The sequence below is a fragment of the Strix uralensis genome, chromosome 8 (genome assembly GCF_047716275.1).
Source record: "Strix uralensis isolate ZFMK-TIS-50842 chromosome 8, bStrUra1, whole genome shotgun sequence".
NCBI lineage: Eukaryota > Metazoa > Chordata > Aves > Strigiformes > Strigidae > Strix > Strix uralensis.
In genome coordinates this window covers 21823671-22112028 of record NC_133979.1, presented here as the reverse complement: position 1 = coordinate 22112028, position 288358 = coordinate 21823671, and the positions used below count along the sequence as shown (strand labels likewise).

The following is a 288358-nucleotide window of genomic DNA, read 5'->3' as shown; positions in this document are numbered from 1 at the left end:
CCTATTTGTTTGAGTGCACTATTCTGTCTTTTCTTACTGTATGTTTTTTGTATTATTCTGTTATATTATTTAGTTATTTCTAGTAAAATACGCCTGCTCTTTTCACTCTGGTGTCTGAGTTTAATTGGTATCCTTAATCAGCAAAACAGCCATGCAAGGTGGAGCAGATAATCAGTGTTTCCTGTTTGCTTTGAAATCTATTACTCCTACAACGGTGTGGTATCCTACAGCAGGAAAGCAAATATAACACACTCTCACTTCTTATTGCTCATAATACTAAGGGCATGTGCCAAAGTCGCAATGGGAATCATTGCTTTGCAGAACTGAAACATGCAAGCATGCAACAGCTAATCTGACACTACTACAAGTGCTCTTGCTGAGGTCATCTTAGGCATTAAAAGAAATACTCATAAGTACAGCATGTACAGATAAACCAAAGTCAACAGCAAAATTAAAGTTCTCTTCTGACAAAAACACAAATATAAAAGGACTTGAAGTTCACATTAACTGCATTACCAGATACATAGGCTTGTTCCATGAAAAATGACTGAAATAAGATGGGATCATGAAAACTTGCAATTGCCTGTAACCTTTACATACTTTTTTCCTCATTGGCACGCTCTAAATGAAATTCAAGTAGTTTTCATATTACCTCGTGATGGGGACCTGTGGCTATAGCTTTCCATTTCTTAGAGATACAGCTTCGACATTTCACCTTACAAGAAAGGAATCTGGTTCTCCAGTAACTGGCCCTTTTTGTAGTAATGTCCAGCTGTGTGAGTGGATGAACAATACTTCCTGATCTGATAGATAATATCTCTTAGTTCTTTCAAATTCACTTGGGATTCCTATAAATATACAAAGACATGGGATAAGATCCCAGTCCTAAATCCTGAAGACAAGTCCTTACCATCTAAGGGCCAAACGGTACAATGTATGCTCAGTAAGCATGTGGTTTGTACAAACAGTGAATACATGATTGACCAGACAAAAAAACCCACACAAATAAAAAAAACAAAACTGTGAAATGAGAAAAGTAGGCAGAATAGAAAAAAAATTGTTAAATTTGTATTTTTTACAAATTTTTATAAAATTTTATATTTATAATTTTATAGATTTAAAATAAATTTTCTATTTTTATAAAATTTCTAATTTTTTCTATTCTAAAATTTTTTTTAATATGTCCTAGAACTTGTGATTTCTCTTTCATTCTCACTGTAGAACTGTGCAATCTTTTTTGGTAAGTTGCATCAATATTGTCTTCTAAAACGAGTTCCTGTAGACATTTAAAATCATAGAATGGTTGGGGTTGGAAGGGACCTTAAAGCTCATCTAGTTCCAACCCTCCTGCCATGGGCAGGGACACCTTCCACTAGACCAGGTTGCTCAAAGCCCCGTCCAACCTGGCCTTGAACACTCCCAGAGAGGGGGCAGCCACAGCTTCTCTGGGCAACCTGTTCCAGTGTCTCACCACCCTCACAGGAAAGAATTTCTTCCTTAGATCTAATCTAAATCTCCCCTCTTTCAGTTTAAAACCGTTACTCTTCACCCTATCCCTACACTCCCTGATAAAGGGCCCCTCCCCATCTCTCCTGTAGCCCCCTTTAAGTACTGGAAGGCTGCTATAAGGTCTCCCCAGAGCCTTCTCTTCTCCAGGCTGAACAACCCCAACTCCCTCAGCCTGCCCTCACAGGGGAGGTGCTCCAGCCCCCTGATCATCTTCGTGGCATCCTCTGAACCTGCTCAAACACCTCCATGTCCTTCTTATGTTGGGGGCCTCAGAGCTGGACACAGGACTCCAGGTGGGGTCTCATGAGAGTGGAGTAGAGGGGGAGAATCCCCTCCCTTGACCTATTGGCCACACTTCTCTTGATGCAGCCCAGGATACAGTTGGCAAATGTTGGTTGCCTTGCTCTCTCAGTTTCAGCAGTACATTGATTTAAAATCCAGGTTTCAGAACCTGGTGATAACGAATTCTTATTCTAATAGGAATTATACCACTTCATTGTTCCATAGTACAGAAATTGTGCTGAGCTCTCTACAGTCAGATTTAATTGTATTAGAATAACACTAATGCAGAAAACATTTATCTGCTGTCTGTGAAACAGTATTGTTTAGCAGAGACCCAAGAGCCAATAAAGCTTTGTGACCCAGTTAACAAAAGTACATGTTTATGACCTTTGAAGTCATCCTCCCAATTTATTCAAATGCTTACTCAATAGTGCTCTGAAGCTTGTGGATGTCTTTGCATCACTTCTAACAGATTTCAACTGAGTCCAGATGCAGAAAAGCTAGACAAGACTGGAAATCTCATGGTAAAACATTTGTCTAGCAAATGTTGTTTAATCAAAGTGAAAGAATTTTTCTTGTAATAACATATTAATGATGGTGAAAATTCTAAGGCAAAGTATTCTCTGATGACAGAGATGCATTCTGTCATTGCAAAGAGCTGCAGGAGATTACGTCCCCTGATCAGCCTGAGTCAAACTGTGGATTTTACCCTGCATTCCCCCCTAAATCCCAAGTGAATATTCTTTTCAATAGACTATCATTATTGCAGGCCACTTTTGTCCTGTGAAAGTCTTTAAGTCTTGGTTCATGCAGAAGCACACTGGTATCATGTTGATGCTAGAGTTACTTCTACAAGGCTTGTTTCTGACCAGCCACAATAAAAATATTACAGAATCAGATTTACTGGAAATGAAGTCAAGCAGCAGTGTTAAAATTTGTCGCTAAAAATCAAATGGGTTTTATCTTACTTTTCTTAAGGCAGCATAGAGAAAGAAGGTTGACATAGCAAAATCATCCACATCATCTTCAATAATACTCTACTGATCCACACCCTCACATATGAATTTTCTACTTTTATATCTTACTTTCTACTCATACAATCATACTAATATATTAAAGTAATAATTCTTATTGCGTAGCTACTATCATTAAATTTATATAATAATTTATTTTTGCAGTTTCTATAACATACCATGACATTGCCATAACTGGAAGATATTGGTAGCAAGGAGTTACCACAGCATTGTGCCTCTATGTGTCTGTACACACGTATGTCTTCTAGTGGATCACTTATTTTTAGAGTGAACTCTTAGTGACCTGAGAACTGAAACACAGGGCTACTTGTGCTCACAAAACTTCAGTTAACCGCAGCCTGAGTGACATCTAAGAAAAACAGATGTTGTAACAGTGGTCCCAAAAAATACAGGCAGAAAATTACAAGAGAGACCTTGAAATAGCAAACACAGAATGGTGACAGAGACCACAAACTACCAAAACAAATCACAAAAGATTGATTTACAGTCACTATATGCTTGCAAGTTTGGGAGCTGGGTAAAACCTGTTTTATAAGCAATGAACAAATATTCAGCATACATAAAACATAATATAAATAACACATAGTGGATATAACATCACATTACAAATCAATGGAGGAAAAGCAAGTGAGCACACTGTTAGCAATCACACAAAAACAACCTGAAGATGGAGAACAGTAGAGGAAGAACCCATGATCCTATTTCCTTCAGCAAAGGGCTCAGGATGCTAACAATTCATTGTAAAACCACCTCCTCTTCCTTTCAAGAAAAATTAGCTCATAAAACTTAGGAGCAAAAGCAGCATGGGAATAAAGAGTAATGTCAGAACCGGGGAAGTTTGCACATACCTATTTATATTATCATTGCAAGTGAGCTGTAATAACTAGATAATCTGGATATTAAGTATTAGCATTGTGACTGGACTAACAACAATTCTTTGATTAGATGGTTACCACCATACTTAGGTTAACAATAAATTCTTGGCTTCAAGTACGTTTCTTCAGTCTGAACAAAATGGAGAGGGTATTCAGTCTGGTATCCTGCCTTTGAAGGCTGACCGTTAAACCGGTATGTGACACATTACCATGGTCATATTCTTACTAGAACTTAATTTGTTAGGATGGATTTTGCTCACTAATGAATTGCAAACAACTGAAGCATTCCACCTTAGCAAAAGTTGCATGCATATTTTTCTTTCCTGCAAACAAAAACATTTCTACTTTTCTGGATGACACAGTAGCTTCTCCTCATCCCACTCCTTGTTATTACAAACATACACACACAAAATGCAACTCATTGATATCAAACTTCTTATAACTAAATTTTCCCTGATCATCTTCTCTCAAGCTAAAACATCTCTTTATGATCAACATGCATATTAACACGCATTTTCAAGTATAAAAGGTTTTAAGAACAGGAAAGCTATTTTTACACCTCATGCTCCAAAGGAATGCCATGTTCCTCCAATGCAGTACTCCAGTTAAAATGCTTTGCTGCCTCTGAGCAGAAACAAATACAAAATTAACATTTCCGCTAAGTTACATTTTATTATTGATGTTAGACACCACTTTGTTGCTTTTGATTTGTTTTGGAGCCCCTCAGCTAAGCTGTTGCAACAGAGCTTCAAAGAACACAAAGAATTATTTAAAGACAATGCCTCTACTACTTTTGCTTCTCACCACTATAAGCTAACCTAAGAATGATATAGCATCTGCACTTTAAAAGAGTATTTTGAACAGCATTAAGCCCAAGCTGACCCATACTGAAACTAAACCATAAGGAAGGACTGACTCAGAGAACAGGGGGAGGAAGGTGAATTTCAGAAAAAAAATTTCATTATTTTCCTTCTATTTTTGTTACCATTTTTAATTGCACTGTCCACAAAGAAATACCACCTCCATTTCACATCTTGTGTCTTTTTTTAATTCACAATATATAATGGAAAAAAATTAGGTCATAAAAACCAGCCATAAGCATCCTGTGTCAGTTCCTATGCTACTTGTGCTGCACAATACACTGAATGCATGCACCAGTAGTTCAGGAATACAAGCTCTTTTGTGGCTTATCACTTAATTGGCAATTATAATCCTATAATTAATTACAGAAAAAAGCCTCTGGCAAAAAGCAGCTGGGCAATTCAAACATGAGATAAAATTACTCCTAAAACCAGTCAACAGACAGTTTATCTGCAAATACATAAACAAACCCCACTAGAGAATTAGTACTGTCAATTACTGTGTCCACTCAAGCCTCTAGCCATCAAGGGGCCAGATCAGTTCAGAAGTGACAGGAAATGGTTGCAGAGCAACCATCAATCTCATCCTGGACAGGACTGATTGTCAGCAATTCCTCAAAACAAGGGAAAAATCTGAAAAATCCCAACTCACCTTGCTGCTGTAAACACCCTGATATAATCTCCTAGTTGACAATCACTTATAGAAGTAGTGGTGCAATAAACGAGCTCATGAAAGTGTCACTTACAATAAGATGTCAGCAAGCCAAAAAAGTCAAACCTGACTGGCATCCATCCTGCTGCACTTGACTAAATTCTTCACATCACACTGCAATGTTAATTACAGGAACACATGCATCTGCAGCCAACCTATTCTTTTTAAGTGAGTAGCAAATGGGCCAAAACAGTGAGTGACAGAAAGTAAAATCTAATGAGATTCACCTCATCTTCCTTTTCTGATATTCAACACTTCTTCACCCTATCTCCTCACCTTCTAAACTCACCACCAAATTACTTCTCTAAGCTAGATGGTAGCACAGTGGATCTTGCCATGTGCTACATTTCTTCACAACACATAACTGAGCCCAGTCAGCCTCTTATCAGGCCATTCAAAAAGTGTTTAACATAGGATAGCTTAAGTAATGAAATTTTGTCTTAAGTGTTTGTTTTACGGTATTGTAATTGTATGCACTGAACAGCTAATTCAGCAGTGCCTGAGACTTTAGCTACTGCAGATAGCTCCAGAAAGGCACCAACACTTATATACCGATTCCCATGTTCTTAAAAGATAAATTAAGTAAACCATGAGGTGGTATCAGAGCTCTGCCTTCTCCCTTCATTGACCTAAGTCTAAAATACAGACCTGATTCAAGGAGCAAGTCAAGCTGTCCAGTGGTATGAGCTGGGAGCCCATACCCTCAAATTTTGATATCATTGCTTGATGTGTAATTAAGGTGTCACTGGACTGGAATCCAAGCATCTCTTAAATTAGTTCCCCTGCTAAAGGCTACAGGATCACTCCTGACCTCTTGGTCTATTTCCCAAATACTAGAAAAAGTAGAAGCATCTCCAAACACGTTCTGGTGCTTAGGGCTCTTATAATTAGGATAAAGAGTCTAAAACCCTTCAAAAATTAAAGCACCTGTGTCTCCCTCATCTGGACACAGCAGCTTCTCATGGGAGTACAGTAAGACAGGCTGCAGCACCTTGAGCATCTCTGACTTCCTCCTTAAGCAGTGTGTCTAAAACTACTCATGTAATTTATCTCAACTTGCAAACAGTCTCGAGATTAAATTCACCAAAATATGTAGTTTGTTACTGTGGCCAAATATTTTGTCCAATATTATTTAAATCTCCTGTGTCTTTCAAATACTTATTCATGAAGCTGCTAAAGTAAGATTTCTTGTTCTCATAAATGACTAACATGCTGAAAATGTAGGGTTTTGATGACTAGGAGTTTACTGATTTATACTGCTGAACTTCAATGTTAAATTTCTCTTCTTTTTCTTTTCAAATGCCTTTACTCTGTATGATGAACTTTTAAATATTGTGCAGGATTCTGCCTGCTCAGTTTTGTATTGCTAGCACATGGATGCATGGAGTTAAGTGAAGGACATGACAAGGATTACCAGAGGCCTCAGAGGTAATAAGCAATGATACAAACAAAAATGTGCCATGTACACAGCTTCAAAGCAGGTAAGCTAACTGTAACTGGCTCCATCCAGACCAAAGTGGAGTACTTTTCCTAAGACCAAGACTGCAATCAGAGTGAAAAATCTTGGAAAACATAGGAGGGTTGGGTAAGCTGAAAGAGGTTTGCAGGGTTTGTCAGTGCAAAACTAACATGCTGGGAAGACTCAAAAGACAAGTGACTTACTGCAACAGACAGTCAAATTACTTTAAGTTTCTATCCAGTCAGAGATTGAATTAAGTGGACCCAACTTCTGCCCTATGGGAATATGATGTTCAGGTTTCCATTTACTGACTACTGTGGGTCAGAAACATTTAGCTGAAATTAGAATGATGGAATAAAGATGGACATTTTAGCCAAAAATCAAAACATCTTTTTAAAAAAATCAATTTTTTAAATTAATTTCATTTTGGAAGAAAATTAAAATTTACCTTTTCAACAGTGTTAGACACGCATTTGGAAACTACCAGCAGAGCTGCTGTATGAAAATATTTTGTTAATCTTACAAAGAAAATAATTGCTTTCAATTTTTCTGAAAAGGCAAGCTTTGGATCCATCTAAAAGACTTTTAAAACCTTTTAATTAGAAGTTTTTAAAATGTGTTGATTCTGTTTTCTTTTAGAATGTAAAACATGTCAAAAAGAATATCTACTTCCTACCCAGCTCTACAATTTTCCCTGGATTTAGTCCTTCTCACAACATTCATCACCTTGCAGTCTCCTTACGTGCCATCCCACTGATCAGCTAGGTTAAAAAAAGGGTATTCTTCCACTTTCTCAAAAGCCCAAAATACCACCTGTATAATCTCACCAGCTCCCAAAAGGCAAAAAAGTTGTGTGGGAGGGACTGCCAGTAAATTCCAGTGAAAAATTCCAGCTTACTGCAGTGGGAACAACTCTTGTGTACAACTGAAAAAATCAGATATTTGCTGTAGAGAACAGCATATCTAACAATAAAGTGTTGGGGTTTGTGTTTTGGTGGTGTTTTTTTAATCCATAGGAACTTGATGATAAAGCCTGCTGTCTCCCCAACAGCATCCAAAGATTTGAATCCCTTAAAAAATTTCAAATGCAGATTACTTAAGTGTTTGAATTTTGCATAAATAGCTATCCTTCTCTGTGCAACACAGCCAAATTCTGTTCCATGTTGGATTAACACATGCACAGCGATGCATTCATTTCACCACTGCCCTGCCAAAATCACACAGGTACAACAGAGATGAGCTTGGCTCTGTCTAAATAAGTTTTTTCACTGTCCTTTTTACAGTATTCAAGTTTATGAAGAGAATATTCAGTCCTGCTTCACCATGACGACTTTAGTGGCATAAATCATCTCTTCTAATTCAGTTTTTGCTTTACATTCAGACTGGCTGCTGTATTAAAATACCGAAACAGATTTGTTTGTTTTGACATGTGAAGCAGAGTGCACCTTTCAATCCATCACTCAGAACGATGCATTACTGACAGCAGGAGAGGTCACTGAGGCAGCCGCCTCTCTGGCAACAGAAAAAGCAGCATCTGGAGTTAACTGAGCTAAGGCACTGTCATTTTCTCATCCCATAATATGAAACCAGATCGTATCAGCTCACAGTGCCGACAAACTCATTTTGTGAGCTTTTGATTACTCTGCAAAGTAATGATATGTTCCTCAAAACTGGATAATTCAGTAGGTCCATCTGAGAACTTAGGCACTTACCATTTAAGTCTGCTAGCTAAACAAGGGCTAGACCACAAGAAGCCTCAAGGAGAGAAATAACATGCAAGTCTCATCCAACTGATACCCTCCATTTGCCGTGTCTGGGAATTATCCTCACATGGAGTCAAGCAAGATACAAATACCAAGCACACTGGAAGAATAGAGGCTTACATTGAGGAAGACTCAGATTTGTTTTCCCTCCTAGGGGAATATAAATCACAGAAATGCTTGAAAATTGGGAAAGCATTTGGGGAAGCACCATACATGCCTGCCCTGTTCTCACACTCCTCCTTAAGTTCCATGTGTGGCCACAACAGATTTGAGGAAACCTTGGTCACAGTACCTACAGTACTGTGGCTGTACTACTGATGAGTACAGCCACACTCATTCCCTATCTCTCACAAGAGACGTTTGAGCACCTAAGAGCAGCTGAACTCCCTCATCTTGAATGTCTTCAAATTCATGTATTAACATTTTTTACTATTTGATCGGGGGAAGATCAGGAAAAAGGTAAGATAGGGGATTTTCTTATCCAGCTGTTAAGGTAGTAGCCTGGAGTGGGGAAGAGACAGGGATTTCAGTTCCCATTTCAGCAACTACTTAAAACTACTGTGAGAGATTCAGTCTTCCCTGAGCACTAAACTGAGAATTTATTTGTGACATGATGCCTTGGATATCCAAAGTGCCAGGATATTCAAGTGGGACTAGAGAAGGACTGTACAAAAATTAAGTGACCATTTCCTTGCTCTTTATTTCTACTTAATGCATCTCAAATGCAGGGATTCTGCTCATTAGCTGCAGAGAAAGGAAGGGTTCCCAATGCTCCCAGTGTATAATTAGACTTTTAAGAGGAGTTGAAAAGGGAGGATTTTATTTTTCTCCAAGGCACTGGCAATCAATCATGGCAGGAAAGGTGGGTATATCTACAGAAAGACTGTAACAACTTCTGGTACTACTAGTACATTAAATTCTCTGATACCTGTCCAGTCCTGGTTACATGCTTAGGACCAACTGTTTGATTTACATTTGGAAGCAGCAGGATTGCCCTTCTCTAACATTCATAACCATCTCCTTTGGGTGCGAATAAATATACTATCTGTATTGTTTAATAATCTGCACAGTAATGACCTTTTTCTCAAGAATAAATAAATTAGCCCAATTAAAGCAAATGCACTGCTAAGTAGTAAGTTAGGCTGTTTGGTTAGGTATTTCTAGTATTTTATGTTTATCTCCTTTCACAACAACAGCTAAGTAACAGACCCAAAGCACACTATGTTCAACTGAACTGAAATAAGACTTCTTGACACTTTTGCTTAAGTATGAAAAAAAGAAAAAATATAGAACTAGTTCATTCTGAAAGGTTTTGTTCAAATAAAGCCAGAATTTTCCTTGTTTCATTTTAAGAGTGATTTACCCTGTGCACCTTCTGTCATTTTTTGCACAAATGAAAAAATGAGTAAAACCTGAATATCGAAAAATGCTTCAAGCATGCCAAAGTGAAAGAGCTTACTTTAATTCCCCTCTTTCCCTCTGGCCAAAAGATTTTACTTCTATTTAATTGACAAAAATTACCTCAAATCACATCTCAAATCTTCTCTAGGTGAGGAACTACACTTGTAACTATAAAAGTATCTTCTAACATAACATTTGGTTGTTCTTTTCATCACAGGATGCAGAACTTTTCCACCAAGCTCAGAAGGTACAACAAATCACTTCAAGCAGTCTGAAATATGTATTCTTGAAGTGATGTATTTGTTAAAAAAAAAGAAAAAAACACAACCAAAAAAATACCTCAGAGGAGTAAGGTTTTTTGTGAAGTAAGGTAAATATTATTACCCCCTTCACTTCAGAAAGTTTTAGACTATGCTCATGTAGTTCAGTGACATTATACCACGCCTTCAAAGGAGCTCCAGCCATGGTTGCCACCTTCTGTTGCTATGGTTTCCTGGACATCACTTTTCTCCCAACAGCATCATTATGCAGCAGCCTTTTCTTTACAAGGTGACATGCAGCAGATGCTAAACATGTCTTATTCACATCTTATCCACCATTTCCCCCTAAATTTGATGGGAGAAAAGGAACCATGTTCCTTTATCCTTTAAACGTCACCTTTAACTCCTGAAGCTACCCATGCTTCTTCCAGGACAAGTGTGGTTCAAACACACTTGAACTCTAGCCAAGGACATGTGTAGGCCCATTTTATGGCATGAGCTAATTAGCACATTCACACTGGCAGACACACTGATGAGACTTCTAGGAAAGCTCCAGACAAAAGGGACAGAAATCCCACCTCCTTTTTCCGAAGGACAGATTAGTCCAACTGCAATTGGGCAAGAGGGACCTTCTCAACAGTCTGCATCTGCAAAGGCAGTTTGTCTCACCTTGCAGTCTCTTTCAATTTAAGACAAGGACTTTGTGCAGATCCTTAAGAAATAGTGACATTGCAGGACACCTCAAACACAAAAGTCCCCTTCACTTCAGTGGTGGAAGACCAGATGCCCTAGGCAGAGAATGATAGAAACAAAATGATCCTCTACACTCACAGATGTCAGTTTTTGTCACAGCAGCACCAAGACTTAGATTTTTATATTTGAGCTCGTGGACAAATAACAAACTCAGTTAGTAAACCTGAGTTTTCAGGTTCTATTTTGCTTATTTCAGAAATTATTTACTTCCTCCCTTCAGAGCAAGGTAAACTATACCAGAGGACAACAGGATGCATTTAGATCTTGATTTAACCACCAACATCATACAATTAAACAAAGGCTCAAAGTTTACCTCAGTGCACCAGCACATAACTTGTATTATATAAGCGGTTTCCTTACATCTATGGAAAAGGAAGCTCTGCTCCCATTCTGTCCAGTAACCTTTTCCTTTATATGTTTTCACCACCTGAGTAGTTCTCAAAATTAAGTGTAATGACTAGCACCTCGGCAGCAACCTGCAAGAGGCACCGAAACAAATCAAGTGCAGCAGTGCTCACTGGTTGACAGCTGTAATAAATTAAATTGCCTATCCCACTTCAATTCATTACGCCTTCCATGAAAAAAGACTTAGATGTAAAATGAGCTATTCAAAAACACACTCTGCATTTCTATTAATCTAATAGAGTGAATTGTTTTCTATACTGTGAAGCTAACAACCATGTCTGCACAGCACCGCATCACAGCATAAAGCTATAGCGCCTGCCCAGTGAGAATGTACAAAGAGGCAATAGAGGGATCAAGAAGATGTCACCTTGTAAGGCTGACTTAGAAGCTACCAGCCTGTGAAAAATGTGTTTCATTTGTTTAGATGCCTTCATGTACCTGCCACATCTGTGTCATTTAGTTCTTAAACGAATCCAGTATCCTTTCAGTTTCAGCAATAGAAATTATTCTTCACTTTTGCAGTGTTCGAATTTCAGACTGTTGCTCACTGCCATCTGCTGGAATTTGGAGAATTTTATAGTGGAAAAAAAAAACAGTGGCCATTGCAGTGGGCTTTTGTGCATGCTTTTATTTACCAGATGCACCAACATTATTTCTTGCTACTGTTCCAAAAGTAGGATTATTTTCAGGCATGTTTTACCATTCACTCTTACATAAAAGCTTAGACCTCTCCTGCCCCAAGAATATAATTACCTGCAGAAGCTGGATGAAGGTAAGAAGGTAGAACATGGTAATTTTAACCATACGTAGTTGTGACCAGATGTTCATAAATATAAAGACAGAGACAAAAATAACAAAAGGTAATTGAGGTTCTCCTCCCCCTGCAACTTTAGTTTAAAGAGAGCTTTCAACTAAAGCTGATGAGGGAAGGAAACTTCAATCCATCCCACTCCTACCAGCTTGATGCAGTGCCAGCAATAGATGCCCAGAGCCTGGGGAGGGGTCACGGGTCAGCAGGAGAGCACCTGAAGAGCAGCACAAAAGAATTCCAGACAGTAAGTCAGCTTCATCGGGGACCCAACTTAAATGCCTCTATGCAAATGCACGTAGCATGGGGAATAAACAAGAGGAGCTAGAGACATGCGCACGCCTGCAGCGCCGCGATCTTATTGGCATCATGGAGACGTGGTGAGATGATTCCTGTGACTGGAATGTTTGAATGGAAGGATACAGGCTCTTTAGGAAGGACAGGCAGGAGACCCAAGGATGGTCACACTCTATGTCAGTGACCAGCTGGCATGCGTGGAGCTCTGCCTGGGGATGGATGAGGAGCTGACCAAGAGTTTATGGGTCAGGATTAAAAGGAGGGTAGGGACAGGTGATGTTATATTGGGGGTCTGCTACAGGCCACCTGACCAAGAACAAGCAGATGAGGCCCTCCATAGACAGATGGGAGCAGACTCACATTCACAAGCCCTGGTCCTCATGGGGGACTGAGACCACCCTGATATCTGTTGGAGGGACAACACAGCAGGACATAAGAAATCCATGAGGTTCCTGGAATGCATTGATGATAGCTTCCTTCTCCAAGTGATAGAGGAGTCAATGAGGAGACGTGTTATGCTGGACCTTGTTCTCACCAAGGAGGGGCTAGTGGGAACCATGAAGCTCAAGGGCAGCCTTGGCTGCAGTAACCATGAAATGGTGGCGTTCAAGATCCTTGAGGCAGCAAGGAGGGCACACAGCAAGCTCACTACCCTGGACTTCAGGAGAGCAGACTTTGGCCTCCTCAGGGATCTGCTTGGCAGGGTAACATAGGATAAAGCCCTGGAGGGAAGAGGGGCCCAAGAAAGCTGGTTAATATTCAAGGATCACCTCCTCCAAGCTCAGGAGCGATGCATCCCAACAAAGAGGAAGTCAGGTAAGACCACCAGGAGGCCTGCATGGATGAACAAGGAGCTCCTGAACAAGCTCCAACATAAAGAGGAAGCTCTACAAAAGAGTGGAAGCAAGGACAGATAGCCTGGGATGAATACAGAAAAACTGTCCAAGCAGCCAGGGATCAGGTGAGGAAGGCCAAAGCCCTGATAAAATGACATCTGGCCAAGGATGTCAAGGGCAACAAGAAAAGCTTCTATAGGTGCATCAGTGATAAAAGGAAGACTAGGGAAAACATGGGCGCTCTCTAGAAGGAAAAGGGAGATCTGGTTACCCAGGATATGGAGAAGGCTGGAGTACTCAATGACTTTTCTGCCTCAGTCTTCACAGGCAAGTGCTCCAGCCATACCACCCAAGACATAGAAAGCAAAAGCACGGACTGGGAGAATGAAGAACTGTCCACTATAGGAGTAGATCATGTTTGAGACCATCTAAGGTACCTGAAGGAGTACAAATCCATGGGACCTGATGAGATGCATCTGTGGGTCCTGAGGGAACTGACATGAAGTGGCTAAGCCATGATCCATCATATTTGAGAATTTGTCGCAGTACCCACTGACTGTAAGAGGAGAAATATCACTCCTATTTTTAAGAGACAAAAGGAAGATATGGGGAACTACAGGCCAGTCAGTCTCACCTCTGTGCCTGGCAAGATCATGGAGCAGATCCTCCTGAAAAATATCCTAGGGCACATGGAAAATAAGGAGGTGATTGGTGACAGCCCACATGGCTTCACTAAGGGCAAATCGTGCCTGATAAATTTGGTGGCCTTCTGCAATGAGGTTATAGTGCTGGTGGATAAGGGAAGATCAACTGATATCATCTACCTGGACTCGTGCAAAGCTTCTGACACTGTCTCGCACGACATCCTTGTCTCTAAATTGGAGAGACATGGGTTTGACAGACAGACCCTGGATAAGGAATTGGCTGGATGGTCGCACTCAGAGTTGCAGTCAATGGCTCGATATCCAAATGGAGAGCAGTGACAAGTGGTTTTCCTCAGGGGCTGGTGTTGGGACCAGTGATGTTCAATGTCTTTGTTGGCAACACATACAGTGGAATTGAGTGCACCCTCAGCAAGTTCACTGACAACACCAAGCTGTGTGTGCAGTCGACACACTGTAGGGTAGGGATGTCATTCAGATGGACCTTGACAAGCCTGAGAGGTGGGCCCATGCAAACCTCATGAAGTTCAACAGGGCCACGTGCAAGGTCCTGCACGTGTGTCAGGGCAATCCCAAGAACAAATACAGGCTGGGCGAAGAGTGGATTGAGAGCAGCCCTGTGGAGAAGGACTTGGGTGTAGTAGTGGATGGAAAACTGTGAGCCAGCAATGTGCACTTGCAGCCCAGAAAGCCAACTGTATCCTGGGCTGTATCAAGAGAAGTGTGGCCAGCAGGTCAAGGGAGGGGATTCTCCCCCTCTGCTCCACTCTCATGAGACCCCACCTGGAGTCCTATGTCCAGCTCTGGGGTCCCCAACATAAGGAGGACATGGAACTGCTTGAGCGGGTTCAGAGGAGGCCACGAAGATGATCAGGGGGCTGGAGCACCTCCCCTATGAGGACAGGCTGAGGGAGTTGGATTGTAGAGCCTGGAGAAGAAAAGGCTCCAGGGAGACCTTATAGCAGCCTTCCAGTACCTAAAGGGGGCTACAGGAAAGCGGGGGAAGGACTCTTTATCAGGGAGTGTAGGGATAGCACGATGGGTAATGGTTTAATCTGAAAGGGGTAATGGTTTTAAACTGAAAGAGGGTAGACTTAGATTAGATCCAAGGAAGAAATTCTTTACTGTGAGGGTGGTGAGACACTGGAACAGGTTGCCCAGAGAAGCTGTGGCTGCCCCCTCCCTGGCAGTGTTCAAGGCCAGGTTGGATGGGGCTTTGAGCAACATGGTCCAGTGGAAGGTGTCCCTGCCCGTGGCAGGAGGGTTGGAACTAGATGATCTTTAAGGTCCCTTTCAACCCAAACCAGTCTACGATTCTAATTTAACATAAGTTCCATTTTCTGAGATAAGCAGCAAAATATAACACTACTTTTAATATAGCTGTTTGTTTAAGGAAGCTAATGACAGCTGCTTTTTATTATTATGTCTGTGTAAGTCCAGTTTAGAGAGTGCAGTATGAACCAAGCTCAGTCCCTGAGCTTAAACTGATTTACATAAGTCAAATGTTTTATTAATGCAACTGCAAAGAGAAATATATCTAGAAATGTAATGATCAACACATGAAACAGGATGTTACTTGCCTGGTATCACAGAAATACTCTCACAAGTAGAAAAGTAAATTAGAGCAGGAAAAGACAGTCCACATCTGAGGTAGCTATAGCTACCTCAGTATGGCATTGTCTAGGCTGTTTAACCCTCTTGCCAACTCTGGTATCCAAAACCACTCCTAGTAGACCCCAAGGGTCATGAAACTCCAACTTTTTAGAACTTTAGCACAGCCTTCTTGAGGGATTTAAGTAACTCTTTCAGCTTCCCCATCTTTTCGCTTGCTGAACAAAGTGTTATTTGGAGGTAAGTGTTAAGGTTTTCCAGTACTTTAAGCTTTTTGGTTTTTTAAGATATTATAGAAACATTTTTACTATGCATAATAAGGGATTGTTTCAGAACCAAATTACAAATAGATGCTGAGCACTGTAAAGTTACTGCCGCAGCGAAGTACAAGCCTTTTGCATTACCTGCTTAGTCACATACAGTTCAGCACACGGATGTCAACATTGTGGATGCTCACAATAGCCTGAATGAGATGGATGCAACCTGACAGCCAAAAATTCATCCAGACAGAAAGTCTTACCAGCTTATGAGGAAGGTCTAGGCCTCACTCCTTCAAAGAGATTTGGATTGTGCATGTACCTATGCTTATTGACTTCACAGCCTTATCACATTGTCAAGATGCAGCTGAGCCAATGAAAGGGTCTTTAACGTCTGGCAGCATGTCAAAACCTCAGCCACAGTCTTGCATGTCAAATCAGCTTGATGTATAGCTATTTAGCAAGTAGCACAGGAACACACTAAGCATTTAGAGCCTGGACCCAAAACATTTGCTTCCAGAGCCGTCTGTGAGTTCATGCATATTAAACTGTTGGGGGTCATGCCTTATACTTCTCCCTTTCTTAGCTTTTCATTCTTCTCTCCCTATCTTACTACACAGTATAACAGACACCTACCTTCTCTGCAAGCTGCCAAATCTTACAGCAGCATGCGTACAAAACTTGGCTTTCTCCCATAGTTGTTTTATCTCATTTCCGCAAATACCTTGACCAGCATTCACCATTGCAGAGTGCTCACTGAAACGTGAGGAGTTCAGGAGTTTCTCCTAATCATTCAACAGTACTTAACTCTAGTCCTCTTTTCCTGCTGTCTGTGAGGAAAGCAGCATTTGTTCTTACTGTAACAGAGAAACTGAGGTACCATGAGGTGAAGTTTTTTGCTCCTGTTGTAGAGCAGGGCAGCAGCAGGACAACAGCTTTCTAAATACCCATCATTTCTACTGTAGCACACTGTTTCCAACAAAGATAATACTTATTTAGAATAATACACATCTTATAGCAATGTCTAGGAGCCATTACCAGACACCCATTGCTCTAGATGTTGATGCACAGACCAGGAGACTGACCTACGCCTGCTTGCAGGAGATTCCCACAACATAAATCTATTTCTTAGAGGTGACTGCTATTCCACTGCAAGGCAGCAGACACATTACAAAGTCTGCTTTTATTCTAGCATGTCATAAAAGGATATACCATGGTTTCATGGATTGTGACCTTGTCACCTCAAAAACATTTTCTAGAACCTAAAAATCACAAAAGTAGAAATGAAAAGCTGAACCCCTCTGCTGCCTGTCCCTCTAAATTGTTAGCACATAAGTGCAGCAAAGCAACAGCAACACAACTGAAATGAGATAAATGATAAATAATAAATAAAAAAGTAAAATATATTTAAGTTAACTGTATATTGCTGTGACAGTGCTCAGAGATCAATGGAGAATAGTCTTGTGGTGCTCAGAACTGTACAAATATAAAATAAAGCGTCAGCTACAGGTCTGACAAGCTCATGGACTAAGTAAAAAGCTTACAAGGTTAAAGAGTCTTTCCATCAACTTCAGTAAGCTTTTAGCTGGGCTCTAGGGCATCTGTGATGAGACAGCCACAACAGACTCCCAGAGCATGTGCTCCAGGAGCTTCCTGTGCTTCCACCCTTAAAGAGGGGAACAGAACAGAGCTAACTAGGCGTTTTAAACCCTATTTGTAAAGGCATTCAGACACTTGAAGAAACAGTGCCTGAATCCAAGTTTGTAAAAGGTATATGGGTGCACAAGCCCCACTGAAAGAAATAAACCGGTCCCACAGAAGCTTCAATACCTAAATACCTTTAAAAACTGGGATCTGTTTTAGAAAACAAAAACAACAACCACCAAACAAAAAAACGCAAACACTTTCTCTGACAGTACACTACTTGTCAAAGTGGTCAGCATTGCAAAATAAAAGCTCTTTAGCTGCTTAAAAATGGCCAGGGGTACAGTACTCACAATACCTCGCTTCCTTTTGAAAACAATTGGGAACAAACACCCATCGTCTCACTACAGCTCTTCCCACTGAAATGCAGACAATCCTATGCCAAGGTTAGTGACCTTTTTCCCACACCATGGGGCCCAGTTAAAGATCTAACTTTCATCCCAGTGAATGTCTTAAAAGCATAAACAAAACATGACAGATTTTTTTTCTTCAATATTTTCAGAGAAAGCAGGAATGCTTGCTGGCCTAATAAACCAAAGGACTACACATACAGTACTGAAGACTTTCACTAGTGGGATTTCAAATTATAGAAGGCAAAGGTGGTAAATCCATTTTTGCTAAACAAACTTTTTTGAACCCTGATTTTTATTCCCCTGTTCAATTAATAGCATTGCTTTTAGGAGAGGATTTGGGTGTGGTTTTTTTTCCCCTCCAAATAAGAATAGCCTGTAATTTATTCCATTTTGAAAAAGAAATCCAGCATTTCCAAGATCTACTCTTCTGCACCCTTGATGTGTGGTCAATGACAGTTATATGTTTGTCTCAAGCAGAGAATACATACCTCACTCTTTAAGGGTTAGAGGTTTATGCCCTGTGAAGAAACTGTAGCATTACATTCAATTGGAATAACATCAAGCGTAAAGATCCAAGCAGTGATGTTTTCCATGAGAAAACAATTCTTCTAGAAGATACTATGGTTATGTATGAATATAACATGAGATTCACGAAGTCATTGTTTGCATACACGGCACGACTATTATAAATGCATATGCGTAGAAGGTTAACCAGAACTGTGAGCAGATATTTAAATCTATGAAGCTTGACAGCTTCTTCCACATTAGTAAGCTGCCTCTGTCTTCACATTACACAATTCTCTTCCCACCCTTGGAACAACATCCCACTTCCTTTAAGTAGCACTGCTGCTGGGGGAGGTAGCCGGGGAAACTGAAGGAAGAAATGTTTCCCAGCTGAGATCCTCACTTCCATTCTCCCAGTTGTTTTGCTTATTTATTTTGCACATCAGAAGCCCAGCTTTCTTAAAACCCTGTTCACTGCTCTCTCCAACAATACCTCAGAACCAAAAATCCCTAGTAGACTGCAGCTTTTTCTCCTGCCACATCCCCAGGGAGGTTTTCCGACAGCCTGCTGCCCCGATAATTCCTCTGCAGTATCCCCAGCTGCACCAGAGCAACTGAGTGTATTGTAGGTACTGACTGGAATACAAATATCATGTGCCATTACCACTGTAAATGCATTATAGATGCACCCACCCAGAATAAAGGTGACAAGAATATTTAATGAAACCCTGAAAAAAACCTTAAAGGTATTATATGATTTCTATCTTATTTTACAGACAAGTGGCTGGTACAGACCCTGGCACACTCTTTAAGTATTGAATATTATAAAACAAAAACTAAAAACCTCTCAGTAATCACAGCATGGTAGCAATTTGCTTCAGCTGTTACTCTCACTAAAAATAATTTAATGTCATGTCAGATACTGATATATCCGATTGTGTGCAAAACTGCAAATACATTGAAAACGCTGGCACCAGCTTCAGTGGGAATTCATTTTTCTAAGCGCAAATATAAATGTACACAGGTAAGGAAAGAGAGAATACAAAAACCTCTCCCACACAGGCTACAAGTGTGTGTAAATGAGTGCTTAAAGAGGTTTAGCAGCTTTTATTTCTTTCTTACAGCTGTTATACTTGTAAAAAGCAGTCACTCATTCTTTACAGCTTGCTGTCTGTAAGCACTTGCAGTCTGGCCAAAAAGAATAGATTGTGCAGTGACTGTGAGCATATGTTTAATAAACACCACCAAAAGCTTACATTGAGGAAACATTAAGGTTCAGAATCAGTAGCAGAAGTGCAGAAACAGTGAATTAAAACTATTGCTCCATTTCAACTACAAAGTCTGACTGCCTTTACCTGCAGGTCACACTTAATAGTCCTGGTCCTGAAACCTTTGTTTACACCAATAACCCTTACTGTTGGGAAATGTCCCATTGGACTTAGTGCTGAAGACTTTAATCAGATAAAACTCCAATTGAGCTGACATGGATTCTCTCATAGGAAAAGAGCATTCCTTAACATTAGAATTGTAGTATGGTTCAATGTTTGTAAAAATACGTGAAGTTTAAATTAAGGATGGGACTGAAAACACACACTTAACTCCTTTGCTTTACCTTGATTATTCTGTATGCCCTAAACAACAGCTAGAGTACTTTGCTTTCATTATAACTGCTTATTTTAAACTTGAGCTTCCAAGGCTCCAGCTGAAATCATGGCTAATAAAATAAGGTATATCTGAGAAGCTTTCAATAAACAAAGGAAGTAAGGAAGGAAATAATATTATGCACATTTTACAGATGAGCAACTGAAACTTATAATAATTAGGACTCCCTAAGTGTACTGTAGAGCTCACCACTAACACCAGATCCCTTGAGCCTTAGAACAAGGCTTAAACTCAAAGAAGTCTTTGGTTTCCCCTGTTTTCCCTCATTTAATAAATTTGCTTATTCATTTGTAACTAGATTTGGCAAAAAAAAATACTGCTTAGTCAAGTGAGATGGTAACCCTAACACTGTCAAATTAAAATAGTGCAGGAAAGTTTCCATCTCTGTATTCCCACAGAGCTGTAAAATGCACTTCTGCTCCCATCAGTGTACACTGATTAAGAACATAAGGATGGCCTCTGTGGATCAGAATAGAATTTAATTTAGTCATATCCCCTCTACAATAGTAGCCAAACACACATATCCTGAAAAAGCATAAAAATGGAGTAAATGTGCAGTAATGCTTCCCTGAATACTCTCTCAACTTTTTCCATCAATCCTTGGTTCTGGGACTTTTAATGCTGAGTATCTTGCAATAGGCAGCTTTAACTGTGTTGAGTAGTGACACTGATCATGTGACATGGAAAAATAAGACTGTAAACTCATTGTGACTTAAAAAGACATCAATCCAAATCTAAGTCAGCAGCAGAATATCTTTTTTGCCTTGCATAGCTTGACTTTTACATGTTTATTTTATATATCAGTACAGAAATCTAAAGCTAAAAGGTCCTATTAGTACTGAAAGGCATTTTGACCAAGTTGTGTAGCTGTTTTGGAAAGTATGTTTATATACTATTAGAGATGTGTCACAGATATTTAGTATAGGGAATAGACAACTTTCTAGATATAAATATAAATTAAAATAAATGCTGTGAGTACTCAACTAGCTCAGTAGAAACACAAGGTATGGCTAGTGTTTACAGGGAAACTGAAGTTTAAGACAGCAAGGAATGGAAAGGAGGTCTAATGATTGCAAGAGAAAAGAGGAAGTGTGACAAGACAGACAAGAGGATGAAACCTCTAAGAACAAGTCATAGAATTTTGGCATAAAAAGACAGCATGCAATAGTAAGTAATTAAGCATAACTTTTGGCCGTAACAACTGAATAACTAAATATGTGATATTCTTTAATCCCATTATATATTGACTAGATTATTGTACATTAATTCAGAAACACAACTTTGCATGACAGATCATAATAAGATATGACTCCACAGTTCAAAAAGATAAATTCTAAACAGCTGCAGGTAAGAATTGCAAATTAGATTATTATATTAGAAGCATACTCCAATCCTATCTAAATAATTGTTCGAATTGAGAAACTGATGGTTAATCTTGTAGGTCATTCCATAAAGCTCTACCCTAAACCACCAAAGAGATAAGTGAGACAAATATTTTTTCTGAGGAAACAGAATGTTAAACATGTATTTGAATTCCACTTTGTATTGTTAATAATGTTTTTACAGCATAAGTAAGATAGTAAATGATGTGTCTCCACAACAACTCTTTATATTCTTCCAAATCTCCCCAAATAGCCATTTGCCATGATACCCATCTAAAACCTGAACAATGCACAGGCAGCTGTTGCACTCTGATCCTCCCAATGCTGACCACTCTCATCTCATTGTTCCATTTTCCCACATCTGCTATACCCACCTGCTGCCTGTTTATACACAGATTATGAAGTCTTTGGGACAGAGATCATGTCTTTGTTCTATATTTGTACAGCATCTGCCACCTAGTAACTGACTACAAACTGAATTACTTCTCAGTGAAGAAAAAATATGCAGACAGACATTATTGTCTGAAGAGACATGAGATTTGTTTCCTACTTTTTCTTTCATGGTCAGACACATTCCATAAAAATATTTTAAGCAGATTCATTAATTAGTTCATTTTCCCAGCCACCATGAGGCAGTTGAGAAGGCCATTGTTCCACATGCTAAGAAATAAGACTCCTCAAATTACTATAATTATTTTGCACTGCAACTCTTAGAATTCAAAGAGCTTATAATGAAAGATAGCATGAACAGGAGTACCATTTTAACATGAAAATGGTTCTTGAAGCAAAGTGAGATGAATATTGGCTGGAGTTTCAAAATTCATCATGCATCACAAATTAGAAAAAACCCAAAAAGACGTATCTCTGCACTTGGCACTCCTGAAAATAAAACAGACTTCAAGTGCGTGATACTGGATGCTCAGAAAATTAAAGCATCCAAACTGCTTCTGAATCTCAGTCTTTGACACTAACTTCTTATAAAATTACCTATATTTACAGGGAACATAGGATTGAATTATTTTATTGTCAGTGTATTATTCTCCATCCTATTCAAGAACATGCCATCCAGAACAAACAGGTCAAATGTGATATTTGGATTTGAATAGTAATTGAAGGCAAATCATGCCTGCCTCTGTAACAGTCCCCCATGCTCACAGATCCTCTACTGCTGTTCCACTTTGTATTTTTACTTTGGTATTGACAGATTTTCCAGGAAGTCCCTAATAGGATGATGAGAGTATTACTTATATTGCATTACATATGCCCTTAAGATCTTTGCCTTTAGAATGTGCAAGATACACTTATGTACCAAGGTAACAAATGAAGGATAGTTGCATATCTAAATCAAAGAATTTCATCCTATGTAATTCAAGGTCTAGGCTGCTTGCCTTGTTTACTACAAGTAGATTCTTCATGTACATATATAGCTTCTATTTTTCTGTAATCTCCTACTCTCTGCTATTTACTTATTGGCACCTTCCTTTATCAGTGACTGTAAACTACCATACAGCACCAATGTACCATTTTTTCAAGTCTGCCTTTCAAATCTTGTTATTTTACATTAGAACATGAGTGAAGGAGTGGTCCAGAAATCAAGCGAGTCACCTCTGTGTCCCTGCTTCAGCATATTGCTGATATTCCCCACAGATCTGTGTCATAATACCTTTGTACCCATGTTCCTTTCTCCACGTTATTTCCAGAGTTCTTCTGATACATTGTTTGACCTTAGAAAAAGTTACCTTGCCCAAGAGTGGAGGGTGGGGCCTGCTTAGGCTGATATAGGATTACTAGAAAAGCAGTACACAGTGACTATAAAACAAACAGTGAATCATGGTAACTTTCACTGCTTCAGTTAGTGTTCCATGTTTTATGTGACACATACTCAGGTCCTTCTCTTCAGTTATATAAAACTAAAACAATTTTACTTGGAGCCTCTCACCACTGATCACAAAGCATCAATGTAAGCTTTTCGCATTGTATTTAGTCAAACTTTTCTTGACTTATTGATTATTTGCAAAAGCTGAGACAATGAAGAAAGTGAAAGAAATTTCTAAACAAACATTACATTGTCCTCAACATTCCTGCCTTAGCAATCATACCCAAAAAGGTCATCATCGTCTAAAACATCATCCTTGGTAAAGTCTGAGTTAGTAGTTCCATTCTTCCCAGGAAGCTATCAAATATTTCTTAAAATACTTGCACATACCAGAAAAGAAACAGCTCAGCAAGAGATATATAAAATATGTGTTTATTTCCCATAATGAAACAGTTTTTTTTCTTCACCTTTGTCTTCCTTGGTGCACCAGTAAGTACTACATTCAGCTTCACAAGCCCTTCTAAACAACTGTGCTCTGAGTATCAGACTGGCTACTTCAGACTGGAAAAGACAGACATATTTCCTTTTATGGAATATACTGACAGACATTCCCTTTCTATTTCAAGGAACCCAGACTCTGGGGATCTCAGCTGAGGTAGTATGTCAGAGGAAAGAGACAGTTTCTTCAGTAGGAAGAGACTGTACCTTTTTGGCTTATGGTGCCCTGGTACAGTAACAATGCATTTTCAACATTGTTTGGATCTTCTAACAGGCACTAAATCAGATCTACCAAGTTCAGTCTTTATCAAAAAGACTCATAAGGATGCCTTTAAAGAGGCTTATTCCTTCAGAATGTGCCAAATGGACTGAGTTCCCATTGAAAGTTCCTAAGCAATCATACACTTTCATCACAGACTGGGAATATAGCCATCCTATATTCCCCAAACTGCATCTTACCTGCCTTGAATTAAGGTATATCTATATTTTTTAAAAAATAAAAATAAGTCACTCTACAGCTAGATGCATTTCTTTACTGCAAAGAACAAAGCTGAAGTGATATCATACCCAATACAGACAATGACACAGTACCACAGGGGATACCTTTTCCTGGGGGGTTTGGTATCAACACACATCTCCACACCCATAAGTTTGGTAGTTAATGCTTTAGCTGTGATGGATCCCAGCACTTTACATCATACAAGTTTGCAACGACCCTATAAAATTCCTTTCCATCTGTCTAAAGTTGCAGTGGCAAGAAATATTTCTGACATATAACCAAGGGTCTGGCAGCAGGTCTAATAATATAGCGCTAGGGTTTAAAACGCTGCAGTTATCAGTCAGGCACACTACAGAGCAGGTCATGCATAGCAAAGAGCTGCTTTATTAGCATGATGGAATATGCGGAATGTATGAAATGATAGAATGCAGCTACAGAGTAAAAGCCAAAGCTGATGCAAAATACACCATCATGGCCCAAATAATGTGTGCCATTCACATTAATACTAGCAATCCATTCTAACCAGGGCATGTTAGTTAACAGTAAATGCTTGAGAGATGATAGTTAGGAAGCCATCCAGGCTCAAAACCTAATTTTGTCTTCTTTCTTGGGATGAAAAGAAGAAATGGAAATTAATACATTTTCCTGCAAGCTGCAAAGCACAACAGACACATAATATAAATAAAGATGAACTTTTGAGACTATTTTTCACACTAAATTAGTAAGCGTACTAGTGATTTGCTCCCCACCCCACTCCCTAGGCTCTCTTGTCCTTTTCCAAAACAGACTGAAGTACTCCTCCTGACATCACCAGCCAAGTAGCAGGCCTTTTATTATTCAAAAGACATAAACCAGTTATTAAGAAAGTGAAAGGAATGCAGCCTATTTAGGGATATAAAAGAGAATGACTAGAAGCAAGGGGCCTTCTTTACTAACAAGCAATGAACTGCAACTCACTGTTGTTAGGCTATTTTGTGCAAACCAGATATCTTATTAAAATGCATTGTATACAGTGATAAGCATTTATGAGGTGATCTGCTTCTATAGACAGTCCTGGGACTTACTATGTCTTCCTGGCACTTTGCTATAGATTTCTATCAATCCTGTAACAAAAAAACTGCAGAGAGGATTGTACATGTTAGATGCTGGGAGGATTCTGCCACAATTCTCTCTGGCTTGTTGCAGGAAAAACAAAAACACAGTCAAATAGCTGTACAAGTTCCACCAAAAAAAAAAAAAAGAATCAATAGCACTTGAAATTCTTTTTCAATATATACTGGGTCCAGCAATGCCAAGTTTGTGATCCCTTACGTGTGACCTAAATGGTTGACAACATCTTTGACTATCAAGGTATTACCAAAATATCAAGGAAATATTAAAAAAACATGATCTTCTGTCTTCAAGATACCCTACATTCAAAGATATCCATACTACAAATTCATTTTCTTCTTAAGTTAAAAATATTATTTCAAGTTCTGATGTGATACAGAACTTTTTTCATCAGCAGCAATACAAGATGGTAATTTTTGTACCCTGCTACTCCCTGCATCAGCACACCTGCATCACTGGGCTCAGTGTATATATAAATAAAAAGACTGCAGCAATACAGAGATAGGGAGCAATCTTCCAAGCCAAAACTGGGGTCATCATAGAAGTGATGTTAACTGTAATCAGGAAATGCATCAACGCCAAGGGTAGAATCATAGAACATTATCCACAGCATCTGATGATTTTTTTTTTCTTCTTCTCTGGCAGAAAAAATTATCTAAATAATAGATCTGATGCACTGTGACTCTCAATGCTTTATCAGTGAATTTAGAGAAAAGACACCATTTATAACAGAGTAACACACCAGAGTGAAATAACTACAATTTGCAATCACTAGCTGCATCTCTAAAAGCTGCAGTAAAAGGAAGTTCTACTACAGTGTTGCCAGAAATTATACAGAGGAAGACTGGTGAAAATGATTTCTGATATTTTAAACTAAAATTATCTGTTGTATTTTCCTCACTAGAGGGACATTTTAAAATGTTCCGTGTAAAAATTATATTATGGGATGAGTCAACATGTTAATATTAGTATCACATTAGGTCTTCTAAAATTCAGACAAGCAACTGTATTTTTAATATGGCACTTTTGTGGCCAGTGTGCTTGCATATCTGAAAACACAGCTGCAAAGATCAATAGTAAGATGGAGATCTACATCTGTGAAGATCTACAAAAGCACTATAATTACTTCCAAGCAACCTTAAGGATGGTCTTTAAACACGTGCATTTGTTATGACATGTTAATGACGCACAGATTTCACATCACCACACATTTAGAATGCATACAGCACACAAACAACATCAATACAATTTGTAAGTGTGGAACTCAAAAGGATTCAACAAGCAGAAGCTAGTTATACACAGCAATGCCACCAAGTTAGGAGCCAATTTCCAGCCTTGTTTCTTTCCACACCAACTTGAATTTGATTGCAACTACTACTTCTTTTTATACTACTTCTTTTTACACTCTTGTGAACAAGTCACTTGCACAGCCCTCAAATTTTAATCATCTTCTGTCTGTTGGCAGTTTCATAAGCCTTCTCTTCACAGACCCCAACTCTGTTTCCCTCACCACAGCACCCCAAATCTGTGCTGCTGAGTTCTTAGCCTCTTGCTGTTCTCTCAGAAATGCCACCTTCAGACAGTCTCACTGAACACCCTGCCCTTACTCAATTGCACTAACCAGTGAGTTGTCATACAAGTGATCCCACCAGAGCACTCAAGGGGAATACACACTTGAGTACTCACTCAACAATCAAGACATGTGAAGCCAGAAATAAGTTACCACATCCTTGGCCTTAGGGTTAAATTGATACTCATTCTGCTACAGCAGCATTTACTCTGTCTGGTAACTTCAGCTCAGTGTTCTGCTTGAACAGAAAAACTGGATCTAACAGAAGTAGGGCTGTCAGAGTAAACTAATTTACTGATTGGGGGAGGAGGAAATAAGCACAGATCCTAGAGGTGAGGACTTCTTTCTGCTGCTTTTGATTTGCATACCTAGAACTGGCTCCACACACACAGTCCCAGAGCAGCTATAGCTTGCTTTCTGCAACTGTGGAAACCAGAGCCATGGGGCTGTCAGAACAACTGAGGGCTGTCATTATCAAGTGCTGCCTGAGCCACATACCCACCTTCTCAGGAACCAGTGCCACAAAGAAACAGCATGAAGGTCTTAAAAGATTCTTCACTGCCACTGAGTCTCCTCATGCAGAAAGGTGCATTAGAAGTTTTGTGGGCCATACTCTGAAACTTATCTATAAATACCCAGTAAAAGAGTAAAAAAAGTATTTATATTTAATAGGCAAGATCAATATTTTCAAATGGAGGCTGTAAAGCTAGGCATCTCCATTCGCACTGAGGACTTGAAATAAACAGCATAAATTTCTGAAGTGCTGAGAACCATCTGCTCTTATTGGCCTCAGTAGTTTTTGAAAAACAAACTGTTTAATTAGATGCTTGGGCATGGACCTGACTGGCTACCTTTTGACACTAAAAGTTTAAAAAAAAAATCTCTAGAGTGAAGTGATCTCATCTAAAGAAAATACTGCTTCCACTCACCATTTGGCCTTCTCCATGTCCTTCATTTAGCCCTGGAATAACTATAAAATCTCAACTATTCATTTTTTTCCTCTAATTCTAAAGTACCAATGAAAGTTTACATGTTAAAATGGCAAATAAAAGTTTTTTCCTCCAGTCAGGAAGCAGCACCAAAATAGGAAATTTTACAGTGCTCCTTGCTAGAACTATCTGCATCATGGTCTGAAATACATGCAGCTAAAATAACACCTCAGACTATCATATTTTGCCAGGCATGTCTGTATCTCAAAATGAAGGGCAATGCAGAGATATCTAAACTAGCAGAAGCACTAGTTGGGAGAAATATATTGTGCAGTGAAGCATCATAAAGCCTTATACTACTCTACTGCACTCAGGCTAAGCTCTGCCATCAATCCAGGTTTACTGGCTTTGGTATTGTCTCATTCTGTTATGGCCACACCGATTACATTATGCTTTGCTGCTGTGAATACATGCCTTTGATTCTCCTACAGTGAATTAGCTCAGACTTGAAAAGAAACTAGTAAAATAAGAATGAAGCTTCAAATGTCAGAAAACAGAATAGTTTTAAACATACACTGAAGTATTTTCTTAATGCTTTTGTGTAGTACTACACCTTTTATATGCACACAACTACATACAGGTAAAAATTGTGGGGTTTTGTTTGGGTGGGGGTTTTTTGTTTGTTTTAAATGCTACTACAATTTTGAAGAAGCTTGAGCTCTGATTTGGAGCAGCTACCTGGAAAGGTCAGAGCCTGAACTACCTGCTGTATACAGGCCTTTTTTAATTCTATTTACTAAACATATGAAGCCCTAATCCCCACAAACACTTCTACAACCTGCCTCAACAGAAACAGTCGATAGAGTGACAAAGATGTTTGTGAATCTGCGAGCTTAATAAAATGCATTTAAGTGGTCTCATATGATAAGCTGTCTCTACGCTACAAAGCAGTAAGCTGAGGTACATGCCTCATTTCCCATCATCTTTTGGCTCAAATGCTTGGGTTGCTTTTCAAAGGAAAGGAGTGTTGGCTAGGAGATGTGACACTGTCTGACAGGAGTTGGGATGTGACATCAGAAACAAGACAGAGCAAGGCACAGGAGAGTGCATCTGCCCTCCAACACAGATACAGCCATTCTATTATTTGGCTGTGTACAAGTTAAAATGTCGCCTAGCCGGCAGATTTCTGTCAAGAGATGAGATCAGTAGCGAAGTGGATCAGGATAAAGATGCAGAAGAGTATTTTAAAGAAGTTTTGTCAATGGGTATTCATTTTAACTCTGAATAACTTTAGTTACCCATGGGTTCTTAGAAAGAAAGCATTATTATAGAACAAAATAGCTGTATGCTCAAATAAATTTACTGAGTCATGCCAGTATACCTAGCTTTTAAATAGCATTACTTACCAGTAGATCACTAAGTGATTAACAAGTGGAAAAGTATTGTTTGTTTTACACTTGAGAACACTGAGTCTCAATTAGGCATAATGAATTATTACCTTTGGAAACAGGCATAATGCATTATTACCTTTGGATACATTACAAGCACATGACAGAGCTCAGAATTGAGACTCAGATTTCCCCCATCCATATTCAGAGCTCTTAAAACAGACCTGCTCTTTAGGTAAAGAAGTATCATTAACAGGAATATTCCCTTTTAGATGTTAAACATTATAAAGCTTCCAGTTTCATGTCAGAAGCGGAAATAGCAACACAGAAGCACAGCGTTCTGAGTTCAGATGCAACAAAATGAGTGTTAGTCCTAAATATAGAGGAAAAAAACTCACAAAAAAAGCACAGCTTGCAAATGCAAGGAGAGAAATTTAAAAACACTTTGAGGCTTAATTTACAGAGAAGATTCATTTTTAAAGAGGTAATGAGGGGTAGGATTCCTCCAAAGAGCAGTCTACCAGTCTCCTAGAACTCCTGTTTGTCTTAGCCATACACAGTAAGGACTGAGGAATAATGTATTTTTATGTTTTAAAAGCAAATCCCCTATGAAAATGGAACAACAATTTATTGATTTGCTTAGTTTTGGAACTTCTGTTGAACTATAAAATGTGAACAGTCTTCTCCCAAAGTAGCATTAACCAAAAATTAGATTGAGGTCATCTGCAAGACAAGCCACACAGAACAAGGTACCACTTATGCCAGGTAGACCTTGTCCCTGGAATACACAGTCTGATGCAGTTATGAGAAGGCTGCAGTTACAGGAAAGGACTAGCACTACACACAGCCTCCACACAATATGGTAAAAAGCTTTAAGCCCCTTGCACATCTACTCTTTCACTGCCAGAAACCAAGGCTATGGATAATGCCAGAGGACTTTGGGTTGATACAGCAGGATCCTTAATGTATAGCATATCATATGCTTCATATTCAGACCTTACTGCTGCTGCCAAGCAGCCATACGAGGGCTCCAACTCATGAGATGACAAGAACTGTCCTTAATCCAAATAGAAGCAACTGAAAGCAGTCATCACGGCCTGATCCAGACTGTTGCAGTGCCTGTGTACTGCCTCAGGCATACAATAATGCTGGGATCACTCAAAGCAAGTCCTCTGTTCTAGGTCATCACCAAGTTGTACAAGTGCTCATATGGCACTGCTGATGTGATGATAGGGAAGAGATACCCACAGCCATCCTGTGACCCTCTTCTGATGTCCTGGGCTATCCAGAAGATTGCCTCTGGATAAATATTATTCAAGCAGCCAGCTAGTCTCTTTGGCAACCAAAACAGATATAAAAGATCTGTAGGAAAGGCGTGCTAGCTCTCTGCCACCCTAAAGTAACAGTTAGTCCTAATAGAGCAGCTTGCTCTTAGCATTAGCAAGCTAGAATTGATACATTTCTCCACATGAAATCTTGACTGCTAACAATTTAAATGACTGAATATTCAATGAAATAACACTACACAGATGTAAAAACAATGTATCTGTACTCAGCTGTATCCTACTTTATATGTTCTAAATGTTTAGGATGGCAATTTCTAAACTATGGTTACAATAAGAGGAATTCTAAATGTGTATTGAAAGGTTGAAAAATCAATTTTCTTTTACCAAGAACATGTACTTCAGAATTAATATAAAATAGCCATTTTATGTCAATATGTACTTGCTCAATAAAATATGCATTCATATTCCACTGCAAACACTGAATACATTTTCCCCCCTCAAAAAATCCTATGCTTTCCATCCACAGCTTGTTCTCCTGCACTCCCCTTCAAAACAGGATTCATTCATATTAGACCCTGAACTGTGAGGAATAATTTGAGTATTGTTTTTCTAGTGGCAGCATCAGCATAAACAATCCCTTACACCTTATCACTTATTTCCACACTAGTCCTGCCTCATTTATGGATGTACAACTGTTCCTGAGAGTATATTGCAAACCAGATAAGGAGATGGCTCTTGAGGTAAAAAAGGCTATTTTATTTTTTTACAATTTAGTTGCCTAAGTCATTTCACTAAATATTTCCTTAAATAATCACAATGACACAACTGGTAAGGGGCAGGGGGGAAGAATGGGAAAAGACGATTGTACTGGTTTTGGCTCGAATATAGTGAATTTTCCCCAGAGTATCTGGTATGGTGCTATGTTTTGGATTTGTGACCAAAACAGTGTTGTACAAATTCAGAACTTTAAGGAATCTTGTATTTGTTTCTACAAAATTCTAGAACGTCTGATGCTGGAATCATTGCTTTCTAATGCTTTTTCTCAATTAACTGACATACCAGCAAAAAGAAGTAATTCTACCGTATCATGGCCTCAGTGTGAATTCATTTGCAGATAGTGAGCTGCATGCTTGCCTCTTCAAAATTTGACTTCCCAGGTTTTATAGAGTGATTCAAAGCAAGAATCCAGGCTTAAGATTATACAATTCCCTGTCCATAGAAAATTCATGTGTCTAAATAGCTTTAAGTCTTTGGTACCAGCTGTATTCTTACTGAATTTGTGTCACCCTTGCAATCCTCAATCTGTTGCTCTCAGGGATGTTTTTCTGGAGTTCTCTTCAGTAGGGAATATCAGAAAGCTTAGTCTTGTTTCCATGCCCTTCCAAGCATGGTATCTCCTTAGTTTTTCCGAAGGAAAAAAGAATAAAACAATTTTATTGCAGAGTTGGGTCTATTTCCCTTTTTGAAAGCAGATTTTTTTTTTTTTTAACCTTTCTGGTCACCCACTTATTCCAAAGGCTCATGTTTAGTGAAGTATAAGATTACAGACAAGAAGTTGCAAGATCTCTACTCCCTAAACCTTTAGCAAGAGGTACACTCTGGACTGGAAAACACCTCACTGATATCGTTGCTATGGCAAAGCTTAATACAAGTTTAGAAACTGGGCATACAGCCAAGAAAATGGGGCAGGCTGACACATGACATTTCCCCCTTTGTTCTTTTCATACAATTTGCTTTCTGCAGCTCTTGTCAAGAGCGCAAGAAATGTTTCAGCTTCAATTATCTCCACTGGAGCTTCATTTTTTCCTCACTTTTCTTTTTTTTGCTCTAAGACAACAATTAGAGCTATTGTGACTTAGATTTTTTTTTCCCTTCAATTCCCAATGAATTACATATGTGTTCATAGTAAATAATGCCTTTAAAGATTGTTATCACCTGTGCTGCTGATTTTCTTTTTATTAAAAGAAACTAGATGGGAAGTTGGGAACACTACTGGCTTCCTTTCAACTCCAGCTTCACTTGATAGTCAACAAGGATGACATTTCTGAAAAACATACCAGTTTATTGTAAAAAGCAGATTTTTTTTTTGTTCATCATTGTAAACAGTTTACAAAACTCATCACTCTATCACTGCTTATGTTCCATCACCTCAAGCCAGTGTTTTGCAAGGATGGTATAATCTGATTCTATAATTGCATCCAGTTAAATTTTACATAAACTGTACAATCAAATTCAAATATCTTTTTAAACAGACTGTTGCTTGTAGAAAATGTTGCTGTAAACCTATACAGATGTATTTTAACATACAATAACATAGTGGATACAAACCCAGTTCGGGTTTATGTATATACTTGAAATAAGGAAGGCAAAAGAAGATATAAAAGGACATTAAATGATCTTTAAAATGCCTTGAGAAGTCTAGGAGACCTTATTTTCTATAGCTCCCCAAGCATCAGTATTGTTGAAATTCCAGGGTTAAGCTAGTTTTATGCACTGTGTTAACAGAGCACCATGAGACCACTGCAACAAGTGTGTCATGCTGGAAACTCTCCTAGCTATAGAAATTAAGTGTAATTAATACTATTTACTCAAGAAATTAGATACCAGAGACAGTTTATCTGCACATCTATATGAACACGCTTCTGAAGGAATTAGACACAATACTATCCAAAATGACTAAATGAAAGGATTACTAAGGAGGAACTGAGCAAAATAAACATCATAGGGTCCAGGTATAACCAGCCTCCTCCAGGTGCCAGAAATACTGACTCTGGAGCCTAGATCATAACAAGGAGATGGACACTAAGTTCTTCATACCATGCTCTTACAGGGACATACATCACTGACACTCAAAGTTCAAAATACAGAGTACCACAACCCCTACAGACCACCAAAGCAACACGGTTCGATTGTGTGTGGCTGGATGGCCGAGACTAAAGAGTTGTGGTGAAGCAACAAGAAGCAACAAGAAGCAACTCTAAAAAGTCACCTTTGCCACACTTTCAGCTCCTTTTCTAGGTTGCCAACTTGAAGACACCACTTGTATTTTTAATATATGATTACATTGCATAGAATTATGAAAGAACAAAGAAGATCACGAGAAATGCTGAAAAAAATAAGCAGCATTTAAAGGATATGTTTCAAGCAAAATTAAATAGGAATGGCAAGAGGCCAAGATAATTGCTTGGGTTAGAAACGCATAGCTGAAACTGCAAGGAAATGGTAGCAGTCTACAGAGAGGCTGCTCAGACTCATGGTGTCAATTCTTCTGCTTTTGCTATCAGGCATTCTACCTTGGGCAGATCTTAAGTAAGGTGGCATTTATAGGAAACCTGCATCTGGCCTTCTGCACATGGCTATCATGCCCAGCACACCACACCACACCAAGTGCATTACCACTTGAGGACTGCTACTAGTTTGAAAATCCCAACATTACCACTGTGTATATGCTGTTAGGGCCCCAGCCATCTAGAAACTCTAAGCAGAGCTATGCCATCTTTAAAATCTACAAGGCAGAAAAAGCAGTCACATCCAGGAAAACTCAGGTGAATGGCAGCCCTAAGTTAAATCAAAATGCATGTACTAGATTATATTTCTATATCAGCAGTTGCCAAAGCGATGTTTCCTGGGATCTGTTAAGCTTAAATCTCTCAGTATTAAAACAATATGGGAACATACAACGTGCAGCCACACAATGTTCAGCACAGGCACTACTCTGATTTGCACTGCTACGCAGAGCAAGAGTCCATACCCTCAGGGACAAGGTGGTGTCACCAACCCAGCAAGACACTTAAGGTGCCACAGAGAAAGCTCCAAAGTGAAGCTTGCTCCTTTTTGTCATCTGGAAGGATTGCATCTGTCACAAACCCAGGAAGGCGACAGCTTGAGTGAGAACAATTTTGAAGCTTCTGGCATGCACGTGAGAGAGCAAGTTCCAGCCAAAGAAGAACATTCAGACTACTGAGTGATTACAAGGACTAATATCCAGTAGGGATTTTCTTAAAAAAAAAAAGCTATTGAAAAGATTAGGCTGCCTAAATTTAATCCTTACTTTGTGGAAATCTGTATAGCTTCACTGAACTCAACACGAGTACACTGATTTTTCTCTGCCTGAAGACCTAAATGCAACTTGGACACAAGCGGGCAAGTTCTGTAAAATTTCATAGGAATTAGGTACACAGACTTCTACAGAAATTCATCTACAAACCCCTAGAGATGGAGAATGACTAAGAATCTCTACATAGGATTTTTGATCAATCCTCAGGCAGAAACAGTTTTCTAAAAAGCCCTGCAGTTATGCTATGAAAGAAAAAAGAAAAAAAAAAGAATAAAAGCTACGAAGTCAGGCTTGCTTCATAAAAAGGTTTTAGCAACCCCATGAGGCAAGTAGAAATAACCTATATTCCACAGGGCTGGATCCATAAACTTTACTTTGCTACCTACACAAGAAAAATGAGAACTCAAAATGCAGCTAGGTGACTAAAGTAGCCTTCTCACACAAGTGTGCAATTGGTGTTTAGATCTATTTAATATGTAGCAAACAATGAAAAATTATGATTTTATGATGATGGATCCTATCCCCCTCCTGCTTCCAAAATGCTCACTACAGTGTTGGTAAACTGCTACAGCATCATAATACTAACAGCTGTACAGCTAACAGTTGTGCAGCTCAGTTTTGCACCATTACTAACACAGAAAGGCTTAACAGTTTTGTTAAACTGCTCACTTTCACACCAGTGCAAGGTAATGGAAATACATACTTTACCCAGACAGAACTGCTGACTGCATCAACAGGTTCTGTTTCTAAACAACTTTCTGAAATAATGTAAATTGTAGTTTAGGGACTGCTTGCATCAACTATTTATTTGATTATCTGTTACTAACAGATGCTCTATGACAAGTAAAGTTTTTAAGAGGTCTTAGGAAAGCAGAAGAAAACAGAATAAAAATTTTCTCAATGCAGAAATCACAAATTTCATTAAGCAAGAGGAATCTTTTCCTAACACTGTTTGTCACAGTTTTAAAGAATATTATCACAGGAAATATATTTAAGCCTATCTAGTTTATCATCCTAGTGTCTACCAACTACTATTCCCTATTTATTTATAGGACCCCATTCTACAACACTCAAATTAGGAATCCTACCACCTACTAAGAAGCTTTCCTGATTTCAGACACTGTAAACAGAATTCAGTTGTCTAAATACAGGCATGTAGTATCATTTTGGATAGAGTCACTCAGACACATAGTCATTTTTGCATAGTATGTTACACTACCCACTTAAGGCAGCATACCCTAGAACTCAGGGCAGAGTCTCTGATAAATGTAATTTTTTCCACTACTTTTCTGCTTTTTGGTACAAAGCTATAGATAAATGAATGGACTCTGAACCCTGCAGAAGGCTGCCATTACCAAACATGTAATAATCACTTCTACAATCCACTTTAGATTTCATAGGAAAGATCTACCCCATTGTCATATCTAACCTGCCTTATCTGAGACTTTGATCTAAGCAGTGGTGAAAACTGAACTACAGTCAGAACTGAAGCACAGGTACAAGAATTTTAAGGATTCTATAGGTTAAATTCTTATTGAGAAATGTATGGGTTTCCATATCCTGCAACTGTTAATGATGATGAAATATCTGCTAGCTGCCACAATCAAGGAAACAGTAACTCAACTAGTTAAAATACCACAGTAAAAGAATGATTGTCTGCTAAAGCATATTTAACTCCAGGCAGCATCTCTATAATTGACAAAATAGACATCCATTTCAAAGATAATCCTCAAATTATAATTTTCTCACTTACTGGATTTATGTGATTTAACATGCAGTCATTTTCTCATTAAGACTTAAATATACAGTACTCGAACAAGTGATTGCTGTGTTTAAACCATAATCGAGCATTTCTTTCCTGGTGCTCCTGCCTGTGATACCCAGAGCATGTAATGGTTTGCTTTTAAAAGCCAACGTGCTGTAGATATCAACCACCCTCAAATTATTTCACACATCCAGCTGTTGTAGGAAACTGCTACCCACGAGGGCCCTGCACAAAGAATAAGCCATTAAGCCACTCAGCTTTTCTACAACTTCCTTAACTGCAAGCCAAGCAATCCCTCTGCAGATATACAACCTAAGCCTTCTAAAACCTTTACCTTCAAACCTTTAGACCCTCTGTTGTTCTCTCAGGGTTCTGGTTTACCAGATATCCCTACAGCAATGACAATTGCCCCACAAGTGCACACATCCTGAGCCAAGGATCTGGTCACTGCCAAGTGGCCTTGCAGCCTTCCCCAGAGCAGCAAAAAAAGCATCAAAGATGAACAAATATCAGAGATAGTCTAGACCAGGATTTCTTAATTTACAGCTCACAGGCCCCACATGATTAGCAAAGCAATTTAGCCTGCTAACATATCCAAGTTACCAAACTACCATAGAAATAACCGGCTCTAAACACCACTTCCCCCCGATCCCCAAATTGCCCTTCTCAGAAGCATAGCTTTCAACGAAAAATAGAAGAAAAGCAATATCCATATCTCTTTAAGGATTAGTGTAGTCTTAGTTTTCATTGGTACAGTAAAGCATGACATACACATGCTGAATCACACCACTTGTGAAAGCAGGAATGCTCCCTGAATTTTACAGATCTTTCAAGTATGCATGAGTATCTCTAGCACAATGTGAACCAAGTTTGAGATGACATAAACTAAAGATACTTCTAGGAATACCATTTCTGTTCCTCATATTCCATTAATTCAGAGGAAATGATGCTACATATATCCAGCCGTAGTTTCAAACGATGACATATCAAATTTCTGGGGTTTTGCCAAACAATAAACCTTTAATACATTTCATCAAAAAGGTGGATATTCACCCATCAGAACTACCTATGTAGCATGGGGGTTTGGGGGTGGGAGAGGACAGGATGACATGCAACCACACTACTGTGAAAAGCAGAAGTTTCAAATACCAAGGCACTGAAAACTAGTAACCACATTTAGAAGTCCAATCCTATACTACTTAGCTGACCAATCATACTTAATGAAAAAACAACTGAGTCAGGCACTCTGAGTTACCATACAAACAGCAGTTTAAAAGTTACCTCTTAAAAGATCTATTCAGTACTGGCCACTGTGTTACAAGAGGATTTACAGAAGCTGGGACTGGTTGGCAAATGGTACATAAACTAAAAATGCTTTCTTTATTAGTAGTCATAAAATAATTTGAACAGCTCTATATTAATAAAACCTTCAATGAAAAGCTTTTTCCCCCTCATTCACAGCAAAATGAGATACAGTATGTCAGTGCTGTTCTCAGTATGCAGTCAGTGCTACTGTACTGAATAGATGACATTTAGAGAAAGGCTGTTAGTGGACAAACTGTTGAGAGACCTCTTGACATCAGTAACTAAGAATACAGCCACACTCTTTGACTTTCCATTTGCTTCCCATTTCTTTTTGACCTATTCAGTATTTGTGGAAACACCCTAAAGCATTCATAAGAGTTCCCAAGTTGTTCAAGGACTTAGCATTCTATTCTATCTTATTCAGATTTTTGTATCCATTAATTAAAAGGTATGGCTTTACAGTGCAAGAAAAACTTATCCTTGGAGTCACAGAAACAACCTACCTAGCAAATGTGTTTGCAGGTTATGGGAAATGTCAGCAAAAATGCTGAAAGGGCACTGTGAACAGCATGTAATGGGTACTGGAAACAGGAAAGTTGTTTGTGGTTTGGGTTTTTTTTTTTTCCACAAAATTATTTTAGTGACAAAAATTCTCTGGTGTTGAAAATGAACAGCTAAGAAGTCAACAGTCACACTATTAAAGCAGCACAAATCCTCTGGCTTATGGTATTACTATGGCCTTGGAAATAGCCAACGCACAGTCAAGAGCAGCTACCCACTGACTCTGCAATGAACAAATGGAAAAACTATTGTTACTGGGTTTTGTCTGAACTTACTGGAAGCACTGCTAATTTTTTTTTTTTTTACTTTAGAAAAAGAGAACTTTCTATAGAAGGGACTTGTTTTCTTGTCAGTCTCTATACAAGCTGATTTACCTATGATTCAAAGATCTTACGGAGGTCAAAGGGGGGAAGAGTTTGCATGAATCTCAATGTAATCCCACTGAATTACTTATGAATGCAATTCTTCAGGCAGATTACCTGCCACAATATTGTTTCTCAAACTTCTCTCAGTATACTAAATTTTCTGCTTATAAAATTATGACAGACTATCAGCTGTAATGGTTTAGACCCACACCTACCACCACATAGTACTCCACATCCTACTACAACTTCAGCATGTCTGTACCTCTAGGCTGGCTGCCGCTCCATAGTCATGTTGACACAGGCAGCAGACATCCATTTGCAGTTGTTCGTACCCACAGTCATCATCACAGCACTGCAGCACTCGTGTTCAGTTGGAGTCAGGCTGAAACATGGCCTTCCTTACCCTGTGGGATTAAGAAGAGAAACACTGCAGAAAAATATCAACACAAGGACACATACCAAGCTACTGCTAATGGAGTGGCTGAAAGGGGTCACAAAAAGGAGGTCCTGAGGATCAAAGAACCGAAGGACACTTGCAAGACAACCAAGAAGGAATCAAAACAAGACAGACTTCTGGCAGCAGTGAAGTGACTTGTCAATATGACAGGGCCCAGAGAGAATCTTCTCCTAGCTGAGAGAGGCACAGTACATGGGTCAATGAGATCACAGAGATTCCCAAACTGATGGGGGGGTGGGAGGGAAGATCTCAGCTGCTATTCCAGTTTTCAGATGATCGCAAGAGCCAGAGGCAGTCTAAACTCCAGGAAATATTTTGTTGAGACAGGTTCCACTGCACATTGGGGCAGGGGAGAGCATTTCCTAGCACTGCACCCTACCACACTATGAAGCACAGGCCACAGCACTTCATCACAGCATGTTAACAAGTGCATTTCATAGCATTTTAACAGAATATTTCAGGTTACACAACATATGAACAGGCAGGAGAGATTCTTTTGGGAAAACATGACGTAGCAGTGATTTGCATTCACACGAGAATTCACAAGAGCAGAGAGGTACCAGCGTTGCAGAAGCAAGAGGCTGAGAACACTTACCCCCTCCTGTTCAAGTATTTCTTGCAGAACTGTATTTTAACATCTTTGCCAAAGACATAAAATGGAATTTTAAGAAATGGTGTTTTATAATGGTGGAAACATTACAAGGCAGAACTGCCCTGCCATTTGCTCTAGACTAGACAGCTATGCTTTTTCTGTACCTCAGGGGCACTAGTCTGGCAAATTATTTCATTCTATATCTTCTTGTGTTCTTTTTTGACATCTACACAAACATCCTTCCAGCTTCCTGGCCACAAAAAAAAAGTTAATAAATCATTCAGAATAGTACCTACACTATTATCAAACCCGTTAATGCAAACTACTGAGTCCTTCCCACCTTTATTCTCCCACTTAACAAGCCCCCCACAGCCCTGCTACCCATCTCAAAGCCAGACTCCCCTGAACAGCCACACACCAGTATATGCATGCACACCATATGAAGTCACAAGAGGTAAATTTTATTTAAAATACAAGCTGCAAGAGAGGAGATTAAAAACCAAACACTCCAGCCACAACACTGGGAAAAGTCCACAAGGATGGCAGTTCAAATGCAAGAATTTTTTTTTTGTTTTAAATCTGTGATGGAAATTGGAAAGAACAACCACCATCTGCTACTTTCAGTTCTCTTGTGGACCCAGTATTGAATGATGCAATGTTTTGCCTTCCAGAGCTTCAAAAACCATGCAGGGATCTACAGGGGAAGCTGAGAGGGAAGAAATGAGACTGAAGATGGCTCCAAAGTCTGCGGGCCAGACAACTCAGCAAAGGAGAGTCCTTGGACCTGCTAAGAAAGCAGTGAAGAGACTGAGCAAGACCCCATCGTAGCCACACAGCGATCAGCCTGACTGCTCAACAGCTCACTGCAGAGCCTTCCTGTGAGCCAGGACTCGGTGGAAAATAAGAGCAAGAAGGAGCTCATGAAAAAAAAAGACCACGCTCCAGGCAGAGGGACACTGCTTTTCCAAGTGTAGCCCCTCAGCACTGGAAGAAGCCGGTCCCAGCCACATGTTGGTGCTTACTGCCACAGCTATCCTAGATCCTCTGCAGAAGGCCACACTGAAAGCCAATTACACAGTGGCAACTTCAAGACTAAATGTATATCCATTTTTTCCCAAGCACCACCATATTCCTGAACTGTGTAACTAAGTGTGAACCCCTGTACTATTTATTTCCAACTTCCATCATTTCTATTGTTGTTGGACTCAAACATTTGTGCTTTTATCCCAAAGCTTTCACAAAAGTTGTAATAATTCCATTCAATAAAACTAAAGAACAAATACTAATAACTTTAGTGTATTTGTGTAGGTGCATATACATATATATACACACACACATATCTGTACTTGTGAAAAGGTGAAAATGTTCAAGTTCCACAAAGATCAGACTTCCCAAAATAGGGCCAGAGTGAAACAAACATGAAACAAAACATGGAAAATCATTAAAATATATTTACAGATCATTCCCTAACATCATCCCTGACATTAGCTATTTCTGATATTCTGTGGAAACATGAAAAAGGAAAAATACTCAAATTCATATTTATTAAAATTCTACAACACTAAAAGAATAAGGTGTTTCTACTGAAATATTTAATGAAGTTCATGAAAAATATCCATTAAGAACTCACCAGATTACATTCCCATTATCTTTGCAACTTTCATATTTTATTACAGTATAAATGGAGTATAAAAAAAATGAAGTCAGAAGTCCAATAAATGCACACACAAGCTTTTCATGCAGAAGAAGTTGCAGAAAATAGCTCACATACCAAATGTGAAAATATAATTTTCATATGTAACAAAAACGTTTCTGGTTCATAAGAATACTCAAGAAATATTATTCAAAAATGCTTTCATGAAACATTCCCGATGTTTTCATTAAATAACTTCATAAAGCATTAAAAATACATACCACAGGCACAACTCCAGAAGTCACTAAAATCAGCTCCTGTGCTTATGACAAGTGCCCTCAGTCACTATAATTTTGACAAGGCTGTCTCAGCATCTGCTTACAAAGCCCTAGCCTCTACAGGCCTTAGTTCCCTAATTCTCGTCACAAACCAAAACCATCCTTCCCCAAACCCCCAACGCACATTACCATTATTCTGCAGTGGCTTAGATACTCACACATTGTCTTTCTGTGGTCAAAATCAGCAGCAAGTGATTAAGACTAGTGATAGATTAGATGATCAGAGTCCCCCAGAACAACAGGGGCCACGACCACCACTCATACACATGGTGGCCACAGCTACAAACCCATAACCAAGACCATGCTGGACCCCAGCATCATGAGCCTTCCTTGACAAAGAAACAGGTCTTTGATCAAGGAAGATTTTCCTTTTAGTGCTCAAAACCTGGAGCTTCACTGTCACAATGCAACAGGGAATAGCTTGCTAAACCCCAAATAGCTCCCAACAGTTACAAGCCAACAACCCACATGAGCAGTGGGGCTCCCACCTGACACTAACCATGAGTCAGCCATCACAGCCATGGGCTGAGGCAGGTCTCAGGGCAGTGGTATTCCCCTGCTCCAAACACCTCTGGGGTGAGTTGTCAGACATCTTGTACCAAATGGCTGTGGGAAGGTGCTGGCAGCTGGGGCTGCAGGGGCGGCCTCTGTGAGGAGAGGCTGGGGCTGCCCTGTGCCAGCAGCTGCGGGTTCCACAACAGCCCCACAGCAGGGCACAGCTGAGTCCCTCAGCCAAGCTGGTGGTACCCCTGTGAAAAATATTTAAAGGGCAAAACACTGCCTGGAAGCAAGGCAAAAAGCATGAGAAAAAGCCCTGCAGCCACCCAGGTCAGAGAAGGAGAGGAGGAGAAGGCACTCCAGGCACCAGAGTGAGTATTCACCTGCAGCCCACAGAGGACCCCACATTGGAGCAGGTGGAGATGCCCTGAAGGAAACTGCAGCCCATAGAGAGCCCACTCAGGAGAAGGGAGGACAGTGAGGAGGAAGGAGCAGCAGAGAGGAGCTGTCATGGACTGACTGTAATCCCCTATCCCACCCTGCCCCCCCCCCCCCCACCCCCCCCCCATCACTCAGTGTGATGTTTTAATTCCCTGTATTTCTCACCATCCAACTCTACTTTAACTGGCAATATATTACTATTCTTTAAACTGATTCTGTTTTTCCTATGATGATAATTGGTAAATAACCTGGTCTTTATCTCAACCTACAAACTGCTTTATCCTACTTTCTCACCTTGTTCTGTTGACAGGGGGAGCAAGCGAGCAGATGGGTGGGCATTTGGCTGCAGTACAAGGTCAGCCCACCACACATCTCCAGCAAACTGCCTTGATGATGTGACATTCCACAACTACTACCAGTTTGCAGTAATTCTGCAGAGATAAACATTTGCTGAAAATTTCTCCAATGCTACGTGATGCTTGTTTCATGAATCCAGATACAATAGCATGACAAGGAGGACAGCTGGACAATACTGTTTCTCTCCCCATCTCAACCTCCTGTTGTTGTGCTGGGGCAACTGCCAGGGCTGCTGCAAAAATGGTGTAGTGCTTGCAAAGGGATTGCCTTGCAAAGCCATAGCCATCTCTCAGTGGAATTTCAAGTATACATCTGCAAGCCTCTGTATCTGCCTGTATTTTTCTCAGCTAGTCTTGCATCACACTGTTTCAGTCATGCTGAAAGCAGGACCAGCAAGTCAATCAAAAAGAGCTAGTGCTCAGGGGATAACAAAGGAGAATCACATGAATTTATGAGATTGCAGCATATGCAAATACAACAGCTTGCAGGCAGCTTCTACTGGATATGGGGGGAATAGCATAACCCACAAAGATCACGAGAAGGATAAGACACCAGTTAAGAATACCAATCACTTAATACAGGAAACCCTACTATCTGAAAAGAAATACTGACTGTAGTAGGGCTGGGGTTGGTTTGTTTGTAGGCACGTGTTCTTATCAGTCTTCACAAACCACAAGAATTCAGTATGAAGCAGGCTGCCAAGTTCCAGCAGCTCTGGAAGCCCACACTTCTGTTTCCTCATGCATGGACAATGCATAGAGGTGCACTTGGGGTGCTGAGCCAAATTTAGTGCATCAGGGGGCCAGTTCTGGCTGAAATGACTTATCAAATTAGAATGTTACTTAAGCCAACAAAGCAAGGATTCTTAAAAGATTAAAAAATTAATTTTAAGATGTATCTGAAGCTCCAACTTCAAATGTATCTAGTTGGAAGTGGACCTCAAGAAATAATCAACTATACATACATTATTCCTGACAAATACTTGCCTAACCCAGTCTAAAAAACCCTTCAGAAAAAGCTCCACCACCTTTTCATGGGTGATAAGTCTTCTCTCTGCTTGGAGAGAAATGGTCCTCTGGACAGAAGTCAGAGCCAATTAAAAAAATTATAAAACAAGACAGATGGTGAGCACATGTAAATACTCATTGTACAAATAAAGAAAGGCAATTATAATAGTGTGATCACTGAAAATCCCTCACACAGGGGGAATTATCCTGACACAAAGATGCCTCACTAGTCAGTTCAACTAAGCCTTGAACCCAAATTATACTTGCACTTGCTTCTGTGGTATTTATTCATATTCTGCACACTGACCCTTTCCTAAACTAATCTTTCCTTAAAAGTACTAGTAAGTCTTACTCAACCCAGCTATCTCCACCTCAGCCATGGGCAAAGACAGCTTGCTTGCTTCACTTGATGTCATTCTCATTTATTTTTGCATTCTCATCAGCCCTTGGAGAGGCTCATGGGCAGCCCCTGGCAAATTGCTCAAATCTTTTCTCTTCCCTATGCCAACATTTTAAAGGTTCCCTTTGATCCTAGCTGCAAGTGTAGGACGACTAAACCTCACCAGGCTAGTAGATGCTACAAAAATAAATCACAAGTTTTTTCATTGCCCTCAAGGACCCTCAGCATTTTCTGGAGTGTATCTTCTCATAGCCACTCTTTTAGCTCTAGTTAGTTTTCAGTTCCAGTCCAGTTCAGTATAACCCTGAATTCTGGCAGGAAGTCACATGGGTAAGCACAAGTGCACTTATTTAAAAAAATTAAGTATTTACACACACACTATTCACTCTCATTCTTTAGTCACAAATAATATGTCTTTCCTGCTAAATTAACACATCTTTCAACATCTTTATAATAAACCACATTAAATCCCTGCACCCAAATCCATTCTGATTTTACAGCCAAATCACCTTTTTGTTGTGGATGTTTTGCTTGGGTAAAGTTGTCTTAAATTTAGTTTGCACTACAGTTATTAAGTCATGCAGTGGTATTTTTTTCTTATGCTTCTCTTGGTATTAAACCAAGGAGACTAGATGAATAAAGACATGTTTCAGCCTCTAGTGATTTGATTTATATTTGGATACATTATTATTTTTAGCCATACAGAGTCATAAGTATTCTGCATATCAAATTAGAAACAGACACCAGGTTTTGGAAAAACTAGAAAAAACTTTTTGCTCCAGTATGAGAAATAGAATACCCTAAATCCAATACAGCTACCAACCTGGCATAAACTTTAAAACAATTGGATTTATAGAACTTTTTTACAGCTTTAACGTGCAGACATAGCAGAAAATTTTCATTCTCATTGATATCCTGCAGCTGTCTTCTGCAATTTACACATGCTAAATGCTTGTGTTCCTGAATTAAAAAGAAGTTAAGAACTATTTTCCTGAGGTCTAGATTTCTAATTAATGTGGTTTTACATGCATAGGAAATAGTAAGCAGTGGGGTGGGAGATACTAAGTCTAGAGACATAAAGGCGTGAGCCCAAACTAACTAGAGAGGGGAGCTGAGGATTACAGCAGGGCCCATCCCACAGTACCTGATAAGGAGAGCAGGGCAGCTCCGGAGATGGCAGCCAACTTTAACCATGACCTCCATCCATCAGGTAAGTTCGTGGTGATGAGACAGGTCTGAGGTCAAGCTTGGTGGTCAATCCACACGTCAGACACAATCTAGAGATTGTCAGACAGACCCATAGTAACAGGACAGCTCTGCCACCAAGCCAGGAAGCCCATACATGGGCCAGGGTCCACATCAGCAGGGTCCACCAACAGGGACAAACACAGCTGTAGCTAAAGTAGAAACCAACACCTCTACAGCATCACTCAAAAGAAGACTAATGGGCCTGGGCTGAGCTTAAATAGTGCTCCTGGGCCCATGGGCAGGGCTAACAGGCCCCAGGTGATGCTCATCTGGGTCATTAACACCTATTAGTGCCTCAGGGCATCTGACAAGAGGTTCCCTGAAATTAGTGGGAGGTTGCCTTCTTGAAGCTCACTGTCTGAAGAAGCACATCATTCACCCTGAAGAACTACAGCTAGTGAGGAATAAATCTTAATCTGTTATTAGTGCTCCCATTTAACGTGATATCATTAAAGAAAATCAGAAAATTAACTTTTGGTTGGTGAAAATGGGGCAAATGAAGTTGCTTATATCTCTCGGTCTGGCTAAATCCTTTCTCCATGACAATTTAATAGATCTTAATAGTTAGAATTTTTTTTTTTTCCCAGTATTTGTGGGGAAAGAATTTTGCTCAAAGGACAGCAAGCCCTCAGTAAAAAGTAAAAGTAAAATTACTTGTCTCTTTCTAACAGGACAGGTTTCCACTGAACTCATTCTACGCCACTACTCAATGTGTTGTACAAAAGAGACAGGTGATTTTCTTATCTACAAGACATTCAGAATGCCGCTAAGATTGTGCTCAGGTATAAATGGAAAAAAGAAAAAAACCCGCAAGTCATTTCACCCAAGGAGAATCAATCTCTTCCAGAATCAATCAGGTCTCTGCAAAGGCAACTGCTTTACAGCAACCAGAAAACCAATAAAATTCAGAGAAAGTTCCTACTGGCAGATATCTCTCATAAACACACCTCTCATATATGTTCAGATGGCTGAGGTTGTTTATACTATCTTCCGTCTGAGCAATTTCTCCATTACTGTGTTTTTCCTTGTAGTTACTGGGTTTGGCTGTCAGCAGAATTTATTTTCAATGGGTTTAAATTTTTTTTAAAAAAGTCAAATGTAACATGGCCACTATTCAATACATAGTGATTCCTGCCCTCTTTCTAGCAAAGCACACATTTGTAACAGTGACCCAAGCTATCTCTCTGGGGCCAGAGAATAAAGGTCACCTTCTTAATAAGTCTTGTGTGTTTTCTGAACCCTGCTGTTGGAGCCATTTGGAGACACTGCAGATGGTGAGCTACCACAGCAAAGAAAGGAGGAATAATTTCAAAAGCTAGTCCAAAACTCTCTTAGCACAAACACCCTATCCTTAACCCCTCGCATAATTTGATTCATTTTGAACATAATATAGTCTGGCCTTTCAAATACCTTTTAAAATTAATTTTCTTCCTGTTTCCTACTTTTTATTCTCCACATCGGACAAACTTTTTGTACATTAGGAGGGAGCAGTCTAACCTATACAAGCATTAGCACCACTCAGCATTTTAAATCTGTAGAATCTGGAGCAATTAACTCAGAGTAACAGTTTATTTCACAGTGTTTTGGAAATGACACAGTGTGCAGACAGTTTCATAGCTCATCAGTTTTAGAACATTTTATAAACAAGTGCTTGTAATTTAAGATCAATTATGATCTCACTCATATATGATTTTCTAATGAAGTCAAATGATGAAATAATCATTTGAAAGATATTTTTAATTCCCAGTTAGAAAACCAGTAGTAAATCTAAAAACTCTTAACATGTTTCCAACAGTTCTTTCTTTAGTGCTTTTGGCTTATTACTGAAGGCAGATTTTTATTTATCTGCAAAATACTCTTGTGTCTAAAAGTGATGTGTCACAAATGGAAGAAAGTTCATTTTGGTTGGATGTTTAAATCAGTTTGTTTTCTGCAAATTTACAGTATTTGGTGAACATATTTTTAAATTCTTCATAGCCCTTTTTAATAGACAGTATTTATTACCAGCACACTTCTGATTAAAACTAGCTTTTTCATTTTTTAATTTCACACATATTATAGGACAGTTGTATTTTAGCCTGACTATACTCATATCTTGAGTTAGCACAAAGCAACCAAATGGTCTGCATGCAAAATTCAGTGCAATGTTGTCCTAGTTTTAACACAGTTGGAGGACAGATAAAACAAATGACTCAGGGATATTCTGAGTAGTGGTAAACAGAAGATAACTGCTAGTGCATGAACAAAGCCATTACTTCCCTGTTCCCCTGTAATTTGATTTAAAAATTAAAATTGGATAATTACTCTATGACTCTTTTGTCAATGCCAGAATTAAAAATGTTAAGACAATAGCAAACATTTCTCCAAAACCATGCTAGGACTATTTTTTTTCTTGTCAGTTTATGTTAAAAACAACTGTATACTCAAATTCTCACTTTTAGTGTTTACAAATATCTTCTAGTGGCAGTTAACAGTGCTTGTTTACATGGACAAAGAGCCCACAAAGACTATGTCTGTACCTTTTAGAGCATTTCCTGCAAAGTGGTGATCCCATTTAACACCCGCCCATGAAGAGATGCTGAGCCTCTGCTACAAATGGGTTCCTCAACAAGGCAGACCTGTGATGTGGCTTAAACAGCCACATCTGTTGCAGGGATTAAAATCACCCTGCAGCAGCAGTTACACAATATTTGGCTGTGAAACGCTGAGTAACATTGAGAGAAAGCCTCTGAGATGTTGAAAAATGAAGAGTCAGTACTTGTGAGGCAGCGGGGTTTGAGATGTTTAGTGCGTGCTGCCCAGACTTAAATTACTAGCTGATACAAGCTTGAGAAAAGAGTTGTGGCCATATCCCCTTTCCATTCCCTAAGGCAAGTTCTACTGGAACATTTAACTTGCACGTTAGAGGAGCCAAGATTGTTGGAACTCTTTGTGTGACCTTCTAGCATGCCAAGTAGAAGAAAATAATAGATGTAAAGAAAATAGGAAAAAGCTAGAAACCAACAAATGATGCAATGTAAGTTAAAATACAAAAAACAAAAGTTTGACGGCCGTGGATAAAAATAGGAGCCTTTGTCCCTTAGGCTTGTGTTTCTAGACTAACATAACAGAGTTAGTGAAGTTATAAGGAAAAGATGTGTTAATAGGCACAGCCCTACAAGAATTATAAATAATGAAATCCCATATGTAATTTACCTGGTTTCAAGTTTCCCTACAAATTGCAAGTGTGGAGGAGTTCCATGGGATATTTTCTAGAGTTCACACACTTTTCAAGAGACTGGAGGATCCATTCCAATAGACTGTTACTTCAGTCCTGTGGAACGAACTAGCTATGCATACCTCTTCACCTTTTAAAAAGATGCCCTTACAAACTAAGCATTCCTTCTGCTATTTGCCTCTTTGCTGCTGCCAGTGTCATGAAAAGTGAGGGTTGGCAACAATGGAAGAGAACAGCAGCTTTGGGTCATTTGTCTTCATCGCTTTTTCCTGTTTGTAGAAAGGGTTGCTATGCTAGTGTGTAAGCATAACAGATTAGACTTTTGACAAGATGCAGGCTCAGAGAGAGAAGTTTAAAATTCAATTTAGTTTAGCTTGCTTTCAGAACCCCTGAAGTTTGCATCAGTCCTAAACAATACATCTAACAGCACTTGATGGAGAAACTCTGCCATGTGTCTTTCTACTCTCGTCAAAACTTAAAGCCAAGTCAGGAAGAAAGAAGACTTTGCTCCAAAACTCAACACCTAAAACTATATACAAGTCTTTTGTTCTTTATGTAGCAAGTGCAAATCCAAAATTAGTCTCTTTCCTAAGAATAATCCAGATTGACACTGTGATATGGTGAAAAAGAGACCAACCCATCAACCAAAAGAGAAAGCAGTGGTTTACACAGCCACTGAAATTTTAACTTTCTTGAGTATTCTTCATCCATAAAGTCACTCCGCAGTGTGGGGCCTTTACCACTGGACACAAGGACCCCATCACCTATTCTTGCTGTCGATGCAATTCTATCTCAAAAGACTCATGCACACAGAAAACAAGGACTTTGTTACAAAGACCTTACCATCTGTATGATGCAGCTGAAGAGCTTTATACCTAATGACAGGATCTGCTAAGATGAGCTCTGAGTATAGGAAGTCCTCAGGTTGCAAAATCCACTTGTCCCATACTGCAAAAGAACTAGGGGAAGTTGACGTGTTTCACTTGCAAAATAATACTCATGCAATAGTAAGGCAAGATGGAAGAAGTTTCAAAATCCATCCAATAATTTTGTTGTAGAACTTGGGAGTAGTATTCTAAGAATAAAATTCCTGGAGACAAAAATGAGACACGAGACAGGGACTGAGACCCCTTTCATAATGAAATCACAGTTTTTTTCCTGGGTGAGTGCTTTGGGGAACAGATGCTTACGGTGTTTCTAACCTGCCTGCAGACTGACGGCTGACCTCCACGTAGGGATAATGTAGAGGAGGTAGTGGCTTCTGCTCCTTATAAAAACATGCTTTTGGTCTGGGTCATGTTTAGCCAAATGCCACAAACTCCACAATGAGGAAAGTCACACCACCTCCGGCAGTACTGGGGATTCAGTAGAGGCCCTTAAGAGACAGCCTTACATTTCAAGCGAGCTTTTGTCTCAAATTTACTCATGAGCACAGGACTAAATATACCATAGGACATATACTGGGGATGAACAGCTCAGTGACTCTCCATCAGGTTTACAGTGCAGTAAGGCTGGCTTTAATCTGTGTCATAACACAGCAGGCTTCAAGGGACCACGTACCATTCAAGCACAGAAAGACTGAATGAGTGGGCTACAGACTTCTCTGTCCCCTTCCTCGTCTCCCGATCACAAGTTGAGCTACAAACTCCAAAGCCATTCCCAGAATATGGCAGTGACTTTAATAGACTGGCTCAAATCCTAACCTGTCAATTCAGATCTGACTGGGTCATTATTAAGTTATTAAGTAACAAAGAGTATGGCAAAAGTGTTAGTGGGTGCTGAAGCAGGCATCCATATCATGCTGTTACTTATTAACACTATCTGTGGCAGTGAGAAGCTGCAACAAGATCCACTAGCCAAGTCTCAGGCAGGTGCTGCCAGGTAGCATTGTTTGCCCTATCCCCACAGACACTGGCTTGCTGAATATTTAAGTGTCACGTACTGGTCACTAGCAAGAAATATTTTTTAAAGGAAAGTTGAATTAGTTTCATATAAAACAACAACTACTTACATTTTCTCTAGCTGCTAGTAATTTTGATTAGGAAAAAACAGCCAACCCTTTTACTGCTTGCATAATTAAAGAATCACACTGTTCTTCCTGTGGTTTTTCATGCTTATGATTTTCCATGGTAATCCATTAAGTGTTAGGGTATTAGCAGGGATATAACACACCAGATTTAATCAACAGTACTTCTCATACATCAGCATTTGTGCTAAGAGAACTGTACATTAAATAGTGTTTTTAGTGAATTATCTGACCTTTTCCTCTCAAATCTGCACCTCCTAATTACAACTTTCCTTGTTTTGGTATAAAATATTGGCAAGGTCAAACCCTGCCACAGCACTTGCAAATTTCCTCAAGAGGCTCACAGAAATGGCCTATCTGCTTGTACAAACCATGACTGCAAATGTGTTTGGATTATCTACATATTCTGTATTCATGAGGTTTACAGTTCTAGCTTGCAGCCAGGAAAATTGCTTTGATTTTTTTGTATGTCTCTGAGCAGAAGGCAAATAAAAAATATAATATGCTTTAAACTCCTGCTACATTTCCCCCGACAATTCCTTTTCCATCAATCCTCCTGTCCTGGAATATCTCCCTGAAATTTGCTGACATGGCAGCAAAGGACATCTTCTGGTTGACATCTTTTAAAATTAATTCTACTAAAGAACATTTGTTTCTTCTCTTGTACCTAAAAGCAACTGAACTTAAACCCTAGGCCAGAGAGAAACAAATAACGAGAATAAATGATCTTCATCTTCAGCATATCATTGTTTTGCAACACGTAACTTTAAAGTCCAAATATTGAGTCCAGCCCAGCTCTTAGCTCACAGTCATCAGGCTAGTAGGAGCTGACCAAATGCATTCTTACTGACCAACAATACATTCCTCCACTTAAATTGATACAACCTCAAATCAATACAGTAGAGCTTTATGGAGTGTGCATCATGGATCTATTTCCACAAAAACGTAGGAAAAAATGTGGCCTAAAAAATAAGCCACAAATAGCTCAGCAGTTAGGGCATTCAAACAGGCCATGGAATACCTCCAAGTGTCCATCCCATTCTGAAGCAATCAGAGAGTCTATGTAAGGTCTGGAACATTGCCGGTTTGCTCCTGGAGTCTGAGCATGACTGAAGTTTGTAGAAACACTTCCAGTCCTACCAATGGGTCGGGACCAGTCTTCAAGAGTGCAACCAAGCACTAGCATCCCCAGTATGCATAAATACTGTTTGTCCTCTTATCTGAAAATCAGCTGAGAGGCAAAGATAAAAAAGCAATCTCACTGGCTGGTGCTTTACTCACTGTACCTTATGTCTGTGTCACACCTCTACCTCACCTGCCCTCCACATCCCCAGCCTATGACCGCACAGTCCTCTCCAGGCCTTTCATCAGAAAATAGACAAAATGGCATTGGAGGTTTTCAAAGTTTTTCTTCTTTTAGTATGATTCAGCTTATCTCACAGAATCACAGAATCATCTAGGTTGGAAAAGACCTTGAAGACCATCTAGTCCAACCATTAACCTAACACTGACAGTTCCCAGCTACACCATATCCCTCAGCACTGTGTCAAGCCGACTCTTAAACATCTCCAGGGATGGGGACTCCACCACCTCCTTGGGCAGCCCATTCCAACTCCTAACAACCCGTTCTGTAAAGAAATGCTTCCTAATATCCAGTCTAAACCTTTCCTGGTGCAACTTGAGGCCATTTCCTCTTGTCCTATCGCTCATTACTTGGTTAAAGAGACTCATCCCCATCTCTCTGCAACCTCCTTTCAGGTAGTTGTAGAGGGCGATGAGGTCTCCCCTCAGCCTCCTCTTCTCCAGACTAAACACCCCCAGTTTCCTCAGCCGCTCCTCATACGACATGTGCTCCAGACCCTTCACCACCTTCGTTGCCCTTCTCTGGACACGCTCGAGTAATTCAATGTCCTTTTTGTAGTGAGGGGCCCAAAACTGAACACAGTAATCGAGGGGCAGCCTCACCAGTGCCGAGTACAGGGGTAAGATCACTTCCCTGTCCCTGCTGGCCACGCTATTTCTGATGCAAGCCAGGATGCCATTGGCCTTCTTGGCCACCTGGGCACACTGCTGGCTCATGTTCAGTCGGCTGTCAATCAACACCCCCAGGTCCCTCTCTGACTGGCAGCTCTCCAGCCACTGCTCCCCAAGCCTGTAGCGCTGCTGGGGGTTGTTGTGACCCAAGTGCAGCACCCGGCATTTGGCCTTATGGAAGCTCATACAGTTGGCCTCAGCCCATCGCTCCAGCCTGTCCAGATCTCTCTGCAGAGCCTCCCTACCCTCGAGTAGATCAACACTCCCACCCAACTTGGTGTCATCCACAAACTTACTGAGGGTGCACTCGATCCCCTCGTCTAGATCATCAATAAAGATGTTAAACAGGAGTGGCCCCAAAACCGAGCCCTGGGGGACACCACTCATGACCGGCCACCAACTGGATTTAACTCCATTCACCACAACTCTTTGGGCCCAGCCATCCAGCCAGTTTTTTGCCCAGCAAAGTATATGCCCATCCAAGCCACGAGCAGCCAGTTTCATCAGGAGAATGCTGTGGGAAGTAGTGTCAAAGGCCTTACTGAAGTCAAGGTAGACAACATCCACAGCCTTTCCCTCATCCAATAAGCAGGTCACCCTGTCGTAGAAGGAAATCAGGTTTGCCAAGCAAAACCTCAGCCTTTTCCTCATCACTTGTTACCATGTTTCCTCCTGCGTCTAGCAGGGGATGGAGGCTCTCCCTGGTCTTTCTGCTGTTGAAGTACTTATAGAAACTTTTCTTGTTATCTTTGACTGCTGAAGCCAGATTAATTTCTAGCTGGGCTTTAGACCTCCTGATTTCTGCCCTGCATAGCCTCACAGCATCTTTGTAATCATTGTGAGTCGCTAGACCCTTCTTCCAAAGGCCATAAACTCTCCTTTTCTCCCTGAGTTGCAGCCAAAGCTCCCTGTTTAGCCAGGGTGGTCTTCTCTGCTGCCGGCTTCTCTTACTGCACCTGGGGACAGACTGCTCCTGTGCCATTAAGACTTCCTTCTAAAAGAGTATCCAGCCTTCCTGGACCCCTATATCCTTCAGGACCGTCTCCCAGGGGATTCTGTCAAGCAGCCTAAACAAGTCAAAGTCAGCCCTTTGGAAGTCCAGGATGGCAGTTCTGCTGCCCCCATCTCATTTCCAGGTAGATCAATTATGGCTGGGCAAAGGCTTTTCAGACATAAAGTCTACTACAGGAGCCTGTAACACTATTTTTCTTCCTAAAAAACTGCATAGCCAGTTTAATCTAGGAGAAGATTCATCTACTGTGATTAAGAATACTGAAATCCCCATCCTTCTTCTTCATTTTGTGTCTTCATTTCGTATTCTAGCTCTAAATACCTGACCTGAATTTCAGTAGGATGCTAGCATGACTCTGGGTCTCCCTGAGGAACAAGGGGGTATTTTAACCCTGGCCCATCACTACTTCTGGAATACTAATATTTTTTGCTGTGTGCATTCCAGTCCATTTAATAATTATATGCACCATTTTGAGGTGCAAAATCCAGGACATAATGCAGAGTACAGTTGGCACATTTGCACTTAAGAGAATATCATAGATACTAGAGTCAAACTCGCACCCTGCTGGAATTTTAACAGCTTTTCCCCCATGAAAAGATTTCAATAGCATTATGTTATTGGTTCATTTTGTCCCTCTATGACTTACGTCAGTAATCATGCTTTAATAAAAGAGAGTGCTTGTTTAGAAGACAGTAAAGGGAAGCTGTTTTCTTGATTTAGTTTACAATTTGGAAGGGCTTCAATAAATACAGTACACCAAGTGCTGAAGCAAAACAGATTAAGAAAGAGGCCTTCTTTCCATGCAACACGGAATGACATTTACAGATGTACGTCCACAGCACACAGTACTAACAACCGAGTAAGGACAACAGTCTGTTTAGCACCGTCTTCGATACAATGTGTTCCCTTTGAAGCTTAAAATCTCAATAGACAATGCAGAAGAAAAAATTGTCTCCTGCTGCCAACTATTAGTATTTTAGCCCAGTGAGGCAGCAAAGGAAGGTTTTTCTAAAGCTGTAATGACAGGTGGGTGAGAAGTGTGTTTGTCCTGGATGCAGAGTGAAAAATGAAGGTAAATGTAGCCATGTTCACTGCCTGCTGCCGCTGCCACCAGGGAGGGCAAGCTGCAAGCTGCCTGTCTTTTCTCCTCTAAACAGTTACAAGGAGACTAGCATCTAAAAAGAGTCCACAAAGGGCTACCACTCTGGCAGCTCCATGAACTAGATTTAGAGGAGGCGCCTGAAGGGCAGCAAGCCCATGCTATCAGCACACAGCAGCACTGCCGCCTGTCTCCCTGCCAGCCGGTGCAAAGGACAGCCAGGAATTCCCCACAAGCTGCTGTCACAGCTTTGGTATTCAGAGCAGACAGCCAGAGAAGATGCTGAGAAGCAGGGTCAAGGGATAACCAAAAATCCTGAGTTCTGAAAGATGAGGAGAAAGAAATAGTGAGGATCAAAGGTAGGAAAGAAGGCATTGGAAGGATAAGACAACCTGGAACTTGACCACTAAAAAAATGATTGTTAAAAGCAGCAAAGTGCAAATTTGCTGAAGTGAGACTGCAAAAGACATGTTCGGTGGAGATTCAGGAAGAACAGAGGAATGGGCTGTATAAAACATTCTCAGAAATGTGGAAGCAAAAGCATGGGAAGACATGAGAAATGTGAAAATTTGCTCCTAGTCTGAAGTAATTTATTTTAGTGTGATATGTGAGCCTGTTGAATGCTGATGGGAAGGAGATAATCAAATAGGCTATTTCTTTAAGAAAAACTCCCTTCTGTATTACAGCTTCCTTGCAACTCAGTGGTAAGTGTTTGAACAAGACAAACCAACACACATAAGTCACTTCTCAGCAGAGCAAATGAACTCACAGTTCCTTATGCACTGGGTAGATTGCTGTCTGTACCTGAGCTACCTAACCTGAAGCTCATTCAGGCATCTCCATGCTGCACTGCAGTCAGTTCATTACCATAGCATTAGCATAACCAAAGTCTGAGAAATATGAGACTTTACAGGTACCTGTCCACCTTCAAATCCAGAAGGCTTGCCATCTTCTCACTAATCTGTTGTACAGGCTACTGTACTTCATAAAACTGATTTGGGGGAGATGAAAAAAAGCTATTTGTTGTCATAGAAACAGTAGGACTTTGTGCTACTGTGCAGGCTATGTGAGGATATTATTGTTTGGCCTTTTTCCAGGCAAACAGATTGAGAAACACTAAAAAGCTTTATAAAAAGCCCCTGAAATTTTGCCAAACAATCATATCTACAATTTCCACAAACATATTCAAATGTTTACCAATTATTGTGGATAAATTTGAAAAGCCCTGGGTATGGGAAACACTGTTGAAAAAAATACATTCTTGACCCCCCAAAAAACCTAAGCAATAGACATCTTGTAAGGATACAGGAAATGTCCAAAAATCCATAATCAGTTATGAAGAGGCAATTAAAACAACAGACAGTTTTCCTCAGTTCCCACAACTTAGCTGAGGCTAATATTTTAAAAGCCTATAGTTAGCATGGTAATTAAGGTTAATACCACAAAAGCAGATATCCCGAGGGCTTAACAGCTGCCAAAAAGCACCACTAACTGAGAGAAAGGTAAGGTGTTTATGACTTTTCCTTTACTTTATGTTCTTTGTAACTGGAGAATAAGTGTCAGTAAATCTTTAAACAGAACTTGTAGTAGTGACCAAACCTCCTAACACTCCAGGTAAACAGCTGTGTTCCCCTAATAGCTCCAGAGGAAGACAAGTTTACACCAGAGTTACCATAGGCCACAGAAATATAGGGCAATTGGAAGTGGTTTAGATTGTCTCGTTTACTTTGCACAAAAGAGGTTTTCTTTTACTGGAACATCTTTTTTTTTTCTCCTTATAATTTTTCCTACATCATCTTCATCCTCCACTTGCAGAGCAGTATTTCTTGGTTATGACAGAGTGGAAAGATAATTCTGAAAGTGTTATTAGTTCATAGAAAAGGTGGATTTTTTAACTATCTGATTTGGCAAAACTGTGAGTATGACTAGGATAGATGATGCAAAGGTTTAGCTGTATGCTGGGCACAGGTGGGGGAAAAAAAAAGCAGTTTAGAGTATAAAGGTGACCTCCTACTCCATCTGCATTGAAACTTCACATTCTTATCACAACAGTCCAATTTTCTCTCCATCTGTTCCAAATAGTTCAAAACCCTGACCCATTTAGCATAGAAATCACCACTGCCTTGCTGGAAGCCAGACAAAATGATTCAAACAGCCTTACATGTCCTGAGTGAAGAAAAAAAAAAAATAGCCCTATGGCTTGCAAACAGGCTGTCTCTGTCATGCAGGCATGACATCATCTGACATCTATGAGTTAATATCCAACTGTTCTATTGTCCCATAAAAATATTCTCTGTTTTTCTTACTGAAGGAATCTGCTTCTATTACAGAATACATCTTACTCTGCTCCCGTCTCCACAGAAACAGTCAGAATGCCTTAGGAATTGTAAACATGCAATTATTAAACTCCCAGCTCGCTCAGGCTATGAAACTGGACAGACATGACGCTAAACTGAGCCATGAGGAAAGTAAAGCAAAACTGCTCAAGAAGCGGCTCGGATGGGAGTGCTTTTCTTACATTTAATGTCTAATTTCTCCTTGGACAACAGCCTAGAGCTGCAGCCAGCCAAACAGCCGCCTCCTATGCCAGACCAGCATCCATGCTCTATTCCAGCTTTCTTTTGCGGGTTTAGGCCCTTCATATACAACTTAATTGCTGGCTCCAGGAGCAATCTAATGCTATGCAGGAGGGCATAAGCCTTTGGGAAAAGAATAGCATACGAAAGACAAAATTGTCAGTAAAGGGCTAGTAATTTACACTGTAATAGGTTTTGTATTATGTGTATAATTACATGAAACAGAACAGCAGGGTAGATGAAAAAAAAAGCTGCCATTTTCTAGATTCGCCTTACTTCATTGACTATTCAGACTGATGCCACTTGTTACAGCTCAACAAAAGAGGGGAACTGAGAAGCCCGCGGTGATACTATTTCTGACCTAACCATAGAGTACAATCACACAGTGGCTTTTAGCCTACACTCCCCTTCAATAGCAATCCTGTGTGACCACCAGCTGTGGAAAGTTCAGCCCAAACCCTTTTTCTTTCCCTCCATATGCTGAATAAGTACTTTTTAAAGACAAAGACAAAGGGAGATTGATTATAGATATGCCACTTTTTTCCAAAAGAGGAGAAGTCATGACTTTCTCTGACTGGAAGAGGGGTAACAAAACCCCCATTTTTAAAAAAGGGAAATAAAGACCTGGGGAACTACAGGCCAGTCAGTCTCACCTCTGTGCCTGGCAAGATCGTGGAGCAGATCCTCCTGGAAAATACACTAGGGCACATGGAAAATAAGGAGATGATTGGTGACAGCCCGCATGGCTTCACTACGGGCAAATCATGCCTGACCAATTTGGTGGCCTTCTACAACGAGGTTACAGCATTTGTGAATAAGGGAAAATCAACTGACATCATCTACCTGGATTTGTGCAAAGCATTTGACACCATCCCACATGACATCCTTGTCTCTAAATTGGAGAGACATGGGTTTGACGGATGGATCACTCGGTGGATAACAAATTGGCTGGATGGTCGCACTCAAAGAGTTGCAGTCAATGGCTCGATACCCAAGTGGAGAGCAGTGGCGAGTGGTGTTCCTCAGGGGTCAGTGGTGGGACCAGTGATGTTTAACATCTTTGTTGGTGACTGTAGCTCTTCACTCGACTCCACCTAGACAGAGATGTCCTGTCACTGGAATCTGTAGACCTTATGATGATACAAACGAATAGTGACATCATCATGCAGACAAGCATGGCAAAGTCCAGTCGGTTTTGGAATTATCCCTCATTTACCAATATTATAACACAGCTATCAACTGACATGACACACTTTTACTTTGCAGAAAGTCACAGAATTATTTTAATGTGATAAATATAGTTTCATCTGGAGTACCTGGACACCACTTGGAGATGTTGAATTCAGTGAAAATACAACCATATTGCATCTAGACATTAAAAGAGCTGTAAGTCAAGTATCTTTCTTCTTTTTGTGATATACTTATCATTGTTAGCTAAAATCTAACAGGAAATTCAGGTCTATTTCAAATACATAAAATAATCACATGGGCATCCTTATACTGACTTAGGTCCCAGAAATGATAGGACAGGTTCACTTCAGGATATATGAAGCAAACTACAATAACCTAGTAAAAATCATAGTGCTCACATTATATGCATTTGTGCCATGTCTGAATATGAAAAAACAGCAAATTTATTCAGGTGAACAATTCTTCAGAATATTTTCTCAAAGCTAAAACAAAATTCTTGAAGGTTGCATGATCTTCTCATTAGATGACAGGAAAAAAAGGTGGTCTCTAAACAAAAGACAAGGAGTCAGACTGAGACGTAAGCAGCAGATATCACTGGGCTGAAGTGAACCTCTGAAATTTCTCTGCATGACAACTGCAGGCTTGTGAAATTCCTGTAGCTAAAAATTTTTCTCCTGTCATGTCCTGAAGAGGGGCTTTCCCTGGCTGGGGAATCAGTTTTCTGCAGGAAGCAAATTAATTTCATTGCAAGATTGACATCCTCCCACTCTCCCAGAAGCCACAGATTCTACGTTGGAAGACACCAGGGCCTGTTATATGGTCAGTCTGGTGAGATATTGAAAAGCCAGGTCAGATAAACTGCTTATAACTAACCAAACTGAAATTCTCAGATCTAGAGATTACTCAGATTTTGCTTAAGGAAAGAAGTAATGGGTGTCCAAGGGAGAAGCATATGCCGTGCCTGGGTCATGCAAAGAGTGCTGCAGTACCAGCTGGAAGAAATCTGGCAAGAAACTTGTGGATAACCAGAATCTGCAGCTAAGGAAAAATAAAGGGTAGACCTTGCACAATAGAGAACACTGACAGTAGATACAATTCTCCCATCCTTATGTATCATTTATATAATGCTAGAAAATTACAGTACTAACCAAAGAGGGAAAAACTGGACAGAAAACAGCTGATGTCATGAGAGTAAGGTTAAATATATCAAGAGAGTAAGGTTTAAAAAAGTATGATGCTAAAGCATCAGCTGAAAAGCTGATCTTGCAAATTTTGGCTCTTGTCTTTGCTTTTATACGAAAAGCTTGGTTTGATGTTATTTCTTCTTCTTTTTACAGATTCATAATTTATTGCTGCAATATATAAAACTTGCTGCTCATGTTTTTACAGTGGAACTTTCCCTTACAAATATTACGGAGGTTGGAAAAGGCGTATTTATCTGCCCTCTGCTGGAAACACACAGCAAAAATACAGCACTGTCAGCACTCTCACCTGCACAGTGCAAAAATGGTTCCCTTTCCACATACAGAAGACCAATTTCATAATGGATTCAGCAGTTACACGCGAATTGGATTTTGTTTAATCTACCTAGTCAAAATAAACTTTGTCTTATTTGTCCAGTATTGACTTCACTCTACCATATAAATGCTGGGATCCAATCTAATCCCACTTGAACTGGAGTAAATAACAAGTATCTCTGTGGAAATCAAGGGAATTATACTATTACAAAACTGTCTAAATGAAAGCTGAATTATACTGTTAGAAATGTACCCGGTAAATATGAACTGCCACATTCACAGATAGAGGCACTTTTTACATACTATGTTCGTCCATGTCTGTGGAAATACAGTACTGATCCAAGAGGATGAAATCCTAAATCACCTGAAATTAAAAAAAAATATGTTGCCAGAAATCTATTATTCATTATACCATTCTTCTGAAGCCATTCCTCTCCATAATCAGGATTATCTGAAATGTTTTTTTTCCTCAAGCATTTGCTTCTATTTTCTTGACTTCCATCAGTTGCTTTAGCTTTATTTTTTTTTTTTTTTTTTCTTGAGGGAAGACTCATACAGGGATTCAAGCATCTGAATGAAACATGTATTTTTCCATAACTTATTAGTGATGGCAGTCACAAGACAGAAGATTTTCTTGCAGTAGTACTACTTTTTTTAACTCAGGTCCAGCTGTGATATCCGTTAGAGCATCATCCTAACCCAGAATTCTAGCTAACATATAGGAAAAAGCCATGGTTAGTTAAAACTGACTGAAACTACCCACTAATTAGCATGCAGATTGTATTCTAAAAATCACACTGCTTCTTTTGCCTGCTCTGGATTTAGCTCATCTCCTCCTATAAGTTGATTCAGACCAGCCAAACCTCAAAGAGCCCAGATGTTTTTCCAAAAGACAACCTTTAGGATTATAAGGCATATATGCAACATTGCTCTTTGTGCTTCACTATATATATTAATTTGGTTAGTCCATATGTGGTAGCAGATCAGCATTCAGAGGGTGTATCATAATAAAAAAATGCAAAAATACTGCACTGGCCATCATGCAGCACTTTTTCTGGGCTTGGCTTCACCTAGTGAAAAGCTTCACCCTTTGTGGTTTTTTCATACTGATGGGAAATTACAACATATTCAAAACTAACACAGCGCTCTCCTAATTTTATTGTTTTACGTGATGCTTTGATCCTATTAGTCTTGTATCTATAAAAGAAATTTTTTTTAAATTGCTTTCTTCAAAGAAACATTTCACCCCCTGTGGAGGCTCTGACTGAATTGCATCCTATGGACTTCACTTTCATAACAAAACTTACACTAGAGAAACAGGATGGTAAAGCCATTTAAATAAAACATTAGCCTGTTCTTTTCTACCTTTCATGCTGTTATTGTAAATTAATTTTTAATCAGTTCCTATCCCAGATACATCCCTCCTTCAAACATACACTTATCACATACTGTTAAAAGCATTTCTAAAAGGGCAATTTAAACGAAGTGCCAAAGCTCCTCCTCAGAAGCCCTCTAATTCACATTTATCTCTGGTATCAGCTTCAACCACGATGCTCTTCCTTTTTACAAGCTTCTAGATGGGTATTCGAGCTGTGCTTTGGATTACAATTCATTTCTGCCTTCTGAGCCTGCTGAAAGGGATTCTGTATTAAACAGGAGGCTTCCAAAGCTGCAAAGAGCGGTTAGGAGTCCATCTACCATGCATATTTTAGAAAGTTCTTCCTAACATTTTCTTTGTTTTAAAGCATACAAGTATAAAAAAAACCCAGCTAGCTACTCTGCTATAAAGTTTGGTCCTGTTCTGTATGACTGAAGCTTTCTGTTACAAAAAAGAAGAGAATGAGGTCCAATATTCATAACACATAAAGGAAAAATTACAAAATACACAGCCAACACTGCTTAGCAATTGTTCTTTCATTGTAAACTCCCCTGTTGTTTCTCATTTGCCCAACTTTACTCATTCTGCCTTTATTTACCACAGGACTGTCTCCATCAGACTAAGGGGTTTTGGGGGGGAAAAAAAAAAAAAAAAAAGAAAAAAACCCCAACAAACCAAACTCAAAATCACCTGTTTCTCATCACTGAAAATTTATCACCTTCACTGGGAAGTTCTAACATGTCTACCTTTGAAGTGGGTCCAGCTGAGTATACTTTCGTTATGCTTTGTCACCACCAAATCTGCCTAAATCCTCCCAGAATCTTAACCAATGCTAGTTCAGTAAAAATGTAATGGACTTTGGGAGCTGAATTATCTGAGGAGTCTCTCCCACTGAGCATGTGCCAGCTGTTCATATCAGGCAACAAAACCATAAACTCACCAGCCTACAGACAAGGCTGCAACACTCAGGGTGGGACTTCCCAGGAGTCACTTGTCAAAGTCAAGGGTCCCCTGTGGCACAAGGGGTACTCTGGGCTTTCTGACCTCTTGAGTGTTTGGCTTTACAATTTTAACATTACATCCAGGTAGCCTTTATTATGTAATTGCACAATACATGATAGCAGTATAAGATGCATGAAAACATACATGTATTTTGCAAAAGCATTCCATATTATCACTACTTTCACTACTAGGTCAACTTCCAGTATAAAGCTTTAAAACCCTGCCATAAAAATGAACACCAAAATGAAACATTTCAGGTTAACAACTGCTTCAGAGCAGCAAAACCCTCTACTGAATCTTTCGATACTGCAGGCTGTACAATACACAAATCAGCAGCACATGTGCATGTCTGTCTGCACACGTTAATGCTACAGATACACACGAGTTCTGCACAGAACACTGCACACAAGTGACACATCCTGCAGCACAGCTCCTCATCTTTGGGGAGGGTTTCCCCCCCTTTTAGTCTGTAACAGTGTAAATGTATTAACCATCAGGATGCAATGCAAACCTCACCTTTTTCTCTGCAGCCAGGCAGGACATGACTGATGGGTGAGGCTCAGCAGAAGATCTGGGGTCTAATGGGGATTTATTCCCTTAGGACAATTCTGTGATAAGCCTGTTTATTATAGCAGTACATTTCTAAGCTATTGCCAAGGATGTCTGTGCCAATCAAATTATATAAATAAATTGCAACAGGCATGCAACTTACGACTTGACAATTTTGGACCAAAGCGAGCATATGAGGTTTACGGGCTGATTGTGTCCCGGAGGGGAAGGAGGGAAAATTTTCTTTTAAGTAACAGTGACTGAGGCAGAAGTCATACCCTTTCAATTCATGATCAGCTGATGAAAAGTGATGGCACAGCATACAACCAAGCATCATTAATCCCAGCCAGTTACTTATCTCCAGTCTATGCCCTTACTTCAACCGTTATTTCTGTTCTAAAAGTAAAATTAAATAAAACCCAGAGGGATATGGATTTTTGTAATGGCTTACACAGCTTCAGTTGACACAAGCCCTGTGCAGGATATTTCCAGAGACTTAACGTCTTACAGACAAACCCATAGATGTTAGGGATGGATGATATCTGCTAAGCCATCTGTTCTATTTCATTGCCAAGGCAAAACTGTTCCTACTGCATATTTATTTGACTTTTACATTAGTTTTAAACATTCCAGCAAATGGAGCTTCCAACTATTCCCCTGGGGAGGTTGGACTCACTACAGAATACCTTTCACTGGCAAGATATTTTTCCTGGTGTTCAGCTTAAACTTCCCCTTTTTAATTTCATCCTATGACCTTCATTGTCCTCTGTGCATGTGCAAGTTTGCATGTTTCAGCACACAGGGAAGAGAAACTGTACACATCAAGGACTGTTATGTAAACAGGTTCTAAAAGAGTAAAGGGTGCCTACACAGAGGGTCTCAGAGAAAACAGAATCTACTCTCCTCCTAGAGAATGTCAGGACAGTGAAGTCTTATGTTTCTCAGGTACAGGCTATAATTATTGCAGTGTTATCCAAAATTGCTAGTAGGAGGGGACAGACGACAGTTTCAGGACACCAACTGTTTCTTTTGTCCATATGAAAGCAGCAGTAGCAACTTGTTTCTGGGCCAGAAGCTCTGCAGGGGCACAGTAGGCAACATAGCTCCAGTTCTGTTTGTGGAGGATGGAGCTGGAGAGGCGGCAGAGACAGAGGAGAGCTGGATGCAGTCTCCCCAGTCACCAGCCAACCTTGACTTAGCACAGACTAACAACTGACCCAGCATCACACTTTCACCTGATGCTCAGACAGGTTCAGGCATAATTGCTAGTCTGTGTGAAACTCTCAGGCTAGCATTTCTCTGTACCCTTTTTGGTTTTGATTGTTACATGTCAATATTCCTTGAATGTGGAGTGCTGGTAGAAGAATACTGTGTATGTGATTTTGTACTGCTGTATATCTGCACTGACTACGTTCTACTCCCCTCAATACTGATTAAGATCTGACATCTTTAATGTTTTCCTTCATCGTTTGCTTTTAACATCTTTCTCGATGCATAGGTTGTTCTCTAATGTAAAAGACTGTTTGTTCTGTAATTAGGTTAACACAAGGGGTTTTTTTCACTTAATCAGCCTCCTATGCCCTTACTAATTTGGAGATTAGGTTAATTGAAGTTAATCCATTACAAAATTCAATGCTTATGAAGTTAATCCGTTACAAAATTCAGTGCTTATTTTTGCCCTGGTTTTAATAAGAGTTGAAGAATCCCTTCTATGTATTTAAATCTCATTGAACTTGTATATCTAAGTAACATTTAAAAGTAACTTGTTCTTAATTGATAGCTTTTCTACATAGCATAAGATTGGGGGGGGGTTATTTCCAACAGATGAAGCTGACAAATTTAATTTCAGACAATTTCACTACAAACTGCCACTTTCACTATTTCTCACTGTTTCCAACGGGAACATTACTTGTTTTCAAAGAAGACAGTGGCCCACAGCAATACTGAGAAGTATCATTAGCAGAGGTGTGAAGTTGAGCTATATATATATATTTTTTTTTTTTTTTACAGTTTACTACTGCATCTAGGTACCATACACAGAGTTTCCATAAAAATCCTAGGAATCTGGGACAGTTTATTGTCTCCGATGAGATTCCGTAAGATTCAGAGGCACATTCTGGCTAATCTAGAAATAGATCTGCAGTCACAGCCCCACAGGCCATTTATAAAAACTACTGTCTCATCTCTTCTATTGCCTTTACGAACAAAAATTGGGTAAGAGCATCCTCTTTTCTGTTCACACCTCCCTCTTTTCCTGACTAGTTCAGAATAGCCAGAATAACAGAAACGTTAAATACCATAAGTCCCAGAACAGGCGTCTGAAAGCTTCCCCTGTAAACAACGACATTTTATGACCTACCAACTATTTCAAATCCTTTCACTGTATTCATTTGATTTTGCACCACACTGCTTTCTGTACCAAAATACCACACGGGACCGAGTCACTGCGCGACACAATTCCTCGCCCGTAGCACTCACAATACGCGATTACGCCCCTGGGAGGAAGGGGAGGTTTAAAACTCCCGCGTCCAGCGCTCGGTTCCGCAAGTACCCGGCGGCACAGCGCGGCGGGCCGCCGGTAGATGGCCCCCGCCGCCGGTAGGTGGCGCGAGCGCGCCGCCGTCAGGAAGCCGTCGCGGCCCGGGCCCCAGCGTCCGCCGGCGGGGCTGCCGCTGCTCCCCGGCAGGGTCGTTTGGCGACGAGGGGTCACCGCTGTCTCTCTCCCGCAGAGCTGGAAGCTGGCGAGGTGTCCGGGGAAGCACCTCGAAATCCTGGGGCTCCGGCACGGCCCCCTTGACTCCAGCACCCCACCGGTGGATAAACCGGGGCTGCAGTAGGAATGGGACAAGGGCCACTGGCAACTCTTCCAGGCTCCTGGGAAAATGAACTGTTGGGGTAGGCCCATTCTCCCCTCTCCAGGATGGCAATGCACTCCGCTTCTATCTCCCCCTCCGCCGCCCCCCGCAATGCCGTAAGCACCCCCTCCCGGCAGCCCTCTCCTGCCAGACAGAGCAAGTGCCTTTTAACGGAAAATGAGCAGCAGGACAGACTAGAAGAAGTAGCAGGTGAGCGCAGGCAAAGGTGGGAGGAACAGGCAGATCCTGAAGCAGTGGGATTTTCCAGGGCTGTCACTACTGCTGAATCCTGGGGGAGCCCTCTCCCTAACCTGGCTGCCGTGGGATGACACCGAGATGTCAGGGAGGCCGTAACAACCACGAGGGTAGCTGAAATGGTCCCATCGGGCAGGCACAGAGCGCACATCCACAGGAAAACACATTCCATTGCCCTCAGCAGTCACAGAGGAATGTGGTTTTAAATTAGGTTTTGGGGCAGACAACAGTGAAGACAGGAAAAGTCCCGGTTTGCTAAATTGCCATAAACTGAGCTGATTGAACAAATCCTCTGCAATCTTTACAGGTGAGAGGCTGCAAGCAAAGTACCAAACAAGAGAGACAATGCGCTTATACTAGCACAGAATTTCCTAAGTTTTCACCAGCAAGTACCAAGAAGAACCAGACCAACCTTTAAGAGAGCATCTGCACACAAATCCAAATGCAGTCAGGAACATTTCTTCTGCTTTTATTAGAAAAATGTCCCCATTAAGTAACCAGTATTTCTCATTCATCTGAACTGACACTTATAACAGCTTTTGATAATCTGATGAAAAAGTCTGCAACGTGTGGAACAATCCTGTATACTCTCATCACTATTGTTTGTTAAAAGGGGTCACACTCAAAAAATTTCTAAAGACAGTTCTAAAACTAGTAACATGCTGCCTTCACACAGACTGTTATTTGGTGTGCACAATGCTACCTGCTCAAAGCTGTAAGATCTTTTACTTTATTCTTAAAATGTTTATATGCATGCTCTCATACAAATATTATCCAATTCAAGAGAGTCCAGAGGGAAAAAATAAAAATCACTGGAGATCTAGAAAAAAAAATCTTTGAGGAATGATTGCATTAATTGGGATCAGTTAGTCTAAAGACTAAGAGAATGAGGTGGCAGCCTGTCAGATTTTAAATACATAAAAATTTTCCATGAGTGCAAATGGAAGACTACCTTCTGCAGGCAGAGTAGTTGGAATAAGAAGTGATGGACTTAAATTGCAAAAAAGACAATTTTAGGGATTTTAGTGGTAAGAATTGCAAAGTGCTAGGATGGATGGCCTGAAGAACTTGCAAGTCTTTACCCACAAAGATCTTTACAAACAAGTTTAAAATGTTTTGAGGATGACCTTGCATACTCATTATGATTGAAGGTACAACATATTAGAAGACTTTTCTGTCATCTTTTCTGTTACAGGTTTTTATGCAACACTAAGATTTTTGTGATATTGCAAGTTCCATAACATACAAGTTTGTAGATCATGTAGATCCTTAATGGAACACACAGCAGTGTTCCCCTATGTCCATTCATGCTATAACCCCATGGGAACACTCATTTTTCATGGACTTTTGCCATTTCTCCTTCCATGCCTGGCAGAATCAAGAAAGGCAGAAGCAGGTTCCAAAAAAGTGGAAGAAAAATAGTAGCCAAGTTCCAGGAATCAGCTATGTTCAAGAATGAGCAAAAACTCAATAGACTTGGAGATGGTTCATCTTCCCCAGAATCTGAGTTTCAAACAAAGATGCTAGCACATTCTTGGAGATTAAAGAAAACTAAAATGTATTTAAGAGGATATTCCCATCATTCACATGATGTGTGAGACTTGGAACAGAAAAATTCCATCTCGCACAGAAAGAGGGTGCAGATGCCCTTGACCCACAGGAAAACCTTCAACTTCACTTCCTAAACTACTATTAGGTTAAATGTTTAATCTCTTACAAGGTGTGAGTTGGGAGCACCCTGGACTCACCTTTTTTATAATTTTTTTGAGGTACATGAAAGGAACAGCACCTCATAGCACTGATCACCCAGACCCTATCAAAAACCATGGTTTCATAAGTAAAATACAATGATCTGTCCTGTGATTCTGCAGAGAAGTGCACTCTAGTTGTGTAGAGAACATGAGAAGTTTACCTCAGAGTCTGTCCCGACCAAGCAGGTCTCTCTTCTGATCTCCCGTAACTTTCACTCCCCAGCAGCCCCCCTGCCCCCTGATCCACCCATTCTTCGGGTTATGATTTTGTGCAAGTTAACTAAGTTAGCAGAGACTGAGTTAGCTCAGGACTTAATCATTAACTACTACTACTTTCAGAGAAAGAAGCACACCATTTGCAGTGCATGTTCTGTACCACAAATTGGGGCAAATGTTATTTCACAAAATATCTCTACGACTATGACATGAATTCCATTTCATGGAGAGAAACAAACACCCGCACAGCTGCCATTCACTCATTTCGCACTATTCTGGATTCTCAAGAATGAGTGAACAAAACAGCTTATTTTCTGCTGATGCAGACTTTCTGGGTATGCTCAAATAAACATTCAACCGTGCCTGGCAGGGTGGGGCTGAAGTTTGGTTTTTCTAAACATCTCATATTGTCGTTCTGAAACTCACAGGCGTGATCAACTTTGCAGGATTTCCCTTTCATGCTGGGAGCAATGACTGAGCCAGCATGCAAGGAGCAGAACAGGAAAAATTAAGAAGTGCAACAATCATTCATTTTTCACCACAGTTCCAACACCACTCCCATACAAACTGATGGTAAATCTTTCATTGACAGCAAGAGTTCAAGGTCTGACCCAGAGCCAGCATCAGTGTAGTAGACTGTGACCACTGAGAGGGTCAGATGCAGGTCTGGTATATGTGGGCTGAACTTTTAACAACTTTGATAGAATTTCCACCACTGTTTGCCAACAAATTTGATCTAAGCATAGGATCTGCATTAAATGAGTACTGCCACTGTACCACTCTTGCAGTCTCCTTTCTGCTTTATGATGCTTTCCATTCATAGTCCAATTCCTAATTAACTGTTGTATAATAACAAAGACTAAGCAACTGTGCCTTTTAGAGACCAACCAGCAGGATCCTGTGACAGATCACTGAACACAGAGTAATGGGGAATGATGCCTGACCTGCTTAAAAAACCAAACCAAACCAAAACAACAAAACAAAACACTTAAGCAAGACAAAAAGCATAAATTTTCATCCTTCTCCAGAGAAGACAAGTAAACAGTGTAATTTCAGCTTCCCCAGCACTTTACATATAAAAGCTCTCTTATGAAATACAGACAGCAACCACAAACGGAACTGTAGTAATGTCTCTGCAATCAAAACAGTTTTGGGTACATCTGCATGCCTGGGGGCAGATAAATTAGAGTATCTAGGGCTGGCAGGATGCAAGACTGATCAAGTCCAGACACCAGCAAGCCATGTTAACACTGCTGAAACTAGTGAGCCACACAAAATATGGTACATTAGCTTAGGCTGCCTTGTGGTTACCCAGCTATACAGCTTTCAGGCTCAGATGACCAGGTCAAAGCACAAAGGAGATGTGTCTGCACTTGACATACCTTCCATGTGAAAGGTAAATTAAAATCAAACACAAACCTCCAGAAACGTGTAGCTACAAATGGGAACAAGAAGAGCAGCCTGTTCTTCTGGTCTCCTTTTCCTTTTCATCTCACTTACTCTTACAAACTTCACCTTTGCTAACTCTAATAAATTCACAGGATACCATGGCAGCATTTTAATGATTGCTAAGATCAAGGCAGATGCAAGTCCAAGCCTTTTTCCTAAATCACTCTCCAGGTCACACTCACTTAACTCAAATGAAAACACACACACAGCCATTCAGAATGAGGAGTCAAAGGCAAATGACTGACAGTGTTTACATTCTCCTCTCATGTATCATCAGTGACAGAAACTGCTGTACCTCAACCACAACTAGTCAAACAGGCCAGACATTTCTTTGTAATAGACACAGCAGTAACATACAACCTGCGTGAGTGTGACTGAACCCCTGGAGTATCATTCTGACAACATAGGAAATCTGTTCATGAACGCCTTATGAATTATGTTTGTGCCCATCTCTGTTAGACCAAAACTTTATTTAAATTGCAGGGCTTGTCCAAGTCCTCCACTACCTCCACCTTCGTCTAAAATTCCAAGTCTAACAGCAGGGCTAACAGCAGAGTATTACCAACCTTTAAGGGCTGTCAATTTAAATAGAGTATTTCCAGGCCAGCATGCCATTGTGTCAGAGGGTCACAGTCACAGACCAAAGGCAGCTCAGCAGCCAGGGATATCCTGGGATAGAACTGAGCAGAAACCTACGACCTCTTTGTTTCTGCCTTCATGTAAGGAGTTCGTATTTGACATCCTTTCCACCCCTACAGCACAACAAATTGTAGGGGTTACAGTGTTACCTGTAGGAATTACAGTGTCACCTGAATCTGCAGGTTTTGTAAGCTTTTTAAATTCAGTGCGAAGTATGTATCAAGGCTTCATTCATTATGTCATCAAAACTCTGAACATGTTAAAGCCATCATTGTACTACCTCCAAAACCCAGGGACATGGACCTGCTTGATGTATCCAGGCAATGCTCACAGGTGACAAGCTTTCTTCTGTTCCCTGGCTCTGAATAGGAGGTCTCATGCATCCAATTATATCAGTGAAAATCCTACTTCCGATTTGTGGGAACTCCTCCACTTTCAGTTTCATTACATTATTGCCAAATTATGATCACAATGAGGAAAAACAATGAAGGCATTGCACTTGATTGATGGACAGGGGGAGAATTCATGCTGGTGTTTAGACTGCCGTTATTTTGTGGTTAATATTGTTTCTTTCTTGACTCAGTGTATTTTAACAATGACATTCATTTAGAAGGGAAGGCGAAGTTTTATTAGGTTGATTTCCCATGACAGAAAGAGAGTAGAGGCCACACACAAGGCTAAGGCTGCAAGTGGCACATACCAAAATGCCTTTAAACACAGCTAAACATGCTTCGCTATTTGTTCTACTTTGCTCTGAAGACAGGTGAGGTTCAGAGCCATACTAACCTCATTTTGTGTGGGGACACTGTCAAACGGGATGAAAAGCATGACCTCTAAGAATACTTAGGCTTTCTCCAGTGTATCTGAGTGAATTTGTTTGTTTGCAGTCCCTTCTATCCCTGCAAACAAATGCTTTGATGAAATGAACAAGTCCCAGGGAAACTTCTTCAGGAAGAAAGATCAAAACTCTCGTTATTTTATCAAAAAAGTGTCTGCATAAATGCACACAAGATCGACAGAGAATGGTGTGAAGGCTGCTTGATAACCTGTGTGAGAAAGCTGGGTCCTCTGCCTGAATAAGCATTAATTCATATCGTAATCCCAAGATGTCAAACTGGGGTGGTACTGACCCATTCTGTGCCCTGTGTCTTTAATAACCTGTTGCCAAAAGGCTGCCCACAGGTGGATCACAGACAATACTCAGGTAAGTTTAGACAACTACAGTAAAGGCAAGACTGAAATAAGCATTTTGTCTATGATCAGCTTTTGCACTTGGGCTCAGTGGATTTTGTAATTATACTTCAACTACCAAGACTCTCTTAGTTCGGGCTTTAATTTCACACAGCATCATCCACTCTCACCGCACTTCAGCAGCGGAAGCATCTTGCAGCCACACATATGTGCTCATAAATGCACCACAACTACTGCAGGTCTACATTGTTCCCACGTGAACGCCACCACCCCCCATGCTGTGAGGGGAGAAATCAAGCTAGGCCCAAGGTCCTCCTTCCTCTTGGACATAACACCCAAGGGACACTACCCTGCCTCACACAGCTTCACTGTGCTGGGCCTCAGCCCTCCCTGCTCCCCCTTTTTACCACCCCAGGGACGCAGGTTTCCCCACTGACTGCCCTGCACCTCAGGCGGAGGCTTCCTCCGCTCCCACCTCCCTTCCAGCAGTGCCCATGCTGAGCTGCACCCAGAGCATGGCAGGTTTGGGAGGGTCTCTCTGGCAGGCCCTCAGCCATACCACCTCATACAGCTGGCTGCAGAGTCAGTGCTGCTTCAGCTAAGTGAAAATAAAAATAAAAATCGAGATTTCAACAAAAATCCTTTCACAAACAACGCAAGACCTGAAATGCACTTCTGCCAATAAAACAAACAAACAACGCCTGGTGGCTTCCCCATTGCCCCAAAAGCACACCCAGGGTCGTTCGTCTGTACTAAGCGAAGGTTCCAGGTGGAGCTGGACGTGCCCGGGGGCGGGAGGGGACGCACCATGCTGCCACCTGAGGAGCCGCGGGGAGCTGCGACCACCGGGCCTCTGCTCCTCCCGAGCGCAGGCCTGTCCCCTCAGCCCGCCGGTTTCCTCACCAGCTCTAAAGGCTGCGTGTGCTTTAGGATGGGCGGTTTGGTGCTCCTGGTGAAATAATCAGCAGTAAATAGAAGTGGTTAAGTACTTTCCAACAAAAATAGTGACTCTGTGAAGGGCTGGCCTGCTTCACAGCTGCTGCGCTTAAATTCTCACCTTCAAGGTTCAGGTTTAACACCCATTAACTCAGCATCGACGGAGGCTGAGCGGCACTCACGCTTTCCGAGAGACTGGTTTAACCTTTCAAGAGCTGCGAACGCCGGTGGGGGCCGGGGCCGGGGCCGGGGCCGCCCGCTGGCAGGCAGCGCCACCCGCCCCCGCCGCTGCTTCTTACTGCACGACGCTTTAAGCTTCCCTTCCCGTTACTTATTACCGAGATGAAAGTGTTTTTCAGGGGTTTTTTGTGTGTGCTTTTTTTGTTGCTGGCTTTGGGGGCTGGTTGTTGTTGTTGTTGTTGTTCCCCCGCTGCCGCGCGCGGGGAGCTCTGGCCCCCTGGCCCCGGGGGCTCGCCCGGCCGCAGAGATGGCCGCTGCCCGCCGCCCGCCCTGCTCGGCCCCGGCAGCACACCCGGGCAGGCCAGGGCGGGCGGGAAGCGGCGGGGAAGGGAAAGGCGGCGCAGGAAGAGCCGGGCCGCGCCGGCAGGAAAACCTGGGGGAGCGCGGGAGCAGCACGCAGGAAGGGGCCGGAGGGGGGGTAGGGCAGCGGGCGCGGTTTCAGTGGCCTTGGAAGGGGCCTGGGGCGGAAGAGAGGGGGGTTTTCGCCTCAAAATAAGCACCTCGTCGCCGGCCCTAACTTCTCCCGGCTGAGGGCCCACCTTGCCCGGAGGCGGCGTGCGCGGGTGAGGGGCGCCGGGACCCCCGCTCCCCCCGGCCGTGGTGTGTGACTGCGGGAGCCGTAGCAAAGAGCTGATGGTCAAATACAGGAGTCGTGCTTCTTAAAAGAAATTGAAACAATTATATTCTGAAATACTAAGGTACTTCGAGTCTTCAAACATCAGAATTCAGGTGAATCCTAAGCTGAAATACTTTACATGTTTCCACTGGTTCTGGTTTCTGTAGGCAGAGTTTGCTTTTTCTCTGGAGCTTTAAAAGTTTTCTTTCTGTATCACCCAGCACACTTCCATAGCGTAGCTGCTAGGCAGAGTATTGTGTTTCCCCATTCTCATCTCTCTGGTGGGAAAAGGCTTTGCTCTATGAGCCTTTTATGTTAGTTCATCCTATTAAAGCGCCTTGCTTTGTTGTCCTCTGAACCCTCTTTAATGCCTCTGCATTTTTCAGCAAGTTCAGTGAAAAGCAAAACTTCACCCGTATCATTAAAGAGACCTGACTAGAGCCTCTTCCACTGATGACAAGTTAAAAGATTCAGTATTCCTTCACTATCACCTCAATTGTGAAGACAAGTTCCTCTCCCTCACACCTAAATTATTTATTAGAAAAATAAAGTTCAACCACTTATGCCTGGGAAATGGACAGCCTCTGCAATGAAAGTTAAATATTTCCTCAAGCAACACTTGCAATATGATGTATAAAAACAAAGAGTTGATAAAATGCAAAATGTATTGAATTTCTAAGACCAGGAAAAGAAGAAGAAAAAAAAAAAAAAGTTGTTAGCACTTTTTGGAGCAGAGTTGTAAATGGCTTTGAAGTAGCGTCTCTGCCTACATAAAGGATTTGTTCAAAAGGTACATTGATCAAATAACCCTGATCAGAGAGAGAAACTACAAACCAGCTACAAGCAATTTCTTATCTCGCACCTAAACCAGCAGTAGAAGTGGGAGTTGTAATGGAAATAAAAAACATCTAAAAGTGCCTGGTGTTTGGGAAACAGCTCACACGTATTCCTTGTGCAACAGGCATCTGAATGTTCAGCAGATTAGAAGAAATCGTTAGACCATAGCTGTGTCTTCCCTGAAAGTAAGAAAGATAATAATGCAGACCTTGGCGAGTTGTTTTTCAATAATAGAGCCTCTGCAGAATGTGTTTTTCAGCCAAGATCTTAATCCTTCTTCCAACCACGAGGACAGAGTTGCATATATTACTATAATTTTTTTTTCTCCCACCTTACAGGAACTGATACAGCAGCATCCAGTTCATCAAAGCACAAGGAAATATCGCAAGTAGCTGGGCAATAAATGACCTGGCAGACCATGTCCCATATTCGAAATGCCACAGATAACAGCTCTTTAAATAGTACCACAAAATTCAAAGTATTCACTTGTAAACATCCTTGTGTATATATTATGTATATATCTTTGTGGAAAGGTGAGAATTCATGAGACCTTGCCCAGAGTTGCTCAGGAAAGAATTGCAGATCTAAGGGTAGAGTTCACAAGTGAAAATCCTCAGCTTTGTGTCTGCATTACCGGAGAGATTACTTTCCTTCATTTCAAGTGGAAAATATCACTGAAATCCAACCCCATCACCAATCCCAAATTGTCCCTGAAACCTGTTCTCCAGTACACTCTCAGTCACAATCTTGCATCAAATCCAACTTTTACATCATGAAAACTGTTACTGCACTTTCTCTGTAACCATATAAATTCTATTGCTTATAGAAATTCAGTCCCCACCTTCACATTATACAACTGTGGCTGCTCAATATGGGCAAGAATTTGCCTGAGACAGTGTTCCAGCAACTTGTAACAGTGTCCTGCTAAATCAAGAAGTCTTGGCTTACGCTAAGCATATCTCTGCTTAAGAGAGCAAAACTACCTTTAGCAGACAGCTCAGGTCAGCACCAGAAAGTGATTCAAACCATAGATTTTTCCCAGGTAGTGATACTGCTTTCATCAATGATTTCATGGACCCTAGCAGATAATTTTAACCCATTATTTATTCAGCAATTTTCCTCTGTCCTGTCTTTTCCAAATGTTCATTAGTTACCAAAAATTATGCAGTCTGTATTTTGAACCTGCTTTTAGCAAATTTTTAGCAAATGTTACATACACATATTCATATTTAAAGTGGCTTTGGTCACATGCGTTTCCGATGAGCCATTTTGATGTGTAGCTATTGTACCATGTATTTAAAAATGGATTTTCTTCAAACAATCATTCACAAAAGCTCAAAATAAATATTGGTCTTTGTATCAGGTTTCCATTATGCGACTACTAAACCAGGCTTGGTGGAAGTTTCACAGAGGGTTGATGGAGCTTTGTCAGCTCTGCTTTATTAGGAGTTTTCCATGCAGGAGCATTCCTGGGTGTGGCTGATGGGATTTCCTGCCTTTTTGTCCCGTGAAGGGAGCACGGAGGGTCCAAGTGCAAGGAAATGGTTCTCACTTCACTCCCATATAAGATTTTTCGGTAGGGTAAGAGATCTGGCCATGCAGAGCGTTGCTTGGGGGGTTTTGTTTGGAAACTGCTGCTTTGCTGCAACGTCTCTCAGAATTTGTGGATGAGTAGGGGAGACACAAGGGGTGTGTCACCATGTTCCTGCAGGGGAGAGAGTCTTTAACATTGTAATTCTCTTCAGCAGATCACATAAGTCTACACTAATTATGTTACCCACTTAAAAAAAAAAAAAAAAAACAACCCACAATTTTTTTGTTAATATCCTAATTGATATTAGATGTTTGAGTTTCAGATCACTCTAGGCACATCTAATTTCAGCAGAAAACTTGTACTGGAACAAGTTAGCTGTACCACATCTTCTTATGTCTAGCTCCTGTGTGCAGGGTGAATTTGATACTGTTAATTATCATAATAAGCCCTGCACATAGAGTAATAGTTGAAGGGAGATTTCTTGACCCTATGTGATTCTTGCAGACTATGTAAAAAGAAATAAGGTTCTATGAGAATAAATTAGACGACAGTGAATGAGTAAACCCTTTCCATCTGTAAATGCAAAGATGGGATTAGAAAAGTTTGTGAAAGCAGGTTATAGGAACTGAATTTAGATGGATTTTGTCATTTCTTTCTTAAATCCTTGAAGGTTCAGTTGTAGTTAGATTAATCTCGTTTTCCAAGAAAAACGGTATGGGGAATTATTGAAATAAATAGACCTTTTCCTGGGGAATTTCAGAATTCCATAAATGACAAAGCCTGTCCTTGGGGAATTTCCAGCATTTCAGAGCTGTGTAGGTTACATAGCTCTGGTCTACATATCCGCATTTTTGGCTGCTTTGTCAGTCTGACCATTTTTACAACATCTGATAATGCCTCAGCCCATACAAAATGCAATCAGTATTGAGAACTTCCAGGCCAAATTAGGAATTAGGAAATGTTACTCTTGGGCAATCCCTATATTTCTTAGTTGACAGAGTATGGAAAGGATGGGTAACAGTATTTTTACGTCCCCTAGTTTTGTCCTGGCTGCCTGCATTGTTCAGCAAGCCCAAGGTTTTTTCCTGCTGAGCTGTCTGTGGGGCATTCTGGCTGCAGCCCCTCTGTTGCTTGATACTTACCCTGCCATACCTGGGCCTCACACAGGCCTACCTAGTCAGGGAGTTGCCAGGGGAGCAACAGACAGATTTTGTGATCATTTTCCATCCCTGTTCTATTCATTACACTGGAAGAACAGCTAGGAAAAAAAATATAAATCAAAGGGGCAGGTTACTCCAGGTAATTCAGGCTGTTTTATTTCACACAGACATTTGGTATAATGCACCTTTTCAGTTCTCAGTTCATTTTCTCTGCCCGTTTGTCACATGGCCAACAGCAGGACAAAGCCGCACGCCCTCTCAGTGCATACGGAAGGCAGTCTGGGGCCTGGGAAGGGTGCTTTCTACACTGCACACTTCAAAGCTGTGCACTACGCATCTGGCCTAACCTGCTGGGGTATGGTAATGCATGTCTGTGGCCAAGGAGCTGCAGAGTTCCCCCACAGGAAGTGGAGAGCCGTACCAATGGCCCGTTTTTTTATTTTTTCCCCAGCAGGAACCCTTACTCTTATTATTGTTATTATTTTATTACAGTTATTGTTGCCTGTCTGAATCTTGTCTACATGCATAGATGCAGCCTGTCTATGGAGGAAACAGATTTCAGTCATCATGATCAAGAGCATAGGAAATGCTTCCCATGGCCCAGTGCCACACTCTGGTGTTTGCATTTCTTTTATTGCGTGAATTACATAGGGCTTTGAGTTCCCTACCAAAACTGGGCTCCCATCACATAGTCACCTCCACAGGGAAACAGCCATTTTCCGCAAAGGCCAGCAGTGCAATTACACAAGATAGATAAGTGAGGGATTCAGAAACAAAGGCAAAGTGAAGGGAAGTGACTCACCTGTGGGCTATCAGCTACCACTACAGAAAGGCCAGTGGTAGTCACGAGGGGCCAGTGACACAGCCATGCTGTGACATAGCTTGTCCCCTGTCACAGGATCTCAGACCAATGTTGGGACAAGCAACCTTAATGCCCACAAGACTTCAAGAGTGGAGGGGCCCTCCTCCTTTGGATAAAAACATCCTTACAAATTCAGACGTCCCCATACATTGCCTTGTCCCCATACATTGCCTTTATTTACTCACTGGTAGCACATTGAGGGTTTAACTTGGACTTTCATGGTTTATATACTTTTGGTGCTCTGCACAGAAGTGACTTTATCCCTGGGACAAAGCCGTGCTTTCCCTCATGACTGTCAGCACGCGGTGTAAACCATCCCTGCCCAAATGAAGGCCTGAGCCAAGAGAGACTTTATCTTGTGCGCAAATACAGATTTGACATTTTTTCCAGCCCTGCTCAGGTCACTAATTAAAAGCCTAGGAAGTGAGCACACATGAAATCATTCCTTCCGTACAGGCAGACAGATGGAGAGAAATTCCAGCCTGTTTCCACTCTTTTGTCTTTAGGGCATTTTTGGAATTTCCTTCAGGAAGTGAGGTTATGACCCAGAGCCTTCCTCGGTGAGTAGGCTCTCGTTTCCCACAGTAAACCTTGCACGGCGATGACATACAGTATGAGAAGGTGAGGTTTATCTTCACACTCCAACTGCATCCTGTATGAGCTCCATGGAACTTAAAAGTAATACTGAGAGGGAATGGCCGCAAGAGAGGAAATGGAAGTCAAGCCTCTGGAAGAAGTAACGCAGTACCGATTCAGCTACGCTGCCACGGTCTTTGCTGGTGGACCCGATAGAGCTGCAGCAGTTACATACCTGAGGCTACCATTTTACATTTCAGAAACTTTCTTGATGTTTGCAATCAGCTAAGAATTAAATTTATGAATTATATTAGTGATATAAGTGATTTATTTCACTTACTCTATTCTAAGCAGTCATGGTAAAACTGGCAGGCATCTGTTTTTTCTTCTGTTTGTACTTCATTAGCTGTTGGAGAATTGCTACTGCAGAGATTCTTCTAATGGCATTTCATCAATACAGCATGTGCTGATGAAAAATTATATTCTAGTGTTCATTTTGTATTTTACATGATCCTGTAAGTGGCATTATGCATTTTACGTCCCCACAGAATTGGCTTAATCCCGGCATGTACTGAAATCAAGTAATTCTTTCACTGACTTCATCAACAAGAAGCCACACCTGGCATAAAACCCCACAGTAGCACAAAACTACTAGTAATCTGATAACGGAATCTTTAAAAAAATCAGTTTATTAATGTTTAGAAGTCAATAAAGCTATGTGCAAATTGAACAATAGAAGTCAGAAACATTTTAAATACTATTTTTTAAACCAGAAAAAAAACCAAAACAGTTTAATTGCACTGAAAATTTTACTACAAAGGCAATAAATTTTCTTTACAAAATACCACTTCTAGGAATTGCCAATAACTGTAAATCAGTCAATTGCTCTCAGCTATCCCAGATATACCACTTTTGTTATAGTAATACTCTAGGTGCATGAAGACTCCTGCTTCTTATTAACTTATTTACATTGTACACATTCAACCCCATTAGCACAGGTTAGAAAAATAGAGGAGTAAAAATGATGCTGTAAAACAAATACATTCAATTTAATGACAGGTACTTCTTCCATGAACTGATAAAATACAGACATCTTTGCTGAAATTATAAACATTAATAAAATGTGCCAAAATGTATTGCATTTTGTTATGGAAGTGCATTTACCTATAGTCATTTCACTTCAACTTTCCTTTGATATTTCTGAAACTCAAGGTACTCTTTTCAGATTTTTCAGCTGATCTTTACCTTTGGAAAGACTATGAACCTGACACTGAAATGCCCCTTCAGTTTTTAATTCTTCTTAGGCAAAAATCCTGCTGTTGTCAATAGCATCTTATATTATTAGATTTACTCTCAGTCATCTTAAAGAGAAATGACCTTTAGTTCTACCTTGCATTTGTCATGATAATGCAGTTTATTTAATGCTATAGAATAACAAGACAATCAATGTACGGGGCCAAATGCTTCTCTGAGCTACTCCATAAAATATGACCCAGTCAATGGAATTGTACACGTGAAAGTAACTGCAGAGTCTGGCTCATGGTCTTCAAATGTAATATGGACCAACAGCAAAAATTCACAGCTATGATCTTGCTAAGTAAAACCCCAACAGCTTTGGACTCTGCAAATAAAACCTTATAACTTAACTAAAAACTCTCAAAAGTGATGCCAGATTATGGTTGTTATGTGGTCTAAGTTATGTTTGTGTGATCTCTTTCCTCATTATGTGCTAAACAAACACTTCTGACCAACTATACCAGAGCCACCACTAAATTCAGTACAGAAAGATCTTTGTGTCAGTGGTTTGCTGCAAGTAAAGGAGAAATAACTTCACATTCTTCTCACATGGAAAAAAAAAAAAAAAGATTCATTCTCCCTCTCCCTCCTCCCCCTCTCTCTTTCTCTCACACACACCAGGCATCATTTCACCAAGGCATCAGTCTTTCAGAGTTACTAAGGAGACTTCAGGATATGAATGCGCCTGACAATCCTGAGCTGCCTCAGTGCAAAGACAAAACATGCTCCAGGGAAAAAGATTTTCAAGCCAGAACAGTCTGTCCCGTTTCTTGAACTCCAGCCTTGCAAGTGCACCGTTTGCCTCATTAGAACTAATGCTACTTGCTCACTTAGCCCAACGCTGCTGTAGTGAGCAGGAGGCGCCTCAGCTCCCCAATTTCAGAGGAAGGGTCTGAAATACACCCCCATGGTTACTCCTAAGAAGATGAGGTCACGTTGCCCGAAGACATGATGGTTTCAGGACGGTCACCTTCCTCCTTCTGTGGGTGGGAGGAGTTGTCAGACTTACTCCGGCTGAACTCCATCCCTCCAATGATCGGCCTCTTGAATTTGGTCCCAGAATCTGCTGGGGGACATTTGCAGCAGCACAGAATCTTGATGAAAGCCCTCCGCATCTCTTTGTTTGTCAAGGTGTAGATGATAGGGTTCGTGGCTGAATTGAGCACGGCCAGTACTAAGAAATACTCTGCTTTGTAGAGGATTGGGCAGGTCTTCACTTTACACCCCACATCCAGCAAAAGCAGGATGAACAAGGGAGCCCAGCAGGCGATGAAGGCACTCAGGACTATGATCACTGTCTTGAGCAAGGCTAGGGACTTTTCTGAGCTCCTAGTAGCTTTGGTAATGTTTTTCCGAAATGTCAGCCTGCGGCTCCTAGTCCTCACCATGGAGTAGATCCTGCAATAGAGGACGACAATAGATAGCAAAAGGCCAGTGAAAACGGTGGTGCAAAAGAGAATATAGTGCTTGTGGTAGAGAGGCAGCACGGTGGAGCAGTTGGACAAGAGGCTGATGCAGTTCCAGCCCATGATCGGGAGTCCCCCGAGTATCACAGAGATAACCCAGCAAGCACTGATCAGCAAGAAGGAGCGGAAGCTGTTGCTGCCATTGTGCAGTTTCATCTTCAGCATGGTGATGTATCTCTCAATGGCAATGGCCAACAAGCTGAACACAGAAGCTGACAAGGCAACAAACATGCTGCCTTCTCTTACAAACCACTGGGAGGGGGTGAGGCTATAGGTTTTGTGTCCAGATAGCAGGAGGTTGGCAGTGTAAGCCACACCAGCCAGCAAGTCTGAAAGAGCCAGGTTCCCAATGAAATAGTACATGGGTCTGTGAAACTTCTTGGTTTTCCAGATGGTGAGCAAGACAAAAATGTTCTCTAAGATTATAAAGCAGCAAATGATGATAAAAACCACCGATGTCATTTTTATTCCACTGTCCGCATTCTCATTTAGCTTCCCCGTGTAATTATAATGCTCTTTGATGACATAGTTGACATCAGTGTTGGCGAGGTTGCTGACGACCTTCAGCGGGGCGGTGGTGCCGGAGCTCATGGTGCCCAGCTGGGCGCCGCTTCCTCAGCGGCCACCGGACGGTGACGCCGAGCGCAAAGCCGGCAGCTGCCCCGCAGCTCCTTGGCCCCGCAGCCTGCCGGGCGCTGCTGCACAGCCTCAGAAACCACAGCCCTGCGAACAAGAGGCACAAAGCCCAGAGTTAACAGAAGGAAGGCAAAACAATGTCACAAACGATAAACGGTTTAAGATAGTCTGCTAGTTTAACTGCGTGTCGGAGTCACAAATGTATTCACACTGGCATCGATTTCATGCAGCTGCTAAAATACATTCAAAATAGGCATATTCAATAGGTAAACCTAGTAAGACAAAAAAAGTTCTGTCAGGCAGAGCTGAACAGGTAAATTGGAGTCGGCAAGGGCTGCATTACTGGACATCTTCTAATGAAAAAGATCTCAAAGCTCCCCAGCAGTAAGTTCTAGTGTACCTTTTTCTTCAGCAGGAAACATACCTTGTAATACAACAGCAGAGATTTAGAAAGGGAAAGGGCTTGATTTGATATAACTACAAATACGTGAAAGCCTGCACAGAAATTACTTGACGGGAGACCTGTATTCTCCTCCATTAATAATGCCTGAATGTGCTGTGGAAGGGGGCAGTTATGCAATTTACTGATGCCATCTCGAACAGTGGTGAATTCACTGATGTATATATAAGCAAGAGATCATCTCAAAGCTGTAAACAGGAAAGGGGTGCCCTTGCTAAATAAAAGTAAGAACATCTTTACAAAATCTGGAGCAGTAAAAAGTTTAGAAAATGAAGAAAAATATATAAATAAGCCGGATAGCAAACCCATTCCGTAGGTCTGAAACAAAGAATAGAAAAAAAAATACCTTGCTTTTGAATGATTAGCATCGCAAGCTGTTGAAGTGGACACGATTAAGGAACACAGATATAGGGGGAACTCCCTTTATATATAAACATGTTCTAGGGGACAATTGTAGAGAATTAAAGATTTCAAATCACGCAAGGAAAGATGAACACAGAGAGCTGTTAAATTACAGCTTAAACGGGGCAAAGCAGGAGGTGCGAGGCCAGCGGGCACGGCACCCCGCGCTCGGCCCCGGTCCCGCACCGCTCCCGGTCCCCGTCCTGTCCCGCACCGCCGCCGCGGCCCGGCGCGGGGCACGGCAGGGCCCGGCCAACCCCCGGCCAGCCCCCTCGGCCGTTTTGTTTCGGGAGCGCGGGGGCCGCGCCGAGAGGCGAGCCGCGGCGCTGGTACTTCGCGCCGGCCGCAGGCTCCGCAGGGGCGGCCCCGCGGTGCGGTGCGCGGGGCGGAGCGGGGGTGCGGGGCGCTGCGCGGCCGCGGCTCCCCGAGCCTTACCTCGCTCAAGCGCGGCGCGGAGCCCACATCGGTCCTGCGCATCTTGCGTGCCCGCGGAGCAACTCCAGCGGCCGGGCCGGGGGCTCGGTGGTTTTAATGTTTCTGCAGCTGCTGCTCTCCACCCCGTTTCCGATTCTTCCCTCTAACTCCTCCCTGCCTGCGGCCGCGGGGCGGCTCGTGCGAGGGACCTGCACGCCCCGTCCGGGCCGGCAGCCCGCAGCGCCCCGCCGCCCGCCGGGGCATCCTCGCCTGGCTCCGCCGCCCCGCCCCGCCCCGCCCGCCGGCGAGGGAGCAGTCGCGGGCGCTGCCGTCCCGGGGCTTTTATGGACCCCGCAGGGCTGTGGGAGAACGAGGGGCCGCAGCGGAAAGCCCGGGAAGGCGGGAGGCGGGGAGGGGGCTGCAGCCGGGCCGGGCCCCTCTCCTGCCGCTCGGAGTAGGCGCCGCAGGGCTGAGGGCAGAGGATCAGCCCCTGCGCCACCTCCGGCCTCACTCTTCGGGGACCGGGTCAGGGGTGGTGGAGACGACCCCGGGAGGGGCTGTTCCCCTCTCCCCCGAGCCGAGGTGGGTGGCTGCGGCAGCAATGGGGCAGGGGCCCGTCCCCCTGCCAGGGGCCCGCAGGCTCCTGCGGCGCGGGGACCGCACCGGCCCCGGCGGGCAAGGCCGGGGACAAGCAGCGCGCCGGGAGGGCGGGAGTCCTGCCTGGCGAACGCGACCCTGGGCGGCTGTTTCCACAAGCAAAGAACGTCTTTGACTGTTCAGAGGGTGCTGTAGGTCACCTACATCTTCGAAAATGAGAAAAAAAGTTTTAAATTCATTCTTTAAAACAAAATTGCCATGACAACTACTTGCAGCGGTAGCACTGCTATTGCATAGAGACCGAGAAGTGAGTTTAGGTTTTATAATTCATTCTCCTAACTTTTAAAAAAAACCCCACCTCTGTGTATGTAGAGGGCTAACTCTGTTGTGAAGCTACTGTTGCGCTTACTGCAGAAATTTTCCTCTTCCTTCCTCACTGTTCTATTCAACTCCACTTCAAATTGAAACACAAAAGCATATCCAGAGCACAGTGTGTAAGGTCTATGAGGTGTTTTAGTTCATAGCAGCAGCAGTTATTATGGGGAAGCAGCTTTCTTCTGAAAGACAAGAGTAACTCTCTACCCTAAGGAAGAGTCCCTCTTATTTATGCTAATAGTCATGGTTCAATTGCTCCACGCCTCTCCCAGAATGACTCAGATAAATTACACTGGCAAACAGACATTTACTCTTCCACCACAAAGCTAGAAACTTGAAAAGATGTTTTGCCTCCTGAGAGCCTGGAGGAAAATACAGCCGTTAAATTACAACTGTCAGAAAAGGCATGTAAGATAAATCATGCTTGAGGTTGACATATGCATCCCCAACAACTGCCTGACATACCCTAGATATTTCAAGCTTTCCCCCTTATTTAGCTAATTTATAGAAAATACGAAATATAGAAATGCATTCATTAGGCATTTTCCTCTAGGAAATAATTCTCGCATAACTTTAAGCAAGAGGAACATATTAAAGGAACATGTTTTAATTAAGGGATAGAATGACTCAGGGTTTCAGCAGTCAGAGGTACAGGCTTTCATGTCTAGGTTATTGGTTAACCCACTGGGAGGGCTCCAACTCACATGTGACATCCAACAAATTATTTGTCACAGGCTGTGTAAAATACCTGGGCAATTTCAGTTCCATTGCAAATACCTGGGTATTTGTATCACAAAAAGCATCATTCAAATTAGATGACCCCACACATTTATAGCCCTCTTGAGATCTCAGCAGAGAGGAGACTGAAATACAGCTTCAGTCTTCCCAGGCAAATGAAGCCTGATCAGCCGGATTTGTGCTGAAGGCTGTCTAAAACCTCAGAGATGATAGGTTAACGTGGCTCAGCTGCACAGGTTGTAGCCTGCTTACAAGGGCTGAAACACAAACAGAGGTAAATTCAGGTTGGTCCAGCCAACTCTGCCAGAAGTATGCTGGTAAGTGTTTAGTGAGGTGATTTACGCCAGGGTTATGCTCCAACCCCACCAACAGAACAAGAACGCTTTTCTTAGTACCTCCCCAACTGCCAGGTCCATCCAGTGTTAAGGAAGCTTGTACTTTATGAGATACATTACACAAATCGAGGGTGTATATATATAGCTCCTTTGAGAACTTGACTCTGGAATTGCCTACAGTGAGACTAAGGAGAAAGGAAGACACAATGTTATTCATGCACCATTTCAGAAGCAGCCAGAACGCAGGCCTCAGTCAGTGCCAGCCAGAGGGCTGTGCACACCAGGACACCAAACTGATACCTTACAAGCTGCTTGACCTAGGTAAACTGGTTAAAAAAAATGTTTCTGCAACACGTCCACAAGCATAGAGGCAGACACTTTTCTTCACAGGGATCCTGAATCTGTATATGATATTTTTTAGGATGAGCAGAAACTGATATTTTAGGGTCTGGCATCAAAAAAATAAAAAAAAAAAAAAATTCTGCCTGTGACAACCAAAGCTCCGGTAGAACTCCCTATCAGAACTTAGTGTGGTGGGGATTTCAGAAACCTGGCTAGTCACAGGGCAATTTTCTTGCAGGAAAATGCTTTGATCTTGTCAGAAAAGAAGGTGCGAGCTGGGGTATTCCCAAAGCCTGCATACTAATAGATTGGTGGCTTCTGACATCACCACAAGACCTTACTGTCTTAGTGCTAGCACTGCTGAACAACTCACGATTGCACCCGAGGAGTGCCTGAACACTATCCATCTTGAAAAGATACAGAAAACCCCTGCAAGACAGATTAGCGAAAAGTTTTTCTCCAATACATTATTCTTCTGCACTTTCAAAAAACCTTTCTCTCTATAAGCCAAAAGTACTTCCATTCATCCTGACACAACTTAGGCAACAAACCAGAGCTATTCCTCCCTGATGTACTAGGTCAAGATGAGATCCTTGAAAGAGTACCAACAGGTTTTCTCACCAAGAAAATACCAGGAGTGGCCTGCAGAATCCCCCAAAGTTCTCATGACTGGAAGAAATGTAAAAAAATGGTGTAAAAAGTCAGATTCAGATTTCTGCTGCAATCCACAAATATTCCATATTTTGAATAATTTTTCAAGATTTACATGCATTGTAGCATGCTCTTATCTCTGCCTTTAAGTAACTAATACTTTCCAAAATCTGTAAGGGAAAAAACAAACTAATCTGTTGCAATGGGTTAAAAATGACACCTTAAATGAAGTCCATGCGGGCAGAAGAAACTTAATTATAACATTGTGAGATAGCTCAACCCATACTGTGAGAATATGCCAGAAAGTTCTGAGAAAGCAGAGAAATTGCTGAAAGTAAGCATTTCTGTACCTGTAAGAAAGCAACAAAGAGTAAACTAAATTGTTTTATTATTTTGTTAACAGTAAATAAAAACCATTGATACTGATTTTTTATTATTGATTGATATTCGTTAGGTACTGAGTACCTAAGAGAACAATTTAGATTTATTGTTCAGTTTAAAATAATTAATGTTTCAGTTGCATCACTTTTGCAGTATAGAACACAATCTGGTTTTAAATTATCCTTTCCACGGTGGATAGGTTAGTTGAATTAATTTTCTGTTGATATTCATAGTGTTCAAAAACTCTGTATCTTCCTTCCCTCAGATTCAAATCAAAAACCTGGTTTGGAGAAAAAAAAAAAAAACCCTGATGAGAACATTGCAGAGACTAAAGCACACATTTATTTAGTATTAGCATTCTATAATTTAGGTGGTCTGGTTTTATTTTAAGTTCTTGATATTGATTAATTAATATTAATTAAATGGCCTTTTTTGTTTTAAAAGGCTATTGTAAAAAAAGGTTGCTATATTCATTTTTGTGAGAGTTTGTACTTTATTTTTAGATCACTAAGTTGAACATAACAGTAGGAAAAGCTTAAGTCCAAGTGGAAAGAATTGAAGTAGTTGAGAAAGTGACATGCAATAGTTTTACTGGATAGCATTGCACCCAAAACCACAACACACTTTAATATATCTAATCATGATATATGTTTTTTTATATGTATTAAAATATAGCAGAAGTTCTACAGTAATGAAACTGTATAACGCAGCATTAGAAAACTTTTTGAAGGTTATTTTGTTCTATTCCAGTGATACGGATCAGTCACCTGAAGTCCTGCTGTATGTTTTTTTCTAGGGTAAACTAAAGACATTAATGGACACAATAACTGATCTTAACACACTATTCTAAAGAAATAGAAGTCTTAGATGGAAAATCAACAATTATTTGGTAGACTACAGATAATACTTGTCCGTAATACCAGGGGAGGAAGCAGTAAAATAACAATTTCCTGAAGAAAAATTCAAACTAAACCACCTGTGATAATTCTTCAGATTAATCAACGGTACTTATATTTGGTTTATAAGGCATTCATGATAATCATGTAAAACAAAAAAATCTCACAAACCATGTGATATAAAATAGCTGGTTGCTGTTTCTTTAATATAGAGTCCATTAAATATGTCTTTTTCAACATCAGGAAAGTGAATTTATACCACAGTATATGTATGACCTTGACAGCTATGCTTTGGATTAATCTTCCACCACCTTTATATTGCACCCAAAGCAAGTGATTTACTGTAAATTCATCTTGGCAACATTATATTTATGGATATTCAATGGGATGAATCCAGGTCATGAAGAACCACTAAGAAAGAATGAATTCATAGAAAAAAAAAACCAAAACAGAACAAAACAACCAAACAATCTCTGCTCTCCTTGTTACCAGGAAACCGTGAAAGTAGTTGTACACTCTTCCTCCAAATTTTACAGCCAAGTTATGAACTTAGCACTAGTTCATTATACTGGAATTTGTCCCCATTTTCAAAAACATGGGGTTAATGTCAGTTTTCCTGTTAGAACAGTTCAGCACTGCTATTTTAAGAAGAAAATCAGCTGGTGTTAACCACAGTGTAAAAAGAAGGGTTAATATTATGCAATCTGATTGGCTTAGTGGATTTGTAAGCTTACTAGTGTTACAGTTTCTTTATTACACATGCTAGTCAGAAAAATAATGTCTTCAAAGTTATGTTGGGGGTCAGGCGCAGTAGAAACACTTCTGCATCCTGATTAAAAAAAAAAAATTCCTAAAGTACACACTTCCAGGGAACGTTCATGGGTTACAAAACCATTCCCATTATTTCCCAATTAAATATTCTTAGGTGCCTTCATCTCCAGTAAAATAAACGATGAAATTCAGAAACTGGCAAGAAAAAGGAGAGCACCACTCAAGAGTCAGACAGGAAGCTACCTGGCTGCACAGAAAATAGCCTCACCCTTTCCACTGACTTTCAGTTTATTTTTTTCCTTTCCTTATTAATTTCAAGAGAGTTCCCTTCTATTAGGAGGGATTTAATATATTTTATATTAATAATTAATATTTAATATTAATAACTTTAAATAATGGTTTATCTCAAGTAGAAAGGAGTGCCCCAATCAGTCACTACCATAAATGACCTACATAATATAGATTAAAAAATGCCTTCAATTTTCAGGTGTACTCCCTGTTCCTACTGGCAAGATGATGGGTTACACCGATAAAATGGATGCATTGCTGTATCTTAAAAATGGTCATTGTAGAACGGTGAAAAAGTTTTCTGTCTAGAGAAACGTTGTCTTACAGAAATATGGACAAGAGGAGGAATTTCAGCTCTGGGGAATAATATGCATATAATTCCAAGAATTCATTTGGGGGATGAATTCTGAGTTTAAAAAAATAAAAATAAAAAAAAAAAATCTTAAAACATGAGCACCTCCAGGCTCACTGACCAAAGAAAAAAATTTAAAAATGGAGTTAAACTTCCTGATCTTGTATGTTCAACACTTTTATATCCTTTTGGTCTTCTAAGTTCTGCTTCTATTACAGAACATCACTCCTCACTGCTACCCCTAAATCTCACTACTGTTCACTTTTTAAATTCTTATTTGTTGCCTTATTTCTTTATACTGTGATCAAAGTTGTCGATACTTCAGAAATGTTCATTTAGATGAGGTGATGTGGACTTATTTTTCAGCAGCCTTTGCTTAAAAAGAAAACTATCTACTGCACCTGTAATGTCAATTTAGTTGTAGAGGAGCATAAAATGTGAATCCACTGAGTCTATTTTTCCCTCTGCAACCTGATCAAAAGTAAAAGAGAATTTGCTCAATGACTCAAAATTAAGTAACATACTATAAAATTTGTGAATGCCACATTCAAAGGAAGAGGGTCCAGTGATATATCCCAAGTACACAGGAGATAACCGGGTTCCAGTCTCTTTAGGCAATTACAGCTTCTAGCAGAAAACAGTGGCTATTAGTGATGGCACAGTGTGCAAAACTGCACACCGCACCTGGGAGAAAGGTAGCATGAGTTAGCTGAGTCCTGGCACTTAAAAAGCTTATATCGCCTCAAATTACACTCAACTTTGTACATAATTAAACTCTTCTGTAGTTCTAAAGCCACTACCTGCTAGCAAAGATTAAAAAAAAAAAAAACCAAGAACAAAACAACAACCAACCAAAACCAAAACAAACACCAAAAACCCAGAAAAAAGTCCTGAACCAATAATTAGAAGTCTGAAGGTAGTTAGGAAAGTATCAGAATAAAACTGTAACTTGCCACAACTGCTCCTTAAGAAGAATGCTTTTTAGTAATACTATTTCTATCTGTTTATTCCTTTCATTACTCATTGTACTGCTTCAATATTATGATCTACATCAGAGAAAATGGTGGCTTGACTTCCTAGCAAAAGCAGATGCAGGCACAAAAAACATTGTAAAATCTCCTTGACAGTGGAAACGATGAAATATATCAATGAATTAGTAAGCCGTCCTCACTGTAGCCTAAAGTCATCTATGTGGGGGATTAACAAGAAAATCTGGTTTAGTTCTGTTTAGCTCAGAACAGGGAGGTAATCAGTCAGAAATAAGTGCAGAAAAAACAGAGCTGCTCAGACCAACATGGAACTTCTAGCCACATAGCTAGCCCTAACTGATACTGTCCTGGTAATACTGAAGCTAGAATTTGCTAGCATAGATAAAGATTTGGTTCACTTTGTATGCATCAATTTGTGTTGGAAATAGTATGTTGATGTGGTGTCTGTTTCTTTAGAGAGAACTAGAGGTAAAATTCCAACTTCTCTTTTGTAGTTTCTGAGAAAGACTTCACTGCCAAAAAAGCCACAAGGAGTGAATACTAGGCACATGGTTCACTTCTAGTCCTCGTTCTATGAATTCAGATACACTGTGAAGCAAGGAGTCCCTCCACAGCACAGTAACAGGTTTTTTTTCATATTGATAAGGTACTGTTCTATAAAGTGACTTTTAAAAAGCAGGATTAGCTGATGAGCACTGGTATTTTTACTGGTTTATTTCTGGGAAATCTTTCCAATTTTCACTTAGTCATTGCCATCATTTTCTGCAAAAGCTAAAAAAAGCCAAGAAATTACCTTAATCCTATAAAAAAGCCTTATTTTGTGGAACTGCTGAACCCCTCATCACAACAGCTAAACCAGGTACATAGCTGTTCTTAGACACACTTTAAGTGGCACTCCCAGATACTGAAGCACCCCAAACCACACACCACACTTGAAACTCTCGAAAATAACTTTACTGTGGCGATTGCGTACCTTTTTTGGAACCCTACACTGTACAGGCATTAGTGAGCATAGTATTTCATAAAATATCTTGTATTTTAAAATAATAAATAATACATTAATGATTCCAGAGGCAAATCTAGACAAATTTTCGCAGAAATATTTACCAGGAAAAAACAGCCAATTATTCTGAGGAGCTGTTATCAAAAAGTTTGTCTGTATTTTAGTCAAGCTGTATAGAAGCTCTACTCTGAGGACAAACAATGCAGGCTAGAATATAAGATTGCTGTAAGTCACTTCTTGATAAAAACTAAGGAGCTTTGTTTCACAATATGACTAAAGTAGAACAGCACTGGGAAAAGTGCCTCAGGAAGTCCACACACAATATAAATCATAGTCAGATTTTCCATACCTTTCTAGACACAGGAACTCCTAAAATACCAAACCAATGTGACTAGAAGTGGAATACTCAGTCGATAAAAGACTCTGCAGACTTATTTCTCAAAACAGATCTGTAAACTACATATATATCTAGCTAGCTCTTCATGCACATACATATTTTATAAGAAAATCTGAGGAACAGTATAGTCTTAATGAGATTTCCTGAAGAAATCCAAAATGAAAGCTAAACTAATTCTTACTAAAAGCTACACAAAACTCACCAGAATTTCCAGTAAGAGAAAAAGATCAGTAATAACAAAGATGCCTCTTTGGCTCTTAGAGCTTGCTGCTCAACTCTTAGCCATGCAGATAGTTCATCTGTATGTGGACTTCTCTGGAAAGATTTCTACTTTGTTATAACTACAGGCTAGTAAGTAATATGCATAGAACTCTCTGGGTCAATGCCATTATTATGCAATAATATGCATAAAACTTTTTTTGGTGACGCTCAGATATTGCTTATTACGGTGAGATTGTATTTTTGATGGAGATTTGCAGTATATTGTACAATATAAATACTGTAATAATAATAAAAAACATACTTTTTTCACGCAGCTTTTTCTTCTTCATACATTGCGTCCCTCTAACAAAGTACTTGAAAAATTATTTCATACTTAACATCTGTGTTGTGCACTAGTAGGTAGTATTTTTTCTTACATTTTTAAAGAACGGATATCTCGTCATGCTGTTTCATTAAATGGCCTGATACAGGGTCAATGGTGTAAACAGTAGGCTTTGTATGGGCTTCAATGAACTACGGATCAGGATTTGAGACAGAAATGTAAGACCTCTGTACAGAAGTGCTACCACCAGAAATATAACTCTTTTGTCCATTATCAGCATTAAAGATTTCAAATCAGTTATCATTAATCCTGCAATAATATTCTTACTGTAACCTTCCGTGAATTTAAATTCATGGTGTGACTCACTGATCACTGACAAAGGAAAAAGCTCAAACCTTCGTTCACACAATAAGGCTTGGGTCCCAGGAAACATGTCTCCCATCATGCATTCCATTCAGAATTTCAACATCGTCTTCTGCTATTGTAAAATCAAACACCTGTGGGAATGCATATATAGTTAACATAGAGAGAATCAGGAGACTTTCCGTTATTAAAACTAGCCAACATTCCTTTAAATGTGAGGCAGAATTTTTCTATTTTCTTCTAATAATTCTTCTTATATTTTGTCACAGACAAATATTCTGTTAAACTGACAGGCTCCACCGGGTCCTTTGCTCCTTTTGTGACTCATTTTTATTTGTAGACTCTGTTTTGTAGCACTCTGGCCTCAGGCAAGGGTCCAAGACAAAGGTAGTATCAAAGCTGTTTTTGACAACACTCTGTATGGTCACTGCCAGAGGTATATGAATACCCTGACAGCAATCCCTCTGGAAACCTGGGCTCAGTATTTCACTTCTATCCCAATGTTCAGTTTTGAGTGTTACAGTTCTTTTCCTCAGAACTTCAGTCAAAGAGAATTATTAGAACCTATCAGGACATTCACAAAGCTAGCAAATCAAAGGCTATATCTATCTTTTCTATGTGTACTTAGACAAAACACTCATGGATCAGCTAATACAGAAACAGATATAGTGCTATAGCACCTTAGTACTAACTCGAACTTGAAAGCAGCCACCCCTCTTCAGGCATAGGTTCTTACAGCCACCAACTTCTGTTGTGAGGCCTGCAACATGAATGATGGTGTCAGTGTTTTCTTAGCAGGTGTCTTATTCAGACATTATCACTTCAGAACTGAAGTTGCTTTAAGTTGGTCTGTTGTCTTTGTGAGAGCTCCTCCATACTCAGTAAAAAGATCCTGTGGAGCCTGAACTGCTGCCAAATGAGCAACTCCCATCCTGCATTATCCAGCAATTACTGTCTGCTGAAATGACCCTTGTAGTCAAACCTCAGCGCTCAAGTTTTTTAAACCTAAACCAGGGACCAGTCACAGAACTAGAAATACTACATGTTATGTTATATTATATTATATACTGAGGGCTTAATGAGGTCCATGCTTTTACCAAGTTGACTAGAGGTGGTAGGGACTCAGGCCAACAGACTGGCACAGGGGAAAGAAAAAAAGAAAATAAAGGGAGATGCAATAACATTTGATAAATGTGCCAGTTCTCCCCTCTTCCTCTCCATTTTAAGTGTTCTAAGTTTTGCTGCAATGCATTCCCTCAGTTGTACAAAATTGTTAGGGCCATAAACTCTGTAAAAAAATAGAATTAATCTGGATTTAAAATATTATTAGGGAAAATAAAATAGAATAAGGAAGGATTTTTAACCTGGTTTTGTTCTCTGATCTAGTTCACAATACAGTACCACAAACAGCTGTGCTTGTACCGCAGAAGGCAGTGGGCATGTCAGAACAAAAATTCAAGGCAGGAGCTATATAAAGAGGCATAGCCACCAGGAGAAATCCTCATTACATGTACATTGATTCACACCTACACACACACACACAGTGATTTAACTAACAGACAGACGTTTCCTATCTTCTTTCAAAGTTTCTTCCTGATTTGCCAAACAGTTCATAACCCCTATGATATTTTTGGATGTAACAATAAGGCTGTTGTGGTTTCCCCTCCCCTCCCCCAAAGCAAACACGCTTTCAGATTAGAAAAATGGAGAGAAAAATGAAGTAATGAATTAAAAACATTTGATATGAAAAGGAAATTAAAAAAGGGTGGAGCGAATCATGCTGCCAATCTTCATTCATTTCCCCACTTTTCTTTGTCCATCCCCTTCCTGCTGGGACCTTCTCTGCAAGTCGAGTAGAGGGAAGAAGGTAGGGGAACAGTCAGCTCTGGCAGCACTGTGATTTCCTTAGAAGGTCTCTATCTGGGACATCCCCAAGAGAGTTTTACAGCTTTCATGCAGTGTTGACCTACGTGCCTATCGCAGAAAGGACCAAATCATAACCGGATTAGGATGTTCTCCAATCAGCTAAGTAATAAATAAAAATATTAATAATAAAAATCAACTACAAAAGGTCTTTTCTATGGATATCTTTTTATATTCAGTGACTAGCTCTCCAGTTGATTTCTAACATTTGTGAATTATGGTTTTCTGCTATATTGTATGCAATGTAAATATGTAATTTTACGGTACTATAATTTGCCAATTTTAACTGAGTTGCCCCAATATAAAACTGGTATAGGAAAATGGGCAGGCAAATCAGAGTATTGAAAACAGTAATTCAGATGGTAGTCAGACTTCAGTGCCTAATCAAATCTTACCTGGCAGTTTTCCTGTATCCTTTCTGCTTTTGTGGACTTTGGAATAGTGACAATCCCATTCTGAAAAACATAACGTTTCTCATCATTAAAATTTACATTGTTTCAAAGAAAATAATCTCCCTTCAAAACATTTCAAGACATTCCTCATGTCTTCTGAGGTTTCAATTTCATTTTTCAGAGGACACTGACATTTCTATATGCTATTTTTAATTGCTGTTATACAGACAGTATTAAATTCCAACACAGATTATGTGGTTTATGTCAACTTAATACACTATTTCACTGCTTACTACTTTGTATTGAGTGACAGAAATGGAATGATGCCCCATACTGCTTGTAATATTTAGTTTGAAAACATCTCTTATTGGTGGTTCTTTTTATTCTCTACAATCAGATTATTTGCATATTTAAAATACTGCCATCCTTTGTGTACTACATTCCAAATTTCCAGTACAGCACAGTTAGTTCACACGATATCAACATACTGAAGGCAAAAATACTTTCTGTATAAATTCTGGTTTGATGCACAAACCCCAAATTATTTGCATGATTTTCCTGAGAGAGGAGACACGTTTTTACTACCACCCTCCATTACCTGTATACTCCAGCGTATGCAAATCTGTGCTGGGGTTCTGCCGTATTTCTTTGCCAGCTGAATGATACTAGGATGAGTGAGTGCTTCACCTTTGGCTAAAGGACAGTAGCCTTCAAAAACAATATCTCTGCTCCTACAATAATCGACCAGCTCCTGAGGTCTTTGGAAAGGGTGGTATTCAACCTTAGATAAATACAAATAAACTTTTAGTAAAAACCTTGAGAGTACATTTAGTAGAAAACATAATTGATAAATGGAAATATTTTTTCTCTTGTTTTAAAAATACAACATGAGTGAATTCACTGCTTCTGGGAGACAGATGTAAGTTACCAGTTTTAGAAGACACGTGAAGGATATTAATCCACAAGCATTTTGCTATTAATTGGCACAATAGTTTACCACTACTATTTTATGTTTCCCCCAGAAGTAAGGTGCATGAAGCAGTTGTCTGCCCTACCTGCAGTTGGACTTGCACTCTTGTTCTGCTCCGTGTTTGAGAAATATATGTAAATGTATAATGGAAGTCAGCATCACGTCATTTTTACTGACAATTTGAGACTACCTTCTCTTTCCCAAATCTACTTCTTTTCCTGTTTCTTTACTAATGATCTTTAAGTTGCACAGGCCAGAGCAAGAGGGCTGGACAGGGACTGGATTTGTAAGAGACCAACCAGAACAATTTGCTTAGGATGAGGGCCTGACCTTGAAAGCAAAGCCTGTTGGCACGGATTGTACATGGAAAATCCTGTATTCCGTGTGTGGTGTCACCAACAGCTTATGCAGGGAAGCAATCACGCTGTGGAATGAAGTGTGAAGGAGATCCTTTGTAGGAAGGAAGATCACAAACTGCCAAGAATCAGTTAAAAGAGGAAAAGTAACAAGCCACAAAGACATAGTTGTTGGAAGCAAAAGCAATCAGAAGTTATTGGAAAGTAAGTATTCAGAAGAGCCACATATTCTGGCGTGTAGCAAAAGCCAAAAGTATCTCTGTAACACATTCCTTAATATGTTATTTAAATAAGTATTTCACAGTTTATACATTGTAAGAAGCATACCTTCCTCTGCATTCAGATGAAAATGGGTAGTGTTTTCTTTTATAAAATACATAATCATGTGATATATTTTTGTGACTGGCCGTCACTGTTGTTCCAGTGATCTAACTCTTGCGCATTTTGAAGAAAAATACTCTTCTGAACAATTACCTCAACACATGGAATCTGGAAAGTTTCTTCTGCCACAAAGAGGACAAATGAACATTTCCTGTTTCTCATCTTTAGTACATGTTGTCTTTTCAGACAACAATAGCTGGGAACAATAGGCTGGCAGTCATTCAATATGCGCTAAGAAAAAACTGTGCCCCTCGAAGGCTGGGCTGAGTCAGCCTAAAGCTGCTATGATCTAAATTACTAGGCAGGCTCGGGAACAAGGTTCAAGCAGCAGACATCCATGTCTTCAACCTTTGATGTTTCTTGACCTTTGAGTAGCCTTTGTATTTCATGTTTATATGTGTAAGACCAGTGTTTAGGTCATACAGTTATTCACTTGTTTGCACCTGAGCTGACTAGAAAATATTCTCATTGTTTTTACGCAAAACTATGAGGAGAAGAAAGAGCAAGCAGGGTGTATTACTCGATTATTACAATAGTACTAAGCAATTTTAGAAGACTTTCTTTACACGAAGTGTAACAAATAACATAGGCTAGAAAACATTAAATAAAGAATGATGTATTTAAGATCAAATGCTGAAAAACCTGCAGTACCCCTATGGCATCAGGTGACTTATTCAGCATTTACTAGTAATATAACTGCAAGCAGAATTTACCTGCTCGTCTAACAAGATTTCTAGGCAGCGCAGTTCCAGGTTACTCCAGAAATTTTTAAAGCAAGAACAGCATGCTCAGATGTCACTTGCCCGCTTCACAAGCAGAATGCACAGCAACAACTACTTCCCACCTGGGAAGATTATACTTTCTGCCTTTTGCTGAATCAAGAGACTCCCAAATTTTGTGAACTGAATGTTGGCACATGCAGCTGTGTGTTGGTAGCAGCTGGTATTTTTCTTCTTACATATATTGCTAAAATAATCAAATGCATAAAATAAGCACTTTTGAATTTATTTTTCATGTGAAAACTCTGGAAGGTTCTAGCAGCATCTGAATGCAAGGGACTAGCATCCTGAACTAGGAAAAGCATAGGGTGAGTGGCCAGCATGTGCTTCCCCTCAAAATATTTCCTACTTCCTGGCTTGCCCCACCCTTGCTATTTTAGTCACCAAACTTTTCTCTGGCAAGGGCTGTCCATCATATGGTGGTTGAGGAAGATCTTGATCTTTTCTGGCACCCCACCCCAAATGATTTGTTTGTACAAACTGGCATTTGTTTAATAAAACAGTTTGTAGTTCACATTACAGAACTCTTCACAGCTGCTACTTGGTCAGCCACAGGGGAACTCAAGTAAGTGCTGCTTTTTTACGACAGTCATAGCACAATGGGAAAAAGTTGAGCCTAATAACAATTCTGACACACAGACCTAGAGAGTCATACCTTGGATGATAGTATACAAAAGCTTTACCCTTTCCAACCTGCTGTGGGTTCTTTTCACCTGGTAAAGTTTCCCTGCATCTTGGACTTCAGTCAGTTTCTCAATGGGAATGCACAGTCTTACAATTATTTCTCTTTATAAAACTGTAATATAAGCCTAGAAATGTTTTCTCTATAGAGTAACAGTTTAGGTGAGTTTATGTACAAAGGTGTTAATGCCTCAAAATACTAAAGTACGTTTCTACCTTGTACAAATCTACACAATAGAGCTTAATATATTAACATATTCACAATATTACTAAATCTCTCTGAGGCCATTACACAGTAATTTGTACTTCTATAAAAGTAGAAAAAATATTGATGAGCATTCCTACATGAAATTCAGAGAGGAACTGTTTATATTTGGGTTCAATGGAACACTTTATTAAATGAAACATATATTAATTAAATTCTTATAAAATGTAATTTTTTTGCCCTTAATGAGTGACAGACATAAGAGCCTTCAAAGACTTAAGCATAAATCCAAACTTACTACTGCCAAGTCAATCACAAACTCTTGAATACAAACCTGTAACTTCTAGGTTGTAGGTTTCATTCTACATGATGCTAGAATAAAATATTTATCATCATTTTACACAGTGTTTAACAATATTTTTAATGGTAGACTGTAATTTTAAAAGGTGCTTGCTTACTACTAAATACCTTAACAATACCATATTCTTGAAAAGACAGGCCTTTCCTACTTCTTTAAAAGCCACGATGGTATTTTTTTTTTTCCAGGAACCAAGAAGAGAGGCAGTACTTACAACTTAGTTTGTAAAATAGAAGCACTGGTTACTACCTGGCTTGCAAAGACTATAAAAATCTAATAAAGAACCTCCTTTCTCCTGCCTTCCTACTTCCTCCTCTTCACAAAAAAACCCCCCCAACTTTCAATTTTAACATCATAAAAACTTGGAATTGTAAGAACACCCTAAATTCTTTATGCATATTTAACACAGCTAAGAGGGAAGTGATTTTCCTTCACTTGTTTCTTAAAGATTTAGACTTTGTATACAATGATTCTTTGCAAATGTTTTGTATTTAGAAATAAGTTAATTGAAAGAGTATGCTATTTGATACATAAGTATAGCAAACATCTTTTGTATTATAAATTCTGGACAGTGAAATAAGAATTCTGTACAGCACTTCCATTCCCAATTTAAATTTAAGAATTCATTTGTTATTTGATAATGCCTAAGGAATCTCACCATCAGACTCAGCAACTCTCCAACACTAAGCAAGAAACAGAATAAATACTCTTTTGAGGATAACCTGAACTATGGTTTATAAGATTCCTGTAACTCTAAAAAGTGTAAATGAATGCTATAACAAAACTGTTCAAAGTGGAGCAGTTTGCAGTTCTCCATTAACATTACTGACACAGTAGGACTGGTAACATTTCAAAATGTTACCAAAACAAAACAAAAAAAAGAGGAAATTTCTAAACAAATCCAAGATTCTTTTTTTTTTCCTTGCAGTGATTTAGTAGAACACTGAAAGGCAATTCTCATTTAACAGACAGTAACAACTTATGCCAAATTTAAGTAAGACTGTGAGGATATGTATTTCTTATTCAATTTCACAGTGGAACCTTGGCAAACTCACCCATTCTTAAACAGTCATCAACCTGCCCATCTTAAGACATATTTCAGTGGCTTAGTTTGAATAATTTAATTCAAGTATTTTATATGGTTTTACGTTAATTTAACATTACTCATAGTTGTCCTTTAGTAACCTTTAGTCTAGCGGACAGCAAAAATCAGAGATGTTAGGTCGTGACATTCACATTCTGAGCAATCTTTTTATGGCTGTTTATGAGATTAAACCACAAACAGCTGCCAGAAATCCTCACACCTGTACAGAGGGGAAAAGCACGTGCCTCCACTTCATCCATGTTAGCATAAGCACACTTTCACTGTCAGAGGTGGTAGGAATGGGAGCGTGAACTTCCAGCACAGCTGTGGGCCGAAAAATGCAACAAGGGAATAGTTGTCAGTGTCCTGGAAGTCTGCCGATGTGTAGGTGGCCAGTCTGCCGATGTGTAGGTGGCCATTTTTTATCTGCCTAGGGCAGCAAAAAAATTTTTGCCAGGGCTCTCACAGCACCTTCCTAAATGAGAAGTTCACTGAATTTAATGTGATCTTGAAATACAAATATGAATTAAGGCAGGGGAGCAAGGGAAACAGCACCCTTGCATGGGTATGTAATCACCTGAGGCTTTCAATGTGGCTTAGAAGAATTATATGTAGTACTTGAGCACAGACTCTCCAAAACCTTGTTCACTCTGGAGATGCTAAATGTTCAGTGCACCTTGAATTTTATTTCTAAGTTGGTTTATCATCAAAAACTGGCATGTGGACCATTTGTTTGTGCCTTAGAACTGGCCACGAGCAAGTAGCCTGAGAGAAACTCAGGAAAGGAAAGGATGAAGGACTTTGCCCCCACCTCCCCACCCCCACTTCAGGTCATCTTCCTCAATGGTTTTCAATATGTATATAGAAATGAAAGAGAAGAAACTGTATGACTAAGGCTAGTTTGGGTGTAGTCTTTCAGGCATAGGGGTGGGGAAGAGATTATTAACCAAAAAAACCAAAGCAAAAACCCAAACCCAGATACTTTAAATATATTTCATCCACTCACCTGATTAACATGTGGAGTAATCACACAGTCTTCCTTTAGTTGCTCAAGATGACTGATGAGAAAGTTGCTTACACCAATTGATCTACACAAACCTAATAAGAAACAGAACAAGAAGAAGTTTTAGGGCAATCCTAACTATTTGGGAGGACTTGAAAAACACCTCTTTCAAGAGACAAAATGATTGTACGCATCATTTCTGTATAGCAAAATACTGCAAAGAAAAACAGAAAACCAGTACAAAATCTAGTTTGACAGTATTATCTGAAAGCATCATTCGTCATTCACACTAGGAAATCATTTTATAATCTAAACACACTGGAAACTCCCCAGTGTATAAAAAGTCCGAGCTAAATTCTGGGAAAGGCTAATGTAGTATAAGCAAAGAACAATTGGACTCCACCAGAATGAAAAGGAGGAAATGGTGTTCTGAGCAGCTTGCCAAAACTAAAGAAAAGTGGCACATTTGCTGAAGACTAATAAGGTGTGAGCAATACAACACAAGGACATGCAGCCCAAATGAACTATGTAGCACTGCTTACATTTCTATTAGATCATTACAAGACATTATGTAAAACTCAGCATAAAATCTTCAATTAAGTGAGCAGTATCTAACGAGAATCAAGAAGCTTAAAAGCATAGCTAGATTTCTCAGCTCCTGTTGACATGCAAATACAAGTTAAATGGCATAAAGGTGATACAAAGGTTATTTTTTTAAGTGTGCATGTATGTGTATAAATTAAGTGCTGACAGTCCTGAAATCAGATGTCTTCCTTCAAGCCTCAGATATGATAAAGCACAAGTCCCTGTATTGGCCTGCCACCACCCCTCAACCCTGGCTCATCTTTGATAATTTGGTCCTTATTCTGTGCTAAACACAGTTAATAACGAAACCAAATGCGGCCAGGCTAGTAGGGGTCTCCTTAGGCTGTGGATTCTGTGGACTATGAATTTGACTCACTTCTTCAGTGTGTGAACTTCATTTTGATTGACTTAATCTGCATTTCAATCTGTAACTCTGCAGATGGAAAGTCTGTATCAAGGTGTGTGAAAACTGAAGTCCAATCAGTGTTGTTAACCCAGCATTTGTGCTGGCCAGTTCTATATAATGCATATGCATGTGCTTATCTATATATATGCATATAAGTATCTATAGCAAAAAAGAAAGTAATTAAGCAAAAAGTTATACTGTTATTTTTTCAGAAAAAAAGATGTCATTGGGCAATTTCAGCCATTCAATGTCAAAGGAATGATTTCTGAACTGAAACTGCCCTCATTCCACAGTTGGAATCACTACTTTCTTGAGGTCAGGAGGGACCTATGTGGAGCTGCCTTGATTTGTAGCTGAAATACAGACACATAAAAAGTACTTATTAATGCAACTGAGAGACGTGAATACATTAAAAAGAACTTCACTTGAGGCAAAAGCTAGCAAAAAAGTTGGAGAAAAATGTACTAACCAAGTACTTATTCCTAAAATGCATGTTTTATGTATAAAAAAACCCAAATTGCAAGTAGACTATAAATTGCCATATAAAAATATGAGCTATAAGGTTACAACGTATCTTGAATTTGCAGATTAGATTTACCTGGACAAAACCAAGAAGTAATTTTTTCTAGTCTTTTATGAAATTCTGTAAGTGAAGTTACAGTTTATTGCTATTATGAACAGATTGTTAAAGCCCTGAAAACTATCAGTTTCACATTAGAAAAGCCACTAACCATATAAATACAGGCAATTTGACTGCTGTGTCGCTTTTACATATTTTAGTAGCACAAGCAGATAAGATGCACAGCAGCAAAACCTGCACACATACAATCACTTTTTAATGTGATTTCTTCTGTAGAATACAAAAAGGAGAAAAAAAAATACATTAACAACTAAAACGCTAGACAGCTTTCCCTTACAGAAATTATAAGTTAAAGATGTATGATATAATTAGGTTATAACTTGCACTATAGCAGTTTGAATAATTTGTATGTAATCTGCCAGAAGGAGCAAAACCTGAGCTTCTGACTTCTACTGATAAACAACACTGGAGTGTCAACACTAATAAATCATTATGCCAAAGTAGTCAGAAAAACACCTGCAGTTTTAACACAATGGGGAACCAAAATATTATACTCTATTGTTGAAAGCTAAGGAGTTACAAAAACCATGCTGTTATTGCCCTTGAAGAATAAAGCTTTTATTTTAGGCTGAAATAAAACAAAACTCAAGCGCAGACATAAAAGATGAAAGGGTTTATTAAACTCGTCCGCTTCCACAGAAAGCTTCAATTTTTTTCGCCCTTCAGTATACTTTTAAGATGTTTTGCTTCTAGCATACCTCTCATAGGAGACTTTGAAGTCTGTTCCATAGTCCCATTGCATGCACTGGGAAGTTTTTTGTTAGATTTCCCATCAAGAAATTTCAGGTCAGTTATGTTTTGTCTTAAAAGTCATCTGAGTCACTCCTACTAAAATCAATATTATGGTATTCCTGTGTTTACAGTGATGTCACACAGAGAAAGCTAAATTCAAAATTGCCAAGAAAGTAAAAGTTTTCCCAGACAACAGAGAAACAATAATTAGAATTACAATGTTTTTGTGGAACCAACATTTCTTAACACTTTTTTTTTTAAAAAAGAGGTTACAGCTAAAACATTTCATTTTCATTAAATCCACATATTTAGTTTTGGTAAAGTAAGAACCCTTTGTTTCAACTTCATTACTTTGTTTTTAGTTGCAGCCTAATGAAGTGTTTTGACTTTTGTATTAAAAATACAATAAATATGAAAACAATTGCACAGCCTGACTGTATTAAAAAAATCTTATTTCAATGCATGGTCAATGCATGGTGGAAACATGAATTCAAAACACTGGAATTTCCTGAAAAATAAAGTCTAAATTTCAACAATCAATCAATGGATTCTACTCTAGAGCATTGCTTACATCTGCTTGATGGAAGATTAACCGTTTCTCTGCATTGTCCAAATCTGGGAAAGACTGTCTTAAAGCAAGAGATTATTCAGAATTATTTCCACATTTACATCGGCTGGATTATTTCCTAAGAATGAAGAAATAGAAAATGATGGATAAGAAAATGAAGGTCTGGTTAGCTCCTGGGCCTTATCTGTCAGACCAACACTTGCGACTATGTATATCAAACAAGATCCATGAAATGATCACATCAGCAGTAGAAATCAAAAAATTACATATTGAGAAACTTGTGTAAAAGGGTCATGACTCACTGCCTTGAAGCAACTGGGGTGGGCACATTTCCTTATATTTCCCCTCTCACAAAGCTTCAACAGAGGTGGGTTCCACAGAGTTTGTGCCACAGGTCTCAAAACCACTAGAATGCTCTTGAAAAGGGGGAAAAAAAAACCCATTTACTTTCAATTTAATACCTGTTTAAGTGTGCTTAAAAATCCCATTTCAGACAATCCAGCCGTAATTCATGTCTTAGCTGTTGTGACAGCGGGTGGTTTTAAAGTCTATACTTCTTTTTACCTTAACCAGTTTAACTAGTCCTGAAATTCAGGTCTTCTGAGGTAAAAATTTGCAACGTGCTAGCTGCAATTCCTCTAGGAAGTACACTTTTAAAATATACATTTATATTGCCTTATGTACAAAGTCACAGAGCTTTGACTGAAGGAGAGAAAGCACCCTCCTTATCTGCTTGAGGAAATGAGTGGTTTGGCCCCTATGAAGCACATTTTGAGAAAGTGTCAGGTGCAATAAACAAAGAGTTTGCAATTCCCCATTATTCTCCCAAAGCTTACTGAGGCTTTGTCCTACTCCTGGTGACTCTGACTTCACAGGCTTGAAGGAAAACTTGGCAATGATGCTTCTTTTATGCATGCTAAAAATTGACTGACCACAATGGTGGACAGAAATTTTGATCCAGCTTTGAAAAACTATCATGAAACTCTGCAAGACACATTAGAAAACATATTGGCAAAATAATGGTTGATTATAATGGGTAAAAGATTAGTATCTTTTCTGTTCTACACAAAACAATCTTGGCCTCCACCACACCAGTAGCTTCACAACACTGGATTACTCCCAGCTGCTGTGAGGCAATATATCATGCTAATGGACTGGTTTGCAATGTAGTTATGTATCAACCTTAAAGTATTTTTTTATGGCAACCTAGAGAACGATTGGGTAATTTTTCCTTTATTTAGTATAATACCAAATTATACAAAGTTTGATGGGCACTGTTAGCCTTGCAACAAAAAAGCATAAACATACAGTCTTGGCACCACAACATTGTTTTATTACAATAGTGAGCCTTATCTTTCGCTAGCACTACTATGGACTTTTATCAAACTTCTAAATACCCTCTGGAATATTAAATGTACAAAGTTCAGATCAAAAAGGTTTTTTAAATGACAAAACTGGATACTGGGTTTGTGGAGCCCATTTTCCTCCCCCTCCCTGCTGCTCTACATGAGTCAGAGCAAGGGAGAATTCCCACGTCCAGTGAACAGTGCCCATTTTGTTATATCTTCTATTCAGGCCACAGAATAAAAACACAGACGGATCCACTTTTCACAAGAGGTCAACTGCAGTAACTGTATCTTTATTAAAGGAGGTTACACAGGTTGAAAAGGTCTACATGCTCTCCGATACGCACGCTAAGAACTTCTCTGTGGGTAAATGGTATTACTCAGAGAAACCATACAAGATTTAATTTCAGTACAGCTTGCTAAATCAGAGCTATGGGCCGAGTGTGCCCCACATGCAGACTGCAAGCCAAAGCCTTGATAAATAAAGCAGATGACTCTTAGAAAGAACCAATAAGGAATTAAGTTCTAAATCTATGAAATAACACTTGTTCCCATTTCACAGACTAAACCACATTGACACCAAAAGGCTAAGTGTCCTGCCTAAGACATACAGGAAGACTGTAACAAAACTGAAAACACAAAAATCATGCTTCCGCCCCCAAAGGATTTCTTTTTATCCTATTCATTACCACAGTATAGGTGCTTATCTGCCTTAAAATGACTTTCCTGCTACTACAGATCATGGCTCCTGCTACAGATCACCTGTGAACCATGATAAACTGTGAGAACAACAGGAGATAGGAGGCATGAGTATAAGTCAAATTGCCAACTTCTGTGACCGAAAACTCATTATAACCATTCAGTTTACACAACTATTTAATGGCTAAATAGCGTAATGCAGCAATACTAGCTTAATGTATGTATTCTGTCTCTTTGACCCTGGCTGCTCACTCAATGAAGCACTCTCTTAGTTACGCTGACATTTTTTTTTTCCTTGAGTTGACATTATAGACCAAATCACATTTAAAAAAATCCACCCAAAAGGCTGTTTGTCTGGTTGTTTTCAGAACTGAATCAGTTTCCGCATAACTCTTAGAGATTCTCCTTTCTCTTACGGCAGTTTTAAGCATGTAGAATCATACTGTGAACAGAACACAGGTTTATAAAACAGCTGAAAATACATTTTTATATCTAGAACATTCTGCAGCTGCTCACAAACAGCTGGGCAATCAAAACTGCAAAAGCAACATGGTACAGAATCAATCCTATTATACCTTAAGTCAATATTGCCATCACATGCTATGTTGTGAAAATGTGGTCAAAATTATCAGCAACTCAGCTAAGTGCTTAAAGGCAATTAGAATACACACCCTTAAAACTAGCACTTTGAAAGTATTATGGAGAGCACATAGTTAAATTCTAGTTTGCCCCCCCTGTAACTATGATGGCACAGTTTCCTGAACTGAGATACTTTTTGGATTTCCATATCAGAGGGGATAATGATTCCCAACTGGTATGAATAAGAGCAACCTGACTGATGTCCGTAAAGCAATACTGATTTACAATAGCTAAGAAACTAAGACTCAAGCTAAGAAGCTTAAATTCAACATATGCAAAACAGATACATGATACCTTTTTCCCAAATCATGTACAGTATTTATTGAGATGAAAAGTTATTTCAGACAAGAACTTTCCTTTGAAATGTATTTCAGCATTACCTTCTTCCCCAGAGTTCTTGTGTTCACACTGGGACCTCTATGCACTTGTGTGGGCCCAAAAATGTGTACATTTGCTTTAAGTAAGCTAAGTAAAAAGATTTTAACAAAAAAAGATTCACTTGCTAGTAGAAAAAGCACAAACCATACACTGCAATAAATCACGAAACAAAGTAGTCTGAGGGCTTAGTTTTACACTTAGAATTACCCATGAAGTCCTTAAAATTTTAAAAAAAAATGCAAAAAAGAGAACAAAACATAACAAATGAGGATAGACATTCATGCATTTAGATTTGTTCCCACTTTTACATCTGCACCAAAATGACTTATTCTATTACAATTTCTTATTCTTAAATAAGATACTGCACATTATGAAGACTTCTTTATGAACTTTAGCATAAATATATATAGTAATTTTTTTTTTTGCATACGTCTTTAATTGCTGTCTTATCTGATCAACAGGGTGTGGTGCAACCAACATCCTCACCAACTGCAACCACCTTCAATCTATGGAAACACACCTCTGAACTGCATTTCTGATAATAACAAGCCCATGAGACATCTTCATTTGTACAGAGAGAATACTACAGATATTGTGAAAAAGAGGTGTTGCTAAGAAAATCAGTTACTTGCTTTTACTTATTAAAACTTTAGTGCAACTTACACATGCACATTCACATATGACTTCTACCAACATAAACACAAGACAAACATTTGCTGGAGCTGTAACACAAATGTTTGAATTGTCAGCTGTTCATCATTTGACAATATAAGCATAGATTTAAAGTAATTTTTCAGTCACCTAGGAAAGGATGTACTAGAAATTTGTGCCACCTACACAAAAATCTGTATTCAGTTTACTGAATCCTCACTCATACTTTTAAGAACTGATAGAAAATGGAGGAAGAAAAGATGATGATTGAACTGGTCTCTGCCCAAAGATGAAAAAGACAAGAATATTGTTAAGGTTGATTAGATTTCTTCTCTCATTTGAAATTAGGCAAAACATAACTTTTTTTCCAAGAACATAGTGACAGAGCTTCAATTATTGGGCTAAACTATTTCTGTTACTTTATGGGACTCTTTTCAAATCATACACAAGGACTATTAAACCAACATATTAATGGAACAATTCTATTTATTTTGAAGACCATTTCTCTATGTTTAACAAAATCATATGATAACACATTAAGGAATTTCTGATGCAAGTATGAATATTTCATGTAAGCATAAGCTGTGCTGTTTACACTAAAAAGATAAGCAAAAAACTTTACTCTTAGTAAACTGGCATAGAGTCCCAGTGGGATCTAAAGCCAGAATAACCACCACGTTACTACTCTTGCCAACTTCAGGCAAAATCTGGATGGAAGCCCTCATTCTTCCCAGCATTTTTCGACAGAGGGACAAGTAATCATGTGCATGTGTGTATGAAAAGCTTGCCGAGATGATGGGCTAGCCACAATGACAAAATCAAGGTCATTAAAGACACTGCATATGGAAAGGGTCATTTTGCTAGGAACAGACCAATTACCAGTGAGCATATATAATGACTATTCATGATGTCAAAGCAGCTTGCCACACTGCTTTCATCTGCCAGCAGACAAATGCCTATACAAGAATGTTGCAGCTGTCAAGGGAATACTTGACTCAATGTATGTATCTTGGAATGGGTTCTGTAGGCTGTCTGTCCTCTGTCTTGAGGTACTGGAGAGGATAATTCCACAAAATGACAATGTATGAAACCATAAAAATTCAAACCATAGCCTTGATATTACAAGAATCCTAGTTGGTTTCAGCTGTTACAACAGAAAGAACCAGTTATTATACACAAATGTCTCACTGACCAAAATTAAGTATTTTTTTCTCCCTTTTCCCTCAGCACTGTTTATCCCATAACTCTTTAAAGGAAAACATGCATTCAGGATGCTGAACAAAGACAGATGTCTAGAATTCTCTGCCTCTCAGCACTGCCGTACAGATAGAAACCTCTTTACTCTCTGATTGAGACCTTAAGACAGATGCATATACAGCAATGCAGTCACCTGGCGCCCTGCTCCTGTGAAACAGCTCCAATCAAACTGCAGCAGCTTAACAAGTCACAGAAGGTTAACAAAAAAGAAAAAAATGCTACATTCTCAGACATAACAGCATTTAAAGTAACTAATTCTTGAAACTGTAACATTGTCCTTGGCTAGTAGAAATCAATTTAATAACATCTTTCCTACTATGAATAGAGAATTATCAGGTTTGTCTATCAGAAGTCACCCAGCATTTTCAAATGGGAGTTTTTAGTGCAGATAGTGCCTTTATCCTATACTGGACAATGCTAAAAACAGTAAAGAAAATAATTATCCTCCCCCATTCAATGGTTCCTAATTCTCAACATAAAGAAGCTACAATGACTGATCAGTGGAAATTGCTGCAGTTCCTCAGGAGCTTTTCCATTAGAAAACCTTCTGATCACTTGGGCTGACTACCAGGACAAAGTGCAGAATTCTGCACCTTGTCCTGGTAGTCAGCTACCATAAGAGATGGCACAATTCCCTCTGGAAGCAAGGTCAGGCCTAAATGTATGCAAATCCTAGAGTCTGAAGACTTATGGATGACAACAGACTGTAAGACAAGATAGAAGTCTCTGCACCAAATCCTTTCTTAACCAGCATGTGAATGTCTTGTGAATCAAACAGTGTTATAATTAATTAATATGACAAATAAGTGTTCTAATACACTTTCTGTACAATTTGGGGAAATGTACATACAATTTGTAAGGTTTGGTTCATGTTATGGGATGATACAATTGCTATAGGTTTGTATATCACTGTAAATATGTATCTACCTTTGTTGACCAGGACCGTATGACATTTTTACCTGGAAAGATATTAAGGGAAAACCAACAAGTTTAATGACTGAGCTCTGGCTATGCAACAGGAATACTAAAAAAGCAAACTAAAAGTATAACTTTGCCTTATTTGTAGGGAAAAGAGGATAGAGGGTAAAAATACACAAATTTCAGGTTAAAGAGGTAAAGATGGTCATAGGACTTCTAGTGGACTCCAAGAAACATACTGGAAGATTTAGTCAGGAGAAAATAAAAGATGAGCATGTTTAGCCAAAGATTCCATAGCTCAAGGGCAAACCAGAAAGATCCAGGACCATATTCCAGTCACAAGCCAGAGGGATTAAAACACCTGAAGTGGGTAAAACTTTCGGTTTGTGTTATTTTCACATAGAAAATAAATGTATTATGTCATACTGTTACAGTAAAGGCCAACAGTGGCTTTAGAATCTCTACAAGTGGTTTTGGGCATGTTCTTATATCTGTCATGGTCTCCCTCATGAAAAATCTCAAGAAAAATGTCCAGGATTCTGGGAAATTGTTTTTAACCTGAAGTGAGATCTTGAGATAGTTGCTCAGTTGCATTATGCAGTTGAACAGTGGATTCAAGCACATGGATGAGAGTGCTAAAATGTGAAACCTTCTTTCAAGTGTGTTCCTGAGACCTCAGGCTTGGGGCAATAACCCGATTCTGTTTAGTTTCCAAAGATATAAAGCACATTGGATCCAAGGAATGCAGTCCAAAACTTCAGTATGGTAGAAGTAATCAACTGGAGAGGGTAACCAGATCTCTAACAAATACTATTCAGATTCTCATTTTAAGTTGTTCATGTTTCTAGTTCAAATTGTATCAGGAAAAAAGATTCTTTTGAAAAACATTAACCTCAAATTCTTTTTGATGAAATACAAAAACAGCATAGTGGTAAGCCACAGTGGGGATTTTTCAGTGATAGCAAAGGATCTCTCTTGTCACCTGAATCTATTATTTTCTATTTATAAGAATATTCTGATGTTACAGCTCAACTCCAAGCCTTCATTAAGAGTATATGTAGGAAGTACTACTAAGCAGTCAAGCATTAATAAAGAGTAAACTTAAGGATGCCCACACATCTCAATGAATGCACATCTACCAGTTTACACACCAATTTCACTGGCACATGCTGTGTTCAAATAACAATAAATTTCCTATTTCTTCTACAGGCAGAGCTACTTAGGAGTCTACTAAAATTGTACTCATTATAATCTGAGTTTTGTTTAACTTTTTATGTAAGTTTCCTGTTCCCTGAAATATTTATTTTAATAATTTTGACAAACAGGGGTTTTTTTTATCCTGTCACAACAGAGTTTTTATTATCTGGGGGAAGAGTCTTATAAATTAGTGTGTGCTGACCTGGACAGAGGCACAGACCCAGAACCTCTGGTTTCTCCTCAGTTAGCTGAGTGAGAAGATACTTCAGGCCAGAAGCCCTGCAAGTTGTGCTACTGCAGTCCTGTGTCTCAGCTGCTATGTGCTGGCTCTCATATGAACCTGGTTGAATCTATCTTTGTAGACAGGACCTAAAAAAAATTATCTCAAAGCTATGAATGTAGATGCAGTTGGGATTTTGCTTGTGTTGACTTCTGACCAGTGTGATCAATCTAAAACTTAAAAAAACCTGCATTAAAGACTTTTACAGTCTCAGATACTAACAGTTTATTTACCCTCCTTCTAGGGCAATCAATAATAACAATTAAAAAAGACTATTAATAATTTACATTATTTTAAAATTTTGCTTGTCCCAGGTAAGTGGAATTTTGCAGAATAAATATTAAACTGGATTTAAATTGAAGTTGAAAGAATGAGGTTTTCAAATATCTGCACTCAAATGATCTGTGCATACAGAGAAGTGATTAAAGAAAACATTGAGATCTTTTAACCATCTCATAAGTCTCTTACAGATAGATATGCACTATGTCCCATAACAGAAGCCATTCTTTTTCTGCAGAGAACAGTGTTTATTGTCACTGTGCTTTCAGACACTCTTCAGAGTGGACACAGCTAGTTGCTAAACCCATTATCAGGTTGAATAATTTCAATATTTCCTTTGTGAATTGACTGCAGAAGCATATTATTCATTTAAATGGTCAATCCTTAAGCGTGAAGCTTTTAGTTTCTACTAAGTTTTTTTCCAGAATAAACATTTCCTAAAAAAAAAAAAAAAGTAACAGGATTGCAAACAGGAATCAATGACTACCTGAACCAACGTGAAGTTCAGAGAAGACAAAGTCACTTGTTTAGTATGAAACTTATAATTTTTTCCCCAGTAAATGAAGATGATTTTTTTTCCCCAAGTAAGGATTCTGACCAAATCCTATCTTCAATTCATACCAAGGCTAACATGTTGCTCACATAACACATAGCAAGTCACATAAAGATAGGCAGCAAGTGTTTAATCTTCAGTGGAAAGTCTAGTGGTTAACCATGCAAACAAATTATTTAACATTTTCCTCAGGAATCATTGCATTTCCATCTCCAGAGTGGTTCACATCTGCGTGTCATTTCAGTAACACATACTTATGGTCAGGACATCCAGAATGTGCATCCTCTAAAGCAAAAATGTGGAGTTAATGTTCTAAGGTACTTGATTCAACCAGACTAATAAATTTTTCTTCCCCTGTAGATGATCTAAGTGAGGTAATTTAGACAACCAGAGCTGGGAAAGTTACGCTCAGCTAAATGAATCATGAGTCTAGAGAATGCTTAAATTCAGAAAAAGACTGAGGGTAGCAACATGCAAATTGACAAAACTATTGAAGAAATACAATTACAGAAAAAATAAATATAACATGGGACGTCTGTAAAGAGATATGAAACATAGGAACAAAAAATAACAGCAATTTTTCCTCTGCCTATGAGGCCAGCAATAATATTTCCAGTGTCTTACTGGAAGACCACTGAATAGCTCATAGTCTTTCCCATTAGGAAGATTATATAGAGACAAAGAGTTGTGTAACACAGGAAAGATCACAAAAACACATGCAAAAACAGAATAAAGCCAATAGGATAGGAATAATAATAGAAAGTGAAAATACAGTCTGTTTGCACCAAATTAGGATGGCATATCTAGGCAGAAACGACATGCACTAATGTAAATACTCATCAGAAAAAAACTTCTCAACTGAAAGATGAAGTACTTTGTCAGATAATCCCTCTTAAACATCATTGTTGCTTTGAAATATTAGGTCAGTGTACTGAATGTTGTAATCCCTTACGTGGCAGAAAGCACTTTTTGCAACTTCCCTTATGCTTAATATAAAAAGCAACAACAAAAGATGTATCAAAGATAATTTACTTCTGTGTTTCCAGAGTGAGACCAAAAGTAACTGAAAGGTTGAAGTGTAAGAGAACAGGTTTGTTTATTGCTCTGATAAAACTGGTAGTGGCACAAAGCCTGTAATTGCCTTTGTACGACACTCCTGCTACAATCACTATTTCAGTAACTCTGGTTTAGTGGATAGACTACTTAATCTAGAAGTCTTCTCCCTGTCCATGGAACTTCTCTGAAGCTGTAAACTGCATGACAGGATCATCTCTTACGACACTATTTTAAATAATACTGCATACTTCAGGAGCAAAATCCTTCTCTTAAATCTACATGATAAATTTTGATTGGGGCAGTCTACTCTTCCTATTGCCATGAATGTAAACTGAAGTTTGCAGTGCACCAAAAATCAAATTGACAGTTATCAGATGTTGAGAGAATAGGTCCCTTTTTTGAATTTTTTTTTTCAAAAGCTAGTACCAAAGAGTCTGCAGTTGAGTATTTGTTCCTTGTCTAGCTGTTTTGTTGACATCGTCTAACACACAAATGGATCTATAAAGTACCACAATATATGATAAATTGGAAAATGGCATCATACAATTAAAAAAAATCTAAAGGAAGTAAAACTTAATATGATTTATACTTAAAACAGAGAAGGCTACTACAAAGATGTTCTATGGTGGCATATAGATTTCAATGTATCTGTAGATTTCCTCAAGAAAGTATGCACACCACCATTAATCTCACGGGCAGAATTTGGCAATGTAGTCTTTACAAGCAACACAAAGATCTCTTATTTAATTTACCAAAATGCTAATTCTGAAACCTTCAGAGAGATTCACATAATTCACACACCCAAATCTCACTGAAATATGAGCATCCAGTTCAAATTAAGTTTTTGAACATCTCTCACTATGAACTCCCAAATCCCAAAATTCACTGTAATTCCTTCTGCCAAGATATAGGTCTTCATGATTATATCACCTTTCTCGTAGAGCTCCTCCATTGCTCTCCAGGTTTCAGCTCGGACTTCTCGATTGCTTTTACCCAGAATATGTGCATCAGGCCAGTGTATTAAATAAAGATCTAAAAAAGAAAGAGAACCAGACTACTCATTAAAGTGTCCAAAAATATATATACATCAGACTATGTGAAACGGCATTTCCCTCCATAATGGCCTCTAACATATCATCATCAAAATAGTTACAATTACTACTCCATGATTATTACTCTATACATGCATTTAGTTTTAATAAACTAAATTGACAACATCTCAGTAACAACTAAAGGTAGCAGAAGTTGCACGTGGCACATGTTTCGGTCACTGTAATCAGAATTTCATGGTCACATATGTACTTAATAAACTTTCAACACATAACAATTCCCATTTAAATCAAAGGGATTTGGTCACTGAAATTAAGACTGAACTACTACTGAAGTGCTACAAATCTTTGAGTTTATGGAAGATAAATATGTCTGGCAGTTCTACAGATATTTTATACAACCTCAGCAGTGTGACTGTTTTTTCCTTTCTAAAGAATACTTCCATTTATGAATTTCTGTTGGAAATTACAGTATGTTCTTTCATGTAGGTTTTTTTTTGCTAAAATTTTGTAGCAGCATTTGTGATTTTTTTTAACATTTTGAAAAAATGTTATTTTAAGGGAACAAAATTATGCTTTACTGCATTTTATGAAATGTTAGCACAATTTCAAACACAATTAAGATTTACTGCTGATTAAGTTATCCAAGCAGGTTTTGAAACTAGCTGTCTCAGGAAAGCATTTTTTTGGTGTTGTCTCCATACAAGAAAAGACTATTCATCTACTGAAAAAGGAATCATAGAATAGTTTGGGTTGGAAAGGACCTTAAAGATCATCTAGTTCCAACCCCCCTGCCATGGGCAGGGACAACTTCCACTAGACCAGGTTGCTCAAAGCCCCGTCCAACCTGGCCTTGAACACTGCCAGGGAGGGGGCAGCCACAGCTTCTCTGGACATCAGTTCCAGTGTCTCACCACCCTCACAGGAAAGAATTTCTTCCTTAGATCTAATCTAAATCTCCCCTCTTTCAGTTTAAAGCCATTACCCCTCATCCTATCCCTACACTCCCTGATAAAGAGCCCCTCCCCAGCTTTCCTGTAGCCCCCTTTAAGCAGGAAGGCTGCTATAAGCTCTCCCCAGAGCCTTCTCTTCTCCAGGCTGAACAACCCCAACTCTCTCAGCCTGTCCTCATAAGGGAGGTGCTCCAGTCCCCTGATCATCTTTGTGGCCTCCTCTGGACCCACTCCAACAGGTTCATGTCCTTATGTTGGGGGCCCCAGAGCTGGACACAGGACTCCTGGTGGGGTCTCATGAAAGCAGAGCAGAAGGGGAGAATTCCCTCCCTCAACCTGCTGGCCACACTTCTCTTGATGCAGCCCAGGATGCAGTTGGCTTTCTGGGCTGTGAGTGCACATTGTTGACTCATAGTCAGCTTTCCATCCACTAGTACCCCCAAGTCCTTCTCTGCAGGGCTGCTCTCAATCTACTCATCACCCAGCCTATATCTGTGCATGGGATTGCCCCGACCCATGTGCAGGACCCTGCATTTGGCCTTGTTGAACTTCATTTCCAACATAAAAGTGAGAAATTTACATATATTGGACTAAAAGTTCCAAATCAGATTACCTAAATTGCAAAAATGATAGGATCTATGAATCCTTTAAGTTCATAGACACTGCTAGACATTCTGAAGAAGAAACTTAGGAGATACTTTGAAAACAATTACATTTTTATTTAAATTCTAACTGCAGATTAAACAGGTAACTAGACATCCCAGTCAAAGAGGTGTTGGTCTTTGCCACATACATTAGTCTGACACAAAACAGGAAAAGGAAATAAATGCATGACTGAGATGTGCCTCATTGTCTTTGTGCGTTATAGTATTCCTTTTTTGGCAGTTCATATATAAAGAAAAACAACAGACTCGTTTGCAACGAGCAGAGTTTTTTGTTCTTTGAATGCATTACACCATTATTTACAGCACCTCTTTGAAAATACAGATCCTCTTGACATTTTTTTTTTGTATTCACATTTAAAGACTGCACTAATGATTACTGTACCACTGGCCTGGTATATTTGCTTTCCACCTCTATAAATGCTAATTCAGCCTCGATTTAGGAGGAAAAGGTAACATGAAATTCACTATAACACACCAGTGGGTACATCACTGCAACACTGTTAAAGAGTATTTTGCTTAGACTGAGAATCTAATTAGAACAGTACAGAATTTTGTACAGTAAAATACATTACAGATGTATTGAGAAAAAATTATTTTGGGTATATCACAAAAATCATGAACTAAATTTGCACTTTCTGATAGCAATAACCCATTAGACTTTTAAACACAATTGCTCAGACAAGCAAATATCACTCATATATAATGATTTGCAGCATATGGATTTATGTCATATTTAAAGAGGAAGTTGCTCATTCTTTGCCCTTATATACATATAATCCATTCCCAATTTAGAAAAGAGTAAAAAAAAAACAACAAAAAAAACCCCACACATGCAGTCTTGTTCATCACTGATCTGCGAATAATTACTTCTTCTCTAATTGCTCTGAAAAAATAAGTTGTATTTATTAAGAATAAATACGAATATATGGTACTGGAATACACACCAATTTCTGTGACATTTAAGTGAAAGTTAATATTGGAGTACTGATTAAAGCATTTGGTAAGGTTATGTTCAACTCAGGACTACTCTAATTCTGTTGCCAATAAAGTGTCTTAAAATTTGCGCTGATTTATATGAGATGCAATCCCAAGGATTAGCATTAGAAATTGCTAACATCAAGTGTTCATTTTGATTCCAAATTATATATGCCATTGGTGGTACTTGCTGCAGAGAGACTGCCATGTTTTAATTTAAACTTTTTTGCTTGGATAAAGCAAATGTCATATACAAGTAGTTGTAAGTTACTGGTATCTGATGCCTACCTCATGTAAAAATGGAAGAATTACTTATCTTTAATTACTACTTGTTATGTTCTCCAAATGAGACTAGTCAGAACTGCTTAAATGTGCAGAAACATGTCAGATAGCACCAGCAAAACTTAATCATTAACTTCAGCAGAATTTCACCAAATGCTACTTTTCAGAAAACCTGAATATTCAGTTAGACATCACAGTTTGCAAATGCTCACAGAAATAACTACATCATGGATTTCCACATACAGAGATGCTTTGTACTCACCCCAAGAAACTGAAATACTCTCAGAGGAATGACTTAACATATTTGATAACTGAAAGGTTATCTGGCCCTGGATATTTAAAAAATGCAGTACATGGCCCTCCCTGTATTAGTGTCTGAGACCTGTTCAATGCAAATGTGATTAGCTGTTGGTCCTTTATTTTAGAAAGGTGATGTTATCAGGTATGTGATGTCCATATCATCCTATTACATTGTCCTGGTTTTGGCTGGGATAGAGTTAATTTTCTCCCTAGTAGCTGGTACGGTGCTGTGTTTTGGATTCAGTATGGGAATAATGTTGATAACACACTGATGTTTTAGTTGTTGCCAAGTAGAGCTTATCTTAAGTCAAGGATTTTTCAGTTTCCCATGCTCTGCCAGCAAGCAGGTGCACAAGAAGCTGGGAGGAAGCATGGCTAGGACAGCTGACTCAAACCAGCCAAAGGCATATTCCATACCACAGGACACCATGCTCAGTATATAAACTGGGGGGACCTGGCTGGAAGGGGGGATCACTGCTCAGGGACTGGCTGGGTATTGGTCAGCAATTGCATTGAGCATTACTTGTTTGCTTTTCTTTCCTTTGGTTTTATTTCTGTCTCCTTTACTTATATCCCTTTTCATTACAATTATTTTAAAATATATTAACAATATTTTAGTATCTTAACTCATAATTTTTCCTTCCCCCCCCCCCCCCCCCCCCCCAATCCTCCTCTCTATCCTGCTGCAGGGGGGGAGAAATGAGCTAGTGGCTGCATGGTGCTTAGTTACCAACCAGGCCTAAACCACAACATATATTTATTTAATTTAGGCTTTTTGTTGAAATAAAAGTTACTTGACAGTTAGAGACATACACATTTAGTGCTAGAAAGCATCTTCTGAATCACGAAGTGCAGTCCTTCTGACTGCAAGAAGTGTTCATGAAGATGTGGGGCAAAAGGTACCTTATCTCAAAGATAGAGTAGAATGGTCTTTCTGCCAGTCACACACAAACCACCCCAGCACAGCTACAAGTGGAAGAAATACAATGTACCTTGCAATAAACAATGGAGCTGCCACTCTATTTAAAAAAACTAAGCACAGTTCATTTTTGATTAGGATCTGCCTACTTCTACTGCATCTGTTAGAAAACTTTCTATAATATCTATAGGCCAATAAAACCAGTAAGCACCTCACAAATCAATGTCTAGGATTTCATCTTCATTTGTACATACATTTCACCCCTACGTATTTTCTTTTGCTTAAAATATTTCACCTCCTGGGGAATTATAAGAACACAAACACTCTTATTTTCATGTTGGAGGCAACAAATTAGTTTTAAATTATTTATCAAAATAGCTTAAGGTTCTAGTAATCAAGAAATATGTAACTTTATTACTGGAGGTTTTTAAAAACAGACCACATATTTATCTGTTGAGAACAATGGGGTTGTGCCTTGTAGTGCAATAGATTAATCAATAATTTGAGATGTCTTCCAACCATTTTTTTTTTAAATAATCTTAACTCAAAGCAAAAAAAACCCCAATGATTCACAGTATCAGGATACAATTGTGAAATAAAAAAAAACCACCACACCTCCAAACATTCACAATCAAATTTTGTATTTATCAGCTTTTTAAAGCATCCTTTACAGACACTCAAGCTGTCCTGGTGCCATGGGTAAGCAAAGGCCTGAACTTCAAATGTCAAAACACAGTGCTGCAGGAAAACTAAAATTAACATATGAACTGCTTTCACACAGACATTCAAAATCAAGTGACTTATTACTTCTTAGCACCTACAAGCAGCCAGTTCTTCTTATCTCAAAACTACAGGGACATTTTACACATTTAAAAGCCAATAGCATGTTATCATAGAAATAAAAGTTTGCAATTCTATTCAAATTCTTAATACACTATTTTTAAAAAAGGTCAAAGTTAACTAAAACAAACCTAGTTTTGCAGAACAAGCTCTGGCTCATATCAAACCTAAAAGTATATTTTTCAGTTATCTTAATGCAATGATTGTATTTTCCCTGCTTTTCTCAATCAGCACTGCACTTAGTATGTACATGATGTATTTTTCTCTCCCGCCCAGTCTTTTTTTTTTTATTCTATCGGAACAAGGATCAATGTGAAGCAACCTCCACAGTGTTCTTAATACACAAGCTGAACTGGGTGTATTATCATAATTCATGTGATTCATCCATTACACTAAATTTGCTGATAGAACTTTAGTCCAACTCCAGTTGGGGATTTGTAATAGGTTAGATCTGCCTCAATGTGACAGACTCTGAACAGTCAAAAGGAAAATAAAATTGTTTATGAATTTGGTAACCCACAAATCACATTCAAGAAGCTACTTCGGAGGCTTGATCCAAATCCCAAGGAATGCATTCTACTACTGCCAAACCTGCAAGTTTTGCTGCCATTTCATATTGGTTTACTGTGGCTGCTAGTTGCAGACCACATTTAGAAAATGCAAGGAGCAGAATATCTGTTACAACCACTGCCCACAAATAATACAAATTTCCAGCTTCTCATGGATATATAATCTCCTGATTCAAATAAAAATCCTGGAACACTGGTCTCCTAATACCATTTGCCTGAAGAGTGTTTATCGAAAAGATTTCATAACAGTATTTTACATGGAACGCTTTTTCTCTTCAAAACCTGTGACTGCTTTCAACAGTTCATCTGTTTCAACAGCTGGCATTCTACATACTGCTAATGCACAGATTTATCAATTCCTGTTAGATTATTTCCCAAGTCTCTAATTCAGCCTGCATGGATGGACTGTGTAGCCCATAAGGATCCTCAAGAAAAGCAACAGGACCTTCCTTGGAACAAAGAGCTTAGCTGCACATTTAGCTGTCAGGGCTCCTATAGCAGCTTCTTTTTGCAATCTTCTGAATAACAAACTTTCCCTCCAACATATAGGTCTAATATCACAGAGGTTAGGATCTTTCCATTTTCTGTATGAATCATGTGTCTTTATGGAAATGCTGCGAAACATATTTGGTTAATATCACATAATGAAATCAGGAAATTCTGATTTAGGTACATTTCATGTACCTTTAGTTCACATTCCTCTTTCACAGAAAAACTGCCAGCTTTAACACATACTTGGAACTAAAGCATTTACTTTCCTAAATAAGCTCAGACATGAATTGCTTTGTTAACTAGATCTTTTCTTCTTATGGATTTCATTTCCTCTCTATAGTACAGACTGGCCAGCAGAAAAGGGACACAAAATGCAGGTATGAATGAAAACAGAGCTAGGATATCTAAGCTTAGTTCTACAAGCGTATAACCATATTTTCAAACCAATCTTCTGCATTCCAGTTACTTTTGTTAGACTTGTGATAAGCCTCAATTTCCAACAAGAAGCTCTTATTCTAAGCATTCTTGAAACACTTGAAAAGTTCATTTCAAGATATTGCCATTTTTTGCTTGAAAATCCTTCCAATAGCACCTTTCAGCTAAGTGCTTTCAGACAGGAGATACAAGACTCCCTAAAACATGATGCTTTCCATGAACACCATGAAACACACCATGTATTGTACCTCCTCTAAGGGTCTACTTCACCAGCATGTATAGCACTAAACATAGAACTCAACCTCATTTCTTTCACATGAGTGCAGACCATACTGTGTTTGACAAAGTGGAGCTGATCCAACAGAGAATAAACTCAAGCAGCCAAAACCGTTACTCCACTTGCCATCCCATCCTTCTTTTGGGGGTCACCTTCCTCATTGACAGGTCAGTGAATTGCATGGGAAGCATTTCCTGAGCCATCACAGTTTACAAATCATCAAGTTGAAGCAAGCTGAAGCCAGCATTGATTTAGGTCACTATGTCAGACTAAGTGCTGGTTCAGGAAGAGCTTTATAAATTCTTCAGACATATTCACATCAGTGGAAGAAAGGTGAGGAAAGAGGGAGGATGGGTGAGGATATGTTTAAAAAAAAAAAAAAGAGAGAAAAAAATCTAGTATGGAGGCAAATTGGAAGGTAGTTGCAATACTCCTTAATTTGTCTTAGTAAGATGAGCAAAGGAAGTCTCAGAGCTGAACATATCTGAGAAACTGAAGTTCTGTTTATGCCAGTCCAAGGATTCACTCACATGGTGACAGTATTTGTGCATTTCTTGCTCTCAGATACTTTTTTTTCCTTGTTTCACATATTTCTGCTTAGCAGCAATGTGTAAATTGAGTATTTGTGTGAGCACCTACTTTAATCAGTCTACTACCTGAGAAAATAAAAGCAAATTACAGTACTAAAAGGAATTACTGAAAATTACTTCCTGGAAGTGAGTGAAGTTTTCCTCTCATCGACTTTCAGCACCAGTGTCATAGCAAGCAGAATTAAAAAGAAAGCATACAAAAGACATAACAAGCAGAAAGCAGAGAGGAGGAAACATGTTATTTCCTAATTTAGAGGAGAAAGTCAGGCTTGAAACCTTGTTTATGAAAGTCTCCTTGCAGTGACCTGTACTTGCATGGGACAGACAAGAAGAGATTTTATTAATTTTGCATCACTCTGTACCTGTGCAGGAAGTTAAGGGATACATTTCCAGAAAGAATGGAGTCAAAGATGTGCATACAAATATCTGTCTTTGACAGATATAGGGCTTTTTTTCCCCCTTCATCTTGCACAGTACCCAAGCAAAATAGCCAGGGAATACAGCACACAGCTGCCACTCATACTATATGCCGTGAATTCTGTGAAATCTGTACTTCACAAAAGCTGTTCAGTTCCTCATTAAAGTTTATTTATTGGTAACAGGGGGAAAAAAGCAAAATGAAGGTTTTCAGGACACTGACTGTCTGATGGTTAGGTCAATTATTCCTTGATTATCAGCATAAACACTGTCTCCACCAGTGTCCTTATTCTAGATTATTACTTTAAATTCAACTTTCTCTACCTCTACTTTCTTTTCATTGCTCCAGCTAGAGAAGCAGCAGCAAAAGTGTTTGAAATAAATACCATATTTATTTTTATCTGGTACCTCCTCTCCTACCACCTGTTGCAAAGAATTAATTGGCATCGTTATTGCAGCTCTTTGCCTGTCTAATGAGGGAGCACCAATATCACATCTTTGACTACAAGAAGTTTACGATCAGGGTAAGTTTAAAAGCGCATAAGTCTAATTCAGTGTTAGATTCAGCTTTCTAAAGTCTTGTAGACACTACTAACATTTCCCCCCAAAGCATTTTGCATCAGATAGACCAAACCAAAGGCAATTATTCAGAATTTTAAAAGGTTAATAGATATACAAAATAAGTTTCAGAAAGGACACCCATTCCTCCAAATTGAGAGACCACAGAAGAAATTAGGCATTTTTGTCACTCTGTTACCAATAAATTATTGTAAAATTTATTAATCCTTGTTTCATAGGTTTTGGGTGTTTTTAGTAAAATATATAAAACTCATGTAGTGATTTCTCAAATCAATTTAACAATTAAACGTACCTTTACAAAACGTATCCTGATCTGTTTTAAAACATTTGCAACAAGGAAAAAAATCTGTGCTCCCAATTATATGCATGTGAACTTCATAGAGAGCAAACAGAAGAAGAAATCTGCAAATTTGTAAATAAAGACAGAATTTAGTTTCTGTGATCTATCTGTACTACACCAATTTTTTTCAGGAATTCATTCATCTTTGCAAACACTCACATGGAAGGTGCAATAAATGAGCTATATGTAAAGATTCATACCAAGATAGTCAACACCAAGTCTTTCACATGACTCCAAGCAGGCTTTGGTGGTGTTCTCATAGCCATAATCACTATGCCACAGTTTGGTAGTTATCCAGAGGTCCTCTCGCTTCACACCACTCTCTTTGATGGCCTTTTGGAGGAGAGATTCACAGCCATATCTTTTTGCTGTGTCAATATGACGAATGCCACATTTCTGCAATGCATGGACCACAGCATCATGGGAATAGCCACCTTGATGGGAAGTACCTAAACAAAAGAAATCAGAAGTGAATTGTCAGCAGTGAATTATGAGGGACATCTTTTTAATTTTTGTTTTCCTTTGTATATAGTCACAAAACCTTATTCAATTTTCATTTCTTAGTAGTAAAGAAAAGGAAACTGACAGATCTCTAGGCTGGGAAAATACATAAAGTGCTAGAATGATGACACTGATCAGAAATAACTCCACCAAAATCAAATATCAACAGCATTTAGCTGTAAAGAAGTGACTTCAGAAGTCAGGCTGAAGACCATCAAAGAGAAACACATACTTTATGGAAAATTAGTATATGGCACTTAATTTTCATATAGGAGCACAACATTTACAGATGAAAATATTAACAATAAGATGTAAAATATAACTTAAAAAGCAATTTACTTTTCAGAAAGCATATCCTGAAACCTGTACTCTGTTGAACTCTTGTCAGCTTCAACTTATTATTGCATTGTACAATGCCAGACCAGGCCATACCACAGGTGTAATTCACATAATGTCAAGCTCAGCAGTAACCAAAACAATGGAATCCTACACAAGAGTTACAGAATGGGCATACAGGGAGTTTCAGTAACAAAGTACTGTAACTCTCGTTGTATAGGTATTCACTGGATGCGTATTTTGCATGTCAAGGGGACGGAAGGAGGAGGAGACTCAGCAGGAAAGGCAACCAGCAGGAGGACTGTCAGATAAAGAACTGGTTGAGAGCAAGGAGGATGATGTTTCTACTTACCCTTTCCTGTTAGTTGTTTTTCCTGCTATGAGCCCCTCACCCATTCACCCTCACTCACACACTTCCCACAAACAGTATTTTCTACAGTTTGTTGGAGGAAATGCTCCGTCAGTTCCAGTTAGCTACCAAAGCCACCTTCTAAGATGATGATTAGCACTTAAAGGCCCTAGTGCTATAAACAATAGTCGGCACGCAAATGGCTATGTCACTAACTTCAGAAGGGCCCTGTACAGTTGTGACAGTTGACAGCAACAGGGTCTTCAGCCACTGCTGAATCTAAATAAAGGACTCCAGGTCAAAGAAGAATAATATAAAGCAAAATTTGTATCTGCTATTAACTTTCTCTTTCCCTCCAAACATAATTATTTCTACATCAAACACCATCTGCATGTTATGAAGTTAACAAATGTATATAGCCACTCAGACTGGCAGAAAAAGGAAACAAATGAAACACACACAGTTACCTTAGACTCATCCTTAGAACTTCCCATACCTGAACCGGAGAGCGAACGCCCATGGGAGTCTGCACAGCTTTCTCACACATGTCGTAACAACGCATGCAAGAATGAGGAGAACTTGCAAAAGTCCTACTTGCATGTAAGGCAAGCCAGGTTCTCCTAAATGCTTATCGTTTTCGTTCATTCCTAATCTTAGAAGGAAAGCCAATGATACCTCTGTAATCTTGCTCAACACTCCCAGTCATTTAAAATATAATATGGTCTGATATCACACACGTACACCTGAGGATCATAACATTCTGCTGATCACAGTAGGACAATCACCACTTTATGTTTATGACCTACAAGATGTAGAGTATTGAATTCTTGATTTTTCTTCATGGATTTTAAAGTGATGAAACTATAATACTATATTCCTACCGTTTTGACAGGCGCATCATAAGTATTTTACCTTCCAAATGTAAACAGAGTTTTAATGTTTTAAAAGACAAAACTTTAAAACTTCTTTCCTCCATAGGCACTAATTACGATTGTCGCTTGAGTCATCTAGAAATAGATGTCCCTATAACTTGTTTTACATCAAAATAAGTCAAGCTAGATCAACTTACATTTTCAAAATAGCTATTTCAAAATCTTCACGAATATTTAAGAATTTTAGATGAATGCAATGCTACTACATTGCAACTATGGGGAAAGTATATGTAATTATTACATTATTCAGATACTAAAGGAATTTTATTAAAGAATTATATAACTAGCATAGAAAAATTACTATACTTTTTCATAACAATCTCTTCACTTTTAATAACCTGGTATTGGTGCCAAATAAATGAGGTTGTAACTATTGTGTCTGTTTCTGGCTGAATGGACATTTCTAGGCACAGAATGAATGGAGTTCATTTAGAGGTCTTGCAAATGGACTGGGACTCTTTTCATGCATAATGGATTTCAGTAAGAACATTTAGGACAAACAACTTTTTTTAAAAAAAATTAACTCTTTTAAAGTTAAAGAGAGAGAGTGGAAAAGAAGGAAAATTCAGAATAGTTTTGTTATTGTTCCCCATTCAGTGATGGCATGCACTCTTGTTTCACAGGAAATAAAGAGGTCAAGATCAGTCTGGAGGGAATTATCTCAATTTTTATGCCTGAAAATGAACTACAACAGTCTTGATGCACTAAATAGTAATTAAAAAGAAAGCTTAATTACTTAATATTCCTACTTTGCAAGTCAACTTAATAACAAACAACAGGTTTCTAAGTTAATTATGCTACCAATGTAATAGCTTCTAGACTTTAGAAATCAGTTTTCTTGTGTTTACTCATGTGATTAAATATGTTACAATTCATAGACACAGAATGGTGAAAAAGAAGGTGGAGTGACTTAAATGTCTATTTTTTTATATTTTAAATCCAGACAATGTTATTTGAACACCTGAACATTCTTACATGTTTGGTATTACCCTTTGTTCACAAAGATGAAATTCACACTGTACATGTACATTTAAAGACAAAATCCAGTCTTGCATTTAAACCGAATATGAACTAGCACCCATTCCATCCCCTTACTGTTTCTAAAAATATTGAATTAATATATTTTTATACTAGAATTCTCTGATAAAAAAATAGGAGTTCCTTTTAATAAATTAAGTCAAATAAAAATAAGTCTAGAAAAGCTCCCTATTTTTTAGCTAGTATTTTAGCTTGTTTTCCTAGGGGAAAAGCACTGTTCTCTCACTGACTGAACTAATCCAAATTTGACAGATCTAACAATGTCTGAGATAATTACATTCCTACAGATTTTGTGAAAACTGGTGGTTGGGAGGGACAAGGATACCGCAGTGGAATGGATAGGTCAAACCACACGAGTTTGTTGAAAACTAGACTTAATTAGTTACGTTGTTATTTTGTTGTGACTACTCATCACTTTGAGACCCTGAAGAACACTGCTATCAAAACTGGGATGAGAAACATGCTCTGGCAATTCATAAAAAGTTCTAAAGATTATTAGAAAGGCAGAATCCTGTTCACAATGTGTGTGGGGGAAACAAACCCCAGTCAGCAACACCCCCTCCAACCCCCTAAAAAGACAAACCCAACAACTTCCCTCCCCAAAATGTAAGCCAACTAACAAACCAAAACACTACACACACACACACACCTCCCCCCTCAGTTTTATGCACCATCTCAGCTGACTCTCAGCCTCATTAAACTTTCTGTTCTCCTTCACGGAAGCTGTAGAACTACAGATAGAGATCCAAAGCACCAACAGTTTTTCAAAAAAGAATCAGGACCTACTTTCTCTCCCTGCTTTCTCCCTCCTTTTATGGAGGAGCGTGTCTTCATGTTCTTTATGAAATGTGAAAGTATTATTTATCTGAATATATAAAAATGTTCTGTGACATAAATAACTTTGGCTACTTGAAATCAATGGAATCACTTACATTAGAAGAGTTCCCGTTAGTGAAACCGCAGCCAGGATATTTAGAGATCATATCAGAGATTAATGATCTTCTGACATCAGTACTCAGCACTAAATTAAAACAGTTGACAAACAAAACACCTACAAAAATGCCCATTCCTTTGCTGAATTTTTTTAATCTCCAAGTAATCACTTGAAAAAAGAACTCTCAAAAGCAAAAGCTCAAACATCCTTTTACCCATGTTTACATGCTCATTGTGTATATATGGTGTTGTATACCATAATAGGCTTGAAATATCTTGTTCTATTAGTTTCACTTCTATTATTTCAACATTACATCAACATTAGGGCCACATACTGCATCTAAGGAATATATTAAAGTTTTTGGTATCAATACAGTTTGATTTGACCAATTATCTTATGAGCAAATTTGATGATAAAAGATGAAATGTTGCCTATACATAGAGTAAATGAGTATATAACACATTTCAAGGTTTACTGCTAACCCATTCACAAAATCACATGCCTCTTCTATGGAATGGCTCAGGGATAGACAATCCTTACTTGCTGTCCTTGCTTACTGTCTTACTTCCTCCTCCGCCTTCTCTACCTACTTCTGTATTCATATGATCCTCTGACAAGCTGATTCAGATTGTTAAATGACCAAGAAAGGGTATAGTTTTAGAATTATTCATGAACCTGAATAACTCCCCAGAGGGGAAAAACCACTAAATTCTGGGCAAGGGATCGGGCAAGAAAAGTCCCCCTTTAGCAGCAGCAGTTAAATAATTTGATATATTCAGAGTTTCTATTAAAATTAAAAAGATGTAAACCAAAACCAAATCACAGTTGTGTTCAAGCCAACCACCAAATGATCAGAAACACCTCCTCCATGAACAGGTCTCTTGGAGCCTTTCTTTTCATTATGTTCCCCAACACCATCCCTAGAGCTGCTCTCAGACAACCAGTTAACATCACACTTAACTTCCTCAACCACAGCACTAGAACCTAAGTGTTCTTACTGCTATATTTTGGCATAGTTTTTACTTAACAGGGTCAGTTACTCTGAAAATCATGTTTAGCATCACATGACAAAGTATTCATAGCACCCTCTCTTCCTGTGTAGAGTGTAGGGCCTTCCTCTGCAGCAGGTAAAATCAAAGTCAAGCTCATTATGAAGCTTTTATACTCTACAATTTTCATAAAGCAACTACAGAGTATTTCAAGTTATGGGATCCAAATGTAGTCACAATCACTTTTACAAAATAACTTGGACATTTTACTCAGAGTCCAAGAGTGGCATCTAATGTATATATAATGGAGCAGCTGCCCTTGCACAAACAGAATCTATAGAGATAATGGGCTTCTAGAAGAACCGGTAGGACAACATCAATGGTAATGGAAAAGCACTAAGTAGATTTGTATTATATAACCAGTACTTTGGTCAGAACTAAAGCAACACACAGGTTTATCTAAATTTAAGTCACATAAGGCCAAAGCTGTATTGTGTACAAATGGTGCAACAGGAGCTAGAGTAGTTGAAGTACAGGCATGAATTTGCTTCTGCAAACCTCGAAGGACAGTGAGGACCACCCTGCCAGCACTGCAGTATGGTAGGTACTTCCATACTGTAACAACATACTGGTACAAGATGATTCACCAGAGAATTCCTGATAGAGGTCCTCATTGCATTTACACACATTTTACACCATTACAGCTGTACTGTATGGATGTAGTATTTATTTTCATGTTCCTAAATATCACTGTGCTAATGGAACACTGTTAATAGACCTCGCCTAGACACCGTAAAGTTTCTCTTGCCTCTGTAAAAGCTGTCTGGATTATGGCTATTACTATATATATATATTTAAGTCTTTCTTTGGCAACGTTTCTCTCTTTTTTTTTTTTTTTTGTTAAGTATGATCCATTGCTTAGTGCAAAGGGACCACTCTAAGCCAGTTTTTCCCCTGTGTGACTCAGAATAAGCTCATAGAATTCAATAACATGAGGAAGAAAAGTATGCAAGCATGATTTTAAACTCTGCAATTCTACTCAGGCAACTCTACACAGGCACCAAGGAACAGAATGCAGGAATACAGCCTTGACTTAATGCAAAAGGGTAGGAGAGAGCCATTACATGTTTATTATGTATCCAAGGAAAGGGAGGCCAGAATTGCTAGTTTTCTCTCTTCCTGAGAGGAAGGAAGAAATGGCAATGAGCCATTGTTGACAGAAGCACTCTATTCCCTCCATCCCAAAGAGGCTCTGACTGTAAAGGATATTCAGATCATCTACTGTAAAATGACCATACATCCCTGAGCACTGACCTACCATTTATCTAGTCAGAACTTTAGAAAAGGAGGTATAAAAGCAACTTCTCAGAATATGCCTCACAAGCCCAGGAAGTCTGCAAGTAGCAACTACCATCAGTGGGATGCTATGGCTCTGATATGGCACTGATTCACTAGTGTATTTCTGGCAGCAAAAATACACTATCATCCAAAAAATGCAAATATTTTTTTCTGTAGGAGTAAAGCATTTTCCACTAGAAAGTGCCAGCTATTTAAAATATCGCTGTTGTATATAAATATTTTTATCTTGCAGAACTTCTCAATTAAATTTATAGGGAAGGACAACTCTGGAAAGTGACCTACACATTTGAAAGGCAATTATGAATGTGTAATCCACATAGAAATTTCATAAGCAGAGCAGCAGCACACATTTATTTAAAAGCCTTTACAGACAGACTGCCAAATCTTGAAGCCTTTTCTTTCACTCCACACTTTCCCACCGCCGTGAGAACTATTTCTCATTAACAACCAAATTGGTTTCAGATGCTCTGCTATAAGATGTTACCTTAGAAACCATTTGGTAAAAGACTGTGGCTTCCTTCCATAGAAATCTCAAGCAGTGAAAAGGCAGATTTTCTGGCATAAATCAAATCCAATTTCTAGGGTTCACTAAACCTTTTCTCCTCCGAATAATGTTTTGTGACTAGATCTTAGCAGTTAATAGTGCACGAAGAATTGCTGGTGTGAACCAGTTTTAAATGATTTTCATTCTATTCCCTTCGTCAACTCAATTGAAATGACTTCCAGTACTTATCATACCTTGATAGAATTTTTAACTTCATAGCTAACAAGGATATGTACTATGTACGGCAAATAAATATATTAATTTTATTTTCCTCCCCTTTAATACATCTCCTTAAACTACTCTATCTGATAAAGATTACATTAATTAGATATTTGGAAATACTTTACAATAAATGAGACAGACCTATGACAATTTTTCCCTCCTCCAAACAACTTCCATTAAAAAAAGAACAATCAAACGAAAAAAAAATTAAACCCATACCCTGCTGTACCTAAATAGGACATTATCATAATTATGCCTGCTGTGAAAGTTTGACTTAAAGTTATGTAAATAATTTACAATTAAGCATAATGAACATACAATTAGGTAGAGAGAGAGCAATTTTAAAAAGCATAGTTGATCATAAGACCAATAATTGAAAAACACTTAGAATATTGTAAAGATAATATTATAGAAAAAATTATAAAGAAAACTGCAATTTATAGTGACTTGTAGCTTACAAGATGAAAATGTAAGTACAAAAACTCATCATTGTAAAATCCTAATTCAAGATGACATTCAAGCTAATGGATAACTTTTCACAGTGCCCTTTATACCTACCAGACTACTCGCAAAATAAGTGCAACTGTGAATCGTGACAAGATCCTACCGCTGCAATGTCCCGTGACACTGCAAGGTCTGAGACTTGCATTGTCCCTCTCCTAACTAATTGTGTTTATCAGTTCGAAGGACAGCAGCAACCCAGCTACCCATAGTGCAAACTAAAACTGAGCAATAAGGAATGTTTCTGATCATAAGCTTTTCCCCTCACCACATCATCTAAGAATTTAAAATGTATTTTCTCAAGCTTTCCAGGACAAACTTTTCTTGTAGTCCCTCCTCTCACACTGCACTTTCAACCTTAGAATAGTATGTATTAGAATGCAAAGCACTTCCATTGAGGCATTAAGCCTGGGGAACAGACCTTATAGTTACGAAACTGATGTAAAGCCACAAAGATGGCTTTGCCCTTTCTCTCCCCTCTCCCCCCAGAACGAGGATTTTTTAATCACTCTCTGTGCTGGCCGTACTTGACATAAACATTAGAAGAACTGAAGAAAGTTGGGAATCAGTACCGCCCTCCTCCCCAGTTGGAGGCATGAGGAACTACTGCAATTTAGGTTACAGCAGCATGTGACATCACCTTCCAATGCTGCCAAAATTATGCTAGGGAGCTCTGACAAAGAAAAAAAATAATATGGTAACTAAAATCTGCTACCTGAAGGTCGAAGGATAAAAGTCAGCTTTCTTTGGTATCATTTGTGTACGATACAAAGTTGGGTATCATTTTTCCACATTACAGAAACATGGTGAAAGACAGAAATACACTGGAGCTTGCTTCTCCATTCATTTCAACCTTGTTACAAATAATTTGTTCATCTAGGGGGCAATTAAGCTTGCAACATTTAAAAGTATTAATGGCAACAGGAAATTTAAAAGCATACACATAAAGTGCCTCTACTTACAGAGGCTTTGATTATTAAACAGTGATAGAAACCTAAATTTGTTTTTTATTAACTTGGACTTAGTGATGAACATTTAAAATTCATTTGTATCACATCATCAACAGGGTGATTACCAAAAGGAATCCAGCATGAAAAAGGAAGCTGTCTTTCTGCTATTAAATCACAGTTCATATGTCAAAATATAAATAAGGTAAAATCCCCAGCAAAAATATAAAAAGCTGACCTCAGATTTGTAGGTGTACAAAGAGAGCAAAGACAAAGCAGCAATTTTCCCCAGGAAAAAAAAATAATAATAAAAAATATTTCTGTGCTGTGTGCACTCTGATATAAGCAAAAATTGGCCCAGTATTTTGCCCCAGATGTATTTACTAGTACCATTTAAAACAACATTTGGACAGCATTCAGTCTTTTTTAAGGAATACAACACCACCAGACCAGAAGTAGGTAAAGTTAGAAGAAAGCAAGGAAGGTAGAAGCTCAGCAGGTTTAGCCAGGTTAGGAGAGGCTACTGCTTTGTTACACTGTCTACAAATACACAGCTGCCTGGGATATGGCCACATTTTGTACATGAGAGAAGTTAAATATCTGGAGGCCCTCAAAGCTCAAGTACAACTTCTCAAGGTCAGATCTACTGAAATGGTAGATGAATTGAGACAGAAAGATTTATAGATGTGGCATTTTGTTCATCACAAGAGGCTATTAAGGCAACTTGGTAACCATGGGTGAGAAGCAAAGTCCCGACAGAATTAAAAAAAATGGTTAAGACATAAAACAAAGGGAAGAAATAAACAGCCAATTCTTATTACAGGGTAAGATTAATAGGGGGGAGTGCCATAGGTCTTGGTATCAGGACCACTGTTCCATAAATTTCCTTAAGAAGTGAAGCCATGAAGGAACAAGAGCCATGAATAAAAAAGGCAGTAACAGTGAAGAACAAAAAGTGAAGGCTTGATTCTGCTGCCATTGAATTGAAAAGCAAAATCTCATTTGATTCCAATCCCAACAGGACTTGGTGGGTTTTGACCACAGCTAACTTTAAGAATGAATATGAGCAACTCTAGGATTAATAATTAAGTAGGTAACTGGATTAGTAATACATAATGGAAGGAAATGTTAAAATATTTCCACTCAGCATTAAGATTCAAGTTATATGTAGCATTTTGACCAAAAAAAAATAAAACAAAACCAACGCAAGCTGACATAATGAAAGTGGAGTAATCCGATTCTATGTTTTTCTCCAGAAAAATTCCACTTGTGAAAAGAACTGGGAACAATACAAGAAGTCTTGTATGGTTGCAATGCAAATGATGCAATGTCTTAAATAATGCAATCAGCAAAGTCAGTAAAAACTTACTTTTATGATGTATTTACTTAGATAAAGTTACAGCTGAATATCAGGAATCTTATCTATGGAACGCCCTGAAACAATGACAGAGAGATTTTAATGGTTTCCCCTGAGTATGGAGGGACTCTACGTGTGTGCCTGTGGGTATTATTTTACCATGCTAGTAGTGCAACATACCAACAAATGCAGTAAAAATGCAATTTAAGCAAGATAGTAGTGCTATAAGTTAACCAACATCATATTTATTTATTGGAATTGATTTGTATTCCTCCCAGGCTTTGGCTACTTGACTAGAAACTGCTCAGAGCAGTACCTGTCTGCTTTCCCAGTTACAGTGCCTAGCATAATGGCACTGTCCACTCTTGAATGATCTTCCATAAAGAACATCATTACTACTAATAAAATGCTCACCATATGTGACATGGGTAAGGCACAGTGAGTATAAAGCCTTGATTATTTTGTTTAGTAATTGCCTGACCTGAAGCCTCTTCCCAAACAAGCATGTAATTTATTTTATACTTTAATAGGAGGGGATCATTAGAGAACTTTTTATTTCATCAAGTTGTTATTAATTCTATCTACACCAAGGATTACATAGAAAGCAACTTCACACAAAAACCTTCTATGAATTTCTGGTATCACCAGCACATCTTGTCAGGAAATCACATGCTATTTGATCAACCCCCCTGAATTTCATTACAACTGTCCCTAAAAAAACAAAAAACCAAAAAAACCACAAAACCAAAACCCAGCCAATCAAAAAAAAAAAAACAACCCAAACATAAAAACCCCTCTTCTAATGGGAATATAACTACCATATCAAGGGGATGAAGATATTTTCACTAGAGAGAGCCAGAACAAGCCTTAAGAGATGTCTATAATTGGTGTTTTGGGGACCTTTTGTAATACGCCAATTATTTTTTTTTTTAATAAAATAAATAGAAGTGTGTTGGCAAAGTTCATGAACAAATCAAGACTTTATCAAGTTTCCCTCATATCACAAAGCCTTCCAACAAAGAGTGATGCCATGCTGAATTTAACCATTCAGCACATGACCTTGAAAAAGCTTCTTTATATTCCAGTTACAGGAAGAAAAGCCCTTGTGCTACCAAATTACATTAAAATGCTTTAGAAGGTTGCATTTACCCCTCAGACTTAAAAAAAAAAAAAAAAAAAAAAAAAAGGAAGTGACAACTTTCTAAGTGGGGGCTTCCTACTTAACAGAAGTAAGCATGAACAGTACAAACTGTATGCATTTTTCTTCCAAAGCCTGAAGAGGATGATATTATGTGTACCATTTTGACAAGTGATCCATTTTTGAGGATGTTGCTTTAGATAAGCACCAAGTATCCTGTAGTTAAATTAAAACAACGTAACAATATGTAATTCTCTACTATAGTGCAAAGACTCACAAAGTATGCGATTCTCAGATACATGTAGCTCCTATGAAAAAGCTTAACTATGCCAACTTCACCAACTTCAAAACAGTGTCATGTTATATCAGTTATTTGCCCTGTATTTCTAAAACACTATTAAGTCTTGCAAATATGGAAAGCAAGTATAGCTATCTTATTAGCAAGATAACGAATTTATCAGTTTTCTAAAGCAATCTAAAGCCATTATGAGGTAGCGTACTCTCTGGGCCATAGCTTTACACTTGTATCAAGTATTAGGGCCAAAATGTCAATTCATTTTAGACTTAAGCCTACTCTAGTCGGAAGCAGCCTTTGAAATGAAAACTATCATTGACCATAAACATGTCTGACCCTCTGCATATGAATGTTGGCTAACAATTGTTAGAATCGAACCATAAGAAATAAAGTTATCAACGGTTTTCATAATCATACAATAAACAAGATGCAGGTTACTTCTATTTGTTAATTAAAACTTTAGCTATACAGCATATTTCTAACACAAAGGTGGGATGCCTTATAATAATCGGTTGGTGTGTCAGGAAAGTCGGCTTGTTTTACCACTGCTAGTAGACTTGTCTTTCTGCTGGACACAAGACGGATAGATGCATGTTCATACTGAGTTGTAAGTAAATACAGAATTTTGGATGTACAGAATTTAGCATGTTACTCCAAGTAACCTTTCAGGCTGATCATAAGTTTTGCACAATACATAGTCTTCTCTGGTGTACAAATCCATCTTTCTCACTAAAGATTTTAATGGAAATGGATCCATCTCACCAAGACCAGCTTGTGTAAGCAAGCACAGAGCATCAGGGAGAGAATGGAAACCTAATGAAAGACCACTTCACCTCCTTCCTTCCTGTTTCCCCTTTTGCATCAGACCTTGACAAACTTATTGAACTTCTCCTATACAAATTTGGAAGCCAAAGCAGCTATGACATGGAAATCCACTAAAAAAAAGGAAGCCCAGTTTAAAAAAATTACGAGCACACCACCTTTTGACAACTGAAGCTTGAACAGAAAGAACAGTATTTTTGGCAGAATGCTACTGCTGTTGCACTCTCTCTCGAGTAACATGTTCTGGCTGAAAACATGCTGCATGTCTCCTACTCCAGCTCTCAGCTGCTATGTGAGGGGTTTCGTCACTTGGAAATAACTTGCGTACCTATCTGAGCTGCCTTCCAGTTGACATGACTGGATAGTTGCAACCATCTTAACACAGCATACTTATCTCTCTCTGAAGCTTTTACAAAGATTATCTAGCAACAGAGGCAACATACATATCTGTCCTCTCAAAGACAACTTTTCATAGATAACAATTACGTCTGCACGTTTAGTGGGATAAGAAATGACAAAGAAACAACCAAATCTTAAATCCTGCAGAAAATGGCCTTGCAGAAAATGCATCCTCACTGATGATAGTTCTCCTCTACTTTATAGCTGACTAAATTTTTTGCGCTGCAAACATTATTTAATGTATTAAGGCTGTAACAAAAATAACCCATTAATTTGTAAAAGAGCAGTTAAGTGGGAACACCTACCATAGATAAAGATCCCATTGTGTTAGGCTGCTTATCATGGTATTTATAGCTTGATGACAAATGCAAGTGTGGTGAGTCTTGAGCTTTTTTTTTTTTTCTTTTCCCCTTCTTTTCTTAAATCCTCAATGTTTTGCAGCTTACATCAAGAATTTCTTAAAATTACCTGACTGGTTCCTATCTATTACAAGATCCTCAAAAAGCTGCAGAATGTATAAGCAATATATAAAGTGTTACTCTAGCAATACAAGAATAGGTAAGCGAAGTCAAAGAACCAAATCCTACTGTTCATGACACCACTGTAAGTTGAGAGTAGCTCCTTGAAAGCCATATATGACAGAAGTTATTGGGCCAGAAAATTTCAAACTTAATTCTCTTGAGCTAATATGTTACTATCCATTTATTGTGGTTTGAGTTCAGGCTTGACAATCAACTACTCAGTACTTACTAACACAACAGAAGGACAGCAAGCAGCATGCTATTTGGCAGAGTATAAAGGAGTCTTTCTGCCTGTCTACTTTCTAATCAGCTTATTCTTCCAATAACCTAAGAAACGTACTGCAATCTCTAAAAAAAAAAAAAAAAAAATTCTGTAGATTGTCTGAAATACAGCTCAGCATATACCGAAACAGTAAGAGACATAAGACAACTGAGTCCATTCTCTAAAAAAGACCTTCTACATTTTTTTTAATTTTTATAGAAAATCTCCAAGTGAATTAAACTGGCAAAAACTGTTACAGGCTAAAGCGACCAACCAACCCACCCCCACCTCCAAAAAACACAGTGAAAGGGAGAAAAAAAAAAATTTGAACAACATAGGCCTTTTTGCTTATTGTATAGGGACTGTGTAAGGGACAGTTGCATCAAGTATTCTCAAGGTTAATAGATACTAAAATAACAAATTGGGCATACACATACCACATGTTTATGAACCTGTGTATGCCCATAAATACATGGTAAAAGCAGTTATCAACATTTTGTAGACTTTTAAGTTCTTTTTTTTTTTTTCCTTTTAAGTCTTTTGGCTGAGGATGTGGAGTTGCTAAGACTTTTTAATATGTGCAGCTCAAATGACTTCAGGTACCTTGAAACAAGCATTACAAGCTCCATCTATTCACTTAGTGTTTCTGGATGAAAACACAGCTCTATTAAAATCAAAGGCCAATTCCTATTGACTTAAGTGGCTTAATATGCTCTGAAATCCACAGCTCCAATTTTGCCCTCCTTTATACTAATGAAAATCCTAAATAATTGCTCTGAAGTCAGTACACACTCATAGGATAAAGGTGAAAAGAGCACAAGGGTAATTTTATTTTATAGCTTAGCTTGATACTTGTGTGACTGATTAACACAGACAAAGAACATATGTGCCTTTGATTTGTATGTTTATGTAAAATAATGGCAAATCTGGGATGTCGAATTGACCCATGTTAAAGCCGCATCATGAAAGACTGATTGGGAAGGGTATTCATGTTGTAGAATATGTTATGAATGAAAGAGGCTTCTGGAAAGACTCTTAAGAAGAGATAGAAAGAGATGCTCAAATCCTATGCCAAAAGAATCTGAGGCTTTAATCAAGAGATAAATGAACTCCTTACTTTTACAAGAAATAAAAACTAATTAATGTCAACTATGTAAAAAGAGAACTATACAAAAAACCCTAGAAAGATCTGGTCTAGTATGCAATGGTCATTGGTACGTGTATGGTAGGTGTTTGTCTCTTTGTAGCACACCTTCCAGGCACTCTGCTACATCTCCCCTTTTGGGACAGTTAATGCTCTCTTCATCTGTTGTGCCTACAACATGGGTAGTGCTCTGACACCACAAAATTACTGGCATTAACCCTCCTCTGCTCACACCATGGTCCTATACTGATTTGGAGAAATGGCCTTCAACCATTTAATAGTTTGGCTCTTTTGAACCATTAGCAAATCCCTCAATTAGATGTATTTGGAATTCAGAATAGTATAAACCCAATATTCCCATGTACAACTAAAAGCAGTATCCTGCTGCAAGCCAATCTTGGGTTTACACCACCTACAGTTCAGTAAAAAAGAAAATCCTTTTTGCCTTTTCTCAAAGAGCTGAGGGGAAAAAAAATGCTTTGCTTGCCTTATGGGTGGAAAAAAAAAAAAAAGAGAAAAAAATAATCCTTTCAAATTTCACAGACACTTTCATGCCCAAATTCTCATTGCAGGAGTGTATTCTGGTTAGCCTGTAGTCTTGTTTTGCTAGGACTGAATGAAATAGTTTTCCTGAACTATCACTAGCATTAACTCAGACAACTAACATGGTTTTATAAGGACTTCTAAGTTTTTCCCCATATTCGTATTTTAGAAAACAAACTCTTTAAGTGTTTAACCAATTCTATTGGAGAACTTCTCACTGCACAACTGATAATAAAGTGTAAGTTATAAAAAAGTTAATTTCCCTTTAAATTTTTGTATTTTCAGGCAGACCTTTATCTCCTAAAAACATATTAAAAATGTCATACACATTTTTATGAGCCATAGCCAAAAACATGTGTTTGTTAAAGTTCAATATAATGTCACCAAACCTTGGTTTTCAGTAAGAAAAAAAACAACCCCAAAACACACACCAGATTCTGGCATGCTGCCAGAGTTGAACAGCATTTGAATTCTTTCAACATACACATAGACCATGTGTCCCTGCAACCACCAGGCACAGGCCTTCCGACTCTCAGAAATTCCTACACAGGCTTTTGATGGCAACAGGTGCAGCTGACAAAAAAAACCTGCCAATAAGATTAATTCATGCTTGAAAGCCTGCTTTAAAGAAAAGTCTGCTTCGAAACCTCATAAAAAAAAAAAAAACCAAAAAAACAAAACAACAACCCACAACATCAAACCACCGAATAATAGAGACCTTGTGGGAAGTGGAAGGGGAGATCTGTAATCCCAAGCAGAAAAGCACCTGTTCTGCAGCTTGCCTCGCTGCGGGGCAGCAGGAGGAGCCCCAGAAGGGCCCATTTAACAAGACGGCGAAGATTCACCCAGCAATAAATAAACCTTTGGAGGAGCGCGAGGGCTGCCGAGCTCAGCGCAGGCAGCCTCAGCAGGAGGCTCAAGCACCGACTCCCCCGAGGCGGGCCCGGGCTGGGCCAACGGCACAGCCAAGCCCTCACGAGCCGTCCGGGCCGGGCCTGACAGTGACCTCCACATCTCACAACGTCCCTCAGGGAGGCGTCTCCAGCGCGAGGTCCGGCCAGGCCCGGTACCAGCTCCGCCGCGAGGCGCGGCACTTACCGAGCCCCAGCACCGGGATACTCCGGCCACTGGCGAGCGGCAGCGCAGGGCAGCCGTGCGCCCCGCCCCCCCCCGCCGCGGCCATCCTTAACGGCTGCGGCCCGCGCGCTCCCTGCCGGGGGGAACACTACAACTCCCGGCAGCCCCTGCGGCCGCCGGTGCCGCAAAGCGCGGAAGGGGCGTGGCCGCGGGCGGCGCGCGGGAGGCAGGTGGGAGCCGGGAACCCTCGGCGGGTGGGCGCGCCGCGGGGGTGTGAGGGGGGCGGAGGCGTGAAGAGGCGGGTGACAGGAGCGGGGAGACGCGAGGCGAGGTCTCGGGGGGTGGCGGTGGTCGCTGGCGTGGTGGGTCGCTCCGGCTGATCGCCCTTTCCCTCCCGTGGTAGGTGGCGGCGGTGGCCCTGGGCCGGGCGGTTGTAAGGCCTCCCCAGGCATGCTGTATCTGGTCGGGCTGGGCCTGGGAGATGCCAAGGACATCACGGTGAAGGGGCTGGAGGCGGTGAGGAGGTGCCGCAGGGTGTACCTGGAGGCCTACACGTCCGTCCTCACGGTGGGCAAGGAAGCGCTGGTAGGTCTGGCCGCTGCTGTCAGGCAGAGCTCGAACACCTCGGACCCAGGAGTGAGGAGGGTGTGGGGCAGGAGCTCAGTAGCGTCAGCAGCAGAAACAAATGGTGCGTGGTCTTGGAAAAAGTAGTACGTGAGCTTCACATACTACATGGTATAGGATAAATCATTTCACTACCTTGTGAGAAGACACTAGTTTTCATCTCAAACAATGTATGGAGACCCTGAAATATTGGAGAATGGTTAGAAAAGTGTCTGCGTTGTTTAAAAACAAAAAAATCAAAAGACATACCAGAAAAATACATGTTCTGGAGCCTTGAACCTCTAAATCAGCCTGAGGTATTATGGTGTGCCTGCTGGTAATAATAACTTGATTGTCTCACAGTTCCATGTTCCCTTGTGGGCCAAGCTGTCTCTCCATCTTGAGATTTCCAGAACATACACAGTTCAGTCAGGGATGGGCTGTTCAGCAACACAGAGATAAGCTTTTTTTTTTTTAGTAAACACACCTTATGGAAGAAGACAGTAGTAAAAATGTACAAATTACAACTCCGATGGGTTCACTGGTCATAGGAAGATAAAGTTTAATGTTTAAATAATACTAAAAAAAGAGCTTACCTACCCACAGAACAGGGATCTTACTTCCAACTAAGCTGTGTAGTGCTACACAGAGATGCTGTCTGGGTCTTGGATGCTGGATAGCAATAGTGTACTTGTATGCATACTTGTATGTACATTACAGCACATGAGACTTCTGGCTTGTAGTCAGCAGTATGTGGTTTCCAGATACAAGCTAGGCCATCATCATTTGGGGCCATCTCTGGTATATCTGCTGTATTTTGAAATGAAGATATACTCCATGTTTTTCTGGTTTTTTGAGTCGAAACAACAAAACATTGAATAATAGAGAAATGCTGAATATTTTTGGTGTGGTTAATTTTTGGCGTTTGTTTTGGTTTTTTATTGGTTTAAGTATTTTGGAAACCTTGAAGTCCCAAAGATGAGGTAATTGGAAAAAGCAATCAATAAAAACAAAGTAAAAGATGTTGTGTTACCTGAAACTGCCTAAGAGGAAATATAGGAATTAATCACCGAGTGTTGATAATACAGCCCAGTTTACAGACAAGTGACAGTGCTGAATGGATTATTTAGTAATTTGAAGGTCAGTGTCTTCTGAGCAACATGAAAAGTTATGGGAAACTCTCGAGATAAAGAACAGATTCATTCCTGCAGGGATTTTCCAGAAATCCTCCTGTGCTGATGCTTTTAAAATCAGATCTCAAAATTCAAATGACATGACTTGCTTAGTTTATCTTGTTGACCTAAAACATATACTAAAAGCTATTTGATGCTGACCATCCAAATCAGCCCTCAATTTGGTGAAAGGCCCAGGGTTTGGATCCAGTGACCTCCCAGTGAGTCTACATTTTAGTTTTTGTCAGGAGAGTGCTTTTTATATATTCTCTAACTAGTGTGCTTTGATCTGCATTGTGGAGCAGTCTCAAAGCATGCAAATGGATTCCTTTAGATGAAAACAAACTGCAAGGTGTGCCTTTGGGAATGCACCTAATATGTTCTATAGTGTGCATTCGCTTACAGTACTGCACTAAAGTTAGTCTGGTCCAATGGTAAACCCACCAAAATGTATGTAGCGTTGTTACTGAGTTCTTAGTACCAAGTGCTTTGCTTTACAGATCAGCTCCTGTTGTGCTGTACTGCTTGCTAATGTGCATCTAGGGTAAGATACCTAATAAAAACAAATGGGGTGTCAAAATTTGTGGTAGCTTGTTTAGTATAGACCTCAGCAGTACTCCAGGGTGGCTGTCAACCGTTCTGAAACACAGATACAAGATTTGCTAATACATTTATCTGGTCCCCTTTCTATTGAATCTGTACAGGTTTCAGTCTGTTTCACAAGGAAAACAATATTCTCATTTTACAGAGATAGAGGAGCTTACCAAAAATGGTGAGGAAGTCATCTTTAGAAAAGGGAACCAAACCCAGTAACAGAGGTCCCATATATTGTACTCTGGCTATGGGATGGATTTTTTTAGGGAAGCACTACTCCACTTCTGTACAAGTATGATGGTTCTCTTGTCTATTCACTATTGTTTGTGACAAAGATGAAGCTGTCACTGGAGTCTCAGGAGAAGTCGAAGGAAAATCTTTCTGGATGACAACTGACTTAATAGTTTTATCAATTTGTTAGTATCTGTAATACCACACAAATTTTCTGAATACTATTTAGAACAAAACCACCTTTTTTGGTCTATGCCCTGGAAAAACCTTTATCTAATTGTGTAAAGGGCCTGTGAAATGTATGGTGACACATGACTTAGAGACAGATATGCTCAGGATGGTCAGACAACATGTTCTAGAACTAACTGAAGTTTTATCACACATGTGAGGTTGATTCTGGAAATAAAGGCATTTAAAAGAGACACAATGATTACTGAGCTGCTGAAGAAAAGTGAAGGACACGATCAAATACGTGTTTACCTGTATACATAGTAAAGTATTTCTTACAGAGAACTGAAGATGAAGAATTAGTATGAAATCATTCCTTAGATGTGGTTAGTTACAATGTACTAAGGAAAAATCTAAAACACTAGGTTGTGGTACAGCTAGTATCGTATTTATATCTGATTTGATGTCAGCATTACAACTAACCTAAACAGTTAGACTTGTGAGAGGGCATGCCCTACAGTAGGATGACCAATTAAATTAACTACACCTAGAGTCCACCCAGGTACCTTCAGTATGCAGGTGCGATTGAGCTATTTTTGGAGCTATTTCTGTGTCAATTGACACAGAAGGCATAAAAAACAAAGGCAGTATCAGAATAATGTGCTTGACTAATTTTTGTCAACTCGGGAGCTGCTTTTTGGGAAGCTCAGGTATTCTTGCAAGGGGAGGCGGAGTTCTCTAAGACATGGGTCTGACTGCTGGGGAGAATAATAAAGTTGGCCTTTCCAGTGTCTGTGTCTGTGCTCCTGAGTGAGCACGCAGAGAGATACAAAAACACTCCTAAGTAAAATAAGACTATTTTGGTGTTTCTTATTAATTTCAATTTCTAGGAGGAGTTTTATGGAAAAGAATTGATTTTGGCTGACCGAGAAACGGTGGAACAAGAGGCAGATAGCATTTTAAAAGAAGCTGATGTTTGTGATGTCGCATTTCTTGTAGTTGGTGATCCTTTTGGGTAAGACAGAGCAACATTTTAATTATTGCTGTAGCTTGATCACTCTTTTTTCAATAGGAAGGAGCTGTGCTCCATAACTGTAATTCTTTATGAAGAAGCTGATTTTCAGACCAGTAGCACTATTTATGTCTTTGTGTATTTTTTATTGCATTAAAAATATACATGCAATTATATACACTTCGTCTTGCTTAGGAGTTTCTTTGCCTAGATATCCCTTATAGATAGGAATGTGGACCCTCCAGGATGTATAAATCTTTCCTTCGGTAGTCACTTATCATTTAATTCTCCATGTTAGCTTTTATAGAGAATATTTTGTTCCAGGTTTTATCTGCTAACAGAAGAAATTCTAGAATATCACATAAATAAGAAATGTGCTATGTTTTGAGAGAGTATTCTTTTAGTTGCTATTTGTACTTATAAACTGCAACTTTTGTGCTCAATTTTTTTAGAACGAACACTGAATACTGATTATTGGCTGTACAGTGCTTCTGCTTTGATATGTGCTAGTTTTTAAAATCACTCAGTTCATTAGAAATGTCTTCTTATTTTGGTTTATTAAGCCTTTTGTTTCCACTTTTTATTCCTGCTGAAAAGTATAGTCTTTTTCTATCACCAGAAGGATCTCCTTCTGTCTTTTCAGTCAGGCATCATCAATCTGTAATGTCAAGCCATACAGAAGAGCTTTTAGTCTCCAGCTGGTGATTCAAGATTTATACCACAGTGTTAAGGGGCACAAGAAAAATTAAATCACTGAGCACCCTATTTGTGAGTGGAGAAATAGAGAGAGTTTATGAAAAAGAGGAGCAGTGTGCACATCTGTCAAAAGCGGATAATTTATGTAAATACAGGTTGAAGGGAATTGGCAAGAGAATACTATATTAGACTAGTACTTATGGGCAGATGATGCTCTATTTCAGAAATATTAATTATACTTTCACTGCATGTGAACATTAAAATTAGGAGTCATGTAGAGTGTAGAGCCACATTACCTGTACCCTTGTGCTCTGATCCAGTGACTGATAAAAGTACACAAGATGAAAAAAACCCAATTTACATGTATTGAAATGTAATTGCTACTTGTAAGCAGTATCTTGATCTGCCTCAGTTATCATTAGTTTCAGCGTCAAAATACTTCAATCCGGAATAACATACTACATCATTGTAGAAAACTATCCTTTCTTTGAATGAGTTACTTCTCTCTAAATTTTTATGTTCTTAGCTCTTAATATTGCAGCAAGAACTGCTCCTATGCCCACACAGAGCCCTAAGGATTTAGGAGTTCATGAGGTTACTAAGAAAGAGTACTGAATGTTTTTGTCCCAAGAGAAGCTGTGTGGGAGTAGGATAGAAACCATGTGACTGCAGCAGATTGCAGAGTTTCAAGTATATTTGCAGGGAAGAAGAGTACTCGGCAGCTGTAGGAAATCTCAGGTGTTGGTGGTTAATGGTTAAAGTGGTAAAACTAGCTCTGCCCCTGTCATTGTCACTGTTGTTCACTGCAAGTTTTTATCTGCATATGTGGTAACAGCTATGGATGTGCTAGCAAGAACCTGACAATTTTAGTAGTATACTGGAAAGCCCACCTTCATCTAACCTGGTGCTAACATTCATATTACATCCCATAAAACTTAAAATCTGTATCAGTGAGAGAAAATACTAGTATAGCTCTGGGTACAGAGGGCTGACTATGAAGCCTTTGCTGGTGTTAGCTGAGTGCTCATGAGGACACTTCTGCTTTTAGCTACAGTCATTATGGACAGATCTATTGGGAGAAAATACTGGCTGGAGCAAATTTCAGTGAATAAAGCCAGCTGATCCCTTGGTCAGTATTAGCATAACCTCAAAATCCTCCAGTGCTCCTTGTCCTATGTATGTGAAGGGAATAATACATGGCCATAAAACTAGTTCCCTCTTAGAGCAGGCATACTTAAATCACCTTTGCGTATGGAAGTCAGTGCATAGTTTGTTTACTAACCAAAGTGTTGTTTTAGATCACTTTACTCCATTCTTCTAGGTCTGGGAGTCTTTGTATCAGGGTGTCCGATTTCCCAAATTCAGATTCCTCTATTTTTTTTCCCTCCAGTGAAATTTCTTTTTTAAATGATTGATTAAATGATTGATCTTTACAAGTCTTGCTAGCTGCTGCCACATTGGTTTTCTGGTCTGAAGCACCTGATGTGCCCATTGGTGCTAGTGAGACATGCAGTGTCAAAATTACCAGACTAAAAATCAGGGGAATTCTGTTAGGGTAACTGAACCAGGCCAGGGTGAAAGCAGTCTTACAATTTAATTATTCTTACTGGCATATGCAATTTCTTTCTTTGCTTCCTTCTCTGGAATGGTCACACAGAAATGTGTGCTACATCTTGGGAATGAGATGGCTAAGGCCATTGTTCAGGTTAGATAGATTTAGGCAAAGCTTAGGGGTGTTTTCATATTTCACATGGAAAATGGAGTGCCTAACATGTATGTAAGCATACATGCAAGCAAGATACATATGTAAACATTGTTGCAGTTCAAACATTTGCTGGATCTATAAATATACTTACCATTTTAGAAAGACTCTAATCCCAGTTTTGTTAACTATGAGCCTAGTAATTCTTGCACCAGTCACTGCAAGGTGTTCATGGAGCATTAAACCTGGAGCCAAATTTAGCTCAGTTCTAAGCTTAACTAGAAGTTTCTTAATTATTTCAGAATAAACTTGATCACTCAAACTTAGGCATTGTTAATGCAAGTAATTTGGCTTAAATGTTATACAAGTTTATTTAGTCTAAGGGTGTTTTTTCCCACGCAGAAGTACTGCATACAGTTTACCTCCGTCTGTTCAAAGTTCTTGTTTGAGTGTGTTGCTTTCCTGGCATGCACTGGTGCAGATGGGAGAAGGCCTGGCTGTGCAGCAAGTAAGGAAATATTGGAATTTTGTTGAAGTCTATGCCAAATAGCGTTGACCTTTACAGTTCAACAGATGTCCAACAGACACCTGCAGAAGACAAAGGATAAATGGAACTTTCCTTTTCAAGTACTTGCCAAAGCTACTTTAAAAAGTAACAATTGTGTTGGTGCTTTAATGATGCCAGAAGGCTGCAAAGAACCGTAGCATACTGAGGGTGATGACATATGGAAGCCTTATTGGAGTTTTTACTTTCCCATAACAATTAGTCAAGTTATTGTTGCCCTTTTGGTGCCTCTGCATTGCCCTAGTTGTAAAGGGTTTAATGTTACATTCAAAACAAACTATAATGCTAGCAACACTTGGTCACTTTATCTTTTCGATCTTTAATTCCTTCCTTTTCTTAACACAGGGCCACGACGCACAGTGATTTAGTACTACGTGCAGTAAAATTGGGGATTCCATACGAGGTCATTCATAATGCTTCAATAATGAATGCAGTGGGCTGCTGTGGTTTACAGGTAACATTTTTGTATATATGCTATTCCACAGCTGCTAAACTTGGAGTTGGTAAGCTCTTCTGCTGTAGATGTGCATGTTGCAATCTGAAGTTGGAAGATCTGTAGCAACTGTACGCTTCTGTTGTCAGAATTTTTTAACTTCCTTTTCAGAGTGCTACGTATCAGTGAAAGTCCCTTTTGATGAGTGCATGTGCAAACGAATAGTAATACTTCTATTCTTCTCTGATCTCTAACTTCCCTCTGCCCCAGGAGACTTTGATGTTTAAGTTATTTTACAGATAAAGGTTTGCTCATGTTGGCTTCCTTCTATTACTGATGGTCACCTGATAAGTTTATTTTAAATTAGATTGTTAGCCTGTTGAGAAATATGCTGGTCTTGTCATAAAAGGAGTACATGCACAAGCCTGCCTATATGCCCAACTCAGATCCTAACTAATTCCAAAATCTCGTATATGATGCATTCTTTCTCTCCGAGGTTGACCTGTCTTCACTTTCTGCCCATCTGCCAAGAGAGGAGGGATTTGCCTAGCCAAGGACTAGAAGAGCAAATGACAGTTTTTGTGCTTCTTGAATGGCTAAAGTAGAAAAGTTCTAGTGTCTCCCAAGAAAATACTTTGCTATTTCCTTTTACACACTCAATTATTACTTTTATTACATATATTTGTTACCATTACTACTTTTCCTGCATGAAAAATGTTACGGCAGTGTATGTGTCATAACTAATCAATACAAATTAGTTGAAGCTTCCCCCTCTTGTTTTCATTCATTACTTTAACATAGAACCTGCCCTTTCAAGGTTCAGAATGGTTCCCTGTGTATGGGAACCCCTAAACCAAACTCCCCCACTTTACCAAAAGCAAGCACAGGAATGTAAGTGTACTACAGACAAGAGTTGAGAGTTTGAACAATAAGTTTTCATCACTGAAGGAGGAAGCATTCCTTCCTAGCTTAACATAAAAGAACACCATTTTTAAAAATTTCAACAAACAACTGACACCTTCAAATTTACGCTGACAAACTCCAACAGTTTTATTTCAATGCTGCCCAGCAGGAGAAAATCTGTTGCATTAAGTTGGGTATTATCTCTGCCTTTGATCACATCTGAATGGTTTAGAAATGCCAGAGACCTGTCTGATCTGGCAGTTCAGCAACACTGCATAGACACCTGTTCTGAGGTCTGAATGCTAATGCTAAGGGGAATGCAGCACAGGATTCGCAGTCTTTACAATTCTTCCCGTGAGCACTTTCTTGGCGATACCTGCCTATTGCTGCAAGGCTTGGGCAAAATTATCTCTTAGGAAGGAAATAGGCTCCTTGGTGTCTAAAATCTACATGCACAGCAGACAGATGGCAGCTGTCGCATGACTGCACTTACTGGGGCGGGTAACACAAGAGTTGAGGCTGGGGCTCACCCTTTCCCCTTTTGGCTTCATGGTGCTACAGTTAGCTTCTGCTGTCAAGCTGTTGACAAGTAGCTTTTACTACCTGCTATCTTTTTAGTGTTCTTTTACATTCAATAGGAAGGAAGACGCAAGGCTCATATTCCCAAAGAGACTAAGTTTTCTGGAAGTTTGCTTCCCCCACAACTCCAGCTAGGCATAGGAAGGAGGAGTGTAGACCTTCTGGGTTAATTGAAAAAAAGCAGAAAACTAACTGGAAATATATTGCAAACAGTCCACAAGGCTTTTCACTTATGCAGAGTTTTAGAGATTAGTTTACTATTTCCTTATTCCATGATGAAGGGAACAGACCATGAAGGAAATGTGATGTTATTCACTCTGGCGTTAGTCCCCTTTTCCATTCTGGTTTGGGAGGGGCTGCCTTCTTATAAGTCAACATTCCTGTTGTTGTATAAAGCATTTTAGGAAATAGTGATCATATTGTGTTACCGGACACACTATAACCAGCTGTATGTTTAACTCTTCATTGCTTCTTACAGGCATAAACAGCAAGTGAGGGGTATCTTACAAAAAGCAGCCTGTGATTTAATTAGAGTTGTGCTGGAAGTTTATAATTTCTTTCTACAGTCTTTATGTTGGTGGCTGTCTCCTGCCATCAATTTAGTTTTGGAGTTACTATGTTTCAAATTGCAAAGTTGCTGTCAAGTATAGGAGGGATTCCTCTTTTGCTTCACCACAGAAAAGGCTTGGCTTTTTTTCTTGTTTTAATCTGATTGTGATACAAAACCTCTTTCTTTCTTACTAGAGAAAAACAGGAAACACCTTTATACACTGTTCTGAAAGCCATGTGCGTAGTGAGCTGTAACTGCTGATTAGACCCTCAGTAAAACACAGCTACAGCCCAGCCTGTTCACAAAAGAACATGTCTCTTGTCATCAGAGCAATGTTTCTGTGCAGCCAACAACGTTCTGGTAGTTGCGCAGTTTTCCTGTACAGTAGCAAGTTACTGAAGTCAGTAGAGCATTAGTGATGTTTTGTTGACTTCAATTCATGGATATATTTCTTTCCAAATTGTTAAGAAGGGTGAATATCTATTTTCAAATACTTCTTATTTATTGTCTTGCCCATTTAACAGAAACAGTGCGGCTGTTTTGAAGGTTGTGCAGGTGAAGATTGTATTTGTACAAAGAACGGGGTTTTTTTCATTTTGAAAATTAAACTTTTAGAGCTTTGAGAAAGTTCTCACAGATTGATATAATGAGCTATAGCTATTGAAAGCAGGGGATAGTGTAACTTAGCAAAGTATTAGTCTGACTGGGCATAAGGCTCTATGACTTGCTGTGGCTCCCTCTTTTACACTGTTCTTGCTGTGCTTCACTGTGTCAGATTTTTTTTTCAAGGCTGAAGAACATCTTTTCCCTCAATAACAAATGAATACAGCTGCGGGGAAGAAGCCAGGAAAAGTGCCTCTGTCTGAGTGCCTCTTAGCACGTTCTTTGCAGGTTCACCTCTCTTGTCTGGAATCTGACATGTAGGTATGTTGGTTACTCTGACTCCTGTTGTAGTGGGGAACAACCACCAGTGAAGCAAGATACGCAGTTTGGTATCTACGCATGCTGCCAGGGGAGTCAGGGAGAGGGGACAGAAGTCCCCAGGGAAAGGCTGAAATTCTCAGAGAGCACTTCTAGTGGGTGGTAACTAGTGAGTTCAGCTTTCCTGAGCAGCAGCTGCACTGTAGTTCTGTAGCTTTGGAAAGCTTAGTATTTTAGGTGACCAGCTTACCTCTGTTCTACCACTGCTCAGCTGCCCAGTGAGCATGACACATCTTGGCTCTGTCCAACAAGGATTCAGCATTGTGAGCTGAGAACAAAAGGAGAGCCCAGCCTGACTTCCATGGCTTTATCTGTACCTACACTCAGTTTTTCAGAATAAGGCTGATTGCTAAGGCTTTTAGTGCTAGAATAAAGAGGCACAAAACTCGGAATCTCTAATTTACACCTCTTTCCTTCCTTCCTAACCTGCATGACATCTGGGTTAGGTTTGGGAAGGTCACTGGCCAGAGTGGTGCTCTCAGGATAGAATTCTCTCTGAGCCAGTTCTGGTAATGTATCTTGGAGGTAGCAGTACGGATGGTCAAACACATGAGGAAGACTCTGCATCACACTGACCTGTGGTGCCTGTGAAGGAATGATGCAACTTGAAATGGCTTGAAATGGCATTACTGTAAAAAAAGAGGATTGAGGACTGAAGTGCAAAGCTGGAGACAAGCCATGGCATGAGACAACAGGCTAAAATGAGCCACTCATTTCTGGGAGAGTGGTGTTGCTAGTTTTGAAAGCATTTACCTTATATTTTGGTGGGGTAGCTAGGAAAAAACATGTCATGGCAAAGACCTGCCTTTCTTTTGAGACATACCCACTTTCCACCTGAATAGCTTCAGAATAAACATCTGCATGTCCCCTTGTTTCTTTCAGTGACTCATCTCGATTTTTTTTTTGTTTGCAGTCCAGTTAATTCTTATAAGACAATTACAGTTATAAAATAGTTTTTTTCTTTTCACTACTAGCTGATCACTTAAATGCAAAAGCAGTGCTCACTATGTTATTTTTGAGTCTGTACTGAACAGGTATGTACATTTTCAGTGTCAGGCAGAAAAATATTACTTATTGATAAGGAAGCTGAAGAATGCTACCATTACTCACTGTGCTCATAGTCAAATAGAAAACCTGTAGTAGCTGCAGGAGCAGAACCTCTGAGTTCCACCCTCTGTGCCCTAATCTTCAAAAATACTCTTTGCCCTAATAGGGGCTCTACGCAAAATGTTTTTTATTCACTGACAGTTAAAACAAACTGCTTTATATCACTGGTTGGTTTTCTCACTTACTAACAGCTTCTGAGCCTTTTAGAAGTTGACATTTGTTTCTCAAACCAATTAAATTGGTTAGTAGTGCTAGTCACACTACTTCATTACTGACAATTGCTGTTCAATTTAGTGCCAGCAAACATGACCCAGAAACATCCATTTAATCAGAATAGATTTTTTTCTGCATTTGGATATCTTAATTTCAGATTAATAACCCAAGTGACCAGGGTGAGAAGGAATCATTGTTTGATATTGCTGGGAAGAGTCTTAGAAAGTTATTAAAGATAAGGTGACATTACCTTGGAGGGAAAATCCTGCCCTGTTCAAGTTTGTTTGGAGTTTCTGAGTCTTTTGATAGCTGAATTTTGTTCTGCTTGTGGAATGGCTATTTCCTAAGTGCTGATACAGGAGGCAGCCAAGAGAAAAATGTGTTCTTTCCTTCAGCTGCTTTTATGTGATTTGTCTTATCTGCCTCCTGAAGACTGCAATCATGTGGAGTGGGCTTCCCTCAGCCAAACATCCTTTTCTTCACAGTTGTTTTCTCTCTGGCATGTACTAAGGGGACTGGAGGTTTTTGGGATAGCTGAGCTGATCTGTCAGCTTGACAAAAAGGAGTCATAGCCCCACGTGTGTGAATGGTAGAAACTTTCAATTTCCTGTGAAGGTTCTCATGAGAGGCATTCAAAGTTGCTAAAGGTCTGTGGTACTAAATAAGATAGTGTAAAGGCCTAGAGCTAGGCTCGTGGTTGTTTCATATGACCAATTACAAGAAAAAATGAAGCTTGACTGCCTCTTGCTGCCTCTTTGTTGATGATTGTCCTACTTCCTAAGCTGTTCCCTGGCAACAGTATATAGTATAAAGAACAGTAGGAGCCCTTTAGTCTGATGTATATGGTCTGGAGGGTTGTTGGCTGGTTACGGAGGATAAGGGGAAAAAGGTTCCTTTTTTGAGGATGAACGTTGCATAGCATCACGTCAAAACTCTTGTGACAAGGATAAACAAAACATGTCTTAGCTTTTCTGTGTATGTTCATTGGGATTTACCAAGAAGCAAGCTGGGATAAAACAAGGTGCTCTACGGTGTCCAAATAGCCTTAGGAGAAAAAGCCTCTTGGTGTCTGTCAGTGGGATGTGATCAGGCTGTGCAGTACCTCCATTTGCCCTGGGAGAACTATCTGCAGTGTAACCTGTGACCATCTCAACACCGAACAGAGCTGAGTAGCATTTCAGTCCTACAGGGTTTAAAGGCATTGCATGTGTATACAGGTGCCAGGTCTGAAAAATGTAGTAAGACTCCTTTTTAGCTTCTTCCTGACATGTATCCAGTTCTGAAGCCATTTGAAATTTTAGGAAAGGAGATAGGCTCATAAATGAAGAATTGCTTTGTCACCATTGCAGCTGATACAGCAGTAATTCTGGGAAAGATGCTGTAAAAATAAATGTCTGTATTTTGAAATGTTTACTTCTTGGTTTCTCTGCAGCTGTTGCCCTACTGACCTTTAATATTATCTCGCTCTTCTCTCCTTTAGCTTGCTTTAGTACTTTTTAGAGGGGATGGAGGATCTTCCTTTTTTAATTTCCCTATTTAGTCTTAGCTTGTTCCTTCTTTTTATGCCCTATATTTTTGTGGTGATAAGCCACACCAGTATTTTAAGTGAGGACTGTTGATCTGGACAGCTTCAGGTGTCTGGTGTTATTCAGACTGGCCACTAATGAAGTTGCTCAGTAGTTTCATTGAAATTTCACTTGCATGAAGGCTTTCCAAGCTGAGATCATGGTACAGCACTTCTTTGCTCATAGTTTATTCTGGCCTCTCAATTAGCAATCCATTCTGCTTATATAGGCAAGTAAAATAAGAAATGTCATTAACAGAAGGGTTAAAAATACTAACTGCAAACAGGTACCTCAGTACCAGAAGTTGTCAGATGGTTTTTCATATTATGTGTTAAAATAAAATAGGAAGTTATAGCTTTTTCAGAGGTGATGAAAGTGTGAGCTGAAGAACAGCTTTCTGCAGTATTTTGTGAGAGGCAGAAAACTCAAGCAGAGACAGCATTGCCTGGAGGAGAGCGTTCTGGCTTCCTTTCCTGACTTCAGCTATTGCATTGCAAAATTTAAAGTGCACAAAGCTTTGCTTAAGCCAATTACTACTTGGGCGGGGGGAGGGGTATTTCCAAAGACTGAGGTCTTTCAAAATGACCTTTTGAAATTTTTCTGTGAAGTTTTTGAGCATTAGGGAGAAGGTAAGAAAGTTAGTTACCAAGCTGAGAGCATGAAATGTCTGTCCAACCATTTCACTGAGCCCCTTTGAAATACTGGCGCTTTTGTGCCTGAGCAGAATGTAGGCACTCTAACAAATCTGATGATTAGTGCAAGTGTGATGCTTGAGATGTTTTAGCTTGTACAGAACAGATCTTGCCCACTCCTAAACCCCATCTGCTTAATGTAGAGTGCAGCACACAGAAGACTGCTGTGAAACTTCATTTGCTGTTGCCTCTCTTTAAAGCTGTGCCAGCAACTGTACAGCATGATCGTTTCACTGAAAATATACAGAGCTCTTCATTGTCTTATTAAACTTCTCAAAGCATGACATTAATCCCTAGTTGTGTTGTAATCCACCTTGCTTAACAAACACGTCACAGTTTTATTCCAACGACAAGCATGATTTATGGAATTTTGGGGCCCTGTTCAGTCTTTTATGGTTGGTGGCAAGAATCTTTTTTAATTTCAGTGGGTTCTGGCTCTAGTGGACCTGCTGACCTCTGTAACTGCTGAATCCTTAGGATAATAGTGGAATTTTTGGTATTTTCTGCTTTCTCTGCAGCAAGGCTTTTCTTGAAAATCTGAAAACTCATGCTAGATTTCAAGAGGTAGAAATTAGAACACAACACAGGAAACTGTATTAGGAACAAACTGAATCTGCATGAGATACAGGTAGAGAGTTAAAAATGTAAATTCTGATATAGTTATGTGTTGCTTCTTTAATGCAGTCTTGCTCTGGTGGAAGAGCAGTGCCTGTGTTTGCATAAATGTCACGTGTCTGCAGAGATCAAATGCTGGATGAGAAAGAAATATTTGTTTGTGTCCGTAGGAGTGCTTGTAAGGTAATTGGTTACAAATAGTCAAGCACAATAGGGGTATCCATTTATTGCTTCAGTTCCACAGCATTCATAGATTGTTGGTGTACCAGAAAGTTTCCAAAGTAGTATTTTCCCCTCTTTAATTTAAAGTAAAAATATGTATGCATTAATACTAGAGGGATGTAAGTTGCAAAGGCATTTCTAGGAAGTTAATAAAATACGCTCCATTCCATCTTGTTGGTGTAGAAGCTACTTCTGTGCTGTCCAGGTGCTGAGAATACAAGTGTATTTTTTGAGACTTGTAAAGTCCAGTTTTCTGTGATAGCAGTACTTCATGAAAACATTCTGAAGTTATTTCTACTGAATCGACAAGACATTTCTGACAAAAAGGTTTTATTCTTTCTTGACGTTCAGACTTCAGTTTTAATGCAAAACCTGGGAAACAAAGGACAGATTCAGTGAATCTGACTGGCAGTGCTTGCACAAAAAGCATAACTTGCTTAACTTCTTGTTGGCAAAGATGATGGAGAATCTTTGTAATGATCAATTGAAAAGAGAAAAATAACAATCAAAACAAGTGCTGTAGGGTATAAAGTTGAATGCCCAACTTGTTTCTAATATGTAGCAGAATGGTTTAAAAGATCTAATTCCCAACAAAATACTTCACAGATGGTAACATTTTGCCCATTTCTGCACATCCTTTTTTTTTTTTTTTTTTTTTTGCCAAAAGGCAAGGTGGAAGTTTCTCTCCAGGTTATCAAAATGCCAAAGAGACTGGAATAAGATTTGAGGTTAATTGAGGCCACTTTCCGTCCTGAAGGAGGGCTGCTGCTCTTTGGGAAATGACTGCAGGAGCTTTCAGGTCGCAGATAGTAAGCTAGTTAGTTGGGTTGGTACCAGACAGTTCAGTGGTCATTGATGACTGAAAGTATACTACCCATGAGAGGAAAGGTTAACTTGCTCCCAGATGCTCTAACAGTGAAGGGGAGAAAGAGAAACTCTTTGTTCTAATAGTTTCAGATTTGGTACAAAATGGAAAAAGTTCTAGCAAGCCACATGAAAAATAGGCAAAACATAGCTTCTTTTTTTTCTTTTTCTAGAACACAGCCACTCAGCCTTGAAATAGTTAAAAAGTTACATCAGGAGCAATTCATTTGGTTCAACCTCTATTTAGTTTACAGTAAGAACCTTTAGGTTGTGAAATGTACGCTGTGTGTTCTTGTCCTTGTGCTAGAATGAAATATTTAAAAGAGGAAATGTTTTCAGTAATATTCCAGGAATCTTTGAATAAACACTGTTCCTATCAGCAAGAATGGTTAAAATTTGAGCTTTTGGTCCCTTGAAAACAAACATGTTTCTGCCTTGATTCAAATTCTGCTCTGCCAGTGTAAAGGAGTTAAAACCGCAACCACAGTAAAATAAGTATATATAGGGGAATCCCCAGATGGCACGGAGCTGCCAGAGCTGCTTCTACATAGGGTCCTCTTCTCTACTAACAGCACACACAGTGCCTCCTGTAGTGGGCTTGGAAAAGCAGTTTTTCCTTCCAGGTTTACAGAGAAAGGGGGGAGGTTGATCTGTATGGCCATTGTTTCTCTGGTGGACTTGAGCAGACAGAATACTGGCAAGCTGTAAAATCCATCTGGGATGGCCCCATTCCAGAGCTGAATTGACCAAAATTGATGCATGGTTCTGCCCTTTTTGAAGTTGGTTACAAAAACTTCCAAGCCAAATGCAGCTTTAGGTTACATACAACTTCAGCTTTCGCATCACTGGAAATGATTGGCAAGACTCTTGCTTCAAATGTCTTCGCCGAGATTAGGGATTTATGGTAATATATAAGATTGAGAATAAAATCAGTGAGTATGTTTGACATAGAATCTGCTAGCAATATTCTTACCGTATGTACATAAAAAATGTTGCACCTCTCTGCTTCATGCACAGATCTGTCCCTGTCTTCAGATCTTCATATCCACCCTCTCTTTAGACTGTAACTTCTTTTGCATGATACAGCTTTCATCTGCAGGGAAGTTTGTTTTAATACAAATACTGCTGTATCAGTAGAATCAGTACATTGTAAGTATTATGGCATTACTAGAAGTTGCCTAGCCTTAACCAAAGTAAAAAATAACAAGTAATAATTTTGGTGCTAATCTTACAAAGTTTTTGCCTTTAAAAGGACTTCACAATTAAGTTACAAAGAATAGAAGGTAGATTGGAAGTCAGTTAATATACATTGGAAAGGTGAATGCAGAGATAGGTAAAAACTTTACAGGTAGTTCATTAGTTGTTCTTTACCATGCTTTAGTGTTTGTAAAGTAAAAGAACAACATCACTTCTCTATTATGAAGAAAAAACAGTCCACTAATTACAAATTTTGTTAAAAAGAAAGGAGGGAATGCAAAGGAATGAACTAAAACTAGTCAAGAGAGAGAAGCTCTCTCGGGCAGCTTTTTTAAAGGGAAGCATTATTTTTAATGCAATGTTTTGTTATGTATCTATGAAAGAGCAAACTCAGGCATCTTAGGAGAGTACTTTCCCTGTGGCATAAGACTTCTTTCTTACCTAGGCTCAGGACTTTTCAGTGTTGCCAATTGTTCATGATTTTTATAGAATTTTATTGCATGCTCTATTTTTTCTTATTCTATATGTGTTACTGCATTTGCTTTGTTTTACAGTTGTACAATTTTGGAGAGACAGTTTCTGTAGTTTTCTGGACAGATACATGGAAGCCAGAGAGCTTTTTTGACAAGATCGAGAAGAACAGGCAGAATGGAATGCACACCCTGTGCTTACTTGGTAAGCAGCAGCTACCTCGGTTCCTTAGCTACCATCTTCCACAGCATCCAGAGACAATAGTGATAGGAATAAGATGAAGGTGATTAAACAGATGTTCTTAGCTAACATGTATCTTTGAAAACATACCAAAAATTGGAACGTTTGTGTATGTGTACTGAAGAGTCAGTTCAGCCATTTTTCATGCCACAGCGGCCAGGAATTTAATTCCTCTTCAGAAAATCCGTAAGAAATGATGCCTTTGTAGAAGTCAAATAGGAACAGGAAGCCTCTATTTGCTCTGAAGATCACTGTGATTTTAGGCTAGCTCTAGCTCAGGATCCAAATCAGATTGCAGTGAATAGCAGCTATCTTTTATTGACTTAATTAGGTTAGAGCTCAACATATTTGACTTTCTGGGGAGCTAAACTGTACATTTAGCCACGTTTCTATTTTGTAAGGTGATAGTCTTTTTCCTAAATTATCGAAGGATGTTTTGTCAGAAGGCGATTGTCACATGAGAAGCTTCAATGCTGTAAAAAAATCCTTGCTGATCATGGAGCTGAAATGGAATACTGCTCCTAGCTGGCCACTGTCCCCAGGCTCTCCCCTGGTGCTGCCTGATCTTTATCCTACCGAACAATCCTCGGCTGAAAGCCACTTTCTGTGTAACTCTACTAGTCTAGGTAACTCCTTAAAGATTATGGAACTGCCTGCAAATAAACTGTAAGGCACTTGCATATTTGTATGTATAGTTCTATACCTTTCTGTATCATCTTTTAGACACAGCTGGGACCTCTCAGTGCTAAATAAATTAATATTTTAGGTAAAAACAGTCTGTGGTAACTGGAGGATCCTGAGCAGGAAACAATTTAAATGTGTAAGCACCACTGCACATCAGACTTTCCAATGCCTTGAAAAGTTGTTTTCAAAACTGGCTAAAAATCAGAATTCTGGTAATTTGTTTTAAAGGAGGATGATTTCACAAGTGTTTTAAACAAGGATTATTACAACTATAATATGTTAAAACAAAGAATTCTTTAGATATCTTGTATAATAATTTCTACGATCTCCCTTGTTCAATTTTTTTAATACAGTAGCGAGAGTAAAAATTTTGAAACCAAAAAATTGCATTTTACATCTCATGTTTCAGGGACAGTTGTGGTACCTGTATCTAATTGTAGCTCACAGCTGAAAAATAACAATTTCCAAATTAATTGTCTATGTATTGATTGTTTATCTAACTAGATTAGATTACCAGATAAGGTTAGTGTTGATAAACTTCTGATTTCAAAGTGACTTCACAGACATATAAATGATTTGGTAAACTGTACACTAAGAATCTTCCAGCTTTGCATTTTAAAGCCCTTTCTTCAGAGTCACTTTGGTTTAGGAGTTCATTCTATAACTTAAGCAATACACTTTTTTAAAAAATCAAGATTAAAAATGTATCCAGCTTTCACTATGATAATATTTTGGGGGCATTTGAATACAGATAATGTTCAATTGCCTCTTGGAGAGATTGTGATCAATTAATTTCATAAAATTGCAGATGTGCAGTCTTACCTGACCCTTTCTCTATTTGCCCAAATCATTTTTTTTCCCCATAACAGAAGATTGTTCTAAATTTTGATTGGGACAGGAAGGAAGTGCTAATGAAAGTCAGGTTCCTGCATGGCAGTGATGTAATCACTGTCGATCAGTCATACAGTTTTACCTTTTGTGACCACAATGTACTCGTAATTTAAGAGCAGTCCCAATACCCTGGTGTGCTTAAACATGCTGGCATTTAACTATCCTACGGTAAATATGCCTGCTATTTGTATATTTAGCAGTATTTTTATTCATCTATGTTGCTCTGAAATCTGTGAAACCTGCCCTATTTCTGGGTAAAATCACATGCATAAAATCACAATACTTTGTGATTAACATATGAAACAGTAGAATGTAATCCATATTCTTTTTTTCCTGTAATGGGTAAAATGTTGTTATAAAGTTTATAGAATCTCCTAATTAAATCAAGCTTTACCTACTTAGAAAACTAAGTGGCAAGTTTGTAGGGAACCTGTGTTTTAATATCTCTTTTGTTCCACAGATATTAAAGTGAAGGAGCAGTCTCTGGAGAATCTAATGAAGTGAGTCACCATTTTGAAAATACATAGAAACACACACTGTATTTACAAAGGGGTTTTTTTGTACAAGGAACAAAGGTTCTTTGCCCACAGTCTAACACTGAACTTACCTGCCTTCTCTTGTACTTCTCAGTGGCCATGGTCTTTTGTTTCTTAAAAGCAGCGGAACTTTTTTGTTCATTACAACAGGACCTGGCTTTAGTTACAGTAACTGAATGAAGTTGCAGCAGTGCATAATCTTTTTTTTTTTAACTGTTTCTGTGAGAAGCATTAAGTCAGAATGGGGTAAGCTTTCTGCTTGGCAAATGAAGTGCTATTTTACTACTGTTCTGTCCCATCCTGAAATAGATTAACAGCTGAAATGGCATTCTGAATTCAATCTTCCTTACGCTGGCTAGAAACAGTGTGAAGTACTGAATACACGCCACCCTTTTTAAACAGCTAAATAAGCAATATATAGAAAACGCTCTTAATTTCATTTAACTGTATTCAAAAAAGCTCTTGCCACATCTTTGTCATCTCTGCAATCTGTTATGTTTTGACAGTGGGGAATATAACTGGTTACATTATACACATGCTGTAACTCTGCTCTAAATTAACATTTGTGAAGTCTCACAGTATCATTGAGGTTTGTTTTTTCTGGAGCTTCAAAATAAAATCTGATTGAATCCACAGTTGGCAAAGAAAGCAGCATTTCATTTAAGAATATATTTCTAGTCTGTAATCATCTGTCTACAGGGCATTTGAGAGAAAAACAGTAGTTTGCCCTTGAATTTTAAGTCTAATCTTTCAGGAGTAGCTCCAAAACCTGCATATTGCTTGCAGCAGCTGAATTTGCTTTTAGGATTCAAATGATCTGCCAGCTGGAGGCCCTGCTGTTTCACAGGTGGGGGGGAGAGCACAAGAAACTTCTGTCTTCCTTAAAAATTCCACTCTTGTCTGAAAGGCCCAGCCTGAGACCCTGGGCCTGTTTAAGTTCAATTTGCTGGTCTAGAGGTTTCTTGAAATAAACAGTAAGAACGCTAGGGATAATGAAATGCATTATATGTGAAATTTGTCTACTTTTCTTTCCCTGCAGAGGAAGAAAGATTTATGAGCCACCACGCTACATGAGTGTGAATCAGGCTGCAGAACAGCTTCTTGCCATTATTCAAAACAGGAGGCTCCAAGGAGAAGAACCAGGTATTATTACTGTAATGTTTCTATCTGCTACTACCCCTTTCAAGTCACACTTACTGATGAGCCTCTGAACTCCCTTCCTCTTAATCTTGGTGTTCTCTTGCTCTGCAGTGCAATTGGGCTGCCTTAAATCCTAGTCACGAGACAGACTTGGCAGAGCTTGAACATAGTGTAGTTCAGTGAGCACAGATGAACGAGCACTAGTGGCTCCTGGAGGTTTAATCAAAGCCTCAGTTTGGTAACCCTGCACTGTTTCTATCCATCTTTAACTGTGAGCTCTTTGATCCATTAGAGGTGCAGGAGGTAGAAGGACTCTGAGCACTTTCAATCAGTCAAGCTTCAAGTATCTCTGCTACTTTTAATTTAGACTGATCACACTCTGCTCTACATGAATACCAGCATGAATTTAGGGTAACCCAGCAATGCAGAACTGTGATTTTGACCTTGAATTCTTAACACTGGTCAAAAGCAAACTGTGAAAGATGTTTATTGAGACCAAGGGTGAAATCACAGCAGCTATAAAGATGACGCAGTTGTGTCACAGAAAAATTCTAATAGAAATTCATCTAGCTATATTCCTACTTTTAAAAGTTAATTCCTTAAATACTATTAAAAGCCTTTTATTTTATCCTTTATATAGAATGAATCAGAAGCAGCAGTTTCCTCAAAGTGAACACAATTCCTGAATGAATTTCATATTCTACTTCTGCTGTCCTCCCATTCTTGCTTATAAACATCCCTAAGATACAGCTTTATTTTCTTTAAACAAGCTTCTCTCCAGGTTGCTCCAATGACCTACTAATTGGAGGTTTAAGAAAGCAGTGTTAAGCATTTTGAGTACTTTTTTCTCTATGATAGTCAACAAATTAAGCATTTAATCATCTTTCTTACAGAAATTACTGAAAACACAATTTGTGTTGGCCTTGCACGTGTGGGTGCTCCAGATCAGAAGATTGCTTCAGGCACACTCTATCAGATGTCCACAGTGGAATTAGGGGGTCCACTACATTCTTTGATTGTTACTGGCACTATGCATCCTCTGGAATTAGAAATGCTTAAGCTTTTTTCTGTAGATAGTTCCAGTTTTGAAAATAATGCATTTCAAAGGACAACTTAAATAAAAGAGGCATTTAAATTTTTATTCCATCTTTAATTTCACAACAGCAAAAAGTTATTCCTGTGAATATTTAGAGCTTGCTTAAGTGCAGTTAGATTGTATATTGCTTCAAAAGACAACACTGTAGGAACACAGACCTGCTTTTACCTGAGGCTACAAACTGCCAAGCTGCACCTGCTGGTATCAGTTTCTAACATGTAGACACCTCCAGAAGCCTTTAAACCTTAAAAACCCTATGTCTGATTCAGTTCATCGACACCTACATCAGTCTCCGGTTGATGACGAGGGTAAGAAGCGCAAGTAGAGAACTGAGGAAGCGTACCAGATGTCTGTCTGGCAGCACATTAACCAAGCCTACTGCACGCATTGCTGTAAGTGCATTGGAGATGTTAAGTTTTGGTTTTCAACTTTCCAGAAACTTAGTAGTTCTCTCACCAGTAGAAACCACTAGTGTGCAAAACCTGTTAGGTCTGGATCCATCTTTACACTTGGGAGAGTGAATACAGACAGGTGAGAATGTTCTTTATGTCTAAACCAAGAAAAACAAGAACTCGCCCTGTTAATGCCAGCATTTATAAAGTGCTGGACTCAAACTGCAGCAACCACAATTAACCTCAAGCCAATTCTCAGAAAACAGACTGCAAGAATTCTCTTTAAAAAAATCATCTAATGGATGATGGTGGTTGCTATTTCAACTAGTCTTCACAGTATGTATGAGAACAAAGCAGACCTGTATGCATATTTTTTTAAACTGAAAATTTATTGGAAATAAATTTGATCCCATATTTTTTCAGCAATATAGGATATTTAACATTTTATATTGACTGTATTCAAGTAGAAAAGATTACATTAAAAATTTCTAATATTGCACTTGGGACAAGTCATGGCTAAGCTACTAACATTAGCATTCCAGAACAAAATCATACATAGTCTTCAGAATTTTAGTGAGCTGCCTTGTGTCATCATTAAGATTTCTTTACAGGTATTTTGATGCACCGTACTATTCAACTTACGCTCACTGCTAAGAGTAATTCCTGTACTTTAAAGGTAAAGGCAAGCTATATGCTGAATGCAAGCAATGCTGTATGCTACCAGGAATGATTTTGGCAATTTCTTCATTCACAATATTTCACACTTCAGCCAAAATACTGTACTGATTCATTTAACTCTTGTACAAGATCCCAGCATACACATGAAAGACTTCAATGCACATGGGAAGTGAAATACACAACTCCTTTTAGACATTATTTCCGCCAAATTACCACATAGGCAGGAACCTTTTGTGGCTCACTGAAACAGACAAGTAGATTAACCAGTATTTGCACACAGTGAGACATGTAGTCTTCACACGCCAGGCACAGCAGAAGCATAACTGGCATCTTTTCACATTATAGCGGTCTCCAGCCAATGAAGTCCCAACAGGGATGGTCACTGCAACAAAGCCTGAATGGGGAAGAAATCCAAAAGGAAATCCCTGCAAGTTACAGACAGGGATTTTCATAGAAGTGTAAAGGAGGAATTAACCACTGACTTGGTATTAGGGATCAGAGAAATGGATTATAAAGAAAAAAAAAGAAAGAAAATCCCTCTACACTCATTCCCAAACACGCTTAAAGGGGTGGGATAATCAAGAATCATAGCATGTGGCAGTCTGATGGCTGCTGGGGAAAACAGGATAGCGCTTAATTAGTAACTAAAGCTGTTGTTCTGAACTGGTATCTAAAGGTCTTGTTACTGGAGTATTAATTGGGATTTGCATTTTACAGAAGCATGAAGGTTTCTGCAATGAAATCTGCACTGTGAGAGAAAAGCCATGAACTTCACAATTTGATTGCACAGTGAATGCAGAGGGTGGAAAAATGCAGTTCAGCAGCAGCTTCTCTCCCCTCTTAGATCTTGTTTACATTCCCAAAGCAGGTTCACTTACAACAGTTACAAACATATACCCTTTCTTTCCTTCACCTTTAAACCCAGCTTTATTACTTTAGAAGAAAAAAAAAAAGAATGTTAAGAATCACTAAGGTCTGTTTTATTAGTAGCGGCATTTTCAATTTTTATGTAAAAATAGTGTCAGCAGCTCTTACTAATGATGCAATTAAACTTTTGTTTTAGTAAGCAGTATTACATAAAAAGCAGAGTCATTTATTTGGACCAGCACTTTTGGCCTTAGTTTAGCAAATTGCACAAGTAATTTAGCTCTCTGTAGGGGCCCTACTGATGAAAAGAACAAGTCTATCCATATGTAGAGACTTACAGGATTAGCCTAGGAAGGACCAGTCTTCACTGTGCATACTCTTAAGAATAAGAGGAATTTTCTTCCACTGTTATTTACCATGACAAACATTTGAGGCATTTTAATACAGACACTCTGTATCACTTGTTTTATCTTCTTATTTTGCTGTAGGCCCTGTAAAAATCATGCAGTTTGCAGGCTTGGTCTTTGGGACAGTATGGTTGAAAGTTACTGTTTTCCATCACAGAAAAAAACCCCACAAAGACCAGTAACCCCACAGTGAGCTTTAGCTACATGAAAACATGAGAAAAATCATACTTGGAAAACTTGGTTCAAAATTCAGTACTGGATACCAGGAAGCTGGAGTTTTAGCAGATGATCTGCAGATAGTCACCCATGTCTGGATGTCATTCACGTAAATCTTCATTTACATGATGCAATGCATCTCCAATAAAGTGTTAAAAGTAAAGTGTTACATAAGCAGCTAAGTGTTAGGTAATTAGCAAAACACTAAATAATGGCGCTTTGACTCTCAGGATAAGAAAAGCTGCACTTTCAATTGCACGATTTGTACTTTTCTAAAACCTGAGCAAGTATCCCCTTGGTGAAAAAAAGAAATCATATGCCACGCTGTTTACTGACATACTAGATGTGACTGTAGTTACCTACTGGACACGTTATCTATTGCCTTTTGTAGAATTTTGTGATGCTTACCCTTTTTCAGAAAGCCTAAAAAGACAAAGTCTACTTTGAATTTGACTTCCCTACACTATCCTCAATTATATTTAACAAACAAATGATATATTTCTTAATATAAAAATATGAAGTTGTCCTTAGAAATAATGAAGAAAGTGCTATCTTGGTTAGAAAACTCAGACTTGTACATATGCTTCCAACAGTCAGGTAAGTCATAGTAAGCAACAAAAATATGTCAGAAGTTATTAAAATCAATATTGTGTAATTATAACCATCTTACAGGCTTTTTCAATCAATTTCCCATATTTAAAACTTTGTAGAGGTACATCTTAAAAAAAACCAACAAAACAAACCCAATTGCCACTTGGGCAGGTTCTCACTTGGAATCAAATTGTAGCAGTTGTCTTTTCATTAAGAAAACTAAAAATAGTGGCCAAGCTCAGCAACTTTAGCAGCACTACAGTATTTCAGCAAGTCCAGGAATACTCAAGTCTGGAAACATGCTGGTACAAAAATGATTTAAACCAAAGCCTGCTCTTGGGTCAGATACAATTGCAATGAAGTTGGCTGGTGCTTGCCTTTAAAGTGGTATCAGTTGATCTTCTCTAGCCTCAAATAGTAGTATTAACTATAAAAAAACCCAAGAAATCATGCTGTCAACCAATAAGAAGCAGTCTATATGCAACATACTACAAAACAATATGAGACATCTCTGCCCTATAATCACAACCATTTTTTTAAATACCTTTTGCATGAACATATATGCAAATGGTATCTCAAACTGCAGTACTCAAATCTGCTCAACAGATTCTTGCACCCTGCCCTGCAGCGAGTAACTTTCAGATCCCATCCTCCCGTCAGGAACTCCAAGCCTGGCAGAACATCTGCAAAACAGCACAGGCAGCTGAAAGGGGACTCTGCACCTGCATCCCCAGGAGCAGCCAGCAGGATCAGAAACCAGCAACAGGAATAGTGAAGGATCTGAAGACTGGAAGAGACTCTAAAGCTTAAAAGCAGCATGTATGTGGCTTTTTACTGCTATTTTTCTTTACACCCAGTTTTCAGTTCCAGGCACAAGAGTACACCCCCAAGCTTTGTACAAAATCCCTACTCATGTTTCAATATCTCATCTGGAAAATTCAGGAACCACCTATCAATTTGTCAACCATCGTGTTTTCACATGAAGAGAGAACAAAATTTAGGTGCTATATAGGAACAACAGAATGAATGCAATAAACTCTTCATCTCTATCATGAATTCAGCAACAGTGGCAAACAAACTATTTCTGTAAATGAATCATTGGTACTTTCATGCCTAGCAGTTACTACCCAGACCTTGTCAGCTTCAGAGGGCCTTGATTTCAGCATTACCACATATCATGCACCAGAAGAATACTTAAAATCTATACCAGTCAGTAGCGGCTATGATTTTTCAGAAAAATGCCTGCTGTCTTGTTTTTAGCTCCACAATGTTCTGTTTGTAAAATGTCATCTTATAAAAATCCTCCATTACTAAATTATCTACTACAGCATAGTGGAATTATCATCTGTAATACCAAGTATATCAGATTGTCTTTGAAAACAACATTCACATCTGAAAGTGTGAAATGATTATAAATGCTAGAAAAATATGACATACTAATGTTTCTGGAAAAAAACAACTTCCTGCACTGAGGACTTTTCCTTCTTCCCCATGAAAACACACAAAGCTACAGTAAGATAGTCAAAAATACCAGACTTGTCAACCCAGAAAAAGCATAATCTTAAACAGCATGAACCATGGTCCTTATTTCCATTTCAGGTATAACCACCAGGAACAACTATTTTCAGTATTTGGAAAGGCAGAAGTTAACTCACCAATCACTTTAATAAAAATTATTACAACCTATTAAAATCAAGGAGATTTAAGCTTGCACAAACAATTTAGGGATTTAATTTTTCCCACCACATGATTTGGAAGATAAAAAACTTCACGCATTGTGCCCATCACCAGCATCTTCCCTCAGCTGCCTGTTGTTTCCATGACTATGGACATGAGTAGCATCGTGCAATGTCTCATTACTTTCAACAGTATGAAGAGACTAAGAATCGGAATTAAATCTAGTATTTTGACTAAAATAATTTCCACAAGATATATGCAACAAAATATCCAGCTTGTTTTGGAAGCAAGTCTCTTCACAACAGCCTTGCCTTTTACATTTAGAATTTTTCTGTCTGTTTGGTAAGATGCAAGTATAAAGGAAGTCTAACATCTACAGTTATGCAAGTACACAACCCCCCCCACATACATCACTAGTAAATAATCAGACTGCATACAAGATACTTGTAAAAGTAATAAAACCCTTTGATGCTCCATATTTATGCTGGCAAATACCTCTCCTGATATAAAAGGCACTTTGAAAACCCAATATGGTTTGGTTCATTAAGTTTGCAAAGTACAAACAATTGTACAAACATACAATTATATTGAAGCATGTCAGCCATTGTGACATTATCTACAAAACAAGTTTCCAATTGTTGGTAACACTGGTTTTATGGGAATGAGCAGTGGTTTCAGCAGCTTTACTGAAGACATGACAGGGTTTCCAGTACCACAATCTTAGTAAGTAAAAAACCCTCAAAAACTTACAAGTTTAGGGGCCACACAAAGACAAGACCCGAAGTCCATAACATTCATTCAATATTTGCTCCTTAGAAACGAACTCCATCCATAGCCTGAGGGCAGAAATCTCTTCAGTCCATTCCAGAACAGTGGTGGAGGCAGGCTCTGTCTTGAAAACTATGTTGTTATACCATTACAGTACAGAAAACTTTGGTCCAACAGCACAATTCTGGAAATTCACTACATGGCTGCGACATCAATCTGTATGTAAAGCTGTCTTACTCCTGCCTATGGAAAAGAGAAGGAGAGTTAAGGAAACCCTGTAAAGCTAAAGCAATTTTAACCACCCTGAACACCAGTCCACATCAGTAAGTTACCTAGCAAAAAACCTCAGTATCTTATTTTTCTGTAACTCATCTTCCACATTTAGCACATCACTCACTGAGATACTGGCAATTTGGAAACCTACAAACTTTGAGAGCGCTGTACGAATACATAGTTCTTCACACAGTCAAGTGCACACATGTAATTATGTATTAACATTACCTTTGCTACATTACCTTTTCTGATTCATCCTAAATAATTCACACATGAAGCTGCACAAAAGCAGTTCTTTTGTACAAGTTTAACTTCCCAAAAACCCAGTTGCTTGAGGAGCTGTAAGTTTAAAATGGAGCTAAGCACAAGAGCAAAACATGGGATTTGTTGTTTGAACCAGTTCTACACTAAGATTTTAGCAAGAAACAACAACAGCTACAGTGAATTTACAGAGTATCATGACACATTAAAATAGCTTCAGGTAAAGGTATGTGAATTGTACTAAAGCATTTCGCTTCTCAAATCCTATTAAACTAGGCTTAGATGGACTTGCTTAGTTTTATCATCATTCAGTATAAAACAGCACAAAAAAATCAGTTATTCATTTTAAGCTCAGTGGCAGGCCAGTGACAATGTTGTGATGGTCACTGGTTATGCAATGTGAACTTAAAGCATTAGGCTGAACACTGCTAAAAATCAGCTTGTCTTCAACTATCATCAGCTTGCTTCTAGTTCAGTTGAATGGCAAAACCATCAGTTTTATATCAGTTATATTAAGATTAATGAGGGCCAATATTACTGTGAAGAAAAATCTCTACTTGCTCCAACTGTTCTTCCACTTATACCAAAGGTCAGACAAGTGATAGATCTTGTTTAACCAACTCCCTTCCCTAGACACTGGCTCTTGATACCTGACACAGCTATCAGCTGAAGAGCTAACAACTCACTTGGAAAATTCAATCCTTTAGAGACTTGAGATGTAAAATTAATTTTAACGTAATAGAATATTCTGCATAGTCCTTCCTCAAAAAAATATCCCTTAGTTTAAAACTACATAGTCTGCAGAATAAGCCGTGCAGACTGATTTCTAGAGCTGTATGTGATGGAACATCTCAAAAAGGACCAAACTTTATGAATAAAGTTTGATTTTAGAATATCTGTAACAACAAATCCTCCTTCCCTAAATCTCTAACATAAAAACAGGCATATGCGTTTATTTTTATTGGGTTCCCCATTACCGACTATAAAATTCCTTAAACTTTAAGGAGTTCAAAACAATTCATGCACTCAAGCAGCAGGGCTGGCTTCAGTGGTGTTTCTTCTGAGAGTCCAGAAACTGATGCAAGATGCATAAAAAACCCCCAAAAAATCCAGTCTGGAATTTTAAACAAATGATATAAAACAGTTACTAAAAGGGGCACTTATCAGATGCATAAATGATTCACTAAGCCATCCACACACAAGCTGCCAGTGCAATAGACCAATACAAGGGAAAGAACATGCACGTGAGCACACAAGGACCTTTCCCCACTGTAAAAAGCTTTGAAAAGAACATTTTTGCAGTCACTAATTAAACTGTTGACACTTTTATTTAGTGTCAAATATACTCAATCAGAAACCCCCTTCCTTCACTGTCCAACTGACTTAGAGAAGTCAGTAGTTTACATATCTCAAATATTACCCTTTAGCTGACAATATTTTGTGACCTAAAAACACTGGTTATAAGCAGGAATACTTGTCTCTTTCAGCTACAGAACTCTCCATTACTCAAAAGCAGAGAAAGGACATTATGGAAAAATACAATAGTTTTTTCAAATACTCCAATGTCAAGAATAAAAGCAGGATGTTTACATCCAGATGATATAAAATAGAGAATAAGTTTCCAGCTTTATTCTTCACAAAGTTTTCTTGCTGGAGAAGAATCTTCTATTTTATCTTAATAGACTCTAGGTTCTACATGTAAACCATTCACATCCAGTAGCTATACTGGAATAGGCAGTCAAACTGAATTTCAAGTTTCATGGTTAGAAGTGTAAGGAAGCAACAGAAAAATCTGAAATTTGTAAGATTTTGATCTTACGACAAGAACTATCAACTTCTAATAAAGTTTCTGTTGTTCACAAGAATTCCAGCATTTCACATCAGCTACAAGTGCTATCAAATGCTTCACTATCTATATAAAAAAAAATATAACCTGTAGGGAAATAAACAGGAACACCCTGGTCATATACAAACATGACAACTGATTGTTATGCTTTAACTAGGGATCACCATAGCACAAATACTACTAATAGACAACAAAATATGCAAAGACTACAGATTCTCAGAGGTACAGAAATGAATGACAAATACAGCATCAGCACAGTGAAAAACTTAAGTAGGTTCAGTCTGTGGTCAGAAGCCCTATCTTGAGGGAAATCTAATATATTTTCTTGGTTCCTCATAGGTCAATATAGGATTTCAACTTAATTTGATAACCTCAGACAACTACAGCTGTTATTTCCATTAAGTGGCATCAAAACCTAATGCAGAGAGGAGCAGTAATTCTGTCTACACTACTGAGTATTTTGAAATTGTTCTATAGAGCTGGAGCAGAGAAGCTTTTCAAAACACACTGATACCAAAACCAGAAGCATTCTTCTTGGTAAGAATTACAGTGTCACACGTGACAGGCAGTTTACACTGAGATGTGACTTCCACCAATGAGACATACCTGAGTAAAAATATTGTGAGTCTGGCTTAGAATCCACCTTCCATCAGCATCAGGAGCTACTAATAGTTTCAAAGTCCCTATGTAAACATCAGTACAGAGGGTCCAAAAATGTGGATCATGTAAACTGTAAACTCCTTGCAGCTGCTGCACCTAAAAAAATACAGGCAAATTTTAAAAAATGTATTTCAGAAGATGTTTGTCTGTACTATGTTTTTTTTTACAGAAAATATAATGAAAGCAAATGCATTCTTTTACCTCTAGTTCTCTGTGTAATTTGTGGTATTTAATTTAAATTCCTTATTACTATCTCAGCAATTGTAAGGAAGGTGAAGACATGCAGATTGTATGTACGTGTCATGATTTTGTATCTTGCTACATTTACATTCTGCATATATTTTAACTGAAACCATTTCTGAAAACAGTGGTGTCCAAGAGAGAAAAGTCAGTTACTAGATTTCAGAGGACATTAAATTAAAACAGCAATTTTTACAAATGCAGGAATTTTCCAGTGAAACAACTTGAGATATTCTATTAACAGAAATATACTGGTATTTCTGTAAATATTTTGTGAGGGCTTAGGCTTGTCCTGTTGAAACCCTTCTTTTTCCTCTGTCAAGTTTTAGCAAACCTTCCACATAACAGGTACAATCCTGTAAGTTCCTGAGGAAAGATGGCACTCATACCAGTGCTTTGTATTAACTTCGCAAAGGTGCTTAAATGTTCAGGTCATGACACAGTAATAGATAAGTTAAACAAGAGTACCAGGTGAGGTCAAATCCAGAGTAATCTACATATTCTTATAAATACACTTCCAATGTTACTCCACCTCAGAAAACAGAAAAACATTATCCACTTTGTATCAGTACAAAGTACTTCAAGAGGAAAAGCTTCAGGATCTATTTTTCTAAACCAGCATAGCACATTTGAAAACACAGAGTTGAACCTACATACAATTTAGGACTTCAGAAAAATAAGAATTAACCTGGCACCTCCCTTTGTACAATCTAAGGAACCTTTCACAGGCATTACTGGGAAAACATCACAAAATATCCTCATACACACAGTTGAGGCTCATTCAGTCAGCAGCTTGATCTGAAGCAAAGTCTAAGAGCTCACCCTCTGGTAGCACTGAGGCAGGGTGTTTTCCAGGGAAGGAGGAGTTCGCTGCATCAAAATTCCAATGGATTCTTTTAGAAGTGGAACAATACTGGAAAAAAAAAAGAAAGTTAGCTACTGTCACATTTTTAAAAGATGCCGAACAAAGAGCAACACAACATTCCTTAATGCTCTTGAAGTTTTTCTGTAGCTGTTTCATGAGAAGCTGAGAAAGTTGCCATGAAAACCTGGTACGCTAAATAAAAGGATTGACAAAATTGTTATGGTTTCTTACTAATGGCAAGATTACTTCTCTCCCTGCTTTTCCACAGAGACAACTGGTGGACAATCACAAAAGATTCATAGTTTAATCATGGGATTTGAGATGAAATCTCTTAGTGTCGTAGAAGTTATATGACAAAGCAGCTGGTAACTATAGCTCAAAACCAAAACTTACTCCAATGGCAATCACTCACAACCAACCATAAAAATATGCAACTGAAATGGTTTTTGCTTTTGTGTTTGGCTTAAGGCATATTTTTCTTATGAACTAAGATAATAATGGGGAGATCATGAAACAAAATTAGTATGGACCAGTCCAGCTATAACAAAGTTATTTTGTCAGAAACAGACAACTATAGCATATAGAATACAGTAAGTGTAGGGTCTCATCCAAGCTCAAGGATTAAACATTTGGAAGCAATTAGAGGTTCCCTCCTGGCCAAATAGTCTGGTTTAATCAGCAAACTAAGGTGACACTTAATACCCTTTTTTATTATTATTACTTTCCTTTTTTTTTTTTTGATAAAACCAAGAGACTAGTAAGCCCATAACCTGAAGCTACCACTAAAAATGTATACTCTTACTAAGTACGGTGATTTTTTTTGTTCAGGGGTAGTGCATCATGTCTGGCTCAGTAGAGCATCCCCAAATTTTCAAGAGGATGACAAATATCTATAGCCCAATACTAAAACTTAAATAACAATCTAATTTCAAGAGCATATAAAGTCACCTAACACTCTAAACCAAAAGTGATGATATATTTCAGAAATTGTAAGCTGAATTTCTGTGTTCAGCACTGTCATCACAGCTGGAGTACATAGCGTGATGGGATAAAAAGCATCCAGAAAACATCTGTAAGAGATTGAGCTGTCTGTTAAAGGAAATACAGAAGCTTTGCTTAAAATCTCATCAAGTGATGTAGAACGCACTGCACAGACCAGCTGCCTATTTGCCCATCATGAAGAGCATGACCTAACCATTCCTTTCCATTTTAAACAGATGGTTCCATTTGTAAATGGAAGCAGTCCTGGCTGATGGACTGCTCAACTCACTCCTTGGCTAATCTTTAGCCAGCAGTGGGAGTTAGAGGGTTGCACGACTACTGACTAATGAACCCCTGGAAAAACAACCACCTAAAATTAAGTCTTCTTGCAGACACACTGGTTATTCCACCCAAATTCACTGCCTCATGCATTCCATCACACAGCCTCACACAGTTGCATTGCTACTAAGGAATCAGTTCAGAAATAGGAAGAAGCAATTAGGGGCAGGCAGGAATTGCCTAAACTGGACCTGTCACCAAGACAATTAAACATTTAGCAATGCAATAACTGTCAATGTGTCTAAAGGAATCTTAATTGGAGTGTCACATTCTACAGATGGTGGATTACAGGAGTTTAGGGGAAAAGGTTCTCTTATCAATGGACCCATCTCACTAAATAATGTCCATGTCACAAGCATTACATCAAAGGCCGTTGGAGCTGCCAAAATACTCTACTCCATTGCTGAATTGATTTCAGTTTAACTCACTATTTAAAATGCAGGTTTGCTTCTAAATAAAAACCTTGAAAGACCAATACACAAGTTCAGGATGCAGACTGAATACAAGATTTTTGAACACTGACTCCATCCCTATGAATTTAACAAGGCCCCTCTAAAATACGTATCCAAAGGCTTCAAAACACACACACGCACAGGCTGCATATTTTTTCCCAGGAAAAGGACTAAAGGAATGGACAATGTAGGAGCTTCCTTTTTTATTGGAACACACTACTATGAGTGTACCAGAGTGAAAAAAATCCATGAAAGAAATCTAACCAAATCATGCCTGATTTGCACAACTTATTTACAATATTTGATAAAACTGATGAACATTAACTGATGGAATGGAAATTAACTGGCAAGTAGGAGATTTGGAGAGACAGCCTACTGAAATTTAAGACTAGCAGGTTGGGCATGTTAATCCATTCCAAAAAGAGGATTTGGTCAGTGAAACTGGAACAGGATTGAAAAGAGGAAGTTGAAACCCTGTTAGAGAGCTCTTCAGCTGAAGATGCATTTAAAATTGAGATTGCTTCATTCTTAAAACTTTGTTGCCCAAGAAACTGATCTTCCAAGATTAAGTCTATGCAATCAGCAGGGTCCATACAAGCATCAAAGACTGTCTCTCCTTGCCAGGCAATGGGGTGTAGTTTTAAGCAGCATGTATTGGAACCATTAGCTCAAAATCAACTAATATACAAAAAGGTGAATGGGGAAAGACACTCCACGCCTAGTATAGGTAGTACAGCTTGACAGTCTCCCTGCTGGCAAGATTTCACCTATTCATGTTTTTGCAATGGCTCCACACTAAAGCTTCAAGAGAGAAACCTCCTGTACAAGATTTTGGCAATAATGCTGCACAAATTATGCTTTTATCCAGACTTCACAAAAAAGCTAAAGCCATGATGTTTAACTGAAACAGCAACACCTTAGAAGTCCAAAGAATAGAAGTAAATCAGGACATGGCTTCATACTGTAGATGAAAGTTGAAGTATACGCCAGGTCACACCTCCCTCCTCTAACAGACGCAGCATTCAGTTAGAGATTTGTCTTTCGCAAAGCTGACAAGGCCAAAAGACAGCTGCAGTGATGTGATATGCCCTCACAAATGCTGTTAGAGCACAGAAGCCCATGCAAACATCTCTGCATCTAAAAGGACACTATCTTATAAGGTAGTCTTTTACTGTAAGCCAAACATGACAAACTATAGAATCCAGTTTTCTGATGTCTCAGGTTTTACATTGTTTCATGCATACTAAAGTACAAAATCTTTATTTAAAAACCAAAACTCCACAGAATATGCTCTTTTCTCAAACACTAAAACCAATCACCAGGAGGCACTAGAAATACTAGTTCCATCTCATGTGACTGAAGAAAACACTAGGAAAGATGACTATACCAAGCAGGCTGAAAATGCAGTTAAAGAATTTGACCAAGCTTTCCTTTTTTTTTTTTTTTTTTTGATTAGTCATTAGTGCAAAATACATGTGGTTGTCTCTGCAGCAACTATTGCACTGGTACTTCCCCTTTTTTTTTTTTTAATTTACAAAAAGATTACTGAGCAAAAGAAATAATGCTGAATTCTCACTAAGTGGAGGGTTTTTTCATGCATAAGCAGTCTGTAAGCTTTGCTGCTAAAGCAGACACAATTTTCCAATGGTCTCCGATTACCAAGCCTTGAATCTAAAATATCATTCTTTTACAAGACAATTGAATTTGAAAGAGGCACTAACTCACAAGAAGACTTGGGACATAAACACATCCTCTACAAAAGCTTAATAGCAAAAGCAGCTAATGCCGGCAGAATGAGTTTGCAGCACATCACACTTTCACACACATGGTTACAGAGGAAAGGAAAGGTGTTCAAACAGATAAAAGCTATCGACATGAACCTGATAAATCCAGCCTGCCACTGCTACACATGGCTTCATTAACAGTGAAGAGTAAAAGCATCAGACTCTTAATCAACTTGCATCATCACATTCAGCTAATACTCATACCCATTCCAGTCCCATCCTGTTTATGCCACTGTTCTTGCAGGCATAGCTAGCAAGACTCTGGCATCGTCGTCATCTTGGGCAGCAAGGCTGGAAACAACGCCGGGGTAAAGAACCCCGACATAGAAAATCTACTGCCAGATTTCAAAATTTTTTTTTTTTCCCCATCCATCATCCACAACTGTAGTGCCAAGACTGTCAACCTAATTCAGAACTTGAACTTTAATAAAATTTTTCTATTAGGCAATGGCAATTTTAATCAGACTGTAAGCTTTGCTCAAGACAAGGATCACAGGTTTAACATTTACTTTTCCTATTTTAAATTGTCTGTTCTCATAATAATGTGGTGCTTTGACTCTCAGGCAAAGCTGGCAGGTACCATTACCCTGTAAATAAAGGTAGTGCATGCCATTTAGCAATGATGGCTCAAAACACCAATGACAAGCATGCTAGTTTGGGGGAGTTTTGCTATAGAACATTCCTTCTGAATCTTACAGAATGCAGCACCTCATTTAAAAAAGTGATTCTTTTTTTATGCTGCTATGCCCCAAACATTATAGGCATATACCCCAAATGTTACAGGCGTGTCCTCCCCCAAAGCTGTTTCATATTATATCATGTTCAAGCAGCTCTAGACTCTATGTAAAAATGATGTAACCCATGGAAACAACTTCACTAAATGACTGAAGTAAATTGCCTCATCTCTGACCACTTAATATGTAGTCTGCATTTTCTATCCCATCTAGTATCATATTTAGTCTACAGTGCCTTTCTAGAAACATGTGGCTCTAATAGTGGTCTTGCTTTATACTGGAGTTGTGGCTTTTGCTTGGTGACTAATTTCACATAGCTGATCAAAATACTAAAATTGCTTCAACATTTCAGAATAAGGCTTAGAATCCTAAGGCTAAAAAATAAATGAACATTTAGTTTTAAATATTAAAAGCAGTTTAGAGCCTTGAGAAATTGTTTATTGGTTCAGGCACATTAAATTATGAGGAAAACACCTTGGAAAAAGCTTGAAGAGTGTCAACCTGAAGAATTATGAAATAGACAAGCTTTTTTTTTAAAAAAAGACTTCAAGCAAAATACTAGTAAAACAGACTCATCTATTTTAAGCATGTCCTATTTATGCTTTATAATTAAATAGACACTTCCATGAGATAGTACAGAAAGTAATCAAAGAAAGATTCATCAGATGTTAGTGGTAGCATCCAGGATCACTCAAGAGCTACAATGTCCCACCCACACCAGCTTCACCATTCAGGCCATAGATTTATGATGCAGAGATTTTGAAAGATTACAGGATATAGCCCTCCAATTGAGAAACCACAAACTACTAAGTCCTCTGCTTGTCAAGACTCAACAGATAAATACATACATGGAGAAAACACAACTTTCTATAGCAAGTAAAAGCATAATGAAATTATGGAAAGTATCTGACTTCATGCCTTTACCTCTATATCAGAACAGTGATATGTGGGCTAATTTTCTTCCTCCAAGAAGATAAATTTTAAAGCATGAGATGTAATAGGTATTAACAATATTCTAAACAATCCTACTGAAGACAGGCTTTTAGTGGGATGTAGAGTCATAGTCTACTAGAGGGAATAGACTGATCTTACCTGTCTATACTCTAGTAAGAGCTACCCGATTTCTGCTTCCACTAAGCTTCAAGTGTATTTATTTGTCAGTGAAAACAACCTCAGAAGAATCCCACACTGGATTTTCACTGTGCAGCCGGAATGTTCTGTGCTAACTCACGAGCAGTTAGGCAGAGAATATGCCACCTTAGAGCAGCCTTAGTGAAGGATCACAGAAGCAACACAGAGCAACCATGTGAGTAGCTGACAATTTGCACTAATTAGAGATGTTGTCTACAGGAAGGCTCAGCCATTTGAATTAAAAGCGCTGCTTGACTTCTCTGAAGAGGCATTGCTCAACGCTTCATGCATCTGCATAAGGCAAAATAAGTTACAAATTAGAGGCTGTACAGCTTTATATTGCAATGATAAGTTCTTTAGTCATCCTATACAGATATTTTTGTGATTTCTTTTGGCAAGTGTTGCCATCATTTCAGAAAACTGAAAGAGAAGACCCACTAATAGGAGCAGGCAAGACCTGAGTAAATCAGAGCGCCGTCCAACACTGCAGCAAGCAAACACTCAACATCATCTTCATCCAGACACAAGCAATCTTGGATTAAGAGCAACGATTCCCCTCTGCATTCACATGCAACTGCTCTGATATTCTACTGATGACATAACTCCACAGAAGGGAACAATGATTTGTGTTCTAGCTTTACTCCCTCTTTGGATACATAAGTATCCCAAAAAGATTACAGATTAAAAAAGAAAAAAAGGACCCCTGGATCAAACCTATCCCCTACCCATGCCCTGCACACTTTAAGTCAAACTCAGACCATTAACTTGTAGGATATGTGATTGAAGTCAAATCACTACCAGGTTAAACGGTATATGCACATTCTATTCAGAAAAAAAAGCACAAAAAATAAACTTCATTAAACCCTCAAACAACTAAAAGTGTGCCAAGTATTAAACACTAAATTCACCAATTACACAGTAACTTATTTTTAGTTTGTCTTTTTCATGTAACATTTTCTTGAGAAATGCCTCACTAAAAAGCAAGCTATTAAAATGCTCCTCAAAGACTCTCACAAACCTCTAAAGGCATCACCATCACCTCATTCAGCTTTTTATCACAAACATTAACTGCACATGAAGAATCAAAAGCATTACTTTTACAGTTCTAGTTTACTTAAATTCTATACAGTGTACACCTTTGCCTGATACATTTGGACTACACAAAATATTCTATACACTTTCCTAAAATTATGCTTTTGTATTTTGACCTGTATGAACACAGTATCAGACTTTCAACAGAAGCACAGCTTACTGCAATGGCATAAATAAACTGCAACAGCTACTTTATGACCTTAAAGTATGCTAAAAATCTAAGTGCACTATGATATCCACAGTTTGTATGTCCAAGCAAATATTTAATCAAAGTGTAAGATACTAATGCAGATATACTGGTATATATTTTTAAATTAAACTATGTTTAATCATCAGTTTCATGAAAATTGTGAAATTGAATTGCAAAGTATTTTTGTAAAATTTGAGCCAAAATTCAGTCAGATCATTATTTTCAAGAAAATTTCAATACATACTCAGATAATGAAGCAGCTAGAGTTGAGAACCCGAAAGTTCTTTGTGATAGTTTTATTAGTTCACAATACTACTAATTTGCTTATTTCAATAAAGAACAAAATATCATGTGATTTCATAAATACTATCCCACATCCAGTAATGGATACCAAATTCAACATCTGTTATTTTTCCATTTTAATCTAATTACTTTTCTAGATTACTTTATACTACTTGCATCATAGTATCTTTACAGGATATAAAAGCGATATAAAAGCTGTGAGTTGGTTACACGATGGCACCACATTAATGCATTATTTAGATCTTCCTATTACAATCTCTCATCAGTCCAAAAAACATGCCAATGTAATTTCTTAAAAAAGACAGAATGGATTCTCACTAGTCTCAAACCCACATACATAACTACTGTCACACCATTATCTTTGCTCCACCTCCACCTATTACCATAAGAATTCCTCAATTCCTCTTTTAAATACATATACCTAAAGTTCAGCATCAGAAAATAAACCTGGTTTTGTTGAAAATAGTTCAAACATATTTCTGAATACATACTTCCAATAATACCCATCATAGTGCAAGAATGAATATAATCTTTCCCAAATCTCAATAGTGACAGTGTCCCAGATTGTTCAGCTGATTAAGAAAACTACTTTTTAAAGTTTGGAATCCAAAGACTTCTTTCAAGGTACCTTATTATACCGTTACAAGAATGCTGTTTATCCTGTAGAAGACTCCTGCCTCAAATTTACATCTACAGTTCTGTCCTAATTCATCTCTGTGCAAACTCATTCCAGCTGGAAAGTTTATGAACTACTTAGACTAAACACACATCCAAAGCAACACTGCAATCTGAGGATCCTTCCCTTAGAGGAGAAAGCCATCAACCAACATGAGTAAAAATTCATTTACCAGTTTGTATTTTATTGGGAATTTTCAACTTTATGAAAATAATTTGCTCAATGTATACTTAATTTTCATACGCAACCAGCAGGGTTTCGAGACTGTGACATGCAGAATAGTGTATCCTTGTTATCTAAAAATTAACAGAAAACATTCAAGTCTGGACCCCTCTTCCACCATGACTTAAAATTTACACTCATGTAGCCACCTGCAGTATTCACAGCTGTTTCCTAAGATACATTCCTGATGACAGAAAAGCACCTGTACCATAGGCAAGTCTTAATCCAATACAGTAGTTTGTCATTTGAGAACAAGTGGCAGAAGGCCAGCACAACAAGAGCTCAAAGATATACACACATAAAAAGACATTCTCCTAGGAAAGAAGTCTCCCTCCCAAATAACAACTTGACAGCCAAGAGCAAAAGCATTTCCATACAGATTTTGATGTTTCAAGTGCTTTATTTTAAAGCTTCAGAGTACTCAAAGATCTAGAAGATCATGCTCAAGGTTTTGCTTTCACCAAGAGCTGTTGGTTAACCATTAACAGCAGTAAGGAGAGTATTGCCTCCTCTAGTTCATCAGTTAGTAACTAATATATTTGATGTAGAACCAGAGGTCGAAGCAGCTAATTAAAATGGAAATGGACGATTTCATACACTTAAAATGTGGAGTCATGAAAAAGAGCTTTGGAATATCAGCAATAAAAAATACACTACTATTTAGATTTAAACCAATCAGCTGAAGTACTCTTCTAAGACGACACAGCACCTTGGGGCTTTTATACAACCCCATTTGAAAAAAGCAAAGCTTTTCAGTCCCAACTAGTGGAAAGTCCCCAGACAGCATTAAAACTTTTGGGCAACTTTACCAGACTGGCTTTTGCATCTCTGATTCAAAACTATGCTTGCTTTATTACAGCTACAAAGAACAGATCCTGATTTTTAAACACACATGCATGGGTCCACTTGTCAGAGCACACATGTACTCTTATCGCACTCTACCTTATCAAAGTTGCTTTAACTAGTAAGAGGGACCCGAGTGGGATAGTCCGCAAAAGTAAAATTGACAAATATTCTTCTGAAACAGCACAATCATTTAATCTAAAGCCAATTCCCCCCCAAAGGTTATTTATCAGGGTTGCAAATAGGCCCACAGAAGTGGGCAGGAATCCCTGTACTAGATATTGAACATCCCCCTCCTCCCAACCTCAAACCCACACATGCCCCATCAACAAACAGACAATTAAAACCAAATACACACCTGTTGCCACTAACAGTTTAAAATTTTTGCAGCCAATGTTCTTCCTCCTCAAGTTTTGAGTTTCACAAAATTTCAGTATAATCTTTTCTCTAGGTTAGATTTAGGTGACTTGAAAAGATTACGGACAAAACTATTATATTATATATCCTAGCAATCATCAGCTGGACCCTCATATTACTGTTACGAAAGATCATCTTATGGGAAAATCTGACAAACCTTTTGCAGTAATTCTAGAAGAGCACTTCACACACATAGCATAGTGAAGAATAAGGCAGAATAAACAATGGTTTTATGTCCAGAAGTGTAAATGAAGTTAACTGAAGTCAAACAACACAAAAAGGGACTCAAGCTCTCAAAGAATATCTATCTGAAACAGTCATCTTGTTTATGATCTTGTTTAAGTGTATTTCAGCAAAGCTGTTGGCAGTTAAGTCTGTTGGACTGCTTAAAAAATTTAAAAAGAAACACCCTGCAATTAGTGTTTTCTCCACTGCTGTGCCAGGATGTGTCAGTCTGCACAAAACATAAGCTTGCTTCTACTGACTATGATGCAGCTGACTGCACTCAGCATAGCGATTCTAGAGATCACTTACAGCATATTGGACCAACAGAATAACATTACAGGCTGAGGTCTGGTATTAGGTCAAAAGACACAACAAACAGTGATTTCTCCAGCATTTTCAGCACAGAGCAAGGACCTCAAATATTCCTCCTAATTGTGCTAGAAGACCTATAAACAGCTTTATTATGAAGCCTCTGTCATGGAAGGTAGTCTTCTTCCAACCTCTGTACAAATGGCAGAAAAAAAACTTCATGCACATGGTATTCTCTGACCAGCACTCCACCTGTGCTTTGCTGTACACAAAGCTAGACCCTTAAAACACAAAATGTATGAAAACCTGTGTTTTACTTAGCTATTACCTCAGCAGTAGTTTCTTCCCCCTTGGTGACCTGCACATTTTCTTTCCCATTTTTTAAGATTTCACTAATAGGCTTAGTTTGTCATAATTTGTCCTTTATAAAATTACAGGAGGTTTAAGTCAAAATACTACGTTTATATTAAAGTGGTAATTTCATGGTGATCTCTAGCAGATTTCTGTGGGCATTTAGCTCCTGAAGCACGTTGCCCTACTCTGGTAAATAGGGAGATTCACATCAATAATTCTGCGAATGCTGCCATGCATATGGTATAAACATGCCATATATGGTATAAGCATAAGTAGCTGCAGTTAATCAGATGACATTCACTGCTGAAGAGACAAAGGTGTTCAGTTATTAGGTTGTAACTGGAGTTGTGGCACTCTACCCTATGTCACCACTGAAACTGCTGCCAGAAAAGCCTCAATAACAGCACCACTGAATGAAATGTTTGCTTGTCCAGTCTACTCCAAAGAGCTTCACATTTACAGCGATCTTGGTAAGCAGTAACTGGGAAAGCCCAGAACTATCTGAAGCATTTCCATCAGATCTTAAAAGGAATAAGGATGTCTCAGAATACAAATACAAAGGAAATGACAGTTCTCACTGAGGAAAAAAATAAATAAAAATTACCAGCCTTGATTTGTCAAGGACAAGGGCACATCCTGTGCCAGCAGGCTCAACTCTGCTGCCCTCAAGCCATTCTGCTCCATTTACTGGAGCACACTGGTTTATATAAGCATGTGCTAAATACAGAGAGAAAGCTTTCTACAGTTTGAACCTGAAAGACATTTCTGTAGTGTTATGCAAACAGGGGTAAAATATGCAGATTTAAGAGCAAAAGCTGTAGCTGTAGAAAAGGAAAAGAAAGATAGTTGACATAAGAGCGCACCAGAACAGCTGTACATAACAGAGGTAACGTATCACTCTTGGAAGAAAAGCAAATGTCATAAGTCATTAGCACAATAGACAAACCTTTTCTTCTGAGCTGTAATCTGCACTGTAACTAGCATCAAAACTACCACACATATCAGAGATAGCAACACTTACCTTACACCTATAAGCAGCGCTATCAGCATTGAACAAATAGGATCTGCTATCATTAGACCATAGTTCTGCATCAGTATAGCAGATATGATTACACCAATACTTCCGAGCGTGTCTGCAACGATGTGTAGAAATACACCTGCAAGAGATTAATTGGTATCATTACAACTTGGTGTTGTTAAAGCTAATGGAGTATTTCAAAGACAGTTTACTGAGAAGAGATGCAAGAACTAGATTACACTTGTTATATTTGTCAGTTAAATTGGTCAGTTTTTGGTCAAACACACAGAAAGCAAGCACAGGACTTTAACACACTTGTAGAATATAGAGCATTTGAAAAATTTACATTATTTTCTGCACTTAGCAGTAAGAGGTATTTCATGGCATAGTTATCAACTTAAGCAGTGATTAACTGATGTAGATAAATTTTTTTCATTCAATATCCACCCATATTACAGTAAAGAAACTTATGCTCCCTGATGCCTACAGACAGTAAGTACTGTATAAGATGGAAAGACTGTTAGCAGAAGGAGTTCTGTGAAGCTCTAAAAGATGCTGATGTTTCACTGACAGTATCTTGTGGAAGTTATTTGGCAAATAAATCAAAGACAAATGATTTTGAGAATTAAAAAAATACCGCAGACATGAACAACTTCACTCTTGTTTTGAAGAATAACACACTACCTTAAAAGACAAAGAAACAAGCACTTTGCAGCTAGCTAAAATTTAGCCTTTGGAGCTCTCTGCTGGCAATGACAGGAACAGTCATTCAGAAATAGCATTCTGAATACAGTTCTTCAGACTCTGTAAATGCCTCCTCATAAAAACAACATACAAATATAAATCAGCTCTTTAGTCATTTTCCCAAGTCTTTATTTGTACTGGGTCCGGCTGGGATGGAGTGCGATTTTCTCCATTGCAGCCTGCATGATGCTGTGTTTTAGACTTGAGACTAGAACACTGCTGACAACAAACCAGCGTTTTAGCTATTGCCAAACAGTGCTTGCACAGCATCAAGGCCTTCTGTAAGCAAGTAGGCTGGGGTGGGCAAGATGCTGGGAGGGCACATAGCCAGGACAGCTGACCCAAATGGACCAGAGGGATATTCCATCTCATATAGCATCACACTCAGCAATAAAACTGAGAGGCAGTCTTTCTAAATCAGCAGTTGCTCAGAGACTGGCCAGGCATTGGTCTGCTGATGGGAGGTGGTGAGCAACTGTCTTTTGGCCTGATTTCGGCTGGGATAATTTTCTTCCTAATAGCTGGTATGGTGCTGTGTTTTGGATTTAGTATGAGAATCATGTTGATAACACACTGAAGTTTTAGTTGTTGTTAAGTAGCACTTACCCCAAGTTAAGGATTTTTCAGTTTCCCGTGCTCTGCCAGCAAGCAGGTGCACAGGAAGCTGGGAGGGAGCACAGCATATTCCATACCACAGAACATCATGCCCAGTATATAAACTGGGGGGAGGATTGTTGCTCAGTCATCAGGTGGTGAGCAATTACACTGTGCATCACTTGTCTTTTCTTGGGTTTTATTTCCTTTTGAAATTATATTCCTTTTCATTACAATTATTACATTATATTTTATTTTAGTTACTAAACCCTTCTTATCTCAACCCACGAGTTTTACTACCTTTTCCTGATTCTGCTCCCCATCCCACTGGGAGAACAGGGCAGGAGTGAGCAGCTTAGTTGCTGGCTGGGGTTAAACCACAACATCTTTGCATTACTTGGGGTTGGGTTTTTTTCTCTTCCTCCCCCCCACCTCCTTACTAAACTGTCTTTATCTCAATCCAAGAGTAGTTCTTGCTTTTACTCTTCAAATTCTCTTCCCCGTCCCCCTGGAGGAGTGAGCAACCAGCTGCTGGGTGCTTAGTTGCTGACCAGAGGCAACCCACAACAGTATTGAAAAAGTAAAACTATATGAAATTGAGTCTTTTTAATACACGTCAATTAAAATGTGGCTTTCATGAAAAAGGCTGACTTTCAAGTATCTTCTGCTATGCCTTCTGGAAGAGGTTGAAAACGTTCCCTTTCAAGGACTACAAACAAACCAGAAAATCATCCAATAAGAGAAAACAATATGTACATTTGGGTATGCCAAATAATTACTCCCTCTTACATTACATGATTTTCTCCCTCTAACTTTTGAACACTTCAAAAAATAATTCATCAAAGCTCAAAACTGACATCTAAATTATCAGTAATTTTATTTACACTAATGCTCAGATCAGGGACTCCAATACTCCTTCAAGCAATTTAGAGTGAATTACCATCTTGTCTAAACCAGCTGCAATAGCTTGATGAAATGCAAGTTTTAAGCTCAGGTGCCCTTTAACAAATAAATCAATCTGCATTTTTCAAATACATTCTATCTTAATAATACTGTTTTTCACTTTCCGGAGCATACATTGCAATTAGGCTCCTCACGTTTCTGCTTTCAGCCACTCTTTCCTAGATTTTTATTATCTGATTTTTCAGCATCTGTAACAGAAGCTAAATCCCAGCTTTTGGGATCTCCCTTTCAAACTGTATTGACACTGCATTACATTTAGACTTCAGTGAATGTCTCGACGCCTAGCTATGCACAGGGTATGGCACTGCTCTGTTTACAGGTAGAAGGGGACTTCATAAAATAGCTCCTCTAAAAAAATCGAGCATTTACCCAGAGGCACCCTCTAAACAGTCACAGGCAGGCAGACCATGATAAAACTAAGAAGCCACTATACTTATTCTCATCATACCTTGTAAAATCTGTTTGCTGGATCCAGCCATCCCTTCAAGAGAATGGTCATCTGTGAAGACAATTATTGGCATGTTAACCTACATAAAGGCTCTCTCTAGTGGTATATTCTGTTATGGTCTTCCTTTTCTGAAATTTCTTGAACAGACAAGCTGCTCAATACTTTAACTATTGTTTTTAAATGCAGCAATTAAGTCAAAAGTCTTAAAACACATTTTAAAAAACAAAATACCACTTTACATATATAAAATTTATTTTACATATGTAAAAATAAAAAGAGCAACATTTGTTTTTTAATGAAAACAAACTGAGAAATAAGACCTTTGTAGTATTTAGCAAAATAAGGCCCCCTCAAGAATACCAGCCATATACACAAGCAAGAAGACTAAGATCACATAAATTTGCTAACCAGAAGTATTTCACTTAAGCAAGCATTTATACCCAATGTAAAACAACAACAAGACTTGGAGAATGTAGAACTAGGTCAAAAAAATACTCTCATCCAAGCAGATTTATTCCTCTGAAAGGAATGTCAGAAAGGTATTTTAAGAAAAACTTGTTAAATGATAGCAAATGACTTCTAGTGAAGATATATAATAATTTATGCAAAAGTTGATTTGCACAAAACAGATGGCTACATTCCCTGTTCTACTGGAGTGGTGGGGATGGAGAGAACGAGACACAGGATGGGGGAGCTCCTGCTTTCCCATGAAACTCCAGGAAAACAAGCCCCAATTTTCTACTAAAAATAGCAAGAAAGGGACAAGTAAATATTTTTATACTCTTTGTCACCTCCTGTCTGCAAGTTACCACAGTATTCTCTGCTCTGAACATGCACTTTTTCAGTCACATCAGATTCTTCTTTATGGCTTAGGCAGGAAGGATTGACAACCCTGCATTTCAATAAGGCTTTCATTTGCATTGTTTCAAATAGGTAGTAAACAACACACTGTCTCTTTCCATGGATGTCCCTTCACAGATTGTTCACCTTTATGGAAAAGATTTAAGCATAGATAAGATACCAAGTACCTTTTTCATATCGCACTTAAACAACTACATAAGATGTGGAAAATCTTATATTTGAGGTCACAAACCAAGTATGACATATCAATCCCTAAGTACCCGAAGCCAAACTGCTTGTTCATCTTTCCTAATATCTTGATCTATAAAATTATTCAAATGAAGAACATCAGCAAAGCAGCGTAATTTTGTCTATTGATTTTAATGAAAAATTGAAACAGAGCACTTCATAACTAATTTAATTATATTTCTATAGCATACATCTGTTTTATCTTTTGCCAACACAGAACATTATGGTGAACATTCAAAAAAAAAAATGTAGTTTTTAAAGGTTTTGCTTTACCTAACACTGAATTTATTATAAGTGAAACAGCATTTACCAAAATGAACCACAGAACATGGTGGTGGCATAGCATACTGCGTATTTAGTGAAACTACTTCCGTGTATGCTTGCAACAAGCTGCAGGACCCACTTTTTTTTTTTTTCAGTAAATCATTAATAGCAAATTTCAACTGAGTCAAGATGGTCTATGACATTAACTAAGTACTTACCATGACAATAATCCTGACCGTGAGAGTGTCCATGGCTATGGCCATGACCGTGTCCATGGGCATGTTTATGTTCATGGCTGTGACCATGACCTCCATGACTGTGCCCGTGGCTCAGACCACCATTAAATAGAGAATGGCTGTGTTCATGCCCTATAAACAAATATCACCATCAGAGTATAAATTTAAGTGTTGAATAAAAGTATGCTTACATTTGTTTCTAAGCTTCCTGAAACCTATGAATCTTTTAGGTCATCTTAAAGTATGACTTTAAGTAAGTTTAGAAAATTAACACAAACTGTCATCTAAATCTATGCTTTGCAGCCATATAAAATATATACCTGATTTGAGAAGTCAAGTGCTTTTATACATTCCCACTTCTGAGACAAGTTGTGCTACTCTTTTAGCACAATTTGAAAAATGTACACATAATTAGATACACGCACATTAAAAATAGCCCTTATAAGAAACCAGAAATTGGCTATCGTTTACACATTAAAAATTAAAGCTTAAATTGCTGCTTGAAGACCAAAACCTATTTTCTTCCCCCACTTCTATAACATTTATTGTTAAGCTGAAAAAGATACCAATTAGCGTTACAGAAAAAAACTAAACAAAATGTTTACCATATATATTTAGGCAAATACATTCTGCATTTAAATTCAAAAGACACTAAGTTGAGAAGCACCTGAAGCTGAATCATCCCATACTTAAAATTTGGTTCAGACACTGTTTTGTAAATTTTCCAGCCAAGACCTCACTTAACTCCAGTTTAATTTTGTCCAAAAGACACTCTGCAAACCTCTTCCAATAAGGTGCAAAAGAGTGCATGTTCCAGGAAGCAGATTCTGGAGTTCTGGGTCTTCCCGTTACAGATATTAACATGAGAACTGCAGTAGCGACATACTAGAGCTAGTGATAAAACATAAAAGTCAATATTGCAACAAGTCACATACACATTTAGCTAGGATTGGCACTAAAAAGACATGAAAATTTAATCCTGGGTTTCTCAAATCCTGGAACACAGGGTGCCAAGGAAGTAAACTATTGAAAATGATAGATATCCTACCAGAGCCATGTGAATGCCCATGGCCACCATGTTGAAAAACAAATATTCCTATAAGATTTACAATGAATCCTAGTATAGAAACAGGAAGAAGTCTCTCATGATGCACATCAGGAGGCTCAAGTGCTCTCTAAAAAAAAAAACCAACAAAAAACAAACCAAGAAGTAAATGTAGTTTAACAATCTCTTTACATTATTAAAAGGCACTGAAAAAAATGCTTAAATACAGGAGCATTGTCATAAACCCAGGCATACATAAAGATGTAATTAGAAATTACTCAGATCTTTCAGTTTTTCAGATGGTACACAGACTAATTCCTACTGTCTGAAACTGAAGTTTTATTATTAAAGCTGCAGAAGTATAGTAGAATATTCTGATAGTCCAGCTAAATTTTATTATAAGATTTCTTGTGCTGTGGGATGTGGCGCAACACCACATGGAAACGTGCAATTTTGTTGGATGACTTGCGCAATCCACGTCTTACAAACAACTTCCAAGAGTCTAGAATGCCATTTCTTCCTTTCTCCTTAGAAGAGTGAGGTGATGAGGGGAATGAAACGAAGACTGAGAACAACTGTGGCATTTTTCAAAACTTCTAAAATCTAGACTAGTAATTTTTTTAAAATTCTTTTTTACCCTACTTTCTTTGGAAGTTTTTTTTAACGAGACATTATATGCCTAACACAATGTGCATCTGAAGCTAAGTGTTGGAGAGTTTAAATTACTATTGACAGGGGAGAGAGACATTCACCATCTGTTCACAGGGGTGAAAGGTACAAGCAGTAGCAAGATAATGGAACTTTCAGCAAATGTTAACTTTTGAAATAACAGGGAGAAAAGGAGTCACCATCACAAACAAAGGGAATACTCAGCAGGGGAGCTAAGACCAGAGAAGAGTGATGTTTCAACATTACTCTTGACACTTCCAGTAGTAGTTTTTCATTTTTCTAGTAAGTTTTGTTGCTGATTCTAGATTTGGAGTGAAGTTTTCCCAAGCTTTTAGGCAATTTCAGCCCAGTTTGTACTGATTTTGAAGCAATTACAGGCTTATCTATGTAGAGGATATGCTCCTGAAAGCTCCCAGTTCTCTATTAATTCAAAAAAACCACCGCTAGAATGCCTTCTGAACTAGAAGTCTAATCAAATTTTTAGTGCACCTCCCATTAAAAAGTAAAAGCATTAATGCAAGCTGATCAGAATCAGTTATTAATTTTACTCTTACTCCTACCTCACTTTAGTGCAGACACCCTTGATGTCTAAATTTTGATCTTGAAATTAATACCTGAACCATCTTGCAAAAAAAAAAAAAAAGAATTAAAGAATAGTGCTTTTGTAAATGTTAAAGCTATTACTACTTGCCATTTATATCAGACTTCAAGATTTGGAAGATAATGCTCTTTCTTTAATGAGTTAGTTCAACTTCTTCACAGAATGTATTTCCATTTCTTATGATTAACTTCTCTCCTCTGAATGACTAGTTTTGGCCTTTCTTTCTTGGCTCATTTGTCCTTTTAACAATGAGAAGTAAAGATCTTTCTATGACATACTTAGCTGGCTGAAAAAAGCACAGGGTGAATCTCACAGAATCTTTACACACAGTCAAAACAAACTATTTAAGAAGCTAGTACAGATATACAGAAAAGGCTAGGTTTCTATATCACAAAACAGCAATTTCAGATGGCCCTATTCTCTGTTCAAATCACAGATTTTTAACCAATTATGAACATAATAAATTTCAAAAATTTTATCCCCATTAAATACGCTCTACAAATAGAAATGTGACAACTGATAGTGCAATTGACTTCATAACATACCTCAACACCTTCAGAAAAAATGAAGAATGCTGTAAAGATGAGGAATAAACCATTTACAAAACCAGCAAGTACTTCTGCTCGAACATACCTGCAAGAAACAAAAAAGCAAAAGTAAATACTATCACCTCCATTTAAATGGTGAAAATTAAAAGTAGAACTTAGAGACTGGAGTAAAAGCTTCTAGTTCTCAAACAGTTGTATTACACAGGGATTTGCTACATGGAAGATGCAGTATATAAACTACAGGTAAATATATGATTTATTTCAGCTACTAAATTTTTCCAATAAATACCAGCCAGCTTAGAATAACATGTAATTCTAATGTAGCAAACATCAGACTTAATAAACTGTGGTTGTTCTCTAATAAATGGAACACCAGCTGTTTAAATGCAAAGCAGTAATTAATACAAAACCTTCTTTCACAGCAATTAGTTCATGGTACAATCAATTCTTCCTAAACTGATTTCTAGGCACAGTGGAGTTTCCACATTAATTAAGCAGTGCTTTAAGTTTCAAACTACCTGATCCATGCTTAGGCAAGACAGCTGAAGCTAAATGTTGACATTCAGGTCAGTAATGCTATGGGGAATGCAGCAACCCATGTTATAGCTCATTTGCTGGTAATTAATCAGTATCACCAATTAATAATATTGTATAACCAGTATTGTTCTATAGGGCACAACTGCAGTGTGCAGTGGAAACAAGTGCCCTTGAAACAGAACGAGCTGCAGCAGCTATATCCATGAAGGGCAGTGTGGGATGACACACCTCAGCCTAAAGGATCTGTGCTAATGGCAGCCACTGCTGTTGAATCCTCCTGGTTCCAAGAAACATGGCTTATAAACTCAGGTGCAGCACCACAGAGACTTAGCTCCTTTCAGTTGTACCTTTCGGTTTCAAAGGTGGCATGGGGCACCAGCAGTCTGAGATTCCTTGTAATGCACCTCACTGCACGGTGAGGACAAACCCATGATGCAGATGCTCTTACTTCACTGCTGCCATTAACACATGACAGTGCTCAGCAATTTTCTGCTGCGTAACTTGTTTCCACTAGTATGATAACGGAGATCTTAGAAGTGATAAACCTGCCCCCCGAAGGCAATGCCTTCACATTTTTACTATTTCTAGAGGGACCAACTTAAAGATTTACATAACTCACCGTAAAAAAAAAATACTTCCAACATAGCTTTTCCATGTTCTGCAAAAAGAGGTTTTATCCATACAGTGAAAAATTACTACCTAGACGTTTACTGAAATACATTAAGGTAACAGCCTGAAGTTTCTTACCCATATGAGAAAGCATCGTTTGACCTCCATTTTGAAATAACTGAAGCTGCTAATCCAGCCAATAGAGCAGTACAGTCAAAAAACATATGAAAAGAATCTGATATTAGACCTAAACTGGAAAAGAACAGGGAAAAAAAAATGTTATGTTCCATATACTGCATGTTGAGTATGAAAAAACCCAGCATTTAATCTTTTACACACTAGCAGAATGCACTGTGTGTCTAAGCTTCAGTCACAGTTTTGCTAGTGGAGAAGAGAAATCCACCCTAGATCACCAATACAAATATGATCACAAAACTTTTGTCAGCTTAGGGAAGGCACTTTGGAAGAGCACTTGGCAAAAAATCCTCCTAGCATATTATTTTGGTGGTATTGGATGGTGGTTTCCACTGACACAAACCAAAGCCCGTTGAGTAGATAATACCCACAGTCGCATCTCTCACCAACATAATTCTAGTAGCAGATATTTGTTGTTATATTTCGATTTATAGTTTGACCATATGAGCAAATTCGGCTAGAAAAGTGTATATATACAAGTTGCATTTAAATACTGACCCCACATAAATTTGTAAAAGTAGTATTTCATATCTAGTTAAAAAAAGAAAATTGGGTTTAAAGATACAGCTTTTGAGTATCTATTATATAGGTTAACTAGTACGGTAACAGTAAAACTGTTCTGCTGAAGACTACCAATACCACCACAGTGATGGCACTAAGCCTTTACAAAAGAAATATTCTCAAATCCATTTCCAAACTTGATACTTTGGAAGCATCCACATACGGAAAAAATCGGTCAAAAATTCTTTGTCTGCAGTAAAAAACCACAGTGAATCAATCAAAATGCAGTTTCATAAAATTTTTACAGACATATGCCTGTGACAAAATATTTTAGGCCTGTGAAGACTGATATCTTCCACTTATTCATGATGTCAAACATTCCAAGACTGTAAAGTCTACTTCAGCATAGCAGTTTTCCTCTCAAACATCTTATTTCAGACCTAATGCATCATCAGATGAGAATTTGTCTTTGATGTTCATTCACACTGCTGCAACTTCACAATTTCTATGAGCAGGGCATGCTGAAAAAATGGAGTTTGAGTACACAGGGAATTCTAAGAGCATATTCTCTTCTGTCTGAAATAAAAGCAGAACAGCAAGCACTGTTAAGTACTTTTGATTACTACATACCTTTCCTAAATAGCCATCTTTTATGTTTACTTCCATTTTTATATTTTACCTGAGCAGAGAATCCAGTCCCTGATGGCACTGACAAAGCACCACACCTACATTCTTTTTAATTTATTGCTGCTCAGTCTCCAAATTTCAAATCACAAACCTTCATCCAGTGTTTTAGCCTGAATCATAAACAGGTATAGAATTTATCCAAGGTGCATCAAGTTCTTCTATCACAGACTATAATGAGAGAGGCATAAGTTACTACATTACTTCACAGCAAAAAGCAAGTTTTCCAGCATCCTGATCTCTACTGGGATTGCACGCATTCGAGGTTAACATACTGGGATGAAGCTACACTAAATCAAAGGAAGCAACAGTAGTACCCCTGAGAGCACAGAGCTCTATCAACGATTTTAAAAAATAAAAAAAAGTGGACAAGAGTGCTAAGTTGCTATGGATGGCTGCTTCTTCATTTTGTTAAGTGTTAAGATAGCAATCATTTGGTCCTTTTGCTGGTGATCACCATTATTCTTCTAGTTTGACCAGAGTATGTCCACACAGAAATAAAAGCGAACAAATACTTCTTCTATCTGTGCTTTCAGCTGAATGGATCCAAGCTAATTCCCATTTAAAAATGAGAGTGGTATTAGAAAAATGATGAGCCACTGCTTGTAAACCTTATCAGTCCTTAAATCTTTGCCTTATCAACTGCAAGGCATTGACTAGAAGACACACACTGCCCTTTGATCTAGAAGCTGAAGGAAGCAGAGGCTGAAAGACCACTTCCTTAAATGGTTTATTTCAATGACCGATGCATAACTACAATCTTGATTGACAAACACGGGAAAAGTTTAGCATGCTGTTTTACCCTACGAAGTTCAAAGCAACTTAACATAGTGCACGAGTTACCCAGTCAGTAGAACTCGTACCAGTTTGTAGGCTGTATGTAAACTGGATTTAACACCACATACAACAGTTGCCAAGTTTTACTAAATTACTAATCATAAACAGGTTCTGTAAGTTTGCAAGAAAGTACATGCACTGAAACACAAAAATTGCTTCATATTTGTAAAGACATTTGATACAGAGGCACTAATAAGCATTTGTTATAATTATCCCAAAAGTTCCATTTTCACAATCCTTTGGTTGTCTAAGAACAATTACATACACAATCAGTTCTTGGCAACTGAAGAACCAAAAGCAATTACTGGTAGCAACAAGTTCTAGAGGACAGCCATGTTTTCACACTGAAGGCAAACACAAAGTTTCATTAGCCAAAGTTCAGACTACTTCACATTAAGAAACCAAAGCATTTCAGCCTGACTGAAATCAATTTCAAGATTAATCTGAAGTGTTTCAGATGAAACACTCAACTGTGGAAGAAGTGGGTTTGGAGGAGAGCAGAGAGAACAAGCGTCTTGCTCTCTCTCTATATTTACACATATACTTTATGGACACATACAAAGTCATACATACATACAACTGTAACATTTAAGGCAGAGGATGACGGCATGACAAACTGTGCTTAGGTGCTCCAGCCACCAAAGCAGGAAATAGATGAAGTTGTTCTGAACAAACTGTAAAGGAAGACCAAAGGCTTTAGCTGGATGACTATGAAGCAGCAGAATGGAAGTCCCTATCGACTGCCTGAAGGGTGTAGGCAACAGCTTCCCTCTCCCCAAAATCAGGTGACATCCCTAGGGAAACAGCTCATTTTACGTTTGGTTCTGAGCAATAAGGAAGATCCAGTGGGGGGAGGGAGAAAGAATCACAAAACACACCAAACATTCAGGTAGAAGGTAACTAAGGTGACAGTAACGCAAGTCTGTAATAATTATGAAATGGAAGGAATAAGCATAGCTAAACAGAGCTAGGTGGTGGTTTCTGAGCAGTTTTTCTCTATAGTCTCTCCTGGGAAAGAGAATAGTGTATAAGGACTGTTACTGAAACAAAATCCCATATGAGCTCTAGAACCAGAAATCATACAGCAAGTTATCATGGCACTGTGCTCACATCTGCAAATCTCAGAGACAAGACCTACCATAGGTGCAACATCAACAGAGCTGTGCTGCTTTCAAGACCTAAGCTAACATCTCCAAGTAACCAGAGGCATGTGGATTTATCAACGGGGGTCAGTACGGACCATGCCTGCAATGCAACTCACCACATGGCATCAAGATGCTCTGTATTACAGGTACAGCTATAACTGATTCAACTGCACAGACAATAGCAAGCCTAGTAAGAGGCCAATCTGATTTCATCTGAGGCTTTTTTAAAACGACCTGTAAATTAATGAGACCTTAAAAAACTGGGTGCAAAGTGATTACTAAAGTAAACAAGTGATCCAGTCAACCACTAGCAACATGAATGTATGCAAGAACTTCCATTAGAACTGGAACACATCATCCAGAGTATAATCTAATAGAAACCCTGTACTCAAACACATTGTGTCTAAATGAGGATGCTTCCACAGTTGATTTTTTAAAAACACAAGTTGAATACCAAATTACTCAAGTTTGCACATAACAGTATTTTAGAACAGAACAGCCAAAGTTGCAGATTTAAACAAGCTCTCAGCTAGCAAAATACCACATCCAGTTCTGTTGTATGTGCTTCAAGACCATCAACATACCAGAGTATTTGCAAGAGGATCACATAAATGTCAAAACAGCTATGTGGGTTCAGGAAAAAAATTACTAAGCAAAAAAAAACCTAAGAAGAATGTAAGCAGTGAGAATTAAAAAAAAAGGAAATTAAAATTGAAGACTTTTAGAACTTGCCGACAAAAATTTTGGGGGGTGAAATAATAGATCTGATTTTGAAATAAGAATATCATAGTCAAAGAACTCACAGAAATTTGCTTAAATTTAAATGGATAGAAGTGTAGTTTTCAGAATCACAATTAAAAAGAAATTCCTTAGTCTGTGGAAGCCAAGGGAAGAATCATGCGAATAATCATGGCAGTCCGTTAGCCTTGCTATCTTACACTCACTGACATCATCAAGGACACTAGAGAGAACAGAATTCAAGATCATGCTTCCAACACTTGCAGCATCAGGCACTGGCCATAGCCAAGACAGGCCATGGTGGAATAAAGAAGTGCACCAAGATGATACAGAAAATCCCCTTTACAAATGTTCCGTTTCTGCATGTCTCGTGGAAAGCAAAGTAGCTGTGTTTTTCAAACTCAAGAAATAATTTTCCCTACAGGGCTCCTTGTTTGCTTGTTACGTGTTTGTTCTTCCAAGGCATGAACTGTCTTGTGGCACCTGAGGCACGGACTCTCCATTGAGGTGCAGAAGGAAAATCCTTTATTATTAAAATGGTACATACCTATGCTCTCACTACCTTAGCTCTTACTTCATGATAAGCAAATCAGCAGCTAGATGGTCATCAACACTCTTATCCCACAAACAGTTCCATACCCCACAGGCAGTCTCGATGCTGCCATTTTCTTCCTCACAGTAGCACAGCCTGGTATCTCTCTTCGAAGGCCTGTTTCTCCTCTAAACCTTGGTGCTTCTCCAGGCCAGCACAGAGTAGAGCTGATGCTTCTCCAAGCCAGCGCAGGACAGAGCTTCTGCCTGGCTCGCCAAGCAGAGTTCTTCTGGGCAGTGCTCTCCACCTTCACCGAGCTCCCCAAACTGAGCTCTCTGGCTGAGCTGATCAGCTGATGTCAATTTGGCTCTTAAGTATTGAATCTCCCACAGCTGTGCAGGGCTAACAGGCCAATGCCGACTTGACTCTTAATCATTTACCAATAACACATGATTTGACTCTTAACATATTCAATCTCCCACAGCTGCACAGAGCTGACACTCCCACAGTCTGCTTTGACTGAAGGCATTCCTCATTATATTTCCTGCTACTCCTCTCTACTAAAGAGATACTTGCTAAAATACAGTTTTGTTCTAGCCCAAAATCTAGGTTTAATGCAAAAATACCTGAAATTAGTGACTTGAAATATAAACAAGAGGTCCAACGAATAACTATCTAGCAAATCCCAATTCTTAATCTCTAGAATGAACAAAAATAAGTAAGAGTCTTCTCCATTCCAGTAAGCCAAATTCTTCAGTGACAAATTTCCAGCAAGTGTCACTTCAGTCTCTCAGTTTAATTATTCCATATACAGGACTTTTTCTGGTACAGATTTCACTTCTGGTCACACTGTCAAGAAAGTTATTATGCTTAAAAGAAAGACATCAGAACAAACTCACATGAACATAAAGCTCCTTATATCTGAACCACTGAGAAAAATATTTGCATTTTCTGAGCTATTAAAAAAGTCCATACCTGAATAAACACGCCACGCATACAACAATCCCCACACAATTGCAAAGTGAACCAACACCAAAGTCGAAACCAAGCACATCCAAGGTGGTCTGCACATTGCCAAAATAGTCTGTGTCCAAGATAGCACTGTCTTCTCACTAGCACTACAGTAGGAATTACTGTAATCAAGGTTAAGGATTTCATAATACAGTTTGAGAGATTCAGAAAAAAATGAGAAATAGTAGGATGCAACTGTTTCCCAGTCTGCATTGTTGCTTTCATTCAAGACTCTTGATTAAGAGTCCCAGTAATCTATGTCCATCCTACAGCTTTTGATATAGGCTACTTTTAAATTCCATGGGGAAGGACACACTGTTGGGCTTAAATGACATTTCTACACCTGTCCAATTCGAACTGAAGTACTGACTGCAATACCGCCATAAAACAACTGTCAAGAACAAAGCATGATGGAGATACTACCACCATTGACTGTTTTCTACCTGTAGACCATACATCAGTACTAAAGGTGTTTTGCATTTCTGCTTACATTTTACTACAGATTGTTCAGTAGCAACTTGGTCAAGTCCCCCCTGTTTTTTCCACCTTGGTGAATTTATGTGCTACATAAAGCACCACTTCGCTATACCAGGAAGTGCTAATTCCTGTTTCTCACTCAGAGACAAGGATGTTTGGTGCAGTGCTGGGTTTTGTCACCCACCTATCGACTTACAAATGAAGCCACATCCCCAGACAAAGGACCTCTGTGGCGAGCCGCAGGCGCGAAACGGTTACAGCCCCTGGGTCCTGTAACTCACGCCCAGGCCAGGCTCCCTCCTCAGCAAAGAGCCGAGCAGCACGGCCGGCCAGACACCAGTTTCAAACAGCATTCCTCCGTGAGGCGCCGAGTCGCGCCCCCCGCAGGAGCGCCTGAGCCGCACGGATCCGGATGGCGGAGCCGGTCGCTACCCACGAGAGCGCTCCCGCTCGGGGGAAGCTCCCCAGCAGCCCCCAACGCCCCGCCGCCCGGCCCCTCCGGACGGCGGCCCGGCCCCTCGGGAGGGCAAGCCCGGCCCCTCCGGACGGCGGCCCGGGAGGGCAGGCCCTGCCGCACGGCCCGGCCCGCGGCGCCCCGCGCCGGCCCCGCCGGGAGGGAGACGTGGCACTGGCCGCGGCGGGAGGCGCCGCTTCCTGCGCGCCGGGAGACGCTCCCGCCCCGCCGGACGCCCCGCGCCGCGCCCCCCCGCCCCGGTACCTGTTACTCCAGATGCCGTAGAGCAGCTCCACAAAGGCGAAGGAGAGATTGAGGCAGAGAAAGAAGAAGAGGTTGCGGGAGGTCTTGTCCGCCAGGATGGACCTGCGCACAGAGCAGACAGCGGGTCACCCGGCACCGGCACGGCGGGAGGCAGCGGCGGCGGAGGGCAGGCCCCGCTCGCCGGGCGGCCCGGGCGCCCTCGGTATCCGCCTTCCCCAGCCCCTCCGCGGGGGCTCGGCCCCGGCCCCGGCCCCGGCCCCGGCTGCGCCCGTCCCGTCCCGCCGCGGGCCGCTTACCTGAACCAGCCCGACACCTTCCTGAGCAGGTTGAACTTGGGCGGCTTGTACTCATCGTCCTTGATGGAGAGGGGCAACATCTTCCCGGCGCCGGGGCCGCGGCGTGCCCGGCCGGCAGGGCGGGGCGAGGCGGGGCAATGGCGCTCCCCCCGCGCCCGGCCCACTCGCCACCCTCACTTCCGGCCTACCAGCGTGCGCCTGCGCGCCGCGGCGGCGCAGGGGGCGGCGGGGCCCGGTCGCGCGCTGGGGGCGGGGCCGGGGCGGACGGCGGCTCCCGCGGGCGGCGGCGGGTGCTGCTGGGGCCGGTCGCTGTCCGGACGCCGGGGTGCTGGGCGCAGGGTGGAGCGCGCGCGGCCGACTGAAACATCCCCCCCCTCCCGCAACCCCCGTGTGAATTACCGCCCGTCCCGCCTTCTGCTCGCGATGCCCGCTGCTCCCAGAGCGGCTGTGGCGGCGGCAGCCTTCGGTACGGGGGTGGGGCGGCGTCCCGGCCCCCCGCGGCCGGACCCGGGCTGCGGTGTAACGCCGCGCCCCGGGAAGCTGCGTGGCGGCCGGAGCCGGGCGAGGGGGGACCAACTCCCTGCCCGCAGCAGGACCCCGAACTACAAACCGAGGCCTGCCGGGAGGAAGCGGAGGGACGCCCCACAGGAAGCGGGGTGCAGCGGCGCCGCCGTAACGCTGCGGGGGTCCCGCCCGGGCCGCCCCTGAGTCACCGGAGCGGCCTGCGAGGGCGGGCCGAGCCGCGGGGTGCCGGGCCGGCAGCCCCTCTCCTCTCGGCGCCGTGCGGAGCGGTGCAGGGCGGTGGGGCCTGCCGCCGCGCTGGCCGCTGCCGCCTGGCCCTGGGCAGCGCGCGGCGGTACTGCCGGCCTCCGGAACGTGAGCGGAGCCGCGCGCGCGGGGGCGGCGGGCGGGGTCGCGGCGGGCCCCGGCCCGGGGGCGGCTGCTCGTTCTGCAGCTCCTGTGAGGCGCTGCCCGCGGAGAGGGGGAACCCGCTCCAGAAGAGTTCTTTTTGGAACGAGGATCCAAATACCGTATTTTGACACAGGGGTTTTATTTTCGTCAGTTGTGTTTTGAGGAGGCGCTCTTCTCTACGAGCGGTATTGTAAGAATATTTTTAAGAGGTCAACCTTGCCTTGCAGTTTCATAACTTAATTGGCAAAACGGATCGGCACTTTTTTACTGGAAAGTGTCATGATGCTAACTTTAATGCTTTTGTATAGGCATTTATTTTAAACAGTATATTATCATCCTTACTTACCATTACAGCTTCTTGTATACAGTTGAGTAAACGCAGGAATGTATGGCAAGCCAGGAAGTCTCATTACCACAGTAAACAACACTTATATTTTCATCTTAAGTTTTAAAGATTTTAACTTTAAATTTTAACTAATTAATCATTACAGCAGTATTGGTAAGTATTGTTGCAGCTAGGTTGCAACTGGCAAATGAGAATCTAAGGTTCACTTTTTTAAAAGCACATACAAACAAGACATGGTGGACCTTGGAACTGCTGAGTAGCCACTGCTGCCAGTGATTTTTAGAAATCAGGCATGATTGTTTACACCTACAAAAACAACCAAAGCAAGTGATTAGCTACTGGAAATAGTTTTGGTGACCTCCCTGGCCTCACAAAATAAGTCAGTGGTAAAATTGTAATTCAAATTAGGGAAGGCATATGTGTGGACATATTCAGGTTGGTATACACACAAATTGGCAATTCTGTGCTTTTAAGGACCAAGTTTATATAAGCTAAACAAATTACTTTTAAGAAATTTCACATTGGTTCAATTATTCAATGAGTTCAACAAATTCTTGTTCTCTAAGCGTTCACAGTACCATTCCTAAATCAAAAATAAAAACTCTGTTCAACTAGTTTTGAAATAGCAAAAACCCCTCCAACCACCTCAGACCCTTACAGACACAGGTTTCTTAAGCTGCTGTCCTGCATTGTGTATATCTGTCCTTTTTGCGTTCACACGCATGTTTGTTTTCCCTTCTGCCAAGGTGCCAAACTAGATGGGAAGAACAAAATGCTGGGTCTTAAACCTCTAACACAACTGGTAAGCTTAGTGGAAAGAGAGCATGAAGGGGATGAGTCAGAAAATAAAATAATTTTATTGGGACTGCTTGCCTGACTGTGGTAGCCAAATCCCTATTTTAGTGGTGCCTGGTGAACAAAGCAACAGGCTGTGAGGTTCTGGAGATCTACTTGTATCTCTGTAGTTGACCTCAAGGATGGAATACATTGACATTGCGTTGGCACAAAGTAGCAATATTACAGGCAGAGAAATATGCTGTGCTTTTCTTTCTAACCAGCTGGTGTAATAACTTCTTTCTGGAGTGTTCATTGAAAGACAGTTATAAGCAGTAAGAAGAGGGATTGGGTAATTGCCAAGAACACGTACATCAATCAGTGATTGAAAGGAATGTTTACTTGTAAAAGAATGCTGTGTAGCATGTGGGAGAACTGTTGATCTTCAGTTACAGAGTCCCTTTATTTTCCAGCAGATTCAAAGATCACAACTGTCCTGTAAACACAAAGGGAGAAAACCAATCCTACTTGGCAACAATGAGGTAAGTTGAGAGGTTTTTTAGACTAAAATAATTTACATTCATATTTTCAAGCATGGTATATGCACTTTGGAAAAAAATGATCAAAACTTCTGTGAAAAAACACACAGATAGTCTCTCAAAAGTTGTAGTTGATGGGGCTGTCCTGGGTCACTTAATTTGATCAGAATTCCCTGCTGAAAGCCTAGAAATTACTAATGGAGTAACATAAGTAATATGTATGGATAAGTAACTGTTTAGCAGTAATCTTAGAATATTAATCTTGTATTTAATTCATACTAATCTTGTGAGTAAAGGAGGAAGAACTGATGTGGGTGACACAACTGAGGGGCAAACTATGGAAGGCAGTGACTGCTGGATCGTGCTGAGTTTACAGTTTATAAATGTCTGGAGACCTGCAAGTGCTGCCTGAGAGGCATGAATGTCAGGGCTACCTTTGAAGGAGCTGTTTTTTAAGAGCTGTTTAGTTCCAAAATCAGGAGGATCCAGAAACCCCTGCCTTATGCTAAGGCTGCTCCCCCAGTTAGCTGATACATAGCACCTAGCATCTGACATTTCCAGTTGCTGCTGAGCTCTAGATTTAGCAGACCAGCTGTTACTGATGTCGTTGCATTCCTACATGGCTCCATTTGGCATGTTTCTTTTGCTCCACCTGTGTTACAGCCTCAGTTAGTATGATCAGAATCGTATTTTCCGCATTAATAACCATTATTGAGCAGATATACAAACTAGTGACAAAATGTCCAGCAAATCAGTGACAAAGATTGTTCCTTCTGTGTATGGTGCCTGAGCAATGGAAAAAGAAAGAGCATTTAACTTCCTCCTTTCTGCCAGAGCTCTTGAGGAGGCACCTTCTCTCCCTTTTGTTTCCCAGCTAAGGCAGAGCTCCTGCAGTGCTGAAAATCCTGAATCTCTGTACAAATTTGCTTTCTAATTTCAGCTGGATGGGTTTGGTGAGGTATGTAAGTGTTCAATCAAAAATGCAGTACTGAGAAAATAAGAGAGGATGAACAATTTAAAGAATTATTCTAGATTCATTTTCACAAAACAAAGAAATTCAAAGTTAACAAAAAAAAGTGAAAGCCAAGTAAACATAGAAATGGAGTGCAAGAAGTATCTGTCCTGATAGTTAAAAGTAATTGGCCCAAGTCCTAAGATCTTCCTTATTTATTTACTTAAACAAAAGTCTACTTAGTATTTTGGAAGTTTTGCTCAAGTAAGAGTGATAACTATGCATGGGATTAATGACCTCTCCTTTCCTGTTACTTGTTTTGAAGGTATTTTCACTTCTGTAAGCTTCCAGGAAGAGTTATGGGAATCCGCCTACTACGTTTCACTTCTGTGGTGATCATTGTCTTACTTCTTGTGGCAGGTGCTTTAACAGCTTTGCTTCCCAATATCAAAGATGACAAAATGCCCAATTTGAGAAGGGAACCAAAAACTCAGAGTCAGTCTGCCTTGGATTCATTTACTCTTATTATGCAGACATATAATAGAACTGACTTACTGCTAAAGCTTTTAAATCATTATCAAGCCATCCCCCACCTACATAAAGTAATTGTTGTGTGGAACAACATTGGTGAGAAGATACCAGAGGAAATGTGGAATTCCTTGGGGCCTCATCCCATCCCTGTTGTCTTTAAAGTTCAAACTGTAAATCGCATGAGGAACAGACTCCAGAATTTCCCTGAGCTGGAAACAAAAGGTAATTCATATCGTTACTACTAATATTATTCTCACACTTAAAATCTGAATGCTAAGAGAAAGATGGTTTGAGTTATACTATGTAATAAATCCATGGGTCTGTTGGGCCACTTAATAGAACGTGGGTAATATAGAAGAAACCTATGTTATGATATCAGATGCACGTCACCATCACCACCACCACCAGCAGGCTGTCAGTGAAGAGTAAGGAAAAAAAGAGGGATGTCAAATGCATTTCATGGGCTTTTACAACTGTGTCTGTTCTCCATTTCCTTTGTCAGGGAAACACGGGTAGTTCAGCCTCTCTTCCCTTTATAGTGTAAACTGAAATTCATAGTGCATGTATTTGTTGCGTCTCTGCATTATAATCTGGACTTAAGTCATCTGATAAAGACTTGATTTAATCCATTCATTCTAAGACTAAGTTCTCAAGCATGTCCTGTTCTTCACAGAAACTTCCCTCTCTAGCTGTCCGGCTTTCTATCTCAAATTATGCATCCTTTTTAACAGTATTTTCCCCAGTCTTTTGGCTATTCATCTAAATATTCTTCCTAAGCTCTTTCCAGGAGAAGCACAACAATAAGCCCTGTTTGTTTCAAGTGGAAAAAAACCCCATATGTTGCATTACAGACCTGACCTTACTCATGATTAGTAAAGGTAATTCTATTTACTGCCCCCTTCCTAACATGCCTTGCTACTCAAAACCCATGACTTCTAGGAAGACACTAGAAACTTCAACTTCCCAAGTGTTTTATTTACTATAATAGGATTTATTCTGACTATAAACTTAAAAAGCTTTTTAATGCACCTGGAGTTCTGATCTAAGAATATCTTTCCTTTCAATTTCCCAATAGTTTTTTGCCTAAAATTCAAGGCAAAGATTCTTCCTTCTGTAGTTAATCATACTGAATGTTGCCTGTGCAATTTATTAAGCTTGCTTATTTAGAACTTGCAAGTAGTTAGGAGACGAGTAAAATTTTATACTAAGAATCCCATCTAAATCTTATACACTAAAGAATGGTATCTAACTCTTTTAGTTGTATTTTTACACAAGATTAGTAGAATTTTAAGTTGCTTTGCCAAACACTCCCAAGTTTCCCAACACACATCTGTCCAGCTGTACTACAGATGATCAAAGGTTGCTGAGTTTTGTTACAGCCTAGCAAATAATCTAAAACTTAGGTTTGCTTCCCATTACCACAAAGCTGCAACCTTGCTTTAGAAATGTAATTTTCTCAATCTGCTTTCAAGGAGTTACAGTTCAGTTCTGCAATTCAACTTAACGGTTATAGAAGTTTCACAGCTAATTTGTCAAATACTGTGCTGTATGCTGTGCTCATGTATTTAATTTTTTGAGAAGTTAAAAGTTGGTTTTTTTTTTCCTCCCTTCAGCTGTTTTAATGATGGATGATGACACGCTAGTCAGTGCTCATGACCTTGCTTTTGCCTTTTCTGTTTGGCAGGTAATGTTTTGCACCTTGGCAGGCAGTATCTGTGAGTTACAATTGAGATTAGTGGTTTTAATTAGAGTAAAACTATATCATAATGTTTCGCCATTGATTTTCTAGCTATAAAGTTAAATTTTAGAAGGATTGAAGCATTGCATAGTCAAAATCGCAAAAAAATTATTCAATAGTAGCTATACCTGTAATCTATACCTTTTTAACTCTTGTACATGAACACTGAAGTTGCTGACTGCTGAATTTATTTAAATTGATAGTAGGCTGCAAAACAAAAGTGTGTGGCTTTTTTCTCTCTCAGAGAAATTGTCTGTAAACTTATTTTGAGTGCCAAATATACAGCTGCAAATTGTGGATAGATGTTTCCTGGCACTACATGCTATGGAATGAGGCATATTGTGTCAGTTTTGCAAAACTGTAATTGCAACACATATGCCAACAGTTTAATTATTTCCTGGCAATAGTCTTGTGCTCTTCTCATTTATAAAAAGCATAAATCTCTTATGAAAATACTTAACATGCATTTCAGTGTGGGTTTCATTTTGATTTTTTAAATTTCTTTTTTCTTTCAGCAATTTCCAGAGCATATAGTGGGATTTGTTCCTAGAAAGCACATTTCTACTCCTTCAGGTGTATACAGTTATGGCAGCTTCGAATTGCAGAACCCTGGATTTGGAAACGGAGATCAGTATTCTATGGTTCTTATTGGTGCAGCATTTTTTCATAGCAGGTATTTAGAAGACTTTCAAAGACAGCCAGAAGCTGTTTATGCCTTAATAGATGAAACTCAAAATTGTGATGATATTGCCATGAATTTTCTGGTGGCCAAGCATACTGGAAAGCCTTCAGGGGTGTTTGTGAAGCCTGTTGATATAAGAAATTTAGAAAAAGACACTAACAGTGGCTATTCTGGAATGTGGCACCGAGCAGAGCATTTGTTACAGAGATCTTACTGTGTAAATAAACTGGTTAATATTTATGACGGCATGCCTTTAAAATATTCTAATATCATGATTTCTCAGTTTGGTTTTCCTAATTACGCCAATCACAAAAATAAAATGTAAGCCAATGAATTTAAGGGGTTACATGTTAAACAATACTCAGTGAACTGTACTGAGTTCAAGGAGAGAAGAAGGTGTAATTACTGCATCTTGGCCATCTTATTTGTAGCCTCTGAATTTTTTCCATATGGCTCTTTATGTATTTTTTTTCCCTTTCTTACTAATTCTCCAAGGAAAGTTTTTAGAAAACTTAAAGAATATATACTAATGTTTAGCTGTGATAAAATCATCTTCTTTCCTTAAAATCTGAAAAGCTATTAGTTAATTAGGCCAGTTCTTCAGAAACTTGCAGACAAAAATGCACTCCTATCCTGCAGTGCTTATGTTTTGATACTTTAAAAAAAAAAAAAAAATGTATCTAGTCAAATGAGGTCTAGGCATATATTTGATAATTACATGTTGAGATGCTTCCTTGCCTTCCCACTCCTGTCCTCACCCCCTCCTGCCCAGTTCCCAGTGAAACTATAGAAGGGCTACAGTAAACTGTTGGCCAGGCTTCTAGACTCCTGTACAAAACCCCTTTGAAGTTTGTATATAAGCTGTTCTGTATTCTGAGATGTTTCTGAAGCTGCTATGAAAGCAAGCCAGAAAACAGTACCTCATCTTAATCTCAGATAGTCCTAAAAACCATTGCCTGCAATAGCTACTACTGCTGAGATAGTGGAAAATGATCTCTGATGTGGCTTTTTTCCCTATTATTAATATGCCTAAAGTTGCTGAAACACTGCAAGCAGCTGAAAAGTAAAACCTAGCAGTTGGAAATGTAAGAAACGTGAATACACGAAATATGAAACTTATATAAGCAGCCAGAAGAAATGGATGGGATATTGCTTATTAATACTCTCTTTAATACTTAGTTTTATTTTGATATTTTGCATGTACATTGTTACAAAAATGTGCCCAAGAAATCCTCACTTTTGAAAAACGTCTTATTTACAATTCCTAATAAGAGCAAGCTGTTCTACATTTATTACAGAGTGTACACTTTGTAATACTACAGGTCTACTTTTTTTTAACTACTCTTTCAAATGAGTATTCACTTTACTTTTTTTTTTTCTTTCCCCCCTCCATTTTTGGTGGCTATGACAACAGAATTAAAATGTGCAATGAATTGGTAAAGCATTATTAAAAAAAGTTTTAAGTTACAGCAATATTTGACAGGGCTGGACTGTTATCAGTCTCTGAACTCCCTGGCTTCATCTATAGCAAGAAACAGAGCTATTATTAACAGCTTTTGATAGATTTGGACTCTGTAGTTCTGGAAACGTCATGTTAACATAGACAGGGCAAACCTTTTACATTGCAGTTACAGAACATTTTTGTGGTATGGAGGAAAGAACAAAAGATGGTGATTTTCCTGGATCACAGGGAGGAATCCAATCTGGCATCCAAAGTAGATTTATTTTGATCTGTATCAACTCTTAGTTGATTCTTAGTATCAGTTCGAAGGTATCTGTGGGTAATCAATAACAGCTAATACCTAGTACACAAATTGCATCTGCACAAATGGTGTAGAATTTTATCATTTTTTGTAATGCTAGCTGAACAAAAAGTGGTTGAAAAATGTGACAAGTTCTTTATAGCAGGGATGATTCTGGGTGTGAGTCTTTAAGTTTCTTTGGGGGAATGGAAGATTCTGTTGCCTTGTTCTGTCAGTGTTAAAGGATTTGGTTTCTGTTCAGTGAAGTCTTCTGAGTACTTTTGCAAGATTTAAAGGACAAAAATCCTAAAACGGCAATGTAAAGTCTGCTTAATTTTGTTTTAATAGTGAAAAGTAGCTTTTAATTATTGTGCAGTAGTGATAAGTATTATACAAACAGGTCTATGATCTTTCCAGAAATGCAACTTTCCTAGTGGTAGTTTATTGCATTTCATTTACTTACTGGTCTTCTGTAATTTCTGTTCTGTGCAGTATGAAGTAGAATTGTGAAGACTCACAGATGTTGTTTACCTTACTTTTGAAATGTGAAATGAACTGTCAACTCAGCCAAATCTTAGTATTGGGTTCTTTGTTGGGCAGAAGTTGTTGTTTTGGGTTGGTGGGTTTTTTTTATTCTTCTGTATCAGTGAAAGAATTAATAGAACAAAGCTTTTATTATACTGGTAAATTTAATTTGTACTGTTGTCAAATAAAATACATAAAACAGATTTGCAATGTAATTATTTTCAATCTATTGATCAAATTTTTCAGTGTTAGATGTCTAAAGTAAGCTCACAGTTTGCATACACATAAGCAGCACAAAGATTTCATTTTTTAAAAAACGTGTTTTTGTTGGCACATACATTCACTTAATTTAGGTAAGGCCCACTCATGAGGAAACAAAGCCATCAAAAACCACAGCCTTAAGCAGTTAGGCTCAGATAGCAAAGAAAATTCAAAGTCTAAGACTTCAGCTCTAGTCATAATTCATTGTGCTTCGGAACAAAAAGGGGTTTGTTTATTTTTTGAAGACTGGTAACTTTTTATCACTTCATAGTTATAAAAGTGCCTTAAGATTCTTTAATGAAATATATTACTGAGACTTTATATTTTTAACAAAATTATATGCATGTGATGATCTTCTAAGAGATTACCTAGATGTCATTTGGTAATATTTTGGAGTCTAAACAGATTCATCACCATCTCTGTAGAAATGAATGTTTATGCAATACATGATTTTAAAAATGGTATCTAAAAGATATATTTGAAAAATCCTTGTGGAAAAAATCAGGATATAGTCTTAAAATGATGCAATAGGACTACAAGAAAATTGCTTCTTTACCTACAGGTAAAAAAATGCCACAAGATGTCACTGTAGCCTTGATACTTGATATCAAAGGTTTAAGTCATAATTGGAATTGATTATAATAAAATTGTATGAGGTGAAAACATTGTTAAAGCTAGCATTGTACAAGGTAAAATTCATTAGATAATCATACTAAAAGTTATGAGACAATACTAGAACTGAAAAAACATGGAGGTTATTTTGTACGTATTTTTACAGGGAAGAAGAGAAAGATTAAGTATTTTCTATGCCCACAAAGGCTCTGGCTAATTGCCACAAATGAGAACTTGCATGCAACCAAAACAATATCTGTAATTTTGCAAAAGGTAACTATGTGGTATACAAAACATTTGTCAGTGAGGCTTCAGTTTCTAGTCATGTTTACCTCCTAGATTCGCCAGTCTAGCTAGATGGATTTACAAATAATAGGCTTTAACACAAACTGTGTATCTAGGGATTCTAGGTACTGGATAGCTAGCCTGTTTCCTGCTCCATCTTTGCTTCTGTTGCCCAAGATACCTTAGTTAAAGCTAATGTGAGTATGTTCATACAAACTCCCCTCAAGTAGCCTGCAGCACAGACTGTAGTGAAAGTTTGAGTTAAAAAACAAGTTCTGGAGAAAATACACTGGTATCTCTTTTCTTACACAGGATATGTTACACCTTAGAGAATTACTTGTAAATACAAATATGCAATATTTTATTTAAGGGTTAAATACAAGTGAAAGTCCTATAGAACAATATAGGAAATTATAAACCTTGATTTCCATGAAAAGCAAGTACCCTCCAACCACCTTTACTTAGTTTGCTGTTACAGAAGACTCAGTCTTGGAAGCATCTTGTACGGAATAGTACTTACTACTGAGAATGAGGTTCCTTACCTAAATTCACAGAACCAGGCCCAAAGAGGGTCATATTTAGGAATGTTAGTTCTGGAGCTATGAAAAAAAGGAAAAAAGATGAAAGTAAAAACACAGGTACAAATTATTAGAACCAATATCACAAATAAATAAGCAACTACAGTTGCACAAGAGAAGTATTTTCTGTAGTACTTCAACATATTTGTAAGGCTTTAAAGCTTATCCAGTGCTTATGACACTAGATTAAAAATTGAAGAGTTAAGTGTTTCACACTTGTGTTTAGCCTCATCTGCAGACACACTAGAATTAATTACATGAACTGGTAGTTACAGTAGGTTATTTATAGTGTTAGGAAAACATGGTAATAATAATGCAGCCTCGGGGCTGCATATTGCTTTGCATTACGTCTTTCTAAGGTGTTTCAAGGGTGGGTTTTTTGGTTTTGCGGAAGAACCTCAAGGTACTCTCCTTTGCAACCTGTTGCTTGTTTAACTGTAAAAATGAGATGGACCATCTGCTCTGTTTGGCACGTATTCTTTCTAAAGAGAAGGGTGGTAGAAGAAGAGCATTTCTAACACTTTATTTCTTTGGCAAGTAAGTTGATTGCAGACTGCAAGCTAATATGGACGACCAGGAAGTCAGTCTTTCACTTTTTTTTAAAGCATCAAGCTATAAGTAATTTTGTGTAGTTTTACCACAGCCTTCGAAGCATACGTGAAACTCCTCATCGCTGGATGACTTCTCAGGAAGAGCGAGAGCCCACACCTCAAACCAGTGCGTTAAGAGACTTCCTTGCGACAGCGGTGCACGTCGTCCCGTTCCACGCGCAAGTGGCTTCCCCGAGATCATGCTTCCCCTCAGTTCTCCCCAGCAGACGATGCTGCCCGGCAGATACAACTCCTCGGTCGGAGGGAGGAAGAGGGGACCTAGCAGGTGAAAGAAACCCCGTCGGGCGGGAAAGGAGGCTCCCGTGCGGCGGCTGGGCAGCTGGCGCCACAGCCGGGACTCCGCTGAGGAGAGCAGCGCCCTCTCCACCAGGCACCGCTCGCTCATTGGCTGGAGACGTAAGAACGCAGCCTTTCATTGGTGAGTCGGTTTGTCTGTCAGGCTAAATGGCGGTGCCGACCCGGCCGGGCCGGGCCCTGCGAGTAAGTAAGTGTCCCGGCCAGGGGAGAGGGCTCTCCGCCGGCCCTGCCCTGCCCTGCCCTGCCCCTCTCCTCTGGGGCGGTCTCCCGCCCCGCCTGCGCGGCTCGCTCACCTCCCTCCCGAGCGGGACCCGCGCTGCTGAGGTGCTAGCTCCGGCTCGGGTCTGCTTCCCGCCGTCGCAGGCCCTGCGAGCTACACCTCGAACCCGCCGCTGTCTCCCCGGGGCCTTTTGCCACGGGCCGCCCTGGGGCGGGGGGGGAGCAGGAAACAGCGCGGCGGGGCGCGGCGGCGCTGCCTGGGCGCGGAGCGCGCCGCGCTCGGACGGGAGGGGGGCGGGAGAGCGAGGCGAGGGCGGCGGGCGGGGCTGTGCCGGGCGCAAAGCCGCTGCCTGGCGGTCCGGGGCGCGGGCGGGCGGGGAGGCGGAGGGCGGGGCTGCTGGGCCGGGGGGGCCGCGGGGGGCCGGTCACTCGCACGCCTGGGCCGGGCGAAACAAAGGCTCAGTAACGCGGTTGCTAGAGCGCCGCCGGTCGCCTGGTAACCGCCCGCTGCCTCTTCTCCGGGGGCGTCTCCCTGGCTGGGGGCGGGGTGGAGCTGAAGTCCCTGCGGGCGCCCGCTCGCTCGCCGTGTCCCGGAGCTAGTTCTCCTCTCCGCTCCCGTTCCTATGCGGGCTGCGGCAGCGGCGCTCCCAGCGGCGTGGCTTCGGGCGGGCGGCCCCTCCGGGCAGCCGGTTGCTTACCAGCGAGCGCGCCCCGGCCTGGCCGGGGCTGCTCGGGAGCGCCATGAGTTCGGAGCCGCCCCGCGCCTCGCTGCTCCGCGCCCTGTTTAAGATGGAGCCGGCGGCGGCCGCCTCCGAAGTGCTGGGGGGAGCTTCGGAGTTCGTGAAAGGTGAGAAGGGGCCGGGGAGGACTCCCCAGCCCCTGGCCGCGGGGGTCCCGTTCGCCGGAGCCTCCCGCGGAAAGGAAACCCGCTGGCTTCGTCTTTCCCGGCCTCCCCGCCTCCCTCCCCCTGGCCCCCCTGTGCTGCGTGCCCCCCTCGCCCCGCGGCCCTCTTCGCCCCGCGGTTTTCGCGAGCTGCATGCGGGGTGCGTCTCAGCGGTTCCTTCCTCCTCGCTTTTCCGGTAAGAAGCGGGGCCGGCACCTGTTGCTATGTGCTGCGGCGTGCTGGCTCAGAAATGTCCCCCGCCCGCCTGAAGTCGCTCCCGAGGGCTGCCCGCAGCGGGGCGGGGGGTCCCCGTGGGCAGGGCCCGCGGGCGGAGCGGGACTCGCGCTCCCGCCACCGCGCACGCAGGAGAAAAAGGAGCAGCGGGGCCGCTTCCGCTCCCGGGCGGCGGCGGGGCAGGACGGGCCCGCGGCGGGGCAGAGGACGGGCCCGCGGGGTGACAGGCGTGCCGCGGGTCGGCGGCGATCTGCTTTGTCCGTCCTACGCCGTTGCCCTCATCTGTCTTTCAGATCGGTTGTACTTTGCTACTTTACGAAGTAAACCGAAGAGTACCGTAAACACCCACTACTTCTGTACCGATGAGGAACTGGTCTATGAAAAGTAAGTGTTGTGGTCTGGTGTGTTTTGCATACTTAAAGTCATCACCTGAGATTCTTCCCAACACACTTTAATGCTGTATGGAGTACTTTTGCCCCATTTAGCTGCTTACACAAAACATGAGTATAAAGTTAGCCTAAATATATTTTTACACTAGCTGAAACTAGTTTAACAAGATTGCTGTTTAAAAAAACCCCACAAAAACAGCTGCATGACCAGTTAAATGGCTTAAATTGTGATTGAGCTAGGGGAAGGGTATCTGAGCTTTGTAAGATTTGTTTATAAGGTGGAGAAGATCTCTTAAGACGAATTACATCTTATTAAATGGTGTCTTAAATAGAAGACTGTTGTTTGGTATGAATAGATGAAACAATAGTTTGGTTTATGTGTATTTTCTTGTATAGAGAGTATGAAGTGATCACCTTTTATACTGAATCATAAGAATGCACAGCTTAAATGTGCTTTTGAAGAACATCTGCAACTTTTTTTGTAAGCTGCAGAAGGTTTTGAGATGGCACTTCCTGTTGGATTTTGTAGCTTTAGAACAGCAGAAAAAGTATTTTCTGTGAAGTAAAAGCTTCATGTGTTTGGAAGACACAGACAGCATATAGTATTCACAGCTATAATCAATTTTACTTTTGACCTTCTATTAAAGGACATAAAAGACACTAAACAGATAAAGTAATTGCTCTATGCTGTGGTTAAAAAGTAGTTGCTTTGCACTGCGTTCCCAGGTCAACTGTTTCATGTGTGATGATACATCTAGCCACTTGACAAAGGGTTTGCCGCAGCACAAGTGAAACAAAAAACATGGTCTTATTTTAAATGACTTTTTTTCTATGTGAGTTGAAGAACTTGTGAGCATCAACGTTCTTCCTTCCCTTCTACAGTTACTTCAGTACTGCTTCTGTGAAGGTGTAAACCAATCTTTCTTGCTTCCTAGCTTACTTGTTATGCACAGCTTACAGTTTTAGGGTTTCTTTTCTACATATGTTTTTGAGTCTTTGTTATCTTAAGCTGTGTGCCTTCTACTGGAGTTCCCAATGATTTGTTCCCAAAGTTGACTTTTGTAATTAACTGCTTGGGTTGGGAGTTGGCTCTGTAATGATCATTAACTAATTTAGATTGGAAGGGACCTCAGGAGTACCCTAAGACAAGGTTGACCTAACATTAAAAGCAGAATTCGGCTGGAGAAGGTCCTGAGCAATTTGTGTTATATGAATACGTTCCACTTTAATGAAGGAAAAAGTTGATCTTGTATCTCTTACCAGGCTTCTGTGTTATGCTTGACCTGAGGTATTTTGTTTCTCATTCTTAATATGCTTCTAGGAAGGGTGAAGGAATCTTATGTTGGATTTGATCTTGGGAGTGGGAAGGGAGAACAGTTCTATACTCTGTTAGTTACAGATGATTGTACTAACCAAGGACCGTAACTGGGTTATTTTGTGTATGGACAGTATCATATTTAAAAAAAAACCCCAAGGTACTGAAATTTGAGGAGAAAAAAAAAGTAATTTACTTTAACATGTGTAAAGGAAATTCAGTAAGTATACTCCTTAACCCAATTACCTGTTAACCACATACCAGGGTGTAACTTGATACTAGATATAATTACAAGATAATGGAAGGAAGCAAAGTTTCCTTTATCTTCTAGGGCACATCTAAGGATTCGGGACATGTAACTCATGGTGTATTTTCTGAAATGATAGTTCCTAGTCTGTTTGGCCCCTTTGAAAGATATTATCCTATATCTGATACCATAATGGTACTCTCCCTTTTGCGCCCTCAAATTAAAATACTAAAACGTAATATGAGATAGAAATTAAATGACAGTTAACCAGGTGGTATGAGTGAATTTTGTGTAATAGCTTAACTCTTTTACATAACAGTGCTAAACTTCCCCTAATATCTGTATTGCAGTACCCATCGCTATCAGTGTATGCAATATTTGGTAGTAAAACCATGCCTGATTTTATTTTTATTTTTTTCCTCTCTCTTTTCCCTCTCATCTCTAAGGAAGTTTATATTGTCTCAGGGAAGTAATAGCAGGTGTCAGTAGGGTTACCATTTTATATATTTTTTTCAGTAATCCTTCTGAAATTGGAAAGCTAGAGGCAAAATGAGGAATAGAATGCAAATCTCTTGGTTCTTGGAGAGATACTGATTTTACTATAGTTTCTCTTTTCCTTATGCTCATCAGCGAGCTTGACATCAGTCTTATGTTTCACAGGCTGCACAGCAAAGTGAGGGGCCTGACATCAGGGGTTGTCTGTAAGTCGTAGTGGAGTGTAACTTTCGTACATCAGATTGGATCTTCTGCTAATTTTCTCAGAAACGCAGCCTTCTTCCTGAGAAAGTGGTTAGAAGTATCTGTTACATGATAACAAAATACACATTTGGAAGTGAGTTTTGAAGTGCTATAGCTCAGAACAGTGGTTTCCAGAGTCTTCATTCAAAATGGCCTGCCTGTGCTGTTCTTGCTGATTAGAACTTCTGCTTTTTAATCAAATGAGTTGTTCAGACTGTTACAAGGAGGAAGATAGGAGATGTCTACTCACACACAAACTCCTCAGCACCTGTGGGGTATGTAAGTAAATTTCTTAATCAAATATTTATTGACTTAATTTGTTTAGATGTGTCATTCTAGTGACAAGACAAAGATCTTTGCTGTGCATGGAAGTAAACTGTTTTTCTTTGGGCTGTTATTTTGTTAACTTTAGTGATAACTCTTTAAGTATGAAGTGATACAGAAATTTATTTAGCTGACTTTATTGAGGTGTCAGCTTGCTTTCACTGACGCAATATATGATCTGAAAACCTCATGAATATGTAGGTTTGGGGTTATTAGATTACAGAGAGCATGTTATTGGATCACATAGTACTTAAAATGTCACTGCCTCGCTTCCCTCTTTTTCCCTACTCTTGAAGAGATATAAGGAAGTAATAGTGTACACTAATAGTATACCCCATTTATTAAACAAAACAGCTGTAGTGCTAGATCTAATGGTATTGGAAGTTTTGGTCTGATAAATGCTGACTTGCCTTTGCAGCCTGTCACGTGATTTATCCCTAAATTGTACACAAAGTGTGGTTATGTCATCTTGAGTGCTTTAGCCTTCAGTTTTCACTTGAAGTTGTCAACTGTTCTAATGAATTCATAATGCTGTCTTCACTTATTTAAACATTCACACTTTTAAAAATAATAAAGATAGGCTTAAATGCTTTTAAGGACATCTCAAATGCCAGCTGACTAGGAACTCGCTACTAGAACTGTCACTATTTTAGTTAAATGTGCCGCAATTAAACCTTGAACCTATTATGCTAGGAAAATGGTATGTAAATTCCTCAGTTGAGGGAACAAGAAACCTGAATGAATTTTTCCAATTCTGAATTCTCTTTTTTGGTTGTTCTGTTTCTGTAAGATTTTGTCAGTCTCCTGAAACTCTGAGGTCTCTCCTGAGAAAGTCTGCACTGCTGCTTATAAGGGAATACAGTCTTTCAGGGTAGCGTAGCGCACGTAACTCTTACTTCAGGAAAATGAAGTTAATGAGAAATAATCCAGCTTGATGAAGACTCTCATTTGGCAAATAGAAAAGCCTTGCCTTGGCAAGACCTCTATTAATGAGTTAGGCACTACTAAGAAGCTTTTTATTCTCTAAGAATAGTGTCTTTCATGTTTCACCTTTCTGTAAACAGATCTGGGTTGAGAATACTACACTTGACTGGTTAACTTGGCTTTCACATACTTTTATCAAAGCAACTTTTTATGTCCTTTTTATTGTTGAGTAGTTTTCTCAAACAAAATTAAAATTTAGATAATGAGAAACAGGAATCTCTTACTGATAAATTACAGTGTCAGCTTTCAAAAATCATAATGTCTTTATTTGTTCTGACTTTGAATCACTTGTATAAGCAGCTTTTGCAGATCTGGTCTCTGACATCTTGTGAGCAGCTGTAAAAGTAATTAATATATTCTTTATCTCCTATGTTTTACACCAAAACTTTCTTTCAAGCCATGGTATGTTACTTGCCTGTTTCGCAGCGGTCTTAATGTTAGCTGCTACTTTGAGTTCAAGCAGCAGTAGAATAAGACTCTCAAATGCTTAGCTACAATAATATTGTGAGTACTGTTTGGACTTTGACTTGTAGGACTTGTTTCACTGCATGTGTATGTGCAAAGAAGCAGTTTCTCTTTCCTGTGAGAAGAATAAGGGTTAACTTGTTTATTTTTACTTTGGCTAAATGCATCTTTACTGTGGCTATCCAGTAGTGGTACTTGCATAGGAAACCTGAACTTCTTCATCGTTCTGTGGCTTATATTATTTGAAGGGAAAAAGAAAACTTAGCCTTGTTCAACAAACAAAGCTGTTGTTCCACACAGAGAACAGGGAGTTCCTTGTTCACATCAGTAGCTTTTGAAGACTTGAACTTGACTGTCGGATAACCAAGATAACTTAGTAAGCTAAAGTTCACCAAAAAAAAAAAAGAAATTAAGAAAATTCCCAACTTCTAACTTCTGTCAATGTGAATGTAAACACAGAGCAGAAAAACTTCATATACTAATACCAGCTTTTGTATGTCTGATTCTTACAGATGAGTATTAAGAGTAGTACTGCAGCTTTATTTTGTTTTCCATCTTAAAATGAGAGACTTAAAATTTACTGTAGACATGAAAATCAGATGATCTAAGAACTGGGAGTGTCAGTTTTTCCTTCAGACACGAACTACTGACATAATTTTACATTTGACACTTGTAAAGTGCTATCACTTAACACCTGTGGTGTTCTCTCCAGTCCAACAGTTTCATAAATTTTATACCTACACATTGCTTTACCATATCTGTCTTCACTTCTTTGTATGGAAAAGATAAAAGCAGTTGCCAACAGTATTGAGGAATTTTTTTTTTTGTTTGCAGTAAAAGGGTACCAAGATAAAACAGATGTTTTCTACGCTCCAGTTTTATATTCAGCAGGAGTGTAGCTCGATATAGGACATCTGTTATGAGAAACTTAGCCTCTGTTAAGATGACTTTTCCATAGAGTGGGTTTTTAACATGATCTAAACATTCTTCTACAGGGAGACTTTTTATGGGAGAACCTCTTCACAGACACTTTTTTTCTTGATGTCAAGGAGCATTGTATCAAAAATGCATATGTCTGGAATAGCTATTACCTGTAATTTAGATCTGTTAGTTCTTGTTGGATTTTGAAGAATCAGGAACTTGAGGAGGATTTGGAACATTGAAGGGGAAATGGAGGGAGTACCTGGTGTTTTGCATAATCCAGAGCCTCTGCACTATTCCTACCTTTAGATGCAAGCAGTGAGGTGATATATAATTTCTAGGGTTATATTTGCTTTATCATCCTTTGTCTATTCAGAAGTGTGCAATCCCTAAGTAGTATTAAGTGTTAGGGATTGTGTCTCAGCCCACATAAGAAAGCTTCTAGAAATTCACGTGTTACTGGAATTGGTGGGGCTAGAGCAGGGAGTCAGTGCCAATGAGCATCCCACCTTTTTCATGCGCTTGAGAAGTAGGAAGGAGAAACACACTCTAGGAAACAGGAGTTGGAGAAAGAAGACTGAATAGGTAGGACTTCCTGAGCAGTAGTTAGGTTGTAATGAATGTGTGGACTGATCCTCTTGCCCTTCATCCAGAAACTTTGTTGCATGTAAGATGTGTTCAGTTCATGTTTTGGAGCGTTTGTCTGTAGTAGCCAGTTGGCCACTTCTGCAGGAGTTGGTTCTTGTACTGCTTAATGCTAGATTCAGAGCATATGCAGAAAGGGCCTTACAGTGCAGTGACCTGAATGTTCCAGTAATCCAGCCTAGGAAAGGGGGAGAGAAAAGCAAGTGGAGAGTTTTTCTTATTCTAATTGAGTCTCATTGCTTAATTTTAATAGTAAGCTGGATCTTTGTAAAATGCTGGAAAACTAGTGTAGTTTTGCAGTTAGGAAGCTGTATTTCTGCTAGTTCCTGAAGTTCTTGTGGTTAATCTTCTGGTTTGAGTAATTGCAAGCTTGGGATGCTACTGTTTTGGCAGAAAAATTACTTTATATGGCTGCTAGTGTCCAAGAAGGCAAGCTTCCTACCTAAAGGAGTAGTTGTACTCCAATTCTGAAGTATATACTTCAAAAAAAATATTGCAATTGATAAACTGTGCCTTTGTTTTCAAGTTACAAAACCAATAAATGAGTAAGCTGCCATGCAAGTAGCATCATCCCCTTTGATCGTTATTGCATTGTTAGAACTGACTTGGTGGATCTGTCCTATTTTTTCCCCCCAGTATGGTGATTAGGCTTTGGACCATATTTAAACTATTGGAAATGCTTACAAGTCCAATAAGAATGTATGCATACTCTCGTGTTCAGTGTGGCAATAACATTGAACTTAGACTGGTCTGTCATGAGGAAAAGAATCCTGAAATAGCTTTTCAGATAGAAATCTCCTTTTGTCCATACCTCTGTTGCTGTATCACAAAATTGTAAGTGAATGGCAGCATAAAACTACTGCGCTGTTGTATTCATCAGTGGGGGGGAAAAAAAATCAGGCTTCTGGGATAAAGTAGGGTGCAATTTATTTCTGAAAGGTAACTTGATACCTTGGCCATAAATAGATTGACTGTGATGTTAATATGGGGGTTATCAAATTATTTCGAAGTCTGCCAGGTTATAGTATTCCTTCATTGATCATAACCAGGCTCTATCCAATAGTTCAAGATATAAACTTGAAGAGTTTATCATTCTTTTGCTGTACTAGGGTCAGTGGTATTCAAATAATTAGTAAAAAGTGACTTTAGCATTCAGAAGAGGTGCCCAAGGCTTGAGCTGACCCACGGCACCTTCACATGTCATCTTATGGAACTGCAGTCAGAAACAACTTGAGTTGCTGTCCTAAAGAGTTGTGGACTACGTTTCTTTCACCATTAAATTCCCTGGAAGAACGTACAGTAACCGCTTGCATGATGGAGTAGACCAATGCACTCCTTATGGACTGTCCTTTCTAGGTGGATGACCATTCCTGTGATACAATACAGCAAATACCTTGGATGTTATGCTAGAAGAACTGTTAGGAAGGAGTAGTTCTAGGAGTATTCTAAGGAGAATACAGATACAAGAAACCTATGCTACTGCTTCCAGGTAGCATTGTGATAGTATTTCTGAGGTAGAGTATTTAAATATTCATCTAGTATATTCTGGGGTTTTGTGACTTCTTAGTTCGAGAAGCATAAGGAAAGCAAGTTTCCATGGGTTGAGGGGGAAGAATAATTTAAGCTATCATCTAAGTACTTGATTAAAACAAAATATAATTAAATGTAGATTAATACCATACTTGCCTTCTGTTCCTCATATCTGGTTCCCACCTCCATTCTAAATGGCTGTCTGTCTTCACTGGCTTAAGCTTCAGAGGCATCCTGATTTCTTGTTGTGTATAAATGCTTATTAAAACATCTAGATGCAAAGAAAGTCTATTACCTGTAAAAGAGATAGAAGTAAAATAATACTGGGTAGATTTTTACCAGTGACTAGCATATAATAAGATTTGGTTTCTTTTATGTTTTTTTTTTATTTTCAACTTTTGTCAGATAAAATTCTTTATTCAGATGATGACTTGGTGTGTCATTTTTTTCTTCAGTCCCTATAGCCCCCATTTCCCGTCTTCCACTTGTCTTTAACTGTGTTAAAATTCTGTTCTTGAGAAGAAAATTCTCTGGATGAGTCAGGATCAAGTGTCTCTAATTCAAGTACAAAACTGGCCTGTTATACTAAAAGTAGTGAGGGTGCATAAGATTAAACCCTTCTGTTTAAACATGGCAGAAACTGTATTTAGTTCTAAGCATATAAATTGAAGAAGAGTGGTTTTGTAGATCAGAGTCCATTGACCTCAATACAGAGCCTTGTGTTATCTTTCAGAGAACTCTTTGATTTGGAGATTTGTAAAGCACTTGTTTCACTTAGCCCCATTAAAAAAAAAGGACATCCAAGCTTGTTCCAATTTAGAGGTATTAAATGAAGAAAGTTAAAATTACACATGTAACAAATAACTTTTCTCCCTCACATATCTACCATAATGTTTTGTCGATGGCTGGTTTATGCTACCTACGTATTGTTATGTAAGTAACTTGGGAATTGCCAGTGTTTGGTATATGGGTAATAATGCTGGTGCAGCAGTGACCAAAAGTGTCTTTCCTTTATGATTGTGTTCTGGATTCTGAGAAACATCTTGTTTCTGCAGTACAAACAGTGGTAGTACCAGAATCTTAAATGCTGATACTTTTTCCCCAGCTGCCCCCATCCATGTTAAGAGAAAGACTGACATCTTTAGCTTGTCAGCTAAGAGGATCTGAATAGCTTTATTTTTGTAGAAATAGAATTACTTCATGGATAGGGTCAATAAATGTATTTCTATCCTTATCCCCACCAAAATATTAAGTAATTTGTTGTGGATAAATTGATTTGTAAATTCATTTTAATGTGCTTTTCCTACACTTCTGTTTGAGCTTAATCATGTGGAAAAGTAGAAGTGGATATATGACTTTATATTGATGTACTTCTAGCAAATGAGTAGTAATAAAAACTTACTATCGTAAAGCATGGCTGTAGTTCATCAGTGCTTTAGATGAACTGTGTATTCAGTTATATCTTTGAGCTGATCAAAACTGCTTTGCTCACAGTGGTTTAAAAAAGTATTCTGTATTCCAGTAACTATCATATTCCACACTTTCACAATACTTTAAAAGTATTTTTGACAAAATAATCTTAAAATCCTAAATTCTACTCTTTCATCATATATTTGAGTGAAAGAATATTCTAAAGTTAATGGAACAAGATAGGGTTGGTTTTTTGATTTAGAGAAGGTGTTAGGGCAGCAGAATGGGAAGAGATGTTAGTAAGCCTTCTATATAGCTTTTGTGGAAGCTACATTCACTCTAGTGTTGTTAGAGCTCCAGTTTTAACTTCTTGTCATAACTCATACTTGTCCTTCTTAGAACAATTTTGTTTATTTCATCTCTATTAAAAAGTGTATGGAGGGTTTTGTGTTAAAAAAACCCCTATAACTGTTGACCATATCTGGCAGACTTATTTAAGAAAAGATGAGGAATTCTAAAGCTCAACCCTACTTTACTGCCACTGCAATTTTTCCCTTGAGTTAACTTCTGTGCAACCTACAAATAAATTCCTAGTAGTTGGACAGCTTAGTCTTTGACCCAGCTGATGAGCTTCTGTAGTTGAACTGAATCTTAACAAGCACTTAAGTTGTTGTTTGATACTGCAAAGTAGATGATATTGAAATAGCATTGGTGTGGCAGGCAGGCTACTTGTCCCAGACAGTAATCAGACTAATATAATTGTCTCTTTTGCACTGGGCTTGGCTTTTTTGTTTGAGGAAAATTTGGGGAGGAGGATGAAGTTATAAGCACCAGAAGGATAGGGTATTCCTACTTGGTGGTTGTGTCCACTTAGGATAGCAGAATGACTGAAACTGGAAGGCACCTCCAGAGATCATCTAATCCAACCCCCGGGCTCAGAACGAGGTCAGCAAGAGCAGGTTGCTCAGCCTTGTACAATGGTGTTGTGACTCTACAGCCTCTCTGAACAACCTCTTCCCAATGTTTGACTGCCCTCAAAGTAAAAAGTTTTCTTCTTATGTTTAACTGGAACGTAATTAACTTTACTGAAAAATAAACCCTCTGCCACGGGGAAGAAAGCTTGAAAGGTACTACTGGCTATTCTATCATGTGATTTTTGGTAAGTCTTTACTCCTTCAAAGCCCAGAAGTCTTAGAACATAATTACCTTTTTCTTTTGTCATTCCCTGAATAACACCGTTCAGATGCTGATGGTGTGTTTTGTTTGTCAATAGGCAAGAAGTGTCCTGTCTATTTTATCAAAAGACTTAAGGCAGATTAAAACAGTTTAAGTTATAGTCCAATCCTACTGTAATTTAGAACATATGCATCAAGAAATTTTCATAGACTATCAAGATAAAGACTTCTGTACACAAAAAAGAAAAATATTGAAGAAAGCTTGCAACTTAAATTTTGAGCAGTTTTGCACAATGGTTGGGGAGGGAGAAAACTCTAGAAGGTGTCTTGTTACTTGCATAAAGGCTGCTATTACTTGTAAAGATGCCTATATGAAGGATTAACTAGGAAGAGCGCTGTGAATCCCTGCCAGGAACTTAATTCTACTGTGCAATAATTTTCCTGTGCACACTACTGCTACAAGTTCTTATCCTAAGGACAGTGATTGCTGCTTCAAAGGTAATATGAATGTTTAAGAAGAATCTAGAAGAGAGAAACAAGAACAATCAGAATTTATGAAATAAATAATAAATTGGAAGAACAGCCTAGAGATAACAGGATTGGGGGGACAAAGAAACAATTATTTGTAAAGTGTATATGTAATCTCTGAAATAGTGGAGGATGGGATAAAAAGAAATAAGCTGAGATTTCAGACAGAGATTGAGATTGGATGTTACTAAATTTTACTACCCATGAGAAAGTCTATTTAGCTTATTCTTCATAGTATCTAAATGATCCATTCTCATCTTAAGCAGTTGTAGAACCTTCATCTAGGATGAGATCAGCATGCCTTAAAGGGGAGTAGATCATGCCTTGAAGTTTTTCACTCTGTAGTTTTGGCTGACACCAGACTGGATATCATGGGATGAAGAAAAAATTCTGTAGTGTGTGTATATAATGGAAAAGGTAGTTACTGGAGCGTCTTAAACTGAAGCTGCAAATGCTTTCAAATTAATTGTTACTATCGTGCTCTCAGATGAATCTATAAAGGGCTTATCTGTGGTATCATATATATTGGCTACTCAGTATCCCCCAAAAGTTACTGATTTGCAGCTTTAACTATCAACAAACATGCATGTTGAAATTCGCTTGGCTCTTTTGTATAAATAACACATTTTTTTTGTTCTTCCAGTTTCTATGGAGATTTTGGGCCTTTAAATTTGGCAATGTTATACAGATACTGCTGTAAACTAAATAAGAAATTAAAGGTAAGCTTTGTTTAAAAACAATGTTCCTATATTTTTGTATTTTGAAATGCAACTAAAATGTATTATCCAGTTTGAAAATGGTTGTTAGGTGCTAGTTACCTAGATGGTTACTACTAAGGTTTAAGGTTATTCTTTGTTCTGAAATATTTTCCCTTGAAAGAATGGAAAAAATGAATATGTTCTCGTTGTTGCTTAGTAGGTGAGGCACTGAAGGCTGTGTTCACCTTTTTTCATAACCTTACAGTTTCAAGACAACAGGAACAAAAACCACTCTGGATATTTCATGGGTTTGCAGCTAATGGAATGGGTGTGCTAGTATGAACTGAAAAAACAGATATTAAAAAAACAACCAAACAAAAAACCCCACACCCACAAACAAGAACAAAACATGAGCCCTAAAATCACACTGTTTAATCTAAATCTCACTCAGTGGAAAAGTTAAAACTTCTATATGTCATTCAATTTAATAAATTGTTGCTTCTAATAAGTGTTATGGAAATGTGGTTTTACACATATAAAAATATTTCCTTTTTTTGTCTGTCTTGTAGATGTGTCACTCCCTATCAATTAATTTGTAGAAGCTTCCTTACTTTCTTGCTTCCATATAATGATTGTTGATTCAAGGCACTTTTGAGTAGCTCTTCACTAGAGAGAATTTTGGTATCATCTTTGGATACCACAGTAGCTTTTTCTTTTCACTGCAAAGCGTTGGTCCTTTCTTTATGCAGTTGTCTAAAATTTGTAGATGCCACAGTTAATTCTGAAGATGACCGTGACTGACTTTTGTCCTAACAACACTGTCCTGTCATAAAACCATAAGCCTGATCTGGGTTGACGCTGACCAGAAACTAAACGCCTGACAGCTGCTCATTCACTCCTACCACAACCCCACTGTGGGACAGGGGAGAGAATCAGAAGAGCAAAGCCAAGAAGAACTTCTGGGTTGAGATAAAGACAGTTTAAGTGTGGGAATAAGAAGTGGTGAGAGACAGGGGTGGGGGGTCGATCAAAACAAGTGGTGCAAAGGCAATCACTCACCACCTCCCATCAGCAGACCAATGCCTGGCCAGTCTCTGAGCAACTGCTGATTTAGAAAGACTGCTCCTCAGTTTTATTGCTGAGTGTGATGTTATATGGGATGGAATATCCCTCTGGTTCATTTGGGTCAGCTGTCCTGGCTATGTGCCCTCCCAGCATCTTGCCCACCCCAGCCTACTTGCTGTGGGGGCAGAGTGAGAAACAGAAGGCCTTGATGCTGTGCAAGCACTGTTTGGCAATAGCTAAAACGCTGGTTTGTTGTCAGCAGTGTTCTAGTCTCAAGTCTAAAACACAGCATCACGCAGACTGCTATGGAGAAAACTGCACTCCATCCCAGCCAGACCCAGTGCACTGAGCACATAGCTGTAGATTTAACCTGCTCCTCAAATGCCTGTGAAAGTGACTTGCAGCATCTATAAAAAAATTATCAACTGCAAGAAATGAAACAGATGTTTTAATTCTGAAGTACTAATTAATATCACCTGTATACAGATAGCAAGGAGACCCTTCACTAAATATTACAGATTTAAAATCTTTATAATATAAAATGTTAGACCTGTTACTGACAGAAGGGTAAAATGGGACAACAGATGTGTTAACATTGGCCACCGTAAGAGGATTCCTGTATCAAAAATTACATGTTTTGGGACTAATATTTGCTGCACAAATGAAACCATTATGCAAGTTGATTCATGCTATCTGCTGCTTCCAGGGATGTGCTGCCTTAAAGTCAGCTAGTCCTAAGACGAGGTTTTGCAAACTGGGGGGTTTGTAGAGTTGCTATAACCTTTTTGCAGAAGAGTGCTTCTAGTGAAAATTTACATTGCTTCCGAATACAGAAAGTTAGTTATAAATAAAATTAAACTGTAGTATTTCTAATTTTGAGTGCCTATGTTCATATTGGGAAAACACTGGATTTGCCATTTTTGTGTTAACACTAAATAGGTTGATACGATAAGTATTTATAATCTATTTTCCAGTGCCACTGTCCCATTCAAACTCATGACCAATGATGCTCACTTGCTAGGTATCTTTTTTTAACATTAATTCTGCTGTTTGTGACCTTTTATTTATATTTAAAAGACTGTGGAGAATGCTTGCTCTGTGAAGCGGTTACTCCAGAGAAGCACCAATAATAAACCTACTATTCTAACTTTCACTGTGCCTATGAGAGCTAGGGGACTTAGTTCTGTTTCTTCCAGATTCATATTGAGGTAGTGATCAGTTTGGGACCTGAAAACAGTCTCATGTATCACTGTTGAAGTGTACCTTTATACTTCTATACTACTAGAATGCCTTCAAACTGGACCCTAGATACCAAAAGCTTCACTCAGAAAATAAGAACACAACTAATAAATACCTCAGGACTTGTTTGGGTTTTGTTTGTTTTTTGTTTTGTTTTGTTTTTTTTTTAATGATTCAGTAGTAACCTGTTTAAGACTGTCTTTACAGTCTTCATTTTTGTTATAAGACCACCATCTGCATTGAATGAGACAAGCTGCTTGTCACAAATGGCTTGTAGTCATGATACAAAGATCATATATTATAATGGAAAGAATACACAAGGGAGCCAAATTCAAACTGATTAGTAACTCTGAAATTTACATGGTTGATTTAGCATACTGTGATGTCATCTTAATGTAACTTGGATATTTTTTGAAAAAAGCAAACACACTTGCAGTGTGATGTGAAGAGTACAGATGGTCAGGAACAGGACAGAGAAATCTCATGCAGATCAGCTGCAGTCTCAGCTGGGAGGAGGAGCTCTTTGTTCCTGTTATCTTACCAGAGGCTAATTCAAAATAGGTTAGTTTAAACTACTAGTGCATAATAGAGAAGGGTAATGTGATAGTGCAACCCCTTGAAAGTAATACCTGAAATCAAACAGCAAAAGCTTGGAATACCACCTGAGTGGTATAGAGACTTGTACATTAATAGATTCCAGTCTGTCTGATTGTCACTAGCCCTGAGGTAGGTCGATACCTGCTGATGTAAGCTTTGTTCCTCAAATAGTTAAAATATACACCAGACTCTGTCCTACTTTAGATACTCTCTGCAGTGGATAAGTAGGCTTGTAAGACCAAATCCCAGTGCTGAAGCTTGCATTTAATGTGTACTGTAGGCCCAGCTACAAAAGGCTGCTGCTCAGCTTCACAAGTTGAGAGCTATGGATTCACAGTTTCTACCCTTCTACCCCTCACCTTGTCACATCTGTCCTTCAGAAGTGTCCCCAAGAGAATTCCTGAGGCCTGAACAAGTGTCTGTAAGACAGAAGTTCATGACCTGTGACTTAGCTGCCAACAAGGCATTGATGCAATGAGCAACTACAGTGGCAAAAGTATGGTAATTCTCTCGTGGCACCAAGGGGACATGCAGGCAGCCTGTGATCAGTGTTTCAGAGATGAGAAGTGCCCGTTGGCCTAACAACATGGAGGAAGAGTCCCGTTGAGCAACCTGCTGCTTGCATACCCTTGCATTAAGGGTAACCATGCCCCATGACCAACAGCAGGAGCTGGCTGATCATAGATTATTATTCTCTGGAAAACCAGCCTCTGCTGCTGGATGGCTGCTGTTACTACACTGCAACACTTCTGGGATGCTGAGGCAATCATAGTACTTAAGCCCAGGTGACTCCTGCCATGATTTGGTATATACCTGGTTGTGTATGAACTTCACGTACTTTTCTTAGGAAAAGAGACTTAAAAAGAAGCGTGACCAAAAAAAATAAATTCACAAAATGTGATAGTTTTTGTGTGGATATGGTGTCTGTAAAGCAATATAAGACTTAGACTTTCATTAAGTTTAAAACTTACATAAATAGAAAGAGGAGAAATGAGAGTATAAAATCTTATTAAGACAAACAAATCCCACAAATGTTCTCTCCAAGTCTTTCAGTTTTATCTCTTTCTGTTTTGGGAGAGGAATTAGACACAGAGGCAGTTTTGGGTTTTCCCCTCTCTTTTCTTGGGGGACAGGTGGGGAAGGCGAAGGCTACCAGTTTGAAATGTGCTAATGGGAGACCAACATTTTAAAGGAAACTATTGTAACTTTACGCTGACTGATTTTAGAAACAATGAACCGTTCTGTTCTGAAGAGCTGAAGAATTTATTCAGATATCCATTTGCTGAAAAAGTTGGAGCTGAAGTCCTGGTTATGCTTTACAGGAAAACCTTTCTGACCTTGTCATGTTTGTAATGTTTTGATTGCTGATTGCTATGGAGATGATCTTGACTAGCCAAGTCAACAGCAAGAAAAATGCTTGGCCATGCTATCTTCCTACTTGTTCTTTGAATTCTGTTTGGGGAAAAAATGCTTGACTAAGCAACTGTGATTCATTTATGAAAGAAATTTTTTTTTTCCTGTTTAAATAAGTCTGATTTCATAAAAACTGCTTTAAAAAACCTGCTGTGTTTTATGTGTATATAGCCTTACACAACCTCAATGAATTCAGAAGCAGGGGTAGTCAGAGAGGGGGTGTTGCTGAGATAAATGATACAAGTATGGAAGATCAAAGACAGGAAAAGGAAGGTTCTGGCAGGCTTATGGAATATGGGTTTAACGTTTCTTGTATGCTAACTGTATTGCTGCTGAATTACAGAGGAGTTTGGTTTTGTTTTAATATAAATAAACTGCTGGGCATACACAAGGAACTATAGTAATTGCAAGCACCTCTTTTAGGACAGCTTAGACTTTGAGGCAGGTTGCGTGTACATGTTTTAATACATCATTTCCTATGAACAGTTTGCCAGCCTTGTATTCACTGCTATTTACATGTACATATTACATATATATACGTGTGTGTATATATAAAAATAGTATTTGCATTGATCCAGGCTTATTAAACACATTGCAGTAATTTCTTACTTGAACAATGCAAATATATTAAAACACATCCGTTAGATAAAATACTGTCAAATAATCTGGTGAAACTAAACAGGTATCAATCTAGTACAATAATAGTACAATCTAATACATCCGCAGTGGCCCCTGCTAAGTCCCCCATCCATTTCTGTGCAAGTAAATTTCTCTTGAGGTCTTCAAGAAACAGGAACTGACCTATTATTTTTTAAAAAAAAAAAAAAAGTAATGTCACAGTGAAAATAATGTGTTCTGAAACTCTTTCATACACCCAATGAATTAGTTTTATCACCCAAAACAAAACCTGCCACACTCTTCATGTAACCTCTGCATTTAGTTCAAAAGATTGTCTTTGAGTATATTCCTCTGGGATATGTCTTGACAGATACTGTTCTGTTATATTGTTACATTTTGTCTTCCAACGATGTGTGAAACTGCTAAAATTTTTTTACTGGTAAAGAAAAGTATCTTTAACACTTCATAGCGCAGCCTTAGGTTTGTTTTCGAAAAAAGATTATTTGCAACTATGTTACTATGTTACCTGTGACTATAGCTATTATGTAGACAACCTGCATTGAAAATTCTTTGTTGAAACATTTTTGGTTCTTCTGAGTTGCCTAGTATCTATGGGAACTAAAGCCTTAATCAATTCAGGTGGAGCTCTTAAAGAACCTTAAAGAACCATCTTTAACACTTGTTATCATTGAACCTAGCCAAAGAAATAGACTTAGCTTGTTAAACACGGTCAGAAAATCAATATTTTTCGAAATAGATCATATAGCTTAGTATTGATATTGAAAGTGTATTGAGAATTTGTGTGATAATGTTAACAGAGGCACTGCATTGATACTTCAGCAAACACTTACTGTAAAACTTGATTTTCTGTAACTTGTGTGCAAATAAGAACAGTGGTTTGTTTTATAAGCTTCTGAAAAGTAAAATCCTGATGCAGTTTTCCTCTGGTTGCTATGCTATAAGCTGTTAATTAATGTCAGGTTTCAATTTTGTGTTAAAACTTTAGTCAGGATTCAAAAGACATTTAAATATTTTATATAGCAATATGGCTCATAAGGATTAAACCCTTACATTTTGAAAATGAAGCAATATATATTGCTTTCATTTAGATGTTCTGGGAACTTTTACGGTGAGCTGTCGCTTTTTGTCTACTTCAGATCCAAAAGCGTCTCAAAATTGAAATGACTTGATATACCCATACGATTAAAAAAATCCATTCTGTAAAATAAAACAAGAAATATAGTCTTGCTATATAGAACTTACTTCTGGCTAGGTAGCAGAATATGCTTTTTGCAGTTTAAAATAGTATTTCATGTGAACTGGAAACTATTGCAAAGAACTTCACTTTACAATAAGTAGTAGTCAACAAGTTATAATTGAAGTTCTGTCACTGTTGCATAACTACTGTAATCTTATCCCACCTACACATAATGGGTGGAATTGCAGTTAGAGAACACTAAAATTAAAAAAATTGAGGAGGGGGAAGAAAGGAGGGATCTTAAAATATTGGAATTAGTTTTGTCAAGTTTTAATAATAATTGAATGCTTCACTAATTAAATAACTACTTGTGCTTTTTATGTTTGCATATACACTGAGAAAGATGTTGCTCGTGGTCTCAAGATACAACCTCTTCCAATCAACAGCAACCATCTACCTCAGGAATTAGCAGTCCTACTTAGATATACTCAGTTGCATTAACTCTCACTCCTTCCACCTGTGGAAGTTGTGGGTAATAAGACCAGACTGGAATGTTAGAACTGCTATTAAAGGTGCTGTTTCTGTGGAAGGTGGGAGTAAGATGCTCACTGTGATACATGCATCAGTTCTCTCCTGAGTTTATCAGCTATTTGGGTTTTTTTGCACAATTTGATTCTGTGGTTAAAGATGTCCTAAAATTTGCAACAAGATTTGAGATGAGAGTCTACATTTACAGATTTGTGGAAGAGAAATACAGTTGGCACTACTTAAATAAATAAACCACAATTCTGCTGCAGTTACCTTATCTCCCACCCCCAAGTGTCATCAGTGCCAAGAGCAGGAAAAGAAAGTAAATTAAGATTGTCAAATTGAAGTTAAAAACCTGAAGTTGGGTAACAGCAGCACTGTTATAAAGGAAGTTTATAAAATGTGCAACTTTTAAAAATAGAAATGGGCTTCAAATATTTAGGAGCAGAATCCGTTATGTCTGATGATGACTTCCTCAAAACTGTAGGATTACTGTAGAAATCTGCCAGGAAAAACATGAGTAGTAGTGTTGCAGAATATAATGAAAGTGTAGCAATTAATGATGCTAAAAGTATAATAATGCAATAAACTGTCCAACTTGCCATTTTTAAGTGATAATTATACCTCTCTCTGGCTTTAAATAGTTTTGCTGCAGTTTGTCATAATTGTTCTTGTCTACTGCTTGTTGATCTTGTTTTCAATGGGAGTTTTGTCCACAGGATTCTGACAGAGACTTCTTCCTAAATAAAGAATTGCAAGTGTTCCTAGTTCTGTCTCTGCCTAGCCTTTTTTTTCAGGCTTTTCACTTGTGCAATTTTTTTTTAAAATGAATTCTTGCTGTTGAAGATTTCTAAAGATGTCTGTCACTCCATTTTTAGGTAGTATAGATGGAAGAATGGTGTTTAACTTATAAAATGCCTGCAAGATTGATTGCTTCAGTTTTTCTATTGTCTCCTCCACAGAATTACGTTCTAAATAGATTTAACATATAGGAGGGCATTTTAGTCTGAGAATTTCAGTGTCTTTAATCAATGTTCATAAGCTATTTTTCAAATATTTAAACCCGGATGAAAAAAACCCAGTATTTTATACTGAACATTTTAGTTCAACTGCATTTTCTAAGATATTTTCAGACAGCAAGCTGAGAGACATACCCTCATACAGTGACTATTTCCCTGCACTCTTATCTATAATGTAAGAAGATTGTTCATGGTATCAGTAATATTTTTGCCTTTAATTTTAAGAATCTCTGTAAGAATTTTTTCTGACTTATTTTTCAGTTTTTCAAAAGTTACTTTTAAAAGTATTTTTAAAGTGTATTCTTCTCTTGGTAAATATGCTGTCTTTTTTTTTTTAACAGTATTTCAGTCTATCAAGAAAGAAGATAGTATACTATACCAGTTTTGATCAGCGGAAACGAGCAAATGCGGCATTTTTAATAGGTGCATATGCTGTAAGTATTATTTATCACATGGATACTTCTAACCTTCCTTAGGAGACATCTGCTATGTGTAAAATAGCATCTCAAGGGATGGTCCTTTAGGGAGGTAGGCAGATTGTCATTTGATTCTTCTTTAAGCTGTCTTTGAAAATTCTGCTGTATGAGTTTTATGGAAGTCCTGTCTTTGGCACTTAACTCCATTTACTACACAGGGAGTGGCTTTGGTGGATCATGTGCCTGTTTCCCATAGGATACCATTTGCTTGAATGTCAAAATTGCAAACCACAAACTTACCTCTAAACTTGGCTGTTGTAGGATCAATCACTGCTCATGGCTGCTCATAGTGGGGAGAAGAAAGCTTTTTCTCACAGCCTTTCTGAAAGTTACTAGACCAGAGGCATAGTGATTATTGGATGGATTTCTTTTCTCAGTTAATTTTCATAGGCTACGCAGAATAATGGAAAAATTGAGATATTTCAGCCTTCTAATATTACAGATAATATGCAATACACAGGGCTGCCTTAGTTACACAAGCCTAGTTTATTATGATATCACATAAGTTTTGATAGTCCCAAGCTGGCACTTGCTCAACCGCTTGTGTGTCTTCATAGCAGTGTAGCTCAAACTTCAATTTCACCTTCCCGCTCTACTGTCCAGAATTGGAGCACACTTGTAGAAGACTCAAAGAGTCTTTGTGATAGCATGTTTTACACTGATAAGTATTGAAGCTAACAAGCTGCTGGTCCCAAGCTGACATCCACATGGTCAGCTGAGTTCTGGAAGTCTCTGGTAAGTCAGGCTTTATACCATGTGAAAGCTGGTATGTTTCTTTCAGGCCTGAGGTCATGCTGAAGGCAAAGCTCAGTAAATACAGATGATAATATTGAAAGAATTTAGGTTGCAGATTCTTGTAGTTAAACAAAATGTTTTACTGTAAGTATGGGGATAGTGTGTAAATGCTTTTGAGAAAGAAGATCTATAAAGATGTAAAAACAATTGGGGTGAGTTCAAATTTTAAAAATCTTTTGGATAGATTTTTAACCCTTGGGAGTCAACCTGATGGAACAACTCTGCAAAAGGAATAATAAGAACAAATGAGTTAGAATGTTCTAAATTTGGTAATGTTTTTGACCATACAAGGCTCTATTTAAAATGCTGGAATTAATTTCTAATTCTGTGTTTTATATTCTGTTTAAGGAGCCTCCAAATTTGGTAGCATATCTTTTTAAGCTTTACTGTCCCTTTAGATCCAAAATGTGTCTAAGTTGTAGCATCTTCAGTAGTGATTCCCACACTATAGTTTGTAAACAAACTTCAGTTGTTCTATTTAGACTGCTTTTTGGTTTGTGTTTGCCTCATTATAGCTCCAGTTCTGTATTTAGAAAGATTCACTTCATGTTTTAAAGCTGGTCTAATTAAGCCTATAGCTAGAGAACACTCATCTAGCACATTTGTAGATTACAGCATCTAATTGCCTTCACTGGATTGCTCTTGTCTGATCCTGCCTTCACCTTCTGATACATCTTAGAAGCCTAGGAAAGAGTAGGACACTGGCATTTTGAAGAGGACAAGATTATCTTTTTATTCCCCTTGTCCAGTCCTTGTTATATGACTGTCTCAACTAAGTAGCTGTTCTCTGTGGTAAGGGGTTAAAAGGCCCTTATCACAATTAGCTAGACCCAAGGAAAGAGTGCTGCTGTCCATAAAGAGAAATTCCTGCAAAGCCAGGTTGTAGGAACAGAAAGTACAGAGGTACGTATGATGCAAGACAGAACTCCAAGCAGAGGACTGATCAGCTATGCCATACTTACAGTATTTAAGACCTAAACACGGGAACAGTCTGGTATATTTGGTAGTCCTTATTTGAAGGAGCTGCTCAGCAGCTAAAATGAAAGTACTGGGGGGAAAGGCAGCAGAAATCCCTCTAAAGAAAGTCGAGGGGGAGCACATAGTACGTGTACCATGGTGTGATTGTGTTTGTACTCTATAATGGATATCAGGTGGCACATCACATAAGGAGTCAGCAGCTTATGTGTGCAATAAGGTAAATTAGTGTGCCACAACTGTGCACGTTTAACCCTTGCCTAGCCTGTTTTAAGCTGCTTATAGCTCTTAATTGCTAGCATATGCAAGTGATCTACATCTGCATTTGGTATTACTCTCCTGTCAGACTAGTAGGTGTTTTAAGTATCTTCTGATTATTGAAGATATTATATACCAAGAGTAATTCTTTACTAATACATTGTTACCGGTACAAAAAAGTATTTGTTCTCTTGTTGAAAACACCTTATAGTCACTCTCCAATTCATCTCAATTTAGGAAGACACTTTGCACAAAGGTATCCAATATGTTACTTAGTATGTCACCCCAGAGTTATTTCTATAGATGTGTATTCCTAAACTTGCAAGCGTTATGGGAGTTCATTCACCTTCTATAGTGATTGATACTAATGCATAAAACTAATATTTATTTATTCTTAAAAGTTATTTACCATTTATCTAATAATCTGATTTTTGTTTTTTTAACTGCAGAATCTTAGCTTTTGTAATCCAGACATATTCATTTCACACTCAAGAAATAATATTTGCATTTTTGGAGTGTTTTACCTGTAATTGCTATGTTCATCAGATGCAGTAGATGTACACTCTTGGGTTACGTGATAGGGTGGTTCCTGACCTGATGGAATCTAATCATATTCTGCAGTAAAAGAACTCTGTATAATTGGCAATTTGATCTATCACGATTTGAATATCCAAATTGTGACAAATATAGGTACTCTTTGATTTAAGGTGTTCTAGATTTTATGTCTTGTCTTTGATTATACAAGCATTTTGAGACCAGAAAGTCTTATAGCTATTAAGTCTACCAATGTGTGAAAGTTAATTGAGAAGGCTTGTTTTGTTTGTCCTGGTGTTAAAATATTAAGTGTAAAATGAAACATGGAAAACAGTGGGTCAGGTTCTAGGAATGGGTTTCCAGTGGTGATTATGCAACTTAGATTGTTCCATTAAACAGCTTCTTAGACCTTTGTACTGAAATACCCTATAGCTATTAAAATATTTTAATAAGAGAGTCATAAGTTTAAGTGAAAGTTAGGTCTTAAAACTTTATTGGCAATAGCTCGCCTGTTTGTAAATTGCGTCTCAGTAAGATGTGTTTTCTAAATTTCAGTTTTTACAGTGGACTTTCAATACATTTGGGCTAATTGTGTCCAATTGCTAAATTATTGTCCTTGTTCTTAAGAATTCTGCAAAAATCACTTCTGTAGTAAAATTCAGATTAAGAAGAAAAAAAATTTTTAAAGTGTTACAAGAACAGAAGAACATGCAGACTTCTCTGATCTTACAGGGAATTTCAGGGTTTCTCCTAAATGGCCAAGACTACAACGCAGAGTGTTCAGTGATGTCAAAAACAGGGTGCTACTAGGTTTTACAAAGTCTTACCAGGCACCACAGAGAATATTCTGAAGCTAGTATGGCTTTGCTTTTTCCTTCATCAGTCATTTCCTTGCAGGAAACTTTTCCCCTAATTTAAAAATACAAATTAGACTTCTCAGCCCTACCTGAAACTTTAAGGGTTTGTGCTCTTGTAATCTAAGCATATCACACTACTGCTCAAATGCATAATCCCTCCCTTGGACTGCCAGCAAGTACAAAAGCTTTTCAGTTACTGCAACATATACAGCCTCTTTGCTGTTTTGAGCAACACCTTTCTTCTGATTGCTTTAGATTGGCTTCACAGAATTCTTGTGATAACTTAGCAGCTCTAGAGTGGATCTGTTGCATATACTTCTAATTTGAAAATGCCAGCTGTGCATGGGAAGAAGATGAATCCAAATTCTATTTGAAGTATTGTGGATGAGTGCTAAGGTGGACTTGCAAAACACTAATTGCCTTTTTGTTTTGTAAACTTTTTAGGACATATGGTATGAATTTTCTTGGCAGCGTGTATGTGGCCAGTATTGCTACATCTCATGTGCCTGCATAGTGTCCCAACTGTGGAGAGCTTTATCTTTCAACCACATCATTATTCAGGAAGTGAGAACATAAGAATGGAAATGTCAGAGAAAAAAAAAAATATTTGAAAATTTTCAATATTTGATGAATCTGTTTTTTACAGGTAGCAGTGCCACAGGATATGAGTTATACTAGTGACAGTGGGGAAAGGGAGGAGAACCTTGTCCCTTGTAAAACAACTCTTGTAAAAGAATAGTAACTGCCTGGAAAGTGGTGACTTTTTTAAAAGGCTTTTACTCGCATTACTTCTTAGATACAGGATCAATTTATACAAACTATTCACAACAGGCTCTTTGTGTTGGGTTTTTTTATGTTAATTTGTATAAGTTGCAGAATGAAAGCCCTCTGAAGATTCATCATATTATTAGATTAAAAAACTAAGTTTCAGTTGCTGAGTTTTCATTGATAAAGTTCAGTTAGAAAACAGTCTCCTCTGTTTTTCTTGATGAATATCACTACTTTTTAAGTACTGAAGCATGTACTGTAGTGTTTCCTTCTCCATTTTATTATCCTTCCCCCTTCAGCTACTGCGTTATTCTTGATATCTGTGATACTTGTGTTTTTTCAGGAGCTCTGTTCAGAATTTCTTTCCCTTTCCTCCTTCCTTTTATGTTCTTAATATCTTTTTCCTGTTTCCATCCTGGTGTCTTTATTATGAGCTCTGTGGACAGACAACTAGCAGTGTTTGGTTCAAAACATCATGTGTACATGTCTTTGAGCAGAGACAGCTCTCAAGTACCATAACTTCTGTTAAATAAAAGCTGCAGTGTTGGGAAAACATTCATATAATACAAATTTGCCCCTACTTCAGGTTTCTGACTCCCTAACTGTGTAAGATGGAAACTCATCTTTCCCTGAAGTCCTCTGAGCTACCTTCTAGGGATCGTTTGACTATAAGAAAGAATTTAGGCTTTAAATGGAAGCTAATTAATGTCATTATTAACATTAATTGACATGAATAAAATCAGTATTTTTCTCTGAAATACACCCCCCACTGAAATTTCTTGCACAGGATGCATTGTTCTTAAATGTAAAACCTTTGTGGTGAGGGGGACTATAAAGGAAATATAAAGGAGACTTCTTTTACAGGCTAACAGAATCTTTCACAAATGAATGTGCAAGCATAATGGCATTGTTGTGCTGCAGGGGTTGAAAGCATGAACTTGGTGCCATTAGTTAGCAATCATTGCTGTAGACAGACTGTTACAGCCTAAAAAGAAATGGGCCCCTTTACTTTTTAAATTATGTTAATACATGTATCCATTAAGTAAATCTCTCAATCTGTTCCAATATTAGTAATCACTGGTTTGACCTCAACAACAAAGAATCCAATAATTGAGTTAGAAACAATTGTTCTGATAACACAGAATAAATGGGATGATATTCGTGTAGAAATTATGGTCTGTTTTGATGGTGGAAAGGATGCGTTGCTTTCAGAGATTAAGGAGGGGAGAATATGGAAGTTCAGTCAAATACAAGGACATTAATTTTGAGAAATATGTAATTTGGGCACTTTTGCTAAATGAAACAGCAATGTTGACACTGCTGCAGTATTAAGATTTAATATTTGAAGATAAGTGGCATTTGTTCCTCTTTTTTGGGTACTGGTTATACTGATCTGTTCTATCAGTGTGACCATGATGAGTGGAGCAGCGACATTGGAGACCGAGACTGAAATACAACTCCATGTCAGAGAATTGATCTTTTGAAGGCAAATCAGTTTGTGTAGAGGGTTTTGGTCCAAAATTAGACCAGTTGTTCAAAGTAGTGAAATAGGTGGTAGTTGAAAACCAGAGATGATTCTGGACCCTCTTTTCATTGTGTCATGTCAAAGAGCTTTCAGACTATTTTACTTGAGTCAATTTTTTTTTTATCCTTATCTTTTCTGTGTGCCTTGTCCACACTTGAAGAAATGCAAGAAAATCTACCTACCATGTTGACACCCTACAGAATACTAAGAATCCCATTAACTTGAGATATAACTCTAGACATAAAGCAAATAGCAAATATTCTGGGAGTGAACACCACTTACCTATAGTCTCATGTATTCAAGGTCAAAAATTGAATAAAGCTTTCAGATCAGGATCTAACCTAGGTCTTGGTTAAGAAAATATTTATTAAAATACTTTATATTCAACAGTTAAGTGTGTGTAGACCTAAAAAGTAGCCATGTAGGTGCTGGTTGTAAGGTGAGTAGTGGGGAAATGGCTAGAAAAATTGTGTGGCTTTGTTTACAAAACGTTTGTGTGCATGAAATATGCCACTCCAAACTGGATGAAATATTTTTTTTTTTTTTGTAAATAATGCACTTGCTTAATATGTATTCCAAGTTAGGTTTATTTTAGGACCAGTTTTACTGTACAAATAAAAATTGAAGTGCAGCAAGATATGGTTGTATTCTAATTTCTTACTTAAGCCAGTGCAGCTGATAGTGTTCAGTGATAGCAGAATGAGCCTTGGCTTAGGGTGTTACATTAACTATATGTTGGTCTCATAGTAACAGGTTCAGCTTGTTGAATTGGGTATTTTTGTTAATTAGTAGTTTGATACTGACAGTTAAGAATCAAACAATATTTGTGTTGGAAAATATTCCATTGAGCTGTGGTGGAGAAATGTTTCCTTTGTCAGCTGCTGTGATAATATTTTGATTCATCTGAAATTGGACAGAGAACTAGTACAGATGCGTATTTTTCATCTTAGTATGACGTTGAGTCTGTCTCGAAGTCTCTCAGTTGCAGCAATATGATTATTTTTACATTTTTTTTTAAAGGAGGGAAATGACACAAAACAGAAATCCCAGTTTCTGTTGACTTCTGTTGATTTCTGAGTCTTTTACTTTGTATGTCTTTTCTGACCTATAAGTGTCATAGGAGTTGGTCATGAAGGAGTACAGTGTACATTCTTGGGAATTTAGGGGCTGAGGGAAGCTTACATGTGTTTAATGACTTTTCAGGCTCAGGGCTCATGTTTTTTCGTCTCCCCCCATCCCTTTTAGGTAATATACTTGAAGAAAACACCAGAAGAAGCTTACAGAACACTTTTGTCTGGATCTAATCCACCATATCTTCCATTTAGGTATGTGAACGTGAGAAATGGGCCTAACTTTGGTTTTTTTGGTTGGAATTTGCTAAATATAAATTTTTCAGATTGACTTCCCAGAAAATGGTTTCATGTCTGATACAGACATTGTATCAAAATGACTGATCTCCAGAAAAAACTTTTTTAGTTCTGTTGGAATAACTTGCTCTGTGGTGGAATAACAAAGCCATTTAGATTGATTTAAGTTTTAAGTAAGACTCGCAGTCTTGCAAATTGTCAGGTTTTGAAAATAGTTCTTAAAATGTTTCTGATTTAGCAGTTAAACTTTTCTTCATCATGTATCATGTTTTACTATTCGAAGTCATTCAGATCTTTTAAATTACCTAGTACCTAACTAGACTTACATGAATGGGGGGGGGTTTATGCTGTTATATTTTCTCTATTTTACAGAACAAGTACTTATGTTCAAGTAATTAAATTGCTTTGCCTTTCTGTTTTCAACGAATCATAGATAATTTCTATCAATCTGTCTTTATTCTCTGTACTAAGGTCATATTGAGACTTCAATCTGAGTAGTTTTAGCTATCATGACTATCTATTAAAGAGACTCCCAAATTTTTTTCATAGTGTGGACAATTAAATGCCCTTGTGCTTCATGAATGAAAATACCTCACACTATTCCTATGCAGACACTGGCAATAAAAGGCAACTTCAAGAAGGTCAATATCCTCTTTTTTAGGGGAGTCAGCATTTTAGAAGTAGTGTTCACTGTCAGCCAGTGCATTTGTAAATGTAGACCTACCTTGTCTATATCAAATTCATCTGATTCTACAGCCACTCAGCAAAGGAAGATCATATTGTCTCTCTTCTCATAGCTTGTGCAGGAGCCAGATACAGTATAAACTGTTGGGATGGTAGATTTGGATGTAAAGACCAGTTTGACTATGAAATCTTAAACCATTGAACACATCTTTTTAAAAAAGATATCAAATCAATGATAGCTTTTATTGGCAGAGAGTTTATACACTGACCTGGTCATCGATAGGTCTCCAAAACCCAAGAAGTTTACTGAGCTATTGATAACCGTATTTTTTTTCAGCTAATTATAAAAGATACTGGATACAATGCATAAAAAAATCTGTTATTTTAAACGTCAGTGTTTTTTAACATCTCCAAATTCTATATAAAATACAGGAGTGATGATCTAAATTAAAGAATAATGTATAGTTTTCTCCACCTTTTAGATTCTTTGGTTCCTGATCTTCTTCCAGTTTGAAATAATTACACTGGTCCTTTCTGTTTACAGAAGGTTCAGCTATTGGAAAATTGCTACAAGAAGTTCTTTGAAGCAAACTATTATTCTGAGCACAGAAACTGCCAATACATTCTTCTGTCTCCTTATCATTTTGGGGAAGCAACAAGGGAAATATTTCCCTGCAATATTTCCCTTCCTTCCAGGGATTACTATGTAGCATTTTAGTGGATTCTAAAAAAACCTGACTCTTCCTTTCATATCAAATTCTCAGTGGTTCAACTTTGGTAGGAGTATTTCTTTCATATAAGAGCTTTTAATACTAAAGTGACTTAAATTTTTCAGAATCTTAAACTTAGTTTATTCAAAACTTGCTTAAAAAGCAAAACTCTTAGTAGTGAAGGATGTATGTTACCTGAGAATGGTTGTATCTTGTTCACCAATTAAAGAAATTTACTGTTTGGAATTATGGTAAATTGCTATGTCTCTAGGTTCCTTTCTTCACCACCAAAGTCAAGATTAAGATCTGTAGGAAAGACGTTCTGACAAAGTGAAGAACCTTAGTTGTTAGGTCCCAAAACTGTAAGACAGAAAACTTGGGAGGAATAGTGGTTTTGCAGAACAGTCTCATATGACCCTATTTGCTCAAACCAAAGCCTATACAGACCTTCGCCTTGCAACCAATTCCTTATAATAACAATGATGATAATAGTAGTGATAATAATAAAAAAATGCTGTTTCTGCTTGACTGGTAGGGAGTAGTGAAAGTAATTGGCTCTGTGATTTCTTGTGGGGCTGATAAAAACCACAGTAACAAATTTAATGATATGAAACTATTTCATTTTAAGTGTTAAATAATTATTCAAAGCAAATCCTTGTAGTTTGAATTCATAAAATTCTATTCTGAAATAGAACAGTTAGCTACTCTGAGATCAGCAAAGCAGGGGTCAAGAAATACAAGAAACAACAAGACTTTCTGAAGATGACTTTGTATTATATACAAAGAGCATTTCATGTTTCCCAGGGGAGAGAATACTAACTGAAAACATTGAAGAAGGCAATGTCCAGCAAAGGGACTACTCAGTTTTTGCAGTCTGGATTGTCAAAATGATTACAAAAGTAATAATCACTTCATTCCGTTGGTCAGCTTCAGGAGAAAAGGGCAATAAATGTATAGAATAGGCAGTCTTCTGACATGTAACTCCTCTGCAGTCTTTGTCCATGTGTTTCAAACCCTGGGTTGCTGGGAGAAAAATGATTAGCTAAAACAAAAGCTTTTATGGGAGGTTGTGGGATTTTTGTGGTGGGTTTCCTGTGGTGTGGATGTGTTTTGGTATGCTTTGGGATTTTTTTTCTTTTTTTTTTTTTTTTAAACGCAAAACTTTAGCTATTTTAGAGGATGGGAGGGAGTCAATCTTCTTGAGGAGAGCCTTGCTGTTCCTAGAAGGAATATAGTGTTATGAGCTAGAAGAGTTAGTCTTATTTTGCTAGAAGAATTAAACATCTTGATTTCTTGAGCATTCTTTCTTATATGACATGGGGCTGGAAATCACTTAAGTTTCTTTTGGAGCTGCTTTGGACTATGTCAGGTCTTGGCACTGGATTAGAGCCTAAGCACGTTCTGTTATCAGTGGTATAGTTTGTCCTGCTTGGAGAGAAGGCTGTGTAATCTAGCTGCATGGGAGGTAAGACAAAGAGAAGTGAGGAAATAAACTGAAGGATTCTGACAAGGTAGGAATGTAAGAAATGGGGAGTCTGATAGGGAGGGGATATTTGGGAGCTGAATTCATAGGAAGAGGCTGGAATAGATACATAAGGAATTTAAGAATTACTGGGGCTGAGAGAAGGGCAAGTAGATCTGATGAGGGCCTGCAGTGAGACAATCTAGATTAGCTGGGAATGGGGAAGAAATAATTTATTCCTCCTTCCCTGGTTTTCCAAGGCCTTTGAGATTATTTTCTCTTCCTGTCCATTCTAAGACATTTGAGACATCTCTGGTGCAAAATATAGCATGATACAGAGGCTCAAGCAAATGAATCTGTGCTGGAATCAGTAGCACTGCCTTAGGTAGTATATCTGCTTGGCATCAGGCTATACTGTGAAAAAACAAGTTGGTGCTATAAGAAAGTTTGCACTCCTTCCTCATCTTTAGTGTCTTGAAAAGGACTAAAATGACTCTTATGTACAATGAAAAACATAACCCAAATGTCTTACCTCTTCTCTCCTGTTCTAAGGTCTAGGAAGGAAATAATTTGAGGTATTAATCATTGGTGTTCAGTACTTATTGACTTGAATTTATTCTTGGAGCCTGGAACTTAGATATTATATAACTTCTGTAGTATAGGTCATCCCTGAATAGTTTCAAGTGCAGGAGTTTATCAGTGAGCAGTGATCAGTCAGATGTTACAGGTAGACTATTTAACAAGTTCATTGATTTGATATCTGAAGTGTCTTCTATTTAGCAAAAAAAATAGACAACTTTCAATAGGTAGAAGCTGCAGGATTGTCAGATTCTTTATGAAGTACTGAGTTATGTTTACATGAAGTGATCACTGGGAAACTGATCTGCTTTCATCTAGCTCAGTGACCTCAAAAAGCCTTAATCGGCTTAGATCTTCAGCTGGTATTTCATTTAAAGACAGCTTCAGCAAATACTGTTCAGGGGTAGAAGGAAATCAGAATACCCCTCTTACAAGATGCATGGAAATTTTGGGGGTTTGTTTTTATAACAGAAAAACTAAAGAAAGCAGGAGGGTAAGGAACTACTGTCTTTGAGACACTTTAATTTTATTTTTGGCTGATTCCCTGTCAGTTGGTGATGCTCTAGTCTCTTGAAGATCTTGTACTGTGTCTTCTCACTTCCATTTAAGAAAATGGTGCTAACACCATTTTAAATGATCACAAATACCAGTTTCCTATTGTGAAACTAAGTTTTAGATCTTTACCTCAAACTACTGTGTATTGACTTTATATTAAAGAGAAGAAACATTTATTTTAGTATTATTGTGTTCAGTCTCTAGATATGACATGAATTTCAGAGCTAGATTTGTAGCTTTTGGGTTTTGTTTCTTTACTGGCAAGTGCTGGGGAAACAAGCTATTTTGTTATTGACAGTGTTTAGAGGTTTGGTGAAAGGGAAAGCATTATGCAGTATTGAGGTCAGTGACAGTAACTGTGAAATCGGATGTGGGATTTGCAGCTCTGTAATGCTGGCTCAAATTCATACTACATCTGTATCTCATAGAAATATTCACATTTTTTCTAATTTTGAAAGCAAATAGCGTACTATCAGGTAATAGTTGGTAAAACACTGTTTGAAAATCAAGGTGGTTATGCGCTTGGCCATGAAAGACTGGAAGAATACTCTAGTGAAATATGTGATCAGCAACAGAAATCAGAGCACCCACACTGTAAAACTGTGCAGGAGATGTCTGTGTGTGCCCTATTCTATTATTCTGATATGAAATGAGGTCTTCCTTTCTCTTCTATGCTTTTTTAAACACAGAGTTCTGAGTTGAACAAAAAGCATGGTTTCCACCAGTAAAAAAACACCTGAATGTTTTTGTATACACATAAGTAGTCCCAGTAAGTTAAAAATTACTACTGTCTTAAACATAAGCACATACATTAGTTTTCTGTAGGATAGGATGCTGACTGTGTACAGTGGACAGAGGAGATGAATAATTTTAAATAGGAAGCATGTCTGGAATTAATTTTAATTTCATCTAAAATTATGTTTCTTTGAGGTTAGTAAAGGTATCTTTTCTTTACAGTGCTCTTCCTCATAACTTAGTGCTTGCATTTGGTTTTACTGTGGTACAAAGTGTGGCCCATTCAGAATCTATTGCATTTTATACAAGGTAAAATTAGTATTTTTAATTATTGCTCTAAAACTCGTGAAATATATCTGTCATTAGTAGAAAGAAAATGCATGGTGGTGGATCTAGTGCTATATAGACTTCTCAAGTCAGTGAGGTATGAAAATAGCTGTATTTCTAACGGGATTTTTGTAAAGGTTAGTACTACTTCTGACAGCATCCAATATATTTATCCATGATCTGGAAATTTATACAAAATCAGTAGGAAGACAGCTTGACCCGAAGAACAATGAAATTGAACTAGCTGTTATGCATTAATCTTTAATTATTTAGTTTTCTCCAGTAAATGCATTCATTCAGGAGGATTCAGAAAATAAGATCAAATTTATTTTTTAAATATTTCCAAAGATGTTTAATGATTTGACATGACTTCTAACTGATTTCTCTGGGATAGAAAAAGAACTTGATAACGGTCTCAGCCTGGAGGAAGTCATCTGGGTGACTTGAGGGGGAGATTTGTTTTGGTTTTGCCTTTAACAAAGAGAAAATCAAAATAATTAGTGACTTAAAATACCTTATACAACTCCCTCTAAACAAAAAGGTTTATTTGAAACATTCAGGAAATCTGGTCACAATAAACTAATAATCTTTGCCTTTTGAGTGTTTCAAGGTCTTTCTAGGCATGTAGTTGGGAGTAAGACTGGCATTTAGGATCTGATCTTTAGGATTCTGCAAAATGCTCTTTGACTAAACTCTAAAGGAATAGTAACACTTCTCTGGAATAATATGAAATCATCTATTTGATAGAAAGATTGACTATAAAAAATGTCACTTCATGAGCACAGTGTGACTTTGCTTCATAAATAAGCTACTTTTAAAAATATTGTTTTAATATTTAAAACAGCTCTGTAAAGTGCATTTTGTTGCTTGCTGTGTGTTCTGAAACCAGTAACTTGGGATTTATCTCTTAATACTGAGTCCACAAGCACTTGCCTTACCTGTAGTTCAGATATCACTCTACTATATCAATGGATCCAGCATGCAGAGTCCTCATGGATTATACATAAAACTTCTGCCAGATAAATTTCTTTGTTCTTATACCTAAAATTTAATGCTTGTAGATAGCTTAGCTTAAAATTCTGTAGCATAAAACAGTAAAGTTTCAGAAAGGGGGTTGCATCTGGAATTGATTCTAATGAGCCAGTTATACTTTTGAAAACTAGAAAAGAAAAAAATACATATATTCCTGCATTTACCTTGAAAAGGATTGGGAGTGCTAAAATAAAAATGTCTATGGCTTTAAGGAAAAAAAATTGCATAGATTTTGTTCCATTTTCTTGTTTTCCAAATTACGATAAAAGGAACTTTTATGATTTGCATGTGTTTTCTTACCAGAAGATACTTGAGGGGCAGAGGGAGAGAAAGAGAGAGATTATGGCAAGGTCTGAGATAATATGCTCAGTATTTGCCATGGTTCTTCAGACATCGTGCTTTCTCTCGAAGCATTAGGTAATATTAAGCCACCACTTCCAGGTGTTATTTCACTACCATGCTGTACTGTCATTCATATCTACTGTTTGTTTATGGTTTCATATGGTTACGCTATCGCATTCTGCCACAAAAGATAGATGGGTGTGCAAGTTTTTCAGATGTTAACTCAGTGTGTTGCATTTCTTTAAAAAAATGTTAGAATGCTGCTATTCTTTGACACTCTGGGAATTTGGAATTAGGTTTAAACAGCTTTTTATTTGTTCATTTCAAAACTTTGCCTGTTTGGAATTTTCCTAGCTTTCAGTCTTTCTATTATTTCACTGTGTGTGGATGACAAGTGATGAAAGCAGAGCTGCTTTCTTTAATGGTTAGGTGCACAGCAACAGAAATGAGACGTTTGAGGCATGGATGATGTAGGCAATAGATGTTAGTTGCCAGCATCCTTGTGTACTCCACTGGTAATAGCTGTCTGTGGGAACTGGAGCTAAGAATACTCTACACCTGTAATTGTGATAGGCTTATCTTGTACATCTAGGTCAAGTTCAATGTTGTCCTGCCCTCTCTCCTCTCCCTTCTCTCTCTTGCTCTCATAGCACTTCTTATTAATGGATTAGAGATTATGTGGCTTTTTTTTCCTTTTTTTTTTTTTTTTCTATGTACTGCAGTATCAGGTGCCTTATCGGTTGAAGTAGTTATGTACATATAAATAAAATAAAAATTATATTCTTGTCATAGCAAAATAACATGTAATATAGAACACATCTGCTACAATCATATCTTCCATTCATATTTCTCTATAAATACTTGATTTTTTGGTTTGCATTTTGTGTTTTAGGTTTTGTTTTTTCTGTCAGGCCCTTCAGAAAACTGTTACAGCTTTTAAAGATTTTCTGCTATGTACGTCTTCCCATTGGAGCCTCAAGATTTTTTGCTCAGAAGACCTTTTTGTTTGCTAAAATGATTTTGTGCTTAAATGATCTGTTACTCAACTTTTCCCTGTCAAAAATATATTGTCTGTAAAGTTTATATTTTACATCTTTGGTATGTTCTGCTTATCTAATGTAATGAAAATACTTTATGAAAAAAATATTTGTTGCATTTGGATATTGAATTTCACATTGTAAAAATTGTGGCTAAGTATTTTTTAATAATCTAATAACTTGAAAGCTTTTCTAGAGTAGCCTGCCTGCAATATGACACTACCAGAATTGTAGCTTTTAATTTTCTTAAATACTTTTCTATGAACACTGCTTGCTCAAAACTGCTGTACTTATTCTCCTCTTAAAGAATGGGTGGGAATATTCTATTCTTAAAGTACTTGGGATTGAAGGACCATATCAATACAGAAAATTTCATACTACTTATAGCAATTAGACTATCAAAAAAGGAAACTTTTCAATGAAAGATTGAAATTTTGGATCAATTATAGATTAAAGATGTATCTGGTTGAAACCTAAAATTTTGTTATTCTGATAAATTGCAGTTCTTAGCCCTCTGGATAAAATAGCTTAGAGCAAAAATATAACAGATTTCTTTAATGAGTGATTAGGAAATAATCTGCCCAGGCAGGATTTTGTTAAAATGCAAACTGGTCTGAAACACACTTTGAAAAGTACTTTTTCTTTTTTCTACAATGCATTTGTTGCTGTTACTTTTTTGGTGGTGTTGTTTGCTTTTATGTTGGTGTCTCTTATCACTTGAATATGTTTTGCTTTGGGGTATCCTGTCATCTTTTAAAGAGAAATTTTCATAGTGGCAGAACTGAAGTTAAATAATTTTAAATTTAATTATATCTGGATAATTTTTAATCACATCTGTAATCAGGCATCAAAATGAGAGCCTGTAAATGAAATCCAAACTAGTAGTCTATTTGCCTTTCCCTGTTAGACAGTGTAACTCAATTAAGACTTGAATAATGGTTAAAGCAAGTTTTGCTTTGTTTGCTACTATCATTACACAATTGAGAGAGGATGCAAAACTTCCTGTTCCAGGACAGCATAAATAATTTGGTAAAGAATATGTATTGAGCTGATGTAAAATATGCATTTAAAATTATTTGCAGTATCTAACTGCATTTGCACTGAGCTACATCTTTGGTAGGGCAGTGCTTTAGCATGAACAAGCTTCTAAAAAGATGTCTGCTTTGAACTTTAATTCAGAGTTCTCAGAGGGGATTGAATAACCTGAATATATTATGTCGTGTGTTGCCTTTCCATGAGTTCTTAACATAATTCTGTGTATATTAAATTAATTTGTATTAAATCTTTAGGGATGCTTCATTTGGGAACTGCACGTACAATCTTACAATCTTGGACTGTTTGCAGGGAGTAAATAAGGTAATAACACTTTTCCTTAGCAAAACATTTAAATTGACTTTTAAAACGTGAAGGAAAATACTGTAAAAATACAATAGAAAATCTGGTTTCAAAGCAGAATGTGTGTGAATGAGTAGTATGCTGTCGTGAAGCCTAAGTTACTGAGGACTGTGTTTGAGTAGTGACAATGGAAGAATGTTACACTTTTACCTGGCTGGCCTGGGCTTTGACAGCTTTCTGAACTTCACCTTCCGAATTGGAATGTGCAAACACACCAGGCCTGGCTGGGGGCAGTTCTTAACAGTTCAAGGCAGTGCGCTAGATCTGCTAATAGATCATTTATAACCATTGGTAAAAGGCAATAACATAGGTTGATAAAGTCAAGTGAGACAGACACCTAGGTATACTGTGATTTAATCTGAGCAGTTTTTGCATGTACTTGGCCCCAACTTTCCCCCAAAACACTTGGTTCAGTGTTTGAACTAATCTTTTCTGAATTGTTTAAGAAGAATGAAAACTACTGTATCTTACTAGTGTTTTGATGTGTCACTTTCAACGGTCCAGCGGAATATTAGGCTCCAATATTGCTTTTTAAAAAATGTTACATCACATCTCAGTCGACAGCCTTGTGTTATAGTATATACTTCATACTGTAAGCAAAGATGAAATTTCGTTCATCACTTCCCAGTGATCTTGGTGAAAGGAGCAGTCTATATGAACAGTTCTGTACAGACACTTTATGGACTATTTGTAATTCTTAAAAGTATGGCAAAACAAGTGTTTCTTAAACATTTTAAAAAGAGAGATCAAGCTTAATATTTTTAGTTCTGTGGGGGTGGGAAAGGAGCTGTCAGTTAACAGCAAGACTCTAATTTGTGTGGCATTTTACGGATCCTGAAGCTCTGTGAAGCAGTCAGTGCAGTCACTGTAATTTATCTGCAACAAACACGTCAAAAGGACTTTGAGACTCAGTCTTTCCTCCTTTGTTCCCATAAAATTTATTGTTAATTTTTTATTCAGTTCATCTACAGAGGTAAAAACACTTTGAGCAGAAACCGAATGCCTTAATCTAAAGTAAAATCTTAGTCCCCCTGGGTAAATTTGGTGTTTGTGTGCACATATATCATATACATGTAATTCAGGGAGCATACAAATTCTGGAGTGCAGCCAGTCAACCATGGTTAACTTAAATACATTTTTCAAAATCAGCTGTTCAGACAAACCTCTCAGTATCTTAGGTTTCATCACAGGTCCAATCATTGAGCCTATGTGGTCTATAACAAAGCTATTTTTGTTTTGTCTTTAAAAAGGTGCTCTATATGTAGCAAATAATGGCAGACTGATGATTATTGTTTTTTGAATCATAGATATGTGGTGTGTTTTTTATCACACCTTAATCGTAGAATGTTGTGTAATATCTATACTTCCCAGAATGCAGCAGATTCAGTATAAATATATGCTGAAGAACTCTTCCACCTATTCCTTGGGGAATTTGGGCTATGAATTACTTATTCATGGAATTGTTTTTAATATGGTATTATACACAAATCTTTAGTACAAAATTGGCATATTTAATAATAGTACAGTAATCACATACAAAACTTGACTTCTTTCAGTGCTGTAATAAATACTGTCTAATGTAGTCTAGTGAACTTCATTCTATCAGTGAAATGTGTATTAAAGCAAATCATAAAATACAAGTTATACACAGTACTGTATTCTGTATATGCCATTTTGCCTGGGTATTATGGTGATAAAATCAGACTATCATATTAAGTATAGAAAAATCAATAAACTCTTAATGTTCTGTCCAACTGCATGAAAACGTATTCATCATAGAAATCATTGAATGAATGTATGACAAAAAGGGAATTGGTTTTTAATTTGTCATCTGCCTTACAGAAAAAAACATACATAATGGGGTGGGGAGAATCAATTTAATGATTTAAGTGATATGCAACAACCTTATGTCTCATTGTAATGTCTTTGAAGAAGAAATAATGAGCCTGACATGCTTTAATGACATTGTTGGAGTTTTTGTTGTCTGTGTTGTTAATCTGTGTAAAATGTAATGTTGTCTTAACACAGAGGCTTCAATCAGCCAAAAGCACAAACATTTAGTGATTTAGTTTCGATTCTCAAAACCAGTATTATAAAATGAGATTATATATCATATTTCAGTATAAACTGACACCTTGTTACCTTTTAGGCTTTGCAGCATGGATTTTTTGACTTTAAGACATTTGATGTGGATGAATATGAACACTATGAGGTTTGTACATTTAATAATGAGTTGAAGTGTTTGGTTTACCTAAAATAAGTTTGAAGATACAGTAACCCACAACTTAAAACATACTGGAAACACATTTTAATTCAAGTAAAACCCAGTGTTCATATGTCAGGTATGTACATCCAAACATGTATGCTGTATGGGAAAAACATGCAGGATGAATATCTTTGCAATTTCAGTGCGTCACATAATCAGTCTACTGCTTTCTCACAGCCTTTCTGGCTTCTGGGACCTCTTTCATGCTTTCCCAACCTTCTGCCAGGATACGATCCAAGGTCTCTCAGCTGACCCATGGAATCTGTGTTTTCTTTCAACACTCATTGAGCTGCTTCGTGAGATGCTGTTTTTCCCAAATATGTGATAAATTTTTTATGGCCCCATAGATTAAGCACATCTTGAGCTTTTTTATTAAGGATGCATTATATGGGGATTCCAGTAATGAGAATACATCCAAAATATTTCCCTAATGAAGTCCTAGAAAGCTGACAGATGTCATTCATTGTTCTGCCAGCCTTCTTACAATTTAAGAATAGATACTCTGAATGGCTCTAGATGCTTCTAGGGCTTTGTTCTGTAACATACATGCCTTTATCTGCTAGTAGTAGACAGTTATATCAAGCTATATTGCTGCAGAGACCCTTTAAAATATGCCCATGCTGCACCTGTGAAGTGAGCTGTGTACAGAGGAAATCGCAGGCACAGAAGGTGTATATACATCTGATCCAGAATAGTTGCATGATCTTTGCCTACCATTTCCCACACTCAAAGGAGGGGAAAGGGTTTTTACTGAAGTCAGCGACAATCGTGTAGTTGTATTGGACCTTGTCTTTGGAACTCCCTGAAGTTCCTGCATTTGCATTAGTTAAGGAGAAAGATATTTAAATTGGAGGTGTTCTAAGCATTTGAATATATATTAAACTATCTTTTTAGAGTTATGTTACTTTCTTGTAGCCAGTATTCTTCCCCCCAGCCCCTCCATTGCAATTTTCAGAAAACTTTTCAGAAATAATGAGAATAAATTTGCTTAGTCTGAAAACATCCATTTAAAAATTTATTATCTTAAGTTGAATATTTCTAATATCAAACAAGTTTTAGGGATAATTGCTTTTCTTAAATCTCTAACATTTGATAAATAACTATTTTGCTTTACAAGCAAGAAGATATGGGTGACTCAGTACATATCTGAAATCCAGCTATAGGAAATGCTTCATAAATTGTCAAGAAAGAAGGCGAGGTCAGGAGAGGAATAAATAGTAGAAAAACTTAATTTACAACACAATCTATATAGTAGATGTTGGCTGCAATAGGCATAATATAACATATAGCTATTCACAAAAATTAAAAGCATTTGTAGAAAGATTTCTGTATACTGTAATGTTCCATAATGATTAGATTGAGAAATTGGTATAACATTTTTGAATTACCAAAATTAAATGAACAGTGACTAAAATTTCAAGTATGAAATTGCTGCTTTTTTGCTTACTCTATGTGCAAAAGGAAAATGTTTGTTCTAAAAAGAAATGATGGTTGGGAATTCTTAGGATTCTGTATATATAGTAGGCATTAATCTGCCTGGAAAAGTATTAAAATAATTGACTAAAGCTATCCCATTATCTTGTTTAACGCATAACTTTATTTTAGTTTGTGAAAAGTATGTATGTGTGAATGATGTTTAAAGTATGCTACCCACTGTCTGAGTTTAAAAAGCAGGAACTTGGAATCATCTTTAATTTTTTGTCCATTTTTTGGTATGTCATCTATTATTTTACACATTGTGGTCAGCTTTGTATGTTTAGATATGTTCTGTGCTATATTTCTAAAACTTTAAATGTTCCAGGTTTTTGCTGTGTTAGGTCTTCAAATGTGTAATTATGTGGAGAAAAGTTGCATAAGACTTAAAGGGAGCAGGCTAAAGGAAATTCTATTTCACATTTATAGTTCTTTCACCTTACTACATTATCAAGGCAGCTAATTCCCCTTTTGTTGGAATAGATTTAAAATACTCGAGTTCTCTTTTTTTTTTTAATACTAATGTTGTTTGCATGTAGTGTTGAGTATATATATATACACATATATATACATATCTGTAGTTCAGGTTGATTAAAATTTAAATTATTCACAATAACTCATGTAACTATAAAGAACTACTTAATTCACAAATAAAACTGGTAATACAAATACAAAAATACTTTTAACTTATTGAACAGAACTTATTCCTTAAAGGGGATGGAGGTGCTACAGTGTTGAGATTGCAGTCTGTGATACAAATCTGGGGGGGCGAGGAGTCCTAACTTGGCAGTAAGATCGGTTCACTAGTCCTTATGCAACCTTGTTAACTTCCAGGAGTTTTCACTGGGTGAGGGCGTTTAGAGCAAGCCTAATGGGCTTAGCTAAGCAAACAGTTGGTGAATTGATTACAGTAATGTGTATTATCAGAACCTTTCACTCATTAGAATGTTTTGATGAGCTGAGAGCTAAAAACACAAGCTTCATAATGCGGTTGAACTGAGTGCCGTGTCCTCAAAAGTCATGCTGAGAATGACTGCATTGCCAAATGAGGAATGAGCACTCTTCAATTAAAAAAAACAACAGTTTTGAACTTTAGTTCTGTATTTCCAAAGAACCTTCAAATTTTGACAGTGACAGAATTTACCAAACTTTTTTTAAATTTTCATTTAAAAGTGAGCAAGAAATGTGTAATGTCACAGTTTATTATTTACCCTTTTAATTTGATTTATTCTTTGCTTCTATGATTACTGGCTCATCAGAGATTATGACAATATGTAAATTTCAGTTCCTACAGGGAAAGGATAATTGTTTTTGAAAGATAATTGATTTTTAATTTGTTTTCTGTGAATTGAGTTATTTATCCAGTGCCTTACAGGGAAGCATTTTTCCATATTCTTTGATGAAAATGTACAAGAATATTGGTGCTTGTTAGTATTGTTATAAGTAGGTGTATTAAAATGCTGAACCCTCTAAAGAAGAAATATCTTCTGTATGATCTTTCTTCTCTTATTGGAAAACTTCAGCAAAATTTTTTGCGTTTCATTTTATTAAAAGTTTTCAGAGAAGTGGCTTATGGTTAGTTAGTTTGTCCCATGTAGGTGAGCCAGCTAATTACATTTGAAGTGGTTTTTTTAATGCAGCAAGAACATAGTAAAAAGTAAAATAAAATCTTGAGTAATTTTTTAAAATTTGTGCGTACAGATATTAAAAAGCTTTTCTCTTTCTCATCTGGAATTTTTATAGCGAGTGGAAAATGGTGACTTCAACTGGATTATTCCAGGAAAATTTTTGGCATTTAGTGGACCACACCCAAAAAGCAAACTTGAAAATGGTATGGTATATATTTTAATGCTATTCTACGATCTTATTTTCTCCAGCATGTTAAACACTCACAGCAAATGAGCAGAAGATAATAGAGATTTATAGATTAATTTTCATCTTCAGAAATAATCATACAGTGAACATTTTATATATGATCATAGAACTTAATTCTAAAGGTTTTGGAATTCTTTGCTACAAGAATTCCAATTCTTCTAACAGTCAGTGACTTTCATTCAGTGACAAAGTGCCTAAGAAATTCAGATCCCTTACTTTCTCCTGGAACCTGACACCTGATACGAGAAATATTCAGAATTAAAGGTGAGTTGCATAAAGCAAAGGAGACTGTATTAAGAGTTTTGTAACAAAGGCCAGGAAGGACTTTAAAAAGAAGCTTGCCTTTTCTCCTGAAGATTCTTGGGATAATGGGAAGAACCTATGTGATTCTAATGGACTAAAAGAGAGAAACTAGACTGACGAGTGAAAGTAGAGATTTGGTCCAGCTAAAAGGAAAATTGGTCATTTAAAAACTACAATCAGATTTTTGCTGAATTTCACCTTGTTCTTTGTTCCATGTCACTTTGTTTATGTGAGCATGTTTTCTGAATATCTACTTTTTTTTTTCCTCCCAGTTCTGCTCTCTCATGTTTCCTTGATGACTAGAATGCTGCTAATAACATAGTGTCCACTGAAGATTTAACAAAATGCAGGGAGAAAATATTTAAGTTGGTTTGGGTTTCTTGCCTATTCACTGTTACAGTCCCTTCTTGCAGAATTTTTTCAAAAATCGCCTAAATTGTTCCATGGAATTTGGAAAACCTGTTTTATTTTTAACATGTATATAAGTGAAAATTACTAAATTAACACTAATGCTTAAAATCCAGTTATGAGGCTACAAATAAGCCTCACCTAGGTGAGTGTAAGTACACATTAAAAAGCTACATTTTTCTCATTATGTTGTGACTCTGATTGCATTTACTAATTCATATATGACTTCTGGAAATGACCTGTGTTTTGTGAGGAAGCTTTTGGACTTCATTTGAACAGGAATAAAAATTCTAGAGATAAACCAGTGAATTTAGTCAATGACAGGCCTTCTGATTTTTGTGGTAGCCATGTTGTTCCTGTGTTTTCTTTCTAAGGCTTAATTGTTAATGGAAAAGAATAAACTACATTTTACCTACATACATCCCATAGACACATGTGCATGTGCACACACTCCCTCACACCCTTGTCAACATAGAACATCTATTTGGTGAAAGTGTCATAAATAGTTGTGCTGTGGTTGGTCTTTGACCTTTCTACCTGCACCCCTGTCTTTGTCCTGTCTCAACTGAATCAAGGCACTAAAGCTTTTTTACTATACAGTGGAGCCAAGAATGTTTCTGGTACTGCAGTTTGTCCTTTGACTGTTCCTCTTGTCCTTGATCACCAGTCTGTTTTCCTCAAAAACACAGTGTTTCCTCTTAAAGCATGTTCTTATTCTTTGATCTACAGCTTGACTATAGATAAACAGCTATTCTGAAATGCTGAATTCATATATAGAATTATAGAATGGTTTGAGTTGGGAGGGACCTTAAAGATCATCTAGTTCCAACCCCCTGCCACAGGCAGGGACACCTTCCACTAGACCACATTGCTCAAAGCCCCGTCCAACCTGGCCTTGAACACTCGCAGGGAGGGGGCAGCCACAGCTTCTCTGGGCAACCTGTTCCAGTGCCTCACCACCCTCACAGGAAAGAATTTCTTCCTCATATCTAATCTATATCTCCCCTCTTTCAGTTTAAAGCTGTTACCCCTTGTCCTGTCACTACACTCCCTGATAAAGACTCCCTCCCCCTCTTTCCTGTAGCCCCCTTTAAGTACTGGAAGGCTGCTATAAGGTCTCTCTGAAGTCTTCTCCAGGCTGAGCAACCTAGACTCCCTCAGCTTTTCCTCAGAGAGGAGGTGCTCCAGCCCCCTGATCATCTTCATGGCCTCCTCTGGACTTGTTCCAATAGATCTATGTCCTTCTGATGTTGGAGGCCCCAGAGCTGGACACAGGACTCCAGGTGGGGTCTCACGAGAGCGGAGCAGAGGGAGAGAATCCCCTCCCTCGACCTGCTGGCCACACTTCTCTTGATGCAGCCAAGGGTACAGTTGGCTTTCTGGGCTGTGAGTGCACATTGCTGGCTCATAGTCAGTTTTCCATCCACTACTACTACAAAGTCCTTCACCACAAGGCTGCTCTCATTCCACTCATCTTGTATTTGTGCTTGGGATTGCCCTGACCCATGTGCAGGACCTTGCACTTGGCCTTGTTGAACTTTATGAGGTTTGCCCGGGCCCACCTCTCTAGTCTGTCCAGGTCCCTCTGGGTGCCATCCCTTCAGTGTGTCAACCGCACCACACAGCTTGGTGTTCTCACGAACTTGCTGAGGGTGCACTCAGTTCCACTGTCTGTGTCACCAACAAAGATATTAAACATCACTGGCCCCAACACTGACCCCTGAGGAACGCCACTTGTCACTGCTCTCCACTGGGACATTGAGCCATTGACTGCAACTCTTTGAGTGCGACCGTCCAGCCAGTTCTTTGTCCACCAAGTGGTTCATCCATCAAATCCATGACTCCAGTTTAGAGCAAGGATGTCGTGTGGGACAGTGTCAAATGCTTTGCACGAGTCCAGGTAGATGACATCAGTTGCTCTTCTCTTCTCCACCAGCACTGTAACCCCGTCGTAGAAGGCCACCAGATTCGCTAGGTGTGATTGGCCCTTGGTGAAGCCATATGTGCTTAGCTTTATGTATAAAACCTTACTTGTAGAGAGGAATGGGCTAAACAGAAGACAGGTCAGTGTTTCACATAGACCGTGTTTTAATTTTTTTTTTTCTGATCCTTTTTTAAATTATAGTGGTCTTTATGAGCATTTGGTGACAGTTTTTAATATCATTTAAATGCTTATTCTGAATAAAATATTAAAGCATTTTCAGTATTAGTACGTTTATCATTCAAAAAAGTTTTTGGGGGCAATTTTGATTAGTAGGACTTCATCTATGACATTAAATGATTGTTGCTTTATTTTTTTATAGGTTATCCTCTTCATGCACCTGAAGCCTACTTCCCCTATTTCAAGAAACATAATGTCACATCAATCATAAGACTAAACAAAAAAATTTATGAGGCAAAACGCTTTACTGATGCTGGTTTTGAGCATTATGACCTGTTCTTCATAGATGGAAGCACACCAAGCGACAGTATAGTTCAGAGGTTCCTGAACATCTGTGAAAATGCTGATGGTGCTATTGCTGTACATTGTAAAGGTATGTGCACTTATTTATTTCTCAAATTGAAGTTCAAAATAAGCATAAATCCATAGAGTTTATTCCAGAAATAAAGCATTTAAAAAAATAACACTTTCTGGTTTGAAAGTAATATTGTCTTATGATACTTGACTAAATATATGACAAATATTTGTTATTTTCATGTGCTTTTTAAGTTTTTTCACCCTACACTACTACTTACAGTAACTGACAATCTGTTGTTCATTGTTCTGTTTTTTTTTAATATCACTTGAAGGCATGAGTTTTATTCATGGAGATTTCTCTTTTGCATTATGCTTTCACTGCATTATGATAATTGGCTAGAAAATGCAAAAGACTGAAAGGTTTTCTTTGTGCTTTTGGACTGTTCTACATTTTTCTGTGGAGCATGACTTCCACATTTCAAGTTAATGTGAGTTATTGTGATTCCAGCATTTCAAACCAGCCTATTTCAGCAAATCAACCAGAAAATACACAAAACATGCTTAGTCAAGAACGATTAACAAAGGCTTTGAAGAGTTCAGCTTGATTTATGTTTAGAGTTGTGTAAGGACATTGTGGAGACAAATGTCTTGCTGCTCTGAAACAAGAATAGTGCTATTCATAATTTTTCCATGAACAATAAACATGCATATCAAAGATAAATAAGTTTACTTGCTAACAAGTTGTTATTGTGGCTAGAACCCAGAAATTCTGGCATTAATAAGCTGGACATCTGCTAATTGACTAAATGAGAGTATAAACAATTGGTTAGCAGGAGTACATCGTTATTCTCCGGGCTTAGTGGCTAAAGGAATACAGTATACTTTTCTAGTGACATAGATATGCACTTGCTAAATTGAAGTATTTTTGGTCTTTCATCTGACCATTTAATAAGGAAATGAACAATCTCATTCTTTTTAGGTTTTTTACACCCTTCTAAATAAGTCTATGCAAAGTTAAATCAACAGTTAACTCGGAGTTAATGTATTGTCTGTATTTCGCTTGTACTCTTATTGCAGAAGTATTCCAAGCACAGCTCCCACACTAGAAGTTGCTTGTCCTAGAAGTTATGGAATGGTTTCATGCAAAGGGTTGCTATGGAAAGTTTGTGCATTAGCAGGAACTTAGAGAAAAGTACTGAAAACTTGGTGATATACACAGTTGCTAGATGTTACCTGCAATTTTCAGAGATTATTTTCTTATTCAGATGTATGTTTAGTATAGTACAGCTCTTGGTTATCTATTTGCATGTTGCATTCCTTTTGCATTTAAAACAAAACAAAAACACTCAAGCCCAAAACTCACTCTCTAACAATACCTCCCCTTTTTAAATGATTCTTCAGAGCTAGTCTTCCAATATGCAGTTATAGAATCTCACTATTTGTGAACTTTTACCTTCATCCTTTTACCTGAATCATCTTAACTTTCCAAAAAGTCACAGCAAAATTTAGTTATTAGTTAAATGTAAAGAGCTTGTACTTTTGTGTAGAATTGTCAGCAAGGATGTCTGGCAGCTTAGAGAGTTTGCATTTAGATCGTTGTTGGTACATAAACAATAGCTGGCCATCATGAGACTGTAAATCGCAAATACAATATTTGTGGGAAAATAAGGTTTAAATGGGGAGACACTTTACTAGTAGATAAGACATGGGGCTAGAAAGAGATTGATTCTTACTCTATAGCTAGAAATTTGTCTGATAGTAAAAGCTGATTTTTTTTTGTCTCCATTCTCCCCTTAAAACCAGGATTAGTTTGTGATTTGGAGGACGATGGGTTAAATTATTTTAAGCTATTGATATATAAAATCATATGCTGGTCAACATTCATTGCTGTTTATACAGATAGCAGTGAATAGTTTTATAGGTTGGTTTTACAACAAAACTGAGTCAAAAAGAAAAAGCCACTGGCTGAGAAGACACATGTTTGCATGTATTTGAACCTTGGTTTGTAAAGTATGTATCTTGGCCTCAAAGGTACTTTGATTTTGTTTTTTACTGGTTTTATAAATATGAAGCTTGTATCCAGCTTGGTCGCAGCTTTTTCTAAAATATCAGCCTTTTTTAAAAAAAAATAAAAGTTTGAAGTAGAATTGTACAAGTACCAAGAGTGATCACTGTTGCATGTGTTCTTAAATGCTGTTAACTTTTTCTAAGTATGATATATTTGTTCTTATATCTACAGCATTGAAATCCAATTATATGATAAATGGGATACTGAATCAGAAATTATTTCTTCAAATATTAAGGCGGTGAATAATATTGCAAAGATGTCTTCTCATATGCCATACTTTAATTTGATAACTATGAAATGCTCATGTCTTTGTATGTGGATGTTGATATTTGTGTTTCTGTAGCTGGCCTGGGGAGAACAGGAACACTGATTGCCTGTTACATAATTAAACACTACAAGTTCACACATGCTGAAGCCATTGCTTGGATAAGAATATGTCGACCAGGCTCTATTATAGGACCCCAGCAACACTTCTTGGAAGAGTATGTATACCTTCTTTGCTACCAAGAATCAACTGCTTCTCTACATCCTTATCCATCTTGCACTATTTATAGGATCTACTTTCTGTCTACTGATGTCGTATATTACTGCCTGTTGCAATATATTTAAGGTTAGTTAATTTGGGATTGAAATGAAACTTACTCAGTAGCAGTTTTCTTCTCTAGAGTGCTATGCATTTTGTCACTTTAAGGAGCAGAGGGTCTCCAGAGTCTGCATGTTTGTGTTCTGGGGAATTTAGGAGTTAAATGTGTTGGAAGTGTAAAGTCCAGATGTGGACAAAAGATTAAATCAACAATAAGGATTTATTTAAACATGAACATAGAAAGGATAGACTTTTATATATAGCCATGCTGACACTTAAAATGAATCTTACAATAGTATAATTGATATGGTTTTTTTCTTTCTTGTAACTAAACATTAAATAACTATGTGGTGGACAGCTTATGATCTCTATCAGATTCCTAGCATGTTGTATGAAGCATTTCTGATTTGAAACTAATAGTCATTAGCAAACAAATGTATGGCTTTAATACAGCTCCTTCTCAAAATTGACTGTATAGTTTGGATTGAGAACATTATATGTACAGATAATTTGACTGGGTGATTCAAGGTTTGATCCTGACTGGAAATGAATGACAAAATTGCACTGGCTTCAGCAATGTAGACATTGTTTAATTTCGTAGTGGTTTCTACATTATGCATTTACTATTACAGTGGTTATCCTGATATTTTTTGAGTTGATACCATGATGATATTTAGTTGTAGGCATTTTCGCTGTTATGACAAAAAAACATTTTGAGAAAATCCACCACAAATTTGTCTCTCTTTGGAAAAAAAGAGAATGCAACAAGTCTGCTAGATACTGTGTAAATACAGTAAAACATGCACTGACCTTGCATCTTAAAATCCATAGGTTATCAGAGAGAAAGAAGGAGTATTACTGTAATTCATAAGAGAAATTGAGCATGAATGAGGATTCCTATTTACTTTCCAGTGCAACTGAATGGGGTCTCCTTTTTTTGAGAGGTGGCCCACCATTATTTCAAACTACTGTGAATCACAAACTTTTACAAACCAGAAGTGCTCACTGAAGGCATGATGCACTCTTAAAAATAACTTCCACTATAGAGCAAAATGAGGAGAGAAAGGTAGTAGATAGTGTGATTAGTAAGTGCTGTTTACTTGAAAGATAGGAAAAACAGGGCCTGTGTCTTTTCTGCAGTGGTGTATAAATACTTGGTTTGATTTTATAGATAGGCAAAGACCCTTCAGATTTTTTTCATTCATACCTACATTATTCATAACTAAGAGCTGTAGTATTGTTCAGTTAGAATTTTCTATGGTCCTAATGGCAATAGATACCTCTTTTGACAATCAGACAAGATTCAAGCAATGTCACCAATAGTGTCAAAATGGGATGGAAAAAGGAGCTGATATCAGTTGAATCATTCTAATAGAAAATATCTTGCCCTCAGGGCTGCAAAGTTGTATCTGACAAAAAGGTAAAATCTTGCAACTGGTCTCCCAGCCTTCATAGTTGTCAAAGCTTCATCTTTTAGGTTCTTCGAGATTTAATAAGGGAGGTTTGAGTAGGATTTTTGTAGAGACTGTCCCACCCAAGTATGTATTGAATCAGTTTGTTACTGTGAATGCAATTAATCTTGAAAGATTTCAAGGATATTTCCTTTCAAGCATGTTTTCTGTTAGGTGGAATAAGTGGTGCTCCCTCTCCTACTGTTCCCTCCTTCTCCCTTCTTTTGATGTTTTCTTGGGACATAGTGAAATTTTTCTGGAAATGCTTACCTTTCCCATTTATTATTGAGCAAGTTTAGGCAGCTGTCTCAGACTACTTGGCTTTTAAGCTTTGCCATAATATTTTGTTTTCAAACAAAGAAAAGTTTCCAGTGAAAGTATATTCTGATGTAGTTCCTCATTCTTTTTTACTCTACTCAGTATAGGAATTTAATTTTGTTAGAATAATATGTAATAGGGCCTCAGTTCTTGGATGGAACTAGCATGACCAGTACCTACCCAGCAAACTTCTTTATTGAGGACTAATGAGGTCTCATCAACTAAAGCCCGCTTAGCCCGTGCACACTGTAGCAATTAGATTATTATTTTTTTTAACCACCTGTCTGAAGGATATAATCTTTCATTTTCTGAAAATTGATACTAGAGGCCTGTTCAACTTTACATAACTATGATGACTTCTACTGTGCAGGTCAGCTGTAGTTTTATTGCATATCTGTATACACAAAACTCATGCTAATATGAAGTTAGAAAGTGCTGTGTCATTACTTATTCTACACATTACGTATCTGAAAGCATTATATGAATTTTTAAGTTGTGTTTTAAAAACCTGAAAAATGCCGTTTCAAATTCCTGTTTAGTTAATCTCTTTTCTCAGTAGGATTTTTGTAAAGATTTAGTACCTGTTATATTTCTGTGATGGCTACAGATTTGTTTGGTGATTCTGGCATTTTTTGGCATTTTTTGTTGTTGTTTTTAACCATTGAAAATCTTTTTTTTTTTTTGTGATAGGCATTCAAATTTTTTTTTTTCAGATAAAGATGTAGAGAAGATTCACATGTTGGCAATCTGTAAGAGTAGCATGTTTTTGTATTTTTTTATGTATATGCAAACTTGTTGATATGACTTGATTTGGTTTTATACCCTAAAGGAAACAAGCAATGTTATGGCTGGAGGGAGATCTCATCCGATCAAAGCAGAAACAAGGAGTAGTTGATGGAAACATAAACAGAGTTCTTTGTGGTTTGAATGACATTTCAATCAGTGACAGCTTGAATAAAGTGCAAGACTTGGATGCATACAGGGAGGTAAGAGTTTACAGGAAAAATTTCAAGCAGAGATGGAGCTGATCTTTTAGTAACTAGCTAGCTATAATTTTTAGATTTTTTTAGGCTTGTATTTGTACTAGATTGCTTTTTCACAGCTAAACTTCTTGGTTTTATAGGTCGTAATTAGAACAAATCTCTACTTTTTTAAAAAAGCTTAGGTTATATTTAAAACTGCTATAGGTCATTTTGTAAACTTCAAAAGGTTTGCATTATTTCAAGTCATTCAGGGTTTTCAGTTGTTTATTAGAGAAAGAAGGAAAAAAAAAAAGTCAGTTTTGCTCCTGGAAATCTATTTATTCCAAGTTTCTAGCTAATAATGCATGAGTGTATAGATGTCCATCCCTTTATCACAGTGTTATGGATTACTGATGTGATGTGTACACTTAGGGTAAGGACCTTACAATTATTTATTGGAAGCACAGGCATGAAGTGTGAACTAAAGTGAACATAATTCTGCTTCCAGGTAGTAAAAAATCTTAAACTGTAGTTTCCTACAGTATCTGTGAGAAGCAGTTTAGAGGAACTGCACATTTGATTAATCCTGTCTTAGCTCTGCAATAACTAAAGAGCTTTTACATTGCTGACAGAATCTTTGACTTGATGTACAAGACCAGAGATGTAGTGGGCATCTTCTTCAGATAGTTATTAATGTAAATTAAAATAATCATCTATCATGTGATCTGTCATAATCTGGAAGAGCACCCTGAATGCATTTCTGTAAAAGTACTATTTCCCTTTTGGAAGTCCAATTTGTGGCTTGGAATATGTAAAGTTTAAATATCTAGATTACTAACTGGAGAGTATAAGACTGTGTAGAGATGATCTTGTATGCCTAATGAAAACAGCTGGCACATAGCCATATGGGTGAAAGTAATGTTTTTGAATCTAAGCTGCTACTACAACTCTACTGCTTCCAGTATTCAAGGCAACTTACTTGCAGGTAGCTCATCTACCTGTACACTGTGTAGCAGCTTATGTACAGATTCACAATATAAGTTCACAGTGCTGCTTTTTTCTACTGTAACCCTCTCTGTAATATGTGTATTTCAATTTTTTACAGATGTCATATTAAAGCTGTATAACATTCAGTTTTCAAAACATTTAACCTTATCTCTTTAGATTTTTGGTTATATTTCAATACCTCATTATATTAGGCTCTGTAGAAGCTCAAAACAAGTTAATGTTCCCAGTCCCAAAAATGCTTAAGGTCTAAGAATCAGAGGACAGAACAGCTACATGCAGTAACTGTTGGGCAAGTAAAGAGTGGGACACAATTTACCAGCATTGTGGCTGAATGATAGGTAACGTTGACCTAACATATACTCTTCAATGAAATCTAGCTAAAATATTTATATTTTCTTATAATTAAAGCAACGCTTGGACCATCACATCATTTGATTAACTTCTATTTTATTACTTCTGTCAATCTTTTATCTTGGTTAATGGCAGAAACTATTGTTCTATGCAGAGCAGTGAGGTCGCTTAGGTACAATAGGAAATGCAGTAATACAAACAAATACTTGATCTGACGTCAAATGAAGCATAATTGGGATAAGGTTCTTTTTCATTTGGTAATTTAAAAAAAAATGCAGTTCTCTTCTTGCTTTGTGTAACATTTCTCTGCTACTTAAGATACTGTCTCTACTTAATACTTGGGTCTTAGAAAAGTCTTTTGAGATCAGTAAGAAATTATAAATAGGCATTTAAACAGTGTTAGCATACACTTTTAATATTGCTTAGAGTTTATAATATTTTCTAAAGCTGAAAGAAGTGGGATAAAACTTTGAAATCAATATTTTTTCAAAACTATTTTTCTAGAGGTCATGAAAACTTTCATTTTTTAAAAAAAATCTAGTAATTTAGGAAATTTGATTTTTAGCTCCTCTAATTTATCTAAATTTCTTCCTCATCTTGTGCATATCACAAAATTGTGTGTTACTGCTTCCCTTCCACATTGATGATAACTTTAAAAATATTTATCGAGGAAGGAGTTGGAGTTTACGTTCTATAAAAACAGACTTCTTTGAAGTAAATAGATACTGGTATTGGACTCAAGCATCCTGAACTGACTTTGAAGTCAGATTCTGCAAAAAGCCTCTGTGAATGTGCGTTTGTACAATGACACATGTAATTTACTGGAACTAGGCAAAGACAGAGTAGTGCCCCATATATGCAGAAGAATGTAATTAGCCTTTTAAACTATAATCTTTGCAAAGGAGATGTTCAATACTTTGGAATTACACTACTCCTAAATGCTTGATACATTTCCTTGCTTGCATACTTTGTGTTTCCCAGAATGATTTTGAAGACAAAGCAGGTATGGAAACTCAGAATGGCATGACACAGGGAGATAAGCTTAATGCCTTAAAAAGTCGGAGACGGCCATGTTCTGCTACAACTGGAGCTCTGAGGTAATTTGCAATTTTAAATTCAGTCTATGTTATCAGATCTTTATGGCATATACATGGCCTTATTTAAGGCAGTGGTACTAGCTGCACCACCTTCTGTGGTGGAAATTTCTCTAGGTATATTAGTTGCAGATTTGGTTTATTAATTTCATCTTCTGTTGTTTTTTTATCCTCTATCTCCCTGTTCAGATACCTACTTATTATGTAGCAGTAAAATCAAAGTAAAAAAATATCTCCAAACCTTCAAATTTATATCTATCTAGCATTTTAAAGCTTATGTCTCAAACAGAATATTCTTCAATGAACTTAGTTATCTTTCTATAATTACTTATCCTGTACTCCTTATATAAACTTTGAATTTTTCAGAACCAGTAAAAATGTGAAGTTTGAGAATAAACCTGAAGTACTTCTCTGTTGTTTAACTGTAAATTAAAATAATGATTGTCAATAATTCTTAACTCTTGTTAGTCTTGTACTTTAAAGCTTATACAAGACATGCAAGTATGCTTTGGGGGAGTGGAAAGGCTTTTTATCCTTTGATAAAGATTGCAGCTTTTGTTTCTTTAGGCTGCAAGACATGAAACTGCACACCAGGTCAATATCACAACCTTTCAGGTATTAACTTTGAAATTATAGTTCTAAATGTATACTACTCAGGTCTTAAACTTTCAGTGTTTTGAATTATACTTATCACATTAATTGATTAGCAATTTCAGACTTCTGAGGAAGTGGCAGGTAACAAACTTTTTTAAACACCTGCAAATAAGGGGGGAAAATCTAATGGACAGAGGGATACAGCTCTACTTTGGCGATACCTTGAATTCTTAATAATTAGCAGATACAAGTAATTTCCTCAGTCAAATTTTCTAGCATCTATGATGTTATGTAATGAAGGATGACTAGTTAACTCATAACCACTTTAGCCCTGTAAAATTAAATACTTGTCTCAAAAGCCTAAATTTGCTACACATCATCTGTGTATCGCAATTTTTGTCCTGTGTGTTAGATGAACTAGAGGTATTGCTTAGTGGATACAATCAGTACTTTTTTCCAGAAGATGTACCAGATGAATATGGAGCTTTAGTACCTTTGCATGTTTTAATACAGGGTCCTCACTGTACACTTTACTACATGCTTTGTTCAGAACTTTCTGTGAAGCCAATAAAGCCAATAGTTTCTTCTCATTTTCTAAATGTTTATTTGATTTATGACCTGTACTATTCTCAAATCAGTACTGACAGTGTCCCCCAAAAGGAAATAAAACATAGAGCGAAAATTGACTTAATTTTAAGAGTTATAGGAATAGCAAAATTGAGTCTTTTGTTATTGTAATCATTGTGTCCTTTACCCTATTGCATCTAAAATACAACATGTAAGACAAAATTTCTGTCATTATAAAGCGTTAATACTGAAAAGGACACATTCTTTTCAGTTTTGTGACAACCTGCACTTTTGAGATGTATTACTCCAGATGTCTAACCTTGGAGATGTCCATTTACCCTTTCTTGGTGTGGAATTAAAGCTATTTCTGCCAAATGTCATTCCTTCTGTGCTTGTAGTTGGAGACTTGTACCCATCCTTTAAGAGCTGATCATCATAGTATTCCCTGGTCTAAGGATGGAGAGAATTTCATTCTATTGTGAGGCTATTCATTTATTAGTTTTTAATAAACTAATATGGACAGCTATAATGCTAACATTATGGTTACAATGGTCCAGTGTACCATTCTTACAGCTCATTATCAAAATACAAGGAATTTGGTCATTAAGAGTCCCACCCTAGAAAGAGCTGTATGTTCTGTGCAACTTTGTAAAAATATTTTTGCTGTCATTTGGAAATGATGATGATCTTCTCATGAAAGCTACAGTGTTGTTTTTTTCTACTCATGCTTGCTTTATAAGCAAAATTATAATATTTATATATTGTAAGCAAAATTACAATATTTAAAAGTTATAATCAAATTTACAATAAATTTGATACAAAATGGACATTTAACCTTCACAAATTATCAAGGCAGCCTATAACGGTATCATGGAGTGGGATATTTGAGAAGTTTTTTTGAAAAGATATTTGAAAACAGGCAGACTGTTGATTTTTTGCTGTTGAGTTCTCAGTACTCAGACTTGAGAATTCCCACTTTTTAAAATACCAGTCTATGTATTGAAAGACTGTATGTCTTTCTGGGATGAATATTTCAATTATAAAAATCTTGCTTCTCACTAAAACTATGCACTCCTTTTAGACTGAATACTTCAGGTAGCACCGAAGGATCCATGTCTCCTCTGAAGGCCTCCAAAGTGATGGCAGTTAATTCACCATCTGCGGAAAGAATAAGCAGAATTCCCACATCCTCAGGCTCTAACCTTAAAAGGTTTTTTATTTCTTCTCATTTTGGTACACATACTTACTGTATACTACAATGGTTTTCAGCACATATGCAGTCTGTGAAGCACTTGCTGTTCTTGGGTGTTACAAGGCTTAGATTTATTTACAAAGTGAGTTGCTGTTCCACTAGCCAAACCTTAGTTGCATGCAGATTAAAAAACCAAACAAAACCCAAAACCTATACTACTGGTATGAGAGTTTTGGTGGCATTATATCAAGTCAGAAACAGTATTATGTTGCTCAGGTTTGGTTTTTTTACTTATCTGAGTTTATAAAAGTTTTGCAAGTATTCCCACAAGTCCAGGTACTATTAATCTCAGAAGAATATACGGAGTGGTAATTAATATGATTTTTATGAACCCTTGATTTATTGCCATTTAATTCCATTATTACTATTATACTAAGTAATTATGGATATTAAATGAATTTTAGAATGATTGATGCATTTTTAATAACATCTGTGCACAAATATTTACTTTAAGAAAATAACTAACTTAAAGAGATATTTCAGGACACCCTATTTTTATTCTCAAATTTTATCATATTACTTCTTGGTTACTTGAAGACTTGTATCGTGTTATTGCTTTCAAGAAATAGGAGAGGAGTTCTTAAACTGTTACCTGTACACAGAGTACTTCAATGTAGATCAGCCACTGCCTAAACCTTTTAACACAATCTCCTGCATGTGCATGTGGTTTGACAGAGGTGAAAGCTGGCTGTGATAGCACTTGAATAAACAAAGTTTGGGAACTCCCGACAAAGAACTCTGGTTTTCATTATTTGAGAGCTAGAAGATGAACCTGTGTGCGAACACAAATTAATTCAGAATGGTCTATGTTATTCACCTAATGTCTTCTGAATTGACTGTTATTTTTTTGTATATATCTGTACATACCTTGTGTATATTTTTTTTCCCCACATGTGTTTTCCATTCAGCATTTCCATAAACTCCAGACTAGCCAGTTCTCTAGGGAACCTGTATGCCGCTTCAGATGATGATGATGAGAGCAAAATGACATCATCGTACTCTAGGACAGGTTTTTCTGTAAGCCATATCTCCAGTCACTTGAATGGCAGCTTGCAGCTGCCTCACAGAAATAACCATGAACTGAACAACAACCTATACAACAGAAACAGCAGTAGTGGCAACAACCTGAGCAGCCAAACCAGTTTTCATAGCGCCGTGACAGATGAGTACGCATCAGCCTTCCTCTATGGACCTTACAACTCCTCCAGCATGATACCAGAGTCAATCAATTCCTGTAAGTTCATAGTCACAACAGCACATTCAGGCATCTGACCAATGCTTATCTTCCTTGCTTCTGCGAGAAAAGCTGTCACAAAAAAATCTTAACACAGCATAATTCTCTGAACAGCACCTTTGTCTGTTACCTTTTTAAGTAATTATCATTTCAGCTGCTTTTTTTCCATCTCTTTCAAGCATCTAGATCATGGAGGGTTCATGAAAATAAATCACTCTTGAACTTAAACTAATGCTTTTTCTGATACCTCTTTCTGATATCTCTCTTTTATGGACTTTCTTACCCTTTAGATTTTTTTTTTATTTCAATTTATCCATAATGTAGTTTATAAGTTTCTTATGTATCTTAATGTTCATGCAGCAACAGATTTAAAGAAACCTTTGTGTCCATCATACTAAATGGAAGGTACAACATTCTTAATGATAGGGCTCATTTGAAACCTAGTCCTTTTCTAACACCAAATGTGAAAAGTGTTTTAGAGCAAGATATTTCAACCTCTGTTTAGTAGTACTGACACTTCCAATTTTTATGTTTTTTAGCTGCTGGAAATAGAATTACCTTCACATAAAATTAACTTCAGAATATTACACCTTTCTTTTCTGTTTTCTTAACACTGATAAATTATTTCAGTATAAGGAAAGTTTTAGTGTTATACCTGCTACTGGTTTTGAGTGTGGCGAGTCCCCTGTCTTAAAACAGCTAATACACACATTGCTCGTAACTAAGATGTCAGCCAAAAATATAATTTATGGGTTGTGTTCACTTTTTCCTGAAGAAGTGGGGGATCTACCCTCTTTTAACAGCTAGGATGTAGCACCACTTACAGTTCAGAAGCCACATGTTTATAGCTTGGGAGTATAAATTGCACTTTCTGAGGACAGATGACAGTACAAAATAAATTCTCACTGTTCCACTGTGGAATTAAATTGCATGTGTGACTGAAACCTAACTAGTATATGAAGTACATTGAAAATTAAGTTAGTTGAGGGAACTTGATTCTGTATTCTCTTTAATTCAGTGGATACTTCCACTGGAAAAGGAGTAGAGTTACTGTGCTAGGATGTGCTTGATCTAAAGCAACTCTTTAAAATGCTTGATGCTTTCAGACTCCTTGTTTGAAAGTACATTTAGTTTCTTATCCACTACAACTTATCTGGAAATAAATGTTAATGTTGCATGATCTTAGGATCACTGAGTATTCTGCACTGAGTTCAAATTTGAGTTTCAACTTTACTTTAAACATCAGCAGTAACTTATTTGCAAAGGAATGCTTTAATATTGCCACATCCTTTCAGTTTTTTGAAGTTGTTTTACCTCTTTAATTTGGCTGTGTTTTTTACCTCCTATGTGGGATTGAGGTAAACTATACATAACTGAGATACTTCTCAAGTTGGATATAAAAACATGCCCAGCTTTCTTATGATGAAACCAGTTCTAGAACAAGAGAACGGTTTTAGTTTAAGTAAAAAAAGAAAAAAAAAAAAATTTGGTTTAATTCCTCCAGGCATAGAGATGAGGAGAGAGGTGAAAAGCTGTAAAGCAAGCAGAGGATGTTTGTTTTGAGACACATGCATGAGTCTTTCATTTGTTCATGAATTCTGATGGTTCTGGAAAGTCAGCCTTTTTAGGTATTCCCAGTCTTTTATCCAACACGCTTACAGAATTTCAGTCATCAGGACTGACAGAGGCTCCAGTTGAGTGTACTGAAGCCAAAAGCAATATACCAACAGCAGTAGAGAGCAATCACTCATCTGAATAACTAAGTGGCAAAGTGTTTTTTTGGGTTTTTTTTTCACCTTCAATGTTGTCTTGTATTTAATGTATTTGAATAATAATTGTTTGGAAGGTCAACCCATTCTAATTCTTTTCTATTGTATCTTCTGTATTACTACCAGCAGCAATTCTTAAGAGTTTTTTTCCATATTCTAGTTACAGCTGCATATTATCCATAAATATGTAAACCTACATGCAGAACCCTAGGGGGAAGAATGCCTTATAACTGTAATGTGACTTGCTCATGAAAATAAGCTGACATTGTTCACAATAGGCCAGAAGTTACAAGAGTACCAAATGATAATATAAACCATTACAGAAATAATAAGCACATTTCCTCAAATGGCTTAAAAGGTTGAATGAAAATGTAACGTCTTAAAAACTAAGAACTGTCATCTTCTCTGGAAAGGTGGTTTCCATACCTTTATGCTACAAATAATTTTTAACAGTGAAAGCAAAGTTAGTGGGCTTGTTCCATAAGCACAGGCTAAGAAATTAAGTAATTGTTGACACTTTGTTTCTTATTTATGGCTAGATATTTACAAACTTTTAGGTTAGCACTATGTTTCTATTTAATCTCATAAACCTTCAAGGTTCAACATAATGGAATTGACACAGAAATTTCCCAAATATATGTGGGAAGAGGGCTGGCTTTACAATGTAACTCTCTCTTCTAGTATTGTAGCACACATTTCTTTCTTAGATAAGGATGACTTAGGAAAAGGGAGAAAAGCAAAGAATGTTGATTACTGCTTAATTTAAGAAAGAGAAAAAGAGCAATTCATGAACAGGTGAACAGCCATTTCGACATCAGAGAGGGACTATAGCTGTGTGCCTCTTGGTAATGAGGGAAATTAATTGTTCATTTGTAATAAAACTATTAAGTGACTTAAAATGGTGATTTAAATGAAATGTGTTAGGCATAGTATAAAGTTTTAGGTTGAATTGGAAAAATTTTTGCAGAAACAATAGCTTTCTAGAATGCACATTTCTTCTGTTCTAAGAACTTTTTTAATCTTCCTATTTATCTTAAGGACTTAGTAATGCATGGAACGATGTAAGGGTGTAACCTTTGAACAGTTCTTGGCTTTGTATCGTTTGCTGATGAGGAGTAGAGGTTATACACAGTCAGATATAGCAAGATCTTTAAATGAGATGCTATATCCAGTCTTCTCTGAAAGAGTGAGGTGAGAGAAAAAGGATTTTATGTATTGTGATGTAGAAGCAGCATTTCTTAGGAAGAATCATGCTATGCAAATTCTATGTAGCAATATACAAGTTTCTGACTTATCTGTAAAATAATCGTATTTCAACATAACAATGGTGAAACTGCTTCCCTGCTTGGAAGACATTTTTCAAACACGTCCTGCATGTTGCTTCTAAATATACCGTATGGCCCTGTGCATCTGTCACAATCACAATGGAGTGCACTAAATTCTTACCTGGTTTATGCACAATTGACAGAGTTGAATGCAGTTACTGCAATGTCACAGTGTTTAAGACAAGAGTAGATTATTTGATCATTTAGTCTCTGAATGCTTTCTCTCTGGTAGCGAGCCTCTGACTTACCAGCTAATACAGATCCATCTTGATGGTGTTTTATTTTGAAGACAATATAATTCTTCTTGATAATTAGTCCCACTGGTTGAATATAGTCAAGCTTAAAACCATTTTACTTTTAATCTGAAACTTGCTGTATCTCTTCATTATGTCACCATTATAGTCCTTTATTGCCTTATTTTCTTGTCATGAAGATATTTCATGCTAGTCATCTCAACTTGATTGTCTTTTGATAAGCTAAGTTGGCACAAAGATCCTTTTGGAAAGTGTTCAAATCCTTTACAGTTTTTGAAAATCCTTTTTCGAGAAGTATATGCAACACTCTAACATTCATCTTGCAGGTCCAGAAAGCTGCTACTTAGTGCTGTACTGCTTGTAAATCCATAGCTTGTGTTAGCTTCTTTATCTGTAGTGCCTTGAGAGTTCATGGGGAGAAAAAAAAGAGTTCTTGCCATCCAAGATGCTGACTTGTATTTTAGTCCAATTCCTGCATTCCCTGTTTTTTCTATGTGGAACTCTGTGGAAAAGCATCATCCTTTTTTCTCTTTTTTTTTTTTCCTCCCCTCTTCTTAATGGGACCAGTTAACCAACCAAGGAAGATTGTATTGTCTTACCACTTCAACCACTGACATCCAGCTATTTTGCTTTTGGTGATATTCATCAGTGGTCTTAAGCTCATGAGCAAAATATGGAGTAGCATCAAGTAGCATTAATACCAGTTTTGGCAGAATTCTGTTGCTTGATGATAAAAACATTTTATCATCATGCTTGATGATAAAAACATTCTGCTTAATGATTTCGACTTCACTGCTTTAGATGCTGAAATTACTTAGAAGTCTTGACAGCCAAACCTTTGTCTTGTTGCAGTAAGTGTATTACATTGCACTTTTCTAATTGGAGCACATCACATAAGGTAGTGATAGACAGAAGTCTATTACATATACTGGTGGTTATGTTCATTCATATAACTTATCTCACCAAAGAAGTCTTGAATGATATGAACTATATTCCTCTTCTTTTTATTAGCAAAATCTCACTTATCCAAGTTTAGGTATCAGGCTGTAATTGCATAGGTACTCTATTTTAGAAAATCATCTTATCACTCTTATTTATCTTTCTAAGTTTGTTAACTATTAACACGAGTGGTGCAGGAGCATTTTAAGATGGTTACAAAAGTAAATTTTCAGTTCTAATTAATGTTCTTTAATCTCATTAGTGGGAAAATTGGGCACTTCATTTTTATGCAATGCAAGTACATTATTTTTTTTTCCAGTATGGAAGAGAAAGTTATTCTTTTTTTTTTTCTGTTTTGTAATGAAACATTTAAAAAACATTTATTAATACTATTGTTCCCCATTCCATTTAAAACAAACAAAAAATAGCCATGACTATGACTTCCTGTTATTGTCAGCCATATATTTTTCCCTAATGGTTTTTGTCCTTCAGCAGTGTAAGCTTATAATCCACTTCCTTTTTATCGTATTCATGCTGTTGTATGCTGATGAGCTAGAAGAAAAGCTTGATCTTCATAGAATAGACAACTTGTCATTCCAGCCAAATAGAATAAATATTTTATTTGCAAATTTTACATATTGGATGTTTTGATTAAACAGAATCTCTCACAATTATAATCTGCAGAAATATTATCGAGTATAATCACATTTAAGATACCACAGCAAGATTTTTACTTTGTTCTTACAATAGTTATAAATCCAAATATGACTCTTGAAAATGTATTTTTATTGAAGAGTATGTAACTGGGTAGTCTTAAGATGAGTCACCTTTTGCTTCTATAGCTGTCATGGAAACTGGCAAGATGGAAAAATTTCAAAAAATTGAGAAGTGTAGCAGTATTTTAAAATTCATATACATGATCTTTATCCTTCTAGAATAGTTTTTCTTAGTAAGAACTTACCATTAATGAATATAGGACAGCCTTTGCGAACAGACAAACACTAGTGCACCTTACTGATCTGTAGCTTTAAAAGGATCACTTCAAGTGCGTATGCATTTTCTATAATTTAGCCTGATTTATTTTAGTGGATCTTGTGTATTCACAGTAATTCTTACCTGCTGCAACACTCCTGTTGCAACAACGTTTTGGGAGAGCTGATGCACAATTCAAAAAACTTAAATTACTTTTTGCAATTATCTGGAAAAAGTGCATGTTCAAGTCCTAACAAATAGCCCTAAATGATATGGGGTTGTTCCCTCTTAAAAGTTAACTTACAGCTGACTTTGTCTTGAAGTTGAATGCATGAGGTTACAGCTCTAGTGTCTAGATGGACCTGTGGCTTATTTTCTCTTCCAGGAGGCTTTCCATGCCTCCTGTTGAAGAAGAAAAATGATAGTGATCTAAGCAGTTGCTTCAGCATGAACTTCATTAGATATCATTAACTGTAGTGAAGTTATCTAATTCTTAGTTCTTTGTTTAAACGTCTGATACTTGGGTATAAAATGCCAAGCCTGACACTGCATGGGACCGCTGTAGGAGTACACATTGAGAATTCTACTCAATTAACTGATTTTAAACTCTCATCACTGCAATTCAGCAGTCAATTTTCTTTGTTTTTTTCCTTCTATTTTTACCTCTATTTTAAATAAGATTTTGTTAAACACCAGCATATGACTTGTAAAGGTGGATTGGGGATTTTTGGTTTTGATAAAGCTTTCAGAATCACAGGCCATACTTTGAGTCACTGCAAATAGGATGTAGGAATGTAAATTTTAAAATAGAAAACTTCTCAAAAGATTTAAAAAAAAAAAAAGGGAGGGGGAAAAAATCACAATTACAGGCCTTGAAATATTACAGTCAATCTCTCTGGACAATGTGGAGAGATTTAAGAGCACAAATTACTTAACTGCAAAAGAAAAAAACCCAAAACAAAACCAAAAAAACAACTCTCCCTAGCTATAATTTAATTTTTTGATCTCAAAAATTAGTCTGTATACTTTACAACAGCTCCGTTGTTACTGCTATCACCATGTTTTTATTAATAGGAATTTTATGGGAAGTCACATCAATTAATCTTAATCTGGAAAAAATGCTGCTTAGATTTAATTCTTCCCTGTATTCAGAAAAGGCTTTGAAACATTGAGAAGAAATTGCTATGTGAAGTAGAGCTACGGTGATGGTGGGAACACACTGAAAAACATATTTCTCAATTTGAAAATAAATAAAATAAACCCCGCCTACCCATCTGTAATGAAAATTAACAAAACATACAATCTTATTTCCAAGCAATCTGTGCTGTGTGAGTATTTGTTCTTTTTTATATGTTGCCATTAATTTTTTCCTTATTTTTGTAACTTGGATTCCTAACAATTTTTAGAATTTTAGTTTAAACTTCAGAATCTTTAATTTATGATTTTCTTGTTTGTTTATTTAAATTATGATGTAGAATTACTGTCTGCTACATAAAGGGCTGCTGTTCATAGTTTTTTGTCAACTAACACTAGCTGTTCCCAAGATCACCAAAAGTATACAGTGTTTTCTGGTCATCTTTCATGTGTCCAAGCTTAAAGTAATCCATTACTGTACAACATATGAGAGTATATAATCAAATTTCATGCATTTTTTAATGTTTGTTAATCAGTTTTACTTGGAATTCAGTTTTGAAGGATCCATTTCAAACACTGCTCTAATTAAACATAACCATCTTTCTGATTGTTAAAATACACATCTGAAAATGAGAAAGCTGTGGGAATCATGAAGAGAGCAGAAATTTCAAGTGCTCATTAATGAAGGGCTATTCCTTCTGCCTCACTCTTACACATGTAAAAAATAGCTTGACAAATGCCCTCACCAAAGCTAATAATCCAGAATGATTATTAGGGAATGGAATGGGGAAAAATAAGCTTCTATGACTGAGTATTCCATGGTGATTCTGAGCCTATAATGAAAAATACTTGTTACATCTGTTAGTTTTATGGTGTTTTCTATTAAATGATACCCTTCATGTTGAATCCATCCAGTACTAAAACCAGACCCTTTTTAGTCAGTGGTATTCAAATCTTTATATGCTGACAGCACTTCTTTTTCAACCTAGGAAAGAATATCCAGATGGTCTCAGATCTTCAAGATGTGAAAATGAATTTAAAAGATAACTTTGGAAATATACACTGAGACTTAAGATACAGAAGAAGAGTGGTTTTGTGATATTAATTAGGGCTCTAAAGGTTTATATATCTATTGTGCACTTCTACTAATAGGTTTCACTGTGGATGGCAAAGAGCATTTCTATAGTGACAAGTTAGGAGTAGTGGGAAAATGGAAGACTCCAAGGTTCTAGGCATTCTTAGGATCCGTGTTGTTCTCCAGTAGTTCTCTCTAATTCTGATTAATTGATGCCATTTTAAAATATGGTTTGGGTTTTTTATTTGCTATTTGTTTGTAACCATACTAGTACAGTGAAGAGCTCTCTCAAATAAGACTTTTTATCTATCAGAATGACTTCCTGAACATATCTGTACAGGAGGTAATAAAATGTTTGGATGCTATCTAAACTGACAGACTTAAGTAGAACCAGAAATGTAAATAAATACAGTAGACCAGGTTAAGCTTTCCTCTTAATTAGACTGACTGCTTGCTAATCCAGATGAACCATTTGCAGTGCTTCATTTTCATCTGGTTTTAGTAATTGTACATAGGTATTCATGTGCATAATTGTGCTGCTTTGTGTGTAGTTTCTCAGTAATTAACTACACAGTATACGTTTCCTATGTCATTACCCAAATCAACATGTAAAGTATGCTATAGCACTTCGATTCTCATTCAGGATAAACAGAAACAATTACTGTAACTGCAGTCATATGCTTTCCCAACACATTTTGAAGGTATTGTTTTAAGGTGGTGTTTTGAAGGACTTGTAACACTTTTTTCAAGAATCTCTAGAATCTGATTTGGAAAAGTAAGTGTAGATACAGGGAAGTTGATGGACTTTACTGTATCCAGTTTTTGAGTTTCTTCTATTTTATTGATCTTTACCTATGCAGAGATTCAGCTCTCCCTCCAACTCTGTTTATTTTTCTCCTTCCTGTCCTTCCTCTACTCCTTATCTTTAAGTGCAAAATCATATTATATTCAAATATAATCTCCCTAGTGAGTTCTAATCAGTTTTTCTTCTCTGCACAGTCCCTTCAGTCTGAGTATGTTCAGTACTAAAGCCTTGCTGCTTTGGTGAAACCTGTTGAGCTCTTAAATTGAAGTCCTTCATGGAGGAGAAGAAGAATTTAAGGAAAGAAGCTGCTCACTCAGAGGAGGAATCTTCAATATATTAAAACCTTAACACCAAGAGGAAACTTGGCGGGCAGAAATTTGTTGTTAATGACTACTGCAGATGCACTGATGTTGAATTTATGGAAATTATTACCCCATGTTATATACAGATTTAAATTTTTAATGAACAGCTTGAATATATTTCTAATGAGTTTCATTAAGACATTTATTAACTTGTGTACAGTGTTAAAATATGTATTAAGAGAATATTTTGGTAAACAATATATATAAAAATTATGTAAAAATTAGAATATATTTTAATTTAGTGTTCACTTTGCTACAAAAATGTGTATTTTAAAGAATTTTTACATGCTTATCAAAGATATGAAAATTTTTTTTAAGAACAAGATGTTTTCCTTGGTTTATGGGTCCATCTTTTTGCTTAAAGTCTAATGTAATTACTTTTTCACTAATTGGTCTTCTGGTAACTTAATGGAAGTCTAACTAGTGAGAGACTAGTTATTACACTATCAACTGAAAGCACTTGATACATAGTCTGCTTTCCACTTTCAGCTGCTAATGTTCCATAAGGAAACACTATGAAAGAAAAATAAAGGGAAAATATTTGTTGAGATGTAATGTAACTTATATCCTCCACTGCAAAGATAAAGTAAGGTATTTGATGATTCAATTGTACAATTAACGCTTTCTTTCAATTTGTCTTAAAGGAATGTTTTAACTTTTTTCTTTTCGATGTAGAATGTTAAATTTTGCTATGTGATATATACTGCAGAAATGAAGGCAGACCAAACTTAAGTTGGTAAGAATGTACATGTAGAATGAGTTTGGCAGTGCTGCAAACTTACATGTTTTTAACCTATATTTGGGAGTATGTGTACAGTTTCATTAGCAAAGCACATTAAAGTAAATGTGGAAAGTATATTAAATTTTCACTTCTAAATTGGACAGTTCATAAACCTTTAATTTGAAAACTATTGTTAACATACAGCTAATGTAACCTCCTGTATCCCAGAATATTTTTGTCTGTAGTTAAAGATGCTCTTTAACACATAGTTTAATCAGGTGTGATGAGGAATAAGACTTAGAACAAAGTGGTGTTACAGTGAATTACTAGAGATCACATATAACATTTTCAGAACTCCATAAGTGCACAGTAAGCAAAAAAAGTGTAAGCAGCTGTGAGGACTTGATTTGCCACTAATTTAGAACACAAAACCAGATTTGTTACCTATGAGTTTTTCCAATGTCTACAGAAACTTGAAAATAAAACTTGATTGAATTGTCAATCTTTATTCCTGAAGACCTGTGAATGCCCTGCATTTGCTTTACAGCTGAAGTTAAAATAAAGTGCCACATTAATTTTTAAAAAGACAAGATCACAAATTGCTATGGAAAGTTGTACTGAAAGTGTTAATAAGCAATACCGAGAGCAGCTATATAAATCACTGAATAAAATCTACATGCAATACTGTACTTTTTTCACAACTGTGTATATGTAACATATACACACACGAAGTAGCATATGTGTGTGCATATATATATACAATATACTGTATATGAATTATAGATTAACGGTAAGGTAATTCTACCTCTTATAAAGAATTTTGTCATATACTTTGTTATAAATAGCTTTCCTTAATAAAATATTGTTTAATTTTGAAATGTAGATATATATGTGTACATACAGCTAATTGATAATAAAATGCCTTTATCAGCCAGCTTCTGTGTTTCTTGGCTTTTCTTATTTAGATCTTTTGATGTGAACCACTACAATTAGATCTCTAATTGAAGAGTAGCTCTTTAAAGTCACCTTCTTTCTTTTGAAGGATGTGATATATGTATAAATGACATTGCAAAAAGACATTAGTATGATAGGTATCTTTTATAACTGATCTAACCTTCTTGTATTTGCTTTGTATAACAACAAGTATTTAATCATCATGTTGATATCAGGATGTAAAGGTTATATTTCAAAATACTGTAATTTAAAAGCTGTCTGAATTGGGGAAACTTTTTTTTCCTGGACAAGGACCCCTATTAGAGGTGTAATATACCTTGGTTTTTTTGCACATGCAACAGGTTTCTTAGTCTCACTAACAGCAGAGTCTTTGTCCATAAGAACCTAAAAGATGATGCTTTCATTTAGCTTTTTATTCTTCCTTCAATTAAAAATGAGTCAAAAATGGTTCTAACATTGTTTAACTCTGCTGCTGATTTTCAGCAATTTTGTTGTGTTGCATGATTATTTATGCACAGTGCTTAATATTCCTGTCAGATAAGTCTGTACTGCAATAGACGATGTGGACAGTATGTAACTGTTAGACAGCCACTCTAAAGGAATGGCAAAGCCAGGAATAGAGCAGATGCTTTGGAAGTTGCCCAAATAAGAGGCTTCTGCCACTACATTCAGATAATTGATGGATGGTGATTTGGATGTGTAAATATAAAGGAAGAACAGCCAATTAAAAAGTTTCAGGTACACAGGAACCAACATCTCCCTTAGCCTTTTTCTAGACTTCTATTGATTTATTGTATGAAATATGTAAATGCTAGCTAATGTACAACATATTTTTTTGTTCTTAAAAATGAACGGTAAATATACCCAGTATTCTATAACAATCAGCTTCTTAACAAGAACAAATCTGGGGACAGTGAAAGGTCAGGGAGGTCTTTAGAGCCCTGTAGCTTTTAAGAAATACCCTGAAATTTGATTCATATCTGCTGTTCACTTACCCTTGAACTTCACCATTTCTGTGGCTTCATATATAAATGTATCTTCTTGTTATGGGAGAACAAGCTGTAGCACATGAGATTTTAAAAAGAGGTTTGATAAACATGTAAGGATGGATTAAATAAATCTAGAGGTCTCTACTGGGCCTGTGAGTGTGTGGCTAATGCCTTATGAAACTGTTAATCATCTCTTTAAATATGCTTTATGAAGCTTTTTGGTTAGGGAGGTATTTCTTGTTACAGATTTAGAGAATATTTTTCAATTACAGTACTGCAGAAAGAGGAGGATTTTAGTTTCTATAATAACTGTTCTCTACTGACAGCTAAACAATGAAAGGCCTCAAAAGGTTTGACACTTGATTAGATCTACACTGTAAAGTGCAGCAGGCAAAAAATATGGTAATTAAGGGCCTGATCAAGTAAATCACTCAGGTATGTCTTTAACCTTAAGCACATGAGCAATCTAATTAATTAAAAAAGAACAGATATTCGTGTTTGAAACAAATCCACATTTGGATCAATGGTCCTGTCAGTTGCAAACATAAGCCTTTTTGTCAAATAAAAAATGTGCTATGTTGCAACAAAATAATCTGTTAACCCACACAAATTAATTTAATTGTCTTAAAGAATGTATATGGTAATGATAATTGCCTCCTGACAGATTATGTTGGTATTGTCATTTGTTAGCATCGTGAGTTTAACAGTATCTGAAAACACCTCATAAGGAGACCTGTGGTCACTATACAGATCATACCTTATGAGATGAGACTGATTACTTCTGTAGCCTACATAAAACCCACCTGTAAAAGCAGCTTTTCTCATAAACTCACCACAAAATTAATCAGCACTCCTTTTCTGAAAGCTCTTAAGAGGAAATATAAGATCTTTTACTCAATTTCTTATTAAATCTCATCCAGGGTAAGAACAGTTAACGTTTTGTCCCTGTTTGAGTAAAGCACTGTAGGGTTCCTGAGAGAATCCCACTACTAACTCTTGTCCATTTGAGAAGCGACTGTTAAGCCCTACTCTTCAACCAGCTTTTAGTCCACCTAAGAACCTGTCATTCACTTCTGCAAGAACTTGTCCTCTGAATTAATTTTGGTCTGAGACCGTTTCAAATGCTACACTGATTCAGTTTTATCTGTGGACTTTCTGACACCAGTGTTCACCTCCAGCAGGTTGGCAATGCAGGATTTCCTGCGGGCTGAGACAGGCTGAGTTTTATGATGAAATGTAGAATATTTAGATTGAGAACCAGCTTCCTCAAATAAGAAGTACCATCTTACCAAGGATCTGTGTATCTATTGTGTTCGAAAGATTTAATTTGGAAAGCATATTGTTATTACAGACCAGTTCTAAAATTAACTTTAAGCTTGCAGAAGCATAGTGTGCTTTCTCTTAACAAGATCAGAAAAAAAATCAGTTTAAGTGAGTATCTAGCAGAAGAGTTTCTGCAGTAAATGGATTGTATTTCAGACAGAAGTGACTGATACTGGTTTGAAAGCTTGCTGCAAATGAAAGTTGTGTAAATGGGTTAGAACCAGGAAACTGGTAAGGCAGAGTCAGACTGTGTAGTTGCAGTATTTCTGGAGCATGATAGGGTTTGGGGTTTTTTTTTTTCTTCTTGATTTAACAAGTTGAAAATCTGCTGAATAATTCATGAAGAGTGGAAGGGCTGAATCTTCCTGGAATGATATACAGTGTACGTACTGTGGCACAGGAGAAACTGCAAAGCTTTGTATCGGTTGCTGCCGTTTCTGCTGCTGATTGCAAGGTGCTGCTGCTTTTGGCATTTTCACAGCTACAGAATCTTCAGTCGTGCTCTGGTCTGCTAACAGCCATCTGCTCCCTATGGACCCACCTTCACTCACTACAATCTGTGGGATCTCTTGCCACCCACCTGCCTTGGACACTGCTAACTGTGTTTTCTGGACCTTGCAGCTTGTATGACTGAAACCTGCCTTGGAGTCCCTCAGCTTGTGCTTGGCGGGGGACACCTCCTGCAGCAGGATCTTCTGGCCCAGACAAGGATGGGATTTACAGGGAGAAGTCAAAACTGAGCTGCATTCAGCGAGATGCCCAACGCCTCTTCCTGGAGTGCTAGCTCGCCGCTGCTGCTGCTCTGGGAGGACTCCTCCGGGACCCGCATCTTCCTGTCGCTGCTCTATGCCGTCTTAGCCATCTCAGGGACCTTATCCAATGTGATGGTCATCTACTTGGTCTTCTCCTTCAAGAAGCTGCAGACAACCAGCAATGCCTTCATTGTGAACGGCTGCGCGGCAGACCTAAGCGTGTGCGCCCTGTGGATGCCCCAGGAGGCCGTGCTGGGGTTGCTGCCTCCCAACTCCTCCTCCCTTCGCTCGGCGGAGTACCGGCTGCTCCGAGGGGGGCTCCTCGGCCTCGGCCTCACCGTCTCCCTGGCCTCTCACCTGCTGGTGGCCTTCAACAGGTACGTGCTCATCACCAAGCTGCCCAGCGTGTACCAGGCCCTCTACCAGCGGAGGCACACGGGCTGCATGATCGGGCTCTCCTGGGCCCTCGCCCTGCTACTGGTCCCGCTGCTGCCCGGGCTCTGGACGCCGGGCCCTGCCCAGCAGCCGCCCCCGCGGCAGACGGACGGCAGCTCTCGCTACACCGCCCTGCTCCTCGCCCTGGCCGTGCTGGGCCAGACCGCGCTGCTGCTCCACTGCTACCTCGGCATCGTGCGGCGGGTGCGGGGCAGCGCCAAGCGGGTCAGCGTCCTCAACTTCCACCTCCTCCACCAGCTGCCCTTCCCCGCCGCCCCGCCGCCGCCCCGCCGCGCCCAGCGCCGCCTCAGCAGCGTCTCCGTCCTGCTGCTCTGCTGCGTCTTCCTGCTGGGCACCCAGCCCCTGGTGTGGGTGAGCCTCCTGGGCTTCTTCCTGCGGCCGGCGCCGCCGGCGCTGCAGGCCGCCAGCTGGCTGCTGCTCTGCGCCCTCTCGGCCCTCAACCCCCTGCTCTACACGTGGCGCAGCGAGGAGTTCCGCCGGGCGGCCCGCTCCGTCCTGCCCCGCGGCGAGGGCCCCGCCGCCGCCCCGCGCCCCGCCGCCGCCGGCCCCGCGGCCGCCCCGCCCTGCCCTCAGCTGCCGCGGCGCCGGGGGACGGCGGGCAGCGCCAGCGCCGCCGCCGCGCCGCGCTGAGGGGCCGCGGCTGAGCGCGGGGGAGGACGAGGGCCCCCGGGCGGCCCCAGGCCCCGCCGCCTGGCGGCGCCCGCGGGCCGGGCCGGGCCGGCCCCGCGCCGGGCGGGAGCAGCCGCGGCCCCTCAGGCCGTGGCGCGCGCCGCCCGCCGCCGGCCGTCACCTCACGTCGGGGAGCCGAGCCGAGCCGCCCGGTGCCCTTGCTGCTGCTGCCGCCGCCCCGGCCCCCTCCCCGCTGGCGCGCCCGCCTTTGTAATTGTCCTGCTGCCCCCTCTGACCCCGCGCACCTCCTCCCCGCTCCCTTTCACCGCGCTGGCAGGCAGACCGAGGCTCCGGCTGCTTTTCGGGGCACCGGGCCGGCGCTGGGTGGGAGTCCCCCGCCCGCCCGCTCGCAGCGCGGCCTTCGCCGCCCCCTCAACTCTGCTCCCGCTCGCGGCAGCTGCCCGCCCCGGGTGCCAGCCAGGACTCCAGCCAAAAGCGGCGGATTTAGAAATCTGGGATAACTGGTAAATATGGCAACGTACGTAACTGTTGTTATGCTTTACAGATTTCAATATGAGACAGGCACCTAGGCAGCTCTTTTTGAGACTTACTGCAAGTTTGTTTTTATAAAATCTATGTAATGCTTTCAGCACCTGAAGTAATTCTTTGAAGTGAGCTCCCTGAAAACAAGGTTCACTTGTGAAGAACTGTCTCGCTACACACACACCCCCACCCCCCCACCCACCCCACCAGGAACGGCCTCCTTTCTCCCAGGTTACCTAATCTCTGTGCTCCATGCAAGGTCCTCCTTCAGCTTTCCCCAGCAAACTTCCAGATGATGTTGTCTATGGAGACTGTTAAAAAGAAAGACACGTACACCTTTGTGGTGATCTGATTTGGGTTTTTTGTTTTGAGAGCTCTTTATATAAGGCCTGTTTTGACAAAGGCCTCTGCCTGTGGTAATGCACTTGATAAAATACAATGCAATACAAAGACCAGTGTTGTCCATCTAACCTTGTCACCTGTTCAGTTACTAGTTTATTTTGTTTCTATTAAATGCATTATTGCTGAAGTGCGATTTCACAGCCTCTGCTAAATATAAAATGACAGATTCTGTGTGGCATTTGGAAAGGCGACAGCTCCTCGCACTGAGGGTGGCGAGGGAAACAAACTGTGGTGGTGAGTGCTGCAGCCTCATTCCTCCCAGGAATGGACCTAAAATCGTTGCGTTTCCTCCTCTGTTGCTTGACCACCTCCTTCCTCTTTTCCAACACAGTTGCTGTTGTTCTTGTGGTGATGATATTTAGCATTCTGTTTGCCTTTTGGCCCAAAAGAGTGAAAGAAGGTATTTGTTTTCTGAATCCATGGGCATCCACAAGCAGTATCACCTAAATTGTGCTATCTTGAGATGAATGGACACAAGGGAACATAGGAGAGTTCTTCACAACAAGAATTTGTTGCATTCAGCGACTAGCTTGGCAGCTCTCATGAGGATTTTTGAATGATGGGACAACAACAAGGAAGAGACAAGCATGATGGGTATAGCATAAAAGGCCCTATTGCCATATTTTATAATGCTCCACACTTTGCTTGCCTTACCTGATGGGGTTTGAGTTTCAACAGAAGTTGTTTTAAGACAAAGAGAAGAATTTAATTTTTTCACAAGTCTAATATCTGTTAGGCATCTGTGATACAATGATGTATCTAAAATCCCCATACCAATATTTTATTTTTCTAAATAAAAAAATTTGTCATCATCACAGAAAAGATTCTTCTTGAGGTCAGGATTTGACAAAGAGAAGGAACCAAGGCCTCAAAAGGAAAATTAAAAAAAAAAATAATTCTTTTGACGTCCTGAAAATGTATCATCTTGAAAACAGCTTTAGCCACTTGCAAGGACCTGTGGAAAAGTAAGAGAAGCCTCTAGAGTCTGAGGCTTGCAGAGAGCTTCTTCCTCCATCTTTGTGACAGTGTGAGAGACAGTTGCCACAGAGCGACAGCATCAGAATGATGGGGAGGGCAAGCAAGGAAACACGAACATTTAAGATATACAAGATTTCTTTTTTATCAACACTGTGCATGTATCTTAGAGAGTGGAGGAGCCACTGTGTCCTTGTTGTAATCTCATCCTAATCAGAGCAGCTGTGCTTTTGCTAGCTTTGTGCAGCAAATGGAGAAGGAAAACTGTTCCTGGACCACTGCCAAGATAAAGCTAAACGAAGGGCCACACAGGGGTGAGACCCTGTTCTACTGTAAAGTAATGCTTAGGCTGGAACCACAAAAGGATGCACATTGCCACTTCCCACCATGATTAAAGGAACTGAAGACACTTGGTAAAGCTCAGTACCAGGCCCATAAGCAAAAGAACAAACATTAAAATAAAAAATTAGACAACGTCCCGCCCCGGTTTTGGCTATGGAACATGTTAGTCTGGAATTAAAGCAATAACTTGTTTCAGAATTCAATGTCCAAACATCAGATAACTGGAACTTCTGCGCTTCTTCCCTTGTAAAATAGCATGCAAGTTAAATCTGAAATGTCTGTATTTTATATAGACTATGTTTTAAATGCAAACATGTATAAAAAATGCTATCATGTACAAAACTCCAGTCAGCTATCCTTATGCTATGCATTAATTCCAGAGAACAGCTGGAAATCCCTTAGAAAGTTTGATGTAATTACATCTGACTGTAAATCTTTGACTGTTTTAATATACTCAGGTGACCTAAATAGCAAAGTAATTTTAATTTAAAGTAATTAAGAAAGAGTAATTGTCTCAACTTGAGATGAGTTTCTCTGAGAAATTACTGCTCAGAAAAGTCCTGTATGCCTTGTTCTACAGCCATATTCTTTGTATTTCCACATTGTAAATACTCCACGGTAAATTGCAATGGAAGCTTGGCTTAGCTTAATTTCTCCTGGCTCTGTGGTACTGCTTCTTGGTTGAGAAAATTAACCTGACTTTCAGTTTTTGGCATCTATGCTTTACTTTTACAGCTGATTCAAATGTGTCCACTGCTAGTTTAATGGTGACTTTTCTTCAATATGAATTACTGTCGTGCTCAAACAACTAATTTGCAGATGCAAGGGATATGTTGATAATCGTCCTTTCAAGTGTCTCAACCAAATAATCTTTCAAGAGGTGTAAATGAAGATGGTGGAAAATCCTGTTATCAATTCAAGCAAGGTTTGCTTGAATTGAATTGCTCCTTTGCTCTGGTTTTGTGCCAAGCAAGTTGTCTGAGCGCGGCCTAAAGCTGCCCTTCCTAGAATGGCTGTTCGATTGGCTTCACATATATTAGATGAGGGGGGTGATCCCATTAAAACATTGGGTTTATTGTACCGTAGTGCAGATCAGCCACGTTGTTCGTGTGCAATAGGTGCCTATTCCTTTGCTGTTTTCTCAGGGCTTCTGGAAACAAGAGCAGCTAGGAGTTAGTAATAGGGCTGGAGGAATTGTAGCCAGTTGTACTGATGTGACTTGGAAACAACCATTTGGTGTATTACGGCCTAAGTAAACCTGCCACTCAGTTTGTGGTTTGCCCCTGCAGAAATGCATGTGGGTCCTGCTTTTTGGAGGTAAAATTTTGAATATTGTGTCAGAATAACACCCTAAGGCAGAAATACAGTTATTTGTGAAAATTGCTTGCAGAGGGTGTTCATGAAGTTATGGTTTGGTTTAAATCTTTTGAAGTTACCCTTAATTTAAGATAGTTGTAAAAAGCCATTGAGCTGCTTGTGGAATCAGGTAGCTACAATAATATGAGCCTCCACCAAAACTGGACAATCATTGCCCTAAACAAAGGTGCATAAAAAAGTACAGGCAGCAAAGTGAAGCTAGGAAAATATGACAAGAGGAGATAAAGAGATCAGGAGAGGGGCACTAACAGTGTGATGCTGAGAAACAACACAGAGAAAAGTCTGAAAGCCAAAAGAGGCCTGGGATTATGATGAAATAAAGCATCTTGAATTATTTGATTCTTTATATATGTGAGGAAACAGAATTCTATGCTTTTCTTAATAAAGAAAAACATGCAATTGTATTCTCAATTTCTTCTTTTAACAAAGCATTGAATATACCAGCAAATTTTCTTTAACCTCTGGAATCAAAAAAGACTAAAGGTATGAATTACATCAGCGTTCTTATGGAGACTGCATTCAAATGCATTGCTGGACTTACAAGCAGGGTTAACATCTTAGCTAACCTCCAGATTCAGTGAGCCATAAGCACACTGTGAACCTTTTTCTTCTAACTACCAAATTGATGCTATTTTTAAAAAAACCCACATACAGATTATTTTCAAATGAAGACGTTTAAGTGTAGCATTTCATTAAAGAAAAAGGTGACAACATATACTTTAGCTTTCTATTTCATCTTAAATCACATAACTAGATTATTGCAGTATTCTTTAAATTCAGAAGTCCCTTTCCCAAATAGCAGCGAAAATAGCTTTTCTCGTGACTGTTTAACTTCTGAGAAAGCTACCTTTTTTTGCTCTTTTATGTCAATCCTTCCCATGCACTGTCATCATTTTACCAGGGTAATAGTCTATTTTCTTTCTTTCTTTTTCCCTTGCTTCAGTATTTTCTGTAATTTCCTTCACTAAGGGAAAAGTACTTGATCCTGCTGATCAGGACATGACTCCCTGAGCAGTGTAACTTTTGGGAGACAATTGTAAACCAAGACTAAAGAACTGAGGGACAAATCCCACATACTTAAATTTCTACTTAAGACTGAGTTGGTTTTGAAGGTGAGTTTTTTCCTGAGTAGTGGACAAATGCTGTGTCTGTATCTACAGGTACTTGCGTTTGATTAAGGCTATGTAAAAAGTGGATAATATGGAAAAAAGTCACAAATAGTTTGAAGGCTGGAGAGAAGAACTTGGTAGCTGAAGAGCTCATTACGATTAACTTTTCAAAAGTGAACTCATTTACAGAATACACGCCCTTATGCAAGTATTCAAAGCAATCTGTTGCCATTACATGGTGATCTAATGTTCTCTTCTGGCTTGGAAAACATGAACTTAAAGGAAAATGGCTCTGCTTTAGGAGTGTGGGCCACCTTGTTTGTTTATTGTTGATGAGTTCAATATGGCAAGACTTCCTCTGCAGTCTGTCCTACACTTAGTCTGGACAGGTATTCATGAAAATAAAGAACTAGAAACAAAATAACCCTGAAGAAAAACCACTTGTGGCTGCTTTCTGGCCTGAAGCTTTGGGTTTCTGAAAAAACATAACCACCACTCCAGGAAGGTTAACTATTTGGTGTTTAGGGCAAACTGCAGAATACCTAATCTGCAACCCCACACCAAGTTTATCAGAAGTATAGAGCCAAACTTGTAAGAGGTGTTCAGAAGGAAAGCAAACTGCCTGTTGGAGCGGGAGCTTGAGCCAAACAAGGGAGCTATGTAGCACCATAGGCTTCACCATGCTGAGCTATGCCTTTGTGGGACAACAGGTTGACATAATAACAGAAATGTGCATCTGCCAAAATTTTTCAGCATTCTTTTTATGCCTTTTTTTCCTGTGCTTCTGTGAGATCATCCTCTATTTCAAAATTTTCTTGCTGCTCTGGAATTGACAGTGGATGAAAACCATATTTAGTATTAATTATTAAAGAAACACAAAGGAAGAAAGAATAATTCTCATTCTCACCAGACAGAACCAGCTCCCGTGGTTCAAGGACCAAGGTACAAGGAACAAAGATGGAGCTGCTATTACTAAAAAGCTTCACTTAGGACCAAAGATGCCTTGTGCTCAGGAGCAGCCCTACAAAGTGAAACAGCTGCTGGTGAATAATGCCATTATAGAGCCATACCGTAGGTGGCTGTCACATTTGCTCTTTTCTGAATGGACACACTGGTGGTGTTTGCCTGTGATAGTACCATTAGAGAAGGTATTAATAATTTTTAAATATAGCTGTGCAGCTTGAGCTTCTCAATAAGGCCAGATTTTGATTACTCCAGTAGGACTTGGCCTTTCTGTTCCCTGTCTTCATGAGAGTTCAGAGAGCAGCTGAGTGAGGAAAGTGGAAGTGCAGTCCTGGGAGGAGAAACAGCAGGAACTACCATACCTGGAAGAGATATTTTTGATATCTTATTATTTTATTCATAGCTTCATGAATCTGCTATCTCAGATGGAAATTTCTTCATAAATGTCTTCAGGCTGTCTGGAGTCTTCACCTGTCCTGTGACAGTCTCAGGGCAGAATTAAAAATGCAGATTCGCTTCAGGCAAGAGCAGCATCCGTCCCAATCTGTTCTGAAGCTGATTATACGATGGAGGTGCAATGTCAGTCTGAAAGCAACAAAATGAGCATTAACAACAGAAGAAAACTATGAAAGAGAGAGCCTGAGAGACAAAGTTGATGAATCAAACAATAGCCAGAGTTTTGCAAAACGTTACACAAGCTTTGCCTCATGTTTGTTCCACTGAGGTGTCACAGTGAATTTTCTCTTTCTTCTGCCCCCTTTGTGTGCCTCGCCTCAGTGTACCGCAGTGCTGGGATAGCCACTTTCTTCTCACCCTAGAGCATCTGACACTGATGTAATTTCATAAAACACTGCTGCTGTGATTCTTTATAAACTTTGCATCTTTCACTCCAAGGCTCAGTGAAATGGCTGTAGCAGTGCTGTAGCTGTGGAGACAGGAGCAGCAAGGTTTGAACAGAGCTAATAATCAGAAATATTGTGAAGATATGTGAGTAGTACTAGTTCATATCTATGTTTGAGTATTACTCCTTTGTCTTCTGTTGCATTTCATCTGTTGCTATCTACACATATTGGAATAGCTTCATTGCATGGGTCTCCTTTTCCATTAAAAAATCTCTTTCAATTAATCCTTTTTTATAAAGGTAGTGGTAAAATCTTGCAGGATTTGAAATGTGCAGCCATGTTATCTCCTCCACTGAGCATAATTATCCCTCTTTCATTCAACAGAGCATCTTCCTTTACTCTAGATTAGTTTATTTCAGTTTGTGGCATTATTTCTCTCAGGCTGATTAAATGAAAGGGTTGGTAGACTGCAACATGGGAAAACAAAAGAACAGCCTTACTACTGCTTCTGTTTGATTTCAAGGCAAAGGCACTTTTCATAGCTTTCGCTGTGGCTAGCAGCTTTTTTTGTATGGTACTAAGACAGTAGATCTATCATGTTAGAAAAAAAGAGATAAATAAGAACAAAAAAATTATTCATTGTATATGATGAGTAAATGTAAGCTCTCTGCATTCCGTGGTAGGTATCTTGCTTGGCTCTTTGTTACTTACTGTAACTGTTATGTACATGATAACAGGCTTAGGGAAGTCACACACAAATATAACAAATGATGGCTCTGAGCTGAATTAAAGGCATGAATTAATTTTCTTCTATCTCATGCATCATTAAATATTGCTATTGTACTGTCTACTGATTATCTATATTATACCTGTCACCTGATAGCAACCATGGTCGTTATGGTAATGTCAAGATTATAATTATAGTCCCTTCTGCAATGTAGTCATACTATGCTAAAAAATATATCTTTGAGATGGTAGTGTCCCATGCTTGGTCTCAGCCCAAACATGAATACATTTTGAGATTTTTGAGGGGAAAAATATTTTGTTTCTGAGTTACTAACATTAAAGGAAAATTATATACTTAAATGTACATATATGTGTATATATAAATATATATATAGCCTTTTATTAACATTTAAGGAAGATTATATACTTATATGTACATACATCTGTATTTAATTAGAAGTATGTAGCCCTTTGAACTATGGCTTTACTTCATTTGAGATAAACAAAACTTACCAGAACTTCTTATCCCTTGCTGAACATCCCTTTGACTGAGTTTGGGAATTTAAGAGTATAAAAAAATGCAGTTATTAGAGATCAAAGAAATCACATGAAAGCTTGTTTGGCAGCATGTGTCAGTGTGGTAGATAAGCTCATACCCTTTTGCAGTACAACACACGGTGTCCTGGGTGTTCTGGCTGTACCTCCCAAGGTCTCTCTCGTGGCAAAGGCTGGTGACCTCTAATGCCCAGAAGCTGATCCAGGAACCACAGCCAGGACTCCTGGGAGACACATGTTTATGAGATGGCAGATTGTGGGTGGCAGGTAGAGGGTGACTTTCCAGAGAATAAAATCTGTGCTTTCAGAGAGTGATCTGATTTCTGTAGAATGGAAGGGCAGAACTCTGAGAACAAATTTTAAGTCATTATCTGGTATCTTCTTCAGATTTTATTACTATTATTGGTCTATTTTCTTTTAGATTTTGGAGACAAATGTTCATTTAATTCTAAAGAAAAAAAATGTTGTCTCATAAATATACTAATGTATAAAACAATTTTCTTCACAAATGTAAAAATGTTCTAGGGAAACCATATTGAATAATCTGTGTGAATACAATTCAGGGGGCAAATAGCATGTAAAACATGTAATACATGTAATACATGTAAAAATACATGTAAAACATGTAATACATGTAAAACTAAGAGTCTTGTAACCATTATCTCATTTAGTAACATATAACACTATAAATATTATGTTAACCTAATGAATAAAATAACTGACTATATGTTAATCTTATATGTAATTTGAAAATAATTATGATCAGCATAATCAGGATAGAATGGCACATACAAGTTTTTATCTTTAAATAAGATACCTGTAGAAATACTGCCATGTTGTTTTTGTTTCCTATTCTCATCACTTACACAGTACTGTATTGAAATACTGCTTTTTATTAATTGATTTTGAGAACAAAGTTGGTGAGTTGTAATATATTTTTGGTAATATTTTGACATCAACATTTGGTTTCAAACATGAGTATACAAAGCTGTTTATGTGCCAGCCATTCCTAGGTTGGCATAGGTACCTATTATGTAAATACTTTTATTCAGATAGTCTATGACCAAACTATTGCCAAGAATGTCCATGAAAACGAATATTCCGTGATCACAAAGTTGTCTGTAGATGTTAAGCAAGGATGTCTGATGCTAGTGGATACTGTCAGCAGTGAGGATGGCAGTGTCTGTATGCTCTTTAGGAACAAGAAGGCTGCTAACCTGCAGCCTACTCTTTTACAATGGCCAGCCAGGGGTCTGACTGAGTTATTCTCCCTGATACAAGCCAGTTGCAAAAGGTCACAACTACTGCATCCCTCTAACAGCTGCACACATATGCCACCTTTACACACTCAGTAGCACATTTATCCTCGTATCTTCACAGACTTATTTATGTGAAAGGGAATAAGGGCAGTGGAATCTCAATTAGTTTGTTAATTATTTAGGGATTAAGGCCTTATTATACGCTAATCATTTCAGAAGTTTGGTTGATTAGCAGA

At 38.6% G+C, this 288358-nt stretch overlaps 7 protein-coding genes across 27 annotated transcripts; 4 read left to right on the top strand and 3 right to left on the bottom strand.

Annotated features, from left to right (window-relative positions):
- Window positions 1–78898: 78898 nt before the first annotated feature.
- On the bottom strand, window positions 78899–83179 carry S1PR1 (sphingosine-1-phosphate receptor 1). Its single transcript, XM_074876649.1, has 2 exons — window positions 82923–83179; window positions 78899–81712 (listed from the first exon to the last, which is right to left on the bottom strand). Exon 2 carries the CDS (start codon window positions 81578–81580, stop codon window positions 80441–80443), a length of 1140 nt encoding a protein of 379 aa, XP_074732750.1. The 5' UTR covers window positions 81581–81712; window positions 82923–83179; the 3' UTR covers window positions 78899–80440.
- A 3131-nt stretch (window positions 83180–86310) lies between these two features.
- Window positions 86311–138272, bottom strand: LOC141946591 (putative oxidoreductase ZK1290.5). Its single transcript, XM_074876648.1, has 8 exons — window positions 138153–138272; window positions 122122–122370; window positions 113170–113271; window positions 100059–100150; window positions 94837–95019; window positions 94242–94301; window positions 91956–92057; window positions 86311–86600 (listed from the first exon to the last, which is right to left on the bottom strand). Exons 1-7 carry the CDS (start codon window positions 138235–138237, stop codon window positions 91962–91964), a joined length of 867 nt encoding a protein of 288 aa, XP_074732749.1. The 5' UTR covers window positions 138238–138272; the 3' UTR covers window positions 86311–86600; window positions 91956–91961.
- Window positions 138273–138305: 33 nt separating this feature from the next.
- Window positions 138306–159896, top strand: DPH5 (diphthamide biosynthesis 5). Of its 2 annotated transcripts, none has more exons than XM_074876646.1 (8): window positions 138306–138361; window positions 138535–138716; window positions 141790–141914; window positions 145220–145328; window positions 155350–155470; window positions 157542–157581; window positions 158657–158760; window positions 159651–159896. In XM_074876646.1, exons 2-8 carry the CDS (start codon window positions 138582–138584, stop codon window positions 159872–159874), a joined length of 858 nt encoding a protein of 285 aa, XP_074732747.1. In that variant the 5' UTR covers window positions 138306–138361; window positions 138535–138581; the 3' UTR covers window positions 159875–159896. The 2 variants fall into 2 exon arrangements, with proteins under 2 accessions (XP_074732747.1, XP_074732748.1); XM_074876647.1 differs by lacking the exon at window positions 138306–138361 and adding an exon at window positions 138368–138385.
- A 4754-nt stretch (window positions 159897–164650) lies between these two features.
- Window positions 164651–196297, bottom strand: SLC30A7 (solute carrier family 30 member 7). Of its 9 annotated transcripts, none has more exons than XM_074876632.1 (12): window positions 196146–196164; window positions 195850–195951; window positions 190148–190283; window positions 189150–189258; window positions 187863–187950; window positions 186051–186177; window positions 184985–185134; window positions 183414–183464; window positions 180668–180803; window positions 169552–169642; window positions 168436–168585; window positions 164651–165692 (listed from the first exon to the last, which is right to left on the bottom strand). In XM_074876632.1, exons 3-12 carry the CDS (start codon window positions 190185–190187, stop codon window positions 165645–165647), a joined length of 990 nt encoding a protein of 329 aa, XP_074732733.1. In that variant the 5' UTR covers window positions 190188–190283; window positions 195850–195951; window positions 196146–196164; the 3' UTR covers window positions 164651–165644. The 9 variants fall into 9 exon arrangements, with proteins under 9 accessions (XP_074732733.1, XP_074732736.1, XP_074732731.1 ...); XM_074876635.1 differs by lacking the exon at window positions 196146–196164 and adding an exon at window positions 190387–194492 and having other exon boundaries at window positions 189150–189263; window positions 195850–195947; XM_074876630.1 differs by lacking the exon at window positions 196146–196164 and adding an exon at window positions 190387–194492 and having other exon boundaries at window positions 195850–195947.
- Window positions 196298–196621: 324 nt separating this feature from the next.
- On the top strand, window positions 196622–205089 carry EXTL2 (exostosin like glycosyltransferase 2). Of its 11 annotated transcripts, none has more exons than XM_074876642.1 (6): window positions 196622–197021; window positions 198150–198205; window positions 198654–198719; window positions 199994–200421; window positions 201813–201883; window positions 202453–205089. In XM_074876642.1, the coding sequence occupies exons 3-6, from the start codon at window positions 198715–198717 to the stop codon at window positions 202942–202944; spliced, it is 996 nt and encodes a 331-aa protein (XP_074732743.1). In that variant the 5' UTR covers window positions 196622–197021; window positions 198150–198205; window positions 198654–198714; the 3' UTR covers window positions 202945–205089. The 11 variants fall into 11 exon arrangements, 9 of the variants coding, with proteins under 9 accessions (XP_074732743.1, XP_074732739.1, XP_074732742.1 ...); XM_074876638.1 differs by having other exon boundaries at window positions 198651–198719; XM_074876637.1 differs by lacking the exon at window positions 196622–197021 and adding an exon at window positions 197028–197247 and having other exon boundaries at window positions 198651–198719.
- Window positions 205090–208159: 3070 nt separating this feature from the next.
- CDC14A (cell division cycle 14A) lies at window positions 208160–274880 on the top strand. 2 transcript variants are annotated; one of them, XM_074876624.1, is made up of 16 exons: window positions 208160–208596; window positions 209160–209250; window positions 220181–220256; window positions 228254–228346; window positions 235346–235425; window positions 244220–244286; window positions 246475–246537; window positions 249808–249895; window positions 252954–253184; window positions 255520–255658; window positions 258358–258514; window positions 260831–260946; window positions 261511–261558; window positions 263186–263314; window positions 264265–264590; window positions 273058–274880. In XM_074876624.1, the coding sequence occupies exons 1-16, from the start codon at window positions 208491–208493 to the stop codon at window positions 273069–273071; spliced, it is 1824 nt and encodes a 607-aa protein (XP_074732725.1). In that variant the 5' UTR covers window positions 208160–208490; the 3' UTR covers window positions 273072–274880. The 2 variants fall into 2 exon arrangements, with proteins under 2 accessions (XP_074732725.1, XP_074732726.1); XM_074876625.1 differs by lacking the exon at window positions 264265–264590.
- A 2410-nt stretch (window positions 274881–277290) lies between these two features.
- On the top strand, window positions 277291–279050 carry GPR88 (G protein-coupled receptor 88). Its single transcript, XM_074877216.1, has one exon. The coding sequence runs from the start codon at window positions 277968–277970 to the stop codon at window positions 279048–279050; it is 1083 nt and encodes a 360-aa protein (XP_074733317.1). The 5' UTR covers window positions 277291–277967.
- Window positions 279051–288358: the final 9308 nt, after the last annotated feature.

Excerpts from the sequence above, each read along its gene's own strand:
- S1PR1 (XM_074876649.1), bottom strand. The coding sequence starts at position 81,580 with ATGAGCTCCGGCACCACCGCCCCGCTGAAGGTCGTCAGCAACCTCGCC.
- LOC141946591 (XM_074876648.1), bottom strand. The coding sequence starts at position 138,237 with ATGGCCGCGGCGGGGGGGGGCGGGGCGCACGGCTGCCCTGCGCTGCCG. Across the intron at positions 113,272-122,121 it reads ACTTGGTGTTGACTATCTTG|ATCTTTATTTAATACACTGG; the intron begins GTATGAATCTTT and ends TTTCTTTTTTAG. Across the intron at positions 95,020-100,058 it reads TTACTCCACATGTTAATCAG|GTTGAATACCACCCTTTCCA; the intron begins GTGAGTGGATGA and ends TATTTATCTAAG.
- DPH5 (XM_074876646.1), top strand. The coding sequence starts at position 138,582 with ATGCTGTATCTGGTCGGGCTGGGCCTGGGAGATGCCAAGGACATCACG. Across the intron at positions 141,915-145,219 it reads GTAGTTGGTGATCCTTTTGG|GGCCACGACGCACAGTGATT; the intron begins GTAAGACAGAGC and ends TTCTTAACACAG. Across the intron at positions 155,471-157,541 it reads GCACACCCTGTGCTTACTTG|ATATTAAAGTGAAGGAGCAG; the intron begins GTAAGCAGCAGC and ends TTTGTTCCACAG.
- SLC30A7 (XM_074876626.1), bottom strand. The coding sequence starts at position 196,225 with ATGTTGCCCCTCTCCATCAAGGACGATGAGTACAAGCCGCCCAAGTTC. Across the intron at positions 168,586-169,551 it reads TGCCTCAGTGCTACCAGAGG|GTGCAGCAGCTGCAAGGAGT; the intron begins GTGAGCTCTTAG and ends GTATTTTTTTAG. Across the intron at positions 165,693-168,435 it reads CTCACAATATTTTTACTCAG|GCAGGAGTAAGACAGCTTTA; the intron begins GTATGTCTCATT and ends TCTTTTCCATAG.
- EXTL2 (XM_074876641.1), top strand. Across the intron at positions 200,422-201,812 it reads CCCTGAGCTGGAAACAAAAG|CTGTTTTAATGATGGATGAT; the intron begins GTAATTCATATC and ends TCCTCCCTTCAG. Across the intron at positions 201,884-202,452 it reads TTGCCTTTTCTGTTTGGCAG|CAATTTCCAGAGCATATAGT; the intron begins GTAATGTTTTGC and ends TTTTTCTTTCAG.
- CDC14A (XM_074876624.1), top strand. The coding sequence starts at position 208,491 with ATGAGTTCGGAGCCGCCCCGCGCCTCGCTGCTCCGCGCCCTGTTTAAG. Across the intron at positions 244,287-246,474 it reads GTTTGCAGGGAGTAAATAAG|GCTTTGCAGCATGGATTTTT; the intron begins GTAATAACACTT and ends GTTACCTTTTAG. Across the intron at positions 246,538-249,807 it reads ATGAATATGAACACTATGAG|CGAGTGGAAAATGGTGACTT; the intron begins GTTTGTACATTT and ends GAATTTTTATAG.
- GPR88 (XM_074877216.1), top strand. The coding sequence starts at position 277,968 with ATGCCCAACGCCTCTTCCTGGAGTGCTAGCTCGCCGCTGCTGCTGCTC.